This window comes from Pinus tabuliformis, chromosome 7 (genome assembly GCF_031772625.1).
Source record: "Pinus tabuliformis cultivar Carrire ecotype Pingquan chromosome 7, CPIR1, whole genome shotgun sequence".
Lineage (NCBI taxonomy): Eukaryota > Viridiplantae > Streptophyta > Pinopsida > Pinales > Pinaceae > Pinus > Pinus tabuliformis.
The window spans coordinates 763738934-764027291 of record NC_142293.1 but is presented as its reverse complement, the minus strand read 5'-3'; the positions used below and the strand labels follow the sequence as shown (position 1 = coordinate 764027291).

The 288358-nt window shown below is 39.2% G+C and overlaps 2 protein-coding genes, 1 long non-coding RNA gene and 1 pseudogene across 3 annotated transcripts; 2 read left to right on the top strand and 2 right to left on the bottom strand.

Moving 5' to 3' along the window:
* Positions 1-34585: 34585 nt before the first annotated feature.
* Positions 34586-35534, bottom strand: LOC149249793 (12-oxophytodienoate reductase 7-like). The gene is made up of 4 exons (XM_089453477.1): positions 35525-35534; positions 35117-35270; positions 34891-35021; positions 34586-34782 (listed from the first exon to the last, which is right to left on the bottom strand). The coding sequence occupies exons 1-4, from the start codon at positions 35532-35534 to the stop codon at positions 34586-34588; spliced, it is 492 nt and encodes a 163-aa protein (XP_089309603.1).
* Positions 35535-38710: 3176 nt separating this feature from the next.
* Positions 38711-39187, bottom strand: LOC149249792 (uncharacterized). Its single transcript, XR_016265908.1, has 2 exons — positions 39009-39187; positions 38711-38892 (listed from the first exon to the last, which is right to left on the bottom strand). It is a non-coding gene; the product is annotated as an uncharacterized LOC149249792 (long non-coding RNA).
* A 1311-nt stretch (positions 39188-40498) lies between these two features.
* Positions 40499-41386, top strand: LOC149249791 (LRR receptor kinase SERK2 pseudogene; annotated as a pseudogene).
* Positions 41387-49619: 8233 nt separating this feature from the next.
* On the top strand, positions 49620-281852 carry LOC149249790 (26S proteasome regulatory subunit 6A homolog). The gene is made up of 10 exons (XM_089458782.1): positions 49620-49884; positions 49978-50094; positions 54443-54550; positions 144532-144723; positions 151865-152056; positions 215554-215672; positions 216392-216479; positions 280572-280691; positions 280784-280924; positions 281319-281852. Exons 1-10 carry the CDS (start codon positions 49765-49767, stop codon positions 281394-281396), a joined length of 1275 nt encoding a protein of 424 aa, XP_089314908.1. The 5' UTR covers positions 49620-49764; the 3' UTR covers positions 281397-281852.
* Positions 281853-288358: the final 6506 nt, after the last annotated feature.

Sequence of the window (288358 nt, the reverse complement as noted above, 5' to 3'; positions counted from 1 at the left end):
ATGAAGCAACTTGAAGGCTTTGCGGTGAAGGGTAAGAAAGAACTGGTATGCAAGTTAAAGAAGTCTCTGTATGGGTTAAAACAGTCACCAAGGATGTGGTATCGGAAATTTGATACATTTATACAGGGACTTGGCTTCACTAGAAGCAAAGCAGATCACTGTGTGTATTTTAAATTAATTGGTGACCGTGTTATTTATCTGGTCTTGTATGTGGATGATATGTTGTTGGTTGGAAATGACAAAGAAATTATCCAGGATTTGAAGAACCAATTGTCCTCCAAATTCGACATGAAAGATCTTGGTGCTGCAAACTATATTTTGGGCATGGAAATTAAAAGAGATCAAGCGAAGAGGAAGCTCTAGTTAAACCAGAGGAAGTATGTCGAGACAATACTGCAGAGGTTTAATATGCAGAATAGTAAACCGGTGAAGGTTCCTATTCCTGTAGGTGTGAGGTTATCTGCTGAACAGTGTCCCAAGACACAAGAAGAGGAAGACGATATGTCCCGTGTTCCATATGCAAGTGAAGTCGGTAGGCTGATGTATGCAATGGTCTGTACTAGACCAGACATTGCACATGTAGTGGGAGTATTGAGTAGGTTTATGTAAAAACTAGGAAAGGAGCATTGGACAACAATGAAGCGGGTTTTCAGGTATTTTCATGGCACTAGTGATTATGGTTTGTGCTACCAAGGAAGACCAAGATTGGACAGAGTGTTGGATATTCATGGCTTTGTTGATGCAGACTGGGCTGGAGATCTGGATCAGAGAAGATCTACAAGTGGGTATGTGTTTAACCTATTTGGAGGTGCAGTCAATTGGATGAGTAAGAAACAATCTGTAGTGGCACTATCAACTACAGAGGCAGAATACATGGCAGCCACTCATGAAAGCAAGGAAGCAGTTTGGTTGCAGAGATTGTGTTCAAGTATGGGGTTAGTACAGGAAGTTATAAGGATAGACTGTGACAACCAAAGTGCAATTTTCTTGGCAAAGAACCCCGCATATCATTCAAAGACAAAGAACATTGATGTTCAGTATCACTTTGTGAGGGATATGATAGAAGACAAAAATGTGTTGCTGGTAAAGGTGGACACTTTGAAGAATACTGCAGATGCATTGACAAAATCTATGAGCTCTGAGAAGTTCTCTTGGTGTAGAGAAACAATGGGCATTGCAGGGCTGGATAAATGACTAAGCTCTCTTGTGGCCCCCTGTGGAAAGAAAACAACAAGTGGGAGAATGTTGGGTTGTGTTATATTCTTTCCACGACTAGCCCACGTAGTTAACTAGGGGTTAGAGGAGGGGAGGTCACAGGGGGTTTGAGGGGCACCCGTAACCCCACTTTATGGGGTCTGGGGCAGCACCCTGGAAAATTTTGGTTTTGGACCCTATGTTAGGTTGGGTGGACCCACCTATGGTTTTGTGCATGATTTTTGCACATGTTTTTGGACGCGATGATTTTCGGTACATGGTTTTGGACGCGATGGTTTTTTGGTCCATGGTATTGGATGCTTCGGCATGTATAAATATGTATTGTAACATTGAAAGGAACATAATGAAAAATAAAGCTGGTAGTCCCGGTTTTGGGATCCAGGGGAAAATCTCTGTGTATATGTGTTTTATGTGTTATGCTCTCGCATTGTTTATTTTCTGTGTTTTAGAATTCGTATGCAGGTAATTTCTGTATGGGGTTAAAACCTACACTATGAATAGGATCAAGCATGATTTGACATGAGAAAGCAACATGAAATGGAAATTTGATCCTTTGAACACATGAGCTATTCAAGCAAACCAAGAAAGGAGAGAAGTATAAGAAGAGGAGAACAAGAAGAAAGATGAGTTGCTTAGGAATAAACATGGAGAAGAGGAGGAAAGGAGAAGAATAGAAGAGGAACAACAAAGGTAGTCCCAGGAGGAAGAAGTAGTACAAAGACTGGAAGAAGAACAGTTGACTCAGGACATACAGGAAGAGTTGGAGGAAGAGGGTACCATCCAACCCATGGACGATGAACTAGGTACTCCACAAGAACCCCTACTCAAAGGTGGTCATCTTCCATTTGGAGAAATGGGAATCACAACTCCACATGAAAATAGAGTCATGGATGTGTGTAGTGTCATGTTTCATCAGCACAAGAAGAGGATCGTGCAGTAGAGAAGAAGATACTTCTCAAATTATCTTCAAAACCTAGTCTTAATATCTACAGAAAAGGTGATAACTGCCAATACCAGAAGCAATCCCGGAGATTTCATGGTGGAAAATGTTGATTTTTCTACAGTAGCGCATGATAAATTTGAATATTTGTTGAATGAGATTGCTAGATTAAAGAGAGAACTTGTTGTAGTGAAGCAACAAGCGGAACACCTTGCGACAGAGAATCAATGTTATCTTGGTTGCCTTTCATAATTTCATTGTCGTTCTTGCTTTCCTTGTTGGTGTTGTTTTGTTTTTCAATTTATTTGCTAGCGTTTATGTTCAATCTTTCCTATATAAGTGTTAATCCGATGTCGCAAGATGAAACTCTACATGTTCCTTAACCCTTCTCATTCTAATTGTGATTGCGACAACATCCATAAAATCTTGGAGATTTTTCTTCTTCTACTTTATGTCATAAAATATTGTTACCAAACTTGTTCTTGAGCCATTCTCAGGAAGAGCGCAGTTTTGGAATCCCAAGCCCAATCATCTCTAAAAATTGCGCCCAAAATGGAAAACTTTTCCTCTTAAGCACACTACTTCATCACAAAGAACTGTGCCCTCCTTGAGCGCATGAGCGCACCCCAAAGGCTTGAATGTTTTTCCTTCCTCTCTTCGGCATGCGGCAGTGCACCCTCCTTCTCCTTGAGCGAATCAGTGCACCCTGAAGGCATGAAGGCTCGAAGGCTTTTTCCTTCATCCCTTTGGAATGCACCAGTGTGCCCTCTCTGTCTCTGTGAGTGCACTTTGAAGGCCTGAAGGCCCGAATACTTGTTCCTTCATCACTTTGAAGTGCACTAGTGTACCCTATCTGTCTCTTTGAGCACGTGAGCACACCTTAAAGGCCTAAACTCCTGAAGACTCACTCCTTTGTCTCTTCAGAGTGTGCCCTTGCTCCCTTGAGGTTTTCCTTCTCTTACTTGGGCACATGAGCGCACTACAAAGCCCTGAATGACCCTTGAACCCCCTTCGTGCTTTGAAAATGCGCCATCCTTATTTGCATGCCTATTTTCTTATGCATGCAAGTAATTATGTGTCGTAATTGATTGATTTTTACATTCGGTTACATTTAATGGCTCTTTGAATATGATTTGTTGAGATATTACTACATAGTTAGGATTTCATAAGCTAATCTTTCCATCATGAGTGTGCTTCCACAAATAGGTGTTTGAGATACAAGTATTGTCACTTTGTCATCATATGTTGGATCCATGCCTCTCACTACATGTAAAGTGGCCTCCAAAGAAGCCTTTGAAGCAAGCACTGATGACGTAGTACAAGTAATAAAGCCAATCATTCCCATATATGCAGACACACACTTATTCATTGATAACTCTACCAAGGTCACATGGAGCAACATAAAAGACACATTCATGTAGAAGTAGTTTGTTGAGAACTTAGAGGACCTAGGAGTATATATCAATATCAAGCGGTCCAGGATACACAGGATCGCATGCAAATTCTCATTCATACCATGTGTGAAAGTGATTGGGTGGATTATTACACACATGGATTACTCTCATCTTGTGCATCGTAGTGAAAGTGGTGGTCAGCTCACCAGTTGTTATGGAGAAGACATCCAGACTTACTACAAGATGCTTAGGACCATAAAATATGCAAATAATGACTTCTACATCATATGGGTTGATATCGACACAAGTGACATCATAAAACCATGGTGTTGAGAGTCTATTAAGTTTCGCCATCAGCCATCCGCAATTTATCCGACTAGGATTCTCAGAGATGTATATCAGTATCTTATTGCCATGTGTTGTCAGTTGCATGGGCGGAAGAACGCTAAGGTGTTTAAGGAAAACAAGATATATATGTTCAATATGGTGGTTACCCATGACTAAGGTTTCAATTGGGCAAATATATTGTCATTTGAGTTCCACAATCTTGTGGGGCAAGCAAAAGCATCTTTGAGGGCGAATCAACAACTGAAATTCTATATGTTTGCATTTATTTTAGATGGAATCTGTGCACAATATGTTTTCCCAAGAATGTATTGGAACTAGACCCCTCAGAACAATTCCCAATTTACTTTAACTACAGAGCATTGTCAGAATCAAGGTTCAAAGGCACATATGACAGATTAGTTGAGCACTTCTTTGCAATTATATTCCATATGATATTCGAGATAGATCCTCCTTGTATGACCGATCAAGTGAAGGAGTCACTACAAGACATTGAAGATTGGTTTACAGCAACTGAGGGTACATATATTAGATGTTTTAGATTCCATATCCCCCCTCATCTCATGTCAACATATGTGACCGACAAGGTGGTCATGCAAGTAGTATATGAGTTGGACATGGGATTGTCAAGAATCCTTAACAGGAGGATGAAAGCCCCTTGGACCACCTTCCCTTTTAGGATCATATTATATTATTTAAAGAGCTACAAGGTGGCAGCTACAGAAATACAAGAGCTAGATCCCTTGCACTTCACAACTAAATACTTTCATGGATATGATCCCAAGAGAGTGTGAAAGCAACATTGTGAAAGGATCAGTTTCAATTGGGGGTATTCATTAATATCCATAGTAGAAGATGAGAAGGTGAAGAATTGGTACAATGCATCTAGAAAGACATATCCACAGATGGAGACTAGTTCACCCCATGATCCACCAGCTCAAGATATGTAGGTGCAGGAGGAAGAACATATAACCCCTCAAGAAAAGAGTGTAGCTCCTATGAAGAGGATCAAGCATGATTTGACAGGAGAAAGCAACATGAAATGGAAATTTGATCCTTTGAACACATGATATATTCAAGCAAACCAAGAAATGAGAGAAGTATAAGAAGAGGAGAACAGGAAGCAAGATTAGTTGCTTAGGAATAAACATGAAGAAGAGGAGGAAAGGAGAAGAATAGAAGAGGAACAACAAAAGTAGTCCCAGGAGGAAGAAGAGCACAAAGACTGGAAGAAGAACATTTGACTCAGGACATACAGGAAGAGTTGGAGGAAGAGGGTACCATCCAACCCATGGACGATGAACTAGGTACTCCAGAAGAACCCCTGCTCAAAGGTGGTCATCTTCCATTTGGATAAATGGGAATCACAACTCCACATGCAAATAGAGTCATGGATGTGTGCAGTGTCACGTTTCATCAGCACAAGAAGAGGATCGTGCAGTAGAGAAGAAGATACTTCTCAAATCATCTTCAAAACCTAGTCTTAGTATCTATAGAAAAGGTGATAACTACCAATACCAGAAGGAATCCCAGAGATTTCATGGTGGAAAATGTTGATTTTGCTACAACAGTGCATGATAAATTTGAATATTTGTTGAATGAGAATGCTAGATTAAAGAGAGAACTTGTTGTAGTGAAGCAACAGGTGGAATACCTTGCGACATAGAATCAATGTTATCTAGATTAAAGAGAGAACTTGTTGTAGTGAAGCAACAGGCGGAATACCTTGCGACATAGAATCAATGTTATCTTCACACAGCTTCAACATTGCAGAATGGCAGTCAACCATACAGGAGGAAATAGGGCCAATGGAGGACACAATGACATGATTAAATGATGAGATGATACTTCTACAACAAGTGGTGTCTCCTCTCTTTGGCATTCAGAAGAAAGCACAAGATGTAGTAAAACTCCTAAAAGTTCCAAACATAGCAATTGACCAACTTTAGGAATGGGTTGTCAAGTATCTGGATGTTCCGAAACATTTGGAAAGAAAATATAGCATTGTCGTTGAGATAGAAAGATTTCATCTGAGACTCCACCATTAGAACTACATGAATCTTGGAGAACATTTGATTAGCACTATTGTCGCTTACAATCGACTGCACAATGGTTTCGACTCTCTAGCACAAAAACATCTGATGCCTCCAATAGGATCACTTGAATAAATCAAAGGCAGGGAAATCATCTTCTAGGAGATCAGGAAATACATAAAACAAATCAAGCAAGCATAAAAACAGGAAGGCTTGGAGATCACCAAAGACATTATTACGAAATATGCCATCGCACCAGTCAAAGCTCATATGAAAATCTCATGGCTATAGAATAATGTACAATCAATATCTAAGACCGTATTGACGAAGGCACTAGAGGTGAAGATGTATTATGCATGGGACTTGCCATTTTGAGTCAAAGTCACCTCAATGGGGTTTAGAGCATGGCACACATACATCACAAATGAGCTCCATGAGGAAGAAAATGATTTTACAATTTGATAAGACTTTGTCCTATTATTATTTTTGTCTTATATAGACACCATCTCATATGTAATTTGTCTTTTGTAATAAATGGTATGTAAGGAAGTCCAAGAGACACATGTGGAATTTGAATCGCCACATATAGAATGTAAGAGTCATTTATAGAATATGAACAGCCATAGAAGTTAAAGAGTCATGAGGAAGATCAAAGGTCATTGTAATTAGTTATAAATAGCTCCTCATAACTCAAGCTAAGGACTTGGATTCTTGGAGTCTTGCCTTGGCTTCTCTTGTAAGGCATAGGAGATAGGTCATTCTTTGGAGAAGCAAGTTGTGGCTATGTGTTCCACTACTGGATCTAGTGTTTCATCTATGTAACAATGTACTTGGGATCTTTCATTATTAATCAGGAGCTCTATGATCCAACATCTTTTCATACATGTATCTTAGATATAGTAGGACTATTGTTGTTAAGTTTGTGGTATATGTTTCCTATAATTACATACAAAGGCTAATGAAATATTTTGTTGCTTCGATATGGTCATTATTGAATAGATGTTGTTATGTTTCCAAGATTGTTGTTTATTATGTGGGCTAATCTGTAGGTAATAAACAAGCATTTTCTTCGTTCCCAGGTCCCCCTTTAGGATAGTACTATTACTTTTCTAATCGGAGGCTTGTTTTCCTTTACCAGATGTAGAAGTTCCTCGTGCAACTTGCATTGGGTGTCTCACAAAGCTTACATACTTTCTGCCCAAAGAGATGTTACAATATCTTGTGTGTGTGTGTGTAACCAATGCATATGTTTGAAACCTTTCCAACGATGGCCAGACCGTATAGATGGATGGGACTCCTACACCAAGCAGTGTGAGGTCTAATTGAGACTTCACATCGAGGATATCCCCTTACATGTTGGTGGCATCCATCACCGTCAACACAGTGGTATTTTATTTGTGAAATCAATGGGAACATCAGTCAACATTTGTACCCTTTGGGATCCATTGACACTTAATATTTTGGATCAACATGCTTCTACAAAAGGGTTGGCAACAAAATTTGTTCATTTACCCTAAAAAAAGGTATGTATTAGTTTTAATATATATGCTTGTCCATTTTGTGTTGGTGTTTTCGGTGGGTTTGCTGAGTTGGAATCAGTGGTGGTCATGTTACCACTCAAACTAGCAGGGGTCCTGGGAGGGAATCCTCTTGGGCAACTACTAGGTCAAGGGAAACAATGGAGCGATAGCCCGCTATCACCTCAGTTAAGTATCCCTTCTCTTTACCGACTTTCACAGATGGGAGGAGACTTGGTAGAAGAGGAATCACAATGATGGATATGTCAATGAGAGGATAAAGGGTGATTCCCAAGGCCTATTCATAAGAGAGACTCAATTGTGTGGCTTTCCTTCTTGGAAAGGTGATATGCTCTCTAGGAAGGGTAAGAGTATTCTTGAGGCTAGGTTTTGGGAATGTATCTTCTAAAGATGATTCCTAGGCCTAGAAATCCTTATGGAGACTCGGCCATTATGTTATCTTTGCGGAGTTGGAGTTGCAAAGCTGTGGAACCACGTAGGTCTGAGTGGACCCAAAATTAGGTCAAGGGTATGGAGTTAATCGACGAAGGAGGGGCTTGACCTAATTAGGGAAGATAAGAGAATCAAAAGACAAATTTTCTTTTGAGATTTTGACCAAATAATGCTAATGAGGTCACTAACCCAAAATTAACCTATTGCAAGAAATGGCCTTGTGGCGAGTGTAGGTTTTAACCCCGTACAGAAATTACCTGCATACGAATTCTAAAAATAGAAAATAAACAATGACGAGAGCATTAAACATAAAACTCATATACACATAGATTTTCCCCTAGATCCAAAAACCGGGACTACCAGATTGATTTTTAATTATGTTCATTTCAATGTCACAATACATATATATACATGTCGAAGCATCCATAAAACCCAATTCGTTAACCCTGGATTAGAACATAATCATAGTTCCCTTGACCAAATCTACAAAATACCATGGACAGTAAACTATCACGCCCAAAACCATGTGTGAAATCCATGCATAGAACCATAGGTAGGTCCACCCACCTAATATAGGGTCCAAAAAAAATTTCTCGGGGTGCTGCCCTAGACCCCCCTTCATGTTTAGCTCCAATCAGACTTGCTTATTGTCTTTGCCTCAGTGAGTGTGCCAGATGGGTTAGATCGCATGCATGCGCACAATGACATATCATGCTGTTGAATTCCCTTACATGCGATCAACAACACCACTCACCATGTCTGCTCCGTGCCAGCTGCAGGGATGGATCTATCACTTGTACAGGTGCAGCTTCATCCGTCTATGCATGTTGCGCCCCCTAATGTACCTGTTCCTGCTGCAACTCATTCTCTCGTCTATCCAGCTCCTGTTCTTCCTTGAGTTGTTGCTTCAGCACATGCAACTCCTTCTCTGTTCCGTTCTCTGCCTTCACTCGATCTTCATGTCACGTCGTCACCTCATAGTCTGAGTCTCCAAATTTGCTTTCATCACAAGTGGATCTGCTTGAGCTTGGAGCTTTGTTTGGTCTGTGTTGTTAACAACCTTCCTCTTGCGTTCTTTGCATCCCGTATGCTGCCTTCAGCTATTGTTCATGGCACTGCTTATTGTGATGTTGTTGTCATCATATCTTGATGTCCTTGTCTACGAACAACTTGATGTCTTCGTGGGTAGGCAAGTTCATAAACACTTGATCGATTGCATCCCCAAGTGTGCTCTAAATAGTGTCTTCAACTCTGCTCTCCTGGAAACCATTGTACATGTGCTGTTGAGAGGCAGATGAACACCTGCGATACCTGGAGACATGACAACACTCATGGCAAGAAATCTGTCAGTTGAAAACCAAAACGAACTTGAGAACTAACTTGCAACATACCTGTGTGACTGATCATGAAGGTCGCGCAATTTCCACCAGGAGGTCGGGAGACTGACTGTCAAAACTGCGTAAGGCATAGTCTGTGCTGTCGGGAGGTTGAATGACTATTGGAACTGTGCAATGCACAATCCAGCATATCTTGTTGAGGACTGAAACTACGCAATGCGCAATTTCAGTCAGCAGTGACATGCAACCAGCAAAATGCATTGTGCAGTTTCTGCGGCCAACATGACACTGCCTCCAAGAATTGCGCAATGCAAGCCTGGAGGTTAGTGCCTGGCTAGACTTATGCAATTTCTAGAGGGAAGGCAGAGCCTTTGCTTCCATAAATGCGTAGTGCTAGCCAGGCAAGGCACGGTCTAGGCCAAGGCAGCCCAGTCCGGCCGACGGGTGACTGAAACATGAGAAGTGTGAAAGCATGATGAGATGAGTGCAAACAAGAGTGAATGATCATTCATGCAAACAACAAGTGCAGGATTCGGAAAACGAGAAAGCATGCATGTGTGTGAAGCGAGTCGCTGCAACGACGACCATCCGTGCAAAACAGTGTCATGCATGCGACAACAGTGAGATGTTAACGAAAACTGAAACGGTGCTAGTACAAGCTAGTATGTATCAAAACGACAACAAGCGCTCACTGAAATCAAGCAGACAACATTCATACGAAGCGAAACACAAAAAGCACCAGAAATGCAACGCAAGACATGAAAAGCGAGCTTACCCCAAAATAGCTGAGTTGAATGTGACGACTCTTAGATGCAATGTTGGATGTCAGAGCTATAAGATCGATGTGAGGAATTAGCTCTCCAATGTCCGGTTGACGAGTTTCGATAAAATCAAGGTTGCGATGCGCATGCCACAAGTCTAGGGAAAGCAACACTTGGTGGGAGGTTTCTGAAATGATCCTTGCATGTAACCTCCAACTACTAAAAATAGATCCCTGAAATAAGGGATGCCTTTGCATGTTGCCTTGGGAGGAGCAGCCCAGGTATGCAAATCAATTTTGCTCGATCCCGGAGGGAACCGGTCAACTCAACTGCACATGCAATGATCTTCTCAGTTGGGAGGAAAAAATGCGCATTTCTGGGGGGGAGTTAGGTTGGCTGCCCAGAGGGACTGTGCAATTTCTAGGCAGAGCAGTTGACAGCTACCCAAAATTGCGCAATTTCTAGGCTGAGTAGCCCTGCTGGGAGGAATTACGCAATTTTCTCAGTGAACAGTGACAGGCAGATTTGCGCAATTCTGGAGCCCAGCAGGCTTCCAAACAAAATTGCACAATTTTTGGAGATAAGGCTGGTTTCCCTCCAGAATTGTGCAATTTCTTGAGGGAGTTGCTCAGTTTGCAGCTAGACCAAGTCTGGTGAAACAGCCTGTGAGGAGGATGCAACAAGCTTTGATGAACATGCTGTCATTCCGCAAGAAAATCATTGAAGCTTGTGTACTTGACAAGGCAAGACATGTTGCTATGAAAGGTTGGTAGGGAGGCTCCAAAACAAAGCTAAGGCAAAATTTTGCAGGGTGGTTGTAGACGCTACAACATCCCTCTATTAAATTTCAGGAGAAGTCAAGAACACATACCAAAACAAGGAGTTTAATGTTATTGTATTTATGGAGTATTGAATGAGATTCACAACTAAACTTTATTTAATCCATTAATTTATAATACTTCTTAACACAAAAATAAATATTGATTGAAAAACTCTCTTCTAGAAACTCTATAATGTCCTTTAAATCATTTTTTTTTCATAAATAACAAACAAACATGACTGGCAAGGTCTTAAAATCTTTAAAACACACACCAATGATTCCTGTTACAAGTGAAATGGAGGGGTCTAGGCTTCAAATGCATTACGTTATGGGTTGAATGACTCTCTTCCATAAACTCTATAATGCCCTTTAAATCTTCATCATTTTTTGGCAGGGGTGGTGAAAACAAAAGACTTGTTTTTTGCATAATGTATTTCTTAGGAAAACCTACTATGTACTTTCCCTCGTTTTAATGATAGTATCCAAAGTAAACTATATTCTTTAGCGCTCAAGGCCAAGTCAACAATAAAAAATTCACTTGCAGAGAGAGTAATCATGTCATAAAGTGGGATTAAAATCGAGTGGAGAGGGAAACAATTTTCCTCTCAATCACTTGAACTACATCCATCTGACAAAAGAACCATAATTTACACTATCTTCAAGGTTTTTTAAAATTATACCAAAAATCATTCATTACAAGTGAAATTAGAGTAACTGGACTTCAAATGTATTGTGTTTTTCTCTTTCAATCTTCTTAAAAAAAAACTAGAATTACAAAGTATTAAGATTGTAAAAGATATACCAATGGTTTCTTCTTACAAGTGCAATTTTTTTAATCTTTTTTCTAAATAATAATAATAATAAAAAAATCCTAGCCTTATAAAGTATTTAAAATACTTTAAAATACATCCCAAAATACTCATATCAAGCATTTTGCTGCATATTAAATGAAGGGCAAGGGCATACTGTAGTGAAACTACCCCCCATCAATCTTCAACAAAGGTCTCTCTTTCCTTATATCTTTCACTATTTTCTCACTTTTCCTATTCTCAATTTGGAATTACTTAATTCAATGCCTCAAAAAAACTCATATACTTTTTGAGGGTGCAATTTTCTGTCTAAACTACTATCAAATTTCATTGCTACAATATGATAGTTAGCATTGGGCTTTCAATCAATGATTATCATAGCAATTTTCATGTTCTGTGATCTTTATTTTCAGAACAATTTGAAGAGGGATCTAGAAATCCTTGTTGAATAGTAACCAAATATGACTTATCCTTCCAAATTAGCAAATGGTGACTTTCATATGGGTGGATTATTTTCATTTTATTTGTATGCCATGTTTATGCTTGAGGTTCTATTATCTTAGTTTTAAAAGCCCATGATCTAACTTGTATTTGTTGTGATCAGACTTAATGTTTTGATCTATGAATTATGTAACTTTAAATTTATCTTAATATTCACTTCATCAATATAATCTAAAGAATGAATCACGAAGAGCAATTTGAGTGATTTGGGAGGAATGTAAATACCTTTTACATCCATGCTTCTATTAGACAATGCAATGATATATATCTTATTCCATATGCAACATGCATTCATTCTCTCCTTATTTCCTATTTGGTCATGCCATGTCCCTCTTGTTGGGGTAATGTCTTCCTCTAAATGGGTAAGATTTTCTCTCCCATGTTGATGTCGTTCAATCACTTACATTGTGCAATTTCTAGTTTGATCACTTAGAAACATGATTTTCTTAAATAGATCCCATGCTATTTAGGATGGATATTTAAAATCAATACTTTGTTTTCTTCATAACCAATCTTCCACCATAAACAAAGTGGCTACATATATCTAATTCAAACATAAAGATCCATCGACACTTATATGCAATATTGTTGGCACGTTTGATTTATTTGAGAACTTTTTTTTGGATTGACCAATTTACGACATATTTTTGACAATAACCTCATAATCTTGAGCTCTTCTTGTTTGGATCAATAATGTGACCTGCATTTTATCTCACAAGTATAGCACAATTTTATAACAAACATAATATATAGCTAAACACCCTTTACTAATGTGATAAGGGTTTTAATATTCATGGGATTTATTCCTTCTGATAAAACTTTGTTGGCCTCATTTTTATAAGATTAACTACTTATATATTGGTTTAAAAAACATGGTTTTCAAACTAACTATCAAACATCTAATTTCTAATGTATTTGTTGATAGCGGAATTATTTTATAAGATTAATTACTCGTATATTAGTATAAAAAAATATATGTTTTTTCAAATCGACTATCAAACCTCTATTGAGTTTGCTTGTGATAGACTGCAATGATATCATATTTTTTCATATTATCAATGTGATTATCTATTGGGTATTCATGTACATGCTTTTAATATTAATTACTTGTATATTAGTATAAAAATACATGTTTTTCAAAGCAACTGTCAAACCTCTATTGAGTTTGTTTGCGATAGACTTCAATAATATCATATTTGATCATATTATCAATATGATTATCTATTGGTTATTCATGTACATGTTTTTTATATTAACTATCAAATGTCTGGTGAGTCTGCTTATGATTGACTTTAATAATATCAAAGTTACTCACATTATCCATGTGACTATCTATGTTAGGAGATCTAGTTATGGGCATAAAATAATTACATGTGTTCTTTATGTGCCAAAAGTTTACTAACTAACATTTTGTTTTAGAGACTATAATAGAGGATATACTTCTAATATTTAAGATAAGAGAAAAATAAAAAATAGAACTAAGATTAGACAATCTAGCACCTAGTCCTCAACCTCAACTAAGTATCAAACATCTCATGAGTCTACTTGTGATGGACTTATTTTTATAATATTAACTACTTATATACTATTATAAAAAAAATATGTGCTTTTCGAACTAACTATCAAATCTCTAATGAGTTTGATTGTGATAGACTTCATTGATATCATGTTTGTTCATATTATTAATGTGATTATCTATTGGCTAATCATGTAGTAGTATACAACAAAATACATATTTTTTATATTAATTATCAAAGATTTGATGAGTTTGCTTGTGATAGACTTTAGTAATATTAGGGTTGTTCATATTATCCATGTAATTATCTATCATAGGATATCTAGTTACGACCATAAAATAATTAGATGTGTTGTTTTTGGGCCAAAAAGTTACTAACTAACACTTTGTTTAGAGACTGGAATAGAGGATGTACTTATCCTGATATTTAGGATGCGAGAAAAATTAGAAAGAGAACTAAGATTAGATAGTCTGGCACCTAGTCCTCAAACTCAAAAACTAAGTCCACATATATGAAGGTTGTGTTGGTGTATGTAGTGGCCTCTATGATTAGAGTATGCTCCTCTTGGTTCTACTTATACATGAGTGCTTCTATATCCCAAAGCACCTTGAGAAATGCATCATATTTATGGTTCAAGAAATATATTTTAATGGCTTTATGCCAGGTACCTTGTTCTTCAATTACTTAGGAAATGATGGATTTGTTATCATAATAAAGATCAATGTGTTTAAAATGATTTGTGTCTCAATTATAAGAGAAACCTATGTTTGATATCCATTCCACAAGTTCAACATCAATAGCTTCATATAAGGTATTATCTCACTTCTCCCTTACTTTCTTCTCAATTTGTTATACCTTTGCCTTAGTTTCAAGTGAGTACCACCTGTGAAACCTTTATGCTACTTTCATAGCCTCCATTTATACTCTAGTTGGCATGTCAAACAAACTTCCTTTGTAAGGGTTCTTGCACAAGCAGGACCTACAATGTTTGACTACCCTTGTCTTGCTTTCTACCATTACAAGCTTCCCTTCAACTTGTTGGTCGTTCATGTTTGTTAATTGATTAAGTTGCCTCTCAAGAATTTAGTAGATGTCTAAAATGGACCTTGAATAGAAAACTTCGACCTCCCTCTTAGCATATCCTCTAATATGCCATTTCCATGCCCATTTGATTTTGGTTTAGCATTACCCATGTTGGCATTCATCCCCTTGACTTCTTCTTCATGACTATAACACCTTTGAGCATTTGTCATACTCCTAGTCCTCATCCTAACATTACTCTATTGTGCCTCTACCTATATCTAGCAATGCGTATGCAACATATCTATTAGGAAAATATAGAAAATTAGGTTTATACAAAACCCTGCCTTTTATGTTACCATGGACATTTTCTACTCTTATAGGCAACTAGAAAACTTCATTCAATTTCTTGAGAAATTGTATGGCTCAATTCAAAATTCTAGGCTAATAGACGACTTCTTCTTTTCCATGGATTTCCGTTAACTACTCACTTGTGCAAATCTAAGCTCCAGGCTAAAAGTTATTGCTTGTAGAAGTTTGGCCTATTTTTCCTAATTTACCCTTATACTACTAGAACATTTGCTCGCTAATTAAATGAGAATCTTATGCTTAGATTTAAAATATACCTCCATGGTGGTGTTCTTCTAGACAAATGGTTTTCATTGACCACTTACTTTCCCCATTCTAAGCCACAAGTTGCAATTTATGCCTCTCGATAGTAAAACAGTGCCTCGTTTTCCTTCACTATTTCAAGCACAACTTTCTTATACTAAATTTGTTTTGCATTTGTGATATCCCATTGGAAATCTCTCTATGATATTTTTCATCCATGTTTTAAAGGTTTTATTTGGAATCAATACAAGTAATTCTTATCATATTTCATCACCCAAAAACATTGTTTATGTGCTCAAAAACACCCTACAAGTTTATGGCCCAAAATTCCTAGTGAAAAACATGAGAAATTACTAACTTTTTTGATATCATGGCACCCTTAATTACTTAGACTCCTATGTAGTACTATCATTCAATTACTTACAAGTATATAAAAATGCTTCTACATAGTACCTTCTCAATATGCTAGACGTAAGTACATATGTCCTTTAATTTACATTGGGCATGAACTCAATTGTGTGCTTTTCCTCTGATAACTACCACCCATGCAACCACTTTCATCCACACTTTATCGTATGACTCCACTTGGGACCCATGGTTGACTTGGGATATTCCTAGCCCTTAATAAGATAAGGGTGTCCCACTTCATCTTCCACTAGTTGACATGGTGCCCTCTCATTAGATCTTATGATAAGTGAGGGCCATTCCACATATTTATCCTTGAGCACAAAACTTGCATGTTCATGAAACATGACCTTCAATATCTAGGGTAGATGAATGGTTCACAACCATAATCAAACTTAAATATGCCCGATCCATAATCCCATCTACTTACCTTTGATGGATTTAATGACTATGATCGACTTGATCTAATTGTAGAGATCCAAATTAGACTTAGATATGCCCACCTATTAACGAGGTGTTTGATCTTTGATAGATCCAATCGTGGAGGTTTTCCCAATATAATGATCCAGATTAAATTTAGGCTTAAAGGTGATCAAAGATTAATGATTCCCCTTGAACATGATAGATTTGATGGTTGAGATCAACCCCAATTTGATGGTATAAATCAAATTTGGACTTAACAGTAGGCAAAGGTTACCCATGCAACTTAACCCTAAAAATCCAATGGTAGAGTATGATCTTGATCCCATGACCCATATTGATTTCAAGCCTAAATAAGCTTTCCATTCAACAATGCAACTGTATTCCAATAAATCTAATGGTTGAGGACAATCATGATCCAATGGCAGATATTAATATAGGGCTTAGAGATGTACATCTGATAATGCACTACCCTACACCTAACAAATCTAATGGTGGATATTCCTTTGATCCAATAGATTAGATTGAATTTGAGCTATGATGAGATTAATTGATAACTAGATCCCTGGTTTATAAATTAACCTCATGTCCATGTCACTTGTACAAGAATTATAAAATTTCTCAAAATTTCAAAATTCCTTAATTTGGTCATTGACGCTTATTTTTCCAAAAAAAATATGTTAGTCACTAAATTTGCAATTCCACTCTACATCGAACCACTCCTTCACTAAATTTAAGCCTTCAATTGTCCATTTGACTCTTACACCTAGCAACTCACTATTCTAAGCGAATTTCTCCTTTGGATTCTCACCTAGAAGTGGGAAATTTCACCCAATTTTGAAAGTTCCCCCTATGGTTGACTCTAAAATTCCAAAGACATTCTTTGTAGCACCAACTTTGAGGCTACAAATTTAAAATCCACACTCTGATCATTGTTCACATGTGGTCTAAGTATTGTAACCTTCACTCTATTACCACTACTTAACACCCCTAACCAACCCTGCACATTACTGTCTCTTCAATTCAAATTCCAAAAAATTTCCTTTAATTTTAATTCATAAACACTTTGATACCATGACTAACCATGCTCACTTGGGCATCCATAACCACCATAATTGTTTATTTACTTTGATACCATCATTGCTCTATACTTTACATGATTATGCACACTATTATACAATGCATCTTGTACACAATCGTAGCAAAATTATTAAACATATAGATACAAATATAATTCATAAACAACATGTAATTTAGAAATCAACATAGTATAAAATGGATAAATATAACATAACACTTTTCCTTCAAAAACGACACCAACTGGCTACATACCTTAGACGTTCCACCCAACTATAGACCACACTGCTCCTATACTCTAAGCAGTGAGTCACCATTGAGTTGGGGCTATGACTCTAATAGGGAAAAAGTTTTACTAAATCCAACGAAGGTCCGCATATTGCATTAACAAGGTTAGGCCAAAGAACTAGAATCCAACAAATTCCAACCTAAATTTTGTCATTCCCCATCAATCTACACAACCTAGGGTAGTGCACCTCCTTCTCTAAACCCACAATCCATCAAGTTGTACCACTACCCTTCTTAAGGCTTCTAGCATAGGATAGCTAAGAAGTCTCGGAGCCTTATGGTTTCAAAAGTTTCAATTTCCCTCAAAAGTCTTTAGGTACCAAATAGGCCTCACACCACGAAAACCTATCCCCATACAGAAATTCGCTTGAGATCCATAGGGTAATAGTATCACAGGGTCATCCCCTTCTTCCAACAAGTATTATAATTAGAGTAGACAAAAATAGCATAATGACAAAGTAGGCCAACAATAACAATGCACTTTTTTATTACTATCAATGAGGTTACATATTTACATAGTTAAAGTCGTTGGATTTTTTGTACATAGGCATGAAGGCCTCGAAATATATAACCCAACACATATTGGCTCACCATTCTAATAAAATATGTGCAATTATAAAGGCAATTGCAATATGACACTGATAAAACATAAATATGAAACAAAAATAATTCAAATGTTATGTATTTCAATCCCATCAAAATACTAGTACGATGTAAATATGATGCAATGACGCCCAATATTAAATATCAACACCCAAACCAATGCATTATATGCCGATGAGGTACAACATACATGCATCTGATGCAAATGTGAGTCAATCATGACTCTCTGAAGTGTCTTTGCAATAATATGTGAAGGAAGTTGATGCTAACATGACACAAAAAGAACTTTCTAAACCATTTTTTTTGTCGGTCAAAGAAACATCCTTTATATTACCATAAAAATGTAGAGTACATGGATTTGGTCTACGATTCTCCCTGCTTCACTCCAACCGGATTTGTTAGCAAGTAGAGTCAGACAATAATGAAAAATATGAGTCCATTCATTCCCTATTTCCCATGGGAAAAAATGCCATACATTCCAAAAAACTTCCAAAACCAAAAAGCAACCAGTAAATCTCATTTCAAGGAGGAGGATGAAAATCTTGACTGGCCGAAGAAACCAGTTGGTCGTGGCCTTCGTGGACATGGAAGTCTATGTGCACCAGACATTCCTCAATCTCATTCAGTCTCTCGTTTGTCTGACGCTGGCTACATCGCATCGATCACAACTGCTCTAACATCTCATTCTCATTATATTGGAGATCATCTTTCTAAGTCATTTATTCGTCACAAATATAACCCCTTATATAGTGTGCGTTAAAAGAGGTTACACATAAAAATGGTAGGTAAATGCAAAATTGATGGAAAACATGATGATGTTACAACATCATGTTTTGTATCGTCTAAACTTGAAATTTTTTCTCAAAAAAATTGCATTGGGTGATGATGCCACAACATGTTATTATATTAATGTTGAAAAACTGCCAAATATAGATGTTAAAAGATCAAAAAATTTGGAAAATATCATTGCAATCTTGAGTTATCAAGCCTGTAAATGTTCACTAAATTCCAATGTATAATGAGAGAATACTCGAAGAAGTGAATCGAATGAAAGTCTACCACATTCTTAAGTTATGTACCAAGAAAAAATGTACAAGAATCTAGCTATCCTCTACTATATCCGAAGACCCTTTAAATAAACAAAAATCTCCACAAAATTTATCCTATAAATATTATAAAAATAGTGTCAATCAACTTCCAAATCCTAGTCCTCTATATCATCCAACCATGATTCTTCCAAGTAAGTGATAGAAATCTTAAAACACAACTGTTGTCTTCTTTCTATCTTTCATTCTTCCTCTTTGTCTACCATCTATAAACTTTCTTCATTTTCTTGCTTTTGCCCATCAATTCTCAAAAAAATTGAGTAGAATTAAAAATAAAAGTTCGAAAATCATAGCCAATATCCCCCCCGTTGTATTAGCTGAAAGGAGATAATTTCAATGTTTACTTGTGGGTTATCTTAACTAGCTCATCCTAGGTTTTTATGGTTTATGGTCAATCATCACATCACGATCAAGGGTTTTCATGGGTTTCCTCTTAACAAATACAATGCATTTATGGTTTTTGTTTTCCCACAAACCATAGATTTCACTAGTTTGTACTAGTTAACCATTAATAATTCAAATTCAATATCAATGTACCCCTAAATGTGGAAGGAAACATTGTGTTAGAGTGAAGCTATTAACTTAATTTTCAACGAAAAAAAACATCCATAATTGGGCCCTAGTCATTTCCATCACAAACCCCTCAAAAAAGTGTTTGGGAACATTCCATAATTGTTTGTTGTTGAAACTTCTCCTAGCAAACATGTCAAATACTCATGTCTAAACTCAGTGGGAAGAATCAAAATATTAGCTTCATAAACCATCGCTAAAAACTCACCTAACATCCAATGCCAGTGAATCCCCAATGGAGGAGAATAAACTAATAGTGTAGGATCGAAGAAAGTTGAATATATGTTACCTTAACACTATCTAAGGGAATTATTTAAGTAACCTAGTGAGAAACTAAAATAATTGACCTATAATCGAGCTCATCAATGGTATCTCTATAATGTGAAGAATGGGAGTAAGCCATTTAAAATTTATAAAATCATTACAAACACATGGTTGACATAAAATGTAATATTCATGTCTATGTAAACCTATTGGCCTATACCTAACTCAATGGGTTAGTCCAACCAAACGTTTCTATTGTTGTTGGTCATTTAGCTAGTTCCATGCTAGTAGATACCCTATTCAAATGCTTAAGTGAAGCGCACCATCCTATGTGGATGTGTTTGTTAGGGATGCCATCCATGCATGTGGTGTGCATCCTAGGTTTCTCCATGAATCTGTCCTTGGAAAACAAATATTAATCGATACATTGATGGGGACATTATCTAGTAAAATGTATACGTAATGGTAGATTGGCACAGTAGTGGGCTTACACAGGAAATGAATGAGAATAAGTATATATTATATAGGTTAAAGAGTCATAATTGTGTACTTGGACTTTTCATTTGGAGATATGGATGTACTTGGTTTATATGTGAGTTGTGATCCTAATGTATAAGGGGTATAAACCCCATGTTATTATAACTCTAGGAGTTGCATTACATGCTCATCATTAGTGTACATTATCTGTATGTTGTTTTATTGTCCTATGTTAAGATTGGGTTTATAAAGTTTGGTATAAAAGCAAGTGATTCTTGGTTTCAACATCTTGAGCAACAATTTGCACAATTTTCTTTGTAACATTCTCAAGGGAACACCAAATTGACTAAGGCGTAAATATGTGAAAATAAAACAAACCAAACTATGCCGAGTGTAAATTTCATCAATAACAGTATAGGAATTGTAGAGCAACAATGTGTATACGTTAATGCTTTTGTTCAATCTTGAGAAATGGTTATCCGTGGGGAGGTTTAGTAAAAAGGGCATATCTTGTGATTTGAAAGATCCAATTGAAGTGAAATTGGTGCCAATAAAAGGAGGACCCAATATAATGTTACAAGTTTTAAAATTAAATATGCTAGTATGAAATTGATGGAGTCAACATATGTAAAACTTTAGTCTCCATGTGAGAGTTTAAAAAAAAAACATGTGTTTGAAAAAAGGACCAAAATTTTATTCGCAAATCCAAATTCAATGAGACATGTGATCTTGTAAAGCAGACATATCATTATATTACTAGAAAATTTTCCATACTTGATGGCATAGAAATATTACATATAGATCAAGAATGGGGTCAACTTGCAAGGCACTGCTCAAATAAAGACAGAAAAGGGTATCCCAACTTAAAATTGATATAACGTTTGATTGGGAGGTTTGATTAAGGTTATTCAAATCCCATTATAAATAAGAAAGAGAGGGGATTATATTGATAAAAAATTGGGGTAATTTAGGGTATGTTATATGGTACAATGGATGTGATGATCATCATATGTGGGATTTAAAACGTGATATGTTCCCTTTTTTTGTTTAGTTTCATTATTTATCTCTTGTCTGACCTCCTTCCTAGCCATTATAGCTTCATAACTATGGATGAAAGGTAAGGAAGTGTAATGAATGGGGCTTGGTATTGTTGATGGCTATGTTTGTAAGTAGTAGTGTGGGTTTTTGCTTATCTTTGTGTGTTCTTCCTTCTTGATGGACAACATGGGACATTGCCATTGTCACAACAAGTGTTGCGTGATCAGTGAATTGAGGGTGGTTCAAAGAGGAATTCAATAATGTGAGTGGGAAATTATGAATATTAACTACAATGTAGTTAACTTAAACACTATGTGAAATCAATAAATGGAGGAATTGGAGTGTAAAGTGAATTTTGAGAATAAGGTTAAGGATGACAGTGTATTGGAAATCACTTCTTAGCTTTGGCCATTGAGGGAGTCTAAGAAAAAAACATAAAGGTTTTATGCAAGTGTCTTATGGATCTTATTTGGAAATAGATTTTCAACTTGGTTTTTATGAAGTCTTTGGTGCTAAGAATCGTAGGATGGCATCATGTCTCTTATCCCTTAACCTTTGAAGTTTACTAGTGACTAATTAATGGTGGCATATTTGTGGAAGATGGGTGGTTTGGACAACACTGAGCATCTCTACCTTGGAAGCATAGAAGAATTATGAAGCAACCAACTCCATTGATAAGCTAGATGAAGAAATACTAGATATGGAAGATGTCATGGGAGCTCAAATGACTTTGAATTCTATTGTCCTTTCAAGACAAAATGTTTAGTTTACATTTGAATTTTAGTGCATTGTCTTATATTGTTTTTAGTATTTTTAGCTTGTAAGACAATTTACTTGCTATAATACTTCTTATTTTGCTTATCATGCCAACATAGAATGATTTGAACATGGTTTGGCCTTTTTTATTTTTCTTTTTTTGTGATGGAAAAAAACTAGATTTTAAAATTATTCTATTACATAACTAATTGGGTTAGTCAAAAACTCGTCTATTACATAATCCAACCATTATTATTAAAAAAAATCTAAAATGGAAAAAGGAATAAAAATATTTGAAGGCACTCCCTCAAGCAAGAGTAATTGACGATTAATTGTAACAATTGTATCATGGGATTGTTTTGCAAAAGAAGATTAATGACAAAGGTCTGGAAGATGAAGAAAACCATCAAATGTTGAATGATATCCACAACCTCATTACCAAATAACTTGCCAAGAAAAAGAAGAAGATTTACATAAACATTATGAATAAAGAAGATAGCAAAATCAATAATAATCATGGAACGAGACATCAAGGAACCATTGTGTGACATGATATTATCAAAGACCAACAACTACAACAAACTAAGTAAGTTACAACAATCAATGGCATCTAAAGAAAATCATTTATTTAGCAGTGAATATGGATGGGTGGATAATCATCAATAGCAATAAGACAAAAGAAATATAAGGAAATCCCACTAGTTGGTTTCATCACGTGTAAAACCCATAGCTAAAAACCTTTCAAAGGAGAGTATTATGGTGTGACTCCAAGAAAGACATATACATGGTCAATTGTCTATGTAATAGTAGGTCAGACCTAATGGTCAGGTGACATGGGCAATGAATGAGAATGTATGTACACACACAAACATATAGTCATTGATGTATGCATGGAATTGTCATTTGGATATACAAATCTATTTATGTTGTTTGGTAGTTGTTCTTAAGTGTATAAGGGATTATTGTGTAACTCACCATTATTATCACTTTGGGAGTTGTGTTCCATGCTTGTAGTTGGTGTACATTATGTGTATGCAAGTTTATTATGCTAAGTATTGGGTTACTCACAATATGCCGCTTGGGGTGAGAAATAAAATAGCTAAAGTGAAATGAAAAAATTCCAAACCTATAATTGTAAATGAAATAACATATCAGAATGTAGGCATACGTGAAGGTTATTTTGAGGGGAAGACCCTTGTAAGTGAGGATCTAGAGTTGAAGAAGAAACAACCATGTAACTGAGAGAGGAGTAATAGGCACTACTCTCATCTAAACCAAAAATGTAAATGTTTTATCTAATTTCCACCAAATAATTTCATTAGGGAAGTGACTTAGGATAATAGGGCCCAAGGAAGTAGTCTTGGGAAACATCAACCTGCTTGCCCTCGAGGAGAATACGGAAAAGAGAACTATCATAAGATTAAAGGCTAATGAATCCTTAATGGAAGAGGATAAAAAGTAATGCACCATCGAAGAATGCTTGAACATATGTTTCCTTAACTCTATCCAGAGGAATGCTTCAAGTGTCATAGTGAGAGGTTAAACCAATTCACCTTTAATTAGATCTATTTGTGACACCTCTATAATGTGAGGAATGAGGGTAAATTATTTGACATTTTGTAAGATCTTTATGAAGACATTGTCATAGAAAATAACATTCTTGTCTATGTTAGTTGATATTTAGATTTTAACCTATACATGCATGGTCATTCCATTTTCCTCAAACAAAAGAGTAAAAAAGCAAAACCTATGAATGTGAGCATGGTCTCATGAGAAAGGCCAACTGTTACTTGGGCTTCAACATTTAAGAATTCAAGCTCCAATGACAATAAACCAACGCATATCCATCCTCAACCCTTGCCTATTAAGCACAAAGAGGGATCAAATAGAAACTAAGGTGAATTTCTTTTAGAACTTAAAATATGAGAGGATCTATGCTTTTTGTTATTTTGTTTTTTCATTACTATAGACACACACACACAAAATGTTTTTCTTAATCTTATTTATTATCACAGTCAATCTTTTTTTTTTTTACTTTCAGACTAAAAACTTTACATTTCAAATAATTTTATTTTGTAAGAGTCATGTTACATTATTTGTTGGAAATTGTAACTAGCTTCGATCTTCATAATTACATGAAGAAATCATTTATTTGTAAAAAATAAACTTTGAATTGTAAAATGTCCCATTTGGGCAATTGAAAGAAGAAAAAAAAGAAGAATTTTATTAGTAATATTTGTCCTCCTAGTTGCTAGGTCGAACCTCCTAGGAGACATGTTGGCTTAGCTCTATAAGGCATCTTATTGGACACGCAGACAACTATATATTGGCTAGCATGCACCTTCATTTGGAAATAAATTTTTGGGGCTTATGTAATATAATTCAATCATCTGTAATAGAAGGAATTCAAACTACTATTTAGTAATTTGGATGAGTTGTTGAAGATGCATTTATCTGCAATTTTTCAGACTATGGAACTCGGGTGTCTCTGTGGTTTTTCGGACTGTGGAACTCAGGTGTCTTTGTGATTTTTGAACTGTGGAACTTGGGTGTCTCTGTGATTTTCATACTGCGGAACTCGGCCCCCCTATGGTATAGTTCTGTGATGAAATTTAGGTGTATATCTATGATGAAATTCGACCCTTTTGTGTAGCATCTATGTAACAATATACGAGCTCATGTTGTGACCTGTGTGGACAGTCCTATGGATATTATTTATGATTGAAGATAGATGTGGAAATTTTCATGATGTATGGATGGAGGGCTGACTTGGCATTTGGGGACATTGATTTGACTTGAATTTTTCTATGACCCTATAAAGAAAGGATTTATGGGTTTTCCCCCATGGTGGGGTTTTGCCTTGACTTGGAGCCTAACTTCTTGTGTCTCTTGTTTCTTGTGCACTATGATATTTAATGCACTATATTTAATGATAATTGCTTGATGCAGAAGATTAACTATATAATGGAAAATAATTATAATAATGCTCACAAGTAATTATCATGTCTAAGAATTCACCTTATCATTGGAATTATAACATTATTTATTTCATCCACATTTTATTGTGGAGTGCAACATTTTAGCGCAATAAATATGAAAACCCCAAAGCAAAAGGATAGTTAAAGTTAAATGCAATTTCATCATAAAAATTGTGACTATAGTAAGATTGTATAAAAATTAAATAGACAACAACCACGGGTTAAAAAAGACACATTAAGAGTGACATCAAATTGTTGATGATATTGATCTTATAGTGAAATATATTTCTCTTTCTATTTATTACACCCTAATGATGAGTATAGGCCTCACTTGAAAACTGTTGGCATAATAATATTGCATGCAGTGAGAACCAAAAACTTTGATTGATGACAAAAAATTGATATTTTCCTTATTGACAAAGATGACCCTCCAAAATCAGTCAAATAACAAATGTGTTATTATAAAACTTAGGGAGATCATTTGTTACTTGGACATTCCCTTTGGTATGCAAGTCTCTCTCATTAATCAATGGAAATGGATAATGATAAAACATGATTTTTTTTTTTTAAGCTTGGACTATAATTATTCACAGAATTATTACAACATGGCATAATTATCACTCCCCTATTTGTTCTCTTTTAATGCAACTTTTAACATGATAGGGAAGGTCCTCATAATTTTTCTTTAGGGAAAAGTAGGGCAGGGTGAAAGGGATTTCTCTAGTGGCCTAGAAGTTTTTCATTTTACCCAGGGGTCAAGGGGGTTGGGCCTCCTGAATATAAGATTTCAAGGAGAGATTATTATAGTAACTAGGTAGTAGGAGCAATGGATGGTGATGTTGCTTAACCACTATTATTATTTCACTCCCCATGGAGGGTGTTTATATGGGGGGTTTCCCTCCCCATCTTGTGATGAAAACCATAGATTTAAGTGAAGGAGGAAATTTTCTCTCCAAATGGAAGCCTGCTTGGGCGATCATACACCCCACCCAAGAAACCACGAGGACATGCTTGTGGGAGCTTACAAAGCACCTTAAACCAATTGTGTGGAACTCAGGTGAAGGACAATCTTTCTAGAATTTGACTTGCAGGGGGATTTCAGAGCCTATTATGGAAATATATGGAGGACAAGAGAGTGACGGTAGTTCGAGATCCGAAGTTGGAGAGATGGCAATTGCGAGCTTTACCAGGTTTTTAAACGTTTGCAAGGTCGAAAGATGCGCCACTGACAAGTTTCATTTTGCCCTGGTGGGTTTCAAAGGTCGTTGGTGTGGCAGGGACCTGCCCATCTAAGAGTTGGTCCAAGGCTGAGTATCCCGCGGTCTGCGAGATGGGGATATGGGGCTTTCCCAACGCTGTGGTGCACAAAACTTCATGGGTGAGGTTATGTTTTCATCACTGGCTCTCGATAGTTGTCCTCTATGAGGGATCCATGCTATGTTGATATTTTCCCCTATATTGACGGAAATCCATCAACATTTGGCTCAAAAAATTGGCGCGATCATGACAGGGGAGGATTATGTCTCCTTTGCATCATAAGTTTTAAATTTTCCCATTTCCTTATGGTTTTACCAACTTATGCACAAGTTGGTGTTATCGGCACTGTGGGATGGAGTGACTTCTTTTTCTATTGTCTTTGTTCCCCTATATGTATAAATATTCCTTTTTGGATGTCGAACGGACAGAGGATATAAAAATATCCTTATGTGTTTTCTTTGGGTGCCAATAAGGATGTGTTTGTGCAACAAATGGACTGAATTCCTCGATCTCGTGGGGCTTTAATCCCACATTTTATGGATACTTTCCCTCTTTGTTTGTTGTCAGATACTCCTCCGTCTCGGGAGCAATTTTTTGCCTTCCAAGTTTTCATAAAGAGTGTTCACAGATAGACTACCTTGTTTTGGATAAACGCTATAGATACCATTTATGACCTAAAATATAATATCAAGAACAAGTGGTATATTCCTGTTGAGTTACAAAATCTCATATATGAAGGGAATTTACTACAAGATTGTACTCAAATCAAATAAAATGGTATCAATAAAAATTCGTGCATTATTCTGAATTTGAGGATGCGCAATGGTGCTCAAGGACCCATGATTCAAATGGATCATCTTCATACAAGGATGTTGCCAAGGGAAAGTCATCACTTCCTACCAGTCTTCCACAAAAGAACACTGGACCCTAGATCCAAAATAATCCCGGACCATACATAGTCGAACAAATGGAGAATGCCCCTTACATGGATATAAATATTCCTGAGCTAAACACTCTACGCTTTGCTCTTAAATCAAAGGTTCTCATTTGTAGATTCAATGATTTTGGCCCAAACCTGAGGCTCTTCATCAGTGGATATTAACTCTTTGGATTCCAAATTGTGACATTTACTTATGCTCCAAAGGTTATTTTATTGTTCAAATTGACTCACAAAAAGAAATGGATACTATATTAAATGATGAACCATGGTTTTGGGGCAATGCAGGCCTTTCATTACAACATGGTTCCCTAAATTTGATGCAACAAATATGGTGGTTTCTACTATGTTGGTTTGGGTGAGACTCCCAAATCTCCTTTGTGGCACCCCAAGGTCATAGAGGACATTTGGAACACACTTGGGAAATTCAAGAAAATGGACAGTGAAAGGACAGAGAAAGGTATCTTTACATTCACTATAATTTTTGTAGATATTGACCTTAGTAAAGGCCTTCTTGGTCATATACAAATGAAACATCAAGACTTCAGTTGAACCCAAGTTTTAGAATAATCGAACACAATTTTTAGATGTTGATAATGTTTTCAAACTTGCCATTTTAGATTCTCATATCTCTGTTGATGAGGAGGAGGACAAACCGGAAAACTAGCTAGACAAATCAAAGGAGGATGCTCAAATTCATTATGGATTACATCCAGCTAGGGGTGTGGTAGCTCAGGATATTGCTTCTCTAAAACATAACATAGTAGAGGCTGAAACTCTCATGGTTATAGAACAACAGATGTGAGACACACACGAAGGATGGTTTGGGGGGCACAAAACGTGTCCATGTTTTTTAGATCTCAAACTCGGACAAGGTTCATCCTCCAGAGATATCTGAGTGTTCTTTGTATTTGGTGCTTGTTGGCACCAGTCTGGGGGATTGGCAGCAGGTCCAGAAAAAAGAAAGGAAGAAGGGGAGGATCAATGCTTCTTGATCCTCCCATATATTTACTTTTTGTTTGTTTATTTTATTTTCACTTCTTTGTATGTACTATATTATGGGCCTTTTGGTCTTTATTTGTTATGCTTGGTCATATTATTTTGTCTTAGTTGCACCACTCATGGATCTTGGCAGATCCATGGAGAATCAATATTTATACAAAATGTATTTTCTATCTATAACTGAATGAAAGTACGAGCTTATTTTCTCGGGAAAAAAAATATATGGACGACAATTGCAATATTATGACACAAGATGAATAGTTGAGTATTTAAACACCTTGCTTGGAATCTACTGCATGAAATTAGTCTACCATCCATGGGCCATGGGGAGATTTTATGGAGTTGCTTGCCTTGGAAAGTAGACTCATGGAGGCTTTGATGCATGCAGGGTTTGCAATGATTATTAGTTGGAAATTCTTTTGAAAGGTAAACTCCACCTTTGACACAGTTCACAATAGTCTATGCCATTTCAAGTTTGGTCTATTTATTATTTCAGTTTGGGATTGTGCTCCAATTACAAATTCCCTGCTTTCAATATAGAACTCAAAACTAGGGATTGTTGGATTCTAGTTTTATATACCTTCTTTGGGACTATTAATTATGGGAGGCATGTTTATTTTCGCTCAGTGAATTCTTAGCATTTCTTTGGTTCTCATCCCATCTACCTTTCTAACCTTCATCCTATGTCTTTTCTCGAGCCAACCTTGTTTTACATCTATAAGTTTACTACTCCCTTTAACTGGCTCTTTGAGCTTTTTCTTATTCGTCTCTTAGTTTTCGTACCTGGTCATTGCAGAGTCTTACTCCCCTTTCGCACCACACAAAATTTTCTTCCCATACCCTCCCAACCTAAGGCCAAACTCAATGGTCAGGTGTCGAATCTCTACTCCTCAATGAAGTAAAGGAGAGGTCAACCTAGATTTTCCCCGACCTCTGATCATCATCATTCTTCTGCCCATCATACCTGAGCCCAAACAACAACACGAGCAACAATGGAGCACTACAAGGATATCATCCCTACAACAGTTCACAGGGCCATCTCTAATGAAGAGGAGCGGGTAAAGAAATCAAGACATTATATTCAAGATAAAGAAGTTGACTGAGACATGAAGGATTGTATTCCAAATGCAGGGAATTCCACCAAAGCTAGAACCACCTCCTATATGCATACCCTTAATCTATAGTGGCATGTCAAGACTCTCATGGGCATAATCCTAAGAGTTGATTCCTAGTAAGAATTGGTCATCTATATGGCATAGTTGGTGGACAAAATTGATAGGCTCAACAGGAAGATCACAACCCTTTCCAAGAACTTAACAAACCTTGAATTTTCCTTCTCTAACAATGATAATGAGCCAGAACCACTAGTTCAGCTGGATTCTCCTACAAAATGGAGTCCAAGTGAACTAGTCACTTGAAGCATAAGTTCTTTAATGTCAATGTCATTAGCATGTTTATTACCTTAGAGTTCAATTTTTATACTAATCATAATTTATTTTTGACAATATATCATATAACAAATAGAATTAGTAATCTTGAAACTGTGAACTTATCCTATTGGTTTGGTTTCCCAAGTGGCAGACTAGTAGCAGATGATAATTGTTTGTATCAGTATTTTTGAAGGTAATATAAATGGTCTGACTTCACAAAAAAAATATTCTCTCTTTGAACTCAACATATTCATGGTATTATTGGTTTATATATATATATTTTTGGTAACATAATTGATAATGGTAAGGCCATCATGCTTTCAATGTCAGCTCCACTTAAAAGGAGGTGGGCTTCGTGAAAAATAAAATATGCTTTTCTCACATCAAAATGTGAGGGGGCTTTAGATGCCAAGATTTTGACATCAAGGCTTATTTGGATGTTCTTATAGACTTGTGGTCAACTTGGTCTATGGACTATGATTACTTGTAAACTTCATGCCACGTCTTTTCTATCAAAGGGTTGTGTGGATCTATGAGCACCAATAGTGGCATACTTGGTGTGATCATCATCAAGATCAAAAGTGAAATTTGGAGAAAACGGTTTATAAGGTCATTTGCAATATGACTATTAAAAACTACCTTTTAAAAATGCAACTCCACAGGTTAGGTTTGTTTTGGAAGGACTAGAGATGGAATAATGGGAAACCCATGTACATCTATATAGCGAAGGACCTTTATGAACCTCCCGAACACACATCTAATATTGTTTCATGCTCAAACAAAAGGTGGGGGGCAAGGGATGTTGAAGCATGTTGGGTATCGAGGTGCAAGCCAATTTGAAAGTCTCATGCTTCTTTTAAGCCCAAAGTAATGGGGTGGCTTACGTCTTAGCTATGATCGACTATCAAGACCAAACTTCACAAAGTTGGTGTTACCACTATCTCACACACAATTTATGGTAGTGACGAAATGATCATTTAAGTCTTCTGGAGATGCTTGCTTACTAATACTTTTTGTACATGGTTTCAAGTTGAATTTAACTATTTTTATATTGCTATACTTTCTTGGAAAGATCCTCAAACTAAGGGACACTTAGATGATTAGTGTTAAAATTAGCAACTAGGGCCGAACTCCATGTGGGTCATCTTATTTATGGCAACTAATATTTTTCTTGGATCCCTCTCATCGAGAGGTGTAGGATTGATCTAAATATCACCTGATTCCGATAAGTATTCATGGAGTTATGAATTTATTTGTGTTATAAGACAATTCGTCAAGGTCAACCAGTAACCAAATAAACCCCTCATGTGCTCAACATTTTAGTATAAAAGGAGATGACTTGAGAGTCATTTTACACACAACTTCTCACTTGATTTCTCTCCACTTGTCTTGGGTTTTAGTGTGAGAGAAATCTAGGAGGAAGTAGCCCTAATGCAGTCCTAAGGAGGATGTCGTAACACAATCCTAAGGAGGATGCCCTAGCTCTCAACGCAGTTATGGAGGAGAGATCTAAACGCTGCCCTATGGAGAAGCCCTAATGCTGCCCTATGGAGAAGAGCTAACGTTGCCCTATGGAGAAGCCATAACACTGCCCTTGGAGAAGCCCTAACATAACCTATGAAGAGGTATACACAGTCAAGAACGGTAGCAATGTAAGTCCTCAACACAAATTAGAAAAGGGTTTCTACCCTAGATGGATGCCCTAGAATCTTAACACAATCTATGGAATAATGAAAGCTCTAAGTACAACAAGAGAGGAAGGATCTTAGATAGCGTGGAGGAGGCCCAAGTTCCTCAATGGAGGCCGAGTTAATTACTGGAGCAGTAGCCTATTTTTGGTTCACTTCGGTGGAGGCCTAGAGGCTGTCTTGGATGTCGCAGACTGCTCTTGAGGGCCAAAGGCATGAGGAACTATTTCGTGGGGATAGAATGCTTAGAAAGGGATATCACAACAAGGGATAGGCTTGCTGTAGCAAGCCGCAGTCCCTTATACACCTACAGGTCTACGTTAAGGCTAACAAGGAGGGCGTAAGGGCTAGTTGTGACTGTTGGGGTATAACAAGCCAACGTGTGGTTTAGGAATGCTGGAGAAGGGTGATCATAGCCTTGGGACAGATGTTGTGAAGGTTGTCCAAACAACTGTTAGAATACCCTTACTAGTCCAACAATGTGGCAATCAGAGAATCCCCTAACAGTGAACTGATGTAAGTGCAACAACATGATATAATAAGGTGTGACAGCATTGTAATAAGGGTGCAACACAGTGATGATGAATGCTGCAATAAGGTGCAACATGTGGGACAACAAGCATGCAAGGTACAACAAGCATGCAAGGGACAACAAACAAGTAAGGTACAACAAGCATGCAAGGTACATCAAGCAAACATTAGGACAACAAGCATGGACAACATGGTTCAACCATGGCACATGGGAAAACAGTGCAACATTAGGTGTCGCAGTCATGAGGTCCAACATTGTGATGATGGATGCAGCATGGTGCAGCACGATGAGGTGCAACATGATGACAAGATGCAACATGATGATAGGTGAAGGAGTCACCTTGGAGAATCAGTGGAAACAACATGTCTTCAACTGATCTCATGTATCATCTTCTTAGAGATGATCTATGCTCTTATCTAGATAAGTCAAAGTGTTGACTTATGTTGTAAATGTACTATCTCTCTCTCTCTCTCTCTGCTGAACTATTGAAGAACATATAAGAAGAATTGATCAAGGGTTTCCTCACATTGGGGTTTGTCCTTAGCTAGCACCACATCTTGTGTCCTCTTGTCTTGGATTGTCTTTTGCAATTTATGTTTATGTTCTATCTGCAGTTTACTTTAATGCTGATGTGATTGCTAATCTGGAAAATATATTGAGCTAACTATGAAAATTGAAATAAATTGCTCTAAGCATAGACATACCTAAAATTAATAATTAGGCATAGTCATAAATCTTAATGGGAAATAGTTTGATTATTTCTTATTAGCTTTTTTAGAAAAAAACAAAATAAAGTTGGCTTTCATGAGAAACCATCCCCTCTTAGTGTAGCGGAATTTAGGCTACTTAAATAGGAATATATTTCACTTGTTTTTTCCTAAGAAAAGAAGCTCGTATCTTCATTCATGATTGAAAGGAAAATACATTTTGTATATGCACATAGTGTGTAATGCCCCACTTAAATCTTATCCTACAAATTTTGTTAATATTTACATTATCTGAAAATATTGAGAAATATTGGTCTAATATAAATTTATGATTTCCATTATTCAAATTCCCCACTTACCTTCTCAAATTGAATATTATGTAGGATATGGTCTCCTTCCATTATTTCAAAATATATTTATTCATTTCACATTCCCCAATGTACCCTCACATTTACTAAGGAGAAGACATGATCCTCTCCATGTAAGTACATTTCACATTCCCCAATGTACCCTCACATTTACTTGGGAGAAGACATAGTCCTCTCCATCTTATCATCAATATATATTTATTCATTTCACATTCCCCAATGTACCCTCACATTTACTAAGGAGAAGACATGGTCCTCTCCATGTAATTACACTTCACATTCCCAAATGTACTTTTCAGATTTACTTGGGAGAAGACATGATCCTTTCCCATTAAATTCTCAATTTTATATTCATGTCACAATTCCAAATGTACTCCTAGCTTACTTGGGAGAAGAGAAGTCAACTAAGGATGGATGAGAAGTTAATGACATTAATGAGAGGTGGTTGAGGAAAGAGGGTATAAAAAGGGAAGGGGGAAGGAAGAAAAGGGGGGGTTGGAGTCTTGCTTAGGATTGTGGGGGTTGGTTGTGATTGTTTGGCCTTGTTATGATTTTGGGAGACCTTGGAAACCTGTGGAGGTTTCTTGGGTTTGAGAGGAGGAAAGTATCATTATCTAGTTTTGCACATTCTTCTTGAGGACACATTATATCTGGTTGGACTTGGGCACGGAGGGCTAGGGAACCTGTGGAGGTTTCCTAGGCTAGGAATTTATTTCCTAGTTGGCTGGGAGGTAAATCCGGTTGAGTCGGTGATAAGGAGCGTTCAGCTGGAGCTATAAGACAAAGGTATCATCATCAACCACTGGAACAGGTATTTTTCCATGGACTACTCTTGTTAAGTTGATATCAATGGAATGCTCACCTTAATTTATGTTGCTTATGATAAAATGATAAGATGTTAAATGTTTAAAGCTATGTAAGAGGGTCAATAAGCTCATTTTATTACTTTTAAATCAGCAGGAAAATAGATCTGTTAGTGTATAATAGATTGAGGCTCTAATAATAGGAATCAGGCCCTTACACATGGTATCAGAGCTTTGGTTCAAAATTTGGACCCAAAGCCCACTAAATAGCTATTCCATAATCAAATTTCTTATTAAATAGTTGAAAATCCAGAAAATTAGAATGTCAAAATGTTTCAACAGCAGTCCAATGGCTTAGTGCCTAGGGATATGACAGAGCTAGTGTTTTGCTTCAACTTAAATGCGCCTGTAAAATTCCTGACAGAATAAATAATATTATAGAAAAAAAAAAAAAATCTGGACCGAGCTCCTAGATGAAGAAGCTTGATGTCCCAATAACCAGAATTTTCCCACTAAAAGAGTTCGCTTCTTTGGGCACAACGGAGGACAAAACACATTGCCGAACATCAAAAGTTAATTAGGGCCTGAAGCCTAATAGGAGAAATTCAAAGATGTATACCTGCTGCCATGGCATTTCTGGCTGCCAGGCGAAACTGATTGACGATCCCAGGGATTTCTGAGGTCTCAAGGGCTCGAGGTTTGGAATAGTCTCCCCGGTTACCGTCCGGCATCAGGATGGTCCAGCCATCTACGATGGGTTTGTCTGTAGAAGATACAGGGGCTCCTCCATCGGGCTGATAAACTGCAAAAAAAAGCACATGACCATGTGCCATTAACACTGCGAATTGTTCGGAAAATCTCCAACAGCAACTGACAATGAGAAAAACAGAAAACAGAGAGGAGATTTTACCAGAATGGGATGCTCGGCCAACGTGCCAGAGCTGACAGAAAATGATCCCGCCCTTCTCGTGCACGACGTCCACCACTTTTCTCCAGCCTTCCACCTGCTCCTCTAAGAATATCCCGGGCGAGTTCGGAAATCTAGTCATGCACAGGATCTCTCATAAATCACCATATTCATTCTTCTTGATCTTGAAAAGTCTGCAGTGAAGAGTAAATAACTAAAATACAATTACCCGATGCCTTCTCTGCACACTGCCGCGGCTTCAGAAATCAAGAATCCGCCCTTGGTTGTTCTCTGAGAATAAAACGTGACATGGGCTGGCTGGGGAACGTTGTTGAGCGCTCTGCATCGAGTCACAGGCGCATAAACGACCTTGTATTTGTCCACTGATTAGTCTACCAGTCACATCCATGGCAGACAAAATCGAAGACAAAAAAATTGGCGAGATGGGTATGGGGAGAAAGTGGGTACCTGTGAGCAAGCTCGAAAATGGAAAACTTAAAGGGCGACAAAATATCAGGCACTGTAAACTCCGCCGAGGAGGTCGTATCAGTTGATTCCTCTGCTGTTTTCTCTGTATTTGGAAGAGGGTCAGCGGATCCTTGTGTTTTCTGCAACTCTTCGCCCAAATCTACATTACTCGTTGCCATTGTTGACAGAAATTTTGTGGCAGCGTCAGTAGATAGAGAGATAGAGTTGAATAAATGAGCCAATATGCGTCATGAGAAGCAGTGAGGGCATTCCTCTTACGTATATCTTTGTCGTCTCCTCTTTTAGAACAGTGAAATCAGAATACATGCACATGGGTCTATGATACCCCTCTGTTCTGTATATTGTGTCCAAGTCTCCACGTTTACACTTGTGAAATCATAAGATCCATGTATCTGCATAGATTCTGTGAACTTACCTATAATTTTCCTCTTCGTTCACTTGACAAGCAAAACTGATTGATGCCATTGAGATTCTGTTAACTGGTTACATAAATACATTATCTAAAGAAATTGCACAGCCACAGGTGCATAGGCATAAGAAAATAGGAACTCTTGGAATTCCTCTTAAAATCTAGGTATTGAAATACTACATCAAACTCACTGGTGGTTCTTGAAATCTCCCAAAAGGGTTTCTTTTGACAAAATAGCTAAATAGAGCATGTTGGCAAAGACAACGTTACATGTTCATTCACTTATAGCAGTTAAGTTAGTAGCTGGAGTCGGTTTTCACCTTGCTGTAATCCTTCAGGGAAAACTACTTTTGCTTCAAGGGTGCCATCAGCCTGCGGGATTGTAGTCACATACGCACTATAAATTGGGGTATGCACTATATAGGCCACATTGCCCAGAAGGCGGGAAAACTTTGGTCTGCCTGGCTGCGTTTCCGAATTTCTCACCGAGTGAGTGAGTAGATCCAGCCTTGTTTCAGTGAAACCTGTTATGGTTCAGGGTTTTCTTGGCTTTTGCCTTTTCATTCTTTGTTTCCTTGGATTCGAACTCGAGAGCTCCTGAATATGATGGCCCAGGAGAGCTGAAACCAGGCTATCTCGAATCTAGTGTTTTGGGTTTTTGTTTTTGTCTAGGAGCTACGATATAAATGTACATTGAAGTTAAAATGCATAAGAAAAATCGATGCAAATTCATATGATTTGTGGCCATTTTTAAGCCAAAAATCCTAAGAACTGGGTACGCCCATGCAACCGTGCCAGAGCTTTCAGCTCATGCCTTGATTGCAACTGCATGCTTATTAGGCATCTAAATTATCATTTTGTTGAAGGTGTGCATTTGCTGCTTACAAAGAATCAGTTATCATAGTCTATCCATTTATATTTTGCTCATAACTGTCTCCGTGATCCGGGGGCTCTCCAAATCCCTCCCAAAGGGATCCAACAAAGCTTCCTGAAAGAAAGTGTGAATGGTAAGAGCCCATTATTATATCTCTGCATAGCCTGAAGAGAGGGCAGATTCGTGAAATGCATATATGTTGGAAAAGTAACTTTTGAAAGAGATCGATCCCAATTTTGTACTTATGTCAGTCCTGTTTTGCTTTGACCCATGTTCTACTGTTTTGTCATATTAGAGTGTTAACTAAAGATACTGGTAACTGATTTGCTTCCAAACTTTACAGTGAACATGTAACTAAACTGTGAGAAAGTATTGTGTGTGGGCGTGGCTACCAGGTATGTCGCAAGCTTTGATGGAGTATTTTCTAAGCATATATGAATATAAATCACAGTTCTTCTTAGCATCCTCGTCAGCATTTTGAAACATGCCACTCTGAATAAATTGACTTTTAAAAAAAAAAACCAGAACACTAGCTTAATTGTCGGTATGTCTATATAGTATGGTTGTATATCCAATATTTACATCTGGCAAGAAACATAAGTTGTTTCAAACTGTTTCCTATCTTGCTATGGTTATCATATCACCAGGGAAACGCTAATATCTTTACCTGTGTCTTGCTATATTTCTTTTGTGGGTAGTGACGATCATAACATTGTCAAATAAAAAGATGGAAATTCCAATTTGACTTCCATTCTTGGCCAGCAATATTAGATGAATCAACAACTGGACCGGTCTCATACTTGTGTGATATGGGGTCTATTCCTACCCTACTACTACCACTATAACATCGACCATTATAACTGCTGGGTGAACAGGGCCACCCCCAGCTGGTGTTCACAGGTAAATAATAGGGGATTTGAACATAAGACCTTTGTACTCACATTTACTTTACATTTTACAAGCTTGGTAAGTGAACAGCTAACAGTGTTTACGAATGAAGAATTCCAAGAGTGAACCGTTTCTTTTGTCTAAGACATCCTTGACCTTGTTGGTTCAATTAATATTTCATGGTTTGCTTTTCTGTACCAATTTCTAGTTGTATTGGCATCAACTTAATTTCATCCATAATAGTGCCTTAGGTACGCATGTAGTTGAGATTGTGAGTGATCGAACAATAATCATGCCCTTAAAGTATAACATGAAGAACTACAACCAACAGTTAATATATCTCCCCTACAGATATAATGTGGTTGGAGGGATCTTCTTTAGGTTTACCATTAGTTTTAGGAATGACTAAGGGTAGATTAGTTGGCATATTGGCCAATTTGGATAATTATGGATAGGAACATTAATATTATTTGAGGAGATTCAAACCTGCCATATATGTAGAAGGCACTGGTTGGCATTATATCCTGTATTATATCTAGCATTGGTTCTAGCCATGATAATGACTAGTGTGGAATTTAGATTAGAGAAGGATGAATTAGATGAACTAGAACTAGTTCCAAAACTAGATGAACCAACTATCCTGGAGGGGGATGAGGATTCATAATTCAATGAAGATGAACTTCCCAAACCCAAGATGCAGGTAGTGAAGGCTCGAGCGAGGAGTGAATCAAACTCAACAAGTACACATAAAGAATCCAATAATTAAAAAGGAAAAAGTTCAAAGGCCTTGTAGCCTTGTAGCCACCCACTTATTACTGTCATGTGATTATAACAATCCAAGTATTAATGAAGTTATTTTCAACTAAAAAAATTGGAGGCCATATACTATATGCACTGTTAAAGCATGCACAACACAGCTCAACATGATCTTTGACCATTCCTGATCTCTTTGTTTTGCCAAGCGTTCAATTTATAAATGAGATTGAAAAAAATTTCTCATAATCTCCTCTCAATTTGACTTGAGGTTTATTTAATTTGGTAATCCAAGTTACATGTTCGATTATACAGATGTGAAAGTCACAGAGCCAAGTTGGAGGCTATTTCTGTTGGATTTGATCTGGTATTATACTATTTTATACAATCGATATCTTACTAGCTTGGCATATTATGAAAGAAACCAAGCAGAACGCCTATTTTACATCCGGAACAGTAACAAATATCATGACCCAAACAATGGTTTAGATATGTAATCATTCCACTCATCGGGCATCCTTTCTCGATACTTCAGCAACTTGTAAGTTGCATATGTTAAAGGTATACCCCACGCATCATGATCTTTAGGTGCCTACATGGTCACTTACATCCCGTTAGAAACCTTTTCTGCCATGCATCAAAACTAACTGCAAAATGCTTCTAAGAAATAACAACCAAATAGTTCAACAGAAAGGGAATCTTAAAAACCTTAGGAGTCCTAATCAGTTTCATTTCTGCCTCCTCCAGGGTTTTGCGGCCTTTCTTTGAATTGCATTCGTTGCAAGCAGTAACCTGGTCAATAGATAAGCAGGAGTCCAGGCAAAATTAAACATAACTAGAAATACAAATATGATAAGCATGAATCCAGGCACACTAACTTCAATTGATAGCCGAAATATAAATGTAATTGTTCAATTCAGTCAATAAAACTTGCCGTAACATCAATGAAACTCATCTGAAAAACATTCAAATGATATACTTTCTTCAATAATTACTTTGTTGGTGACAATCTTGAAAGCAGTGACCCAATATTTAACTCGCATATACCTCTATTATTTAAAAATAGCCTGGCTCAAAATCACCATTAAACCAAGCAATTTATAAAGTATGAAGCAGTCAAACCAGATTATTTTTTTTAAGTTCAACCATTTGTTATGTTTATGAAGCTAAGCAAGTAGTGACCTTTCTTGCTAATACAGCTGTAGTTGTTTTAGCACTGTACAAAACCAAAATGCTTAACAGATGGGGGATAGAGAAAATTATGGGTATGCTCTACGTGAATGACCAAATAATTTTCCATAAGTTTATCACTTAAAGATGGATTAATATGCCTGCTGCAGATTGAAATTCCTGTCCAGACTATCAGTTCAAAAGCTTTTCCATTTTATAATTTATATAACAAACCAAGCATATAGAAATATCAGTTGTTCTATTCTTTCGACCTATCTATTGCAACCCAGGTTATTTCTTGTATATTATATCAAAAAGTAAGTGTACAAATATACTATTGTAGCTGCTTGCCTTCTCAAACTATTGGTTTAATGCATATGTTTCAGCATACAATTACATACCTTTTACAATTATTATCTTTTGATGCAAACAGCGAATGAAACAATCAAATATGATTGAAAATGCAAAAATGTCATTTGTGTTGAACCAGAACCTCACGTGTACTTTCATGAAATCCATTTGAAAAGTTACAACATAAATGTTTTAACTTTTAACTTTTTAGTGGTCATTGTTGTGTTCAAAGTTCCTACATTTTAACCATTAGGAATAAAATATAAATATAATAATAATAAGAAATAGTTAATTAAATAGTAATTAGTTAATCAATAGGCATGTCCCTAAGGACATGACCATTCATGAAAGCATACCTGCCTAGGTATATAAAGCAGTGTTTCATTTGTAATTCAATCATCTCACTTGTATTCAAATATACTTTTATAATATATTATTGTCCTATCATGGATGTTTATATATTTCAGACCTTCTGAAGTAGTCTACTGCGTATATGAACTTTGTTCGTTTCAGAGGTGATGTGTGTACAAGAAAAATGATAAATAAAAACTAAATATTTTAAAACAACGGGCAAAGTATATAAAGGAGTGCTGGCAGACAATACAAAGGTTGCAGTAAAACGATTGACTGACTATCATAGCCCTGGTGGGGAGCAAGCATTTCTATGGGAGGTTGAGATGATCAGTGTGGCAATCCACTGCAACCTTCTGCGCTTGATAGGATTTTGTGTTGCACCATTAGAGCGGCTTCTAGTCTATCCATATATGCAAAAAACTTAGTGTTGCATACAGGCTAAGGGAGCTCAAACCTACAGAAAAGCCATTAGACTGACCTGCTTGGAAAAATGTTGCCTTAGGTGCAGCCCGTGGTTTGGAGTACCTTCGTGAGCACTGCAATCCTAAAATCATTCATCGGGATGTGAAAGCTGCTAATGTCTTGCTAGATGAAGACTTCGAAGCTGTTGTTGGTGATTTTGGGCTAGCGAAATTGGTTGATGCTAGGAAAACTCATGTTACAACTCAAGTCCGTGGAACCGTGGGTCACATTGCTCCTGAATACTTATCAACTGGAAGATCCTTAGAGAGGATAGATGTGTTTGGTTATGGTATTACTCTTTTGGAGCTTGTCACTGGACAACGTGCTATAGATTTTTCACGTCTCGAGGAAGAGGATGACGTTCTATTATTGGATCATATTAAGAAGTTACAAAGAGAGAAAAGATTAGATGCTATTGTAGATGCAAACCTAAAGCAGAACAATGACGTTAAAGAAGTTGAGGCAATGATTCAGGTAGCATTGTTGTGCACACAGACCTCACCGGAAGATCGACCCAAAATGACAAAAGTTGTGTGCATGTTGGAAGGAGAGGGTTTGGATGAACGTTGGGAAGAGTGGCAGCAGGTTGAAGTCATTCGTCGACAAGAATATGAACTAATGCCTCGAAGGTTTGAGTGGGCTGAGGATTCTGTATATAACCAGGATGCAATCGAACTCTCTGGTGGAAGATGATCAACATGGGCTTTGTTGTCTCATATTTTTGTAACTTGGAACATTTTACAGTTTTCTTCAAATATATCATTATTGGAACTGTAAAAGTGGTTTTTAAGGTCGTAAGATTTTATTTACCTATTCTTCCACTTTTGTAAGCAAGGTGTGACTGCTTGTTCAACGATACTGAAATGCATTTTGAATCCCTGCTTCATCAGTAGGAAATCTCCAATCATGCTGTTGTCCATTTGCAATCATGTACATTAGATATTCACCTAGGTATCCTTGAACATCTGAATACCAGGAAAACCCTGACTTTCTTTAACTAGGAGCGATCTGGATTATGGTGAGGAAATTATATCCAACAATATTATAGTGTTTGTATTTATCATGGAATACTAATCTCCAAAGCTGGTTGTTTGAATTGGAATAATTCCTTGATGTAATGTGAAAAGATAAAATTAAATGTTTTTCCTTTCTAAGGGATCTCATTGTTTTGGGTGAGTGTCACTTCCAACGACCAGTTTACCCTGGTTGAGTTCAAATTTATTGGCTTAATTTTCAAGAACGAAATGAAAATCATCCCACTCACTGGCTGTTCAGCTAAGTACTAATGGAAGCAAAGCATTGTTATGCAGCATAGGAAGTATGAACGGAATGATGAGAATAATTCCAAACAACCCATGCCCTTATACAATATTATAAAGGCACCTACCACACTGGAGAGGGGTGCTCTTGCCACATGGCAGCCTATAGCCGTTTTCCCTTGTACAACATTTTGAGAATTATGCAAAGAGACAAAGTTGACCGTAGAAGATATGACAAGAATATGATGCTTTGGGAAAGCTTTTAAGAAAAGCCCCTGAATAGGAGGCTCACACAAGAAAGAGTATCCGAGGGCATCAAGATGATGCAGTTTTGTTTGTATTTGGACACAAATTGTTGCTTGATGTACAATTCTTAGCTCCTTTTTTTTGAGGCCTTAGTCACATGAACATAAATAAAGAGAGGATTCAAAGAGGGCAGTGTCCAAAATACTATGCTGGTTCTCCTAATCAAAATGCCTAACCAATTGACTAGTCTGTTTTTTTTAATAATAAATATGCAATCTTCATTTATTCTTCATGTGGTACGTGTTACAAGGGTGTCATTTATAGTTTGAACAAAACAACATTGATTCTTGGACCTTAGTTTGATCAAATGAAATTTTAACCTTATGAAATTAAGTGTCATCTCTTGTCAGTGGCATTTATGTACTGCGGTATTTTAGTGATATTGTATAAGTTATGTGTTGTGGCCATGCATCATATTATGGTGAAGATTTTATAAATTCATCTTCTCTTCTCCACAAACATTAATATGCATAAAATGCATAGATTTGTTGGATGGTGAATATTGTGGAATCATATTGATCTTATTCCAAAAATCCGTTTATGTTCAGTTTATGCCAATGTCTTCTTAGTTGTTGCATTAAAATAACCATGTAACCTCTTAGTTGTTTGGAAACATGGCTTATTATTATATAAATATAAACACAAAAATTTCAAAATCAACTCTACTTAAAAAAAAAAACATCTTTAATTTAGGCAATTATTCCATTTGTTTAATTATTTCTCATTTGACAGCTCATATTGTGAGCTGCATTATATATCATGAAATTGTTTTAGTACTAGTAAACAATGATTACAAAAAATAAAAATAAAAAAAAAATTGAACCTTTGATATGTAAAGGACATTTCTCTCAAATTACAAAAAAAAGTATGAAAATCATGTTGGAAACAATTTTTGAAGTTTTGAGTCTTTTATTTTCAAGATTAACTAATTGGTTTGGAAGATGAAAAACCAACAAATTGGAAGAGTGGGACTTTTATATTCACTAAGGTATCAAAGAAATTATATGCATGAAACTTATACTAGCACCTTCTAGTGGAAATTGATAGTGCACGAATCCGTTGCTTGCCATTATTTTGGTTTTGGTACCACCTTATAGCATATCCGGGTTCAAATGCTATTTTCCATCACGAACAGTTAAATCTGTTTCAACTCTAATTGTTATTAAGGGGTTCCACAAGGATGTCACATGAGCGTTTATGATGCCCATTTTAACATAGATAGCCACCTATGTTAAGGTTCTATTTTGCAGTTCCATGTTATTTATGAACATTATATACATTTGGTTGGACACGTGAAAATCAATTGATGGATTTAGTATTGATGATGGACATGTTGGATGTATGACCAAATGTATGACTTACTTGGTTACAATTTATCTAGTGCATGACTTTTCAAAGTTATTGTTGCATCGTATAGGCTTATATAGATATGATTTATCTAATCAATTACTTAGTGAAATTATGATTTATCTGATGTAAGATTTATTTCCAGTATGAACAACAAAAATTGACACGTGGACACTGGGCTTAATAAACATGATGTTTAAGATCATGTATCTATATTTATTTTGTGGTTGTATATATGCATGGATGAGAACTAAACTACAGGTTGGAAAGAACTGTACGATAACCAAGATCTACTATTCCATTGGGGAAGGTCGAGACGACCAATGAGGAAAGGTACGATGTACATTGTTCTATTACATTTGGTATCTACTTGATATGCACTCCTATGACATGAGTAAAATGAAAATGACAGGTGGCAAGACGACCTGACTGGATTATTCGATGACAAGTCCAACCAGCTCTGTAGTGTGGTCCGTGCTCTGAAGGAGGGGTGGAGGTGTTTCCCACCGTGTATCCTCCGAAACCTGGAATCGTGGGGAGGACAGCTGAACGCTTCCCCTAGACGTGTGATGACGATTGCCAAATTCCTGCTGGGGAAAGTTTGGTCGAGGCATTCGACGCTTCCACCATGTCGGTTTTATCAGTGGTCAGTATGGCCTTTGCCACTGATAAGGCAGCAGAGGACGGATAGGGCGGGAGCGGAAGTAGGCCAGGGTGGATAGGAAGATATAGATCAGTTGGAGACTCTTGATGGGAAGTAATGTCATTGTCTGACTTATCGAATTTTAATGCTATAACTCTCTCTGGTTTGCTATGCTTTCAAACTCCTTGTATCTTTTCATTCTAACTTCGGGACAAAGTTTTCTGAAGGAGGGGTGTATGTAATGCCCCACTTAAATCTTATCCTACAAATTTTGTTAATATTTACATTATCTGAAAATATTGAGAAATATTGGTCTAATACAAATTTATGATTTCCATTATTCAAATTCCCCAGTTACCTTCTCAAATTGAATATTATGTAGGATATGGTCTCCTTCCGTTATTTCAAAATATATTTATTCATTTCACATTCCCCAATGTACCATCACATTTACTAAGGAGAAGACATGGTCCTCTCCATGTAAGTACATTTCACATTCCCCAATGTACCCTCACATTTACTTGGGAGAAGACATAGTCCTCTCCATCTTATCATCAATATATATTTATTCATTTCACATTCCCCAATGTACCCTCACATTTACTAAGGAGAAGACATGGTCCTCTCCATGTAATTACACTTCACATTCCCAAATGTACTTTTCAGATTTACTTGGGAGAAGACATGATCCTTTCCCATTAAATTCTCAATTTTATATTCATGTCACAATTCCAAATGTACTCCTAGCTTACTTGGGAGAAGAGAAGTCAACTAAGGATGGATGAGAAGTTAATGACATTAATGAGAGGTGGTTGAGGAAAGAGGGTATAAAAAGGGAAGGGGGAAGGAAGAAAAGGGGGTGTTGGAGTCTTGCTTAGGATTGTGGGGGTTGGTTGTGATTGTTTGGCCTTGTTATGATTTTGTGAGACCTTGGAAACCTGTGGAGGTTTCTTGGGTTTGAGAGGAGGAAAGTATCATTATCTAGTTTTGCACATTCTTCTTGAGGACACACTATATCTGGTTGGACTTGGGCACGGAGGGCTAGGGAACCTGTGGAGGTTTCCTAGGCTAGGAATTTATTTCCTAGTTGGCTGGGAGGTAAATCCGGTTGGGTCGGTGATAAGGAGCGTTCAGCTGGAGCTATAAGACAAAGGTATCATCATCAACCACCGGAACAGGTATTTCTCCATGGACTACTCTTGTTAAGTTGATATCAATGGAATGCTCACCTTAATTTATGTTGCTTATAATAAAATGATAAGATGTTAAATGTTTAAAGCTATGTAAGAAGGTCAGTAAGCTCATTTTATTACTTTTAAATCAGCAGGAAAATAGATCTGTTAGTGTATAATAGATTGAGGCTCTAATAATAGGAATTAGGCCCTTACATAGTGTGTGTTCATCAAGGATCTGCCCAGATCCTTTGTGGCAAATAATTTCAATACTAATACATGTAAGCATACAGAAGGAGCCTAAAACCAAAAAAAGGCGCAAATGACCAAAACCCATAACAAGAAAAATAAAATACAATACAAGGAAGATGATCAAGTAAAGGGGACAATTGACCTTCACTTATTCCCTTTCCTTTTTTGGACCTAAAGCCATACCCCATCATTGGGATCTACTGGAACCATAGTCACCCACAAAGGCCTTGGATGGTTGTTCCTTGTCCGAATATGATCTTTATGAACTGCGGACACACTTTGTGCCAGTGATGCCTTCCTCATTGTGTGTATTATTTATCTGATGTTCTAGTGGAGGCTGGTAGCTTCGAATGGCAAAAACCTGTTGTAATTGAGTATCAATCTCCAATTGGGCCATGGGGAATTCAACCACTTTAAACTCTGATTTCACACGTTGTGTCTCTTTGTTTACTTCCTCTTCATCACCAGATGAGGAGGTCTTAGCGAAATGCCAACGTTTTGGTCTATTCTGTCTATTTTTCTTTTTTGTTGACTTCTTAGCCAATGGGCATGTGTCCTGTAGATGTCCTGTTTGAAAACATACACAACACCGAAATGTCGTGTTCTGATAATCTAGTTCCTGTGACCACTTAAAGTCCCAATATTTCAATGTGATGTGATATGGTAACCCTTTACTTAGATCTATCTCCACACGTATTCTGGCATAGGTGAAGATGTTATTCTCTGATCTCTCTAAGTCCATTTTTTTGAACTTTCCCAAAGTATTTCCCATGTCTTCAAGAACTTTGTGATGCCAAAATGGAAGATGAAGGTTTGGAAGCCTAACCCAAACTGGCATAGTTGTGACCACCATAGTAGAAGCATCAAAACTAGGAAACCGTGGAGTAATAAATAAGCCATCTCTTCCCCAAAACTAGGGTCCTTCATTTTGTACAAAATCCAGGTCCTTTTGTGTTTCAAAGTGGACAATGAAAAATCCTTTGGAGCATAGAAAAATATCACATTATGTTGTCCAAGAGTTAAACACACAATGAAATAAGGCTTCGGGCTTAGGCCAAGAGCCATTAAATCTGCATATGATGGATTTTGACTGGAGAACAAAAAATAGAGGTGAAGCCTCCAAGTTATTGATCTCCACAGATGGAACTTGTTCCATTTTATCCACTATATATGGCCCTGGAATATTTTGATGTAGTTCTGCAGGGGCATTTACCTTCCCTTGTGCTGTAGCCTTAAAGGATGGAGCTCCATTTCTCGTCTTGACACTAGGAGCACCCCCACATAGCCTTGTATTCAGAATGATAGTTGAGTTATTTGTGATGTAGTAGTCCTTTAACTATGAATGATCTTATAGGACCTTCCCATTAAATTGTAGACATTATGAAAATGTAGGAATGCCTCCTTTCATCTCAATAACCTCCTTTAGTTTGGAGACAAGTTCTGTATTTCTAATCCTATATGTGAGGGATTTCCCACTGAAGTTTTTAATGAAATCTGATAATGTTCATTTTTAGTCCACTGAACCCGAGCAGGAAAAGGCACCCCACAGTGGGGGTGAAATAAGGCCTCTAAGTCCAAGAATAGGGTCGTTACAAGCACGGGATACCCATAAATGTGATGTAGGATTCAAAAAGGGCTTCTTGATGGGTAAGGCTCAAAGCAAGCACCCTATATCAGTTCTAGAGAGTGCACTGATATACAATTTTTGCATTAGAAAAGTTGTGATCCCATCCATCGAAACCAACACACAAACGGTTCCGGGGCATATAAATTAGAGTAGAAATGAAAATAGAGGATAGAGAATACCCTCAACGGTTTGGGCTGCAAATTCGGATTTGTCCTCACCAACAGTTTAAGAGCACCTTCCTTGTTTGATACAGGCCACAAAACATTGATTTTGAAGCAAAGATTCAAGTGATGAGCTCCAAAGGAAGAGGCTTCCGCGAGGTCGAGCGACCCCATATCGAAAGGGCCCCATAGATGCAGAGCGCCTCAAACCCCTTCGAAACTTATCGTGTATTAACAATACATACCCCTGCCCTTGCAGATAACCACTGCCGGCGCCAGTCTCCTCTTGTCCAAAGGCTCCAAGGTAGCCAACTTGTGGATCATTTACTACGGTGGCGCCATTCTCAGCAGAACAGAGCAAAGAAAACTTAACGCAAATGCAGACCATATTTTCCCCCGTCCTGCTAAAAAGAGTTTGTTCTTCACCCAATGAGAAGAAGAGGGGCCTCCATTAAAATCATCAATGCATCCTGTTGGGACGATTTTGAGTTCTAGATCATACAAAGAGCCATAATAAGAAGAGGGGCCTCCATTAAAATCGTTAATGCATCCTCTTGGGACGATTTTGAGTTCTAGATCATACAAAGAGCAAGCTTGAACAAAGTATTCTTCCAAAGGGCCACGCCTCCCACCGACTTTAAATTTCTTTGGACCTCCACGCTGATAAATCCATAGGAGAATCTCAGGGACAGACTGAAGGCCACATAATTCTTCACTGTATGCAACATGAACATCACAAATCCCTCGTTCGAAGGCTTCCAGGCCACCATGGGTGCATCCAATACAAACGATAGTGCACAAGTCGACATTGCATCGCAACATAACCCTAGTAGACTGCGCTAGTTCTCTCTTAGCTATTCCGATTGGTCATCTATTGGGAATATACTTCACTTGTTAAGATCCATATCATTTTTTTTTGTTTTTTAACCAAAAAGATGCAAACCCCTTTTTATTATTATTTGGAATACAATTCATCTCACCCTCATTGTAGGTGAGAATGAGGTTACTATACTTGCCAATGACAACAACAATTTGCTCACTAAGAGTGAATATGTCACAAATGGGATTTGAATCTAGGTAGAAAGAATAACATTCTTCCTTTTAACCGTCCAAGCTATACTCATATATTCGTTTTGTAGACATTTTAAAATAAGAATTATAGTGTCATCTTAATATAATTTTTATTTTATAAAATAATATATAATATACTTAAAAAACTAATAGATTGTTTTTTTCAACATAAAAAACTATTTTAAAGTTGTACAAACTATTCAATAATGTCAAATTCCATAAAATTTGAATTGAACAAACCTTATTCAACAACAAAATTTAAACGCATGACAACAATGTGATTGAAGAAAGAAATAAATAAATTATTTTAACGTCCAGGCTAAAGATAACTTATGGGACATATTGCTTCTTCATCTGCTTGATGTATTTAGCCCTTTTTCTGTGAAGCTTCACAATAAATGCTCCCAACTTCTCGACAAACCCCTCGCTAAATAGATTATCCCAAGAGCTAGCTGCGCATAACTTTCCCTGTTGCCTTTGAAGGCCTCACATTCTAAAATGAAATGTTTTCCTCTTCCTTTTCCGGAAGAACAAAAAATGCATACCCTTTCCTCCCACACTTCCTTTGGCCTTTTCCAGCGCCCTGTTTCATAACGGAGTTGATGAGAATTAGTTCTTAACTGAGCAATAAGAATTTTGGCTCTCCAAGAAATATTGGCCTCTATGTATGCTTTTGGTTAATGATTATGAATGGGATTAAACACTTCAATATAATAATTTTTCTTTCTTCCTAGCTTCTTATCCCAAGTACATTTGTGGAACTTTTCCATAACAAAAGCTTTTATCTGTTTGCTGTTTATGGGACACGCGTTCAAGCAAATACCCCATTTACTAACCATTTGTTATTTTGCCACATCCAAATTTTTTTGCGCTTACACAATCTATCATTAAAAACAATCTTAGACCATCTACCCACTTCCATTTGCTCTAACATACAAACTAACATAAAATATAACCACAATTACTCTTTTCCATGTAAATACTCCATGAAAATTCTGATTACCAGAGTCACCTCCCTTTACTACCTCTCACACGCCACAAGAATCAAAAGTAAATGGCAAAAGTGAAGTCGCACACAATGCACCTCCCTTTACTACCTCTCACACGCCACAAGAATCAAAAGTAAACGGCAAAAGTGAAGTCGATCACAATGCTTTTCCCTCAAGCCAACTTCTTCAACTTTTTAGCTATTTTCTTTCTTATTGAGTTGGTTCTTTTCGTTTTTTCGTTCCTGTGGTTGCTGGTGGATTGTCTGGGTTCGATTTCAGTTGTGTTCGTCGAGTGTGAAAATGGCCATGGCAATGAACGAAGACAGTATTTTCGAAGGAGAGGACGAGCTTTCTTCAATGACGACAGAAGAGCTTACCAGAGGAACTCGTATGCTGGATACCGAAAATCGGGTTCTCAGGGTATCCTCCACAATTCCAAGCCATCTATTTTTTTCTTTTACAAAACCCGTGCGATTTATTCTTTTTTGTTATTAATTCCATGGCGATTCGCAGGATGAAGCTCAGAGGACGAATCTAGAGTTAGACACAACGAAAGAAAAGATAAAGGAGAACCAAGAGAAAATCAAACTGAACAAGCAGCTTCCTTATTTGGTTGGCAATATCGTCGAGGTATGTTAGGTTTCTGTACACATTTACTAAATTACTGTAAAATTATACTTCCTCCTTTATTTTCATTCCTTTCTTTTACCGGACGGAAGATGGTAAACAGAGATATGGTGTAAGCCAAGATCTATCTGAAAATCCAAATGGTTTTCTGGTTTTTAAATTTTCCTTTGAATTAAATTTTTGTCTTTTTGTCTCAATTTTCGGACTTGCCGTAGAAATCCTCTTTTTAGAAACTTTATAATTTTAAGGCCAATTGGCTCAACTGCTCCTCGTGAAAAACCCCAATTTTTAATTTCTTAATTTTAGGTTAATCGACTTAGGTCTCTTGTTTCATAACTTTTAATTCAGGTCTCTTTGTTTCATAACTGTTAATTCTCAAGTTTCCGGCTGCGGAACTGGATGCTACAAAAACATTTTAACTCTAAAATTTTGGCTTGATTGGCTTGTTATTGCATGCCATAGAAACTAACTAATTTTATATAAAGTGCTTGGCTGACTCGTTCGATTTATCACGGTTTGTATCATTGCAGCCATGTACTTCGTTTATACAATTTTCTAATTACAGCAGTGATTTTTTTTTTTTGATATTTACTTTTATACTTGACCACCGCATTTGGCGATTTTTAGATATATATTTTTTGCTCTAACACCGAATCATTGGCTGATTTGAAGACAATTTCAATATTGAATTTAAATATATTTTCATTGCCTGTTTTTATTTACAAAATTCAAAAAAATCATTACAATTCCTGGGTTAAATATAATATATATATATATTTCAACAATATGTTATGTTGTTGATGAAGACTTCTGGAGAAGTGTGTATTGCCTTCAAAGATTTGCTCAACTTTTCTTTTCACTCATTTTCAAAATTTTATCTTTTTAAATAATTTGAAATAAAATTTTATAAATTTTATTTTAATATATTTTTTTTTGAATAATGTGATTAATCCAAAAAACAATCTCATTATCATTATGGATCACAAAAATTTAAAATCTAGTATTATTTCTATTCTTTATTCCTATATAATCTTAATAAATAAATTTGCCATTCCATTATATTAGGTCTATTTTCTTCCATTGTTCACCTACTCTAATTTGACCATTCATTTTGATTTCTTTAAATAAAATAATTTAAAAAATAATAATTTTAATTTTAATTTCCTTTTAGATATATTTTAATAAATTAAAAATAAAATTATTCAATGTTATTTTTGGATATTTTTATATTTCTATATTCCCCCTTTGAAATCACTTTTTCTATTATTATTATTATTATTTATTTATTTATTTATTTTTTTTCCAGAGAAAAAAGCGTAATTTTGATTAATAAATAACAAAATTACAGGTTGTACGGGCTAGAAACCTCATCATCAAGTCAGAGACCAAATGATAGGCAAGAGATAAGCAGAAAAAACAAGATAAAAATACATGGAGGGGGAAGCTAAGCTTTCCGCCCCTTCTTTTTCTCTACCCTGCACCATTCCCCTTGGGATGGCGTCGAAGAGACAAGAGCAAGATGGTTTCCTGCCTCCAATTTGGCGTTGTCCTTGTCAGAGTCTGAGTTATCTGATGTGTGGAAGCGCTTATTCCCACTGATGTCCCCCTCATCAAGGATCAAGTCGGCCTGCACCCTGTGGTTCTTGGCATCTAATTGGTCTTGTGGAGATCCCCCTTGTGTATCAGGTTCCATTGGATTCTGACTTTCCTCTTGTGGGGATGGTTCATCCAGAGCTTCATCCTCCTCCTCTTCAGTTTCAGGTGGGGGGTATTGCCAACCTTTGGGTTTTTTCCCGAGATTCTTTTTCCTTCTGGTGTCCTTTTTGGCTTCTGGACACATGTTGTGTAAATGCCCTATTTGTCTACAATTCCTGCATCTAAAAGCTGTGTTCTCATAATCCAAGTTCTGTGTCCAAATTCACTTATTGTGAATTAATCGGGTGTTGTCCGGAAGTCCTTTGCTGAGGTCTACCTCTATGCATATGCGTGCGTAGGTGAAAATCCTTTCCTCTATTCTTTGGGAGTCCTTTTTTATGCACTGTCCAACGCTGTTGCCAATACTAGCCGGAACTCTGTCCTCCTAGAAATGAAGGGGAAGGTTGTGCATTTAGACCCAGACTGGCATTTTGGAGACGACCATGGTGTTTGCGTCGAAGTCGGGGAACCAGGGAGTGGTAAACAGGCTGGTTGAACCCCAAAACCATGGTCCTTCCTGTAGGATTTTGTCTCTAGCTTCAGGGGATGAGAATTTTACAACAAAGAATCCTTTGGAGCAGAGGTGGATGTCGCATTATAATGACCAACTTGTTAAGATCCAATGGAAGAGCTATATTGGTTTTGGCCAGAAACAGTTAAATCGACAAATAATTGCTAGAGATTCAAGGGAGGCGCATTGCTCATCAGATTTTGGCAAATCAATATTTAATTCTGGGTTGTAATTCAGCTGCTCCACTATATAGGGGTTTGGAGTGTTTCCTGCGTGTTTGGATGGTTCAGGGGCTTTCTTTTTCCCCTGTAGAATGTTCTTGAATGATGGACCCTCATGTGCTTGCTTCTGTTTTGATCTTGAACCTAACTGGGTGCTGCCTCCCAGCCCTGTTTTGCCCTTGTATGTAGCCCCCCCGCGCATTCTCAGGTTTAGAATGATGGTGGAATCAACATGAATATAATATAGCATCAGGGGCTGCTGGTCCTGTAGTATTTTCCCTTCAAAAATTAAGCTCTGTGAATGGCCAGGGTATCTGAATTTCGACATGATGCATTGTTTCAGATCTAGAACTGTGTCTGTGTTTTTGACCCAAAGTGTGCCTGAAGCCCTATCTGGAGTTTTAATAAAAAATTGAAAACAGAGTGGGCTTACCTGGTTCACAGGTCCCGACTGGTCCTTTAGGTGCGAGGAGGCAGCTTCACCTTGAAAGACAGAGACTATCGATGTAGGAGGGTGAGGGTCGGTCTTCGCCAAGAGTTGGACCGAACAGACTGTCTTGGGCCTAACCGTGCAAGGGAATGCCAAATACCATTCATCCCAACAAAGGCTGTCTTGTAGCTTCTTGGGGAGCCTGCATTGGTTCAATCCCTCTATCATTGCAGAGAACTCAGGAGCATTGATCATTTGGAGGGCAAAAGGAGCGTTAGATTCACCCTGTGATTGCCGCAGAGCCCCTTGCAGTCGGCCTCGAGCAAGAGAAGGCCGAGTCAGTCTGTCTGTGCAATCGAAAAGCTGAACCCCATCAAAGACCTTCTCCTGTGTTCGGAGCTGCCCAATTTTTGATGGCTGCCATAGTCGCCAGGGAGCCGGATCCATCTGGGTCAGTGAGTGGCTGCATGAAAACTTGTGGGGGGCAGTCCGTAGGGAGCTCACTGGGAAAGTCAGGAGGAGTGGCCGCGCAGGCCCGGCCCAGTCCTTTCTTCCTCGCACAGGGGTCTTCGTGTTTGTTCTTCGGGCTCGCCAAGGAGCCAAAAGTGGCTGCCGAAACTTGTGAACCATTTGCGCGCAGAGTAAACCCTAGCTCCATACTCGCCCTATTCCTTCCCAACCCTTGATTGTTTTTGGATTGCCTAAGAGTCAAATCACTTTTTCTATTATCCTTAATATAATTTAAAATAATTTATTCAAAATTCTGTTTTGATAATTCATTCAAGTCAATTTTTTATTTAATAATTTGTAACCTTTTATCCCTAAAGTCTTTCATTAAAGTCAATAATAATCATCACTTTCATTATTCTTTCTTTCAGTAACAATTATATTTTTATCTCCTCTATGTGACCATCTTCCATTTAAATGGGTCTAGCACTCTTCATATCATCATCAATTAAGCTGCAAGTTGTGAAGATGGTTGAAGGATTCACCAGAAACTTTGGGTAATACACAGTTCTCCAGAAGCATTCATCATTAACAACAATTTATTGACTGTGGAAATATACATGCTAAAAAGTTCTCCGATGTTTTCTGTTAGAAGTGGTAAAAATTTGCTCAATTGCTGTACTTAATGGCTAATTTTATAGTATTTTTTACACTGACGATTTCGATGGAAATTGGCTGTCGTTAAATTTGAACACAAACAGGAATCACTTGACTTAGCTTTTATCAAACACGCCCATCTTTCCCTTTTAAAGGTTTTGGGTAGAGCGTATTCACGATTTTGGGTGACTCGTAGAAATCTCTCTAAATAAACATCAATTTTCAGATTCAGATTTATTTATCTATGAAGCTCGACCTTGTAACATGTTCCTTCAGTTTGTTATGATATATTCTGCTACTAGTATCGCAGTTCATTGAGTACGTAGACATTGTGTTACTTGGTTTTAGAATGTTATGGCAACCCCGGCTAAGTGTTGCCTGCAACTTTAGATCTTGGAAATGAACCCCGAGGAGGAAGCAGAAGAAGATGGCGCAAATGTTGATTTGGACTCACAAAGGAAGGGAAAATGTGTAGTTTTGAAGACATCAACGCGGCAAGTAAGTATACATAGATGTACTGTCTTGTTCCTAGAATGTTTTTTTGTAGTCAATAAATTTATATGCTTTTATTTCCATTCCTTAACAAAAAAGGTGACCGTGAATTGTCTTTGCTTTTATGGTAAAATTATTTATGCAAATATGACAAATGCCTTTTTGGTTGTTTCAAAACACATTACAATTCCTGGTTTAAATTATTGATTAATCTGTTCTGGTAATCCAGATATCTGTACTCAACGTTACGAAGATTGCTAAAACTCGAACTGGGCTTTCTATTATTCACTGTATTTTGCTCTAAAAAGAAATGCGTAGATCAGTTTAGCCTGAACACCAAGAAAGCTCCTGCTATAGCATTTTTTATGCAGCTGTATTTTGTCTACATCAACTTTGTATGTTTGTTTGTTACCTTTATTTCTCTGGCATTATCTGTTATACATGAGCATGGCTGGCACAACCCTATGTTCAACGATCTTTCAAAAATTCACTGAACTGACTAGTTTAGTAGCTATAATGACACAGACAACACTAACTTCATGTGTCTCTAGAAACTCTCAAATATCAACACACTTAAGGTCCAATACTGAAAATCTACAGGTTGCTGATAATTGCGTGGGAGGGGAGACACTTACTATCTTTGCACATGTGCTGATTATTACCCTGGGAGACCATTATCCATTTCACCATAGGAAGCATCACCTGAATACCTTCTTTTGCACAATAGGTATTGTAGGAACTGGGTCATCAGCTTGCACAGGTTTAAATAAGCTGTAGTATTTGCTTTGTGTCTACCATTCCTCTTTTTTTATCTGTTGCACATCCTGTAATGTCCCCAATTAATTAATTGCAATTTTCCCACAGGATGATGAAATAGGCTATCCAACCCCATAGGCTATGTTACCCAGAGATCTTTCCTCTTATTTATCTTTTTCCAGCTGGCAGCCAGTGTTAGAAAATCAGAAAGGCATAATTTTTTTCTTATCTTGATAATTACTTTTGATTTCTTTGCATTCTTATTGGCTTCTTTTATCTTCTTATCATCAAGCAACTACCAAAACATTTATGAAGATCAAAAGAAGGAGATAGGGTTTAGGTTCTCAGCCAGTGCAAAGCCCCTCTTCTAGGGCAAACCCAAAAATTCTCTTCTCTTCTTTTAAAACGAAATCAAATGAGATAACCAAGACCCTTGACCAAGACAAAGACCTCCCCCAATCCACCAAGTCAGCCTCCAAGATAGTCTTTCCAACCAACTTCTAATCAACAATAGTCAACCTTCTTCAATATTGCATCAACCATAAATTTCGGCCCTACTGCGTCAGAATTTTGGTTTTACTACAGACCTGCAATTTCGGCCCCTTTCTGCAACCCAAAATCTTGCATGTGTGAGCTACAGACGAGAAAATGTGCTTCTTTCCTTCGCTAGGGTTCCTCCAGTTGAAGAATGTAACTAGTGTCGGTCTTCATAATTGTATTTGAGTCATGATGTATTATATTTATCAAAAGAAATTTTATTTTTAAATAAATTGACTTATTAAAGCATGAGTTTCATGCTTGGGTCAATTGTTTTTAGGTCAAAGCTTCCATTGAAGGCTTCTAGGGTTTATGTCAAGTGTTCTTGTCCATGTCATATTGTAAAGAACCCTTCTTGGGATTTATTTGTCAAAGAATAAATTTATTTTATTGTAAAATAAGTCAATTAGGCCTCCTCCACCAAGTTGGCCTCAAACTGGACAAGTCAGCCTAAATTGGGCAGCAAAATCACTATATAAAGGCAGCGACTCGACCTCATTTGTCACTCACTCACAACAAGTTCGATCTGCAACTTTTGGGGCCAGAAAAAGTATGAATTTCAAGGAAGAACAATACGAGTATAAGAAGTCGAAATTCTCTCTCTTTTTTCCCACATGTGTCAAGTTGTTGGAAGGGACAAATTCTGCAGTTGCTGGGAAGGCCGAAATTCTGAAGTTGTGGCTGAAATTTTTGGGTGATGTTGGGTTGACGCTTCTGGACAAGAAGAGACTATTGAAGTGAGCTAAAACATATTGGGGCTGACTTGGTGGAGGATGAAGGTCTGTTGGTATAGGATCTTGGTCCATCTCATTTGAATTACTAAAGGAAGAGTTCTTGATGTTGAAATTTCTAAATGTGACCCATCAGAAATCCGTACTGCATTATCTGGTTTATTTCACCTACTTGTTTATTCCTTAACAAATTATTTATTCATATAAATACTGAAAATAAACACAAATGCAGTCTCAACTCATATACAAATCATCAACTGAAATAATAGACAAACACACAAGGGACACCATTATTTTTGGACAATCGTCCCTGGAAAAACCCAATGCGGGAAAATCGGTGCAACAGTTCTGAGGGTTTTATTATTATGTAGATTTCTTGAGTACAACTAGGGTGCCAAACTGGCTCACCCAACAGAGATTTCTACACGACAGTAATACCTCTTCTCGGAAGCAGATATTCAGCTTCTCAGCACTAGTTTGCCCCACGAAAATCCTTTCGGTGCTTCTCCAAGGCTTTGCATCAGCCCTGCTAGCCTCTGCGTAGCTTTGGAACCCCCTGCGTCAGCTCTCTGGCCTTCTGCGTCACCCACGCAAGCCCCTCAACCTATGCGCAGTCTCTAGCTGCCTCTACGTGGCTCCTGTTGCCTCTGTGCAGTATCTAGTTGCCTCTACGTGGCTCCTGCTGCCTTTGCGTAGCCTCCTTTGTCATTGCACTGATCCTCTGACACTATCTCTGCCTCTCTGCTATGTACTCACTGCCCCTCGCTGCAACTCAGATCACTTGTTCAAATTTTCTCAGTAAATCCCGCTCCAGAAAAATGAATTGACTGATCAATCTTGGTGTATCTCCAACTGACCCTCAAGCCTCCTCTTATACTTTTCTTGTTGAGTCTTCAATGACTGAGATTAAGTCTGTAATCAACGACTAAGATTAGATTCAGTGTTTTTAAAACCGGAACCGGTGATCGGACCGGTCCACCTAATGAACCGGTTTACCGACCGGAACCGGTCTAACCGGGACTGGTTTGGTCTAAACGAACCGGTTTTAGAAAAATACATTAAATAATTATTTTTTAATGAAAAAAACTATTTTTAAGATTTAAAAGCATGATTCCAAGCCAATAGAGACAAAATATGCAAAGATTGCTCATTTATATACCATGTAAAGGTGAATATATCAAAATGGCACCGAGTGCAATACATATCATCGACAAAATACATAAGCAATGAGGCTCTAAACCACTAAGAAGATATTAATATCACAAGTAAATTTCATCTAAGGAAAATGTTAGGTTTAATATGTTGCCCTAACCATTTTCCAACATGGTATCAAAGCTATGGTTTGTATCCTTGGTAGCTGGAAATATCACTATTTCATCTGTAGCTTGATCATTTGGAGATCAAGTATAACAAGACTAGCAAGAAGCTTATACAAAAGAAGAGAACCAAATGACAGACAAAAAGTCTGCCCCTAAATTAAAATAGGTCTGCATAGAGGTCCAAAGTCTGAGGTGTTTCAGAGACACGAGAATCATAGAGGTTCAAAGTCTGGTGTATTTCAGAGACCCAAGAATCACAAAGATCCAAAGTCCGGAGTATTACAGAAACCCAAGAATCACAGTAACTTCGTATAGAAGTCCGAAGATTGTAGGCCTAATAACATTGCAGAGGTACAAAATCTTCCTTGGTTAATAGAGGTCCGAAACTATAATGATACTAAAGAAGGTCTGAAGATTTTAGTGGATTACAAAGGTCTGAATTACAATGGTATTTCAATTTTCCCGAATTGCAGTGATATTTTAAGAACTTAGAAAATTGTAGTAAGGTTTGAGAGATGAAGTATCTAGAACATGTATCATTCCTATTGATAAAGTCATGAAAATCATAACCCCTAAACCACTAAACCACTAAACAACTGCATTTTTTGTCATGTTTCAGTGGGCTGTCCATAAACCGGCCGGTTTAGGACAAAACCGGCCGGTTAGCAATTAACCGGCCGGTTTTGACCTAAACCGGCCGGTTTTTACCGGTTAGGTCAATTTTCCGGGCACATGGGGCTTCTAACCGGGTTTTTTCACCGGTTCTGACCGGTGAGCCTCCCAACCGGCCGGTTAGGCCGGTAACCGGTTGGACCGGAACGGTTTTTAAAACTATGATTAGATTTGGCTTGATCCATGTCATTTAGAACATTTTCACCCAGTTTTATATTAATACCCATTAATATTTTAATTTTCCTAAGTTTAGACTTAGGAACCCCATTAAAAATATTAATTATTTTAATATCTCTCTAACCAGGTGGAATTTACCCAAACCATTTCTGGGTCTTGGAGATCTCATGTGCTTTAACCTCTCCACCAATTTTCATGGCTAGAGCACATCCAATGCTACCCCAAATCAACACTCCCTCTTAGCGAGGAATGTGCTATAGTAATGCTCCACCACTGAACATCACACTGATCCTTCCGCACTGGTACCTGTGCTGATGCTGGGCCTGCTTCCCTACATCCACTGCACTGCTGCTTCCTATACTGCTGCCCATGGCTCTGCCACTGCCACTGCTACATCTGTACTACAACTCCCTCTGCATCTGTGCTACTGCTGGTCCTTCCTCCCAACACTGCATCTACACTGCAACTCTCTCTCAAATGCTGCATTTGCTGGCCATAGCACTGCCACTGCTAGCTGCTGCACTGCAACTCAGTTACCGAGAAGTAAGTAATTGATCTACCCTAGCTACTGACATCCTTGTCAGTCCAGAAGCCTCTTGATGTTGAAGCTACCTCTGCTACTGTCTTGTGCTCCCTCTGCGCTACTGCAAACACCTCTGTGCCTCTCGCACTGCTGCAACCTCCACTGTGCCTCTCGCATTGCTGCAAACACCTCTATGCCTCTCACACTACTGCAACCCCCACTGCGCTGCTATAGACCTCTGCACTCTAGCACTGCCTTGTCGCTCCATCGCATCTTGCTTCTACCGACATCCGTCATCCTGCTACTGTCATTCGGGGCTCTCGTAGCCGGATATGATCCAAGAGTTTGGGTACCTCAAGGATCCTGCCCCTCATCTTCTGTAGTCCTCCTGACTATAGCTCGATGTCTCCCCACCTTTTCTCTAGAGGTGCATGAGCACTCATGGCACAGTCGTCATCAGTCTCGACTTCTTTCTCCGCCTTAGCTAGAGCTGCCTTGGAGTCAGAAGCCTCTCCCTTATTCTTCTTCCTGGGACATTGGGTTGCATAATGACCCAGCTCCCCACAATGGAAGCACTTCACCTTGGAGATGTCCTTCTTCCTCTTCCCCTACTGTCCCGCAGATGCCAGAGCCGCATCCTCCTCCTCCTCTTTCTTGATTCGACCCCCTTTTGTGCTACTCCCCGCCTTGGTCAACTGTCTGATCTCTTATTGGCGAGGAGTTGCCCACATCTCTTCCCATCTTGGAAGATTAGCTCTGCCCAAAATGCTTTGGACAAATGTCTCCCAATCCTCAGAGACTGCATTTAGGGTGTTCCTCTCCACGAACTCCTGATCCGACGTGGCCCCTATGGAAGTAAGTTGGTCTCGAATCTCTTGCAACCTAAGTTGCATGATACGGGGAAACGAGTACGAGTTTCTGAAAAGGGAGCAGGTACGAAACGTGGCTCCCCCAAATTTTGGAAACGGGGAAACGCAATATCAATATATATATATATATATATATTAGGACATTTAAGAAATATGTGCAATCATAAAGCATACATGATACATTCTAATTTATCACATTATGATTAAATTGACAATTGTCAATGCATAAACTATAAGTCTCTAAATTTACATCACATTTACTCATGAATGATAACATAATGAAAATAGCAATATCCAAAATCAGCGACGAGAAATTTCTAATTTCTTGTCTTGCGCTTGATTGGAAGTCTTCTCCTAGATAGTCAAGCGACCTTAGTGCTCTTGATTAAATACAAGTTCCAAGTTCCATACCCTAGTACCCTAGGTGCTCTTGATTATTGGGAGTCTCCCCTGCATAGAGGGTTTGGTTCTCTTGATTAAATACAAGTTCCATACCCTAGTACATGACAAAATCCAATGGAAACATTGAATCCCCGCAATCCTGAAATCCTGAAAAATAGATAAGTTTGCTGGATTTTGAGTGAGATCTAAAATTCTACTTTCTCCATATGAAATATAATGAGGGCAAAACCACTCTCAAATATCCTGAGCCATTTCATGGTAATGTTAAAAACTTAAGTAAAAGGATGAAAATGAAAGATGAAGGAGAATGTCACTTTTACTTTAAGAATTTAACATTACCATGAACTGCATATCAACACTAGGGCCATAGGCTTGAACATTAGGCTGCCCCACTAAAAAAAATCCTCTTTTTTTATAACTTGAGAGAGGCATCTAGAAGCATCCAGAGGATATTTTAGTCGCTCAATAAAAAATTAGAAGTGAAAAAATTAAAAAAATTAAAAAAACCGTCAAGTGTTAGCTGTAATCTCCGCTGTACGCCCTAGAAACTCGTTTCCGACTGTAATGGCCACGTTTCCCCAACGTGAAATGGGCCAGTATGGCCGAAAACGAGTTTCCAGGCCGTATGGTACAAGTTTCCTCGTTTCTGGCCGGAAACGGACCCCTGGGCAACGTTTCCTGCAACTTAGCTTGCAACTTGCTGAGGTATAGATCTATTTGCTCCCTCTTTTGCATCTGATACAACTGCAGCTGATTCTCTAATAGCATCTTCCGTTGCATGAAAGTGCCCTGATACAATGTCGTCAAAGTATCCCGCATCTCCTTTGCTGTGTTCTTCTGGGCAATATGTGGTACTACATGATCCTTGACCCCATCAAGGATTATGCACTTTGCCTTCGCCATCCTATCCTCATACGTCTCATTATCAGCTGGCTCGATTGGGATAACCACGGTTCTCAAGGTGAAGCCCTTGATGCGATGTCTATCCAGAATAGACAGGATCCTAGCCTTCCAGATGACAAAGTTGGAGGCCCCGTCCAACCTTTCTTGATCCCTCAGTCCATTCATTGCCATCTCCACTCCTCCTTCTGGAATCTCCCTCTAAGTCTTGATTTCCCTGCTGGAAATCTTCCTGCCAACTGTCGATCCGCTCCTCTCCGATCCTCTTTGCAACTGCAACTCGGATCTGGATTTCTTGGCTAGAAATCCGTCAAGGCAGCGACTCCCTCTACCTTGGTTTTGTCCTGTTAGGTACTGTTCTTCTTCGACAGCAACAACACCCCACCAGCTTCCTAATCCACAATCTGCCCACAGCTCCCTATGCCCTAGCAACTGAAGAAACTGAGCCTTCCAGCTCTGCGCAATCCCGACAAAGGTTGAATCACTCCTTTGGCCAACTGCGTCAAGCCTACCTGACTGAGTAGGATGACGTGGCTCTTCGTGAGCCTCTTCTGCCTCTCTCTGCCTCTGCGCTAGCCCTTTCTCTAGCTCGAAATGATGATGCAGGCCCTCTGCGTCACTCTTTCTTTATTGCTTTCTGCTTAGGAGCAACTCTGTCTCTCGGGATAGCTGCTACTGCTGCAAATACTTTTGATTACGCTGGTGCCTTCAGTCCTCCTATGATCTGCAACCCTCTAATACCATGTTGAAATTTTTAAATGTTACCCATTAGAAATCCCTACTACATTATCTGGTTTATTTCACCTATTAGTTTATTCCTTAACAAGTTATTTATTCATATAAATACTGAAAACAAACACAAATGCAGTGTCAACTCATATACAGATCATCAACTGAAATAATAGACAAACACACAAGGGACACTGTTATTTTTGGACAATCGTCCACAGAAAAACCCAATGCGAGAAAACCGGTGCAACAATTCTGAGGGTTTTATTATTATGCAGATTTCTTGAGTACAACTAGGGTGCCAAACTGGCTCACCCAACAAAGATTTCTACACGGCAATAATACCTCTTCTTGGAAGTAGATATTCAGCTTCTCAGCACTAGTCTGCCCCACGAAATCCTTCCGGCACTTCTCCAAGGCTCTGCGTCAGCCCTGATAGCCTCTGCGTAGCTCTGGAACCCCCTGCGTCAGCCTTGATAGCCTCTGTGTAGCTCTAGAACCCTCTGCGTCAGCCCTCTGCCTCTCTGCATCAGCTCTCTGGCCTTCTGCGTCACCCACGCAGGCCCCTCAGCCTCTGCGTAGTCTCTAGTTGCCTCTGCGTGGCTCTTGCTGCCTCTGCATAGCCTCCTCTGTCACTACGCTGACCCTCTGGCACTATCTCTACCTCTCTGCTATGTACTCACTGCCCCTTGCTGCAACTCAGATCACTTGTTCGAATTTTCTCAGCAAACCCCACTCCAGAAAATCGAACTGACTGATCAATCTTGGTGTATCTCCAACTAACCCTCAAGCGGCAAGCCTCCTCTTATAGTTTTCCTTTTGAGTCGTCAATGGCCGAGATTAAGTCTCTAATCAACGGCCAAGATTAGATTTGGCTTGATACATGTCATTTAGAACATTCTCACCCAGTTTTATATTAATACCCATTAATATTTTAATTTACCTAAGTTTAGACTTAGGAACCCCATTAAAAATATTTTATTTTAATATCTCTCTTACCGGGTGGAATTTCCCCAAACCATTTTCGGGTCTTGGAGATCTCATGTGCTTTAGCCTCTCCACCAATTTTCATGGCTAGAGCACATCCGATGCTACCCCAAATCAATGCTTGACTGGGTTTTCCCCTATATAGGGGTTTTGCTCTAGCTGTGCGCCTACATCTGGTGTTATTAATCTTCGTGTTTTGTTTTTGATAATTGCTTGATGAACTAAGATAAAAGAAGAACATATGAAATATTATAATAATAATCACAAGTAATTATCAACAAGAGAAAATCTTTTTGCCTTTTTGATTTTCCAACATGGTATTAGAGCTAAGGTGAAGAAGAAGGAAAAAGGCAGGTCAAAGATCTATTAAGGAAAAGGAGATCAAAGAAAGGTCATTAAGGAAAAGAGTCATATAAAGAGACAAGCCTACTATCTACAGGAACCATGACAAACTCAATGAAGGGAGAAAACAAATTAGAAGGAGCCTCCAACTACAGGGCCTGGAAAAAGAGGATAGACCTTATTCTTGAAAAGAACAAAGTTTTGGATCTCGTTCAAGGAAAAATCAAGAAGCCTACTAATGAATCAAGTGATGTCGAGAAAGCAAAGTGTAGAGAAATAAAAATTGTGGCTATGAACCTAATAGTGGATGGAGTTAAGGATAACCTAATTCCATACATATCCAACATAAATTCCGCTCAATTCAGAATTTCAGCCTTCAGAAGAAAGGCCTTTATGTTGAAGCTGTTGGACAAGAAGAGACTATTGAAGTGAGCTAAAACATATTGGAAGGCTGACTTGGTGGAGGATGAAGGTCTGTTGGTATAGGGTCTTGGTCAATCTCATTTGAATTACTGAAGGAAGAGTTCTTGACTGGGTTTTCCTCTATATAGGGGTTTTGCCCTGGCTGTACGCCTACATCTGGTGTTAATTATCTTCGTGTTTTGGTTTTGGTAATTGCTTGATGAACTAAGATAAAAGAAGAACATAAGAAAGATAATAATAATAATCACAAGTAATTATCAACAAGGGAAAATCTTTTTGCCTTTCTTATTTTCCAACACCTCCTTCCTTCGCTAGGGTTTCTTCTCCTTCAAGCCTTTGTCACCTCCTTTTCTTGCCTTCACACTCCCTTTTAATTACAGATCAAACTTTTCTTGAATGGATACTCAAATAGGTCAAATTGCACCGCTTTTATAGTCTTTTTATGTGGTCGAATTCGTTCAATGAGGCCGACTTGTCTTCTCTTGAGGCTGACTTGGTGGAGGAGGCAAAAAAATATATTTTTTTGACTCAATAACAAATTTATTCCTTGATATAAAAAGGCCCAAGAAGGGCCTATTAAATGATTACAAAGACTATGATTTATACAAACCCTAGAAGCACTCAATGGGTGCTTTGACCTAGAAACAATAAATAAAGCATGAAACCCATGCTTATAAATATTTTTCTTTTATAATAATTTTTCCTTTTATTTCTTTTTGACAAATACATAAGAATTGCATTATGTCACGAGCTAGACAGTTATGAAGACCGATACTAGTTATATTTCTCAACACTCCCTCTTAACTAGGGAGGTACTCATAATTGTTCAACTTGTACAAGATTGACTTCAGCTTGAAATGTTCCAAGAAGAGTACAACATATGCAATGCTAGATACCAAACTGCCAAGGTATTACTCAAAGATCCAAGTGTCAAGACACTATTTCAAGAATCCAGGTGTCATCACCACGACACCAATTCAAGGATCCAAGTGTCATTTTTAAGACACTAATTCAAGGATCTAAGACACTAACAGGGACTAAGGTGTCACTAAGGCAACATGCCAAGACACCAACTCTTACAGGGATCCATGTATCATCAAGGTCAACACGAAAACATAGCTCCATAAGACCAAGATACCCTCCCACACCGGGATCTAGACATCATCAAGGCCAAACTATAACTGAGATCTCAACACCAACCAGGCCAAGATGTCCTCCCAAGTACCGTCATACAGGCAACTTATGGTGCTCATCTCTCCCTCTTAACCAAATCAATCCAAGCATGCTTATCAAATTTTCAAACTTCTCAGGGAGAGATCAACACATCAACTACTTGTTCATCCATCTAAACATACTGTAGCCTCACGACCTCAGTCACTTCCAATATATTGGTTCTTATTATCGATATGCTAGCACAATCTCTGGGGTCTTCAACCATTCTGATGCTGCTTGGTTCATCATAATATCCAAACAAATCTTGACAAAAGCTTCCTACTCCAACTTCTTCAGCAACACGAAACTCAACTTCAGCGCTTCTCAAAACAACTGGATCAATATCAACCACCAACGATGCCTTAGCTATTCTCTGATCTCATTCTTCTTTCATGGTCTTCACTATATGTATGGTTGTTAGTCCTGGTCCATCATGTCCTCCTCTCATCTATGGAGGATATACACTTTCCTTCATCCAGCTCCCTGTCAACTAGGGATAAGTCCTTCGTCAATAACTTTATTCTTCCAACTACACAGGCTCTTTCTTTTGCATCATTATATCATCGGAGAACTTCGACCTTTCAAAGCATCATTCCTTTTATCTTCATATGGCAACAAGGTCATCTTTCAATCACCAATGTAAACTTTAATGTCATCAAGATTCTTATAGCTCCCTCTTTCCATCATGCTCAACATCATCATAAATTCATCATCAAGTATGAGGTAGGCAACCTCTTGAAAACTATGTACCTGCAAATCTCATTAACAAGTACAACCAAGCACAAATATATATATATATATATATACAAGAGAATGAAATTAACTTTCTAGGGTTAGCATCTAAGGTTATCAAAATTTTGAATTTAAACTTTAGATATTCAAAACCTAAACCTAGTTAGGGTTTCAATTATAGCGGAAACAATCAACTAGGGTTACACTTTCATGCCCTAGTCGCTTACAACATTTGCTAGGGTTTTGTCACAAACCTTAGATATTATCATCAAAACTTTAATATTAAACAAAATAAACCCTATTAGGGTTTAAACATAACGAAAGCATCTAGGGTTTCTCTTTCAAGTCCTAGAATCTTATTTGAACTTTTACTAGGGTTTTTATCTTAAATCCTAGATAATATCATCAAACCCTAAAAAGCTAGGGTTTTAAGATATACCCTAGATATCATCAACAAACCCTAGTCAAAAGGCTAACGTTTGATAAAGTGAACAAACATCAAAAGATAATACTACAAGGGTTATATTTAATCTTAGAAATCAAACACCCTAACAATATAAGAATCTTCATGATTCTATAGCAAAACCCTAGACATGGGAGAGTCATTAATATAAAGCAAATTTAAAGACAAAAAGATCGTGTCTTCTTATATGATGAAGACCTGCTACAAATCTTGTAATCTTAGACATACCTTTAGTTACTTCCTTTACAAACCTTGTAAGGCCTCCTCTTGAAGGGCTCCCTCTCAATGTTGCATGAAGTGGGGATGATTTTTGGAAGCAAAAGCGTCATTTCCCAAAAATCTAGGAAGCGAAGCGTCTACTATATATATATATATATATATATATTTTTTTTTTTTTTTAATTTTTAATTTTTATTTTTTTTGCATTTATATTAAAAAACATCCCAAATACAAATTAGAATACATGAAAACATGCATATTTTTACATAAATCAAGATAGATATGGCATCCATGATTCCATTGTACATCAATGATTAATTATTCAAGCATAAACCTTCTAAATTCTTTCAATTACAAACATACATCAAATTTTTAAACATATCATGATTCATAAAACATAAAACATTTAGAAGATAAAATCATCAAACATTCAAGTAACTTATACAGCAAGTGAGCAACTGTCAACATGAGTTATGTCCAAAATTCAAATAATAATGTTTACAAAATAGACCACTTGGTCACCAGCAAGACTTAAGTACACACTAAACTAGGAAGAGTAAGACAAAAAAGTTCAAATTCACAACAAGACTACAAGTCTAATCTATGACAAAAGTAGTAAACTATGAATATATCTACTAATCTCTCTTCCTTCCACCACGAACAGGACGTGAGCCTCCACGTGGCGGCAATGAAGAAGATGGTGGCTTTGGAAGTTGTGGCACTGGTAGTGGAACTGATGAAGATGAAGTCCCTGTTGTTGGTGGCAATGAAGAAGATGGCGGCTCTGGAAGTTGTGGCACTAGCAGTGGAACTGATGAAGATGAAGCCCCTGCTGTTGGTGTTGAAGCATGGAACCTGGGAATCAAGGGACCAGATGGGGGTGGCATCTCAACTCGATCATCATCATCTTGGGTAAGGGCATCCTACAATTGCTCTAATCGCAACACTCCATCCTCCAAATTGGGCTCCTATAGATTTCTGTCCCAAACCTTAAGGTCTTTATTAGTCTTTGCATCATCACAGTAATGGGACAACAATCGCAAGTTGTAGTGAACATAAACCAAGCTCTTTGCCTGGTCTAAACTTAACCTGTTCCTTTTAACACTGGATGAAAGAATAAGAGCTCCAACACCTCTTTGTAGAAGAAGTGTTTACCACCTGTGATAGCACCCGCAATGCCAAAGTTTGTAGAAGTGGAGTAGCACCTCCATGCATGTTCCACCACTCAAGAGAAGAAAAATTCTCTCGATCTCTAATTGCATGCATGCTCCCAAATGGACCAGTGCTAAGCGTATAGTTGCTCAACTGTTTCCGTACCATGGCAGCCTCCTCCTCATCAGGGACTAATTTATCCAATGCTTTCATATAACTAGATAGAACCTCTGGATCTAGGTGTGGTTTTCTCCTGCTCCCCCCTAGGTGCTGGTGTTGAAAGCCATGATGGATGATAGTATTTAGGTGTTAGAACATATGCTAAGGCATGCAATGGAACGTTTAGCATATCCCATCGTTTTTCCGCCTCTACACGAATATAATTGTATAAGGTGATATTTCTAGGCTCAACAATGTCTTTAATCTACCACAACATGCTATCCATTTGCTCATACACCTCCCCGATTATTGGCCAATCGGAATCTTCAAACTTGATCATGTAATAAATTGGTTTGGTGAATTGCAAAACATATTTAATCTATGACGAAAAGTAGCTATCAAGAATAGTGTCCTTTGCTACATTAGCACCATCTCTATTAGTGTTAATTTCCTCCCATGATTCAGAGGTCACCATATTAGTTAAAGCTTGTCTCACCTTCACTAGCCACCTAAAGGTGAGGTAATAACTTGCAAATCTCGTTTTTGCAAGTTTAAGCAACCACAACTTGGAGTAAGTGCCATGAAAGTAGTTTACCCTTGTATGCCCTGTGATAAATTTAACGAGTTGCTTCCCTCTCTTGTAAAGCTCATTAATCCATCCACATTCTTTATGCGTTACAATATCATGCATCAAAAGGTTCAATGTGTGCACTAAGCAGCCAAACCAAAAGATGTGTGGATGAGTACGCTCAATAATTTTTCTTGCTACCTTACAATTTGCTGTGTTATTAGTGATCACTTGAACCACATTATTAGGATCAACATCTTTGATTGATTGCAATAGGAGATCTGCAATATTTTGGGAAGTTGCATTGATGGAGGAGGAGTCATGACATGTAATAAACACTACACCATTAGCAGAAACACCAAGAACATTTATCAAATGTTGGTTTCTAACATTTGTCCACCCATCTGATACAATGGATACCCCACAATCCACCCACTCATTTGTAAAACGTGTCAAAGCTCTTTGAACCTTTGCTTTTTCTCTTTCTAATAACACTATTCTAGCTTTCTCATAGTTGGGGCTCTTGTATCCTTTTGGGGCTTCATTGATGGCCTTAACCATATCATGCCAATAGGGAGAGCGAAGCACATTGAATGGTACACCGCAAGCACAAAGAAACCAGACTATCTTTCCATCCACATCATCCCTCCCAACAACATTCAAGAAATCCCCTATTGTTCTTCTACTTCCAAAGGTTGCAAAAGTACCATGAGGAGATGAGCTACCAAATCTAGAGGTTGCACTTGATTCAGAATGAGTTTTTTGTTTCTTGTTTTTTTGTTGTGCAACCTTCTTTATTTGGATGTATTTTCTTCTTTGTTCAGCGGAAACCTTTGGGCAAATTGTTATCCCACGACACCCTTTTTGTCATCATTGTCCAACACCCCACAAAGATGCCTCTACAAGGGTATATGAACCACTATATGGTTTTCCTCCACGACAACCATGAGGGCACAAAAACTTGTAGCTTCCACCACCTTTTCCTCCTTCAAGTTTGGTCGCATAATTCCACAAGGGTGTCAATGCAGCTTTTCCCTCTAGCATTTCAGTTTTCTCTTCATCCCCTTCCTCCTCATCATACATTGGGTCACTCATATGGGGACGATTATCCTCTCATTCTTCTTCCCTTCTATTCCTACTCCCCCTTGCCATCATGAAAACCAAAAGTGGAATGATACTTAGAAGCCAAAAGAACGCCATTTTGGAATATGAATATAGATGGACAACTTGCAATGAAATGAGCAAGAAGAAAGAGTGGGAAAGAGTAGGAGAGGGAGGAGAAAAAATACAAACAACAATGACAAAAAAATGAGGGAGTTTGGGGTTTGCACTTACCTCTTTAGCTCTTGTAGATGGAAGCCCTTCTTTACTCCTCCTAGCTCCTCCTTCACTTCTCAAATCTCTCCTCAAGCCTCTCTTCTCCTCTCCAAGCTCTCTTCTCCTCTCTTCTTCAAGCTCTACAAAAATACAAGAGTGAGGAAATGAAAGGGGGAAATGAGCTTTATCCTCATCTATCATTTCCCTAACTCAACCTAAACCCAACCCCAACTCAAGTTAGACACAAAAAAACTATTTTTTTGGGTCAGTTGCGCGGAATTTCTTGTCGGGCATTAGATCTGCTCGGGATACATACGGATCCGTGCCCGATTTGTGGTTCGGAAATCTGGAACCGCAGATTGGGCTGACACGTTTATGAAATTCCAGGAACCGTGATTTCTGGCCCAATCCGCGGTTCCGGATTTCCGAACTACGGATCCCCCACAGATCTGTACGGGACGTGTATCCGCGGGGGGGGGGGGGGGTTCATGCAACATTGCTCCCTCTGCAACAAAGTTTTATACAAGTCTCCCTTTGAAAACTCCCTCTGAATCTAGCCACAATCCTTTCTTTTATCGTCATTCTTGCAAAATTTTCTTTCCAAGGAAAACACAAGAGAAAGGATTATAAACAAGCAAAAGAATGAAGCTAGACATATAGAGGAAATCAACAATGAAAAGGAAATAAAGAACATGATACTTATCTTTTTGTGAAAAGGTGGAAGCTCCCTCTTGATCTTTCATCAATCTAGTCTTGTGAGGGATTCCTTTAACAACTCAAGAACTTTCTAACAAAAGCATATTAGATTTATAAACCCTAGAAATCAAAAGAAAAACTAATACTAGAGACAATCATAAAAGAAACTTTCTAAAACAATAACCAATACTATAAACAAAGGATATATAAGGGATAACATCCCTAAAAGACTTAATAGATTAAGTCTTTGACTTCAGAGTCCTTAGTTTTGTTCTTCTTTGGAGGATTATCATCAGTGGCAAGAATATCTTGGTCTCTTTCTCTTTTCTTATTCTTAGGATTATCGGGGCATTGATTCTTATAGTGTCCCATCTTGTGACAATGATAACATTCTATTTTAAAAAGGTCAATCTTCCCATGATTTTTATTTAACCCTTTAAACTTCTTATTTCCTCCTTTCTTCTTGAAATGAGAAGAGTAGGCATTTGAGGTATTTTCTTCATCTTCTTGCTTACCTCCTAGACGAGCTTCTTCTTGAATACAATCAAACCACATTTCTTCGAAGGATGGAGAGTTTTTCAAACTACTAATTCTAGCTGCAAAAGCATTCCAAGACTTTGGTAGCCTTAGAAGGGCAACAATCACAAGTTCCTTTTCAGGGACTATTTCATCAACTGCTTGTAGATCATCTCTTATACGGGCAATTCTTACAAAGTAAGAGGACACTGTATCATCTTTAGTCATTTTGACAGTTTGAAGTTCATTCTTTAGACTTACCACTTGTCCAATATTCTTGATTGTAAATAACTTGGAGAGAGCATCATACATTTTCTTTGAAGAATCTAGTGTGGATATGTAGGGAATTAGGTTGTCTTTAACTCCATCCACAATTAGGTTCATGGCTATAACGTCATTCTCTTTGTACTTCTCCTTTCCAGCATCATCAGTTAGTTCTTTGAGTTTTCCTTGTACTAATTCCAGTACTTCATTCTTTGCAAGGATGAGGTCCATCATTGTTTTCCATGCTCTAAAATTAGAGGCTCCTTGAAGTTTGTTCTTAGATTTCGTTGATGATACCATAGGTATACCTGTAAATGTGACACTATCTCATTGAGAGTAATTGAAGAAAGAACATAAATAACATATTCAAAAAGACAAGCCAAGAGAACATCGAGATTGGCTCAAGCCAGGGAAAAACTCCAAGATGGGGAAGCCCTTGATCAAATCTTCTTATTATAATCTTTAGATGTTCAGCAAAGAAAGGGAGAGAGAAAATACAATTAATGACAAGGAGGCAGCCCAGGTAAGTCTTCCATTCTGCCTTCAAACAATACCAACCAGATTCTGCCCTAACCAGAGATCAATGGTAGACAAAGCAACTACAAGGAAGTCTCCAAATAGAGTTCGATCCTAGCTTAATTTGAGCGGCCTCCAAAGATATATATATATATATATATATGGAAATGATGATGTAACAACAAAAGATCTCAAACCTGGTTAGCCCATTCAAATTCCTTCAATAGGATTTCCAATCACTACGTCTTAGCATACTTCTTCATATTTCCTGTCATGGCTGCCTGTAACATGCCTTGTTGAGGGAATAGGGCTTAACGGTTCCTCCAACTAGCCCAGAAAAGACCTGTGGACCTCCTGAAATTACCTCAAGGCTTGCGGCCTTACTCAAACCCTCGATTGATATGATAAGGTCTACCTCAACTGCATTTCGGACCCATCAATGCTTGCAAACAGATCTCTGACCAACCTTAAGCAATCTCGACCCTGTCCTCCTTGTGCTGAAGCTCCCACAGAAGATGAGTTTGATGCCCAAAACGGTGCATCTAATGAGAATGGAGGACACCTATATATATAACAATTTCCTTATGGAGGTGAAGTCGACCTTGAAATTTTGGAGGCAAATTTGAATTTCAGATTTTCAATTTTCCCACCTTAATAAGGTCATGACTTGTAGAATTTTTTTTAGGTCAATAAATATTTTCCCTTATCCAAATTTGGTGATCTTAAGGTCGATTTTGGACCTCTTGAAAAGAGGAATTCATTGCCACAATAATCTTCCTCAAAGTAGCAGACCGAAGTAGAATTTGGCCCTAGTTGCTAATTTTAATACCAATGTATGATGAGCCTTGTCCTAGATGACTTCTTCCTTTTTCCATAAGTATCACTTTTGCTTTCAATGAGGTTTCCAAGAGCTATATCCCACATAGTTGACAGTGATAGATTTTTGTTCCAGACATCCTTCATGTTGCCTATGTCACAGGGTCTTCTAATGCTGCTACCATGATGCCATTCTCTAATATGATGTATCCTATCTTATTTACAATGCTTCCTATCTATAATTTACACAACAGAAGAGTACCTTCAGTGAAGGAGAGTATCTCAATCATAGTAGAGATCTTTCACTTTCTCCTTCTATGGCTTCTTTGTCTCAGTCTCTTCCACTTCTTCGGTAATATGGGCTTCTTGCTTATCCCTCTTGTTATTGTCCCTTTTAAGCTTAGGACAATCTCTTTTATAGTGCCCATATTCTTGAAGTGAAGTTGCCCCATTCCTTTGGTAGTGCATTCAATACTACAATGGTCATTTCTTTGTCAGACATTATTTCACCTAGATCTTGAAGTTGATCTCTTATTTATGAAATCCTCATAAAATATGAGGCTATTCCAACTTCCCTTGAGATCTTTAATTTGTAGAGTTCTTGCCTTAGAGAGATTACTTCTCGTGCAGTACTTATGGAAAACAACTCTACCAATTTGTCATATATTGCTTTTGCAGTGTCTAATTTTGATGCATATGGGATGAGAGAGTCTTTGATGGATTCTATGAGAATCCTCTTGGCCCTCACTTCTCCCTTCATGAATCTGGCATGTGATTGAGTATCTTCTTTGGGGGGTTGGGTTATTGACCCTTTGATGTGGTCCATGACTTCATTCTCAATGAGATTTAGGTCTGTTCTTTTCTTCCATGCAAGGAAATTTGAAGCCCCAACCAATTTGTTGCTCTCCTTGCAGAAAGACATTTTGATAGTATTAGATGAAGTCATAAACTTACTTGAGTAGTTGTTGCTTGCTTCTTCCTTAATCTTGATGTTGATACAAGATTACTCCTTGAGAGAGAGCTTGCTTCACGATCCTTCTTGAATGTTCTAGTCTTCCTTAGTCCTTGAAGAGCTTCCTCAGACGATGATCTCGAAAATGCTTTTATTTTGGTCTTTCTTCCTGCTTCCTCCTTGAAGATGATTCCAAGACTCTTGCTAGAGTAGATTTATTCGATCTAAGGTTATACTATGATGAAGATCCTGATCTCTTGCTTGGTATCCTTTGTCTTGCTTTGATCCTTCTTTGAAACTTGATTCTTGTGTGTCTTCTTGATTAGATGCCCCTTCTTGACTTCAACACCTAAGCTTTGATACCATGTTGAGAAATCTAGGGCATCAGTAGTTAGGAGATTTCTCTTCTAGATAATTGCTTGTGATAGACTTTTACTTCTTGGATTATGATCTTCTCTTCCTTAAGGTTATTATTGTGTTCTTTTCATCAAGACAATTACCAAATAAACAATAGAAGACAAGAGACAGTATGTAGGCTTGTCAGCTAGGGCCAAAACCTCTCACTCTTTGAGAGGAAAACCCAAACAAAATTCTTCTTATAGATCTTCAATTGACGAACACCAAGACCATGACAAAGACCCTTGACTCTAGAGTCCTCCCAAGACCAAGTCACTAGCCTCCTCTTCAACGCTGCTTTTCCTCTTCTCGTTCTCGGCTTCCTTTCCCTTCTTGTTCTCGGCTTCTTCCCTTCTTGATCTCGACTTCCTTTGATTCTCGGTCTCTTCTTGTAGGCTTGTAACCCTACCACAAAAACCCTAGATTATCTTTGCTTCCTCTATAGTCTCCTTAATAGAGAGACCTCTTGTATCTCTACTTGGCTTTTTCTAGCGAGGTTCTTTACCCAAACAATGCTCACCTCAAAGTGACAACAACTCTTTAGACTTCCTCTAGATACCTTCGGATCTGCGACCTTCACATGAGGGAGGGAAAACTAACCCAAAAACAATGCTTGACTATCTTAGCTATCCTTTCCTCTTTGCTGCGTTGATATGGAGGCTTCTTCTGGTGTATATTTCGCACTTCTTTCTAGACTTGCTTCTCCGAATTCGTTGTCTACAAATGAGGCTGAGTATTGGTATATATACTAGTTTGTTCAGGAACTTTAGGCCGACATGATCTCTTGGAGGAAAGACGACTTCATCTTCTAGATTCATCCCTTCGTTGTAGACCGACATGATGAGGACTAGTGACAAGATCTTGGAGGATGACTTTACATGGACAAGTATGACTCTTTACAATGTGTAACATGACTTCATTTCATGACAATGATTCTTTTAAACTTTTATGACTAGATGACAATTTACCTAAGGGCTCTCAATGGGAGCCTCCACTAAAAATACAATCTCTTGCTCATGAAACCCATGAAGCAAGTATTACAATAATTTCTTCTTTACATCTCTTACATAAAAATCACAATTACATGTCATTATGAAGACCGAACCTAGTTACACTTATCAACAGACCCTTGACACTAGAGTCCATGCAAGACCAAGTCACTAGCCTTTTTTTCCAGCACTGCTCCTCTTCTTCCTCTTCTCGGCTTCCTTTAGAATCTCGGTCTTCCTCTTCTCGGCTTCCTTGAGAATCTCAGTCTCCTTGAGGTCTCAAGAGAGAGACCTAATGCACTATTACTCGACCCCTTCTAGCGAGATCTTCTTCCCAAGTAAGATTACTTTGATGTGGCTGCAAACACTTCGACCTTCTTCTGGTACCTTTGTATCTCCTTCCTTCGCACATGAGAGGATGTAATACCCAAAACAATTCACAAACTAACTTCGCTTTCCTCCTTCTTGTTTCGCTGAGATAGAGGCTTCTTTGAATATGTTTCTTGCACTTCCTTGTAGACTAGCTTGACCGAATTGCTTGCTTTGAAGTGAGGTCGAGTACTTGTATATATACATGTTTGCTCATGTCCTTTAGGCTGACATGATCACTTGAAGGAGGGTCGACATCATCTTCTGGATTTCTCCCTTTGTTGTAGGCCGAATTTGTTGAAGAAAGTGTAACTAGGTTCGGTCTTCATAAATGTACTTTTGATATTTATTCAAGAAAAGAAATATTATTTTTTGTTATATTTATCAATGAGTTTCTTGCTCATTGAAATAGGTCTAGCACATGTTAAAGTGCTATAGGTAAGTCAAGGAGTCAAAAGAAAGTTTGAAGACCCTTAAGGGCATGTTACACCATGTACATATTTGTATAAGAGTCAAAGAATATCCCTCCAAGCAAAGACAAGTCCTCTGTTGGCATTTTGGCACAGGTGTGGTGCTACGGTACAGGTGTTGTCCTTGATGGCAACTCTCTTTGATGACAGATCTCAGTCCAGACTACAAAAATGAAGAGAAAGTTCATATACGCAGGTTCATTAAGCCCAAGATGCGTATACACGCTGGTACGCTATATACTAAGTCGCAGATACGCAGGCTTGCTATATACAAAGTCGCGTATACACGCAGTTTCATGAACAGAAAAGAGCGTACATGACGAGAAGCTTCCCTTTGGTCCGTGGTAGTTAGTCCTCGGTACTTGAGCCTGTGTTTTTGGACCAAGGTATCTCGACAGTCGTGTTGATCCCGAGTTTTGAAGTTGATGGTATTGTATTACTATGGTTTTGGCCCGTGGTATTGAGGAGGGCCTAATGCTATATAAGGAGAAGAAGATCATTAGGCTTGTGTATTGAAAAAGTCTTGAATATCTAATGAAGAAAGAGATCTAGTATGCAGGTTCTGGGTTGATGATACATTGCTTGATCTGAGCTAAGGAGAGATCACATCGGTTGATGGAAGGATAGATCGGGATCAAATTGTTTGAAATGAACTATCGGTATATGGTTGATTACGCATATTTTTAGATCTGCATACTGACGCAATGTTATGTTCTGAGTATGACTGATGACTGGTACAGCTGCAAGTTATGAGAAATTATTTTTAGATCTGTACGCAGGTTGGCTTCGGTAAAAGCGCGTGTATACGCGGGTTTGTTTCATTGAAGTAGCGTATATCTTTTGAAGCTAAATTTTTGGGTTGCAGTTGGGTCTGTCTGTTATTGCAGAGTTCTGTAGTCTGCTCTGTGTTCTGGTGACTAGGTGTTGACAGGGTTTCAGTGGTTCAGTGATTCAAAGTTTGATGATGCTAGTATTGGTTGTTTTGTGCTTCTATGATTTGCTATGAAAAGTGAATGGATCGTGGTCTTCAGATTGAAATGTTGTGCTTCAGGAGTATCAAGTCTGAAAATTGATGAAAAGTGGTACCTGAAGGAAAGAAGATTGTAGGCCAGCACCTACGTACTAGTATCTTAGCTAGTACAAGAGCAAAGGGGGTTGGAGCTCCCTTCCAAGAGAGTTTGGAAAACGAGAGAAGGTTGTAGCCTTCTGCAGGTTGTAGCCTGCGTACTGGTATAAGGCTGCACCAGTACAAAAGATTGTAAACTGAAGTTTCTTATTAAAGAAAGATAGAGACGACTTGCAGCAGGTGGTTTTCACCCACATTGGGTTTCCACCTTATATCATGGTGTTCATGTGTGTGGCTTTTGTGTGATGATCTGTTCTGTTATACTGCACCTGTTTACTTTTAATATGGTTAATAATGTCATGATGCATTTACTGAAGATAAACTAACTGAATCATAAGATTTCTGGTTATACGCTGGTTGCTTTAGACACAGTAGCGTGTACACGCTGTTTCACTTAACTGAAGTAGCGTATATGTTTCTGAGTATTGAAAAGTTTTATTGATCTGATAATACTGATTCACGCCCCCTCTCAATATTATTTCCAACAATTGGTATCAGAGCAGGTCCTTCAGAGAAGCTTGATTGCTTGAAGGTAGATCGTTCATCATGAGCAACTACGAGAGAGAAGCATCAATCAGGCCACCAGTTTTTGATGGGACAAACTTCAATTATTGGAAGGTAAGAGTTACTGCCTATCTTCAATCTCTTGGTACAGAAGTTTGGGACATCGTAGAGACAGGCTACACTTTTCCTTCAGCTACTCCTACAGATGCAGCCGAGAAAAAGAAGTATGAAACAAATGCGAAAGCAGTCAGTACCCTATTAGGATGTATATCCCAATCGGAATTCATGAAGGTAATGCACTATAAATCCGCAAAAGAAATATCGGACAAAATTGTCACGAGCTATGAAGGAGACGAACAGGTAAAGCGTGCTAAACTTCAAACTCTCAGGATTAAGTATGAGACTCTCAGAATGTATAATGATGAAAGTGTGGCTAACTATTTCCTTAGGGTAGATGAGATTGTTAATTGCATGAAAAACTTGGGTGAAGAAATAAAAGAGGCTATTGTGGTTGAAAAGGTTCTAAGATCATTGTCCCCCAAATTTGAATCTAAAGTGTCTGCAATAGAAGAAAAATAAAATCTACGAATTCTTACTATGTCTCAGCTTCACGAAATTCTAACTGCTTATGAAATGAGAAAAGGAGGTCCATCAGACAGAAGAGAAGCTGCTTTCAAGGCTTCAGGCAAAGAAGATTATTATGAAGCAAGTCACATACCAGAAGATGAAGAAGAAGAATCAAATTTTGTCAGAAATCTTCAAAGGGGTTCTGGAAGGTTCAGAGGTAAGTTACCTTTTAAATGCTTTGCTTGTGGAAGAGTAGGTCATTATGCTGCCAAATGTCCTCACAAAGATAAGAATGACAAGGGAAAGGAACCTGTTAAATGGAACAAGAAACAGAATGAAAAGAAGAAAAGCTATTACACTCATGAAGATAGTGATGGTCTTTCAAATAGTGACGAAGATGAACAGGGTTATAGATATAAACTTTTAATGGCTTTTGAAGATGATGACTACATGGATGCTATAGATGTAGAAGGCTTTTATGAAGAAATGAATAATCTCAAAGTTTGCTTAGAAGAGAAAAGTGCTATTATTGATTCTCTACAATGTCAACTGGCAGAAAAGGAAAAACATCTTGAAAAATTGGAATGTGAGATTGTTTGTCTTAGAAAGGAGATTGAGAAAACAAAAGCAATTAATCTTAAATTTGTTAAAGGATCTGAAACCTTGGATGAGATTATCAATGTGCAACGTTCTCCTCTGATCAAGACAGGTCTGGGATATAATGGAGAAACATCTCAAGCTTCTACCTCTAAAAGTTATCTTGATGCAGCAAGGAGGAGCGAACAAAGACCAAATAAAAGTCATCAGGTGAATCAGGGACAGTTTACCTCAAGAACAAATAAAGACTATCAAGAAGTTCGGGGACAAGCGGCCTTAAGGACAAACAGAAGCTACAATCAGCCACAGGTAAAATCTTCCCAATTTGCCCCAAGAATGGATGTCAATAGAAGCTACAATCGGTTGGATGATAGATCTGATTATCGGAGAAATTTCTTTAATGGCCAATGCTTTTCTTGCCATAACTTCGGTCACAAAGCAGCTCAATGTGTTGCCTACAAGACAATCATGACTAGAGAAGCTCAAAAGCAAAGAAGTATGACTGGAACCATGAAAAGGACTTATAACAACTTTTCGGTTCTTGAAAATGAAGTTGAATGCTCTATTTGTAATAACTTTGGTCATGAAGACTTTGAATGCAGGAGCAGGTTCTGGAAGACAACTCAGAAGGAACAAACCTCAAATGTCAGAACATGGAGAATAAAGGAACCGCAACCAGAAAGATGTGGGATAGCCTTTTATGCAGAAGGTCAAGAAAGTCTATGGTACATTGACAGCGGATGTTCGAAGCATATGACAGGGGACAAAGAAAAACTTGAATCATATACCGCATTAGAAAAGGGAAAGAAAGTTTCTTTTGGAAACGATATCTCTGCAGCCATAAAAGGAAAAGGCGTTGCTCCGTTGAAAGAGAAGGTCAAAGCTGGAAATGTTCTGTATGTTGATGGATTGAAGCATAATCTTCTGAGTGTCAGTCAGATGTGCGATCAAGGAACAGAGGTAATATTTAGATCAAATGGATGTTGTGTTCGTGATCTTGATACAGGTGAAACAGTGATCAAAGGAAGAAGGACTCCAAATAATCTATACATATTTGAAGAAAGACAACAACAATGTTATTTGAGCAAGAATGATGAACACTGGCTATGGCATCGGAGGTTGGGGCATCTAAGCTTTCCACAAATAAGGAAAGCATGCAAATATCAGGCAGTTCGTGATCTTCCAGATTTCAAAATTCCAGACAACACCATATGCAAATCATGTCAGTTTGGAAAGTAAACCAGAACTAATTTTCCTGAGAAGGAAGGATTAGCTAGCATGCCTCTTGAGCTAGTACATACAGATACATTTGGTCCATTCAGAAAAAGAACACCTCGAGGAGAAGAATATTTGATATTATTCATTGACGATTTCTCCAGGTTTGTCTGGTTAGGACTTATGAAGCACAAAGATGAAGCATTCGAAAAATTCAAATCCTTCAAAGCCTTGGCTGAAAATGAATCAGGACACAAGATTAAGTGCCTCAGATCTGACAGAGGTGGGGAGTTTACCTCAAATGAATTTTTCGATTTCTGTGAAGAACATGGGATAAGAAGAGAATTCTCTACAGCTAGAACTCCTCAGCAAAATGGAGTTGTGGAAAGAATGAACAGAACAATCCAACAAATGGCTCGTGCTATGCTTGATGAATCAGGTACTCCCGCAACTTTCTGGGGTGAAGCTGCACATGCTGCGGTTATTATTCGCAACAAAACAAATGTCCGAGTAAACAGCACTCAAACTCCTCATGAGCTCTGGTGTGGTAAGACTCCTTCGGTGAAGCACTTCAAAATCTTTGGGAGCAAATGTTATATTAAGAATACTGATGAGCAACTTGGCAAACTTGAACCAAGAGCAGACGAAGGCATTCTTCTTGGTTATTCTCCACATAGCAAAGCATACAAGTGCTACAATAAAAGACTTGGCAGAATTGTTGACAGCATTGATGTTGTGGTTGATGAGAAGGGATACATTCCTAGGCAAGTTCATCATGAAGACATCGAAGAAGATGAAGGCTACCTCAAAGACAGAATGATGAAGAAGAACCTCAAGAAGAAGAAGAACCTCAAGAAGAACCAGAGGAGCAGACAAGAATTGAAGAGAAAACTCCATCCAGATATGTCCAGAAGAATCATCCAGAATCTCAGATTGTGGGACAGAAAGAAGCAGGGGTACAAACAAGAAGAACAATTGCAGAAGCTTCAAGCTATTTGGCATTACTCTCTTCCACTGAACCACAAAATGTGAAAGAGGCATGCAAAGATGAATGTTGGGTCAAAGCAATGGATGAAGAACTTGAGCAGATCGAAAAGAACAACACTTGGGAATTGGTTCCTAGACCAAAAGATAAGAATGTCATAGGGTCAAAATGGGTCTTCAAAAATAAATTGAATGAAAATGGAGAAGTAATTAGAAACAAAGCCAGACTTGTTTGTAAAGGGTATGCACAGCAAGAAGGAATAGATTTTGAAGAGACCTTTGCTCCTGTTGCAAGACTCGAGGCCATCCGAATGTTCCTAGCTCTCTCAAGTTTTCAAAACTTCAAGGTATTTCAAATGGACGTGAAATCAGCCTTTCTGAATGGAGACTTAGAAGAAGAAGTATACATTGAGCAGCCAGATGGTTTCATTCTTGGGAATGATCCAAACCTTGTATGCAGATTGAAAAAGGCTCTCTATGGTCTCAAACAAGCTCCAAGGGCTTGGTACTATCGGTTGGACAAATATCTTCACCAACAAGGCTTTTCAAAAGGATCAGCAGATAACAATCTCTATATGAAAGTTGAAAATAACAAATTGCTAATACTTGTTGTGTATGTGGATGATATTATCTTTGGCAGCAATGAAGAGGCTATGAGTCAAAACTTTGCCTTGGTTATGCAGAAAGAATTTGAAATGTCATTACTTGGAGAATTGACATACTTTCTTGGATTGCAAATCCAACAAAATGAAGGAGGTATTTTCTTGTCTCAAACCAAGTACCTCAAGCAGATCTTGAAGAAGTATGGCATGGAAGATTCAAAGCCAGTATGTACCCCCATGGTTACAGGATGCAGCCTCAGTACAAATGATGAATCGGCAGCAGTTCATCAACCAACTTATAGATCCATGATTGGGAGTTTGCTTTATTTGACAGGTACCCCACCAGATATTATGCATGCAGTAGGAATTGTTGGAAGATTTCAAGCCAACCCAAAGGAAACTCATCTTCAGGCAGTCAAAAGAATCTTCAAGTATCTTCAAGGGACTCAAAACTATGGCCTATGGTATCCTAGAGATACAGATCTCACTCTTCATGCTTACACAGATGCAGATTGGGCCGGAAGTGTGGATGACAGGAAAAGCACAAGTGGTGGTGCATTCTTCATGGGTTCCAGATTAGTATCTTGGTTCAGCAAGAAACAGAGTTCGATTACTTTATCTACAGCTGAAGCAGAATATGTGGCTGCGGCATCTTGTTGCACACAACTTCTTTGGATGATGCAGACCTTGCAGGATTTTCAAATCACTTGCACTCCACCTGTCTCTATCTTATGTGATAATACAAGTGCAATCAGCGTTTCAAAGAATCCAGTCATGCATTCAAAGACCAAGCACATACCAATCAAGTATCACTTCCTCCGGGAACAAGTGCTTGAACAGAAGGTCAAGTTGGAGTATGTTCCTTCTAAAGAACAAGTTGCTGATATTCTCACAAAACCACTGCCCAGGGAGACTTTTGAATATCTCAGACAGAAGCTGGGAGTAGTTGATGCTTCATCCTGCTGTTGAAGCTTGTCTGTTCTAAAGAAATGTTGGTGTACGCGTGTTGTATAAGGGATATCCGCGTACATACGCTGATTTATGCAGGTGAAGTCGCGTATATGGTGTTCTGAACAGCAAGGGCAGATTCTGATTGGAGAAGGTCTGAGATGGGTATGACAGAGTCCTTCAGGCACAGTTTCAGGGGGAGCAGCAGGCTCAGTTTCAGGGGGAGCAGCTTAAAGTCTAATAAAGCATTGTTGGCATTTAGATGCTTTTGGTCCTAGTTCACAACTATTGTTGAAAAAGGAGCACAGAAGGAAATCTTGGTTGCTGATCTAAAAAGATGATTATCAGATGCTGCTGGTGACTTTCATAAGTCTTGGTCTAGTTCTTTCGTCTCTATGTCATGTAACTCTTTTGTGATATCTCTTCTATGGTGTCAAGGTCATGTAACGGCCTATGTTGGTTTCCCCATTATGCCTGGGATGAATGATGTAATGTAATTGGTTGTTATATGTAAATTTATGATGTATCCCCTCTTGGTTGGGAGTATGGATGTATGTATTGAGTCTTTTGGTGATAGGAAGGTCCTTTATGATGTATAAGTCTTGGTTCCTTTTGAAGAACATCTTTTGCAGATCTTTCCTACAATCAGGGGGAGCATGTTCAGCACAGCAGAGCAGAGATATCAGCACATTCACAGGGGGAGCACAACCCTTTGCCCTTGATGACAAAGGGGGAGAATGATTCTAAGGATCTTGGGGTTGCCATCAAGTCCAAAGGGGGAGATTGTTGGCATTTTGGCACAGGTGTGGCGCTACGGTACAGGTGTTGTCCTTGATGGCAACTCTCTTTGATGACAGATCTCAGTCCAGACTACAAAAATGAAGAGAAAGTTCATATACGCAGGTTCATTAATCCCAAGATGCGTATACACGTTGGTACGCTATATACTAAGTCGCGGATACGCAGGCTTGCTATATACGAAGTCGCGTATACACGCAGTTTCATGAACAAAAAAGAGCGTACATGACGAGAAGCTTCCCTTTGGTCCGTGGTAGTTAGTCCTCGGTACTTGAGCCTGTGTTTTTGGACCAAGGTATCTCGACAGTCGTGTTGATCCCGAGTTTTGAAGTTGATGGTATTGTATTACTATGGTTTTGGCCCGTGGTATTGAGGAGGGCCTAATGCTATATAAGGAGAAGAAGATCATTAGGCTTGTGTATTGAAAAAGTCTTGAATATCTAATGAAGAAAGAGATCTAGTATGCAGGTTCTGGGTTGATGATACATTGCTTAATCTGAGCTAAGGAGAGATCACATCGGTTGATGGAAGGATAGATCGGGATCAAATTGTTTGAAATGAACTATCGGTATATGGTTGATTACGCATATTTTTAGATCTGCATACTGACGCAATGTTATGTTCTGAGTATGACTGATCACTGGTACAGCTGCAAGTTATGAGAAATTATTTTTAGATCTGTACGCAGGTTGGCTTCGGTAAAAGCGCGTGTATACGCGGGTTTGTTTCATTGAAGTAGCGTATATCTTTTGAAGCTAAATTTTTGGGTTGCAGTTGGGTCTGTCTGTTATTGCAGAGTTCTGTAGTCTGCTCTGTGTTCTGGTGACTGGGTGTTGACAGGGTTTCAGTGGTTCAGTGATTCAAAGTTTGATGATGCTAGTATTGGTTGTTTTGTGCTTCTATGATTTGCTATGAAAAGTGAATGGATCGTGGTCTTCAGATTGAAATGTTGTGCTTCAGGAGTATCAAGTCTGAAAATTGATGAAAAGTGGTACCTGAAGGAAAGAAGATTGTAGGCCAGCACCTACGTACTAGTATCTTAGCTAGTACAAGAGCAAAGGGGGTTGGAGCTCCCTTCTAGGAGAGTTTGGAAAACGAGAGAAGGTTGTAGCCTTCTGCAGGTTGTAGCCTGCGTACTGGTATCATTGTTTTACAACTAGGCCGAGTCAACTCGGAAACGGCCGGGTCAAACCGAGCCATTAAAAAATTTGCGACTAGGCCAGCAAACCGGCTCGGTTGACCGAGTCAACTATGACTCGGCCTAGTCATCCAATGACCAGGCCGAGTCATAGTTGACTCGGTCAACCAGGCCGAGTCCGTATTGACTAGGCCGAGTCAATGAAAACCGGCTGGGCAGCGTAAATCATGATTTTTTTTCACTTTTTTTTTGGATTTGTGGTAAAGTTAAAATCAGTTTATGGATTCCAAAGGGTTTAGGTAAATTGTTAAGTGCTTTTGGGGTCCATTTCCCCCTCCCAAACCCTATTTAAGACAGCCAAATGCTCTCATTCACTCACAGCAGTCTTATGCATTTGAGTGAGAGTCTTCTTTGAGAATTAGTGAGCAGTTCTTGAGCTTGTTTTGGAGCAGCAGTGAGGAGTCTTGGAGGAGCATTGTAGCTGGAGTGAGGAGCTTCTTGGGCAGCCATTTGGAGCAGCATTGAGGAGCTGATTTTTGGAGCAAGCTTGAGGAGGCAGTTTGTGCCTGGAGGTATTTTTTTACACCCTTACAAATCTGTTTTTGCTTAGTAAATTTTAGGTGCATATCAAGAAAGCTTAGAGAGTGTTTTTTGTCAAATAAATGAACATTGAATCAATTATTATTTTTTTTTTCATTTTCAGATTGTTTTCCTAGTCAAAAAATGGCACCTAGAGCAAAAGATCCTGCTTGGGCATATGTTGAAATTGCTGAACAAAAGACCTGATTCAGATCCCATTGTGTTGGAAGACATTGATCCAACATCAGATTGGGTAGTGGAGAGTCGTGCATCAGAGTTTGATCCTGATGAGGATCTTGATGAACTTGAACTGGAACATCCACTTCAGCCTGTTCAGTTGAATGCAGATCCCGATCCACCAGCCTCAGTCTCACAGCCAGCAAGGACTCCGAGGAGTAGGACTCCAGTTGTAGGTGCTTCCTCTGCTCAGCCACGACAGAAGCGCAGCCGCATATCTACTCTATCTTAGCTTGCATCTGCTAGTGGTACTGGCACCACTTCTACAGTTGCAGTTGGAGACGATGATGATGAGGAGGAGGCATGGGGCCCCTTGTCTGACTCTGATGATGATGATGAGCCTGATCCAGAGATTGGTCGAGATGATCTTGGCTCCTCTGGCAGTAGCCAGTAGTACTAGTATTGGAGTCTGGTCAGCATCACAGTTTACTTTTGTTGTAGAGGCCATTTCTAGCCTCCTTGGTTATTTGTATTTTGTTTTGAGTCTTTCACTTTGATCATGTATGACAGTTGACTATGTAGCCATTGGGTACCATTTTGATATAATGGATTGGTTCATGAGCCTACTTTGATCATATGTTGTCTTCCATCTATATTATAATGCTATGTGTTTGGAAACATGAATGAAAATCTTTAAAATTATGTTTAAAATATTTAAAATTATGTTTTTTATAAAAATAAATAAATATTTAATGTATTTTTTACAACGACCGAGTCATTGAAATCGACTAGGCCGAGTCATTACCGAGTCGGAGTCGGAGTCGGATTCGATCCTCGGCCGAGTCGGAGTCATAAAACATTGACTGGTATAAGGCTGCACCAGTACAAAAGATTGTAAACTGAAGTTTCTTATTAAAGAAAGATAGAGACGACTTGCAGCAGGTGGTTTTCACCCACATTGGGTTTCCACCTTATATCATGGTGTTCATGTGTGTGGCTTTTGTGTGATAATCTGTTCTGTTATACTGCACCTGTTTACTTTTAATATGGTTAATAATGTCATGATGCATTTACTGAAGATAAACTAACTGAATCATAAGATTTCTGGTTATACGCTGGTTGCTTTAGACACAGTAGCGTGTACACGCTGTTTCACTTAACTGAAGTAGCGTATATGTTTCTGAGTATTGAAAAGTTTTATTGATCTGATAATACTGATTCACCCCCCCTCTCAGTATTATTTCCAACATCCTCTCCATGCAACGACATCATCAAAGGAGCAACAATGATGAAGGAAACTCAAGTCGGCCTAAAGGAGGGACAGTCCTCTATATATAGAGGCTGTCCACTCCCTCAAACGACAAGCAATCCACCTCTGAAATCAGCGAGCAAGGAAGACCGAGAAAAGGGTGAAAAAGGACGAGTATAAGGAGCCTCTAGTGCAGCGAAGAAGGAGAAGTCATCACCGAAGGTTGGAGGACTGTTTCTAGGGTAAAACACAGTCACACGTGCGAGAAAAGGAGGCATCTCTGTGGTCATAACAACAACAACGTAACAATCTCATACTTCTCATTGTTTGGGCTTGAAACTTAGGCCTATAAGGCCTCCCACTAGAGTGAAGAAGAGACTCTCTCAATCGAAGAAGAAAGGAACCAAATACTCAAGGAAACCTCCCACATATGCAAGAATTTAGGGCTGTAGGACAATCATATCAAGTCTGCAACTACACCTTGAAGAAGGAGCTCGGTTGGTCAAGGAGAAGGAAGCGATCATCACAAGTAAAGGGTCTCACTAAAGATCAAAGATAAGTGTCTCTTCTAGAGCAAGTGCAACAAGGACTATCAACAGTTGTAAGAAGAACGAAGTGCCGAAAGAAGGAGGACGAAGTGCAGGAAGGAGGAAGGACTTGACTTGTGCTTGGAGGATATTCTTGTCAAGGGTCTAGGGTTTGGCATTGATCAATAGAAGCTTCAATAAGAGAAATTTATGAAAGGGTTTTCCTCTCTAAGAAAGAGAGGTTTTGCCCTGGCAGAGAGCCAATATCTTGTGTTCTTGTTTCGTGTTTTTGATAGCAGTTTGGTGAAGTAAACACACATACACAAATAAGAAGAGAAGAAGATTAAGCTAACGAGATACATTGTAAAAGTGCTTCACAAATTGTTATAAAGTCTAGAAGAATCCTACTATACATAAATAGTGATCCAATAAAAATATCAGCTACCATAAATAAGATGACCCACATGGAGTTTGGCCCTAGTTGCCAATTTTAACATCTGCTAATGTGGAAATTTTGAATTTACTCAATTTGACCAAGGCTAAGGCTAAGTCAAATTTTGAGCATCTGGGTTGGATGCACAACTGCGGATCAAGAGACTCTTCATCAACCTGCATTACAAGTAAGTTTTGCAAGTCGAATCTATTCATTGCCTTTCATGATTTCATTGTCGATCTTGCTTTTCTTGTTTGTGTTTCTTTGTTTTTCAGTTTATTTGCTAGCGTTTCTGTGCAATCTTTGTTCTGCAAGTGTTAATTCGTTGTTGCATGCAGAAACTCTTCACATGACTCAACCTTTCACGTTCTACCATGATTGCGACAAGGTCCATATAAGCTTGCAGATCCTTCTTCTTCTCAGTCTTATCATGAAATACTGTTATTAGACTTGTTCTTGAGCTTTCTAGATGAGCTTCATGGAGCCCAATACTTTTCAAAATTAGACTTGAGATCGGGATACTACCAAATCAGAATAATGTTGAAGAAAAGTGTAACTAGGTTCAGTATTTGTCAATGTAATTTTGATCTTTGTACTTGTCAAGAAAAAGAAATATTATTTTTTGTAAATTATATGAATGAGTTTCTTGCTCATTCCATAGGTCTAGGAAAGTCAAAGAGTCAAAATCATGTTAAAGAGCTCTTCTTGAGCATTTATGTAATGTACATGGATCAACCTAGTGTCAAGTAGCCCTCCAAGACAAGCACCATCCTCCAAAGAAGAACTCTGCCTGCAAAAATGATGAGAAAGACATGTCGGCTTCAAAGTATATAAAGATGGCACGTTGGCTCAACAAAAGGACGCAACGGTTTACTGGCTCATGTCGGCTTGCATATATGGTCAAGTAACTATATATATGCAGCTAGAATAATCAACGAATAGATACAACTTCGGATCACTCTGAAACTTCATAAAATACAGGAAGGTAGTATCTCGGTAATACAAACAGTAACATACTCAATATGTAATCTCGGTGATACGAAACAGTGGCACACAGTGACAGATCTCGATATATGATCTCGGTGAAAAGCTCTATATCGGTGCTTGGTGGATGCTCTCATCATACAAATTGAAGTAACTGACTCAGCATTACCATCTCCATGCCAACACTGTCTTGGCATTCCTGTCTTAACACAATCACTGTCTCGGTCTCTTCATGATTATAGTATTCAACGCAGTCATATATTCTCAACATACAAACACAGATATATTCTTGGGATACAAACGCAGTCATTGTGAGATATATTCTCAACATACTTGCAGATACAGTCAGTGACAATGATGATAATCATGATTCTGAAGAAGATAAGGTGAATATCTCAGTAATGAAGCAGAAGCCATGATCTAGATGAAGATTTCATTGAAGGAACAGCAGTGTGATAGCAGTAATGAAGATCTTAGTGGCATAGTAAAGATAGCTTCAGTATTACAGCAATGATGATGACCTCAGCAGTGTCAAAGAAGAGGATTGGTGTCTTGGTCTTGGAGTAGCTGAATAGGTCAAGGGTCATGGTCTTGGTGTTCGTCAATAGGAATCTCTATAAGAAGAATTTTGTGCGGGTTTTCCTCTCCAAGAGGGAGAGGTTTTGGCCCTGGCAGAATGCCATATCTTGTGCTCTTGTCTCTTTGCTTTGATAGTTATTTGTTGAAGTAAGAAATACACACACTAATGATAATAAGCAAAAGATTGTGCTAATAATCTAAAGACAAAATGCCTCACAAATAGTTATCATGTAAGAAGAATCTCATTAACTACATATGCCCTAGATTCTTCAACATGGTATCAGAGCTATGGTTACAGTCAAAGAAAGGGCAGAAAAGAGACATTTCAAGGATCAAGTTTCTAGCAGGGCATCAAAGCAAGCTGAAGGACATCAAGATCTGCATTAAAGAAACACAATGCTAGTCCAGTCTCAAGGCAGTCATGAGGATGTGGTGTCAATAAAAGGAATGCCACTGCAAAATTCAGAAATGAGAAAGATGCCACTTCAAAGACATCACCTTGACTTAAGTCATAACACAACAACAATCTTAGAACTCTCCTTCTCTAATATACCACAGTTTTGATAAAGTCTCAGCCCATGATGATGCTCCAGTCTCAACCTATGGTGATGCTACAGTCTTTGCCTAACCTACCATAGTAAGAAAGGTCTCACTGATTCAATGTCATCACAGTTAGATGAAATGATCCTCTAAAGATCTGAAGTAACCAAGTAAGTATTAAAGTAAACAAGTCAAAGGTATGTATGAATCTCTAAGATTAGCTAGTTTAATTTATAACCTTCAGATAGTCCATGTGATTCTTAAAAAGTTTAGATATGAAATAAATTAAATTGATCCTATATATTCGAAATCTAACTTGAAAAATGAAGGCATATTCTTGGTACCACAGTTTTGCTTGAAAGCATATATTGCAGGCCACTATTAAGGACTTGCTAAAAGATCAAGGAATATGAAGGAAGGCATCACAAAGGTTTGTCAAAAGTCACAGGTATGTCTATTAAGTGGGCCTAATGGTTAAGAGCATGTGTTTCCTCCTAAGAGGTCACAGGTTCAAAACCAGAGGGGGTAGAGTATGTATGCCTTCGTAGACTTAGCAGTCAAATCGCTGCGCAGAGGTGGGTCCCTTGTCCCACAAACAAGGGGGTCTCATACACCAATTTGGTGTCTGGCTTCGCTGTGACCTTAAAGATGGATATTATTATTATTATTATTATTATAAAGTTTTTGTTATTCTCTTTGTCAAATCCTATCTACACTACTAATGTTCATCTTGTTTAGATCTCTTGAATCATAAAAGATTCTTGTTTGAGGTAATTCATCATCTGATGAATCTACCACCCTCTTCATCTCTAAATTGTTTGAATGAAAAGAACCTTGAAAGGTTCTCTGGAAACCCTAACCTAAGGGCATATTGATAGGATGTCAATCCCTAAACCTTCTTAAGAATATTAATGATAAAAATTGCTACACTGATTGACATAAATTGATGATGTGTGAAACCCTAAACCTAATTAGGGCTATCAATGAAGAAATTCCTATACTGGTTGATTTATTGATAATGTCATGATCATGGAAGCTCTAACCTATTAAGGTTGAAATCTTGAACCATTGAAGTTCTGATGGAATAAGGATTTGCTTTGACAATGAATCAAAACCCTAAGTTTTGGTTAGGTATACAAGCAAGATCTGTGCCATGAAAAGTCCTAGGAATGAAACCCTAGGTACATGTTTCTTTTCCTAGCTTAGTCTTGGTCAATGTATTGTCTAACTATATAATGTGTCTATACATGACGATTATCTCCTAGAAATATGTGCTGATCAAATTTTCTAAAGATTATGGGATCTAGGGTTTGATAGTCAAGCCCTAGTCAAAGTTTGAAAGTTCTAGGATGATGAGTGAAATCTAGGGTTTGTAACTAAATCCTAGTAATGATTAAATTCTCAAGTATGTGTATTCATCTGAACCTATAAATTGTGTGCTATAGATAGAAAATCTAGGGTTTACCTCAAACCCTAGTAAGAAACACCTTATATGTTGATAATTGATTGAAAATCTATGGTTTACATCAAACCCTAGTAGAAGCAATTCATGCTGATAAAATTTAGGGTTTACCGAAAAACTCTAGTAGATAGTCTATCATATGGTTTCTCAAGTTATCTAATCATGATTGAATTGCTGATATGACTTAGGGTTTGTATCAAACCTGGTCTAGATGATTGAAGTAATTAAGAGTGTAATCTCTTACTGATTATGAAAAATATAAATGCTTCCACTACTATAAAGTTTTTGTTATGACCAATTCGTGCTTCTACAGAATTGGTTTGTACTTGTTATCTAAGTGGTGCAGGTACATCATATTGGTAAAGAAGCTAGTAAAAGAAGTTGACATGAGATCAAGGAAGTTGATGGAAGAAGCCAATATGACCTAAAATGAGGTATGTATGCTTGTATTTAATTTTATAATGTCATGTCGTATGGTTGCAGGTAACTTGGATCACTACTTCTATCTTAAGAAGCATGATCAAGAGAAAAAGGATCTCCTCCTCTGAAAAGATGCAGAAAATCATAAGTCACACTAGATGAAATCAACATAATATGTCCTCATATAAAGTATGAGGTGGTTGACTACGATTACAAGAACTCTGATTAGAAATCCCTGAGAATGGAATGAGTGAGGAAGGAAGAGATCGTGAGCTATGCAACCATGATGAAGGCAATCAACATCCAAAATACCAAGAAGATTTGAATAAGAAATCTCCCGGAAAGATATGAAGACTCTGATGTAAGTCTAGAAAAGATGAAGACCCTTGACAATGGATATATTTGGGAGATATGTCAATATGTGTGCAGGATGTTGATACCTACAGAAAGATGTCGTGATGAAGAGCCACCTAGTAAGGTACAATTTGATTTAATGATATACTTGATTTCTTGAATAATATCTAGATAAGTTCATGCAGGGCTACTTACAAGTACAACTAACATTCATGTGATGACAACGTACCACTAATTAAAGGTTAGTTAGAAGAAACACAAAAGGTCTTCCAAGCACTAAAAAAACTAAATATTGCAAGAAATCGTATGAAGCAGCAAGCTGATCGAAACAAAACCGAAAGAGAATTTGAAGTTGGAGAATGGGTATTTGTTAAACTCTAGCCTTACAAGTAGTTGTCCTTAAAACAAAAGGGAAGAAACAAATTGGCACCAAAGTTCTATGGATCGTACCAAATTAATAAAAAGATCAGCCAAGTAGCATACAGTTTGAGCCTTCCTGATAAAAGTCATGTTCACAACGTCTTCCATGTATCTTGCCTTAAAAAAGCACTTGGCAAACACCAAGTGGCACAAACAACACTTCCGACATTAGATGACGAAGGGAAGATCATTTTAGAACCATAAGGTATCATCTCCACCAAGGAAAAGAAGTTGCGATCATGAGTAATCAAAGAATACCTGATTAAGTGGAAAGACCTACCAGAAGAAGAAGCTTCCTGGGAGACAGAAGTGTTTTGTCAACAACATCCGTCGTTATGCATGCTTTGTGGAAAAAATATATTTTTGAGAGGAAGGCAATGTTATGTAAAAAAATTAATAATTTTGTAATTATAGATTAATTAGGCAAAAGGGCACGATCAGAAGATCATGCCCTTTCACCAAGAGGCACTTGAGGCAGTATATAAGCCAGGGGCCCTTCTATGTAACATTCATCATTCAAGTATTAATAAAAATATATACGTTAGGCCCCAATTAAGTTGCCCAACCCATGATGAAAACCACATGGCAATCACACACAATGCCCAGTGTTGCATCTTCACCATTAGATAAAATTAATCATTAGTGCATCTAAGTGAATCAAGCTTGTTAGTCAAGGGAAAATTGAGACTTCATATGGGACTTCTCTTCCAAATTTGGGGCTTTGATCTTGTAGCAGCGTTACCTCCCTAGGTACGAATGGCTAATAGAGAACCATATAAGGTGTTCCTAGCCCTTAAAGGGAAAGACAAGTCCCTGGTACATCCTTCAATCAATAGGTGGCATACGAATAATGATGAAATGGATGGGGGCAAAAGGGGGTCTTAGAGCTAGACGCCATGGGTCAAGGGATAGCAATAATGAAGAAGTCCACATGTGGGGTATACAGATGTAAGGATGTCGCAACTGTGAATGCATGAGTTACCCCATCATTTTTTTTCCATCCCTCTTTATTTGTCTTTTACTTTTTCTTGATTTTTCTTTGTATTAGCTCTAGGAAATGAGAGCATGTTGTGTATGATGTAAAGTAGTTATTAACCCCTTAAAGGTGGGGCAGTTCATCGCCCACCAAGGGTTGGGATGTGCATTGGGTTCCTTTAATGATGTGATGGGGCGACAAGTGGTCATAAGAACTGGGTGATGGCCATAACTATAAGGGGTAGAACTCATGCTCGGCTTTTGCCCACGTGCTATATTAAATGTCCCGACCATCTTTTGCATTTTATGATTTTTTTTCTTTCGTTTCTTGCTTGTGGCCATGATATGCTTTTAACTTTCTTTATACTGCATCAACCTCTGGGGCAATGTTTCCAAGCCCGACCCAAATATGTGGAAAAGGGGAGCGGGTGTGTCAATGCCCTGTGGACCCAGTGGTCATGTGGACCCAGAGAAGGGAAATGGTGGAATAGGGCTTGTAATGTGCAGAGGGGAGTGAAAAGCATAGAACAGTTAAATGGGACCACGCTACCAAAATCGAGGTTTCCCAAGCAGTGCCTTTCTCCCAAATGAAAAACAAGCATAAGCACCCGATTGCACAAATGAAAAACATACCTTTTGGGTCGAATTGCCCACCTTCTAACAGGTGCTCTTGAACACTGGGTGAGGAAACATACAATTGATGCAGGTGGTGGATATAAAGTGGCACATGACATCGGCTACAAAATGACTGTTAGGGGTTGTTGGTTGTTGAGAAATATAACTAGTATCGGTCTTCATAATTGTCTAGCTTATGACATAATGTAATTCTTATGTATTTGTCAAAAAGAAAGAAAAGGAAAAATTATTACAAAAGAAAATTATTTGGAAGCATGGGTTTCATGCTATATTTATTTTGTTTCTAGGTCAAAGCACCCATTGAGTGCTTCTAGGGTTTTGTGTCATAAGTCACAATCCTTGTCATCATTTAATAGACCCTTCTTGGGCCTTTTTATATCAAGAAGGAAATTTGTAATTGAGTCAAAAATATATTTTTTTGCCTCCTCCACCAAGTCGGCCTCATTGAAGGAATTAGACCACACAGAAAGACTATAAAAGCAGTGCAATTCGACCTATTTGAGCATCCATCCAAGAAAAGTTTGATCTGCAATTGAAATGGAGTGTGAAGGCAATAAAAGGAGGTAAAAAAGGCTTGAAGAAGGCAAAAAAACCCTAGCCAAGGAAGGAGGAACCCTAGCAAAGGAAAGAAGCACATTTTCTCATCTCTAGCTCACACGTGCGAGATTTTGGATTGCAGAAAGGGGCTGAAATCGCAGGTCTACAGTAAGGCTGAAATTCTGATGCAATGGAGCCGAAATTTATGGTTGATGCGGTATTGAAGAAGGTTGCCTATTGTTGATTAGAAGTTGGTTGGAAAGACTATCTTGGAGGCTAACTTGGTGGATTAGAAGAGATCTTTGTCTTGGTCAAGGGTCTTGGTTGTCTCATTTGATTTGGTTCTAAAAGAAGAGGAGAATTTTTGAGTTTTCCCCTAGAAGAGGGGTTTTACCCTGGTTGAGAGTTTAAATCATATCTCCTTGTTGTTTTGATCTTCATGCAATTATGTTTTGTTAGTTGCTTGATGATAAGAAGATAAACAAAGACATAAAAGAAGCTAATAAGAATGAAAAGAAATCACATTCTGATTTTCTAACATGGTATCAAAGCTAACGTGAAGAAGAAGGAAAAAGGCAGCGTGAAGATCAATAGCTCTCATCATCTTAAGGAAGGATTCAAGAGAAATTTTTGTTATAAATGTAACTAGGTTCGGTCTTCATAATGACATGTAATTATGATTTTATGTAAGAGATGTAAAGAAGAAAAATAAAATTATTGAAATGCTTGCATCATGGGTTTCATGGGCAAGAGATTTCATTTTAGTATAGGCTCCCATTGAGAGCCCTTAGGAATTTTGTCATCTAGTCATAAAAATATAAAGAGTCATTGTCATGTAATGAAGACATGTTACACATTGTAAAGAGTCACACTTGTCTATGTAAAGTCATCCTCCAAGAGTCTCCCTCTCATCGAGAGGTGTAAGATTGATCTAAAGATCATCCGATTCTGATAAGTATTCATGGAGTTATGAATTTACTTATGTTATAAGACAAATTGTCTAGTAGGCCAGCAACTTGTGTAGGCTCAGAAGCCCAATAGTCGTGTCTATTCATCATCTACATTTTAGTATAAATATAGAGGACTTGAAATCATTTGAAAGACACATCCTCTTCATGTGTGGTCTCCTCCTCTCCACATCTTTGGGTTTTGGTGAAGGAGAGACACAATGAAGATATGCTGGCCCAAAGTATGATGCCCTAGCCGCAGTCAAGGGAGCTCCTATACACAGTCAACGTGATGTCCTTATTTGCTGTCAAGTGGTGCCCTAATCCGTGGTCCAAGAGGACTCTAATTAGTTGTTAAGGAGAGGCCTAAACTATGCTGTCTAGGAGCTTCTATAACACAGCTAGGAAAGGTTTTAACGCAGTCAAAGGAAGCCCTAAAAGACCCTAACCGCAGGTCTAGAAGAGACCTTAACCGCAGCATCAAGAGACCTAATTGGCAGCCACCATTCGCACTCTTATTTGCTGTCATACGCAGCTCTATTAGCCGCAGAAGAAGAGGCCCTAATCAGCAGCATATAAAGACCTAAGATGCAGAAAGAAGAGTGGACTTATGCCACAGCAAACGGTAGTATCTCAGGGTTAAAGTCACATACCTGTAGCTGACAACGTGGACTGTTTTGGGCATGATCAAGCTATTCTTGAACTCGGTATGCTGGGCAGAAGAATCTGCAATAAGAAAGAGCTAGAGGCTGCTGTGTAAGGGCTGTTTGGATCACTGTTTCAAGGGACCCAAGTTACAGTCAACTGCTGGGCTAGGCCACAGGCCATAGCCAGTAGTTGGAGGCCTTTTAGGAGCTGTGTTTTGGAAGTTAGCAACCCTATAAGGTAGAGTATGGTTGGATGGTCTGTTTGAAGGATTACATATGGCAACATAATGAAGCAACATAAATATAGTGCAGCATAATGATGAATGATGTAGCATGATGGGCATGCATAATGATGATTGAGACAACATGATGATGATGAATAATGCAGCATGGTGATGGGAGCAACATAGTGATGGGGGCAGCTCAGTGACCAGGTGTAGCACAATGATGGGTGCAACATGAGTACGAGTTACAACACCATGATAGGTGAAGCAGTCACCTTGGAGAATCAGTTGAAGCAATATGTCTTCAACTGATCTCATGCAGATATCATAAAGTCAAAATGTTGACTTCTATTGTAAATGTACTATCTCTCTCTCTCTCTCTTTCTCTGCTGAACTTTGAAGAACATAAAGGAAGAATTGATCAAGGGTTTCCCCACATTGGGGTTTGTCCCTGGCTGGCGCCACATCTTGTGTCCTCTTGTCTTGGCTTGTCTTCTACGATTTATATTTATGTTCTATCTGCAGTTTACTTTATGCTGATGTGATTGCTAATTTGGAAAAGAAATTGAAATAAATTGCTCTAGCATAGAACATACCTAAAATTTATAGCAGACAACTTGGAGGCAATTAACTGAGGTGACATGGCTCTTGTCACTCAATTAGCTCAGTAAATTCGAGTTAAGGGCTTGGAGTTTAGTTTGCATGTGTTGATTGCTAATTTGTAGAAATCCAGTTCAATTATTTCTAGTTGTATTCAATTAAACTGGTTCTAACTATTGATATAACTAGTTGGAGGTCAGTTGTGCAGTGGGAAAGCAATCTAACTAAGTGATCATCTAGTTAATTGATCAATCAACAAAAAATAGCTCAAGCATGCAAGGAATTTGAATTGCTCAGTTGTGGTGGAGATTCCAAGGCTGTGTAACATCAATTGTAGACTAGTCTTGAGTGTACAGGTGTTGCATGCAATCAATGATCAATCCTTGGGAATTGTGCAATCAATTGGAGGAAAATTCCTAAAAAATAGGGGCTTAATTCCTCAGGATTTGTGTAAGGAAATAGGAGCTCAGGTGGAGGCAGAAATTGACTAAGTCTGGGTCAGAGCTTTTCATTGAACAAAGAGAACAATTATTCACTTGTAGGTTGAGCTTAGAGCGAGCAAGCAATTGTAATACATTCTTTATTCATCTAATTAATGCAAGCAAGCTTTAAGGGGTTTTTACCAATTGGTTTCCCCTTGATAAATCTATGTACTTCTGTATGTGATTGATGCATGTTTGTGAATGTTGTTCTAAATTGTGAATTAATTTCCACAGATTAGTAGAGTAGAATTGTGTCTCTTGATTTAGATTAAATTTCTTGATCAATTGCAATTCTATCACCATATTTCTACACATTAAACTGGGTTAATTAAAAAGAGTTTACATGAAAAACTGTTTCATGCATGATCGCCACTTGTCGACAAGTGAAATGATTAGTTAAGGGAAGTTAAGTGGGCTCCTATTTTCTAGGAGTGCACCCACATGCAACAAAGAGGCACATGCATGCAGCCAGGAAGAGCGCATGTCTTTAGCACGAAGGAGTGTGCTCAAGTAGGGAGCACTTGCTCAACATGAAGGAGTGCGCTCAAATAGGGCACACTTCTTCATCTCGAAGGAATGCGCTCAACTCAAGTGCATGTCTTCATCAACTTGGAGTGCGTTTTTGTCTTGCTTTTGTTTGATTTTTTTATGCTTTTGTGTGCTTTTCTGAGTGTGTGCATGGCGTAAAGGCTAGTTTCTAAGTCAAGACAAGTCATGAGTTCACCTAACCATGGACTAGATAACCTAAGCGCTTCTAAGGGTTAGGTGACAACACTTAGGAAACATTGACTTAGGAGGATGCGACACTAGGAGAAAACACACAAATAACAAATCAAACAACATGACGACACTAGGGGGCTTGAAATGATGGTTCATGTAGGCTCCAAAATTGACTTAGGCAAAAATTTTGGAGGGTTGTTGTCGCAGTGACAACAGAATCCTAGGAACAAGAAGAGGAAGGAAAGAAATCAAGCATCAACAGTTGAAGATGAAGAAGCTCCAAAGAAACGAAGAAAATCACAAGGATCTCTACTATTAAAGTTAATGAAGAACATGGTAGGTGTACATAGCAATAATCCTACATCCACTTTTGTACGAGGTTTGAAGTAAAAGTTTACTTTCCATTTCGTGTTTAGAAGATGATAATTAGAGTAGAACTTATTAATGACAAGATAGTTACATGACCTATGAAGGCTAGTATATTTGGGATTCACAAAAAGGAGTTTGTCTAGACTAGTTCAAGGGGATTGAAATTAAGAGAGAGCTCATGGTCATCTATATTGAAGAAAGACTCAGTCCTTTGAAGCGTGTATATATTCTTATGAGAAGAAGCCTTTTTCACTGTTGTCTACTTAAAAGCTCTCTCAAAAGTTTAGCAAAAGCATTCATTGATTAAAGTAAGAAGTTGCATACAAGAAGTCCACAAATGTTCCCACATACTCTAATATTATAGAAACTCTTGTGTCTTTAAGAAAAGAAGACAATCTCATCATGAAGATCCAGATGAAGCTAACATTTATTTTTAAAAATAAAAGTAAGGATTATGGGAACATAACAAGGGCAGACAAGGCTTTGGTAGATAGAAGAAGAGCAAAGCAAAGAATGTGTTAAGTCTATCTCTAAATCAATGGTCTATTTGTTCTAAGATGAATTTTGAAGTATGTCTTGACTATGCCTAAGAAAAGTCAAGATCTAGCTTGCAACAAGATAGAAATTCAAAGCGAAATTTATGAAGATTCTTCTAGCCATAAGGAGTTGATTTTTGATGAGACATTTGCTCCAACTTCCAGGTACACTACAATTGGGTCTTTTGTTTCTATTGAAGTCTCCATGAAAAGATATATACTTTCTGGATAGGGTAATCAATGAAGAGGTGTACATCTAGGGTTTGAGGTTCATGGATGTTGGTTTTTGGTAGGATTAGATGTGCCCTAGCCTTGAAATTTGGAGGAGAGGCTAAGGCACATGAGATCTCCAAGACCCAGAACTCGTTTTGAGAAATTTCACCTAGATAAGGAGTTATTAAAATAAATAATATTTTTAATTGGTTCCTACGTCTGAACTTAGGAAAATGAAAAATATTAATGGGTATTAATAAAGATAAGGGTGAGAAGCTTCTACGAGACTAGGATCAAGTCTGTTTTAATCTTAGCCGTTGATTAGAGACTTAATCTTGGCCGTTGATTCATCAACAGGAAAAGTATAAGAGAAGACTTGAGGATCATTTGGAGATACACCGGCAGATACTCAGTATCTCTAGGAAAATCTATTCCCAAGTAAAGGAGATCGATTTCAAAGGGAGAGTTGCAGGGTGGAGGAAGAGGAGGGCATCAACAGCAGGCAGTGACTGAGGAGGAGGTGACGCAAGAACAGTGGGAGACAATGCAGAGAGAAACGTAGCCCTCACGTAGGCTGACGCAAAGGGATGCAGAGCCACTCAGAGCCACACAAAGTGACGCAGAGGTGACGCAGGAGTGGGAGCAGGGTCTCCGAAGTGTCAGAAAGTCTTAAAGGGAAAGTCTTAGGTGTTTTCTTTTAGTTTCTCTGTAAAATCATTCCTTGTAAAAACAATTGCTGCTAAAGATTAATAGAGCCCTCATCTGCTGCATCGGTTTTCCCGCATTGGGTTTTTCCGGGGACAATTGACCAAAAATAACTGTGTTGATGTGATTGGTTCTTGTGCATGTATTTTTCTTCGGGTAATTGTGGGATAGCTGCAGTAGAATTTATTTTAATATTTGCTGAAGGGATTTCGTAAATAACTTATTGTGAATAATAAGTAGGTAAAATAAATCAGTTCCTGCAATAGAATTTCAGTTTATAAATTTTCACAATGGAAAAGAACCTCATGATTGCAGATTAAAGAGAATTTTATATGGTACTCTCGTATTGATGCTTACTTGACAAAGCTTGGTTTCGTGAAAAGTGAAGCTGATTTGAACTTGTACATCAAAGTTGTAAAGAATGAGCCAATGATCCTACTACGTTATATAGATGATGACTAGTGCAGAGCATTTCAGTTTAAGAGGGAGCTGGGAGTAGAATTTGACATAAAGGATCTTGGTTTGATGCACTACTACTTGGGACTTGAGGTTTGTTGGAAACCTGATGAAATCATCTTCTGTAAGAAGAAAGATCCCCCAAGTTTGGATGATGGATTGCAGACCTATTTGCAGAAGTTCTGATATTAATTGTACCGGTAGCTGATTGGTTCTTTGGATTGTAGACCTATTTGCAGAAGTTTTGATATTGTTGATCTAGCATTGTACCGGTAGCTGATTGGTTCTCTGATGTATTTGATTACACTGAAGGAAAAGTATTTTGTTTTGTAGATTTTGTAAGGCTTTTAAGTATGTTTCAAGGGACTCCTTGTTTTGGAAACTTTGCAACATTGGCATCCCTAGTTGTCTCATCATGGCTATCATGAATATTTATGAGATTGGTATGTTTTGCATCCCTTGGGGCATTTTAAATTTCATCAGTAGCACAAATGGGGTGAAGCTATTCTCTTTGGGGTAGCGCTTTGGAACCGTTGTTTACCACCAACGAATTGGGCTCACATTGAGTGAGTATAATCTCTCTTGTTGCAATAGATGATTTGATGCAAGTGGATAGTCTCACATATGCCATTATGTAGGCCAAGTTTGGCACCCATCTCGTTTTCTTGAGAATTTTTTTAGTTTTGGTTTCCTTTCTTCAGAATGTTGGGTTGATTTAGTTTTAGGATGTGATAGTTATCCTTACCTAGCCCTTTGGTTTTAATGGAGATCGCTTCCACCACCTTGGGACAATGATGAGTTTGGTTCTTTGAGCGTCCTCTTCGCTTCGACACACACCATCCCAAAATTGATAATTGATGTTAGTGGATAGTCACACATGCCATCGTGCTGGTCAAGTTTGTTAACCATCCTATATACCTCAAGAGTATCTTTAGTCTAGTTTCCTTTCTTCATAGTGTTTGCGCTATGGCTAATTCTGTGTCATGATGTGATAGGCATGCTTAACTCTTTGATCTTTGATGGAGATCTCCACCCTATATTGGCAATATCAAAACTGATTCTCTGAAGTCTCCTTTTTGCTTCAATCCATTAGCATATTCATTGAACATCCCCGCCTTTAAGTAATTCTTCGAATGCTTATGGCAAACTTCCTCCTCTCCATCAAGAGATCAACAAGGTGACCATGAGCGACATTTATTGACAATATATACAAGCTACTTGGATTTCTTCTTCGTAGGTTCTGGTTCAAGAAAGTCTTATGCAATTAAGGGTTGCTCTTATTGTTTGCCCTGAATATGATTTATGTCATTAGTCTCATGGCCTCAAGTTTCTGCTTGCAATGTTTAGGGTAGGTTCTCATCTTCTTCAGATTAGGTCCAATCTCTATATCCCATGAGAGGAGAGGGTGTGTCAACCCTGCCATTTTAAGGAGGTGGAATTTGAAAAGCATTTCATTTTTAAATGCCCATCTATTTCGAGATCAATGCGAGCTAGTTCTACCTTTTAAGTAATTTAGGGAGATATCTATTCACCTTCATTTGATGTCTTGACTAGAGGTGTCTAACTCTATATGTGTGAGGTAGTGACTCTTATATGGTAGACCTTGTACGTTTCTTCTTGAGCTTGCCTTGCTTAATTGATTATCCCCTTTTTCAATAAATTTTAGCACTTGGTGGTGCTAAGTGACAAATATTTAGGTGAGCGACACAATTGGTGTCAAGTTAGTGAGACCACGTACAACTTCTTGCCTCATGGTTGGTTAAGTCTTTTCCATAGGTGCTAGGGGTACTCGTTCTTTGCATATATTAGATAGGCAACCCAAAATGGGCTAGATCCATATCATAGATTCTTTTCTTCAGTGTCAAGTGTGAGAATAAATCTGTTCATGGTATACATATGCCCAGGATCATCCAGCAATGGTGTCTTAGCCCTAGATGCTCTCTAGACAACATCATTAGATAATGGATTGGATCCTTCTTAGTGATTGATTCCATTTTAGATACTTCTCGTCACGCTCTACGTCCTTGTCTTACAAACATCTAGGTGATCTTGCACTCTTTCTCCTTTTTCCTTCTTTAATGTACTATTTAGTTCGTTTATTTCATGTTTCATCTTGCTTTATGCTTTTGGGGTAGTCTAGGGCATGTTGTCGCACCGAATGTCTAGGCACCGTGACAATGACTCAGATCGGGGGCTGTCAACTTGATCCCCAATCTCTCCGTTTAAGCTGTCTCCCTACAAAAGACTAATGGGGGTACACCCTACAGCAATGGAAAGAGGAAGAACTAGTTGGGAACCAACCAATCCGGGAGACACAGTTGATCAACCAAGTACTTGTTTAGATCTAGCAAGATTTTAAAGGATTCAACCAAGTACTTGTTTAGATCTAGCAAGATTTTGAAGGATTCAACCAAGTACTTGTTTAGATCTAGCAAGATTTTAAAGGATTCGATTAGATTTAGATGATTGATACCAGTGCCTTGTGGAGTCAACTATCTTGCTAAGTAAATCTAGGACGAAGTACATAATGGATAACTGCTGCTTTAATGATTAGCTATTTTCTATGAAAATTCAATTGCTATGACTTAAATGAAATGCAAGAATTTTGGTTGATTTTATTTAAATGCCTATTCTAAGTATGTCCTTTGATCTTTGTCTGTATTGAGCCTAAACTTTATAGCAAATGGCAGAGAAAAGTCAAGGTGAAGCACACGACGGTGTGATTAATGATCCCTCTCCTTGAAATCTAACATACCCGGTGCCTTCGATGCTGCAGAGACTGTGGCTCTGACGATTGCAAGGTCACTGTTTTAGACACTAAAAAGACTAGACTTCTCAAGAGAAGACACAAAGGTGTTTGTATCTTTCTTTCAACTAAGCTTATGCTTGGAGGTCGATTATTAAATGCAAGACTAACTTAGAATGCGGAATGCAAGGAGGAATTAGAAGATGATTAAGAAGCGAGATTTAAAACTTAAGAGCACTTAGATTTACGATTTATTTTGAGTTATATCATTAAGTACTTAAACCTATACATTCAATAGATAAGCTCAAGTATGAAGAATGCTCAAAGTATGAAAATACTCAATTTGAAGACTGAAAGATACACAGTTTATTACAAGTCCACGATAGACTACTTATCCAATATCAATGCCAGTGATAATTATCCAAGAAATGCAAAACTAGATCTCAAATCATTCAATTATCTGAAACCACAAATTACTTAATGACATGCAATAGCTCAACGAGAAATAGCTTTCAGCACAATTACCATTTACTTAATCAAGGAAACAAGAATGCTTAAGAGAGGCAAATTTCATCAATTTCTCAGAGTTACTTGCTAGAAAGAAGAGATGAATTTAAGTGTTCTTTATACCAGCAAGCTTATGTGGATCTTAAGCAAAATCTCAGATTTCAATATCACTAAACCTTGCTGAAATGAATGCTGAGGACAGTCACCTTTAAAACATAAATTGTACTTATGACAGTAGTTAAACTGAGGTGTTGGGCCAATGCCAAAAGATGTAAACAATTGTAAATCGATTTGCCTTTCAAATGCAATTCAGTAAATTCAAAAGATAATCAGTGTAGGCCTAGATACTAATGCCAACAAACTTACCAATGCTGCAAATTTATTTCTCAAATGATCTTATAGTATTAAAACTCAGAAAGCTATATTCAGGACAGACGAAAATTATCAGTGAGTTTAAGATGCCAAACTAATGCAAAATATGTCAAACAGTCCCCAAATAATTGTTTCTTAGAAAATATTGAATTTAGATGCAAATTTCTGTTATGATCAAACTTCAGAAAGCAATGAGACAATCACTTAAATTATGGATTTATACTTAGTGATTATCTTTGTCAACGTGCTTAATATTACTGCTTAAATTAATTAGCTTAATGTATTGGACAGTGAGAGGAATAGAGGTTAGGGAACGAAACCTGAGGCCCGAGGCCTTAAAGCCACTTGCCCAAATTTTGGAGTGATGTGTGGACTGAAACACGAGTTTCTTCTGCAAAATTTTTGACGCAACAACCCGGAAATTTGTCTCTTTTTCCACAATGACGAAGCAAATGAAATGCAGTCCAGAGTCCAGACAGTGAAGGAATGAGGACAAGAAAGGGCCTGAGTTCAAGCTTAAGGATGAAGATAGGGCAGTGGATGAGGTTAAGAGGTCACTAGAGGTCTGCGTTAAGCCCTGAGAGCTGCTACAGGCAACAAATGAAGGCAGCGATAGGATTAAGGAGGTGCCGTGAGGGTTTTAGGAGGGCAAGCAGGCTTAGGCTAGGGAATTAAGGGCTGCGAAAGGAGGTTTAGGAGGCAGGGAATGAGAGGGATGAGGGGCTAGAATCCACGGCAAGGGAGAAGGCCTTGCGGCGGGTAGAAAGGAGGAGTAATGGGTAGGAATGGGGATCAATGGGATAAGGGAAGGCAGAGGGTAGTGGGGATAGGCTTCAGACAAGGAGAAATGACAGCGATAGGCAGAGGGAGGCTGCTGGGCAGCGAAAGGAGCAGGAGGGGCCACAGGCAGGGCTAACACAGCAAGGACAAGGCTGAGCGGAAGACTAAGGAAAGTCTGCATTAGACAGCCAGAGCCAACGCTGTGTTGAGAAATTAAGGGCAAGACAAAATTTCAATTTCTCTTAACTATGACAACTGCTTGTGATACTATTTCTTTATAGTCAGCTTCTTATAGTTAGCATGTGTTATTATCATCAACCAGCTATGAAAAACGAGAAGATCAACAATGCATAAGTATACGAGATATTGGCACCAAGCCAGGGTGAAAACCTCTCCAAACTGTGAGAGGAAAACCCCTTTGAACTCTTTCTTATAGAATCTTTATTGATGAATTCCAAGACTGTTGACACAAGACTGCCTTCAACATCAAAATAACAAACCCTTGGAAATGTACCCAAGTAAAACGTTTCCTTATGCTACTTCGCACTGCATAGTAGATCTGCAACAAGAGAATGACAGTCCACAATTATGATCTAGGATAGGCTCATCTAGCCTTCCCTTTTCTTTGCTCATCTTGTAGGCTGACCATACATATTATAACCCTTTGATTTGAGCTTGATCGGAGATTCTTTGAATCCGAGATAGTGACTGTTCTAGGGCAGCGAGAACAGAACTGTCTACTTCAGAAAGTAGACATACGTGCGAGGAAGATTAGGGCTCTTCTAGCCCTTCTATTACTTCGATTTTCTTGGCTATGGATCCTTCCTTCAATCTGCTGCTAGATCAAACTTCTAAACCAACAATACATCAATATAGATTGATGCCCTAGCCCAGATCAGAATGCCGCACGTGTGAACAGACTTGATGAAGACTTCGGATGAGGGAACAGACTTCCTCACTGACTGCGGCTATCTCTTCTTCGTCTCCTTTACCTTGACTTCTCTTCATAAATGCGTAAGAGTGATTGTGCTGTATGGAGGTATCATCGTTGCCTATATATAGGCTTGTCTCCTCATCTTTAAGCCGACTTGATCCCTTGGTTAGGCCGACATCATTGGAGGCTTCTGGAATTGATTGAATACATTATTTCAAGTGGCTTCCTTGTATCAATTCGGTGGGTACATTTCGGTGGTTTTCATTGATGATCTAGAAGGACTTTTTGACTAATAATAATTACATTTACAAGTGTAATAATCCTTTTACATTACTCAACTTAAGGCTCTTAAATGGGAGCCATTACTAGACCAAGAAACTTCTTGAGCATGAAACCCATGACTCAAGCAATAATATAAAAATATTCTTGATACAAAATTACATCATTGACATTATGAAGACTGAACCTAGTTACACTATTTTCAACACTCCCTCTTAACTAGGGAGGTATTCATACATACATGGTACATGGACATTCTCAATACAAGAGTTCTCATAAGCAAAGAGTCGGATTAGTTATCCATTTGTTATAGCATCATTTCAACCAACATTGTTTCCATATAGCAAGGCCTTGACTAACAACTCTATCTCTCAAATAGATTAGAGCACACAATGTTGGCGAGACCAATGACTGATAGACACACATCATCATTGTCTCTCTTAGGGTCATACCCACCCAGGTGTTCTCTGAGTATGCCCTACTAGGACTATTCTTATCTTGGGTTCCCAGCCCTCAAGAATATCGGTCCTCTTGCCCACTCTTGTCTTGGATGCCCTACCACATCCTCAAAGAGTGTCGGATGCCAGATGATTACACAATCCTCCATTCTTTCTTCCAAACTGAAGACAAGAATGTCGTGTCTAACTCTCCCTCTTAACCAGGGATGAGTTCCAAGTTTCTCTTCACTTAGAAACTTACTTGAGTTCCTTTACTTATAGGAACCTCCCAGAGCTCCCTCTTACCCAGGGACTCTATCATCAATACTTTATAGGGTCTTCCAGTTGACTGACGATCCAAGACTTCGATGTCATCAATTTCTTCACATGTAGGGTTCAACCATCCATCACTTTCCTCCATTATGTCATTCCTTCTTTCCCGGAAAGTATCCTCTTTGGCTTTACATCTGGGACTTCCTTCATAGGGCCATCTATCTTCACTTTCCTTTAACAGTGATTGCTCTGGATCACAAGGTACATAGTTGTGACATTCTTCACAACTCTCCTTACCTTGGCCCTGCACACATACCCAAAATTTTCCAAGAGGTCAGACACCAAAAACAAATCAGATGTTTCCTTTTGGTGATGGCCTTTTTCCATTGACATCTCCTTGTAAGTATCAACATCCTGTATACATGTTGACACATCTCCCAACGATATTTGTTGTCAAGGGTCTTCATCTTTTCAGACATCCATTAGAGCCTTCACATCATTCCGGGAGATTTCCTGGTCAAGTCTTCTTGATCCTCTGGATGTTGATTGCCTTCATCATGGTTGCATAATTCACGATCTCTTCCATCCTCAGATCTTTCATTCCCAGGAGCTTTCAATCAGAGTTCTCCAGTTGTGATCAACTACCTCATACTTTATATGAGGACATATTATGTTGATTCATCTATTGTGACTTAAGTCTTTCAACATCCTATCAGAGGAGGAGATCTTTTCCCTTTTGATCATGCTCGATCTATGTTACCTGCAACCATATGACATGATATTACAATATTAAACAAATACAAGCATACATACCTCATTATTCCTTCAGGCTTCTTTCAACAGCTTTCTTGATTGAATGGGTCGTCAATCCCTTGATCTGCTTCATCATGTCATCAGTCCTTCATCTCATGATTTCCATAAGTTGGAATTCCTGATGAAGCTCTTGCTGCCTTCCCAGACTAGGGGATCCTCCGCTGAGGCTTTTATCAGAGAGTCTTGAGGATCTTGCATGTCTCCATCTGGCAAATATTTTCCCTTTTGACTTCTTTTCCTTTCCTTTAATGTCCAATGAGATTCCCAAGAGCTATGTCCTTCTTGCTCGACTACCATGATTTTGTCCTTCATGATTACGAGCTCTTGTTTCCATGATGCCACAATGCATCTTATCATCATGATCATATATGCACGAGATTTGGGGCTTGTGATAGGACCCTTTTGTGAGGGACACCATCTCACTCATAGTAGAGGTCTGTTACTTCCTCGTTCCTTGGCCCTTTTCTTCAGCTACTTCCATTCTTTCGACGATATGAGTTTCTTTCCATAATCTTCCCATGGCACTGAATCTTAGCTATACTGAATTGTCTTGTTTGAGGACCAAACTTCCCTTCTCATGCTTTAGTCTTTTAACCTTCAACACTTTTGTCCACAACTTATCCTTTTTCCATTTTGCACAGGTACCATAAGTTGTTAGATGAGGAAGTTTCCTTGTCCCAAGGACACTTGACATCTTGTTTATTAAGAAAATAGATGATTGTCTTCTTATCATTTTTCTCAGATCTCCCAATTGAGATCTCATGAAGATGACTTTCCTTACTGCATTTTAGAGAGTACGTCTTCTACTATTTTAATTAGGTTACTGCTGCACCATGACTGCAATTATCCTTGTTACTCCTTCACCGAGATCATCATTGCTGTACCTTTATTGAGATCATAACAACAAGGTCTTTATGATAGATACACCGAGATAGGGATCAGGACCTTGCCTTCATCATAGCCGAGATCATGCCCATAACAGAATAAGATCATGACCGCTATTTTACTGTCACATCTTTACTGTTCTTTTACTGAGATAATCTTTGCGCTTTTATCAGAACCATAACTATAACACTGAGATCTCGATATATATATATATATATATATATATATATATATATATGACAACGGTACCAAGATCGTGTGAGTTGTACAGGTACTTATTGTAAACATGATGCAGAATGGTTCAAAGAGCAAATTAAAGATTTTTGTGATGAGATAATCATCACAGATGATCATGCTGAAGTAGGAGATATTATCTCTCGCGTGGAACCCTCTGCAATATTTGGTACTCAAATGGAACGTCATATTGGTAAACGTCTTGAAATTCCCTGTGGAGTTATTTCCGCCCCAGCTCATATCCAAAATTTTTCCTTGGGATATCGACCCTTCCTGGGTTACGAAGGTACTAATCAAATAGCTGATCTAGTTTATAACTCATTCGCTCTGGGTATGGAGGATCATCTTCTAGATATTTTTTGTGGTCATGATACGAAGGAAATAATGACTAAATCCTTATCCACGGATATTAGTCCAATTTGGGATCCTGAAAGTCGGCAAGAATTGGGTAAAATCCCCCGTTTTGTAAGGGACGAAGTAAAAAGAAATACAGAAAAATTTGCACGACGAAAGGGCATTTTGAACGTTACTGTCGAGGTAATGCACGCAGCTAAAGAAGCATTAAGTTAAGTACCTAATAAATATCAATTAATTGATTACATTGAGTGTATTCTATACAAAAAGAGTGGATCCGATTCGATACCTATTCCTATCATATCATTTGAGTTAATGACTATTCATAATCACGTCTCGAATCATGATTCGAGATCACTGATCTCGATCATGATTCGAGATCAGGGAGGAATCTTCAAAACATCGTCTGAAACGATGCGGTAGTTTACATAATGGGTTTCGTGGATATGGATTATGACATCATTTCATATTCGGATCAAATGCCCTTGGCTCAACATTATTCTTATTTTATTATATACTCTCCAAGTAAATCTCGTTTCCACGTGATTCCATACAAAGATGACGAATATTTGAATCGTTCTATTGTTACAAATAAGCCTAGGATTTTCTATCGATGCGTCTAACATCTCGTCCCAATATAGCGCCAATCCAACAATTAATTTATCTCTTATTCTGGATTGACAATAGTGTATTGTGTCGATATAATTCGTCCATTCACAATAGAAATAGATATCTTAGGTTCATCGTTTATCAGTGATTCTATCCAATCATGATAATTCTGTCGATGGATCATTTATTCATAACCTAGATTACTTTATTTTGGAATGGTGGATCGAAACTCTACATATTCCGATATGAACTGACGAGTGAATTATTTGGTCATTCACGTAGGTTTTTGATCCCTCCCGTTCGTCAATTAGATTGGTAGGATTTACCGGTTCATATTGAGTAACCTCGCATTCCACTTCGATCGTATATATCCTCAATATCTATTCGCAATATGGGTTGCTAACTCAATGGTAGAGTACTCGGCTTTTAAGTGCGACTAAGATCTTTTACACATTTGAATGAAGTAGAAAACTCGTCGATACCATCGGTAAAGTTCGGAAGACTACGACTGATCCTCGAAGTATAATGAACGGAAAAAAAAGCATGTCGTTCCAACATATGATCTTTATGATACCTGATATTATTTCTCGGATACCTGATTGTATTCGATCAGGACCGGATCTGATTTAAGGAATCAAATGGGTGGGAAATGTCTATTATATACCTAGATGGATGTATAATATGCTCATCCTTTCGGATCAAATGTGATAATTGTGAATAGGATTGAATCAATTCGCGGTTAAGTCGAATGAGTCAATGGAGAAAGCTATATGACTTGAATCATAAGTAGACCCAGAGAAACGAGCTTCTGTTCCTCGTTCCAATTAAGCGAGCGAGGAATTCCCTTTACTGATCAGAAGTTAAGAGCAGTTTAGTACCCAATATCGGGAGGTTTTCCCTGAGTAGATCAGGGATTTATACACTAACAATGAGTCCTAAATACTCGAGTACAGATGTGTAAGATAAATAGTGTACTGACCAGGTTTATTAATTCCATGAGTCAGGAGAGCGATTGGTTGCCAGGATAAAAGATTTTCGTTCTTCCTCATGACGAATGAGATCCTTGGGTAGTAAATCTATAGAAGATAGAATATTGATATCCGGATATATCTCTTTTTTCCTATCTTGTTCCGACTAGATCGCACCATGTATTTTCTCAGAAATAAAGAGGTTATTCTCATGAACGAGGGCCATAGCTGAGGGTTGAAAATGGATGAGTTCCATAGATGCGGAAAGGAAGATAGCTTTTGGCAACAATGCTTTTTATATCCACTCTTTTTTCAGGAAGATCTTTACGCAATTTCTCATGATCATTATTTGGATGTATCAAGTTCCTCCAGACCGATGGAACATTTAAGTTCCAATGATCAATTAAGTTTCCTAACTGTAAAACGTTTGATTGGTCAAATACGTCAACAAAATCATTCAATTGTTTTATTCGTGAATTGCGATCCAAATCCATTAGCTGATCGCAAGAAGAGTTTCTATTCTGAATCGGTACTAGAAGCACTTACATTGGTCCTGGAAGTTCCGTTCTCTATATGGTCAAAATCTTCTGTGGAAGGGATGAATGAATGTAAGAGTTTCCGGTCGATCCATTCAATATTTCCCTTCTTAGAGGATAAATTCCCGCATTCAAATTCTATATTAGATGCACGAATACCCTATTCTATTCATCCAGAAATTTTGGTTCGAACCTTTCGTCGCTGGATCCGAGATGCTCCCTCCTTGCACCCATTACGATCTGTTCTCTATGACTATAGAAATAGTCCAGAGAATTTACAAAGATCAATTATTGTCGTCCCAAGAGTAAATACGAGATTCTTCCTGTTCCTGTTGAATTATTATGTCTGTGAATGCGAATCCATTTTATTTTCCCGTCTTAAACGATCCTCTCATTCACGATCGTTGTCTCATGGATCTTTCCCTCAGCGAACTCATTTTCATCGAAAGATAAAACATATTATCATTTTTTCTCATCGAAATTCACTGAAAAGTATCTGGTCGTTGAAGGATCCTAAAATTCACTATGTTAGATATGGCGAAAGACCTATTATAGCTATAAAGGGTGCTGATCTCCTAGTTAAAAAATGTAGATATTATCTTCTAATTTTTCGGCAATTTTATTTCCATCTTTGGTCCGAACCGTATAGGGTCTGTTCTCATCAATTATCCAAGAATTGTTCTTCTTCTCCAGGTTATTTTTTGAGGGTTCGGATGAACCCTCTTTTGGTCAGAACCAAAACGCTAGATGAGTTATTCATCCCCGTTCTTATTACCAATGAAATGGATCCAATAGTTCCGATTGTACCAATAATTGGATTATTGGCTACAGAAAAATTCTGTGACATATCAGGGCGGCCAATTAGTAAATTGTCTTGGACCAGTCTAACAGATGATGATATCCTCGATCGATTCGATCAAATTTGGAGAAATCTTTTTCATTACTACAGTGGATCCTTTGATCGAGATGGTTTATATCGTATAAAGTATATACTTTTATTATCATGTGCTAAAACTTTAGCCTGTAAACATAAAAGTACGATACGTGTAGTTCGGAAGGAATTAGGTCCAGAACTCTTTAAAAAATCGTTTTCAAAAGAACGAGAATTTGATTCTCTGCCTTTTTCATCAAAAGCGGCGGCCCGTTCGCAGAGAGAACGAATTTGGCATTCAGATATTCCCCAGATAAATCCCCTAGCTAATTCCTGGCAAAAGATACAGGATCTGAAAATAGAAAACTTATTTGACCAATGAAATGCTCTTTGAGTAATTGCCTCGATTCAGAATCATTTTTATTTTTCTATCCGAGAACTAATAGGAAATAGATACATTACATGGGGAAAGCCGTGTGCAATGAGAATTGCAAGCACGGTTTGGGGAGAGATTTCTCGCTCTTACTGATACTGAAGAGCAGATCATCCACTCCATCCGACGAGCTCCGGGTTCGAGTCCCGGGCAACCCGGATCAAATTTCTGATAGGTACCTCTGTGCACTTATTCTGGTTCTGGATCTAATCAAGTTTTTTTTTAATATTTGTTTCTATTCACAGGGAACGAACTATCGCACTACGGGTTCTCCAGAAAGGTGATAAATAATTGATATTCCACTCATATAAATTTATTAATAATTTGGTTCCAGAATTGCGTTGCACTTCGTTATAGCGAAAAAAAAAAAAAAAAAAATACTTATTCGATCCTATCTGTTCTCATTCCAATTGATCTTCCATTTCTGGAACCAGGAATAAATAATTTGATGGAGTATCTAACCACAGATAGATCTATAGAGTGTGGAATATATCTAAAAAAGATAGAGTCTATCTAAAATACCTCTATATTCTATCCATATAGTATAGATTCAGTATCTATCCCGTTGGGATAGATATTTAAATTCCATCCCAGATATTGGTTGACATTGATACATGGATCATATTATACTGTAAAATAACAAGCCTTATGCTTGGGAGCCTCTGATGATTTTATAAACGAAGTTCTGACCATGACCGCAATTATAGAAAGACGCGAAAGCGCAAATTTATGGAGTCGCTTCTGCGACTGGATCACTAGCACTGAAAACCGTCTTTACATTGGATGGTTCGGCGTCTTGATGATCCCTACCCTATTGACCGCAACCTCTGTATTCATTATTGCTTTCATCGCAGCTCCTCCAGTAGATATTGATGGTATTCGTGAACCTGTTTCTGGTTCTCTTCTTTATGGAAACAATATTATCTCCGGTGCCATTATTCCTACCTCTGCAGCTATCGGTTTGCACTTCTATCCCATCTGGGAAGCAGCTTCCGTCGATGAATGGCTATACAACGGGGGTCCTTACGAGCTAATCGTTCTACACTTCCTACTTGGTGTAGCTTGCTATATGGGTCGTGAGTGGGAGCTTAGCTTCCGTCTAGGTATGCGTCCTTGGATTGCTGTTGCATACTCAGCTCCTGTTGCAGCTGCTACTGCCGTTTTCTTGATCTACCCTATTGGTCAAGGAAGCTTCTCTGACGGTATGCCTCTAGGAATCTCTGGTACTTTCAATTTCATGATTGTATTCCAGGCTGAGCACAATATCCTTATGCATCCATTCCACATGTTGGGTGTAGCTGGCGTATTCGGCGGCTCTCTATTCAGTGCTATGCATGGTTCTTTGGTAACTTCCAGTTTGATCAGGGAAACTACTGAGAATCAGTCCGCAAATGCAGGTTACAAATTTGGTCAGGAGGAAGAAACCTACAATATTGTGGCTGCTCACGGTTATTTCGGCCGATTGATCTTCCAATATGCTAGTTTCAACAACTCCCGTTCTTTACATTTCTTCTTAGCTGCTTGGCCCGTAGCAGGTATCTGGTTTACCGCTCTAGGCATAAGCACTATATGACAACGGTACCAAGATCTTCGCATAATCAACGCTGAGACCAAGATCATGATACAAACTCATCCAAGACCAAGATCATGAATCCCTTTCTCAGACATTGCTGAGATCATCATCATTACTGTTGTTGAGGTTCCTGTGATTGCATCACTGATATCATCACTGCCTGTATCATTGATGCCATCACTACTACACTGCTGCACATTCATCCAAATCAGTACTGCTTCTTCGCATAACATTTTCTGCCTCAAAATCTGAATATATATCTCTTAGATCTATACGGAGATCTTCATCAAGAATTTGATCTTGAATTGGACTATGACCAAGATCATGATTACCATCGACCATACTATATACCAAGACAGAGTATCATTGTAAAAGCTCCGCATATGCTTACTGCATTTATATGTCGAGACTAGGATGAGTCACTTGTGAGATCTTTATATCACGCGAATATACCTGAGACCTTAGTCATTATATGTATTGCGTCTATCTGGAGTGCCAAGGCAGAATTTGCGCTGACATTCTTATCATCACAGTTGAGACTGTGAGTATGCCGAGAGGATGTATCTATCCATCCATACGTAGCTGCAGTTTTCTTCTTTCATCGAGAGCTTCAACATTATGACATGAGTGCAGCCACCGAGAGGGTTCTGCTGTAGATGCTTACTGCAAGGATATACGAATTTGCCAAGTCTTATATGCTCTCTCCTACACCTCACCCGAGATCCTACCACACTGAGATTGACCAAGAATGCAGGGAGGTCGAGAAGGTTTCTGTGGTGCCTACAGAGATGCTGGCTCGAAATCCTTTCTGCCTGCACCTTAAACCCATCCGAGGACGTAGACATATCCGATCTTCTTTCACACCCTTTGTAGAACAACTCCCTCTGATACCATGTTGAGAAATTAAGGGCAAGACAAAATTTCAATTTCTCTTAACTATGACAACTGCTTATGATATTATTTCTTTATATTCAGCTTCTTATAGTTAGCATGTGTTATCATCATCAACCAGTGATAAAAAACGAGAAGATCAACAATGCATAAGTACACGAGATATTAGCACCAAGCCAGGGCGAAAACCTCTCCAAACCGTGAGAGGAAAAACCCTTTGAACTCTTTCTTTTAGAATCTTTATTGATGAATTGCAAGACTGCCTTCAACATCAAAATAACAAACCCTCCGACATGTACCCAAGTAAGAAATTTCCTTCTACTACTTCACACTGCATAGTAGATCTGCAACAAGAGAATGACAGTCCGCAATTATGATCTAGGATAGGCTCATCTAGCCTTCCCTTTTCTTCTCTCTTCTTGTAGGCTAACCATACATATTATAACCCTTTGATTTGAGCTTGATTTGAGATTCTTTGATGCCGAGATAGTGACTGTTCTAGGGCAGTGAGAACAGAACTGTCTACTTCAGAGAGTAGACATACGTACGAGGAAGATTAGGGCTCTTCTAGCCCTTATTTTACTTCGATCTTCTTGGCTATGAATCCTTCCTTCAATCTGCTGCTAGATCGAACTTCTAAACCAACAATACATCAATATAGATTGATGCCCTAGCCCAGGTCAGAATGTCGTACGTGTGAACAGACTTGATGAAGACTTCAGATGGGGGAACAAACTTCCTCATTGACTGCGACTATCTCTTCTTCCTCTCCTTTACCTTGAGTTCTCTTCATAAATGCGTAAGAGTGGTTTTGCTGTATGGAGGTATCATCGTTGCCTATATATAGGCTTGTCATCTCATCTTTAAGCCGATTTTATCCCTTGGTTAGGCCGACATCATTGGAGGCTTCTGGAATAGATCGAATACATTATTTCAAGCGGCTTCCTTGTATCAATTCGGTGGGTACATTTCAGTGGTTTTCATTGATGATCTAGAGGGACTTTTTGACTAATAATAATTACATTTACAAGTGTAATAATCCTTTTACATTACTCAACTTAAGGCTCTTAAATGGGAGCCATTACTAGAGCAAGAAATTTCTTGAGCATGAAGCCCATGTATCAAGCAATAATATAAAAATATTCTTGATACAAAATTACATCATTGACATTATGAAGACCGAACCTAGTTACACTATTTTCAACACGCTGGGCCTCTAGGCCTTTAAAAAAATTGAATTTGAATTTAGAGAAATTTTTGGCCCAAGATTTGATCTCAAGTCTTAGAAATCTTTATGAAAACCCCAGATTCGAAACTTTCATTGTTATATCTGCAAACAAGAATTTGAGGCTTGATCTTGCCCTCCAGGACTTAGATCTGCCTCAAAACCCAAAATTTTCTTCGACAAACTTCAAATTTGTATCTGCACAAGATGAAAGAAAACCCCCAGATTCCGCATATATATAAAAAAATAAATAAAAACCCAAAACCCAATTGTCAGAAATTTTAAATAATATTATAAAACTTCAGATCTATACAAATAAATTACAGATCTATCAGATCTGAGGAGTATGAGTCCAACTCCGCTCCCAGATCTGTAGATTTAAGCTATCTAGCTAGATCTATCTATTTAGCACAAATTATTGAAGATAAATAAAATTTTTGATTTATGTACTAGCTTAGAAAATCCCCACAAGAGGAAAATCGTTAAATAATCTTAGGATTTTAATCAGGAAGACTCTTAAGATCTTATGCCTCAGGAGTCAGCTGGTCTAACCGAGGACTTCCCCAAACGCCTAATTTTTCAAATACGAAGGATTTCTGCACACTTAAGAATAAACTGCCAAATCAATAGAGATATAAAATAACAATTTAATCTTCAAAGATTAGAGATACCTGCTAATCAAATTAAATTATAATGCTACTTTAAACCCAATAACCTATGCAAGATACTTGTGCAATAGATTATTCCACGAAAACTATTAACCAACAACTTATAACACAAAATTAACAGAACATTAAAACGATATTACCATAAAATGTCAGAGAGGAACACCGCCATCAAATAAAACCATAAAGTCTTTGCGTTATTATGATTCCAGAAAAGATTACAAGAGAGCTTCAAGAGCAAATACACGACTCAATGATCGGATCCTTTGATGTGACAAATGACCTCTAATTTATAGATTAATTCTGCAACGGCTAGTTGGCTTGATCCCCGTCAAAGTAATCTTAACTGTTGATAAAGACTTAATTATTTTTTAATCTCTTCCGTCGAAATTATTTTATTTTTGAGGAAAATTCGATTTTTTTATTTAATTCATTTTTAGTCAACTCAAAATTATTATTTTGAGTTGATTTCCTCCAAAAATTAACTTTGACTTAACTACCAAGGCTCAAGGGTCCAAAATCTCTTGAAATTTTCAATATTCCCTTGGCCAGGGACCTCCAAAAAATAATTTCTTTGGGACCCACGAATTTTACTTTTTGGAGAATAAATTTTTCCTAGGACACAAAATTAATTAAATTTCTGGCTTAGGATTTTAATTTACTTTTGCCAGAAAATTTAATTAATTGACTCATGAGGGGATTAATAATTTTTCCAACCCTCAAATATTTTAGTCATGGTGTCTAAATATGAGGGACCATGCACTAAAATATTTTTTACATCAAAATATTACAATTTAATACATGAAGGGGAAAAACCCATTCGTTATAGAACTTCAATTATTTACCCAATTTTGCGACTCAAATATGATCTAGTAGACCAAGTGATTTGTAATAAAATAATTTAGCCAATTAGCTAAAATTATTCCCAAATCACTTTACAAAAGACTTGACTAGAATACTAGGACCTACCTAAGATCTTGACGACAAAATCCATCCTAGCTTTGGAGTGAGGTTGGAGGGAAAAACTCTGCCGATCATTTGTGTCTAAAAACACAGATGAATCAGTGAGATGAAAAACCTCCTAGGATAGAAATCGTCACCAAAATAATAGGCTTACCTAGGTTGTTACATACATAATGGTCTTACTAAGATCATTTACATTATAAACATGCAGAATGGGTTTATAACTTTAACAAACTGAAGAATGATGATGAATCCTGGATGATTTGAATAATGAAATCCCTTTTGCGAAAAAATGTGTATTGATATAGGGTTGTTGACACGAAGTGGTCAACATCTGGCTCGACTTGGGGACATGTTGCTTCAATGAAGGAATGTGAGAATCTAGAATCTGCACCAAAGTAACACACAAAATCGAATAAGTAGCGTTTGTCCAAAAAATCATCATATTGCTTTAAGTAAATGAAATAGAAGCTCTGTAATCAGTAACAATTCTGCTAACATGAAAAGTAGATCTAATCTAAAAACAGAAATGAAATGCTAAAATGACAAGTTGTAAGGTTAGAAATACACTACAAAGGATGCCCTCTTGCATCAGATGTCATCTTTGAAGAACAACTTGAACATTTGGCCATTTGCAGGTAAGTCAAGTGGTTGACCATCCAATCTGCTCAAGTGGAATGAATTTGGTCCAACGATGCCTCTGATAATGTAAGGATCTAGCCACAAACTGTCAAACTTCTTGTGATTTCCTGGTATCTCATTTCTGCGATCCCAAAGTAGTACCATATCTCCAACCTGCAAAGATCTAGGCCGAGAAGATTTATCAAAGATTTTCTTAACATTAGATTGACTTTTACACATATTATCAAAAGCTTTTCTTCGAGTTTCATCTAACTCCACAATTTGATCAATTCTATTTTGGACAACATCTTTATGATTAGAAAAATGCTGAAGGAGTTAATACGCTGACAATTTAAGGTGCACAGGTAGAGTTACATACGAGCCTTAAACTAATTCAAAGGGACTTTTACCAGTAGATTTTTTCTTTCTAATTCTATTTGCTCATAATGTATATTTGATTTTGCTATCCCAGGACCACTTATTATCTCCTACTATCTTCTTGATAATATTTATATGATTTTTATTACTTGATTCAACAAGGCCATTACCCTGAGGATAGTAATTAGATGAATGAGATAAGATAATGCCATACTTGAAGCAAAAAGATGAAAACTTTGAAGAACAAAAAGCCTTGACATTATCAATGGTGATTTTAGCTGGTACACCAAATCTAGTAATGATGTGATTTTCATTGAAACCCATAATAACCTTTTCAATGGCATTTTTAGTAGGAATGGTTTCAACCCATTTAGTGAAATACTCTGTGGCAGTTATGTTAATTTTAGATAACAATGGTATGTTCTATGCTTTAGAGCATTTTACTTCAATTTTTCTTATAAGCCCAATATTAAATTCCAGATTAGCAATCACATTAACATTGATAGTAAATGTAGATAGAACATAAACAACAAGCAAAAGACAAGCCAAGACAAGAGGAAACAATATTTGGCGGATGCTAGGGAAATACCCCAATGTGGGGAAAACCCTTTGATCAAATCTTCTTATTATTCTTCAAAAGTTCAACAGAGAGAGAGAGAGTACAATATGCAAAATTTACTTGCCCAATCATTGTAAAACAGTCCAGTCAAACTACAGTCAACAGGATGCCCTAACCAGAAAGTCAACGCTGGTCAAACCAACAGAAAAAGTCCTCCAAATGAGCTCAGTCAAACCCAGTCAACTCGGCCTCCAAAGACAATCCAAATCAGCCCAAAAAAGTCCTCAAATTCTTGGTCAAACCTGGTCTATGTAGAGTCAATGACCCTGTGGTCAACGCTCGTCAAACAGTGGCAATTTCCTCAATTTCTATGCCAGGAGATGCGACCTAAGGAAATCATATTTCTTGCCTAAAAACCGCAGTCAAAGGAGTGAGTTTGACCCTCGGTCAATGTTGGTCAACGTCCCTGTAATTTGCCCAAAAATAGATTCTAAACTTTTCAGCCTGCAATTTCAGTCAACCCAAGTCAATGCCTAGAGAAGAAGATGCTCCTGTTTGCTGTACGAACCAATGAGAAGAAGAGAGAGAAAGATGTGTGTTGAGGTGTGTCCAAATGAGGAAAATGCCTCTTCTATTTATACACAACGTTGAGGGTGAAGAGACACGTTTGTTGGGCTTCATGAGCCTACATTAGACTTCTGGCCGACCTTGACAATTTGTCCATAGAAGAAATAAATTCATAATCCCATTTCTACTTGTCAGAATGAGATGATCTTTAGATTATAGCTTGCACCTCTCGGAAAGAGGAATCCAAAAAAAATATCATCTCCATCATATGAGCTGTCCAAGGTGGAGTTTGGCCCTAGTTGCCAATTTTAACACTCCCTCTCAACTAGGGAGAAATCTACCTGCCAAACCATCTGATAAATTGTGCCATCTTTGTCATCTCTGCTCTGCTCTGCTGAACCATGAAGAAATAATGAAGAAGAAATGGTCGAGAGTGAGTCACAAGACTGCCACTCTCCATTGACCCAAAGTAAGTCTCAATTAACCCTAAATCAATATCAAACATCCTAGCATAGGGAGTATGGAAATACACGATGCGTCCATTGGTAGTGCTATAGTCCCTATCCTCATTTCCCAACTCATTGGCCAGATGAGAGGTACTTCCCATGAGTCCCAGACTGCATGGGTAGGATGTATCGACAGGAGAAGGTGAACCACTTATCCTGCTCATATGCCATAGGAGAAGGTGAACCACTCATCCTATGCATGTATTAAACATCACAGGGTATCATAGGGGAAGGTGAACCACTCACCCTATGGTTGCTCATAGCTCCAAGAAGTACCCCAAGTGCCCGGAGGTCCCAGAGCTCAATATCCAACTCAATCGGGACCCTCATAAGAGGGTCTCTCCACGACTCCAATTCGTTCACGGAAGGTTAAGAATTTGACCTCCCCGAGGGGCTTCGTAAGAATATCTTGGACTTGTTCATCAGTCCCAATGCGATTGAGCCTTATTGCTCCCTGTTTTACCATATCCTGGATAAAGTGATATTGATATCAATATGCTTGGAGCGGTTATGAAACACGGGATTCTCAGAAAGACGAATCCTGCTTTGGTTGTCGCAGTAGATCACAGCGGTATCCAACACATGCCCAAAAAACTCACTAAAGAGCTTCCTCAACCAAACAAATTCACAAGAGGCCATACTAGAAACATTATATTTGGCCTCGACGGTGCTCAAAGCAACCGATTTCTACTTCTTACTCATCCAGGATATTGAAGTAGAACCTAGTGAGAAACAACCTCACGATGTGCTCTTACGATCCACCATAGAGCCAGCCTAATCAGCATCAGAATAACCATGGAGCCTCAAATTCCCGATAGTGTATCTCAGTCCATAGGTGATTGTGCCCCAAGGATATCTCCAGAGATTCTTGGCAGCAATCCAATGTATGTGATGAGGCTTGACCATAAATTGACTCAATGTATTCACTGCAAAGCATATGTCTGGACGAGAGTTCACCAAGAACATTAGGGCCGCCACGAGTTGACGATACTCAGAAAGATTTCCCAATTCGGGCCCAACAACACTTCCATATAACTTTTTGAAGTTAAGTTCCATCGGAGTAGTCACGGACTTACAATCCACCATCCCAAATCTTTCAAGTAGCTTCACAATGTATTTTCTTTGGGAAAGGAAAATATCACCTAGCTTTTGCCAGACCTCCAAGCCTAGGACGTAGTGCATCAATCCTAGGTCCTCCATCTCGAATTCAGAAGCCAACTCCCTTTTGCATTGATAAATAAGAGGGTCTGCACCTGTCAGAAAGAGTTCGTCCACATAAAGTACCAAGATGAGAGGTCTATCATTTTCAACCTCGAAATAAAGGTTCGGATCAATGTCACTTCTTGTAAAACCCAACTTCATCAGATAGCTGTCGATCCTTACCAAGCCCAAGGAGCTTGCTTCAACCCATAGAGGGCTTTCTTCAACCTACATACATGTGTCTTTTGATCTAGAATTGCAAACCCCTTGGGTTGTTGTACATAGACTTCCTCCTTAAGTGAACCATGCAAGAAGGCGGTCTTGACATCCATTTGATGTAAATTCCATCCTTGAGAGGCAGTAAGGGAAATGATCGAACAAATGGTGGTATATCGAGCAACTGGCGCAAATATCTCATCATAGTCCACACCATCCTTTTGAGAGAAGCCTCAAGTAACAAACCTGGCCTTGAACTTTTCAACACTTCCATCAACTCCATGCTTGATCTTGTAGAGCCATTTCGAGGTGACAACAGATTTTTCCTTGGGTCTAGGGACCACATCCCAGACATCATTCTTCATAATCAACTCATACTCTTCGTTCATAGCATCCTTCCAAACTTGGTGCTTCACAGCTTCTTCGAATGTGCAAGGCTCAGTTTGAACAATGGTGCTCATGGCAGCGAAGTACCCTTGGTACCTATTCGGCTTCTTACTTTCACGAAATGTCCCCCTTGGTGCAATATGTCTCTCAACATCTTTGAGAGTGTCCTTAAGCCATGAGGGTATCCTTTTTGAGGAGGGCTCATGGGGAGGTGGATCAATAGGATCCATCGGTCCTTCAACATCGGGCATTGACTCATCCTGCGGTTCTCCCTGCATTCCTGTATCTTCTTCTTTGTCCTTCCTTGGAATCATTGTTTTCAAAACCGGCCAGCTCGAAACCAACTCGGTCGAATTGGTCTGAGTCGGGCCCTCAAACTTTGACTCGGCCTAGGAAATGGTTCGGCCGGCCGGGGTAATACCGAGCCGGCCGAGTTGTCTAACAACTCGGCTAGCTCGGCCGAGTCCGCATTAACTCGGTCGGGTTAGAAACAACGGCCCATAAACCCGTAAAACAACGAATTTTTTTTAAATTGTTTTTTGGAGGGACTCCAAACGGGATTGTGTTTTGTCTATTTTGTCTTTGGGGTCGATCCCCTCTCCTAAACCCTATTTAATCCACCCAACCCCTCTCATTTCCTCACAACCATCTCATGCATTTGAGCGAGAATTTCAGTGAGAGTTTGTGAGGAGTTGTTGAGTTTTTTTTTGGAGCAGCAGTGAGCAGTCTCGGGCAAGCATTGTCGCTGGAGTGAGGAGCTTATTGGGCAGCGATTTGGAGCAGCATTTGCCATTGAGTAGTTGGTTTCTTGGAGCAACCTTGAGGATGCAGTTTATGCCTGGAGGTATTATTTTTCACTTGTAAAAATCTGTTTTTGCTTATTAAATTTTATGTGCAAATCTGGAAATTGAAAAGATTTTTTTTTTGAAAGAAATGAACATTGAATCAATGTTTTTTTTTGTTTGTTTTCATTTTCAGATTTTTTGCTTTCATTTCCAAGTCAAAAAATGGCACCTAGAGTGCAAGATGCTGCTTGGACATATTTTGAAATGGTTGATAGTCAAATGCATTGTAAATTTTGCCATAGGAAAATTAAGGAAGGTCCTGGGGGCATTAATAGGCTGAAACAACGCTTGGCGGGGATTAGAGGCCAAATTACTCTATGTACCTCACCAGAAATTGGGGAGATTAGGAAGGATTTATTAGCCAGCTTTGAGAAGTTTAAAGAAGATAAGGCTAGGCAAAAGGAGTTAGAGGCTGAAATTGGGAGGAAGAGGAATATACAAAAAATGCTGGCTACCAACCCCCATTTTGATTTTGAGGGTTCTTCCTCTATCCCTTGTACTGATGCATCCAACCCCTTCCAATATGTTCCTCCCTCTTTTGAGTCTATTCAAGAAAAGGGAAAGGGTAAAATGAAAAAGGGTGATATGAATATCAAAAGTTATTTCACTCCCTTCTCTCCATCAGATGCACATGGTCCTCAATCTAGTAGAAGTCATATGCAACCCACTTTAGATGACCATTGGAAGAAAGAATTGAGGAAGACTGCTTGTGATTACATAGCTAGATGGTGGTATGATGTTGACATCCCCTTCAATGCTTCCCGTTCACCATATTATGAACCTATGTTTGATGCCATACATGTTGTTGGAAAAGGCTTCAAAGGCCCTACTATGCATGAGCTAAGGGGGTATCTCTTGTAGAAAGAAATTTCCTTCATTAATGAGTATTTGAAAGATTTCAAGGACTCATGGGCAAGAATAAGATGTACCATCATGTAAGATGGATGGACTGATCAAAGAAATTGTACCATCATAAACTTTCTTATTTTCTGCCCACAGGGAACCATGTTTCTAAAATCAGTTGATGCATCTGATAAGGTAAAAGATGGGAAATTGTTGTTTCAGTTATTGGATGAGGTTGTTGACAGTGTGGAAAAAGTCGGGATTAAATCCCCAAAACGCGATTTTTTTGGCTGGCCGATTATATCGGCCGATTTTTTGCCGATTTTTTCCCAGTCGAAAAAATCGGGATTAAATCGAAAAAGTCGGGATTAAATCGGGACTTTTTCCAAAAAATCGTGGTAGTTTCTTTAATGATTTTTTTTTTCTTTGAAAAAATCGGGATTTGATTGAAAAAATCGGGATTTTATTGAAAAAGTCGGGATTTTATTGAAAGAGTCCGGATTTTAAAAAAAATGAATATTTTTGTATTTTTTTAATTTTGCCGACTTTTTGCCGACTTTTTCGAAAAACTCCCGACTTTGCCGAGTTTTTCAACTTTTGGACCCTTGCCGAATTAATCCCGACTTCGACTTTTTCCACATTGGTTGTTGAGGAGGTGGGGGTGGCTAATGTTGTTCATGCCATCACAGATAATGCCTCTAACTATGTTCTTGCTGGTAAACTGTTAGAAGAAAAACACAGAACCATCTTTTGGACCCCATGTGCTGCACATTGCATAGACCTCATGCTTGAGGATATTGGCAAATTAGATTGGGTCAAAAATAGTAGATCATGTCAAAAGCATAACAAAATTTATCTACAATAATTCATGGATTTTGATCCTGATGAGGAAACACACAGGGGGCAGGGATATTATTAGGCTTGCCATCACTAGATTTGCTACTTGTTTTTTGAAATTGCAATCTATGAACTTGCAAAATATTTTTTCCAGTGAAGAATGGAGTCAAAGCCAGTGGTCTCACATACTGGAAGGCAAAGAATTGAAAAAGAAAGTTAATGAAGAAATATTTTGGAGAAAGGCAACAAAGATTGTGAAGCTTGCTCAGCCACTGGTTAAGGTGTTGCGGTTGGTGGATGGGGAAAGATTAGCTATGGGCTTCATTTATGAGGCTATGGATCAAGCAAAGGAGCAAATAAAGAGGGCATACAAAGATAAAGTGGCTAAGTTTGGACCCATTTGGGCAATCATTGATGAAAGATGGAACAATCAACTCCATCGCCCTATACATGCAGCTGGGTATTTTTTGAACCCACGGTATCATTATAAAGCTAAGGTGACAGGAGCTTTGAGGGGGGAGGTTAGAGATGGATTGATTGACTGCATTGATCGCATGATCCCATTGGAGTGTGATCAGCTAGAGATACACCGACAGGTCACAACCTTCAGCACTGCCTCAGGTACCTTTGGGAAGAACCTAGCAAAGATTGCAAGGGAAGCAGATCAGCCAGGTAAACAAAAATTTCAATTTTCAAATTCTTAATACTTATTTTGTTAAATTGTTTATAATATGAAAGTTGGATATAATTTGTAATTTTGTTGAGCTAACTCATTACACTCCTATGTTTTTTGCAACACAATGGTGGGAGGCTTTTGGTAGCCATTGTCCTGAATTGCAGAAGTTTGCAATTCGTATTTTGAGTCAAACTTGCAGTGCTACTGGGTGTGAGCGCAATTGGTTTGTCTTTGAGAGGATTCACACAAAGAAGAGAAACCGTTTGGATAAAAAACAATTAAATGATCTAGTATATGTCCAATACAACCTCCGGCTCAAGCACAACCAATTGCTGAACAAAAGACCTGATTCAAATCCCATTGTGTTGGAAGACATTGATCCAACATCAGATTGGGTAGTGGAGAGTCATCCAGTAGAGTTTGCTTCTGATGAGGATATGGATTATGAATTACAGACGATAGCATCACTCGAACATAATGTTCAGTTGAATGCAGATCCTGATCCACTTGTACCAGCCTCAGCCTTAGAGCCAGCAAGTCCTCCAGTTGCAGGTGCTTCCTCTGCTCAGCCACGACAGAAGCACATATCTTGTCTATCTCAGCTTGCAGCTGCTGCACAACCTGCTAGTGCTACCACTTCTACAGTTGCAGTTGGAGATGATGATGAGGAGGAGCCATGGGGCCCCCTGTCTGACTCTGATCCAGAGATTGATCCACATGATCTCGGCTCCTCTAGCAGTAGCCAGTAGTACTAGTCACAGTTTACTTTTGTTGTAGAGGCCATTTCTAGCCTCCTTGGTTATGTGTTTTTGTTTTGATCTCTATATCATGATCATGTATGTATTGGACAGTGCACTGGGTGCCATTTTGATATAATGGATATATTCATGAGCCTACTTTGATCATATGCTGTTTTCTATCTATATTTTAATGTTGTGTGTTTGGAAACATGAATGAAAATCTTTAAAATTATGTTTTTTTATTAAAAAAACAAAATATTTAATGTATTTTTTACAACGACCAAGTCATTGAAATCGAGTCGATACCGAGTTGGAGTCGACCCTTGACCAAGTCAGAGTTTTAAAACATTGCTTGGAATAGATAGGTTCCTAATCTTCCCAAGGGCAACATCTTCATCGAAGGTGATATCATGACTTATTTCCACTTTTCTTTCACCAGGCACATAGATTTTATATGCCTTTGAAGTTTCACTGTAGCCCACAAATGTTCCTTTCTTCCCAGATGCATCCAATTTGCTTCTCAATGCTGGTCAACGTCCCTGTAATTTGCCCAAAATAGATTCTGATATGTTCGGCTTGCAATTTTAGTCAACCCAAGTCAATGCCTAGAGAAGAAGGTGCTCCTGTTTGTTGTACGAACCAATGAGAAGAAGAGAGAGAAAGATGTGTGTTGAGGTGTGTCCAAAATTCAAATGAGGAAAATGCCTCTTTTATTTATTCACAACATTGAGGGTGAAGAGACACGTATGTTGGGCTTCATGAGCCTACATTAGACTTCTGGCCGACCTTGACAATTTGTCCATAGAAGAAATAAATTCATAATCCCATTTCTACTTGTCAGAATGAGATGATATTTAGATCAATCTCGCACCTCTCGGAAAGAGGAATCCAAGAAAAATATCATCTCCATCATATGAGCTGTCCAAGGTGGAGTTTGGCCCTAGTTGCCAATTTTAACAAGTTAAGATCGATGAGTAGCCATTGCTAGAATTTTCATGAAATTTCCCAATGAAGTCCAGAGCCCAATGCTGAAAAAGGTGCCCCAACAATCAGAGGTTGTAAGGGCAGGGCATCCAACATCTGTTTCCGAGTGAATAGTTGATAGGCTTGGCAAATTCTAACAAACTTATGCACATCAGAGAAAATTGAAGGCCAATAATAACCAACTCTAAGAATTTTGTGGGCGGTGGTTCTTGCAGTATAATGGCCATCACAAAATCCTGAATGAAACTCGAAAATTAATTTCTTGGACTCAATTTAATCAACACATCTAAGTATAATACCCTCAGGATTTCTCCATCCAAGGCTATTCTTCATAAGACAATACTTAGTTGCTTTTAACCTAAGAGCCCTTCTTTTATGAGCAACTAAATGATCAGGACATGTAAGATTCAACAAATAATGAATGATTCCCTTTTACTAATCATGCTCTCCTAATCTCTGCAGCTCAGGTGAAGATAAATCATTCAGACAAATCAAACAAAGAGCTTTTTCATTACCTTCGGGCAACATTTCAGCCATTCCTAGACCTTTGACCAACTCAGTGGGTCTAAACTCCAAGTCATACACTTGGATCTTAGTAACCCACCTAGAACGAGTCCCTAAGCAATCCGTCTGAGTTAATATATTTTTAACAACTGAATGTGGATCTTAGTAACCCACCTAGCACGAGTCCCTAAGCAATCAGTCTGAGTTAATATATCTTTAACAACTGAATGTGGGACAAAAACAATGATTTTAGAATAACCCACATAAGTCTTGAAATGCTTAAGAGACTTGACCAAGGCATATGCTTGCTTTTCCATGGTATTATAATTTAATTCAGAATTTTGAAGAGCTCTACTCATGAAAGTAATAGGCTATTTGTAACCTTCCTTATTCTTTTGTAACAAGACACCGATATTTGTATCTTCTGAAGCAAAAGAAAAAACCATGAAATCTTTAGAATAATCAGGGCTAGCCAGAACAAGAGCTTTAGCAATAGCACCTTTGATTTCTTGAAAACCCTTTTTACTGTTGTCTTTCCACAAAAAAATTGACATCTTTCTTAAGAAGACTTTGAATAGGTTTGGCTATCTCTGCGTAATTTGGAATAAATCTCCTAAGAAAGTTGGTTTTTCCAAGAAAAACTTGAAGGAATTTGAGATTATGAGGAAGATGAATCTTTCGGTTTGCCTCAACCCTTCCAGGATCTATCTTGATCCCATCTTTCGAGATGATGTGACCAAGTAACTTCCCTTTAGTTACTCCAAATAAAAATTTAGCAAGATTCAAGGAGATTCCAAACTCTCTACATTTGTCAAAAACTTGCCTAAGATGACCTATATGACTGATACCATCCTTAGAAAAAACTGTAAGATCATCCTGATATATCTCAATGATTTTACCAATTAAACCCTTAAAGGCATAATCCATGGCCCTCTGAAAGGTAGCTCCAACGTTAGTTAATCCAAAAGGCATTCTAATATATTCAAATGTACCCCATGGTGTGGTGAAAGTAGTTTTGTGCCGATCTTCTTTCTTAACCCATACTTGATTATATCCAGAAAAACCATCTAGCAATGACATCATTCCTGAACCCATTACTCTTTGCAACATAGTCTCCATGTTTGGCAAAGGGTAATTATCCTTTTTACATGCTAGATTAAGGTTTCTAAAATCGACACAAAGTTTGATTGTCCCATTCTTTTTCCTAACAATCACCAAGTTAGAACACCATGTTGAATGCCTAGTTTGAGCAATAATTCCCGTTGCAAGCATCTTTGAAAGCTCCTTTTGAACTAAGGGGGCCAACTTAGGATTTATCTGCCTAAGATTTTGACGAAAGGGTTTAGCATTTTCATCTTTTAAAGGGATAGTGTGCTCCATGACATCTTCCCTATAACCTTTTAACTCATCATAAGAAAATGCTAAAACATCTCTATATTCACGAAGTAAATTAACCAACTTTTTTCTTTCTTTATCACTAGCACCTTTACCAATCTTCACCACTTTAGGGTCATCAGAGGTACCAATGTTTACTTCAATGAACTCCCCTGGATCCATCTTAATTTCATCCTTTTTCTTTGTAGCATCATGACGATCGAAATGTTGCTCCAAAGCTACAATGTTCTTGGGAGTAGGATTAGTTATATCTTCATGATTTTCAGATCCATCCTCTTTATAACTAACCTCAAAATTTTCAAATTCATCCAACTTATTAAGAAAGCAAATCACATGTCTTTCATCATCAAAAACCTGCCAATGCTCCATATTGTCAGGTACAAAAGGTCTAAAAATAATCTCCATTTTAACCTTATCCTTCAACAATTCATCAGATAACTGCAAAGTAGATGCTGCTACAACAAGCTCATCAGCCAAGTTATTCTTTTCTCTAGGGATAACTTCTATATCAAGAGCATCAAAACATTCCATAGTATCCCATACAACATTTTGATAGTTTCTTAATCTTTGATTCTTACATGTAAATTTTTTTCTAAATTTGCATGATAACCAAATCAGAATCTCCCTTGATGCTAAGCAACTTAACCTTCAAATATTTTGCCAATTCGAGACCCAACAATAGAGGTTCATACTCAACAACATTGTTGGTCGCTCCAAATTCCAATCTATAGGAAAATTTGAAAATATGACCAAGGGGAGACTTTAATACAATTCCAACACCTTTTCCATGCCTAGAAGATTCACCATCAAAATACATATACCATCCCTTATTCTTTAAATCACCATCTTCTCATCAACCTTGACCTTTGGGGGAATTATAGAGTTAGACAGAATGGCATAATTCCCAAGGCTAGGTTGTTCCTTTATTATTTCATTATGGGGACTCTTAGGATCTTCAACATGGAATCTTCTTTCAGGCTCTTTGTTAAGTCTAACAAATTCATCACCTCTAAGAGAAGGAATCATAGCATATGACCAATTCATCTGAATATTTCCACCTAGATCAGAGGCCCATTTCCTAGACAACAACATGCCCCAAGCATCAGAAACATCAACTACAACTATGCCCATTACAATCATTATGTCAGGGAAAGCTGATAAATGAACCTGTAAATCCTTAACCAACCCATGAACTTGAATCTTCTTAGAGTCCATGGCACATATGTTGTAGTAAGGTTTAGAAATTCTTCAGTTAAGCTGCTCCATGACCCTCTTGGTCATAACACAAGCCGAGGCACCAGAATCCAACATGCAGTTATACAATCTATAACCATTAACCAACAAAGTAATAAAAAATAGCTGATGATCTTTGTTATCTGAATCCATACTTTGCAAATATATGGGGGCATCCTGATAGACAGTCTCAGGAGCCTTCTCTTGAGAAACATTCACACGAGGAGCTTCAATGGCTTTTAATAGCTTAGCCTCTCGGGAAGGAATCTTCAATATCTCGGTGACAGGAACCCAATTTTTGCATTATTAAACCAACTTCCCAAATCAACATCCAGACCAGAGCTTGAACCAGGGTTAAAAATTTCAGGGGGAATTGGATTTCCACTTTGATCCTTATCCCTTCTTTGATAAGTTAAACCCTTATCTTTTGCAATTTCCAAGACTTGCTCTAGAGAAGGCTTTTCACCAAATAATTCAACCATCAAATCCTTTTCATGATCAAAATTATTTATACTAAAGGAAGATGTAGAAGGCCTGACCTCATGACTATTTTCCTTAACTTCCATCCAATCTTCCATAGATAATGAAAACTCCTTGCCAACCACATTTATTTGATTACTTGTCCCAAACATCCCACTATCCATGATTCTCTTAACAGTGGGGCAAGTAGCCTCTTCATGAAGAGCATCACAGGCCCTACAATAAGGAGTTTCATCCACAAGATTGGCAGATTCAAGAGGATTTGGAGGTCTATGCTCATTAGATGGGCCTTTCCTTTGCCAAACATTATTATTTCGATTATTATTATTATTTCTAGGTTGGGAACTTTGTGCTTGAGACCTTTCCATTTGGACCAACCTAGACTGCAAGGCACTTATTTCCTTAGCATGGTTAGATATTAACTTCTCCTGATTTATGATTTAACTCCATGCTTTCAAGTTTTTGCATCAACTTTTGCATAGGATCATCATCAAATTCTTTAACCTCTTTTCCTTTAGGTTCTTTCAATTTGGTTGAAGCCCTATCAAAACCTGGGATTTCAAACTTCCCAGATGCTTTCTTATCCTTTTCAAGCTCTTCAGCTAAAGTTTGAGGAACTTTATAGTCACGATTCTTAGCCTGTCTCAATTCATAAGAAGTATCAGGATTAAAAGCATCAATGTAAAAATCCAAAAGAGATTTATCAGGAGGCTTATAATCTTGAGGTAATTCTTTAATAATACCATTAAATCTCCTATTAAACTCTTCTACAGTTTCATTTTCCTTCTTCTTTATGACACTGATAGCCTTAACTAGATGCCTTTCTTCTCTCTTATCTCCATACTTTTCCTTAAAGGCATTGATAATTGATTGTAATGAGTCAAATGAATTACCAGGATTTTCCGTAAACTAATCCAAATCATCTTCTTCCAAAGTAAGAACCAGTGTTGCACGAAGCGGGAGCGAAGCGGAAGCGCGAAGCGCGGAAGCGTCATTTTCCAAAAATCTAGGGAGCGAAGCGTCCGCGGAAGCGTCTGCTATATATATATATTTTTATATATTTTTTTGCATTTATACTCAAAACAAACATCCCAAATACCAAATTAATTGTAGAAGACATGAAAACATGCATATTTTTGCATAAATCAAGATAGATATGGCATCCATGATTCCATTGTAGTTACTAGTATGTACAACAATCATCTATATTCTAGCTATTACAAACATACATCAAATTTTTAAGCATATTATAAAACATAAAACATTTAAGCATATTATGATTTATCTAGCAAGTGAGCAACTGTCAACATTTGTCATGTCCAAAATTCAAATAATAATGTTTACAAAATATGTCACTTGGTCACCGCCAAGCCAAAAAGGTTCAAAATTCAAATTCACAAGTCTACAAGTCTAATGAGTAATCTATAGACTATGACAAAAAGAAGTAGATTGTGAATATATCTACTAATCTCTCCTCCTTCCACCACGAATAGAACGTGATGGCGTGCCTCCACGTGGTGGCAATGAAGAAGATGGTCCCTGTGTAAGTCGTGGCACTGGAACTGATGAAGAAGAACCCCCTGCTGTTGGTGTTGAAGTTTTGAACCATGGAACCTAGGACCAGATGGGGGTGGGGGTGGTGGCATATCAACACGGTCATCATCATCCTAGAATCGCTCAAAAAATTCATGCAAAAAAAAAAAACACTAGTTAACAAAAAAATTAAAAACATGAATTAGAGAAATGCTTTATAAGGGAAAATTGGAAAATTCATACGGTATACCATAATGGACATACCAGGAGAGCATCCTCTAATTGCTCTAGTTGCAACACTCCATCCTCCAAATTGGGCTCCTCTGGATGCTTGTCCCAAATCAACAAGTCTTTATTAGACTTTGCATCTTCACAGTAATGGGACAACAATCGCAAGTTGTAATGAACATAAACCAAGCTCTCTGCCCGGTCTAAACTCAACCTGTTCCTTTTAACACTGTGGATGAAAGAATAAGAGCTCCAACACCTCTCTGCAGAAGAAGTGTTTACCACCTGTGATAGCACCCGCAATGCCAAACTCTGTAGAACTGGAGTAGGCCCTCCATGCATGTTCCACCACTCAAGAGCAGAAAAATGCTCTCGATCTTCAATTGAATGCATGCTCCCAAATGGACCAGTGTTGAGCGTATAGTTGCTCAGCTGTCTCCGTACCAATGCAGCCTCCTCATTATCAGGGATTAATCTACTCAATGCAGCCATATATTTTTCGTGAACCTCTTTATCTTGGTGTGGTTTTTTCCTGCTTCCCCCCCCAGGTGCTGGTTTTGAAAGCCATGATGGATGATAGTACCTAGGTGTCAAAACATATGCTAATGCATGCAATGGAACATTTAGCATATCCCATCGCTTTTCCACCTCTTCACGAATATAATTGTACAAGGTGGTATCTCTAGGCTCAACAATGTCTTTAATCTGCCCCAACATGCTATCCATTTGCTCATACACCTCCCCAATTACTGGTCGATCTGAATCTGCAAACTTGATCATGTAATAAATTGGTTTGGTGAATTGCAAAACATATTTAACCTGTGACCAAAAGTAAGTGTCAAGAACAGTGTCCTTGACTACATCTGCAGTAGCACCATCTGTACACTGGTTAATTTCATCCCATGTTTCAGCACACACCAGATTAGTTAAAGCTTGTCTCACCCTCACTAGCCGCCTAAAGGTGAGGTAATAACTAGCAAATCTTGTCTTTGCAATTTTAAGCAATTGCAACTTGGAGTAAGTGCCATAGAAGTAGTTTACCCTTGTATGCCCTGTGATGAATTTAATGAGCTGCTTCCCTTTCCTGTAAACCTCAGCAATCCACCCACATTCTTTGTGTTTCACAATATCATGCATCAAAAGGTTCAATGTGTGAACCAGGCACCCAGACCAAAAGATGTGTGGATGAGTACGCTCAATAATTTTTCCTGCTGCCTTACAATTTGCTGCATTATCTGTGATCACTTGAACCACATTATTCGGACCAACATCTTTGATTGATTTCAATAGGAGATCTGCAATGTTTTGTGCAGTTGCACTGATGGAGGAGGAGTCATGACATGCAATAAATACTGCACCCTTAGAAGAAACACCAAGAACATTTATCAAATGTTGGTTTCTAATATTTGTCCACCCATCTGATACAATGGATACCCCATAATCCACCCACTCATGTGTAAAACGTGTCAAAGCTCTTTGAACCTTAGCTTTTTCTCTTTCTAATAACACTGTTCTAGCTTTCTCATAGTTGGGGGCCTTGTATCCTTTTGGGGCTTCATTGATGGCCTTTACCATGTCATGCCAATAGGGAGAGCGAAGCACATTGAATGGTACACCGCAAGCACAAAGAAAACGGACTACCTTTCCATCCACATCATCCCTCCCAGCAACATTAAGGAAATCCCCTATTGTTTTTCTACCTCCAGAGGTTGCAGAAGTACCATAAGGAGATGGGCAACTACCAAATTTAGAGGTTGCACTTGATTCTGAATGAGTTTTTTGTTTCTTGTTTTTTTGTTGTGCAGCCATCTCTATTTTGATGTATTTTTGTCTTTGTTCACTTGAAATTTTTGTGCAAATGGCTACCCCCACAGAACCCTTTTTTTCATCACTCTCTAGCACCCCACAAAGATGCCTCCTCAGACGGGTATATGAACCCGTATATGGTTTTCCTCCATGACAATCATGAGGGCACATCCATTTGTAAGATCCACCACCCTTTCCCCCTTCAAGTTTGGTCACAAAGGTCCACAAGGGATTTGATGTACCTTTCCCATCTTGTGCTTCAGTGTCCTCTTCAAGTTCATCCCCTTCCTCTTCAAACCCTTCCTCCTCATCATACATTGGGTCACTACTATTAGGAGTCCCAAGTTCATCCCCTTCCTCTTCCCCTCTATTCCTCACCCTTGCCATCATTAAAACCAAGAGTGGAATGATACATAGAAGCCAAAAGAACACCATCTTGGAATATGGATATAGGTGGTGGACAACCTGTAAATAAAGGAGCAAGTAGAAACAATGGGAAAGAGTAGGAGAGGGAGGAGAAAAATACAATTTTTTTTTCAAAAAAACAAGGGAGTTTGGGTTTGAACTTACCTCTTTAGCTCTTGTAGATGAAGTCCTCCAAGCTCTTGCTCCAAGCTCCTCCTCCTTCTCCTAGCTCCTCCTTCTTCACTCCTCCAAGCTCTCCTCTCTTCTCCTCTCTTCTCCTCTCCTTTCCTCTCTTCTCTTCTCCTCTCCTCTCTTCTCTTCTCCAACTCTCATAAACTCAAAGTGAGAAAATGAGAAGAGAATGGGGGCTTTATTCTTTTCTAAACTCACCCTAAAGTGACCCTAACCCACCCCTAACCCACCCCCTCATGCTTAGTTAAGTTAGATATTAAATGAAATTAAAAAAAAAATTTGAACTGCGCGGGTTGCGTTCGGGTTGCGCCCGGGTGGCGTGCGGGTGGCGTGCGCTTCCGGGCAGGTTGCGTGGCGCCACCCCATGCCCGAACCGCATGCCGAAGCGCGATTCCGGGGTGGCGCAACCTGTTTTGGCAGGAATCGTTAAAAAAAATCGGAACCGCGCAACCTTGAAAACGGAACCGCGATTCCTCTGTGGATTCCGGAACGCAACCGCTCGGGGCGCGGTTCCGGGTTTGGATCCTCCGGGGGGGGGGGCGATTCCGGTAACATTGGTAAGAACAAACATGCTCATCTTCGCATCTTCATGATCATAAGCGACATTAATGAGTCAAATGAATTACCAGGATTTTCTGTAAACTAATCCAAATCATCTTCTTCCAAAGTAAGAACAAACATGCTCATCTTCGCATCTTCATGATCATAAGCGGCATTTCTAGCATGTTTACCCATCCAAGCGCTAAAAGCTTTGAGATGAGCTTGAGCACTAATTGCATTATTGCCCTGAAAAGAGGGCAATTTGTCAATCCCCTTCTCCGAAAGATCATTGGGATAACCTTGAATGTTAGAAAAGTTACAAGGCACAAACAAGTCCATGATGTCTTTCTTAGCCGGGTCAGGAAAAAACAAATGGATATCAGAGAGAGCTTCTTATCCGAGATTAACAAGAAGTGTACGGGAAGAGAGCTTGTGTAATCGTACTTTGCGAGCCCTTTTAGGATTAGGAGCAGGACTAACTAAACTATTTGGATGTCTTCTAGTACACACTCCTGTAGAAGATAAAAGAAATGGAGTCGCCACCTGGACATAAATCTAACTTTGATAAACCCAGATGCAAGAAAGGAAGTCAGTGAAAGGAACCAAGGACAAAGAACTTATCCTGGTGAGAGATGGAAGGATGAGATAAAAATGATTAAGATGGATGTCGTAAAGCCAAGGTCCAATAAATGGCTCCCTGACAACGATGCCAAAAAATGTTGTCGCACAAAATGTATAGGCACCGCGACAACGGCTCCGATCGGGGGCTGTCACCTTGATCGCCAATCTCTCTGTTTAAGCTGCCCCCCTACAACGGACTAAGGGGGCTAGACCCTACGGAAATGGAAAGAAGAATAACTAGTTGGGAACCAACCAATCCGGGAGACACAGTTGAGCAGCCAAGTACTTGTTTAGATCTAGCAAGATTTTAAAGGATTCGATTAGATTTAGATGATTGATACTAGTGCCTTGTGGAGTCAACTATCTTGCTAAGTAAATTTAGGACGAAGTACAGAATGGACAACTGCTGCTTTAATGATTAACTATCCTATATGAAAATGCAATTCCTATGACTTAAGTGAAATGCAAGAATCTTGGTTGATTTTATTTAAATGCCTATTCTAAGTATGTCCTTTGATCTTTGTCTGTATTGAGCCTAAAATTTATAGCGAATGGCAGAGAGAAGTCAAGATGAAGGTCACCGTTTTAGACATTAAAAAGACTAGACATCTCAAGAGAAGACACAAAGGTGTTCCTATCTTTCTTTCAACCAAGCTTATGCTTGGAGGTCGATTATTAAATGCAAGACTAACTTAGAATGCTGAATGCAAGGAGGAATTGGGAGATGATTAGGAAATGAGATTTGAAACTTAAGAGCACTTAGATTTACAATTTATTTTGAGTTATCGCTAAGTACTTAAACCCAAACATTCAATAGATAAGCTCAAGTATGAAAAATGCTCGCAATACGAAAATACTCAATTTGAGGACTGAAAGATACACAGTTTACCACAAGTCCACAATAGACTGCTTATCCAATATCAATGCTAGTCATAATTATCCAAGAAATGCACAACTAGATCTCAAATCATTCAATTCTTTGAAAGCACAAATTACCTAATGACATGCAATAGCTCAAAGAGAAATAGCTTTCAACACAATTACCATTTGCTTAATAAATGAAACAAGAATGCTTAAGAGAGGCAAATTTCATCAATTTCTCACAATTACTTACTAGGCAAAATAGATGAATTTAAGTGTTCTTTAAACCAACAAGCTTATGTGTGTGATCTTAAGCAAAATTTCAGATTTCAATATCACTAAACCTTGCTGAAATGAATGCTGAGGACAGTCACCTTTAAAACAGAAATTGTACTTATGACAGTAGTGAAACTGAGGTGTTGAGCCAATGCCAAAATATGTCAAACAATTGTAAATTGATTTGCCTTTCAAATGCAATTCAGTAAATTCAAAAGATAATCAACATTAGGCCTAGATACTAATGCCAACAAACTTACTAATGCTGCAAATTTCTTTCTCAAATGATCTTATAGTATTAAAACTCAGAAATTTATATTCAGGACAACAGAAAACTATCAGTGAGTTTAAGATGTCAAACTAATGCAAAATATGTCAAACAGTCCCCAATCAATTGTTTCTCAGAAAATATTGAATTTAGATGCAAATTTCTGTTGTGATCAAATTTCAGAAAGCAATGAGACAATCACTTAAATTATGGATTTATACTTAGTGATTATCTTTGTCAATGTGCTTAATGTCACTGCTTAAATTAATTAGCTTAATGTATTGGACAGCGAGAGAAATAGAGGTTAGGGAACAAAACTTGAGGCCCTAGGCCTTGAATCCACTTGCCCAAAATTTGCAGTGATGTGTGGACTGAAACACGAGCTTCTTCTGCAAAATTTTTGATGCAACAACCCAGAAAATTCTCTTTTTCCAGAGTCACGAAGCAATTGAAATGTTGTCCAGACAGTGAAGGAATGAGGCCAAGAAAGGGCCTGCCTTCAAGCTTAAGGAGGAAGATAGGGCAGCAGATGAAGTTAAGAGGCCACTACAGGTCTGCGTTAAGGCTTGAGAGCTGCTACAGGCAACAAATGAAGGCGTCGATAGGATTAAGGAGGTGCCGTGATGGTTTTAGGAGGGCAAGCAGGCTTAAGATAGGGAATTAAGGGCTGCGAAAGGAGGTTTAGGAGACAGGGAATGAGAGGGACGAGGGGCTAGAAGCCATGACAGGGGAGAAGGCCTTGTAGCAGGCAGAAAGGAGGAGGAATGGGTAGGAATGGGGAGCGGTTGGATGAGGGAAGGCAGAGGGCAGTGGAGATAGGCTGCGGACAAGGAAAAATGACAGCGATAGGCAGAGGTGTTGATTTGGGGTAGCATCGGATGTGCTCTAGCCATGAAAATTGGTGGAGAGGCTAAAGCACATGAGATCTCCAAGACCCAGAAATGGTTTGGGCGGATTCTAACCAGTTTGGGAGATATTAAAATAATTAATATTTTTAATGGAGTTCCTAAGTCTAAACTTAGGAAAAATAAAATATTAATGAGTATTAATGAAAACTGGGTTAAAATGTTTCAAATGTCATGGATCAAACCAAACCTAATATTGTCTGTTGATTAGAGATTTAATCTCGGCCGTTGATGGACCAACGAGAAAAGTATAAGAGGAGTCTTGAGGGTCAGTTGGAGAATACACCCGAGTGATCAGTCATTCTATTCTCTAGAGCGGGGTTTGCTAAGAGAGATAGAATCGGTGATCAACAATGAGGGGCAATGAATACATAACAGAGAGGCAGAGTTGGTACCATAGAGACAGCGCGGAGCCGAGAGAGGTTGACACAGAGGCAACTGGGTGTTACGCGAAGGCAGGAGAGGCCAGCTTGTGTGACGCAGAGGGTCTAAGGGCTGACGCAGAAGCTCCAGAAGCTGACGCAGAGGCTAGCAGCGCTGACGCAGAGGCTAGCAGAGCTGACGCAGGGCCAAGAGGCAGCGCTGGGAGGATTTCGTGGGACAGATTGGGAGCTGGTGAGCCGGGTAGGGTGACGCAATCCCTATTAGAGTGACACAGAGCAGTGGGAGCTGCAATTGTTGCTGTGGGATCGTTCATCCGGTGATTAATTAGCTGGAATATCTGTCTCCGAGGAGAGGTACTACTGTGAGGGCATTCTCTGTTGGGTGAGCCATTTCTGGCACCCTGGTTGTATTATGAAAACTGCATAATAATAAAACCCTCTGAATAGCTGCACCGATTTTCTTGCATTGGGTTTTTCCGGGGACATTGGTCCAAAAATAACGGTGTCACTTGTGTGCTTGTTTTCTTTTAGTTGATGATCTGTAGATGTTGATACTGTACTTGTGTTTATTTTCAGTATTTACATGGTAAATAACTTGTTAAGTAATTAAACAAGTAGGAAGAAATAAACCAGATAGTACAGGAAGAATTTCTAACGAGTTAAACTTAGAAATTCCAACATGGTATCAGAGCGTGGTTGCAGATCACAGGATAACTGAAGGCATCAACTAGTAGAGCAGTAGCAGCAGATTCAGCTGTCTCGAGTGACAGAGTTGATCCGTGCAGAAGGCGATAGAGGAAGGAGTGACGCAGAGAGACTGCGTCATCATTCTGGGCTAGAGAAAGGCAACACAAAGGCTAAGGGAGGCAGAATCAGGCTCACACAGAGGCCAGGAGGGTTGACGCAGTTGGCTAGGGGAGTTGATTTGCCGGTGCGGGATTGCACAGAGCCAAGTGGCTCAATCCTTCTGGGGTATAGGAGGCTGCAGGTAATTTGCGGAGTGAAGCTGGTCGGGTACTGTTGTCAGAACAGTACCTAACAGGGTAAGACCAAGGAGGAGGGATTTCCAGAAGGGAAATCGAGACTAAGAGGGAGTCAAACCGAGAACTTCTAAATGGGAAGTTGAGAGACTCTGCAGGAGTCAAACAGAGGACTTCTAGGAGGGAAGTAGAGAGACTCGGAGGAGTCAACATAAGAGCAGCACAATGACCGTGAATGGACTGAGAGATCAGGATAGGTTGGATGGAGCATCCAACTTCGTGGTCTGGAAGGTTTGGATTTTGTCCATTCTAGACAGATATCGCATCAAGGACTTCGCCTTGAAAACACTAGCGATCCCAGTTGACTCAGTTGAAAATGAGAAGTATGAGGAGGCAATGGCTAGGGCGAAGTGCATCATCCTTGATGGGGTCAAGGATCATGTGGTGCCGCATATTGCTTAGAAGGACACGACAAATGAGATGTGGGATGCCCTGAAGAAATTGTACCATCATACTTCCGTGTAGAGGAAGATGTTACTTGAAAATCAGCTACGGTCAGACCATATGCAGAAGGGAGAGCAGATAGATGTCTTCCTCGGTCGATTGAAGGAGATATGTGACCAGCTAACTTCCATAGGGGCCACGCCGGATCAGGAATTGATGGTGCTATGCAAAGGCAGCTGGGAGCTGCGCAGAGCCAGGAGAGGCCAACATGTGTGACACAGAGGGTCTAAGAGCTGACACAGAAGCTCCAAAAGTTGACACAAAGGCTAGCAGAGTTGACGCAGGGCCAAGAGGCAACGCTGGGAGGATTTCGTGGGACAGACTGGGAGCTGGTGAGCCGGGTAGGGTGACGCAGTCCCTATTAGAGTGACACAGAGCAGTGGGAGTTGCAATTGTTGTTGTGGGATCGTTCATCCAGTGATTAATCAGTTGGAATATCTGTCTCCAAGGAGAGGTACTATTGTCAAGGGCATTCTCTGTTGGGTGAGCCATTTTTGGCACCCTGGTTGTATTATGAAAACTGCATAATAATAAAACCCTTTGAATAGCTACACTGGTTTTCTCGCATTGGGTTTTTCCGGGGACATTGGTCCAAAAATAACGGTGTTACTTGTGTGCTTGTTTTCTTTCAGTTGATGATCTGTAGATGTTGATACTGTATTTGTGTTTATTTTCAGTATTTACATGGTAAATAACTTGTTAAGTAATTAAACAAGTAGGAAGAAATAAACCATATAGTACAGGAAGAATTTCTAACGAGTTAAACTTAGAAATTCCAACAAGAGGGAGGCTGTTGGGCAGCGAAATGAGCAAGAGGGGTTGTAGGCAGGGCTAACACAACATGGACAGGGCTGAGTGGAAGGCTAAGGAAAGGTTGCGTTAGGCAACCAGAGGCAACGCTGGACCTTTAGGCCTTTAAAAAATTTGAATTTGAATTTAGAGAAATTTGTGGCCCAGTATTTGATCTCAATTCTTAGGAATATTTATGAAAACCCCGGATCCAAAACTTTCACTGAAAAATCTTGTCGTTTTATCCCTGCAAACAAGAATTTGAGACTAGATCTTGCCCTCTAGGGACTAGATCTGCCTCAAAACCCAATTTTTTTTGGACAAACTTCAGATTTGTATCTGCATAAGATGAGAGAAAAACCCTAGATCCCACATGTAACATATATACAAAAAATAAATAAAAACCCAGAACCTAGTTATCAGAAATGTAAAATAATATTACAAAACTTTAGATCTGTACAAATAAATTACAGATCTATCAGATTTGCGAAGTATGAGTCTAACTCTGCTCACAAATCCCTAAACCCAGTTGTCAGAAATTTAAAATAACATTACAAAACTTCAGATATGTACAAATAATTTACAGATTTATCATATCTGAGGAGTAAGAGTTTAGCTTTGCTCACAAATCTGTAGATTTAAACTCTTTCTCACTAGATCTATCTATTTAGCCCAAATTATTGAAGATAAATGAAATTTTTAATTTTGGTACTAGGGCAGAAAATCCTTGCAAGAAGAAAATCGTTAGATAATCTTAGGATTTTAATCAGGAAGGCTCTTCAGATCTTATGCCTCAAGAGTCGGCTGGTTCAACCGAGGACTTCTCCAAACACCCAATTTTCAAATACGAAGGATTTCTGCACACTTAAGTTTAAGCGGTCAAATCAATAGAGATATAAAATAGCAATTTAATCTTCAAATATTAGAGATACCTGCTAATCAAATTAAATTATAATGATACTACTTTAAACTCAATAACCTATTCAAGATACCTGTGCAATAGATTATTCCACAAAAACTATTAACCAACGATTTATAACACAAGATCAACAGAGCATTAAACGATATTATCATAAAATACTGGAGATGAACACCGCTATGAAATAAAACCCCAAAGTCTTTGCGTTATTATTATTTTAGAAAAGATTACAAGAGAGCTTCAAGAGCAAGTACATGACTCAATGATCAGATCCTTTGATGTGACAAATGATCTCTAATTTATAGATTAATTCTCTAATGGCTAGTTGGCTTGATCTCCGTCAAAGAAATTTCGATCGTTGATAAAAATTTAATTATCTTTTAATCTGCTCTGTCGAAATTATTTTATTTTCGAGGAAAATTTGAATTGTTTATTTAACTCATTTTTAATCAACTCAAAATTAATTATTTTGAGTTGATTTTCTAAAACAATTGACTTTGACTTAACTACCAAGACCTAAGGGTCCAAAATCTTTTGAAATTTTCAATATTTTCTTGGCCGAGGACTTCCAAAAATTAATTTCTCTGGGACCCACGAATTTTACTTTTTGGAGAACTAATTTTTCTTAAGACACAAAATTAATTAAATTTTTGGCTTAGGATTTTAATCTATTTTTGCCAGCAAATTTAATTAATTGACTCATGAGGGGAATAATAATTTTTCCAACCCTCAAATATTTTAGCAATAGTGTTTAAATATGAGGGACCATGCACACAAATATTTTTTACATTGAGATATTACAATTTAATACATGAAGCGGAAAAACCCGTTTGTTATAGACCCTCAATTTTTTACCTAATTTTGCGACTCAAATATGATCTAGTAGACCAAATGATTTGTAATAAAATAATTTAGCCAATTAGCTAAAATTAATCCCAAATCACTTTACAGAAGACTCGACTAGAACACTAAGACTTATTTAGGACGTTGATGACAAAATCCACCCTAGCTTTGAGGTGAGGTTGGAGGGAAAAACTCTGTCGATCATTTGTGTTTAAAAACATAGATGAATCAGTGAGACGAAAAACTTCCTAGGATAGAAATCGTCACCAAAACAATAGGCTTAACTAGGTTGTTACATACATAATGGTTTTACTAAGATCATTTACATTATAAACATGCAGAATGGGTTTATAACTTTAACAAACTAAAGATTGATGATGAATCCTGGATGATTTGAATGATGAAATCCGTTTTGCGAAAAAAGGGGTATACTGCTATAGTGTCGTTGACACGAAGTGGTCAACAGGGCACTCCTATTGATTTACGTTTTGATCTTTTGTTGGACATTACCAAAATTATGTTATCTTATGCTTTTCTCTTACATCCCAAGCATAAGTCCTAGTGCTGTTTTCTTGTTGTCAAATAATAAACCATGAATGTCATTGATGATGATTCGAGTATTTGCATCTTTCATTCCTTTGACCTTATTTCTCCTTGCATATTTCATGAGGTTGTCTTTATTAAACAAAATGCTGGATCCTGTTCAAGTTTAACACATGCCATCCTTTTGGGCCTGCTACGGGGCAGTATATCTTGATAGCCCTGATAATTTGAATAATTTCACTCAGATGACTGATGTCTCTTCTATCTGTTTGATATGTTTTTTACATTTTTTTGTCTCCCTGTTGCTAAAATAATCAGAATTCTAGTTCTTAGTATCTCCCTTTTCTCTGACAAGAAACTTTTTTCTCTACAATGTGTCTATTTCATTATCTCCTTGGATATATTGGGTATTTTGTCCTCTAGTGCATTGAATATTTGTTCCCTATTTCAAGGATGCTTGCTTGTTTTTGCTGTTAGTCTTGCATATATTGTTGCTGTGTTTTTCTCAATATGAGATTATTGAAGAAGTTTTATCCTAGGTTCTGGTTCTTGCTTCCTGAGATTTCCATAGTGGACTAGGTATATTTAATTGTTTTTGTGGGATCTTTCGTTCCATCTCCCTTTGCTACAATGTGGTCAACATATGAGCTTTCTATCAAGAGACCAGGAGCTTTTAGGCAAGACACCAATTAGGCTTTCTATAAAGAGATTGATCCTTTTATCCCTCTGAACACATCTTCTGTATCTAGGACAACCTAAGTTCAAGAAAAATCATTGGAAAGGTGTCTGTGGGGAAGTATTTGATTCTGTTGCTTCTTGAGGATATTTCATATAGTACTAGTGCTCTGCCCTTAACATTGTTACTTGTGTTCATAAAATGAGAGTATATATTCTGGTTTTCCTCTCTTGCTGGATTAGTCTGTGTTTGGATTCTGCTTGTCTTTTAAACGTCTGGCACTGCATCATGTGTGGATATATTCACGTATGCTATTAATGAGCAAAACCAAATGGACACAGCGAAAAAAATGAAGGTTAAACTTCAAGCTTTTGAGCTTGGTAACTTTCCTGGTTAATGCTTGTTGATTCTCTTGGGTTTTACATTATGATATTTTTAAATGTTCCAACCCATCTTTATCAATGTTCTTCCAAGGATGACAAAATTCATTGGGGTTGAATTTTCTGAATAATGGTATTAAAGGTTGTTATGTGCTATATGGAGTTTAATCAGCATGCTTGTGTTATTGTAATTAAAAGAATGAGACCAGCACAAAGAATAAGACCAGCATAACTTTATGAATCATGTTAAAGATAGAAAATCTGAACACAGTATCTAAGGAGACCAAATTCAACAACCTGTGTAAAAAACAGCTTTTTAATACACATACAATACAACCATGGAAAAATGATAATTTTTGACACTAATCACAGTTGTAATCTCCATGAGTCAGTGCGTTGGTGTTCAATAGAAACAAATGCCCAAGTTTTCTATCAGTTATGTTTTTGCCCAAAATTTGCTCCAAATTGATAGGTATTGTTGTGTCTCACAGTCAATTTAAGTTTTCATTACACTAAATGTTTAGTTGGGAAGTCATTGTATTTATTACTCTTGAGCAACATTAATATATGTTCATTTGTATCTGTTATTGCAGACAATCTTTTTGCCTGTGGTAGGGCTTGTAGATCCAGATAAACTGAAACCTGGAGATCTAGTGGGAGTTAATAAAGACAGCTATTTAATACTTGACACACTTCCATCGGAGTATGATTCTCGTGTAAAGGCCATGGAAGTAGATGAAAAGCCAACTGAGGATTACAATGACATAGGAGGCCTTGAAAAGCAGGTATTGAAGTAAAAGGAGTATGTTTCTGCTGTTCATGTTTTCATTCTGCAATTAAAAAAACACACTTCATTTCTTTTTTCCCCTGGAAAAATCGTAATCTCTCATTATACTTTGAAAAATTACATATTGTAGATGCACAAATGCATATGCTATAGTCTGTCAGCCTGAGGGCTCAGCAAGCGATCAAAATATATCAGCATATTTACCAGAAACATCACGCAGGATGTTCATTCAAGTACTTTCTGTTGTTATGTACATATTTGCCATGCAGGGCCATTCATATTCTTTCTGTCCAAAATATATACACAAAACTATACAATAACTGTCAAAATTTTATCAGCTATTCAGTTCATGTGCTATCCGCCCTGTGGTAGTGAGGGTCTATGTAGGGTCGATGGTAATATTGGAATGCATTTGACCCTCGCTGCTCCTGGATCAGCCACTCTCCTCGGGGAAGTGACGTGGCTGCCTTGGATAGTTCGTCGGCACTGCTGTTATGTTCCCCGTAGGTATGATTGCAAGTGATATCCTTAAAATGAGCCTTCATATTATTTATTTCATCTAATATATTGCTGAGTGTGTGAGTGTGGCATGTAGTAATATTATTGAACTAGTGTATAATGATCTTCGAATCTCCATATATATGAATGTTCATGCAGTTATGACCCAACAAGAAATGCATGAGATGACAAAGAGTAATGAGTTCAGCAAAATTGTTTGAGCCAATCCCCAAACCCATTCGGACTTTATAGTAGTGTTGTTCGCTGATGTAAAGGATGAAACCGCCTCCGCATCCCTGCTGTTGGGCTGCACCATCAAAATATGCCCAAGGGGCATTTTTATCGATGTGCGGAGGGTTGTGAGGCCTTCGGGTACGAGGTTGGGGAGGCTTAGGAATATTGTTGTACGCCGATATGATTAGTGCAGATGTGTGCGGCCAGCTCACTGGTTTGCCATCAAATTTGTTTCGGTTCTGTGCCAGCCAGAGGTACCAACAGATTATAAGTGGGAGGCTCTGTAATTTAGATCCTTTGTTTCTGTGATACCAGCTTTCCCAGGCTCTGTTTAGGTCATTGCCATCCCATGTGCCTGTAAAACTGATAGAATTTGATATGTTTTGCCACAGTTCCATCAGGGCTGTACACTTCAAAAAGAGATGTGGAGTCGATTCAACTGCATTTTTACATAGTGTACACTAGGTAAGCCCGTAGATGGCTCGGTGCATGAGATTTTCACCTGTGGGGACTGTCTTTTAATATACACCAAAAAAATAATTTGGTCCGAGGTGGCGCTGTGAGCTTCCAAATAGCCCTCCACCAGAAAGTAATCAAATTCGGAACTTTGTGTGATATCAGCGCTTGATAGCCCGACTTAGGAGTATACATACCACTGTCTAATTGGTGCCATATGAGTTCATCTGGTCCTTCTTTGATCCTGATGTGCGATTCAAGAAGCGCTGTAATATAATCGTTCCATTTTTGGTGCCAACATTGTGGCAAATTAATTTGTTGTGCGGATTTCCATCGTTGTGCAAATATGGTGGAATTGAGAGGATCCGCAATGTTTGCTAGGACCTTAATCTTATGGGAGTGTAGATGCTGTATGAGGTTCCGGGATAACAGATGTCTGCCACCACTCCCAATCCATGGATCTAAACCAATGCGAGCCAAAAGACCATCATTTATTCTCCAAACCAGATTGTCCCTAATGAGATGCAATGAATGAAGAAGTGCCTTCCAGACAGATGAGATGCCAGTTTTGGGCCAGTTTGGAAGCTGGATCCATTCCATGATATTCATAGGCCAAATATATTTGTGATATGAGATGCAGGTCCAGAGATTCTGTCTCGTGAGCAGAGTCCACCCCATTTTTGCTGCAAGAGCCTGTGCGAATAAAGGCAGGTCTTTTAATCCCCAGCCTCCCCATTTCCTGGGCAACGCTATCCTATTCCAGCCCACCCATGCAAATGTCCTCTTATCTTGGTTCCCATTCCATAAATATCTGTTGCATATTTGGTGAAGCCTGGTCAATATGCTTCTCGGAATCCAGGCGAGGGCCATCCAATAGACAGGCGTAGCCTCAAGAACAGATTTTATCAATACAAGTCTGCCGGCTCTGGATAAATATCGGTGACTCCAAATGTTAAGCCTCTTCTCCAGTTTTGAGACGAGCCAAGTCCAATCAGCTATCTTCTGGCTGACAGGCTTGATCCAGAACCCCAGGTATTTAAGACCCCGATCTAGAGGATTGATGCAATAAGGAAACAGACGGTGAGCAAATTGAGACTCATGGATGGAAGTACGGGTGAAAGTGATGGTAGATTTTGAGTTATTTGCTAACATTCCAGTGGCTGATGAGAAAAGGGAGAGGATCTTTGAGAAGGATCGGGAATCCCTGATACTGCCATCAAGAAAAATAATGACATCATCCACAAACAGTAGGTGGGTGAGGAAGCAGTCATCAGATATCTTGAGACCACATAGATCACCATCTCTCTTAGCTGATGCAATCAATCGGCTGAGACCATCCATGACGATCAAGAAAAGAAGAGGAGACAGGGGGCAACCCTGTCTGAGACCTCTTTCAGAATGGAAAAAATGAGATGCAGACCCGTTTATAAGCACACTGAAAAAAGGAGTGGTGATGCAGGCCATGATCCAAGTGATGAAATTGTGAGGGAACCCCAGATGGATAAGGAGCATCTTTATGTATAGCCAGCTGACACGATCAAATGCCTTTGCCAAATCGATCTTTAGGGTGATGGCCTTTTGGTGTCTGGTCCAGATGGAATGGATGGCTTCCTGGGCCGAGCCAATAGCTTCATGAATCTGACGGTGTTCAAGGAAAGCAAATTGTTGGGGGGCGATATGACGGGACAGGATAGGGCAGAGACGATTTGCAATGATCTTGGAGATGATCTTATAGAGACAATTGCACAGAGAAATGGGTCTGTAATCATTGAAGGAGGATGGGGAGTCTGATTTAGGAATAAGAGCGATAAAAGTCGAGTTGATGGCATTATACAAGGTCCCAGTTACGCGACATTCCTCCACTACCCTTAGCAGGTCATGGCTGAGAAACTCATAGAAAGCAAGGTAGAATTCAATGGTCCAACCATCCGGACCCGGGCTTTTATCCTTTTTGAACCATTTCAATGTGCCCTCAAGCTCCCCAGGAGTCACAGGGTCAAATAGAGCCTCTGCTTCATCCCCATTTACAAATCTGGGGAAGTGACCAGCAATATTTATAATATCAGCAATAGTCGAGCCTGGAGGGTTTTTGTAGAGGTTCCTGAAGTGTGAAGATCCTAAGTGTGAGAGCTTGTTAAAAGTGTCAGCCACTCCTCCCTCAGGATTCGGCATGCTCCAGATAGTATTTGTGACTTTTCTGCCTTTTGCATAATTGTGGAAAATCGGGTGTTGTCATCCCCTGCTTTTAACCATATAGCTCTGCTTCGAAGGCGAATAGATTCCTCTCTGTCTTTTAGTATCTGTGACTTCTGGCTTTCAAGCTCCACCAGGTGAGATTTATCTTCAGCAGTGACAAACCCCAAACCTCGTTCATCCAGTAGGGAGCAGAGTTCCGATTCTATGTGCAGAAGAGCCGAGTTTTCCCTCTGGTGCTTTTCTCTGGCCCAGTTGATGGATAGGTGCTTGAGCTGGGATAGATTGGAGCAAAATCCCTTTGCTAAAGAGTTTGATCTATCAATCGGATTCGCAACCCAAAAATCCGAGACCATCCGAATATAAGATGGGTCCTGAAGCCATACATGATTGAACTTGTAAGGGGCTTTTGGCTTTTGAATAGGTCCCGAGATCTCCAGGTATACAGGGGAGTGATCCGATATGCCTCCAGCTCCAACCCATTGTTTGTAGTGGTGCAGCTGTTGTATAAGGGTCCCTTTCATGATAAATCTGTCAAGTCTGCGGGCAAGGGCAGCCTCACCCACCCTTCTATTCTGCCAAGTGGGGAGAGGTTTGTTCATAGGGACATCGATCAGATTGTGTCTTTCCAGGAGATCAGTCATATATCCCGTGATCGAGTCCACCTGAGCCATAGATCCCCATGATTCACCATAGCCAAGGGAGAAATTGAGATCACCTCCCATGATGATGTGCTCAGCAGAGAAAATAGAGAGACTAAGCAGGTGTTGCCAGAAATGCTCCCTTTGTTGACAAGGGCCATAAATGTTTATAACCCTAAGGCTGTGCCCTAGGTCTGCTGAAAAGAGATCTATGCCCATAAACCCCCGACCTCCCCAGGAGGCTAGTACTCTGATGGATTTGGGGTTGTATCCAATCGCAAGGCCACCTGATCGCCCAGTAGAGTCTATGGCCGAAAAATTCCACCCCGGACACATAGAGGTTAAGGAGTCGGATATGAGATCAGCCGGGCCTAGGGTTTCTTGAAGAAGTATAATGTCGACAGGAACAATCTCAAAAAGTCTACGCAGGGCTAGTTTCTTAGAGGCACTAGCCATGCCCCTGCAATTAAAGGAAAGGCATTTCATGGGGGAATGCTGGCAGGGGTGTTCGTTGCTCTAAGAACCCCGTCAAGAGTAGATTGACGACCAGAGGCGACTTCAACTCCAGCACGTCGGATAGCCTTTGATAGGTCAGATTTTCTCCCCCGAGATGTCATGGGGGTTGTACCGGGTATGGCCAGACCCAAACCAGCAAAATACAACGGGGATTCTCGGGTTATAATGCGAGGACGTAGGTTGTAGTGATGAGACTTTGACCCCCGAGATGAAGATGGAGAAGTGGAGGGCGAGGATAGGGAATGCAAAGAGGGGGCGGATGGTGCAATGACAGGCGAGGATGGCAAAGTGCATTGTGCAACAGAGATGGATGGTACATGCATGGAGGAACAGAGAGAAAAACAAGAGCAGGGGGGAGAGAGAGATGTACCCGAAACAATGGTGGCATCTGCAGCTGCCCGAGATCTGGTGACCGGTGGCGAGCGAGTACTGCGAGCCGCAACCGCTGCCTGTTGAGACATGTTGGCCGAGGGAGTAGGACCCGGTGCAGGAGGACGCTGTGTAGCCGGTGATACGGTCTTGGAGGGTACAAAAGATGCTATAGGGGTATCCTCTGACTTCTTGTTGAGGGGGCAATCCTTGAATAGGTGCCCTACCTTGTGGCATCGTCGACATCGAAAAGGAACCCCCTCGTAGTCCAGAATCTGTACCCTGGTGTAGTTTCCCCAATGCAGTGAAATTTTCTCCTCCAGACCCTCGCGGGTATCCAAGTGTACTAGAATACGAGCAAGGGTTCTGTTCCTTGATTCCACGAAGGTTCGATCATGATCAAGATATGTCCCCAGTGCATTCCCTATACGAATGAAAACCTCCTCACACCAGTACTGAAGAGGGAGTCCTGGCAGGCGAACCCATAATGGACCGGCCCCAATTTGTTCTCTCTCGGGATCAAAGAGAGGGCTCCATCTCTTTAATAGGACCGGTGCCATCTCAATGTGCCAGTATCTGGCGAGCACCAAGTCTGTGTAGTTCTCTTTTGCAAAATGGAGAGCGAACCAACCTCTAGGTAAAACTTGAACCTCTGGTAATTCTTTAAGAACGCCTCCCCAGATTTCCTTGACCCATAGAGTGAGTCGAGTGGCCGAATATGCCCTTCCACGAACATGACCGACCAGAATAGTGTTAGCCATGATAGCTGCTTCCCCAATAGCCGAGGTCTCACCGAACCGGATCGAGATGTCCTTTGAGGTCGCTTTCACGCACTTAGATTTTCTCTTCCGCGAACGAGGAGCAGATGGGTGGTCCGCTAATGGGTCCGGGGAGCCGTCCAGAGGGGTGGATTTACCAGATCTAACCCTGACCGCCGGAGTCTCGAAGCACCCTGATGGCGAATGGAGAGTAACAGAAGGGTTTGGGGCCACCGAGGGTAGGGGACCTGCAGACGTCGCGGCGAAGATAGAAGTAATGGGCGGATTAGGGTCGAAAGGGGGCGACTGAGGCGAGATAGCAGACAAAATGTGAAGGGTCCCAGGGGACAGAGGTGGAATGTCCAGTGCAGAGGAAAACAGGGAGGTATTCCCAACTATAGGCGATGTCGAACAGTGCTCTGGCAAGGCAACCACCGGAGATGTGTTAGGCGGAAAGCGATCCGACGGGAGGCTAGGGCCGGCTTCCGAAGATAAGAAATTAGGGCACCCAAAAATAACGCGATCAGGATGTGGGTCTTCGGTATAATCCACCTCCTCCGTGTCCATTGATTCTCCCAATATACCTGCAGATAAAGACATCCTGAAAACGACAGATGGGCCAGGAACGGGGATGGATGCTGTTAGCTGTCGGCTACGGGTACCCAAGCAGTAATGGTAACAGGCTGCAGTAAAAACTAGGGTTAACCAAAACCCTTACGGAGACCTATGGTGCCCTCCCATTTCTCCATCTTCTCTCCTCAACACACTTCATTTCTTTTATAATGTATGTAATGCAAGATTACTTTACAGTATTTCTGCTGTTCATGTTTTCATTCTGCAATTAAAAACACACACTTCATTTCTTTTATAATGTATGTAATGCAAGATTACTTTACAGTAAATCAACGTTTAGGTTTTGTATTCATATATATCTCATTATCAGCCTATACAGGATTTTTTTTCTAATTCTATTGTTCGTATTCTGGCATTAATTTTTTATGACTGTTCAGTTCTTGCATGCACTTATTTTTGGGACAAGTCCAATAGAGCAATTTCTGAAAAAATCGAAACAAATTATAGGCCGTGAACTTTTTTCCATAGGAACTTTGTGATGTATTTTAATAAATAATGGAAATATATAAAGTTCAAGCAAGGTAACATTGATTTAACCTTGACAGAATCAATTTCCAGGATATCATAAGAAGCTGTAATGAATCTGGTGTAACTTGTTCCAATTAATTCAATTAATGGAAAAATTTATGGTTGTTCTAAGCCCCTTCCTGAATTTTGAATTTTCATTACACAACAGAACTAACATTCCTTGTTTTTTGGGAGAGGGGGTCAAATATCTCCACGTTAACTTATTTACCATTTTGCTTATGATGTGTCATACGAGAAGTCTTGGATTTTATTTAGTGTATAGTTTATCATCTCTGCCAATCAGTAAAGCTAATGAGTCAATACCTTGATACAGATTACAGAATTGGTCGAGGCCATTGTCTTGCCAATGACTCACAAGGAGAGGTTCCAGAAACTTGGTATTCGCCCACCAAAAGGGGTCCTACTTTATGGGCCTCCAGGAACTGGAAAAACACTCATGGCTCGTGCATGTGCTGCACAAACAAATGCAACATTTTTAAAACTTGCTGGGCCACAACTAGTTCAGGTAAAGAACTGTAATTTTATGTTCTAAATAGCTCTTCTGTTGAATTGTAGTAAGGGAATCTCATTTTTCAACTTTCCCAGTACATACCATAGACAGATGGTGGGTTACTTTTGCTTCAAGAACTGTTATTATTTGCTTTTCTCATCTCGTCTTTTATGTTCTTAATCTGTGGGGTGGCTAAATTTTCATGTCTTTGTGCAGTACTACAGTTAAGGCCTTGTTTTAATTATTTGGAACTATCTTATTATCACACACTTAGTATTTTAAAGTTGCAGCCAAATTCTTATTTTTTATCCATTAATAATCTTCTGTCAAGCTTTTGTTTTGTTCGCCAACATAATACAAGGCATGCTGTGGGTTTATGCTCTAAAAACTAATGTGCATTTTTATGTTGATTTGAAGAGGCTTGGTTCTGAAGTTGATGGAGGAAAGCAATTTTATAGTTGCTAGAGAAGAAAGATCATCTCAAGTTTGTGAATAGTGAAGGTTGCTTATATAAAATTAGAACTCCTAGGTGCCATTGAAATTGCAGATTCCATTTTCTTCTTCCTGATGGCTCTTTAACTTAAATAGAGTTCATCATGTATGTATTCATACTTGTTTTCTTGTATTGATGGTTAGAAAAGATACAACTATGCGATGAGCTGGCAACTGTTTAAATTGAGTTAGACTTTATAAACTTATAGCCTTGACTTAGCTTTAAATGGCTTCTAGCACTTTTAGCAGGTAAGGTTTTCATTACATGTTGCTCTTTTGACCCATATTGACTCACAAGAAAAATATGTATAATTGTATTGTGAGATATCTGATATAGAGCAATGTTGCAGTTATCGCTATATTAGCGAAATCATTGTGATAATGTTGCCAAAGCCAACCTCGGGGATAATATTGTCAGTTTATATTGCGACAATTTTCCCTTAGGTAATTATTGCGATAATTTGGAAATTATCACGCTGCCTGTCATTATCACCTTGTAACCAAATTCTTGGTCATTTAACTCTCTTTTTAAAAAGTTAGGAGATTGAGCTCTAAGGATACTGGGATCTCAGACAACATCATTCAACCCTAACAAGTTAGGTTTTTCATGACCATACCAAAACCCCAAACACAACATCATCATTAAAAACTTCAGGTAGCATTTCCCAATAACCCTAAGCAAGCTAGGGTTTCACACATTATCATTAGCATACTCTTAAGTTAGGGTTTTCCAGAGAACCTTTCAAGGGTTCTATAAAAACAATCAAGGATGTAAGGAGGGTAGATTTATCAAATGATGAATCACCCTAAACAAGAATCTTTATGATTCAATACAGCTAGACATAACAATGTTAGTAATGTAACACAAATTTCAAAAATAAGATGAACGTACTTTTAAGTGTATAGTCTAAGACATACCTGGAGATGTTCCTCGACAAACCTTGTAGGAAGTGTTCTCTTTGTATTAAGCCATGATATTTTATACCTGTAATACATACTTTCAAGTAGAACATGTGATACCAAGAACATGATTTAATTTCTCAAGTTAGATCTCCTACATAACCATGGAGGATGGAATCCTTTGAAAAGTTATTCCTTCTTTCAATTAAGGACTTTTGCTTGAAATCCTAGATTACTCGTAAACCCTTTAATATTAGATACATTGAAAATCTAAAAGCTTATGAACATACGTACCTTGTGTTTACATACCTCCGGTTTTATTAGACTTATTGTAGTGACAATACTTACTTGATTTCTTTTAAGCTGGTTCCTTGTACTCAAAGAGTGCTTTCTTCAGACAAACTTCGAATAGTCTTCAAATGAATATTTTTGCTTTATCAAATCCTCCTTATGTTGCCGAAATTTATCATTGTAATATCGTTGAAACTCCCTCTGAGATTTGCACTGATCTTGCACTTTGTCACTTACTAAAATCTCACGAGTTCATCTCTCAAGATAAGAAAATATTAACTCAAGATAAATATCACTCATAATCTTTTGCATAAGCATACTAGATCTAGATTTGCATTAATAATTTACCTCGTAGCATAAGCTACGTTGATAGAGATATAGGACAACCCTTCTTATTTAGCTTGAGGGGCCTTAACAACTCTTCGGTGGTTAACACGGTGACCTTGTAGTCGTCAGAGCCACAGTCTCTGCAGCGTCAGAGGCATCAGGTGATAGAAGCCTAACAGAAGGTATCGTTAATCAGGCCCTAGCCTACTTCCTGTTAGCCTCCTTCCCACAACCTACCTTGAAGCCCAACTTCAAAATAGTTAAAGAAATGTTACACTTAGACTAGGCATTTAACTAAAATTTACCAAGATCACAACATTTGACATAAGTCCTAGGCTTTGCATATCATATAGGTTAGTCAATCCTTCAAGCAGTGGGTGTCCATCTGGTCATTTAGTTCCAATTCATAAGAAGCAAGAATTTGTGACTCCATTAAGGCACTGGTTTCATAATAGAAAATCTAATTTAATCAATAATCTTGCTTAATTTCAACCAAGTGGCTAGGCCACTTGTCCGTGTCTCCCAAGTAAGTTGATTCTCAACTTGCTTTCCTCCACTTCATTCCATAGGGACTACCCCCCATAGCTTGGTGATGGGAGACAACTAGAACGGAGTGGGCGAAGATTAAAGTGACAACCCCCGCCCTGAGCGTTGTCGCGGTGCCTTTGCAGTGCGGGCGACAACATTTTTTGGTGCCATTGCTGGGGACCAATTTATTGGACTTTGGTGTTGACGACATTCTCATTAATCTTCATAATCCTCTAAGCCATTTTCATCACACCGCATTCACTAATCATCTTATCGCCTTATTCACTACTCTATCTGCACTTTAGCACCTGGACATTTGGGTCATTTCCTGTTTGGGTGGCGACTCCACTGTTTCATCCATTCACAAAAGCTTACATTAGAAAGAATCCTGGTAGCTTGGTTGACCCCGCTCTTAGAGCTCGGTTAAACAAATTACATTCTAGTAAGCATTTATTTTTCTCAAACATGAAGCCTTCCTTGACATCCACCTGCTTTTCCCTAACTAACTTTTCGGTTTTTGCCTTCTGGATTTTGGAGACAGATTCATGTTCAAGTGGTGACTCCACTTCTTTCATTTTTTGCAAGAATTTCTGCTAGAGGCTCGCTTCTTGTGGATCTCTTGATTTTCTTGAACACAAATCTCTCTCTCTGACATCCATTAGCTTCCCTTTCCCCTTAAGCAAGTCATCATGGATGACTTGTCTGTCCCTTTTCGTTGTACTAACACTCAAGGTTATCCTCATGACCCTCTAGAAGAGGAAAACAAGGTTAAAGAATTAATAGAGATCGTTAAAAGAATACAAGTTAAGGAGGATAAACAATTTGCTGATATGCAGAATCTCATAAAGAAGATGCAAGAGAATCAATTACACCATGTTAGTGATCAAGAGGATGTGCCATATTGTAGATATTGTAATCACTGTCATGATGAATCCACTTGTGCCATCGCAAGAAGAATTTTCGATAGTACAGAGGCAGGGACCAGTAACCAGATTAATCATTTTGACAATGAAAAGGAAAATGATAAGTGTCTTGTTAAGGAATTAACTCAAATGATCAAAGACATGCAGTCTAGTCAAGCAAAACTAATAGCAGATCATGCCAGAGAAATGACTTCCATGGGAAACAGATTACAAGCAATGGAAGTTGCTCAATATAATCAAAGGATCAACTTTCAGAACATGGTGGATACCATAGAAGAGGAACATGTTGAGGAGCTAAGTTCCATAAAAGCAAATCTTAAGAAAGAAATGAATTCTATTCAAGAAGATGATAGTAGAATGATGGAGGACATGGAAGCCAATGAAATATTTCTTTAGAACATGTTATTAACTAGAGAAGAAAAACACACTGAGGAGCTAAAAATCTTGGAAACTAATCATTCTAATTAGATGACCACCATGCAAGACCATTTGATCACCATGGAGGAAAATCATGCCAAGGAAATCAATGCTATTAAAGATAAGCATTCCAATCAAATGAAAGCCATTGAGGATAAGTTGCAGAGCATGATTAAGACCATGGAGGTTGATCACATACAACAATGATTTTTGTTTGTTTGTTTGTTTATTATTATTATTATTATTTTGTGAATAAGATAGATTATATTACTGTAAAAAAATCTGTATTTACAAGAGTTGGGTTGTGCAAGAAGATCTCTCCAGCACAAGAGCCAAAAACCCTGGCCATTTTGGCAACCATAGTGACAGATTTACAATGAAGCTTTGCAAAAAGAAAAGCTGTGTTTTCTGAGAAGATTTCAATTGTCAGAACAGAGAAAACTACAAAAAGCAGAATTGAGTCTGACTCCAAAAAACCAGATGGTAATGTTGAACAAATGATGTCTGTTCCAAAGGCCTTTATTTCCTGTGCCGTGCTTGCCGCTATGTGCTTGGCGGCGACCGCGAGCCTGAGAGGGTGAGGGAACAAAAAGGAACCTGCCTTGAACTTTAAGGGTTAGCTTCTTTTGGGTCATCATCCAGGCTAATCGGCTGCTCTTGGGTGCTGCCTTCTTGCGGTGCCATGGCAGTTGGATGACTGGAAGAGGCTCCAACAACTTCCTTTTTGACGCTAGGGGAGCGGTCGCCCGACGAGCGAATCTTTGCAGTGGCCCGTTTCTTCAACACAATATAGTGGGGAGAGTCTCTAGTGATGAAGTGGCAATGGTGGACTGACTCCACATACACAACAAATTTATCAGTGAGGTTGTCAGTTTTATCCTCCATCACCTTTGAAAGCTCAGCCTGCTCCTGCATTGCCAGGCTGAGGAGAGTTTTCATCTGCCACGAGAGATCAATGGCTCGCGTATAGAGATTTTCCCTGGCCCTGGAGAGAGTAGGGTCAGGGATCCACGTGAAATCAACAACAACTTCTTCTGAGGAAACACCTCGCTTAAGAGCTTTGGCCTGTGCTTCCAAGTTCGCAATTCTCTCCTGCGTCTCTGGGTTCACGACAATAGAGTAGTTCAAAGTAGCTCGTTGAGCAGAGGACTCAGCGCGAGTGATGGGAGGGGAGCCTAAATTGTTCCAATGGGAGGAATCGCGGCCACGACCACACCCCCGACTAGGAGCCAAACTGGAACTGCGCTTGCGGGCCATGAGAGAGGGAGGGATGGACAACAAGCTTTCAGCGGAGGGGAAGCAGGAAAAACAGGGCGCAAGAGCAAGCTAGGTGATAGGGAGGAGAAGGTGAGAGGGGGTATTCATAGGGGCGGGAGAGCCTCGAGGGGCAGAGAGGTCAGGGGAATGAAGGAAAATTATGTGAGGTACCAGAGGTGGGTGGTGGTACCGAGCTAGGTTGATAGGAGAGAAGGACGGCGGCCCCGAGGGAGAGCAGAGCAGCGAAAGGCTTCTTTGGCACGACTGTCATAGGGAAAGCGGCACGGGGCAGATTCCCGTAGTACTGCAATCATCTGAACGACATAATTCATCATTGATGAGACTGGAGATCTCCGAACTGTTAATGCTCGTTATTTCTGTTGTCCTTTGCATTTATGGTTTCACATTGCTGACAGAGATTGCCTTGCTCCAGGTCATTCCAGGCCCTCGACCACAGACAGTAGTTGCCTGCCGTGCTTTCATTTGCCAACCTGTTTGCCAGACTATTACCATCGCGTCTGACAGCTTGGAAGTGAAGCCCATTCATGCTTTCGATATTATTTTTTATTCTTTGAAGGATTTTATTCAACCACCAATTGTCTGACACCTTGGCGACATCCAAACCCTGCTGAAGTTTTCGGTTGGCCTGAGTTGCCAGGGTCAAGTCTCCTTCTATGATTAGTGGGGTCAAATTGTGGAGTTTAGCAATGTCGAGCCCGTGTTCCAGAGCATGAAGTTCGACAACATTGTTGGTAGAGGTGCCAATGTTTCCCTCATAGAGCCTAAGGATTTCCCCTTGAGAGTTCCTGAAGACTCCCCCAAAGCCAGCTCTGCCTAGGTTGCCTTTTGCTGCCCCATCGTAATTGAGTTTGATGGTGCCTGTCTCCGGGGGAGACCAGTTGACAGCTAGGCCCCGATTTCTCGAAATGGTTGAGGCATTGGAGAAGTGGGTGAGATGAAGATCAAGAAGGGTGAGAATGCTCAAATCCGAACTGCTTGGAGGGTCGGAGGGGCAATGGAGAGAAGAGGATGCCACTGTTTCCCGGATTGTTTTCTTGACGATGGAAAGAACAACTTCTTCCTGAAGGGATGTTCCTCTGAAAATTCTAGCATTTCTTTCCTTCCACAGTGCCCAACATATGATTCCTGGAGAAATGTTCCAAGCCTTGTTCACTAGAGGATTGGGGGAAAGGGAGGGTCTCCAATTTTCAATGGTATTGAGAATTGAGGAGGGGTCCCGATCCGAGGCCTTGAAAACTAGATACACCCAATTCCATAGCTTGTTCGCGTAGGGGCACTCATTCATCAAGTGATTTGTTGTTTCTTCCTTTAGCTGACATAGGTTGCATCTGGAGGGGCCGATGAATCCTTTTTTCCTTAGATTGTCCCATGTAAGAATCTTTTTGTGAATTATGAGCCAAAGAAAAATGGTGATTTTTGGCTAGTGTTTTCTTTCCCACAGAGATTTCCATTTTTGCTTCGATTGATGTTGGTCATGGAGAGCGGTGTAGTTGTAAGCTTCCTTTAAATTAAAGTTCCCTGTCGGGTTCTTACCCCATCTAAGCTTGTCCTGAGAGCTATCATATTGGATTCTGGACTCCTCCACCAGGGCATGGACCTCATTATTTAACATGGGCCAATAAGCTTTGTAGAAGTCAATGCTGAACCCATCCGGACCAGGCGTTTTACCAGTGGGCATATTCATGACAACTTCCTCCACCTCTTGCAGTGAGACTTTCCTCAGAAGGATTTTATTGTGTTCCTCAGTGAGGATCTCTGGGCTGTTGTTAGTTATTTTTTGAATATCCCTTGCCCAATCAATCCTGGGCTCTGTGAGGAGAGTGCTGAAGTACTGATTTAGTTCCTCTGCCATATCCTCATGAGAATGGATAAGGTTTCCTTCTCTGTTCTTTAGGGCCAGAACTCTATTGTGTTTTCTGTGATGGATCATCGATCGATGGAAGAAAGCAGAGTTTCTCTCCCCACACTTTATCCAGTTTATTCGAGATTTATTGGTCATGGAGAGCGGTGTAGTTGTAAGCTTCCTTTAAATTAAAGTTCCCTGTCGGGTTCTTACCCCATCTAAGCTTGTCCTCAGAGGTATCATATTGAATTTGTCTTTTTGGAGTTCGGTCGAGAGCTCCTGCCACACCTGAGGGTTGATTGGGGGTTCCCACTCTTTTTCATCTAACCATTCTCTCCACTTGTCACTTCCATTGCTGGTTTTCCAATATTGACTTACCCTGATTTTGCCCCTATTTTGCATGCCAATCCTAATCTGTCTGAATTGATCCTTTGCAAGGTCTGGCCTTTGCTGCTAGGCATCTTCCCAAAAGAGGGCCTTGTCCCCATTTCCCACCTCCCAGAAACTGTGTTTTTGGATGATTGCTCTGTTGTCCCATGCTTGGTTCCATATGACAGAACCTTTTATGCTCCCATTGAGCCTGATGATATGTTCCTGCGAGTGGGTAGGGACATATTTCGCCTTCCAAAGAACACCCCAGGGGGAATTTGGGTTTACTAACCAATGCCACAGTGTTTTGGCGCCCAAGGCCTTTCCTAAGATCTCAGGGTCCCTGAGGCCGAGACCGCCTTATTTTTTGGGTTTACACACTTTTTCCCAAGCCACCAATGCCCACTTTTGCTTCTTTTCCGAACCTCTCCACAGGAAGTTCCTCTAGAGATTTCTGATAGTATTGGAGATTGATTTGGGGGCTGCCAAGGCCGAGTACAAATAATGTGGAATAACCTGTAGCACTGATTTTACTAATACCAAGCGACCTGCCAGATTTAGAGATCTGAAAGTCCAATTGGCAAGCCTTTTTTCCATCTTGATGATAAGAGCTTCCCAAGTAGAGTGAGCCATGGGCTTGTTAGTGAGAGGGACACCAAGGTATCTGGAGGGGAGGTTTGTTAAAATTGGCAACTAGGGCAAAACTTCATGTGGGTCATCTTATTCATGGCTGATAATATTTTTATTAGATTCCTTTCGTCGAGAGGTGTAGGATTGATATAAAGATCATTCGATTCCTATAAGTATTCATGGAGATATGAATTTATTTTGATTATGGAATTATTATCAAGCCGACCTACAACTCATGTAGGCTCAGAAGCCCAACAGTCGCATCTATTCAAACATCATCAGTTGTGTATAAATACAAGAGGACTTTTCCTCATTTGCACTCACTCATCTCATCACATCTCTCTCTCTCTACTGCGCAGAAAAGAGTCTCTTCTCTACTGCGCAGAAAAGGGTCTCTCCCTCACACATGTGAAGCCGGAAGCTACTGAAACTGAAGCTGCAACTACAGAAGTAAAGATTGACCTGTGTGGACTAGAAGATCTCCTCATCTGAATTGCGCTGTAGGTTCATCTGAACCTCCTCTGAAAGCCGCAACTTTTGGTGGTGGAATCAAGTCAATTCGATGGACGGTTTGCAAGATATCGACTGCCCTAGTTTGAAGTCGGAAGCTGCCGAAACTGAAGCTGCAACTGCAGAAGTAAAGTTTGACCTACGTGGACTAGAAGATCTCCTCATCTGAACTGCGCTGTAGGTTCATCTGAACCTCCTCTGGAAGCCACAACTTTTGGTGGTGGAATCAAGCCGATCCAACGGTTGGTTTGTGAGATATCGTCTGCCCTAGTTTGATGATGAAGCCGCTAATGCTGATGCTGCTGATCTAGGGTTTGCTACTGCTGATATGAATCAGATTTATTGTACTATTTCTCTCTGCTGAATTATTGAAGATAAAAGAAGATTTGATCAAAGGGTTTCCCCACACATTGTGGGGTTTGTCCTTGGCTAGCCGCCACATCTTGTGTCTCTTGTCTTGTCTTGTTTTCTGCCGATCGTTTAATGTTCTATTTGCACTTTACTTTATGTACATGTGATTGCTAATCTGTGGAATATAATAAGAAAAAGAAGTAAACTGTTATAAGCATAGAACATACCATAACTTAACATGGTATCAGAGATGAGGTGAAGACAAAGCCCGAGCAAGAACAAGAGCAATCACCGAAGAGATGATTGGCAAGGCTATCCTAAAAGAACAATGGGGTCCTCAACACTCTTTCCTGCTGAAGACAAGCTCCGTTGGAAAGCTAACTATCACGGATGGAAGATGTCTATTGATCTAACCCTTGAAGAACAAGGAGTGTTGGACCATGTGAGAGGCAATATTGTTGAGCTTCCATCAAATGCATCCGCTGCTGCATGGAACATATGGAAGAACAGAGAAATTAAAGCAAGAAGATCATCTGGGACTCTATCGACAAGCGCTTGGTGGTCTACATCTCTGAACTAGATACCTCCAAGGAAATCTACGATAGACTGGTGAGTTTATTTAAAGTTAATGATGCAAATCAAGTTTTGTTTCCTAGAAATAAGCTGAGGGAAATCAAGAAGGGTAAAGATGAGAGTATGCAAGCATACTTCTTAAGAATCACCGAGATCAAGAACGATCTCCTATCTATTAGGGAGACTATTACTGATAGAGAAATGGCACTCACAACTCTTAGAGGATTACCATCCGAATGGTACGTGTTCAGGACTACTCTCCTGAACAATAATGTAATTCCTGGTTTCGAGGAATTTATGGCTAGATGCATTCAAGAAGAAACAAAGGTAGAAGAGCAAGAAATGCTCATGCCTAAAGGTCCTCCTGCTGCTTTTTCTTCTCATGCTAAGAAAAGAAATAATTCTGGGACTAAATCAAAAGTAAAGGTTGGACCTAAGGGTGGAAGAAAAGGACGATGTTACATCTGCGATAAAGTAGGTCACTATGGAAGGGAGTTCCCTGATAGAAAGGACTCACACCGGGATGATGATCAAAATCCCTCTGATGGAAATCAATAGAATGACAAATTCAATAGCAAAGGTAAGAGGAGAGCTGGGAATCAGGGAAGAGGACAACCATTCAAGAAGGCTAGAAATTCCAGGATGTATTAAATGCACCTGACCTCAAAAAGAACCCGGTGTCCATCTCGGCAATGGAAGACAAGGGCTACAGGGTAACCTTCAGCAATGGCAAGGTACATATATGGAAAAATAATGTTAAAGATGCCTTTACTCTTGGGTTTCGTGTTGATTCATTATATCAGGTCAATTGAAGTCCGCTAGGTGTCATGTCTTATGACACATCTCTTCAGTCCGAAATTTGGCATCGGAGGTTTGCCCCCCTTCATTATAAAGCTCTACTTGGTGTAAGACAAATGGTGATAGGGATGCCCGAATTCCGAGTAGAGAAAGAATGTGTATGTCCGGGATGTGCTGAAGGAAAGCTCAAAAGGGGACCATTCCCCTCAAGCCTAAGCAAGACCTCCGATATATTACAGTTGGTTCACTCAGGCATATCTGAGGCTGGCATTAAGAGGGAGACTACTACACCACATGCTCCTGAGCAGAATGGTGTGTCGAAAAGGAAGAACCGTACGATTGTGGACGCTTTCTCTATGGGTAGATGATGTAATAATGCCTGATGTGGAGGAACCCATGGATCCTATTTATCCACCTGAGCCTTCCTCTTCTAGGAAGAGGCCTTCATGGCTTAGGGGGATACTTGATGATGTTGAAGGACATGCTACACCCCGAGGAACCTTCCATGAAAGTAAGAAACCTAATAGGTATCAGGGATACCTGACCATCATGAGCACGATCATACAAAATGAGCCTTCATCATTCTCAGATGCCGTCAAGCATCAAGTTTGGAAGGATGCTATGACCATTATGGAGAATGATGTCTGGGAAGTAGTTCCCAGACCCCAGGACAAGACAATTGTTACTTCAAAATGGCTTTACAAGATAAAGCTGCAGCAGATGGAAGTACGGAATAGTATAAGGCTCGTTTTGTTGCTCGTGGTTTCTCCCAGAAGGAAGGTATAGACTATGATGTGATATTTGCACCTGTTGCCAGATATATGACCATCCGCTTGATCATAGCCCTTGTGGCTTCACAAGGATGGAACCTACATCAGATGGATGTCAAGACCGCGTTCTTGCACGGTTCGATCAAAGAAGAGGTCTATGTGGAGCAACCCGAAGGATTTGAGATTTATGATCGAAAATCTCATGTATGCAGGTTGAAGAAGGCTCTCTATGGGCTGAAGCAAGCACCCTAAGCATGGTATGAGAGGATCGATAGCTACTTGATGAAGATGGGATTCACTAGAAGTGAAGCCGATCCTAACCTTTACTTTAAGGTTGAAGATGACAAGCCTCTCATACAGGTGCTGTATGTGGATGACCTCTTTCTAACAGGTGCAGACCCTCTCATTCACAAATGTAAGAGGGAGTTGGCTTCTGTATTTGAAATGAAGAACCAAGGACTTGAAGTGTGGCAGAAGCCAAGGGAAATTTTCCTATCTCAAGGAAAATATGTGGTGAAGATTCTAAAAAGATTTGGTATGGTGGACTGCAAGCCTGTGACTACTTAGAGGATCTTAACTTTCAGAAGTTATATGGTAGTGATGTCGGACCAGATTTGGGAAATGCCTCCGAGTTTCAAAAACTCATTCGCGTTAATGTTCTTGGTGAACCTCCGTCCGAACATATGTTTTGCAGTTAGCATTGTGAGCTCATATTTGGTTGAGCTTCACTAGATTGGTGCCAAGAATCTTTTGAGATGTCTTCAGGATACAATCTCTCATGGATTGAAATACACTGTCGGAAATATGAAACTGCATGATTATTCGAATGCTAATTAGGCAGGTACTGTGGAGGATCACTGGAGCACTTTTTAGTGTTGTTTCTCTTTGGATTCTGCTTCGATATAATGGATGAGCAAGAAGCAGAAGTCGGTTGCCATAAGCACCACCGAGATCGGATACATATCTACGAGTATGATCTCGTATGAAGCTACTTGGTTGGGGAAGCTCTTCAGTGAGTTGTTTGAACACATACCACTGTGATTCTCTGTAACAACTAGAGGTGGGATTCGATTATTGAGGAATCCTGTATTCGTCGATTGCTCCAGCAGATAGACATCATCTGGGATATGGTAAGTCGATGAGCAAGGAGGATCCATCACATTAAGATGATGTACAGGTCGATACACCTTGTCAAAGCCCCGAGGAAAGATCTAATCTGTGATTTTCCCAAACGACTTGGAGTCGTCAAGAAACCCTTGTACAAGGGTCCTACATGTTGCATACATTGAGCTCTGGGAGCTCTGAGGGCTTGCGGTTCTTACTGGAGCAACATACAACCACAGGGTGACTCACCCTCCCCTGGTGGTGTGCACTGGAACAAGATGATTCGCTCTCTTGTGGGACAAGATGATTCACTCTCTTGTGGAACAGGATGATTCGCTCTCCTGTGTAGTAGGATGATTAGTTCTCCTGTGAGGCCTGGATTGATGTGTTCTCCATGGCGATTGTAGCAGGATTGATGTGTTCTCCTGTGAGGCCTGGATTGATGTGTTCTCCGTGGCGATTGTAGCAGGATTAATTTGTTCTCTTGTGAGGCCTGGATTGAGGTGTTCTCCAGGGCGGCCTGGATTGATGTGTTCTCCATGGCGATTGTAGCAGGATTGATGTGTTCTCCTGTGAGGACAGGATTGATTAGTTCTCCTGTCGAGGCAACCTACCCATGCAGTTTGGGACTCATGGGAAGTACCTCTCATCTGATCAATGAGCAGGAAAATGAAGTTAGGGACCATAGTAGTACTGATGGACGCATCGCTGTATCTACCGTACTCCCTACGCCAGGATGACCTCCATTGATCTGGGATCAATGATACTGGTCTGGGACCAGTGGTAGGAGTTGTACCATACTATGACACTGACTTCAGGTTGGTTGAGATTGGTCTGGGACCAGTGGTACATACTCTGAGACTGACTTCGTGTTAGTGCAGTACTGGTCTGGGACCAGTGATAGTGGTACATACTATGACGCTGACTTCGGGTCGGTTGAGACTGGTCTGGGACCAGTGGTACACTCTTTGAGACTGCGATATTGGTCTGGGACCAATGGTAGGAGTGGTACTTACTATGAAGCTGACTTCGGGTCAGTTGAGACTGGTCTGGGACCAGTGGTACACACTCTGAGACCAGTGGAGCTGTACTCACTATGACGCTGACTTCGGGTTGGTTGAGACTGGTTTGGGACTAGTGGTACATACTCTGAGACTGACTTTGAGTCAGTATGATACATCCTCGATCATTTCTTCTTCTTCATAATTCGGACAAAAGCAGAGCAGAACAGAACAATGCAAGCGCATAACAGAGCAGAGCCATACAGATCAGTACAGGGCAGAACAAGACAAAGCAGAACAGGCAGAATAGAGCAGAGCATGGCAAGGGTCAGGCTGTACAGGGTAGTGCATTTGATGGATGAATAGTAACGACCAATAGACAGATTGCAGATGAAGTTCTCCCTAGTTGAGAGAGAGTGTTAAAATTGGCAACTAGGGCAAAACTTCACATGGGTCATCTTATTCATGGCTGATAATATTTTTATTAGATTCCTTTCGTCGAGAGGTGTAGGATTGATATAAAGATCATCCGATTCCGATAAGTATTCATGGAGATATGAATTTATTTTGATTATGGAATTATTATCAAGCCGACCTACAACTCATGTAGGCTCAGAAGCCCAACAGTCGCATCTATTCAAACATCATCAGTTGTGTATAAATTCAAGAGGACTTTTCCTCATTTACACTCACTCATCTCATCACATCTCTCTCTCTCTCTCTACTGCGCAGAAAAGGGTCTCTCCCTCACACATGTGAAGCCGGAAGCTGCTGAAACTGAAGCTGCAACTGCAGAAATAAAGATTGACCTGTGTGGACTAGAAGATCTCCTCATCTGAACTGTGTTGTAGGCTCATTTGAACCTCCTCTGAAAGCCGCAACTTTTGGTGGTGGAATAAAGTCAATCCGACGGACGGTTTGCAAGATATCGACTGCCCTAGTTTGAAGCCGGAAGCTACCGAAACTGAAGCTGCAACTGCAGAAGTAAAGTTTGACTTGCGTGGACTAGAAGATCTTCTCATCTGAACTGCGCTGTAGGTTCATCTGAACCTCCTCTGGAAGCTGCAACTTTTGATGGTGGAATCAAGCCGATCCAACAGTCGGTTTGTGAGATATCGTCTGCCCTAGTTTGATGATGAAGCCGCTAATGTTGATGCTGCTGATCTAGGGTTTGCTACTGCTGATATGAATCAGATTTATTGTACTATTTCTCTCTGCTGAATTATTGAAGATAAAAGAAGTGATCAAAGGGTTTCCCCACACATTGTGGGGTTTGTCCCTGGCTAGCCGCCACAACTTGTGTCTCTTGTCTTGGCTTGTTTTCTGTCGATCGTTTAATGTTCTATCTGCACTTTACTTTATGTACATGTGATTGCTAATCTGTGGAATATAATAAGAAAAAGAAGTAAACTGTTATAAGCATAGAACATACCATAACTTAACAAGGTTGCTTCTTTGGAATTCTAAGATTCTGGCGATATTTTTTTGGATAGCCAAAGGGGTGTTGAAGAAGAATAATTTGGATTTTTCTAGATTTATTGAGGTGCCAGAGGCAATAGAGAAACCAGAGAGAATGGCTTTAAAGGTTGAGGCTTCTTTTATGGTGGGGAGACCCATTAGCAAGGTATTGTCCACAAATTGCTGATGAGTGGAGGGAGGAGCGGTGGGATAAAGCTTGAGGCTAGAAAGAGCATTGGATGAAGAGGCTGTGGTGATAGATCTGCTGAGCCCCTTTGCCATTATGACAAAAAGAAAGGGAGAGATAGGATCCCCCTGTCGGATGCCTCTTGAAGGGCTGAGATGGGGATCCGTTCAGGAGAATCGAGAAAAAAGCCCCTGAGACCATCGCCATAATCCATTTTATACAATCTTTGTGAAACCCAAAAGCTGCCAGGACCTCTTTCATGTAAACCCAATTGATTTTGTCGAAAGCCTTGGACATGTCCAATTGGATCATCATTCTAGGCTTCCTTTGAACTTTGAGAGAGTGGATTAATTCGTGGGAAAGAATGATGCTATCCATGATTTGCCTTCCTTCCACATAGCCAGTTTGGTGTTGGGAGATCAAGAGAGGCAGGATGGTTTTTAATCTGTTAGCCAATACTTTAGAGATGATCTTGTAAATGACATTGCAGAGGGCTATAGGTCGAAATTTGTCCTGGGAGTCAGCATTGTCACCTTTGGGGATTAGAGTGAGAAAGGTGGCATTGAGAGCTTTTAGAACGGATTTTTGGATTCTGGACTCCTCCACCAGGGCATGGACCTCATTATTTAACATGGGCCAACAAGCTTTGTAGAAGTCAATGGTGAACCCATCCAGACCAGGCGCTTTACCAGTGGGCATATTCATGACAACTTCCTCCACCTCTTGCAGTGAGACTTTCCTCAGAAGCATTTTATTGTGTTCCTCAGTGAGGATCTCTGGGATGTTGTTAGTTATTTTTTGAATATCCCTTGCCCGATCAATCCTGGGCTCTGTGAGGAGAGTGTTGAAGTACTGATTTAGTTCCTCTGCCATATCCTCATGAGAATGGATAAGGTTTCCTTCTCTGTTCTTTAGGGCCAGAACTCTATTGTGTCTTCTGTGTTGGATCATCGATCGATGGAAGAAAGCAGAGTTTCTTTCCCCACACTTTAGCCAGTTTATTCGAGATTTTTGATGCTAGAGTTTCTCTTCCTGTGAAACCCTTTCCTCCCAATTTTGTTGGAGATTGAGCTCTTCTTTTTTTCTTTGTTTTGTGATACCATCATTGATAATTTGTTGCTAGAGGATTTCCATTTTAAGCTTCAGGTTCTTTTTTGATCCGAATGGAAAATGGCATCAACCCATGGTACTCATCCACCCATATTATTCATCGAACCATGGAATTTACCCATGGTATTGTAAATGGAATCCGTCCGTGGTATTGTAAAATCCACCCATGGTATTCATTCACCCATGGAATTGACCCATGGTATTGTAACTGGAAAATACTATAAGTAACAAGTCACATTTTGTAAAAGGATAGATTGTCCGCCACAATGTAGCCTTTACAGTTATTATCGGTTTTAATAAAAAGTTTCTTTGTGGTTTTTGTTTATTGGGCATTCTCCTCTTTTTCTTCTGGCAATTCAAGTTTTCAGATCTTGGGGGTCTCTCCTCCCAAGATCCATTTCAATCTCTTAGATCTTGGGGGCCTCCCCCCAAGATCCGGATCAATGGTATCAGAGCAAGTTATGATTCCATGGGAATGAGGGTTTGATGCATATTTCAGTTTCAAATTTTTTAGCAATATTCAACAAACTTCAGGCATGTGCTACAACCTCCACAGAGCACTTTCTTGGGTCAAGCAGGAAGAATTTTTTTCTCATTTTTTTGCAGGAATTTTTTTTTGGGCGGCGACTTTGCAGATCAGATCTGAAACATTTGGTACAAAATTTACAAAAACAAATACTAGATCTGGATTCCTCTCGAAAAATCACCCAATTTCAAAAAAAAATGGGTCGAATCGGAGTTTGGATGTGGGAGATATCGCTGATTTAAAATCAGCTATTTTATTAGAATTTTTGTGACGGCGGAACTGTTGCAGCGCGAATCTGAGATCTCAGAGTGTCCAGATAAGGATTTCCATCACATGGGAAGATGCAAAATGGTCCTTCTGCTTCCAAAAACAGGTTATAATAAATATTCTGAGTTATATTGATTGAGTTATGCCCATTTTAATTCTGGAGTAGCATTCGGAGTGGGTTCCCATTGGAGACGTGCCCTCCCACCCCACTTTAGTAGGCACCTGCTTCACATTCATCAGTTTCAACATAGCAGCATTCGGCTTAGGTTATTTGGAGACGTGCCCTCCCACCCCAGGCTATGTAGGCACCTGCTACTTCATCAGCAACCAACATCATGGTTATGGGTCAACCGCATAAAATCCTTGTCATCGAAGTCCATTTGCTAGGCCGCACACTGTCAGAATCACAGTTGGTCACAAGCATTACAGGGTATCTCTATCCTCGGATCTTCGTTTATCAGGGTTTTGGGTTAACCACATAAAACCCTTATCTTCAGTGGCTCTTCATATTCAACAAAGGCTTTGTAGGAGGGAACTTTACGCAATGGGGACCATTGCTTCTTAAGGAGGGAGGAATGATCCGAATGGAAAATGGCATCAACCCATGGTACTCATCCACCCATATTATTCATCGACCCATGGAATTTACCCATGGTATTGTAAATGGAATCCGCCCGTGGTATTGTAAAATCCACCCGTGGTATTCATTCACCCATGGAATTGACCCGTGGTATTGTAACTGGAAAATATTATAAGTAACAAGTCATATTTTGTAAAAGGATAGATTTTCCGCCACAATGTAGCCTTTACAGTTATTATCGGTTTTAATAAAAAGTTTCTTTGTGGTTTTTGTTTATTGGGCATTCTCCTCTTTTTCTTCTGGCAATTCAAGTTTTCAGATCTTGGGGGTCTCTCCTCCCAAGATCCATTTCAATCTCTTAGATCTTGGGGGCCTCCTCCCAAGATCCGGATCAGTGGCTCTGAGCCACTGATCCGGATCTTGGGAGGAGGCCCCCAAGATCTAAGAGATTGAAATGGATCTTGGGAGGAGAGACCCCCAAGATCTGAAAACTTGCAATGCCAGAAGAAAAAAGAGGAGAATGCCTAATAAACAAAACCACAAAGAAAATTTATATTAAAACCGATAATAACTGTAAGGGCTACATTGTGGCGGACAATCTGTCCTTTTACAAAATGTGACTTGTTACTTATAGTATTTTTCCAGTTACAATACCACGGGTCAATTCCATGGGTGAATGAATACCACGGGTGGATTTTACAATACCACGAGTCAATTCCATGGGTGAATGAATCCCATCGGTGGATTTTACAATACCACGGGCGGATGCCATTTACAATACCATGGGTCGATGAATAATATGGGTGGATGAGTACCATGGGTTGATGCCATTTTCCATTCGGATCATTCCTCCCTCCTTAAGAAGCAATGGTCCCCATTGCGTACAGTTCCCTCCTGCGAAGCCTTTGTTGAATATGAAGATCCACTGAAGATAAGGGTTTTATGTGGTTAACCCAAAACCCTGGTAACGAAGATCCGAGGATAGAGATACCCTGTAATGCTTGTGACCAACTGTGATTTTGACAGTGTGCGGCCTAGCAAATGGACTTCGATGACAAGGATTTTATGCGGTTGACCCATAACCGTGATGTTGGTTGTTGATGAAGTAGTAGGTGCCTACATAGCCTGGGGTGGGAGGAGACATCTCCAAATAACCCAAGCCGAATGCTGCTATGCTGAAACTGATGAATGTGAAGCAGGTGCCTACTAAAGTGGGGTGGGAGGGCACGTCTCCAATGGGAACCCACTTCAAATGCTGCTCCAAAATTAAAATGGACATAACTCGGCCAATATAACTCAGAATATTTATTATAACCTATTTTTAGAAGCAGAAGGATCATTTTGCATCTTCCCATGAGTTGGAAATCCTTATCTGGACACTATGAGATCTCAGATTCGTGCTGCAACAGTTCCGCCGTCACAAAAATTCTGATAAAATAACTGATTTTAAATCAGCGATATCTCCCACATCCGAACTCCGATTCGACCCATTTTTTTTTGAAATTGGGTGATTTTTCGAGAGGAATCCAGATCTGGTATTTGTTTTTGTAAATTTTGTACCAAATGTTTCAGATCTGATCTGCAAAGTCGCCGCCCATGGAATCATAACCTGCTCTGATACCACTGATCTGGATCTTGGGAGGAGGCCCCCAAGATCTAAAAGATTGAAATGGATCTTGGGAGGAGAGACCCCCAAGATCTGAAAACTTGCAATGCTAGAAGAAAAAAGAGGAGAATGCCCAATAAACAAAACCACAAAGAAAATTTATATTAAAACCGATAATAACTGTAAGGGCTACATTGTGGCGGACAATCTGTCCTTTTACAAAATGTGACTTGTTACTCATAGTATTTTTCCAGTTACAATACTACGGGCAGATGCCATTTACAATACCACGGGTCAATTCCATGGGTGAATGAATACCATGGGTGGATTTTACAATACCACGGGCGGATGCCATTTACAATACCATGGGTCAATTCCATGGGTCGATGAATAATATGGGTGGATGAGTACCATGGGTTGATGCCATTTTCCATTCGGATCACTTTTGTCAGTGAAGATGTTGCCAAAAGTTTCCTTGTTCCATTTTTTTATTTCCTCTTTGATGTATTTCAATTTCTGCTGAAATTTGTACATCTTATTTCTGGTTATTGGCATCGGAAATCTCCACCATTCTTTCATTTTTCCCATGAAATCCAGGTGCTCCAGCCAAAAGGGTTCGAATGGCCTATTTTTCAGGCCAGGGGAGATGTGAAGCTTCAAGGATATCGGCCAATGGTCTGATCCAGATTGTGGGAGAATTCTTGCTTCCGTTTCCCAGGAGGTGAGATAGATTTCTTCTGAAAGGAGGAATCGATCAAGCCTAGAAGCTATTTGTCTTTCTCCCCCTCTTCTATTATTCCAAGTGAAGGTGCCATTATTCGTTGGGATATCAATTAGACTGAGGCCTTCTATGGTGGAATGAAAGGCTTCACCTCCCTTTGTTCCCCGAGATTAATTACCATGTTGAAGTCCCCTGCGATGATTTAAAAGGTAGTTGGATGGAATCCACAAGTTTGGATATACTCTGAAGCATCTTGATTCGTTCCACCGCTCTGTGGGGGGCATAGATATTGGTAACACATATGCTCTCATTGGTGCCAATGATTTTCAAGACAGTGGTTATGGAGTGTTTTGTAGCAATGGAGGAGGTGAGATCATACAACGAGCTTTTCCACATGGTCATTATTCCTCCTCCTGATCTAGTGGCAGAATTGGCTATGTAACTGTATTGCTTGAAGCATTTTTTTTGCAGGAGAGTGAGGTGAGCTAACTCAAGTTTGGTTTCTTGAATAAGAAGGATATCTGGTTTATCAACTAGGAGTCTATTTTTCAAGATTCTTTTCTTTCCTGGACCATTAAGTCCTCTGATATTCCAAGAGATGCAATTCATTGGTAAAGAGTGGGAGTTAGGGCTAGGGCCTTTACCTTTCCTTCGTTGATGAGTTTGGCGCCAAGTTCTTGAAGAAGCTGGCTGGTGGTTTTCCTTCCCCTTTTGCGACTTGGGCCTTTTGGGCTGTATTTTCCCGTTGTTATGTTTACCAGAATGCCTTTAGTTGCGTTGTTTCCAGATGATGGTTGACTTGAGCTTTGCTTTAGTTCTTCTTGAAGGAGATAGGCTCCTTCTATTTTCTGAATTTGGTCTTCTGGGATTGCCGTCAGTCCATTTTTCTTCCATTCCTCTGCTATTGATAAGAGGTCGACTCCTTCCAGTGCTTCTTCTATTGCACTTTCCTCCGGGGTTGCATCCACCAATACTTGCTCCATTTCTATGTCTTCTTGTGAGTTCTCATCTTCCTTGTTGCTGTGATCCAAATGGCTATCCTCTTGCCTCTGGTTTGCTGCACTTTGCTTATCATCTCTAGCCTCCTCCTCTATTGGGTTGCTCAATAGTGGTTGTCCTTGTGAATTATTCAGAGCCTCAAATTGGTTCAAGTTGGCTGCCTGTTGTTGTTCCTTCTTTGTGTTAGTTTTCCTGCTGTTTTTATTCCTTGTGTTTACTTTGGTGAAGCCCTCGCTATCCTTTTTCTTGCTAGCCTGCTCAGTGTTTTGAGGCATTTTGTTTTGCGGACACTCCCTGAAGAGGTGTCCATGCTCATGGCACTTCCTACACCGAAAGGGGATGTGTTCATAATCAATGCTTTGGAGCCATACTTCATCCTTGAATATCAATTTTATGGCTTCTGGAAGGGCTCCAGAGACGTCAATGTAAACACATATTCTTTGTTACACGGGAACCGCTTCTAAGAGTTGGGAAACCCATTCCAATGGTTCCCGTGCTCTTGGGAGCTTTGGAACTATATGGGAACGTTCCCTTTTCAGCGGGAGCTGCAATGGGAGCTTGGGAAAGTTCCGGGAGCTTTGAAGACAATTTTTTTTAAGTTTTGTCGTTCCCTGGGGTTGGGGAATACAAAGCCTGTAGAGAAATATGTTGAACTGCCCACAAAACATGAGCCTAAGTTGAAACCTTTGCAGGAAGAAAGGCCAAAGACATCCTTAACACCGATATTCTTAATTGAGAAACTGGAGCAATCTCTTGATGGGTTAAGGAAGTGTGTGGCACCTCGATGTAAGGGTGATATCTGAGATGTCATGCTGATAAGTATTTCTTTTGTTGTTTATGTATATAGATAACAAAATATTGTGTGTGCATATTGTATGTGGCAGTCAATGCTTAAACATTAGAGTTGCTTTACTTTTTCTCTTAAGAATAACTAGAAAAACATATGTAAAACTATTCCTTTGTATTTTTAAGCCAGATTGTTTCAAAGACTGGTCATGTGTCATAATGAACTTGACATTTTAATATTTTATATATATAAAAAGGAGAGACTCAGGGAGAGAGACACCCAAAGAATATATCTATATATAAGAGATTATATATTTATTATTTATATATTTAAATTGATTTTAATATTTGAATATTTTGATTCAATATTAATTTTGATTAATATATGAATCATATAATTAAAAAAATATTTTATATTTTTATATTTTTATTTTCTTTATTATATAATATTACCGCTCCCAATTAGCCATTTCTTGTACATTTTGGGGAAACCTCTCCCCGTTCCCGACACCCGTATCCAAGTTCCCAAAGTTCCCACGTTGCAGAAACTCATGCAACATAGCATATTCTAGCATAGGAGACATAGTGTCCGCTTTGGTTGCCCTCTGACATTTTTATATACTCTCCTAATTGGTCTCCAATGCCTTTGAGGACAGAAGGGGCCCAATAATCAGTTGGCAGGGAATAGAGGTGAACCCAGACCGGGACTCTTGTGAAGTCCTCTTTCTTAGGAGTGAAGTTTTCTTTCCAGAATCTCATATACAGTCCTGTTGAGTTGAAGAAGTAGGGTCCTCCCTCGAATATCCTATCTCTGTCTTCTAAGAGGTCGAAAATAATTGTAAATAACCCCTTTGAACCTAGTTGGAGTCTAATTTCTCCCTTTGGTTTCCATTTGGCTTGTATCCACTAGTTCAGAGCTTTCTCTGTGGGCCAGATGCCCATGAATTTGCATATTACTACATGTTCTTGCATATAATCTCTGTAAACAGCTACCCCTGGGTCTTGGATTTCCAACTCCGAGATTTTTTTGGCTTTTGGGTTGCAGTTGTTCCTTGATTTCATTCTTGCCTTTTGCACCAGACCCTTTGTGGTGTTTGCTTCCATATATGAAGGATTTGCAGAGGTGGTGCCTTTGGCAGAATGAGCCTCTACATTTTTTCCTTTCTCTTGCCATTTGGCCCTAGCTTTAGGGCTTGTTCTGGAGGAGTGAAAGGCAGTGCTTGAAGCCAACTTGGTGAAGAATGACTCTTGTTCCGTCGGGCGACCAGTGACCATGTCGCGAAAAGAGAGAGCCTCAGGGCCATCGACCAACTCCTCCATGGGAGAAGGAGAGGTGAGGGAGCCTTAGCGGCCAAACACCTCAACTATCCGAGGGCAGCTGCTAGGAGGGCGCCGAAATGCAGTCCTAGGTTATATAGCGCTGAACACATTCGAAACTTTGTCCGCCGTTGATTCCATTGTCGGTTGATATATAACAATGAAAATTATGGAATCGGACATGCTAACGAAATAAATGCCATAAGAATTGAACAGGTCACTGTTCAAAGTAAGCTATAAATGTTGGAAAAATCACAACTTCATCCAAGATCGAAGGATCTAGTACATAAACCTCCCAGTGTGCCCAAACAACCTTCATCTTATTATGGAGAAGTCATTGATTCCATTGAGAAATGGTTAAACGAGGATGATCCAAGTAGGAAGGAAACTGAAGGAAATCAAATCGATGATTGCAACATCGATCCAATGGCTTTGACAAAACAAAGTCACGAAAATAAGGAAGAGCATGTCACAAAAATCAATGGCATTCCAAATTTTCCAGATGAACGTTATCCGAATCAGATAGAATTTGCATGTCAATCGCGTCAAAATCAACATCGCATCCTACTGAGAGCAAGCATAAAAGGCGAAAGAGGAGAAGGAAAAAGTTTGATGCATTTGATGCTCGCGAGCAAGTTTATATTCGAATAATACAAAGTCCTAGCATCTTAGAATTCAGCATGGCACATCCGAGAAGCAGCCCACAGTCTTGTCGGAAAGTCGACAGATGCTTAGTATGCACCATGTTGATGACATTTGATGCCATAGGGCATCGTTTTGTATAATATCTCTAACCCTATTCCCTTTTTATTTCATGTCATTAAATTGTTTATTTCACGCATTTATATTATGTCTTTTATATTTCAGTTTGTTAGAGTAGATTTCCTATTTCAGCGGTATTTTCTATATATGCATGATGATTTCGATGTTGAATGGATATCTATTTGATGGACTTTTATTTCCTTGGATGTAGGATTCTGGGATTCTCACGTTACTTCTTGGAAGCAATGTGTCCCCATATGGGGCCAGATGTTGCACTCAAATTATCAAAGTTCCAGGGAAGCAAAAGTGCCAACTTTTTTGAACAAGGATTGGATAACATATCAACAATCCATGTGTCATAGTCATCCCATTCGGCAAGCTATATATTGTAAATAATCTTAGTAAAACCTTGAGTCTATGTAACAACCTAGGTAAGCCTATAATTTGATGGCGAATTCCATCCTAGGAGGTTTTTTAACCTCATTGATTATGTGTGTTTTTAAACATGGCTAATCAGAGGAGTTTTTTCCCTCCAGCTTAAACCCCTAAAGTTAGGGTGAAATTTATTATCAAATTATTAGGTGAGTCCTAGTGTTTTAGTCGAGTTTGATGTAAAAGTGGTTTGAGAATAATGTAAGCTAATTGGCTAAATTATTTTATTACAAATCACTTGGTTTACTAGGTCATACTGAGTCGCAGATGGGTCATGTGTCTTGAGGGTCTAAGGCGAATGTGTATTTCCTCTTTGAGTCTTGTAAATGAAAAATCATATGTATTAGAGGGTTGGAAAAATAATTAATCCCCTCATGTGTACACTGTAAATTAATTAATTTTTCTGAAAAAATAAAATTAAATCCCAAGCCAGAGAATTAATTAATTAGAGTCAAGATTAAATTGTCTAGGAAAATAATTTCTTTAAATGGAAAAATTCGTGGGTCTTGAAAGAATCAAATTTTAAAGGTCATTCACCAAGGAAATATTGTCTTTTTCAAGAAAATTTGGACCCTTGGACCTTGGTGGTTAAGTCCAATGTTACCGGAATCGCCCCCCCCCCCGGAGGATCCAAACCCGGAACCGCGCCCCGAGCGGTTGCGTTCCGGAATCCACAGAGGAATCGCGGTTCCGTTTTCAAGGTTGCGCGGTTCCGATTTTTTTTAACGATTCCTGCCAAAACAGGTTGCGCCACCCCGGAATCGCGCTTCGGCATGCGGTTCGGGCATGGGGTGGCGCCACGCAACCTGCCCGGAAGCGCACGCCACCCGCACGCCACCCGGGCGCAACCCGAACGCAACCCGCGCAGTTCAATTTTTTTTTTTAATTTCATTTAATATCTAACTTAACTAAGCATGAGGGGGTGGGTTAGGGGTGGGTTAGGGTCACTTTAGGGTGAGTTTAGAAAAGAATAAAGCCCCCATTCTCTTCTCATTTTCTCACTTTGAGTTTATGAGAGTTGGAGAAGAGAAGAGAGGAGAGGAGAAGAGAAGAGAGGAAAGGAGAGGAGAAGAGAGGAGAAGAGAGGAGAGCTTGGAGGAGTGAAGAAGGAGGAGCTAGGAGAAGGAGGAGGAGCTTGGAGCAAGAGCTTGGAGGACTTCATCTACAAGAGCTAAAGAGGTAAGTTCAAACCCCAAACTCCCTTGTTTTTTTGAAAAAAAAATTGTATTTTTCTCCTCCCTCTCCTACTCTTTCCCATTGTTTCTACTTGCTCCTTTATTTACAGGTTGTCCACCACCTATATCCATATTCCAAGATGGTGTTCTTTTGGCTTCTATGTATCATTCCACTCTTGGTTTTAATGATGGCAAGGGTGAGGAATAGAGGGGAAGAGGAAGGGGATGAACTTGGGACTCCTAATAGTAGTGACCCAATGTATGATGAGGAGGAAGGGTTTGAAGAGGAAGGGGATGAACTTGAAGAGGACACTGAAGCACAAGATGGGAAAGGTACATCAAATCCCTTGTGGACCTTTGTGACCAAACTTGAAGGGGGAAAGGGTGGTGGATCTTACAAATGGATGTGCCCTCATGATTGTCATGGAGGAAAACCATATACGGGTTCATATACCCGTCTGAGGAGGCATCTTTGTGGGGTGCTAGAGAGTGATGAAAAAAAGGGTTCTGTGGGGGTAGCCATTTGCACAAAAATTTCAAGTGAACAAAGACAAAAATACATCAAAATAGAGATGGCTGCACAACAAAAAAACAAGAAACAAAAAACTCATTCAGAATCAAGTGCAACCTCTAAATTTGGTAGTTGCCCATCTCCTTATGGTACTTCTGCAACCTCTGGAGGTAGAAAAACAATAGGGGATTTCCTTAATGTTGCTGGGAGGGATGATGTGGATGGAAAGGTAGTCCGTTTTCTTTGTGCTTGCGGTGTACCATTCAATGTGCTTCGCTCTCCCTATTGGCATGACATGGTAAAGGCCATCAATGAAGCCCCAAAAGGATACAAGGCCCCCAACTATGAGAAAGCTAGAACAGTGTTATTAGAAAGAGAAAAAGCTAAGGTTCAAAGAGCTTTGACACGTTTTACACATGAGTGGGTGGATTATGGGGTATCCATTGTATCAGATGGGTGGACAAATATTAGAAACCAACATTTGATAAATGTTCTTGGTGTTTCTTCTAAGGGTGCAGTATTTATTGCATGTCATGACTCCTCCTCCATCAGTGCAACTGCACAAAACATTGCAGATCTCCTATTGAAATCAATCAAAGATGTTGGTCCGAATAATGTGGTTCAAGTGATCACAGATAATGCAGCAAATTGTAAGGCAGCAGGAAAAATTATTGAGCGTACTCATCCACACATCTTTTGGTCTGGGTGCCTGGTTCACACATTGAACCTTTTGATGCATGATATTGTGAAACACAAAGAATGTGGGTGGATTGCTGAGGTTTACAGGAAAGGGAAGCAGCTCATTAAATTCATCACAGGGCATACAAGGGTAAACTACTTCTATGGCACTTACTCCAAGTTGCAATTGCTTAAAATTGCAAAGACAAGATTTGCTAGTTATTACCTCACCTTTAGGCGGCTAGTGAGGGTGAGACAAGCTTTAACTAATCTGGTGTGTGCTGAAACATGGGATGAAATTAACCAGTGTACAGATGGTGCTACTGCAGATGTAGTCAAGGACACTGTTCTTGACACTTACTTTTGGTCACAGGTTAAATATGTTTTGCAATTCACCAAACCAATTTATTACATGATCAAGTTTGCAGATTCAGATCGACCAGTAATTGGGGAGGTGTATGAGCAAATGGATAGCATGTTGGGGCAGATTAAAGACATTGTTGAGCCTAGAGATACCACCTTGTACAATTATATTCGTGAAGAGGTGGAAAAGCGATGGGATATGCTAAATGTTCCATTGCATGCATTAGCATATGTTTTGACACCTAGGTACTATCATCCATCATGGCTTTCAAAACCAGCACCTGGGGGGGGAAGCAGGAAAAAACCACACCAAGATAAAGAGGTTCACGAAAAATATATGGCTGCATTGAGTAGATTAATCCCTGATAATGAGGAGGCTGCATTGGTACGGAGACAGCTGAGCAACTATACGCTCAACACTGGTCCATTTGGGAGCATGCATTCAATTGAAGATCGAGAGCATTTTTCTGCTCTTGAGTGGTGGAACATGCATGGAGGGCCTACTCCAGTTCTACAGAGTTTGGCATTGCGGGTGCTATCACAGGTGGTAAACACTTCTTCTGCAGAGAGGTGTTGGAGCTCTTATTCTTTCATCCACAGTGTTAAAAGGAACAGGTTGAGTTTAGACCGGGCAGAGAGCTTGGTTTATGTTCATTACAACTTGCGATTGTTGTCCCATTACTGTGAAGATGCAAAGTCTAATAAAGACTTGTTGATTTGGGACAAGCATCCAGAGGAGCCCAATTTGGAGGATGGAGTGTTGCAACTAGAGCAATTAGAGGATGCTCTCCTGGTATGTCCATTATGGTATACCGTATGAATTTTCCAATTTTCCCTTATAAAGCATTTCTCTAATTCATGTTTTTAATTTTTTTGTTAACTAGTGTTTTTTTTTTTTGCATGAATTTTTTGAGCGATTCTAGGATGATGATGACCGTGTTGATATGCCACCACCCCCACCCCCATCTGGTCCTAGGTTCCATGGTTCAAAACTTCAACACCAACAGCAGGGGGTTCTTCTTCATCAGTTCCAGTGCCACGACTTACACAGGGACCATCTTCTTCATTGCCACCACGTGGAGGCACGCCATCACGTTCTATTCGTGGTGGAAGGAGGAGAGATTAGTAGATATATTCACAATCTACTTCTTTTTGTCATAGTCTATAGATTACTCATTAGACTTGTAGACTTGTGAATTTGAATTTTGAACCTTTTTGGCTTGGCGGTGACCAAGTGACATATTTTGTAAACATTATTATTTGAATTTTGGACATGACAAATGTTGACAGTTGCTCACTTGCTAGATAAATCATAATATGCTTAAATGTTTTATGTTTTATAATATGCTTAAAAATTTGATGTATGTTTGTAATAGCTAGAATATAGATGATTGTTGTACATACTAGTAACTACAATGGAATCATGGATGCCATATCTATCTTGATTTATGCAAAAATATGCATGTTTTCATGTCTTCTACAATTAATTTGGTATTTGGGATGTTTGTTTTGAGTATAAATGCAAAAAAATATATAAAAATATATATATATAGCAGACGCTTCCGCGGACGCTTCGCTCCCTAGATTTTTGGAAAATGACGCTTCCGCGCTTCGCGCTTCCGCTTCGCGCTTCCGCTTCGCTCCCGCTTCGTGCAACACTGGTTAAGTCAGTCAATTTTTTGAGGAAATTAAATCTAAATAATTAATTTTGAGTTAATTAAAATGGAATTAAATGATAAATTCAAAAATTCATTAAAAATAAGAAATCATGGGCCAAGATTAAAAGATCTTGAAGTATTATCAACGACCAAGATTATTTTGACAAGGATCAAAGAAATTAGCCGTTAATTTTCCATTCGGAGGATTTATCTATAAATTAGAGTCATTTGAGTCTAGTCATCTTGATCTCTGGCTAGAAAATTTCTGCTGAATCAGCTTTGTAACTATTGTTCTGCTGGGAACTATTTTTTCAATCATAATAAAGACTTTGGGGTGCAATTCAAGGTGTTTTTGCTTATTGATTTGTGGTATGCGCTGACTACAGGCATCTCTATGTTGTGCTGAATATTGGTAAGATTTGTTTTCTCATTAGATGGAGATAGAACCATACTATTGATAGCTTTCGGCTAATCTTAGGTGGTTTGATTCTCCATGTGATCAAACAAATTATTTTGAGATAAATTCATAGTGTTTGTAGGTATTTCAGTCCTTGGCCTCCAAGTTCACAAAAATCATTGTTGTTTGGATTCCAAATATTTATATGGTGGATTGAATCTTTGCTAAGGCTATATTATACATTAGGGTTTCTAAAGTATTTTAGCCATTCTTTAAAGGAGAAAACTCCATAAAAATATTTTTCTCAAAAATTTAAAATTTTTAAAACCCTTGTAAATTTGTAGATCTAACTTATAGATTATTTTTTCTAACTTTGGGTTTTGGGGATTTTTAGTATTTTGTATATATTTGGGGTTTGGGTGTTTTTATTTTCATTTTAGCAGGTTGGATCAAGGAATCAAGTGAGAGAAGAACTAGATCTAGGCCTTTGAGGGTAAGATCTAGTCTGTAGACAATTTTGCAGGGACATTTATTGAAGATTTGACGGCAAAATTCAAATCCGAAAGAGAATTTTTTTTCGAGACACATGTTTTCAGTTTTTGGCCTCCTCTTGCCATTTCAGCCCCCGATCTATCATCCTGGCCCTTTTATCCCTGCAATTTTGCTTCCCTTAGCCTTGTTCTCCAATACTTGGCCTCTTTTGCTCCAAAATTGACCCGAAACCCTAAGATGAAGTTTTAAAGCTAAATACTTGGCGGTTTTGCAGGATTAAGGTCTCAAATTTCTTATTTTTCAAGGGGCAAAGTGATCCCAAAATTTCAACGATTTTCAACGGTGGGATCTTCAAGACCTTGGGCCTAGGGTTTGACCTCTAAACCCTTGTTTTCTGCAGTTTTATTACAGCAAGCAAATTACTAATAATTAGGCCCTAAAATCACAAACTAAATGGTCAAAATCATTTAAAATTGCAAAATCTTCATTTTCACAAATTTTGGCCTCTTGGGTATTTGAGTTTTGGCCTAGGTTTGACGTTTAAGCTTGGTGGATTTTTCTGCATAATTGATTTTTTTTTTGTAGTTCTGAAATTTCTGAATCTAATATTTAATATGCGCTAAAAATTGAAATTTTCAATTTCTAGATTTTTTCTTCTATTTTTTGGAAATATTGGGCATCTATTTTTGGCTTAATTAGTTCGTTGATATGTTGTTAATTCACTGCTGTAATAATCATATCAGTTCTGAAAATTGCTAAGTCAAACTCTCTTAAAGCCTAAAATTGAAATTTTCAAGTTTTGGTGTGTTTTGCTATTTTTGGGCATATAGGCCATCTATTTCTGGTAGTTTTATCTTGCTGATCTGTCTTTACTTACTGCTATAAATTAAGAAATCAGATCTAAATTTTACTGAATTCATCATCCCAAAGTGATCTGAACAAGCTAAATTACATTTGTTGGTCATTAGAATTTCATTGTTTTATGTGTTGGGCAACTTTCATCATTTGAAGTAGTTTATGCACTGTTGTTACAACATTGATAAGATTTGGTTTTCTAAGGTAGTATTGCTGGTATAAACTGTCATAAATCTGTGATAAGCATTTTGATTGACTATTTTTAGCATTTGGTGTTTTGTGTTAGTATCTTGTGGCATATTGTTGAAATTTACACTTGTATCTCTAAGTATTTTATCTTGTCTAAGATTGCAATTCATTATTGTTAAGTACTCTTAAAAGGATTCGAATTAAGTACTTAAACAACTTAAGAAAATCTTAACTCAAGATAAATCTCTCATAATCTCTTGCATAAGCATATTAGGTCTAGATTTGCATTAATAATTTACCTCCTAGCATAAGCTAGGTTGATAGAGGTATAGGACAACCCTTCTTATCTAGCTTGAGGGACCTCAACAACTCTTCGATGGTTGTCACGATGACCTTGCAGTCGTTAGAGCCACAGTCTCTGTAGCGCCGGAAGCATCGGGTGGTAGAAGCCTAATAAAATGTATCGTTAATCAGGCCCTAGCCTGTTTCCCACAACCTACCTTGGAGCCCAACTTCAAAATAGTTTAAGGAAGGTTAAACTTAGACTAGGAATTTAACTAAAATTTACGAAGATCACTACATCCCACATAGGTCCTAGGATTTTCATATTATATAGGTTAGTCAATCATTCAAGCAACAGGTTTCGGTCTGGTCATTTGGTTCCAATTCATAAAAAGCAAGAATTTGTGACTCCATTAAGGCATTGGTTTCATAATAGAAAGTCTAATTTAATCAATAATCTTGCTTAATTTCAATGAAGTGGCTAGGCCACTCATCTGTGTCTCCCAAGTAAGTTGATTCTCAACTTGATTTCCTTCACTTCATTCCATAGGGACTACCCCCCATAGTTTGTTGATGGCAGATAGCTATAACGGAGTGGGCGGAGATTAGAGTGACAACCCCTGTCCTGAGCGTCGTCGCAGTGCCTGTACAATCCGGGCGACAACAGTACCGAAACCTTCTTTTTGAAATTGTCTGAACTTGTTATCCTCTATTTTGAGCGAAGTGCTTATGCTTGTATATATAGTTGTTTCCATGAGAAATAAGCCAACATGAGTGTTGATTTGGGGTAGCGTCAAATGTCCTCTAGCCACGAAAATTGGTGGAGAAGCTAAAGCACATGAGATCTCCAATACCCAGAAATGGTTTGGGCAGATTCTAAACAGTTTGGGAGATATTAAAATAATTAATATTTTTAATGAAGTCCCTAAGTCTAAACTTAGGGAAAATAAAATATTAATGTGAATTAATATAAAACTGTGTTAGAAGGGTCCAAAAGTCATGGATCAAGCCAGAGTTAATCTTAGCCATTGATTAGGGACTTAATCTCGACTGTTGATTTGTCAATGAGAAAAGTATAAGAGGAGGCTTGAGGGTCACTTGGAGGACACATTGAGGGAGACCAGTTAGTTCAATTTCTGGAGCGGGGTTAGCTGAGAAATTCGAACTAGTGGTCTGGTGAGCAGTCAGGAGGCAGCAAGTACGAAATAGAGAGAAGGGATCAGCCATTGGAGACCAGTGTTGAGGCAGGAGAGGCAGGAGGGCCTGCGTGAGTGACGCAGAGAGGCCCATGGCTGATGCAGAGTGACTGGGAGCCACACAGAGGTTAGCGAAGCTGACGCTGGGACTAGGAGAAGTGCTGGAGAATTTTTCTCTCTGTGGGTAAGCTAGTTTGGCACCCTGTTGTACTGAAGAATTGCTGAATAATAAAATCCTCCCTTGCTGCACTGGTTTTCCCACATTGGGTTTTTCCGGGGACTATTGTCCAAAATATCTGTGTCAATGTGTTGATTCTTGTACATGTGTTTGTTTCTGTATTACGGTGTGATATCTGCAGCAGAATTTATTTTAATGTTTATTGAAGGAATTTCATAAATAACTTATTGAAGAATAAGTAGGAAAAGTAAATCAGATGTTGCAGTGATAGAATTTTCACATGGTATCAGAGCGAGTAATCAGAGACAAGAAGGGAAAATTAGTTATGGGTCGAGACCACGATGCAGAGGCATCCACGTCAGGGGACTCGCACAGATTTTCAGAAGATTGCACAAGAGAAAGATACTTCAATTTCTCTATGTTGGCTTCTAGGCTGGAAGAAGAAGTGGCTTGTATGACTAGTTCAACATCATCAGAAGTGTGGTATATAGACAGTGGAGCCTCTTGGCATATTACAGGAATCAGGGAATGTTTCTCAGAATATTGAGAAGAGAAGATGAAATTTCAGATCACCATGGGGAACAAGGAAATGTGTACTCCAGTAGGGAAGGGTACCATAGTCTTTCAAATAGAATCTGGAGAATCGTTCCATGCTACAAATGTGCTGCATGTACCAGGATTGGGGATGAACTTACTTTTCGTGTCGCAACTTCAAGGCAAGGGCTATGACGTCTACTTCATCAAGGAGAAGGTATACGTCAAACACCCGAGCTGGAAAAAGAAAGTGCAGATCGGGATCAAAAGTAACAGGTTGTATAGATTACAACTAGAATCACCAATGGCACTAATAGGCAGTCATGGAGACAAGGACTTGAATGAACTATGGCACAGAAGAATGGGTCATTTGCACCATGGAGCTCTGAGAATTCTCAGGAGCACTGTAACAGGAGTTTCAGATCTGAGTACGGAACGAGATGATGTATGTAGAGGATGCGCTCTAGGAAAGTATGCCAAGGCAGCATTTCCTAGGAGCAAACACAGGGCCAAGAGTGTACTAGGATTGATACACTCAGATATCTGCGGACCTATGTCCGTCAAAGCTCTCAGTGGTGCCGAGTATTTCCTTACCTTCATTGATGACCACTCAAGGAAAACTTGGATTTATTTTCTGAAAACCAAGGACAAGGTTTTCTGTTGATTCAAAGAGTTCAAGGCTCTAGTGGAGAATCTGACTGGGAAGAAAATAAAAGTTTTGCGCTCAGATAATGGTGGAGAGTATGTCGATAAGGACTTCACTGATTTTTGTGCTAAGGAGGGCATCAGAAGAGAGTGGACAGCTCCCTACAATCCGGAGCAGAATGGAGTAGCAGAAAGAAAGAACAGGACTATTGTAGAAGCAGCTAGGGCCATGATGTATGATCAGGATATGCCGAAATTCCTATGGGCGGAAGCATGCAACACAATAGTCTATGTTCAGAACAGGACTCCTCATTGGGCATTGGGCAAGATTACTCTAGAGAAAGTTTTCATAGGGAAGACACCTGAAGTCAGTCATTTCAGGATATTTGTGAGTTTAGCATATTGCCACATACCAGAGGAAAAGAGAAAGAAGCTGGATCAAACTGCGGAAAAGGGATATTTGGTGGGATATAGCGAGAACGCTAAGGCATACAAAATCTACCTTCCAGGGAGCAAGAAGGTAGTAGTTCGCCGAGATGTAAAGTTCATGGAGGATAGGGCTTTTAGGAAATCTCGTGAGATGCCTTTCGAGGAGCAGTCAAAAGAGGAGTTGTTGGTCAAGTCTCTTCAACCAATGGAAATAAAAAATTCTTCCTCGGGCCAGGAAGATTCTCATGAAGAGGAGGAGCTAACAGAAGCACCTACTGGTAGAGGAAGAACTAGTAGGGAACTTCGTTAGATTCTGCGAGATGCAGAGGACTTCATCGGTGCACCAAGAAACAATAACAGGGAGCGAAAACAACCAGATAGATATCAGGCATTAGTAGCTCAGGATTGGGAGCCTTCCAGTTTCAAGGAGGAAGCTCAACATCAGGTTTGGCTAGACGCGATGGTAGAGGAGTACAACTCCATAATGGTGAACGATGTCTGGGAGGTAGTGCCAAGGCCTCAAGGCAGATCAGTGGTAGGTTCGAGATGGATCTACATGATCAAATACGCTGCGGACGACAATGTTGAGAAATACAGGGCCATGTTTGTAACCTAGGGTTATGCTCAAAAGGAAGGAATTGACTACGAGGAGACCTTCGCCCTTGTAACTAGATATACGTCTATTAGGACTGTGATATCTGTTGTAGCTCAGATGGGATTGGAGATTCATCAGAGGGATGCCAAAACGACTTTTCTGAACGGGGTAATAGAAGAATAGGTATACATTGAACAACTAGAGGGCTTTGAGACACATGAGAAGAAATCTCATGTATGCAGGTTGAAGAAAGCCTTGTATGGGCTGAAACAAACACCTAGGGCATGGTATGGTCGAATCGATGGCTATTTGTAGAAGATGGGATTTGTCAAGAGTGATGCAAATCCAAATCTCTACTATCTGGTTGTAGAGAATGAGCCACTAATCTTAGTATTGTATGTAGATGATCTCTTTTTGACAGGATCATCCAGGCTCATCGGGGATTGCAAGAAGAATCTAGCCACAAAATTCGATATGAAGGATTTGGGACGAATGCATTATTTCCTAGGGTTGGAAGTTTGGCAGCAAAAGGGAGAGATCTTCCTTGGGCAAGGGAGATATGCTACAGAAATCCTGAAGAGATTTAGGATGGAGGACTGTAGACCCATGGCTACTCCAATGATCACCAACTGGAAGAAGATTGATGCATTAGAAGACAAGGATGTTGATCCCACCTTATACAGGCAGCTCATAGGGTCCCTGAAGTATCCAGTCAATACCAAGCCAAACTTTTGCTACACTGTCAACACCCTCAGTCAGTTCATGGTGGAACCGAAGAGGGCGCACTGGGCAGCAGCCAAACATGTTCTCAGGTATTTACAGGGAACAGTCGATTATGGACTCTTGTACACTAGGAGTAAGGATATCAGATTGAGTGAATTTATTGTTGCAGATTGGGCAGGAAGTTCAGTGGATCGGAAAAGTACCTTTGGGTATTGTTTCAACATTGGTTCAGGAATGACTTCCTAGTGTAGTAGGAAATAGAAGTTCGTGGCTCTGAGCTCATCTGAGGCAGAATATATGGCGGCAAGCACAACTTCGTGTGAGGCCATATGGCTTAGAAAATTGCTTGTGAACCTATTAAGAAGGAATATGGAGGCGACCAGGATCATGTGCAATAATCAAAGTTGCATCAAGCTCTCTGAGAATCCAGTGTTTCATGATAGGTCGAAGCATATTGATATCCGGTGTTACTTTGTCAGGGACTATGTTCAATGAGGAGTTGTACAATTGAGCTACACTCCTACAGGAGAACAGGTGGCAGACATCCTCACCAAGGCCCTTCGAAGGACAAAGTTTGACTACTCCAAGGAAAAGATGGGGATGGTAAAGAACCTGTTTCAGTAGTAGAAATGGGAGTGATAACAACACGGATGCAGAGGGAGTTGTAGTGCGGATACAATGTTGGGAGAAAGGACTAGCAACAACAGGGATGCAAAGGGAGTTGTTGTACAGATGCGACAGTGGCAGTAGCAGAGCCATGGGTAGCAGTACAGGATGCAACAGTGCAAAGGATGTTGGGCAGGGAGGCTTAACATCAGCACAGGGACCGATGTCGGATGATCAGGGTGATATTCAGTGAGGAGTATTCACCTAAGCACAATCCTCGCTAAGAGGGAGTGTTGATTTGGGGAAGCATCGAATGTGCTCTAGCCACGAAAATTGGTGGAGAGGCTAAAGCACATGAGATCTCCAATACCCAGAAATGGTTTGGGCAGATTCTAAATAGTTTTGGAGATATTAAAATAATTAATATTTTTAATGAAGTCCCTAAGTCTAAACTTAGGGAAAATAAAATATTAATGTGAATTAATATAAAACTGTGTTAGAAGGGTCCAAAAGTCATGGATCAAGCCAGAGTTAATCTTAGCTGTTGATTAGGGGCTTAATCTCGTCCGTTGATTTGTAAACGAGAAAAGTATAAGAGGAGGCTTAAGGGTCACTTGGAGGACACACTGAGGGAGACTAGTTAGTTCAATTTCTGGAGCGGGGTTAGCTGAGAAATTCGAACTAGTGGTCTGGTGAGAAGTCAAGAGGCAGCAAGTACGGAATAGAGAGAAGGGATTAGCCACTGGAGACTAGCGCTGAGGCAGGAGAGGCAGACGCAAGGCATTTCAGGCAGACGCAGAGGCAGCATGAAACTGCGCAGTAACTAGAGGGCATGCGCGAGTGACGCAGAGAGGCCCAGGGCTGACGCAGTTAAGAAGGGGCTGACACAGTTAAGAAGGGGTTGACGCAGAGTGACTGGGAGCCACACAGAGGTCAGCCAAGCTGACACTGGGACTAGGAGAAGTGTTGGTGAATTTTTCTCTCTATGGGTAAGCCAGTTTGGCACCCTGTTGTACTGAAGAATTGCTGAATAATAAAATACTCCCTTGCTGCACCGGTTTTCCCACATTGGGTTTCTATTGTCTAAAATATCTGTGTCAATGTGTTGATTCTTGTACATGTGTTTGTTTCTATATTACGGTGTGATATATGCAACAGAATTTATTTTAATGTTTATTGAAGGAATTTCATAAATAACTTATTGAAGAATAAGTAGGAAAAGTAAATTAGATGTTGCAGTGATAGAATTTTGACAATGAGAGCTTGAGCAGTTGTGTCTTTATATAAGGTTTGGCCAACTTGAGTTCATTGACGGAAGCCGACTTGATGATGATTCTTTTGAGGCCGACTTGAAGGAGACTTGATGGAGGAGTCTTTGACCAAACAAACTTTGACTTTTGACTCAAGTAAACAAACCTAAAGCCTACAATGGAGGCTTGAACTATAACAATTGACCCAAGCATGAAACCCATGCTTTAACAAGTCAATTCAATTAATAATAAAATTGCTTTTGACAAATATATTACATTTTGACTCAAGTACAATCTATGAACACTGAACCTAGTTACATTCTTCAACAGAAAGTAGAATTTTAGATCCCATTTAAAATTCAGTAGACTTAACAGTTTTCAGGATTTCAGGATTGGCAGGATGGCAATGTTTCTATGGACTCTATTGTGATGTATGAGGGTATAGAATTGACATTTAATGAAGACTACCAAGCCCTCTATCTATATCGATGTTGGTGGCATTGATTGTTGAACTTCTCTGTCATGTCCCTAGTAAAAATGTATCATCCGCTCAAGCAAAATCCTTCATTGAGCATGTGAAGCTTTTTTTGTCTTATTTAAATGCTTAGAGAGTGACATTAATGAGGATCCCAACATAAGAAATAATTTTGATGTTATGTAGGTATTTGTTGTAGCATGTTTTTTTTTGGACTGGAGAGGCTATTTAGAACCTCTTTGTTGATGTATTTGATTCAGAGATGGATTGCATTCAATGCTATTTTGGTTATATGCACCCTTGCTATATGCATGAGAATTATTGCATATTTGTGTATAATGGTTTGGATTCATATGGATGCACATGAATTATATGTTGTTTTTAAACTTTGAAATTTTATGTATTTTTTGGTTGACCAATCTTTTGGTCCAATTCTGATAACATTGTTGAGGATGTTGTGATCATTTTCCATCAAGCAAACAAGGGGAAACCAATTGTTTTCATTTCCGTGATTCATCTTGTGAGATATGTTTGTTTTTGTTTTGATGTGATTTTGTATCGTCCTGTCAAATCTTATGACTCAAGACAAATGATTTTGTTTGATGTTGATGTTGCTTTAGAAGTTAGAAAATTGAAATAAATGAATAAATTTTGTATTTTTTCTAAGTTTCCTGATAATTTCGAATATTTCTCGTGATATTGCCAATAATTTAAATTTTGGACCCCTGGCGATAAATTGCCGATAACGATAAATGTAAATTTGATATAGAGAGACCAAGCTAATAACACAACATTAGGTTAATGACTGCAACAGGTAGAATAAAATGTGAGTCATGACATAAATCCCATTATCTGATTGCTTTAGTTCTTGTTCTTCATACATGGGCCTTTTGGTATGTTAGATTCTCAATGAATTGAAGTGGATGCCATGTTGAGAATGGTGTAAACTTCACTTTTGGGCATGAATGCCCTTATTTTGTAAACATTTTTCATGTGTTTTTAGGTTTGTCATAGGCCGACATAATCAATACTCATTTATTATATTCCTAGGTTGGTTATGGCTGACCTATTCAATGTGGGTCCATAATCCCCTTGGTTTAAGGATACTTTAAGTGGCCTATCTCTTGAGTTTTATATAAATACATACCAAATTGTCATTTCTAACACCATCTTGATCTATTGATCTCATTATACACTAGAGACATTCTTTAGCCCAAGGGCACTTTATTGCACTCTTTTGTGATGGTGTTTTTGGTCTTTCTCCTTAGCATATTTGTGCACTGTCTCTCCAATGCACTTATGATTGCTCTAGCGCTTGTTGTCTCCTCTCTCTATGGATGCACTGCCCTATTGTTGTTCTCCTTTGTTTTATTGCAGGATCTAGGGTTTTCTGGTTGGTTCCATTTAAGCCTCCTCACACTTGTAAATATGAACATCCCAATGGTGCAAAACCTTGGTGCTTAAATTTTAGTGATTGTCATACTCAAAGAACTCTCTATCATGAACGTCTATCATCATAACTTTAAGCTAAACTTCACACTGCAGACATAACATCTTGAGGTCATTAAATATTACATAATGTCCCATGTAATGATTCAACAAAGTGGAAATGGCTTGGCAGATTGAAGGCTCTTCCAATCATGGTCGAATTCAAGTGTGATAAACCCATGAGATCACAAGTTTGACTCATAGGGTTCCGATGAAGAGAAGAGATATGGTAGGGTAGTCAACCATCATGTCTTGAGTTCATTGAGGGAAGCCGACTTGATGATGATTCTTTTGAGGCCGACTTGAAGGAGACTTGATGGAGGAGTCTTTGACCAAACAAACTTTGACTTTTGACTCAAGTAAACAAACCTAAAGCCTACAATGGAGGCTTGACCTATAAAAACTGACCCAAGCATGAAACCCATGCTTTAACAAGTCAATTCAATTAATAATAAAATTCCTTGTGACAAATATATTACATTTTGACTCAAGTACAATCTATGAACACTGAACCTAGTTACATTCTTCAACAGAAAGTAGAATTTTAGATCCCATTTAAAATTCAGTAGACTTAACAATTTTCAGGATTTCAGGATTGGCAGGATGGCAATGTTTCTATGGATTCTGTTGTGATGTATGAGGGTATAGCTGACATTTAATGAAGACTACCAAGCCCTTTATCTGTATCGATGTTGGTGGCATTGATTGTTGAACTTCTCTATCATGTCCCTAGTAAAAATGTATCATCCGCTCAAGCAAAATCCTTCATTGAGCATGTGAAGCTTTTTCTGTCTTATTTAAATGCTTAGAGAGTGATATTAATGAGGATCCCAACATAAGCAATGATTTTGATGTTATGTAGGTATTTGTTGTAGCATGATTTTTTTTGGACTGGAGAGGCTATTTAGAACCTCTTTGTTGATGTATTTGATTCAGAGATGGATTGCATTCAATGCTATTTTGGTTATATGCACCCTTGCTATATGCATGAGAATTATTGCATATTTGTGTATAATGGTTTGGATTCATATGGATGCACATGAATTATATGTTGTTTTTAAACTTTGAAATTTTATGTATTTTTTTGTTGACCAATCATTTGGTCCAGTTCTGATAACATTGTTGAGGATGTTGTGATCATTTTCCATCAAGCAAACAAGGGGAAACCAATTGTTTTCATTTCCGTGATTCATCTTGTGAGATATGTTTGTTTTTGTTTTGATGTGATTTTGTATCGTCCTGTCAAATCTTATGACTCAAGACAAATGATTTTGTTTGATGTTGATGTTGCTTTAGAAGTTAGAAAATTGAAATAAATGAATAAATTTTGTATTTTTTCTAAGTTTCCTGATAATTTCGAATATTTCTCGTGATATTGCCAATAATTTAAATTTTGGACCCCTGGCGATAAATTGCCGATAACGATAAATGTAAATTTGATATAGAGAGACCAAGCTAATAACACAACATTAGGTTAATGACTGCAACAGGTAGAATAAAATGTGAGTCATGACATAAATCCCATTATCTGATTGCTTTAGTTCTTGTTCTTCATACATGGACCTTTTGGTATGTTAGATTCTCAATGAATTGAAGTGGATGCCATGTTGAGAATGGTGTAAACTTCACTTTTGGGCATGAATGCCCTTATTTTTAAACATTTTTCATGTGTTTTTAGGTTTGTCGTAGGCCGACATAATCAATACTCACTTATTATATTCCTAGATTGGTTATGGCTGACCTATTCAATGTGGGTCCATAACCCCCTTGGTTTAAGGATACTTTAAGTGGCCTATCTCTTGAGTTTTATATAAATACATACCAAACTGTCATTTCTAACACCATCTTGATCTATTGATCTCATTATACACTAGAGACATTCTTTAGCCCAAGGGCACTTTATTGCACTCTTTTGTGATGGTGTTTTTGGTCTTTCTCCTTAGCATATTTGTGCACTGTCTCTCCAACGCACTTATGATTGCTCTAGCACTTGTTGTCTTCTCTCTCTAAAGGTTGCACTGCCCTATTGTTGTTCTCCTTTGTTTTATTGCAGGATCTAGGGTTTTCTGGTTGGTTCCATTTAAGCCTCCTCACACTTGTAAATATGAACATCCCAATGGTGCAAAACCTTGGTGCTTAAATTTTAGTGATTGTCATACTCGAAGAACTCTCTATCATGAACGTCTATCATCATAACTTTAAGCTAAACTTCACACTGCAGACATAACATCTTGAGGTCATTAAATATTACATAATGTCCCATGTAATGATTCAACAAAGTGGAAATGGCTTTACAGATTGAAGGCTCTTCCAATCATGGTCGAATTCAAGTGTGATAAACCCATGATATCACAAGTTTGACTCGTAGGGTTCCAATGAAGAGAAGAGATATGGTAGGGTAGTCAACCATCATGTCTTGACCATGTTTCTATGTGGGTAGCTAACAATGAGTTTTGAGTCAATTGCACTCAGGAGGACCAAAGAGGGCCTTGGTATTGGATAGGGGGGTAGTTATGAGGTAGGATACTATTTGAGATGTGTTAGTTCATCCTACATGAAACATTAGATTGCTCTCTCCACTAACACTATGCATGCCTTGGATTTGGTGCCTTGACAGTCAACTTGCAAGTATTGTGTTCCTTAGTCAACATGGACCTATAGTTGACCCCATAAACTGACCAAGGATGTCATCAAAATTCATCTACCCAAGAAACTATCGTGCATGGAAGGTGTGTGCTTCCTAGCCATGTTGATGTGATTGCTCATTGATATGAGACACCTAGACAATGGGGCATGCCATAGTGTCCTGTTGGCATTGTTACCGCTCAAACTATTAGGGGATCCTAGAGGGGCATTTGCTAGGTCAAGAGCAACAATGAAAGCTAAAGCCCACTATTACCACAGCTAAATCTTCCTACTCTTTACGGAATTTCATCTATGGGAGGAGATCCCATATATAGAGAATCATTATGAAGGATAGATAAACTAAGATGGATGTGAAGTGATCTCGAGGACCATATCCTAGGGAAGACTGAAGAATGGAACTTGCTTGCTTCTCAAGAAAGGTACAAGGCTTTCTAGGAGAAGGGGATGAGGATTTAAGGGTTAGGTTTAAGGAGTGTGAATTGTAAAGAAGCTTCAAAATCCCTAAAATCCTTATAGAACTTGGTTTCCCAAGTGTTTTTATGAAGAATTGATTTTGATGAGGTATGGGACCACATGAGACTAAGGGGACCCATGCTAGGTCAAGAGGAGGGAGTTTAGCAACCAATGATGAACTTGACCTAAACTAGGTGGAGAAGGGGATCAAAGCTAAGTTACCAGGATTCAGATCCAGATACGGATACGGATCCAGGTCTGGATACGGATACAGATCCACTAGCTTTTTGAAAACCCAGGATCTGGAAACGACAAGTACATGCAAACATAAAATATTTTATAATTTTTAAAATTAAAATTTATATAAATATAAAAATAAAAACTAAATTTATACAAATATAACATATGCTAATTTTTAAATATATAATTCTGACATACAATAAATAATTATTATATAAATAATTCTTCATATATCATTTATAAATATTAATTAAACATTAATTAAATTTATATAAAAATAAAAAAAACATATCTGAATTTTTAAATATATAACTCCAATATAATACTTTAAAAATAATTATTAAGTTAATCACAATATAATTAATGCATCATTTATTAATATTTAGACACTAAGTTATAACTATTTATATTAAGCAAATTATTAAACTTATAGTTATTTTAGAAAAGATACTTTTTAAACTTGAAAAGAAACTTTAAAATTGATTAAAATATAAACTTACTTTTTGAACTTTAAAATATCTTCTAAATAAATATGAGTTCACGACACATGTATTAAAGTTTATAATATTTCTTTAATACTATTAAAGTTTAATAAATATGAGATCATGCCAATTGGAAGTGGAAAAAGGTTGTCGTCTTTTCTCTGCCTAACCCACCCGGATTAAAAGACGGGTTTCGGTGGAATTGGCAAACAAATTTTGTTTGAAACAAACTCTATACTGAGGTTCGAATATCAAAATACGAGTGCGGCGAACGGTGATGAATAAGCTGTCGATGAATAAGCAGTCGTGTCAGATACAATGAATTCTCCAGAGGAGAGTATAGCATCTTGGTTGTAAAGACGGTCATACCGTAATGGGTAATCGCCTGCCATAGCATTATCCCACGCTCGACTCAACAAGTTCAAGACTGGCCGCTTATCCCGTGGCAAATCTCGAGATAATCGAGGAATGATTTCTGCCCAAACAATATCATCACTCACTCCATCTACTAAATCTCTTTCTATGCCATTTTTTTGGGATCATAACAACTGTGTCCGAAAGGGTTGCGAAAAATTCTTATTTTGGGCAGTCAGAAGAGTTTGGACTGGTGGCTGGTTGCCCACACATTCTAAGTTTCACTGCGCACTGCTGACAAAGAGGGACCACAGTGCACACTTTAACCTTTAACCAAAAGACAAAAACCTAAAATCATTCACGGCATTTGATTCCACTTTTCTCGATTCTGAAAAACTTATACGGGATCCCTTTTTGTCAACAAGGATCCACCACCTGCCATATTTTCAGCGTATTTTGGTGGATTTGGATTCGGCGCTAGATCAGATCCGCAGATCCGCCGATCTTGGCCCTCTCCCTGCCGGATCCGGTAACTTAGGATCAAACAAATGATTTTCACTTAAAGGTGCAAAATGATCCCTATGAAGAACTAGCCTAGGGAAACAAGAGTTGTAAGTACAAAAGTACAACAAGCATTCATGTGGTGGATGGAAATTCCTGAAAGAAACATGATGAGGAAGAAGTAGCCATATGACGAAGGTTCCAGATATGTATCAAGAAGGCCACGTTCCATGAAGAAAGGAATGACTTGACGAACCAAGAAGGAAAGTGATCGATGGCTAATGCTCTACAAGGAAGAAGCTCGATTGAATTTCATGACATCAAGGAAGGAAATTGATCAAGCAGCTGAAGGACCCACGAAGAAGAAGTTGCTGATGAAAAGAAGAGTCCCTAGTTAAGAGGGAGCTCTGACAAGTCTCTAATTGAGAGGGAGCTTGGGCAAGTCCTGGTTAGAAGGAACTTGGGTACATTCCTTTACAGGAATGGGCATATTTTCACTAGTTGAGAGGGAGAGATAGACACAACATTCTTGTCTTCACTTGGAAGAAAGAATGGAGGATTGGGTAATCATCTGGCGTTCGATGCTCTGTGAGGATGTGTAGAGTATCCAAGATAAGAGTAGTCAAGAGGACCGATATTCTTTGAGCACTGGGAACCCAAGATAAGAATAGTTCTAGAAGGTCATACTCAGTGAACACCCGGGTGGGTATGAACCTTGAGAGACAATGATGAAGGTGTCTATAGTCATTAGTCTCGCCAACATTATGCTCTGATCTGATGAGAGATAGAGTTGTCAATCAAGGCCTTGTTGTGGAAACAATGTTGGTTACTATGATGCTATATAGATGGGTTACCAATCTGATTCTTCTTATGAGAAATTCTTCAGATTGAGAATGACCAAGTACAATTATGAATACCTCCCTAGTTAAGAGGGAGCGTTGAAGGAATTGTAACTAGGTTCGGTCTTCATAATGACATGTAATTATGACTGATGTAAATGATGTAATGAAGAGAACAAAATTTTTATTGTAAACTTGCTTCATGGGTTTCATGAGCAAGTGATTTTAGAATAATAGGATTTGTCATTTCGAGTCTAGAATTAATGTCATGTATGAAGAGCTCTTCTTGAGCGTATGTTTAATATATACAAGTCTAGAAGCCCTCCAAAGACAAGCACAATCCCTCTTGAAGAAGTCAGCCTGCAAGATGAATTAAATAGATCATGTCAACTTGCATCAATAGACACATCCCTTGACGCTGTCATGTTGGCTTAATATGTGGGTCGAACTACTATAAATACTGAGCTAGGGTCTTTGCAAAAGCGCAGAGAATAACTCGGATTCTTTTGAAGTTTTAGAGGGCAGTCACAAACAATATTTCGGAGGTCACAGTGAAGAAGTTTTAGAGGTCTGTCCACTGTTTAAGGATTCAAATCTCTGTGTTTTTTGGATGGGTACCATGAGAGGAAGTTTCAAACTCCTCACAGTTTTGATGATCATTGTCTCGACATACTAGATGCAATCACAGTCTTGGCTTATTTGTGTTAAGGAGGATCTAGGTGATCTCACAGTGATACACTCTCGGCATACACAGTCACAGTCTCGACATAGTTGTGGAGAGGAGGATCTCGATGATCCCACAAGTAACACACTCTGTCTCGACATACATTCTAGACGCAGTGATGATCTCGACATAATTGTAATCATGATCTCAGTCATGATCTTGATGAAGACATAGTTACAAGGTCATGATCTTGTTCTCGGTGCAACTCTCATGTGTATATATACATATCTCAGTGAAGAGATCTCATTGTCATGATGAAGATTTCAGTGGTGAAGCAATGATGCAACAATGATCTTAGTGTAGCAAGGTGCAGCAATGATGCAACAATAATGATCTCGGTGTTGCAGAAGTGAATGCCTCAATGTTGCAACAGTGATGACTTCAGTAGCAGTGATGATCTCAACAATAACAAAGAAGAGGATTGGTGTCTTGGTCTTGGAGTGGCTGAAAAGGTCAAGGGTCATGGCCTTGGTACTCGTCAATTGGAATCTCTATAAGAAGAATCTGTGCGGGTTTTCCTCTCAAAGAGTGAGAGGTTTTGGCCCTAGCAGAAAGCCAACATCTTATGTTCTTGTCTCTTTTGTTTTGATAGCTATTTGATGAAGTGAGAAAAACACACTCTAATAATAACAAGAGAAGATTGTAGAGTTGAGGCTTCTATGATCCATAACAAGTTTATGATAGATTTTTCGGCGAAAATCACATGAGAGAACATTTGTCGACGCGTTTCGAACCAACCAGTGTGGTTCATCGTCAGGACAAGTTGAAGAACAGATCCAGCATAGCCTGTTTAAATAGCTAGAGCAGAGACACCAACGGTTACCTGGGCAAAAAATTGACTAAGGAACAAGGTCAAATTTAGTTATATTAGGTATAAAATAAATATATAAATATATAAATGAAAATTAATAAAATAAAAATAAATTATAAATGGTACCATTAGTTAGGTAAAACTAAACAGAAGAAGTTACGAAACGGAACTTCTCTTTTAATATATAAATATGTAAACAAATTAATGGGTTAATTAGTTAGAAATAAATAAATAAATTAGAACCGTAGAATAAAAAATTAAATAATCCAATAAAAGAGGAAATAAGGATTAGAAAATAAAATAAAATAATTATAGTTAGTTATAGGTATTAAAAACTAAAAGGAAAGTGGTTATATAAAATAAAATAAAAAATGTAAGAGTAATTAAAAGTTAAAAATATTAAAAGTAATAAACAAATAAATGGGTTATTTGGAAATAATAGGATACATAATAATAATAATAATAATAATAATAATTATAATTATAATAATAGAATTAAGTTATAGAAAATAAATAAATAAATAATAATTAAAATAAAAAATAAATAAATAAATAATAATACTGATAAAGATATAAATAAAAATAAAATAAGAAAAACGATAATAGTATTTCAAAATCGTTTACTATATTAGTAATAGTTTATAAATAAATAAATAATAATTAAAAATATAATAAATAATAATTAAGTTATTAAATAAATAATAATAGAATAAAGTTATTAAAAATAAATAAATAAATAAATAAAAATAAAATAAATAAATAACTAATAATAATAATAAAAATAAAATAAGAGACAAGAAAAACGATTACTAGATACTAGTATTTAGTAATGGTTTATTATAAAATAGAATTTAGTAATAGTTTATTATTTGCATTTATAATAGTAATTGTTTAGTAGTTACTTATTTGTATTTTTAATAGTAATTGTTTAATAAATAATAGTAAAGGATTAATAAATAATAATAATAAAAATATAAATAATAATAAGAGACAAGAAAAACGACTAAGAAGAAAGCGCTGGGACCCAGCACCTACTGATTTTCCATCCATCATCTCTATTGAGATTGTTGGGTCTCTTTTCAATCTCAATAGCTTCCCTAAATTTCCTATGATGGAAATGCGAAACCCTAGCGATAACACTAGCTTCCTCAATGCAAACATGATGATTGGTTTTTTCTACATGTTCAGCTAAAGCGGAATACTTAGCTCTCCTATGCTTAAGGTCAGCAGCGTGCTCACTAATCCTCTGATTAATGGAGCGACCGGTTTCTCCAATATAAGGGGTCCCACAGGAGCAGGGGATAATATAAACCCCTTTCATATCTTTGGGGTCAATAGGATCCTTAACTGATCTGAGGGACGAACGAATGGTGCTAAGGGGCCTAAAGGTCACAGGGACACTATGCATCCTGAGAATCCTTGCAACCTTATCAGTGGTCCCCTGAACGTAAGGAAGATGGACACCTGGAATCCGTTCCTTAGGTTCCCTTTTTGACAAAGAATTCTTGGCGGCTTTTCGGAAAGCCTTCTGACCCAAGTATCTACTATAACCATTCTCAACAAAGACATCAAGGAGATGGGATTTTTCTTTCTCAAAACTCTTATTATCCGAGATCCTTAGGGCCCGAGTAGCAAGGGTATTGAGAACACCCATCTTTTGAGCTGGGAAATGGTGAGAATTGGCATGAAGATATTGCTCAGTATGAGTTTTCTTTCGAAAAACCTGGTGGGCGATGGACCCATCATCATTCTTCGAAATAAGAATATCAAGGAATGGGAGGCACCCATCAACCTCCTGCTCCTTAGTGAACTTAAAAGTGCCTCACAAATAGTTATCATCGTGAGAAGAATCATATAAATGCCCTAGATTCTTCAACACAGGTGAAGGTGAATTGTCATGAAGAAACCCAACATTTTGAAATTGAATGGGCTTGGAATAGCCTGGAATATGAAAGGCCGTCTCCTTATCATATCCAAGAATTGTTCCTTTTCTGTTATTGACAAGCTCTTCCCAAGGTCTGATGATGGGCTTGTGAAGTGGAACCTAAATACCTGCATCTTTATACAAAATTGCTCTTGAAATGGGTACTGCATCTGCAATTTCTTGTTGTTGATGGGAATTTGTCTCAATGTTCTGAACAAAAATAGGTTCAGAATGATGTCTATTATGTTGTAGCTCTTCTTGTTGTAGTTGTGTTTCAAGCTGCAAAACTCAATTTTTTCTTGTGCATTGTGCAAACAGGTTCTAATGTCAGCAAGAGAAGCTTTGCTGATTCTTACTATATCATGATCAGAGGAATGTATTAGAGTTTTTAAGAACTCTAATACTTCACCAATTTTGGCTATTTTATCTATTGTCAAAATTACACTTAAAATTGATCATAACTATGAACCTTAGGCACAAAAGTTGTTGGAGTATCGCTCCAACTAACAACACTTTAAATACCGCTACACAATCTTTGCAATGAAAATAGCATGAGTAGGCCACGAAGTTCAACACATCAACACAATCAACATCAAGTGCGAGACGTCAACTAACCAATGCATATGCACAAAAGAGCAACTCTCCTCTTGAAATATTCCAGGGCTTTAGGATTAGACGACTCTTCGTAGCACCATGGACATCAGCATGGCTTGCTATTCCTCTCGTCCTCCAAGCGTTGGGCTTCTGAAATGCTTTCTCCCAACTGTTTTTGCATGGAAAACATCCTGAAACACCTTCATCGGATAATACTATACAACATTTCTAAAATTTTGATGAATTTGAAAGCGATTCTTCTAGAAATTTATTCCAAACTCCAAAAAAAGGCCCTTAATTTTTTCCAACAAGGCGCGATCAATCTCCTCTCCGTTGCGCTCTCGATCAATCAGGCTATTCAGTCCCTCCCTGTAAGCGATGTTCCAGATTGCTTTGGAGAATAACAGGTCCCTGAAACACATAACTCCACATGACCGGTATGGCAGTGATGATGAAGCAAGTTCTATTGGTGATGCTCCTCAAGCAGAAGAGGGAGAGGAAGATGATGAAATTAACATCCCTTTTAAGTCTACAAAGAAGAAAAATAAGAAAGTTGAGCGTACGACTGAGGAAATTGGATTGCTTGTAGAGAAGTTTATGGCTAAGCTTGAAGTTGCAGTTGAGGAAGATGCTGAATTGAATCGACAATCTAAACCTACTGTAAATAAGCTTAAAATGCTAAATGATATTGCTGAGCTTCTTTCCAAGAAGCAATTGCAAGAAGAATTCTTAGACTGTGGAGTGCTCTCAGTTTTAAAGAATTGGCTTGAGCAGTTTAACGTTGAACCGACAGTCTTAGTGAGGGATGCTAGAAAACAGTTGAAATCGACTCTCAGACAGCAGTGGATATCAATTTTTACATGATTAAAACACACACAAGGTTTGAGGAGCCGTGCATGTTGAAATTGGTCAAATTCACATTTAAATATTGATTCCATGATGAATAAACCAAGTCGTTTTCATCATGTGGTGCTTTGACTGTGTAGAATGCGTGGAGTTACAAGACACAAAATTGGTGCACATAGTAGTGTTTTGTGGGAATCACGCTGAGTAGAGGGGTTTCACACCAAATACAAGAGTCTCAAGAAATTTTGGTTGTCGATTACTACACATAGGAAGAGATGGAATATGGATGCCAAGGAAAATGTGTGAGCAAAGGCGACAAACAAAGGAAGAGCCCAGGCTGGGGCATGATGCATAGACAGAGAAACGGTTAAATGTTACGTCTAGCAGGTTAAGGGCATTATGAGATGAGAATTCATCTCTATTTTAAGGAGAGTGCAAGTTAGGGATGGCAGATCTTACAAAAATAACAGGTCCCTGCTCTGACATATACACAAGGAGGCAGAGAACAACCGTTGTGACAGTGGCAGAGATAGCAAAATTCATAAGCAGAGGGAAAAATTTAGGTCCTGTGAACAAGCCAAGGTCCAACGACAAGCATTTAGAAAGGCCACAAGAAAAGTGTGGCTCAAATTGAAGCGGGGCAGGAGAATGCTAGCTCTAATTGTTGGAAATAATACTGGGGGGGGGGTGAATCAGTATTAGCAAATCAATAACTTTTTCATTTCCATAATCAGATTAATATACGCTACTTCAGTTAAGGGAACTCGCATGTACATGCAACTGTGTTTAATGCAACTAGCGTACATTCAACAAACTTATGATTCAGTTAATTCATCATATGTTGATCTTTAATCAGTGCATCAGAACATCATTAACCATATAAAAGGTAACCAGGTGCAGTAAAAATAGAACAGATCATCACACATAAGAAACACACATGAACACCATGATATAAGGTGGAAACCCAATGCGGGACAAAAACCACATGCTGCTGTTTTCTTTAATATAAGAAAAACCTATTTACAATCTTGTACCGGCGCAGACTCATACCAGTGCGCAGTGCGTGTGTACGTTATACGCACCTTTGTATATAGTGAACCCGCGTGTATACGCGACTTGGTATATAGTGAACCTCCGTATACCTTTTCGTATACGCGACTTTGTATACAGTGAACCTGCGTGTATATGCGACACTTTGGCCTAATGATCTTCTTTTCCTTATATAGGTTTAGGCCTCTCTCAATACCATGGTCCAAAACCACATAGGACCGATACCTTGGACTTAATACCTGGGGTCAATACCTCGGACCAAATACCATGTTCCAAATACCACGGACCAAAACTTAGTTTTCCAACATGTACGCGCCTTTCCTTTTGTGAAAGTGCGTGTGTACGTTATACACGCCTTTGTATATAGTGAACCTGCGTGTATATGCAACTTGGTATATAGTGAACCTGCGTATACCTTTTCGTATACACGACTTTGTATACAGTGAACCTGCGTGTATACGCGGCTTGGTCAATGGTGAACCTGCGTATACCTTTCTTTCTTCATTCTTGTTGTTTACCTGCTATACTGTGATCTTTCATTTGAGAGAGTTGCCATCAAGGACAACACTTGTGTCATGCCTGTATCATAATGCCAATAATTGTTGGCATTATGACACAGATTCGGCACTATGACACAGGTGATGTCCTTGATAGCAACTCACTCAGATGACAAATCACAGTTCAGACTCACAGAATGAAGAAAAGGAGGTATACGCAGGTTCTCCATTGACCAAGACGCGTGTACACGGGGGTTCGCAGACCAAAAGGCGCGTATAGCGTACGCATGCACTTTCACGGAAGGAAAGGCACGAACATGTCGGAAAACTGAGTTTTGGTCCGTGGTATTTGGTCCATGGTATTTTGATCCATGATATTGGTCCAAGGTATCCTGTCCAAAGTGTTGACCCCAGGTATTTGGTCCAAGGTATTGGTTCTAAGTGGTTTTGGTCCATGGTATTGAGTAAGGCCTAAGACTATAAAAGGAGGAGAAGATCATTAGGCAAAGGCACTCATGAATTGAATATCTAATGAAGAGCAAGATCTAGAATATAGGTTATTGGGTTATGGTGCACAACTAGATCTGAATCAAGGATGGACCTTAGCGCTTGATGAAGGATAAGATCTAATAATGGGTCAAGATCTTAAGGCTTGAAGAGAAGTATCTTTGTGTGGTTTTGATCTTTTATCTGAATAACTGGCGCATGTTGTATGATGATCTAGGTATAACTGATGTCTGGAATTGTTGTAAAGTTTAAATCATCATTTACAGATCTGTACGCAGGTTCACTTTAGCAAAGGCGCGTATACACGCTAGTTCTGCATATCAAAACGACGTATACATCTTAAATTTGATTTGCAGATCTGTACGCAGGTTCGCCTTGAGAAAACAACGTATGTACGCAGGTTTGACACAGTGAAGTAGCATATACCTCATAAAATATGCTTTAGCTACTTCTGTTTGCTGTTACAGTGTTCTGGGTTCTGGTTACTGTTTCTGGTTACTGTATTCTGGTTACAACATTCTGAAAAGTGATTGATTGATTCAGTTGTGGTTGGTGCAAAGGAGATTGATTGATGTAGATGTATTTGATGTTTGAATGATGTTATTGATGGATCCAGTCTGAAAATTTATGAAATGTGGTCCCTGGAAGAAAAGAGAAGGTTGTAGCCTTCTGTAGGCCGGCACCTACGTACTAGTAATCATATCAGCTAGTACAAGAGCTAGGGGGTTGTAGCTCCCTTCCAAGAGAAGCTGGAGAACGAGAGAAGGTTGTAGCCTTCTGCAGGTAGAAGCCTGCGTACTGGTATAAGACTGCACGATGTTAAACACACATGGAGAAGACAACAAGAGTAGGATAAACATGAATTACATTTTATTAACAATATTCACATATAAATACAATTCCTGGTGACCCTTGGTCTTCATATACCAAGTGATCTCTTGGACTTCGGTGACTGTTCACATTCCACACCAACCCATAGAGGATTAGGTGTCCAACATTATAATCCAATAAGAGCATCATACATTTTCTTGGAGGATTTGTGATTAGCAATATAAGGAATTAGATGATCTCTACCATATCCCACAATGATGCTTGTAGCCAAGATGTCATCTTCTTGGAACTTATCTTTTCCTGCTTGATCCGCTTGTTCAGTAACTTTTCTCTTCACAATACCCAAAATTTTATGCCTTGCAAGCACTAGGTCAATTCTAGTCTTCCATGCTTTATAGTTTGTAGCTCCTTCAAGCTTGTTTTTTGTCTTAATGAAGGAATTCGTGATCAAGATGATCAATCAAGACAAAAGATGTAGGATCTCAATGCTTATTAAGGTTCTCTTCAATGCTCTTCAAGGTGATCTCAATGCTCTTATCCCTTCACCAAAGCTCTAATACCATGTTGATTTTTGTTGAAGTTTCTAAGTTTACTTAGTTTAAAAACCCTTCATGCACTTTTTCTGATTTATTCCTACCTACTTCTTAATTTTCGTTTAAGAGGTTATTTACAAAGTAAATACTGAAAATAAACACGAGTGCATGCTCAACATATTATAGATCAACAACTAAAATAAACAAGAACAAACACACCACGTGACACCATTATTTTTGGACCAATGTCCCCGGAAAAACCCAATGTGGGAAACCTGATGCAGCTATCTGAGGGTTTTCTTATTAAGCAATATCAGAGTACAATCTGGGTGCCGAAACTGGCCTACCCAACAGAGAATTTCCTTAGCAGCTATACCTCACAGTTTGAGAGAAATCTCCTGGCTGAAACCCCGGAAAACCCTTCCGGCAGCTCCTCAGCACAAAATTGCTCTGCAACCCCAGCGTCTGCCCAAACTGGATTGCATCAGCCCCTCTCTGTCTCACGCTGGCCCTGCATCAGCCTTTCTAGGCTTGCGTCAGCCCCAGGAGGCCCTGCGTCAACTCTGGGAGCCTCTGCGTCAGCTGCGTTGGCCCCTCTGGTGCTCTGTGCAACACTTGGCTGCCTCTGCGTGGCCCTGCGTGAGCCCTTGCTGGCTCTGCATCACCCTCCTTGGCTGCTACGCTGCTCTCCCGGCACAATCTCTGCCTTCTCTGTTTCTCTGTACTCAATGCCCCTCAACTGCTCTCCCGATCACTGATTCTATCTCTCTTAGCAAACCCCGCTCTAGAGAATAGAATGATTGATCATCTGGTGTATTCTCCAAGTGACCCTCAAGCCTCCTCTTATACTTTTCCTGTTGACATCTCAACGGCCGAGATTAAGTCCCTAATCAACGACTAAGATTAGATCTGGCTTGATCCATGTCTTTTGGACCATTCTAACACATATTCATATTAATACATATTAATATTTTATTTTCCGTAAGTTTAGACTTAGGGACTCCGTTAAAAATATTAATTATTTTAATATCCCCTGATCTGTTTAGAATCTGCCCAAACCCTTTCTGGGTATTGGAGATCTCATGTGCCCCATCCTCTCCACCAAATTTCATGGCTAGAGCACATCCGATGCTACCTCAAATCAACACTCCCTCTTAGCGAGGACTGTGCTCTAGCAATACTCCTTACTGAGTATCACTCTGATCATCTGGCATTGGTACCTGTGCTGATGCTAGGCCTTTCTGCCCAACATCCTTTGCACTGCTGCATCCTGTACTACCACCCATGGCCCTACCACTGCCACTGCTGCATCTGTATGACAACTCCCTCTGCATCCGTGCTACTGCTGGTCCTTTCTCCCAACACTGCATCTGCACTGCACCTCCTCTCATCATGTTGCATCGTGCTGCCCACTGCTGCACTGCAACTCAGTTACTGAGAAGTAAGTAACTGATCTCCCAACTGACCTCCTTGTTGGGCTAGAAACACCCACTGGTGCTAAAGCTCCCTTTGTCGCTGACAAGTGCTCCCTCTCTCTGACCTCTGCGCTGCTGCAACAACTCTCCTACATCTCGCACCGTTGCACACTTCTCTGTGCCATCTTGCACTGGTGCAATGCTCTTGTACCTCTCGCACTGCTGTAGCCTGCTAGCTCTGCGCTGTCTCGGGACTTCTGTACTGTAGCTCTCTCTGCTGCTCCATCTGTATTTGTCTCTACTCACTCAGCCAGTCCTGCTACTCCTCGTCGGGGCTCCCGTAGCAAGGTCTAATCCAAGAAGCTGGGTACCTCGAGGATCCTGCCTCTCATCGCCTGAAGCCCATTTGAATACAGCTTGATGTCTCCCCACTTCTGCTCAAGTGGCGTGTGTGCACTCATGGCATAGTCATTGTTTGTCAAAACTTCCTTCTCTGCCCGTGCTGGCGCTGCCTTAGTCTCGAAAGACTCTCCCTTACTCTTCTTCCTTGGGCACTGGGTCGCATAATGACCCATCTCCCCACAATGGAAGCACTTGATCTTGGAGAGATCTTTGTTCTTCCGCTTCTCCTGCTTTCTCTCAGATGCTAGGGCCACATCCTCCTCCTCCTGCTTGACCTTGATCCCTTTGCTGCTGCTACCTGTCTTCGACTGTCGTCTGATCTTTTCCTGGCGAAGAGCTGCACACATCTTGTCCCAAGGTAGGAGAGTCCCTTTGCCCAGGATGCTCTGGACAAACACTTCCCACTCTTCTGAGACAACATTCAGGGCTGTCCTCACCATAAGTTCCTGATCCGGTGTCGCTCCTACAGCAGTTAATTGATCTTGGATCTCATTCAGTCCTTCGAGGAAGGAGTCAATCGTTTGACCCTTCTTCATCTGATATGACCTCATTTGGTTCTCGAGCAACATTCTTCTCTGCACAAAAGTATGCTGGTACAGGTTCTTGAGAGCCTCCCACATCTCAACTGTCGTTTCCTTCTCGGCTATATGTGGTACCACATGATCCTTGACCCGTCAAGGATAATGCACTTGGCCCTCGCCATCGCCTCTTCGTACTTGTCATTATCATTTGGGTTGACTGGGATAGCTATTGTCTTCAAGGCGAAGTTCTTGACACGATTCTTGTCAAGCACTGATAAGATTCTGGCCTTCCAGACTGCAAAGTTCGATGCTCCGTCTAGTCTATCCTAGTCTCTTACCCCGTGTAGTGCCATGACGCTCCTCTACTTCCCTCCTGGAAGTTCTCTGTTCGACTCCTCTGAGTCTCTACTTCCTGTCTAGAAGTTCTCTTCTGGACTCCCTTTGAGTCTTGATTTCCCTCCTGGAAATCTTTTTTCTGCTTGTTAGGATGTTCCCTACTCTGATCGTCTTGTGCAACAACACTGCTGATCTAGGTTCCTCGGCTAGAAACCCTCGGTAACAACTCCTCTGGCTCTACTCTGTCAGGTACTGTTCTGACTACAGTACCTCACCAGCTCCACTCTGCAATATTTCTGCAGCCTTCTAGACTCCAGCCACTGCCTCTCTGTGAACTGCGTCAGTCCCTCTCTGCCTCACGTTGGCTCTGCGTCACCCCAGATGGGTCTGCGTCGGGAAACTGTTTTCTGCTGCTATTGCTCCGCTCGGCTGATGTCTCTTAGTCCTGCTGTGATCTGTAATCACGTTTTGATACCATATCGAAGTTTCTAAGTTTACTTAGTTTAGAAACCCTTTATGCACTTTTTCTGATTTATTCCTACCTACTTCTTAATTTTCCTTTTACAAGTTATTTACAAAGTAAATACTAAAAATAAACACCAGTGCATGCTCAACATATTATAGATCAGCAACTAAAAGAAACAAGAACAAACACACCAATGACACCATTATTTTTGGACCAATGTTTGCGGAAAAACCCAATGCGGGAAAGCCGATGCAGCTATCTGAGGGTTTTCTTATTAAGCAATATCAGAGTACAATTTGGGTGCCAAAACTGACCTACCCAACAGAGAATTTCCTTAGCAGCTATACCTCACAGTTTGAGAGAAATCTCCTGGCTGAAACATCGGAAAACCCTTCCGGCAGCTCCTCAGCACAAAACTACTCTGCAACCCTAGTGTCTACCCAAACTGGACTGCGTTAGCCCCTCTCTGTCTCATGCTGGCCCTACATCAACCTTTCTAGGCCTGCGTCAGTCCCAGGAGGCCCTGCTTCAGCTCTGGGAGCCTCTGCGTCAGCTGCGCTGGCCCCTCTGGTGCTCTGCGTAGCACTTGGCTGCATCTGCGTGAGCCCTTGTTGGCTCTGCGTCACCCTCCTTGGCTGCTGTGCTGCTCTACCAACACAATCTCTGCCTTCTCTGTTTCACTGTACTCAATGCCCCTCAGCTGCTCTCCCGATCACTGATTCTATCTCTCTTAGCAAATCCCTCTCTAGAGAATAAAATGACAGATCATCTTGTGTATTCTCCAAGTGACCCTCAAGCCTCCTCTTATACTTTACCTGTTGACATCTAAATGGCCGAGATTAAGTCCCTAATCAACGGCTAAGATTAGATCTGGCTTGATCCATGTCTTTTGGACCATTCTAACACAGATTCATATTAATACACATTAATAATTTATTTTCCCTAAGTTTAGACTTAGGGACTCCATTAAAAATATTAATTATTTTAATATCTCATGATTTGTTTAGAATCTGCCCAAACCCTTTCTGGGTATTGGAGATCTCATGTGCCCCATCCTCTCCATCAAATTTCGTGGCTAGAGCACATCCGATGCTACCCCAAATCAACAATTTTCTAGTGCAAACAAGACTAGTATAATTTTTCAAACTAATAACTACTTCCAATGATACAATTCTTTAGAGCATTCCAATCATTAGTAGCCTCTGGGAATCAAATAGGCTACTGATTTGGTGACCATTCGGAAAAGGGGACATTGCAATGTGTGTGTGTAAATATATGCGCCAGAAAATGTTGCCAAGATTACCAATATCACAATGGACCAATGTTGCATGAAGCGGAAGCGTTTTTTGGAAGCGGGGACGCCGAAGCGTCATTTTCCAAAAATCTAGGAAGCGAAGCGTCCGCGGAAGCGTCTGCTATATATATATATATATATTTATATTTTTTTGCATTTATACTCAAAACAAACATCCCAAATACCAAATTAATTGTAGAAGACATGAAAACATGCATATTTTTGCATAAATCAAGATAGATATAACATCCATTGTACATTAATGATCTAGAATCTAGATTCTTCTCCTCTTGTCTAGCCTTTGCCTCTACCTCGATTGTCTAGGGATATTAGTCAACATTGCCCAATTTTGATCGAACTACCTAATTCAAGACTTAAAATATGGTAGAAAAAGCTTAACATGTTTGATCAATGATTTTGACTTGATTGAAAGGTAATTTTTTGCTAAGGGCGTGCCGCGTGACAAAGGAGTTCAACAATTAACACCACCAACACTAGGGTACATATAGGGCATGGTGCTCTTGATTAAATGCTAATCGCATACCTTCATACTTGATATAATCTAATGAAATGCCACAATCCCATTGATCCTGAATTCCTGAAAACTGTTAAGTCTGCTGAATTTTGAATAGGGTATGAAATTCTATTTTCTCCATATGAAGTCCAATGAGGCTGGAACCACTCTCAAACATCCTGAGTCATTTCATGGTAATGTTAAAAATTTAAGTAAAAGGATGAAAATGAAAAATAAAGGAGAATGTCACTTTTACTTAAAGAATTTAACATTACCATGAGGGAGCATCTGCTATAGTTATATTTTTTTTTGCCTTCATTCGTCACCCTAACCCAAGGTGGACCCACTCCCAACAAGCAAACTCACCTAAAATTAAAAAAAAAAATTGAAAAAAAAAACGATTTTCTAAACGCTTTTCCGGAAGCTTTTCTGGAGGCATACGGGAAGCGTACGCTTCCTCCTCCGAAGCGCCACGCTTCCGACGCCTGAAGCGCTGTACGAAGCGTGCTTCGGCGCTTCCGTACAACTCTTCCAAATTTCCAGGAAGCGGCTAAAAAAGCCGAAGCGGCGCTTCCGAATTCGGAAGCGCCGCTTCCGGCCAAGCTTCCTAGGCGCTTCCGTACGGGACGCGCTTCGGGGCTTGGAACCGTGGGGGGGGGGGGGGGGTGCTTCGTGCAACACTGCAATGGACAATTACTCATGAAATGACAATAAATCAACAAGTCCAATGTTTCTTAGCAACTTCTTAGATTATAACAATATAATGCCAATGTGCAATTAGATGCAAAAGAGAAAAATTGAATTCCTTATGAACACAATTAGATTACTTCAAGATTTCTCTTATCACAATTATGATTAGACAAGTGCCTTAAGAGTGACTTAGATTAACAAGATTATGAATACAAGAAGTGCTTATTCCACAATAAAGAGCAATGTGTTCACTTGTCCAATAACCAATGATAGCAATGACAAACTAGAAGTATTCCTTTAGAAACAATGTCACAATAATACTAGCTATCAATGAGGAAAAGAGAGCATTAATCCACAATGTTACTCTTTAAGCCAATCTTATCAAACAAATGCCAGCTCGATTATCCCTTTAGAGCACTCATGTTCTTACTTAGATGAGGAGGCAAACAATGAATGCTTATGCAAAAGTGTAATGTATGCAATATGCAAATGGATGCAAGGAATGCAGAATGCAATGATATGTGAGATGGAGCAACCAAGAAGATGATGATTGCAGCAGTAAGAAAGACACCAAATTCCACTAGAAGATACTTGTTCAAAATGCACAAGATGCAAGGAACAAATGCCAAATGAAATTAGATGACTGTCAACCACTTTTGATACCAGTGTAAACTTTATATCAGACTTTATGCAGCATATATCAGACTCCAAAATTTTATGACAACCTTCAAGTAATGATAAGTGATGCAGCCCTAAACAGTGCCAATGATAAAATATTCTTGCAACTTGATTTTTATGCCGCTGTTTTATGATTTATCACTGCTGTAGGTGAATTTAGATGGATGTAGCAAACATATCAGATCTGGAAATACTCAATCGTCCACAAAACTTCACTTATATGGCAACTCAATTATCCCTTTAGAGCACTCATGTTCTTACTTAGACGAGGATGCATACAGTGAATGCTTATGCAAAAGTGTAATGTATGCAATATGCAAATGGATGCAAGGAATGCAGAATGCAATGTATGTGAGATGGAGCAACCAAGAAGATGATGATTGCAGCAGTAAGAAAGACACCAAATTGCACTAGAAGATACTTGTTCAAGATGTACAAGATGCAAGGATCAAATGCCAAATGAAATTAAATGACTGTCAACCACTTTTGATACCACTGTAAAATTTATATCAGACTTTATGCAGCATATGTCATACCTCAAAATTTTATTACAACCTTCAAGAAATGATAAGTGATGCAGCCCTAAACAGTGCTAATGATAAAATATGCTTGCAACTTGATTTTTATGCCACTGTTATATGATTTTATCACTGCTGTAGGTGAATTTAGATGGATGTAGCAAACATATCAGATCTGGAAATACTCAACCGTCCACAAAGCTTCACTTATATGCAATCAATTTTGACCACAAGATTAATTTTTAATGCCTTAAGTGAATTGTTAATGAGACTGGGACTAGTTTGGCTTCCAATGAATCTGCCTACCTGCAACCACCAAGTCAGCCCAAAAATTTGCTACAAAACAAATTGTTAGAAACAAAAAACTAATGCAAACCAACTCAATGACTGAAGAATGACTGAATGAGGGCTAGAAGAAGAGGCTAGGGCTAGGAGAAGGCCAATGATAGGGCCAAGGGGCCAAGCAGTGTTGCAAAAATCACAATTTTCAAAAAATCGTGATTTTTGTGTTTTTCTTTTGTATTTAGAATTTTTTTAATTTTTTAATTATGCTGTTTTTTCGCTGCTTTTACCTGATTTTATCTCGATTTTTACGATTTTTTCCTTTTTTTCGGACCCTCGCCGATTTAATCCCGATCATGATTATCGCAACATTGGGGCCAAGGAAAGGCAGTGATTATCACAACATTGGAGCCAAGGAAAGGGAGCAGTGAGGGGGAGGAGGCCTAATAAGGCCACGCCACAGAAAGAAAAGGCTCTTAGAGGCAGTGGCAAGGCCTTAGAGGCCCGCAACTAGGAGATGGAGGGCGAAGGAGGAAGGATGAGGGGTTTTGAGGCCCCTCAAAGGCCACGACAAGGCCAAAAAATGGCCTGCGGCCAAAGGGAAAGCTCTCTAAGGGCTACGACAGGGGCAAGGGAAGGCTCAAAAGGGTTGACGACAAGGGATCAAGGCCTTAAAGGGCCTACGACAAAGGAGAAGGAGCCTCTAGGGCTCACGATAGGCCCTAAAAGGCTAGCGACTCACCTAGAAGAGGAGAAAAGACCACAAGGCTGGAGGATGGGATGGCTAGGCCTTAGAGGCCTTAAAAAATTTCAGAACCCTGCAAATCACAAAAAGTCACCACCAAAATGCCGAAATTTGCTTCCTTAGGGCCAATGTTTTCCTTCCTTAGTTGGATGTTGATTTTTTGGAAGTGGGGAAGCTAGATCTTACCCTCAAGGGCATAGATCAACCTTCCTTGCTTGGATGAATAGCCCAAAAATAATTGCTGCTTCAAACCCTTGAGCTATCATTTTCACAAATGAATGAAAGAATTCAAAACCCCAAATATATACGAAGATTTTAAAACTCCAAAAACCCCAAGAGCTACAAAATAAAACAAGGGTTAGAAAAGTAATTTACAATAATTTACAAATGTACAATGTTTACAAATTTAAATTTTAGCTCATTAGCAAAATAAATCTTTTTAGCCCAAGATCAAATAATATTTTTTTGAGAATTTTGGAATAAAAATTATGGATGAATAATTTCAAAAGATACATCGGCCAAAACCCTTCTGCAATATAATTCACCACAATGAAAGGTTAGAACCCAAACAAGGTCGGCTGTTCCCCATAGTCCGTGAACTTGAAGCCCAATGGCTAGCGTACCTTAATATCTATAAATTTTGAAGATACACTGTTAATTCATAATGTGAATCAGATCACCTAAGATAACTCATACCAATAGAATGCTCTTATCAATGAAATAACAGTTAATTAATCATTCAATACAATATAGGATAAACACATAGCTAACACATACCACAGATCAACAGATAGAAGAACACCATAAACTGAACCCCAAAGTCTTTCTATTATGATAAAAAAATTGTTCCCAGCAAAGTAGCAGCTCAGTTCAAGTGTTACAAAATTACCTCATTCAAAAATGGGAAATAGAAGCTCAATAGCTTCTTTATATAGAGAAACCCCTCCAAGTGGAAAATAATGACTAGTTGGCTTGATCCTTTTTTAATCTCCACTGTCGAATTTTTATTTTTGAGGAAAAATTTGAATTTATCTTAAAAAACCATTTTTAATTAATCCAAATATTAATATTTTGGATTAATTTCCTAAAAAAATTGACTTTGACTTAACCACCAACGTCCAAGGACTCAATTTTTCTTAAAATATCCATTTTTCCCTTAGTTGGGGGCCTCCAAAATCTGACTTCTTTTTCACCCACAATTTTTTGATTATTTTCCACTTGGAGAGAAATCAATTTCTTTATAATTATTTTTTGACTCAAAATTAATTAATGTTTTGGCTTAGGATTTTAATTTAATTTAGCTATAAAAATTAGTTAATTGATTCTAGAGGAGATTAATGATTTTTGCACCCTCAAAATTTTTAGCCACGGTGTCTAACTGCGAGGGACCATGCACTAAAATATTTTTTACATCAAAATAATTACAATATCAACCCTTAGAAGGGGAAATACACATTTAGACATAGACTCTCAATAATGTATCCAATTATGCGACACAATATGATCTAGTATGAGACCAACTGTGTTTATAATAAAATAATTTAGCCATGGTATCTGACTGTGAGGGACCATGCACCAAATTTTTTCCTAAACACACTTTTACATTAGATTCGATAAACACTAGGACTCACTTAAGACCTTGTCAATGAATTCCACCCTAGCTTTGGGGTTATAGCTGGAAGAAGAACTTTGCCGATTAGGCATGTATACAAACACATAATTCGGCGAGGTTAAAAAACTTCCTAGGATAAAATTCTTTGCCAAAATTAGAGGCTTACTTAGGTGTTATTACATAATTAAATGGTCATACTAGCATCATTTACAATAAACTTTGCAGAAATTGGGCTTTACAATGATGGATGATGGAAACTGATGACTTTGATCTTCAAAAAATTTTCTCCACTTCTTTGTACTCTGCGTCCTTGCACTGTTGACAAAGTGTGGTCAACACAACTTATTGGAGAACAAGCTTGCAAGTGGTCCCTATTGATTTTCTAGTGCAAAGAAGACTAGTACAATGTTTCAAACTGATAACTACTTCCAATGATACAATTTGACTTCTTTGGAGCATTCTAATCATTAAGCAGTTAGACTTGAAAATTTTCAACCATAAACTTCAATAGAACAATAGAGATCACAAAAAACAATAAATCAAGAGACACCGAAATTTCTTGGGGCAAAACTCCACAAGGGGGAAAACCCCGTAATCTTTCCTTGTGAGAGAGTTCAATTCATCAAAATGTGCATTAGAGTATTCCATTCAAAATCCCGACGTTGACCTCAATAATTTCCAAGTCAAACCAGTCAACTGAGAGAGAAAAGTCAACAACTATTCAAAGTCAAAGTCTGCACAAGAGGGCCAAATTTCGGCCCGAGGCTTCTGGTCAACGGGCTGAAATTCGGCCTGCAATATCCCCAGAAAACTCGGTCAAATCTCAGAGTTTGACCTGCGGTCAAATTTTGGTCAACTGCCCAGAACAGAGACGAAACTTTGGTCAACTAACAGCCAACAAAACAAGGAATATTCAACCTCCAAACTTCAGTCAAAAGCTCGGTCAAACAAGAGAAAAATGAACCAAGTCAATGCAGAGATAATCCTCCTTCTTCGTCTCCTCGCACATGTGAACAGATCTTCTTGATTGGTTGGATGAATGGGTGATGATGGATGCCAGATGAGGTCAACGAATGCCCCAAATATATGTGCGTCAAGAGATGGGTTTTGAACATAGGGTCAAACCCCTTCAAGTGGTGGGCCGACTTGTCCACATGAGGCCGACTTGGACAGCTGGAAATTACATAATTTCTCCTTTGTTTTTGCCAAGGAAAACACTGACCGAAGCTACCAATTTTCAACAGTCCCTTGAGGAGATACCTCATAATGTGCTTTATTAATTTTAACCGCCTAATATTTTGAGGTTTCCATTTCATAAACTGGAGTGCATTTTAATTTTCTAATTATTAAATTTAAATTTTAAAGGCAAAGGTTATTGTTTTTGCTGTCCATGGTTTTTGCATGAAGCAAATCCAAATTTGAGCGGGTTTTTGCTGTCCATGTATTTCCGTATGGAAGGGCCTGATTTGGCTTTTAATATCTTTTTTGTTAGTTTCAGTTTAGCTTATTGAATCCCATTCAGTACAAGCTTGAAATTTGAATTGTTAATGAAATTCTTTGTCATCAATTGTGTACTTTGAGCTATTTATGCATTCTAATCTGGATGATGTTGGCTTGTTTTGGACAACTTAGATGTTCATTGGAGATGGTGCCAAGCTTGTTCGAGATGCATTTCAACTTGCAAAGGAGAAATCTCCTTGTATTATCTTTATAGATGAGGTCGATGCTATTGGAACAAAGCGTTTTGACAGGTAGTTTATTCTTCCATTTTCATTCTTCCTTTATGAAAAGCCTGATTATAATAAATTTCCTTAGTATTCATTATAAATCAACATTGAAGGTTGTTATAAAGTGGGCATTGTCAATGGAATTGCATATTCACAGACAGCCAACTACAAACAACATATATTTATTTTGTCTAGTGTTTATGCCCCCTTTACAGTTCTTCGACCGACGTCATAATGTTTGGTATAATTGGTCTAGCACATTTAGCTGTTCGTATGTTGAAATATTTCCAACATGTCGAGGACAACTTGTGTTCTCTTTTCTGAGTTGGATGATTGGATTATTACTAGTTTGTAATCTCTCAACTTGAATCTATAGACGTGCATATCTCTGAAAGTGCTGTGTTTTTTAGTTTTTATTTTTTTTAATCTATTGTATTGTCTGATACTAGCATTATTTTTAGCTCAAGTCATTCCTTTAGTGCAAGAGTCGCCTTGCAATTTATCATGGTCTGTAAATTTAGTCTAGTTTCTGCTTCTTTACTATAATTCATACCTGTAATTTTCTAGACAATGATTTAGGGTCTAGATGTTACTTTTCTACAACTCAGAATATTGTAAAATCTTAAATCAACACCTAATTAGAAGCTTTTCATCTGAGTAAAAGGGGTGATATGAAGTAAAACTGGTTGCATAATTCTCTGTGGAATGTGTTGTATCTAATCATGATGTTATTCTTGTTGCAGTGAAGTAAGTGGGGATAGAGAAGTACAACGCACTATGCTAGAGTTACTGAATCAGCTCGATGGATTTAGCAGTGATGATCGTATAAAGGTGAGAGCTTCATGACCATGAGTGTATTTCAAAAAAATATGTGATAGTACTTGGTTTTGTGACCTGAAAAGGTGGTTAAATATACCACACCCTTTTGCTACCCTGAAATCTGGCCGAGCTACCAATAATATTTCTGGTTAAACAAGGACAATTGACATATTTTTATGTTTACCACATAATATAATTACAATATGTTACACTTGAGAGGATGATGTAGTGGGTGGATTTGACAATCATTAATGATGTTCACTTGAGTTTGTTGAAAAATGTAACTAGGTTTGGTCTTCATAATGATACGTGTAATTATGAGTTTATGTATTTAATAAAATGAGAAAATACTTTTATTATTGTTGACCTTGACGCCTGGGTTTCATGCTCAAGGAATTTTTTTTTAGGTCAAATCTCCCATTGTGAGCTCCTAGGGCTTGTCATTGAGTCATTAAAGTCATTGTCATGTATGAAAAGATCCATTTGTGCATGTTGCAGATTGTAAGAAAATTTATTTGAGTCAAAGTCTAGTCAAAGAACTCGCCAAGACCAAGTCATAAAAGCAAAATACAAGTCGGCCTAGGGAAAGCTTGAAGTTGTCCTCAAATCATGGATGAGGAAGTCTATATATAGGACTGTTGAGAATTCAATAGGGCAATGTATATGTTAATTCTTTTAACTTGATAACTGCTTTTGTTGTCTTTTTACTTATTAGCTTTGATCTTTCTTATTCCAATGTGCAATGCATCAAACAACTATCAAAACAGTAAGAACAATGACATAGTGTATACGCTGCAAGCCAGGGCCAAAACCCCTCCTCTTGAGGGGAAAACCCGAAAATCTCTTCTTATCTTTCAGATCTTTCAGTTGACGAATACCATGATCTAGACTTAGACAAATGCCCTCTAAGATCAAGTCTTCCTTGGCCTTTTGCTACAATATATTTGACTTCCCAGTAAATCTGAAATTCTACTCCCCAGTGACTGCTGCAACTGCTGTTGCTTCTATAGGAGACTTTGATCTCCCTCTAACTGCGTTCCCCTTGACCTCGCTTGCCTTGACTTGAGTTGTAGGGCTAGTAGGAAGCCATAAGAGACCTTCGCTTGCCTTCCTTCTCTTCTTGCTTCCAAAATCGAGCCTCAGACTTGCCCAACACATAAACCTTAACTTCGCACTTCCAGAAGAATGTAGAGAGACCCAAACACTTCGACTTTCTTTGCCCTTCTCTTCTTTGCACTTCCTTCTCCGATCTTCTTCTACTTCCTTCTGTTGACACCTAATCCTCTGCGATTGGGTGAATTTGGAATGTGAACAGTCATCAAGAAGATGAACTGATCAGTCACATTCATGTATATAACAATAGCTACCTAATGAAATAAACGAATCAGTTTTTCTGCCAAGTCTGGAGTTACTCCTGGCCTGACATGGTATCAGAGCTCCCAGGTTCTAAAAATAGATGTAACTCCCTTCATCTCTGCCATTGCCTCTGTCCTGAGCGCTGCCTCTGTCCTGACATCGCAGCGAGTGTGTTGAATAGTTCGAGCAATGAATACACTGAAGCATCTCTATGCATCGATTCATAGTCTCTGTGTGATGAATGGACTGTGGTGAAGGTCGTATTGAAAGCGTAGGTTGAACTCCGTTGAATACAACATTGAATGCAACGCTGTAGCGTGGGAATGGAGCGTTGAATACAATGGTGTGCATTGAATCTCTGGTATGAAGCAGTAAATTATGTGGGGCTCTGTGGTTTATATTTTGTGTTGAATAATCTCCGAGTCTCTGTGCGTATTCTTTGTGCATTGGTTAAAACTCCTGGTATGTGCGGTGAAGTTTATATGTGCGTTGGTCTGATATTCATATCCTGGTTTAATACTCTGTAATGTGCAACATTGAATTGGGTTGTATATAACCGTGGACCGAGTTATAACCTGGACTGTATATTATATATAAACCGTGGCCTGACATATAACTGTGGACTGTATAACCCGTGGCCTGAGATATAACCGTGGACTGAGTTGTATTGTGCTTAAACCGTGGACCGAGTTATAACCTGGACTGTATATTATATATAAACCGTGGCCTGACATATAACTGTGGACTGTATAACCCGTGGCCTGAGATAATGGTGCTGATAATGGTATGCGGTGTTCTTTTTATTTGAGATAGAGTGCTGAATTAATGCGTGTTGCTGTGGCTATATTAAAGCGGTGATTTATATGTGCGCTAAAGCTGTGTGCTATATGTGCGCTGTGGTTACATTGATCAGTATATATATAATATATATATATATATATATATATGTATATATATATATATATATATATATGTGCGCTGTGGTTATATTAACCAGTATATATATATTATGGTTTTCATTTGAATGAGTTATGAACTGAGTTTGTAGATATGGAATATGGTGGATATATTATATGAGGATCCTTGGAGGGATTTGAAGAAACAGTACATAAAAGTGTTTGAAATTTTTTTTGCCCTTTTGAGTACAATTTCACTGTATATCAGCAGAAGTATTTTTTACAGAATGCATTCAATCATCTCTATGGTAGGAATAGTTCTCACTGGCAAGGAGAACTATCCTGAATGGTCCCGGATGATAAAACACACCCTCATCTTCAATGAGTTGTGGAAGGGAGTGTGTGTCGGAGAAGGAGACAACGACCCAGTACAGCCTACATCAGACAAAGAGCTCGTCATTTGGGATAACAAGAACAACAAAGCATATGCATTAATCACAGCATCTGTAAATGAAGAAGTAAGTCGCCATATTTCATCATATTTAATTGCCTTTGAAGCTTTACAAAAGCTGAAAGAACTCTATGACTCACATTCTGCACTTGAGGTAGTCCAACTCATGATTAAACTCTTCACTCTTGAACTGCAAAATAATGATCCTCTTGCTCTTGCATCTGAACTTTGAAGTAAAGTCTATAATGCATGATATAAAATCCACTAAGGTTGAGCTGGATATCCCTCTTATTGCTTTTCTCAAGGCACTCTATCCTACTTACTCCAATTATCTTAAGTCTTTACAAGCAAATGGAAATCTTAAAGATATAACCTTTGACTCTCTTGTGAAAAAGTTTGCTGAAAGAGAAAAAGCCTTTGGAAAGAAGACAGCCCCTGAATCTTCTGAAGAGACTGTGTGCCTTGCTCATAAAGAACAACATCCTTCTCAAGATTCTACAAGAGGAAGAGGTGGACGAAGAGGAAGAGGAAGATACTTTAGAGGCAGGGGGGGCAGACATTCTCAAGGAGAAAAGGCAGATCTGCGTTGCATTCGCTGCAAATGAAATGGATCACATGATGCTTCTACATGGAAGCTACCATGGGACAAAATTGAGCAGAAAAGAAACCAGCAGAAAGGTAAAACTGATGATACAGACAAAGGTAAAGCACCTGAATCCACTCAGTATATTGAGGCACAATGTAACATTGGAGTAAATGAAGATTTGTTTAATGCTTCACTTGCTTCTTCGAAAAATGATTGGTTGCTTGATTCAGGAGCAACCTGTCATATGACTCATAGGAAAGATTTTTTTGAAGATTTCACTGACAATGTTGATGGAGCAGTATACTTTGCAGATCAGTCAAAAATCAAGCCATCAGTGCTTGGCACAATCAGGCTTAAACTGCCTGGTCTTCCAGACTTTCTTTTGGATCATGTTCTATATCTCCCACAGCTCAAGAGAAACTTGCTGTCCTTGGTCCACATCCGCCAGCAAGGTCACTCCATTCATATGTTTGATGGCAAGTTTGAGGTAAGAAAAGCATCTGACCACTCACTTGTCATGAGGGGAATAGAAGAAGAAAGGCTTCTCAAACTGCAAGGAACCTCTGCTCATGCACATCATTTCTCATATATTTCTCATCATGAAGAAGGTACACTTCCATCAAGTTTATTATGGCATGCTAGATTTGGACATTTAAACTATGACAGTCTCCGCTTATTGAAGAAAAATGGTGTTGCTGGTTTGCCTACAATTCCTAGGAAACATAAGCAATGTGATGCTTGCATTCTAGGAAAGCATAGCAAACAGTCTTTTCATGATTCACATTCAAGAGCACATAGGAAGCTTGAACTCATTCATTCAGATTTATGTGGTCCAATGCCTGTTCCTTCTGCAAATGGAAATAAATATATCATGACATTTATTGATGATTACACCAGAATGTGTTGGGTTTATTTATTGAAGAACAAATCTGATGCTTTTCAAACATTCAAGAATTTTCATAAATGGATTGAAAATGATGCACAATCTCATATTGGGTCTATTCGCATTGATAATGGAAAAGAATATACATCAAATGAATTTGAAAACTATCTTCGCCAACATGGGATCAAACATCAAACAACTGTGCCTTATAATCCCCAACAGAATGGTGTAGCTGAAAGAATGAATAGAACAATCTTGAATATGGTACGATCCATGCATTTCTTCAAAAATGTAAAGATAATGTTTTGGGTTGATGCTGTTCTATGTGCTGCATATATAAAGAATAGATGTCCATCTAATGCTATAAGAAACAAGACTCCTTATGAATTGTGGTATGGACATGTTCCTTCGGTAAAACATCTCAGGATCTTTGGTTCCACATGTTATGCTTTGATACCAAAGGTACATAGAAACAAACTTGGTGCTAGAAGTCGTAAATGTATCTTCCTGGGGTATTCAAACACCTCTAAAGCATACCGCCTCTATGATGAAGTAAATAAAAAGTTTGTTGTATCTAGAGATGTCATTTTTCTTGAATCATCCAAATCCGACAATGTTGTTGAGCGGCAACTTGATCGCTTGGATAGATTTGCAAAAACGAAATCATTTCAAGAATTTGATAATCAGATTCCACATCTTGAAGGGGGGATTCCTATACTAGAACAACATGTGGAATCTTCTTCTGAAGAACAATCTCCCCTGCATGAAACTCCAACAACTGATGATCCTTTAAGTGATGTAATTGATAGAATTGGGAGACTCAATCTTGATTCAGTCCCAACTTAATCAACAGATCAGCCTGGACCATCTCAGAAAGGTCCCCCGAAGTGGCTGACAAAGACACTTGAAAGTGTTCATCCTGATGAAATTGGAAAAACAGGAACCAGAAAATCAAACCGACAAGATGGAGGTGATGTAGATGACTCTAATTCACTTGTTGATATGGATGTTACTTATGATTGTGAATTGAACTTGTCTACAGATTTTGAACCAACTTCCTTCAAAGAAGCTGCTTCTCATGATGAATGGAAAGAAGCGACGCAAAAGGAGTATGATGCTCTCATAAAGAATGGCACTTGGAAGCTGGTTGATCCTCCATTTGGAACCAAACCAATTGGCTGCAAGTGGGTCTACAAGAACAAGTACAAAGCTGATGGCTCACTTGACAAGCACAAAGCTAGGCTTGTGGCAAAAGGTTTTGCACAGAAGGAAGGGGTCGATTATGAGGAAACTTTTGCCCCCACAGCAAAATGGGCCACCATCCGGACACTCTTTGCACTAGCTGCTCAGAACGGTTGGAAAGTCCACCAAATGGATGTAAAAACTGCATTCTTGAATGGAGATTTAAAAGAGAATGTTTTTATGTCCCAGCCTGAAGGATTTGCTGTGAAAGGACATGAACATAAAGTATGCAAACTTGTGAAGTCCTTGTATGGCCTCAAACAAACACCGCGAGCCTAGTATGAAAAACTAACTGAGCATCTTCTGAAACTCAACTTCAATCATTTTGATCTTGATGATGCAACTTTATTTGTCAAGAAAGTTGGCAAAACAATTGTGTATCTTGTGGTATATGTAGATGATCTTTTAATGATAGGGAACAATGAAAGCTACATTGCATCCATAAAGAAGGAATTAGGGAAAAGTTTTGAAATGACTGATTTGGGCTATGTTCATTACTATCTTGGCATTGAAGTAACCCAACATCCAAAATCCATATTTCTTTCTCAAAAGAAATACATTGGAGATTTGTTAAACAGATTTGGCATGACAGAGTGCAATCCTCTTTCTACTCCAATGGAACAAAACTTAAAGCTCACATCTATTGAAGGAAAGGAATTTGAGGATGCAACAAAGTATAGATAGCTTGTAGGAAGTCTCATCTACCTCACTACTACCAGACCAGACATTTCATTTACTGTTGGAATCCTCTCCAGGTTCATGCAAAAGCCTTGTGAGGGACATTGGTTTGCTGCAAAAAGAGTTCTAAGGTACTTGAAGGGAACTCAAGACCTTGGAATCAAGTATACACAGGTGGACGACTTCAGCTTGATTGGATACTTTGATTCAGACTTCGATGGAGACAAAGAAACTGGGGTATCTACTTCAGGATATGCTATGAGTCTTGGATCAGGAACTGTCTCCTGGAGATCACGCAAACAATCAGTTCCAGCAGATTCCACAACTGAAGCAGAATACGTGGCAGCAGCTGAAGCAACGAAAGAAATTGTGTGGCTTAGGAAAATTCTTGAAGATTTGCAGGTAAAACAAGTACAATCAACTCCACTCATGATTGATAACACCTCTGCAATAAAGTTGGCCAAGAACCCAAAGTTCCATGATCGTACAAAGCACATCAATACTAAATATCATCTGATCCGACATCATGTTGAGGCCAAAACAATCCATCTCCGTCATTGTTCCACAAATGAGCAAATTGCAGACATCTTCACCAAAGCGCTTGGAAGAGAAAAGCTTGAAAGATTCAGAACGATGCTTGGACTCACCAACATCCCTTCAGATTAAGGGGGGGAATGTTGACACCTAATCCTCTGCGATTGGGTGAATTTGGAATGTGAACAGTCATCAAGAAGATGAACTGATCAGTCACATTCATGTATATAGCAATAGCTACCTAATGAAATAAACGAATTAGTTTTTCTGCCAAGTCTGGAGTTACTCCTGGCCTGACACCTTCTTCGCATGAGAGATGTGTGAGTGAATGAATCAAATGGAGGACAAGTTGCTCTTATATATAGGCTTCCTTCAAGGGTGGACGTGGCTCTTCATGTAGGCCAACTTGATAGCTTATGTAGGCCGACTTGATCTTGGAGGTATTTTGACATTTTCAAGACAAAATAAATTTTCTTTTACAATTTACAATGTGCCCATAGGGTCTTCCATATATGACAATGACTCTTATACCTAGGACAAACCCTAGAAGCACTCAATGGGTGCTTGACCTATAAAATAAAAGAACTTGAGCATGAAACCCATGCTTCAATAATAATAATAATAATAATAATATTTTCTTTTTTCATTTTATATATACAAGAATACATTTCATACTAATGAAGACCGAACCTAGTTACACATTTTTTTCAATACTCCCTCTTAACTAGGGAGGTATTCATAGGAGGTACATGGTCATTCTCAATTTGAGGAGATCTCATAAGAAGAGTCGGATTGGTAACCCATCTTTCTAACATCATAATAACCAACATTGTCATATAACAAGGCCTTGACTAACAACTCTATCTCTCCACAAGATCAAAGCATAATGCTAGCGAGACCAATGATGTGTAGACACCATCATCATTGTCTCTCCAAGTTACATATTCCACCTAGGTGTTCACAGAGTATGACCTCCCTATGGACTATTCTTGTCTTGGGTAGCTAATCCTCAAAGAATATCGGTCCACGACTACTCGTCATGAATGCCCTACCACATTCTTAAAGAGTATTGAATGCCAGATGGTTACCCAATCCTCCATTCTTTCTTCCCAAGTGAAGACAAAAATATTGTGTCTATCTCTCCCTCTCAATTCGGGAGGACAAATCCACCAAACTAAGCTTGTTCCTTAAGTATACAAGCTTCTTGTTTGGAAGTGATTTTGTCAATATGTCAGCTACTTGCTCATCAGTGGAGATATATTGTAGCTGCACCACACCATTTTGTACTAGCTCTCGTATATAGTGATACTTGTTGTTGATATGCTTTGTCTTCCCATGAAACACTGGGTCCTCAGACAAACGAATACAACTAGTGTTATCACAACGTATCACTGTAGGGTTCATCGGTCCTTCAAATAAGTCAGACAACAACTTCCTTAACCAAACTGCTTCCCAGCTAACTTCACATGCTGCAACATATTTGGCTTCAACACTACTCAAAGCAATGGTGTTTTGTTTTCTGCTCATCCATGAGACCATAGATGATCCCAAACTAAAACATCCTCCTATAGTGCTTCTCCCATCTTGTTCATTGCCTCCCCAGTCAGAATTTGTATAACCAGTCAATTGAACATCATTCCTTCTATCATATTTCAGGCAGTAGTTGATGGTTCCCCGCAGATATCTCAGGATATGTTTTGCTGCTATCCAATGATCATGCTTCGACTCCACTTAGAATTGATTGAGTACATTTACTGCAAAACATATGTCTGGTCGAGTATTCATTAGGTACATTAATGAGCCAATCAATTGTCTATATTTGGAGGGATTCACAGGGCTTGATTCGAAACTCAGTCTTTTCAAGTTTGTGATCATCAGAGTGGTCATCTCTTTACAGTCCATCATGTTGAACTTCTTCAAAATCTCGATCACATACTTTCCTTGACCTAAATAGACTTCATTAGGTTCCTGCCAGACTTCTAGTCCCAGATAGTAATGCATCAACCCAAGATCCTTCATGTCAAATTTTGTTGCCAATTGCTTCTTACATTCTTCAATTCGACCTTCTACACCTATCAAGAGAAGATCATCTACATACAAAAGAATAATTACAGGTTCATTGTTTACAACCTTAATATAGAGGTTTGAGTCAACAAAACTTTTTGTGAAGCCTAGTCTCTGTAGGTATGCATCCATTCTAGCATACCATGCCCTTGGTGCTTGCTTGAGGCCATATAATGCTTTCTTTAATCTGCAAACATATGCCTTCCTATCTTTGATTTCGAATCCCAAGGGTTGTTCTATGTAGACTTCTTCATCTATAGTGCCATTTAGAAACACAGTCTTGACATCCATTTGGTGGATGTTCCATCCCATCGATGCTGCCAGAGAGACTAATGATCAAATCGTTGTATATCTTGTTATTGGAGCAAATGTTTCTTCATAGTCAATGCCTTCAAGTTGAGAGAACCCTCTTGCCACAAATCTTGCTTTATACTTATCTATACTTCCATCAGCTGCATGCTTGATCTTATAGATCCATTTGGAAGTAACTACAGATTTGTCTTCAGGCCTAAGTACGATCTCCCAGACTCCATTCTTCATTATAGATTGATATTCTTCATTCATGGCATCTTTCCATTCTCGATGTTCTACAACCTCTTCAAAGGTGGATGGTTCTGCTTCTATTAATTTAGTCATGTATGCAGCATACCCAGAATATCTCTTGGGTCTTTTACTTTCTCTAAATGATCCTTGAGCTGCCCCATGACCTTCTGCATCAAGTAGTGTAGACTTCAACTAGTTAGGTCTTTTCCTTGTTTCTTGAATGACCACGGGTTGAACAGGTTCACTAGGTCCTTCTTCCTCATAGTGAAATCCTTCTCCTTCCTTGTCGACCTCTTCCTTAAATATAGGAAGTTCTTCGTCATCAAAATCTATAGAAAGTTCTTTTGATTTCTTGAATACTATGCTCTCGTCAAATATGACATCATGACTAACTTCAATGTGATGTCCATCTTTCATATAGATTCTATAAGTTTTCAATGAGTTACTATACCCAACAAATATGCCCTTCACACCGGAAGGATCCAACTTCTTTCTTTTGTCCTTGCTATATGAATATACACAAGACATCCAAAGATTCAGAGATGATCGACAGATGGCTTCTTCCTAGTTAACAATTTTTCTAGAATCTTGTTATGTAGAGATCTGTGAGGACATCGATTTTGTATGTAAACTACTGTCCTTGTTGCCTCACCCCACATAAACTTAGGTAGATCTTGATCGTGTATCATTGCTTTACACTCTCTTCAATGGATCTGTTCTTTCTTTCTATACTTATCTATACTTCCATCAGCTGCATGCTTGATCTTATAGATCCATTTGGAAGCAACTACAGATTTGTCTTCAGGCCTAAGTACGATCTCCCAGACTCCATTTTTCATTATAGATTGATATTCTTTATTCATGGCATCTTTCCATTCTCGATGTTCTACAAACTCTTCAAAGGTGGATGGTTCTGCTTCTATTAATTTAGTCATGTATGCAGCATACCCAGAATATCTCTTGGGTCTTTTACTTTCTCTAAATGATCCTTGAGCTGCGCCATGGCCTTCAGCATCAAGTAGTGTAGACTTCAACTAGTTAGGTCTTTTCCTTGTTTCTTGAATGACCATGGGTTGAACAGGTTCACTAGGTCCTTCTTCCTCATAGTGAAATCCTTCTCCTTCCTTGTCGACCTCTTCCTCAAATGTAGGAAGTTCTTCGTCATCAGAATCTATAGAAAGTTCTTTTGATTTCTTGAATGCTATGCTCTCGTCAAATATGACATCATGACTAACTTCAATGTGATGTCCATCTTTCATATAGATTCTATAAGCTTTCAATGAGTTACTATACCCAACAAATATGCCCTTCACACCGGAAGGATCCAACTTCTTTCTTTTGTCCTTGCTATATGAATATACACAAGACATCCAAAGATTCAGAGATGATCAACAGATGGCTTCTTCCTAGTTAACAATTTTTCTAGAATCTTGTTATGTAGAGATCTGTGAGGACATCGATTTTGTATGTAGACTACTGTCCTTGTTGCCTCACCCCACATAAACTTAGGTAGATCTTGATCGTGTATCATTACTTTACACTTTCTTCAATGGATCTGTTCTTTCTTTCTGCAACTCGATTTTGCTCGGGATTGTATGGAACTATCACCTCCCTCTTAATCCCAGATTCCTTACAAAATGGTATGATCTCCTTGGATGTATATTGTCCTCCATTATCAAATCTTAGTTTCTTGATCCTTCTTTCTGTAAGGTTCTCCACTTTGGCTTTGAATTCTTGAAATTTAGTAAATACTTCATCCTTGGTTTTCATTAAGTAAACCCAGGTCTTTCTTGAGTATGAATATGACATAATAAAGATGTCCTCCAAGTGATTTTGGAGTCATAGGGCCACATACATCAGAGTGAATGAGATCCAAGATTTCTTTCGACCGTGAAGCACTGCTTCCAAATGGTCTCTTGGTATTTTTGCCTAATGCACATCCTTTGCAGACACCTTCATGATCCTCCTTTAGATTTGGTATTCCATCTACTATGGAATTTAGGGTTGGAAGAATTTTGAAATGTAAATGACCAAACCTTCTATGCCAAAGTTCACATGGACTAATCTCAGTGTGAACTAGGGCATGATTTATAGGAGATATTAATATGTAGAGTCTTCCTTCTCGGATACCAATCACTTTTGCTTGTTCTATGCTTGAGTCTTTTGCCCATACAACTACTTTTCCATCAATGAAGGCTACTCTATCTCCTTTATCTTCTAAGCTTGAAATAGAAAGTAGATTTTTGTGCAAACCTGGAACAAACAGAATGTTGTTGAGGTGGATGTTGCTTCCATCTTCTAGCTTTATGGATGATGATCCAATGCCTTTCACATGATAGCTCTTGTTGTCTCCAAGTTCCACATAGTAGGAGTGACCAGTAATGTGCTTTGATGCACCACTATCAATCACCCAGATGTCTTCGTCTTGGAATGTCCCAGAGGAGCAAAGAAGAGTCCTTCATCCATTTTTATGAGTGATTCCTTCTTTGAAGAGAATATGAGACTCCATACCTCTTTGATGCCTTTCTTGAGATGGCTTGCAATCCTTTTGATGACCTTCTTCATTGTAGAGGAGATCTTCATGATGCCCTTAGAGATCCTAGCTCTGAAAACATGTTGAGAATTCAATAGGACAGTGTATATGTTAATTTTCTTAACTTGATAACTGCGTGTGTTATCTTGTTAGTTATTAGCTTTGATCTTTCTTATTCCAATGTGCAATACATCAAACAACTATCAAAACAGTAAGAACAATGACACATTGTATAGACTGTAAGCCAGGGCCAAAACCCCACCTCTTGAGGGGAAAACCCGAAAATCTCTTTTTATCTTTTAGATCTTTCAATTGACGAATACCATGACCTAGACTCAGACAAATACCCTCCAAGATCAAGTCTTCCTTGGCCTTCTGTTGCAATATCTTCGACTTCCCAGTAAATCCGAAATTCTGCTCCCCAACAACTGATGCAACTGCTACTGCTTCTATAGGAGACTTCGATCTCCCTCTAACTGCCTTCCCCTTGACCTCGCTTGCCTTGACTTGAGTCCTAGGGCTAGTAGGAAGCCCTAAGAGACCTTCACTTGCCTTCCTTCTCTTCTTGCTTCCAAAATCGAACCTCAGACTTGCCCAACACAAAAACCCTAACTTCGCACTTCTAGAAGAATGTAGAGAGACCCAAACACTTCGACTTTCTTTGTCCTTCTCTTCTTCGCACTTCCTTCTTTGACCTTCTTTTGCTTCCTTCTTCGCATGAGAGATGAGTGAGTGAATGAATCAAATGGAGGACGAGTTCCTCTTATATATAGGCTTCCTTCAAGGGTGGATGTGGCTCTTCATGTAGGCCGACTTGACAACTTATGTAGGCCGACTTGATCTTGGAGGTATTTTGACATTTTCAAGACAAAATATATTTTCTTTTACAATTTACAATGTGCCCATAGGGTCTTCCATATATGACAATGACTCTTATACCTAGGACAAACCCTAGAAGCACTCAATGGGTGCTTGACCTATAAAATAAAAGAACTTGAGCATGAAACCCATGCTCCAATAATAATAATAATAATAATAATAATAATAATAATAATTTCTTTTTAATTTTGTATATACAAGAATACATTTCATACTAATGAAGACTGAACCTAGTTACACATTTTTTTCAACAAGGAGGATTCAACCTCATTCTAGCATAATGGAAAATCATCTCAGAAGTTCGATTAACAAGGCAAGAAAGGGTCTCAATCAACCGAAGGAGAAGTGAAGCAAAGGAGAGATAAAACTCTCTATGTTTCAGATTTGTTTTGGGCTCATCTCCTCACACGTGTGACCTGTAACTAGGTTACATTCTCAACAACAGAAAGTCAAAATTACAGTCAGGCCGAATAGGTGAAACAAGGGTAAAAGAAGTTTGATATAGCAAGCTGAAATAATCTAAGAAGGAAGCTTTCCCAAGCAAAAAAGAGAAGAAATCTCCAATTTGTTACGCATGTGAAGTATAGTATGTTTCAAGAGGCCGAGAAGTGTAGTCAAGGAGGCCGAAAGTTGCAGTCAAGAAGGTCAAAGATTTTAGGGTCAAAGTTTGAAGTTGGAGAAGGGATTGAAGTCAAGAAGAATCTATCGTTGACTTGAGGCAAGTTTGACTTGGTCTTGGAGAAGTTCACTGTCAAGGGTCTAGGTCTTGGAATGAGTCAATTGAAGATTCTATAAGAAGAAGAATTCTGTGGGTTTTCCTCTCAAGGTTGGAGAGGTTTTGGCCCTGGCTAATCACTTATATCTTGTGTCCTTTGTCTCATTGTTTATTATGTTTTGGTAGCCGTTTGATAAAAAGAACACTATAATAATCAAGCGAAAGAAGAACCTAATCAAGGAAATTAAAAAGGTATTCACAAGCAGTTATCATTGCAAGAGAAATCTCCTACATCTCGTTGCCCTAGATTTCTCAACATGGTATCAGAGCTAAGGTGACAAGTCTAGGAAGGGCAGCTCAATAAAGGACACTCAAGCACTCAAGGATCAAAGTTCTAGAAGGGCATCAAGGGCATCAAAGCATCAAGAAGATCCTTTCATCTCCAAGGCATTTCGAAGGAAGTATCAATACCCTAGCTTGCTCAAGGAAAGAGTCTACACTTGAAGCATTTTTGGAACCTCGCTCAAATCTTCATCTCAAGAAAGAAGACCTCAATAGATCCTACCTCTACAAAAATTCAAGAAGACCTACAAGCGAAGCATCTTGAAGTCTACTCATCCAAGGGAAGCTAGAAGAAAGGAGTTGTTATCATCATCAAAGATTCAAGGTGATCTCCCTCTCTTTGGGTCAAGGATCATTTTGAAGGAAGACATCTTCTTCAAGAAGAAATCTTCTATAACCACATCATCAAAGATCAAGAAGGCAAAAAATTGAAGATATTGTCATCAAGGAGTATCTTCTCAAGTAAGTAATTTTATGTCTACATCTGAATCAGTCAAAATGTCTTTTTGCAAGGAGAGCAACAAGTTGGTTGGGTCAGTTAACTTTCTAGCATGGAAGAAGAGGACCAATTTGATCCTCATAGAAAATGAAGTTGTGGAACATGTTAAGGGCTCAATAACTAAACCTCCAAAGGAAGAATCTCAAGCACTTGCAAAGTACATGAAAGGGGAAGTAAGGGCTCAAAGGATTCTCATTGAGTCCATCAAGGATCCCCTCATACCCTATGTATCAAAGTTGGAAATGACTAAAGAGATATATGACAAGCTGGTGGAACTATTCTCTGTGAGTACTGCTGGAGAAGTAATATCACTAAGACAAGAACTCTACAAAATGAAGATATCCAAGGAAGAAGGAATAGCCTCATATTTTATGAGGGTGTCAGAAATAAGAGACCAACTCCAAGAGTTGGGAGAAATAATGTCTGACAGGGAAATGACTACCATAGTGCTCAATGCACTACCAGAGGAATGGGGCAACTTCACATCAAACATCTATGGAAAGAAGGAAGCTACTCCATTCAATGAACTATGGTCATTATGCAAAATCGAAGAAACTAGGTTGAAGGCAAAAATCGATGTAGGATCAAGTGAACAAGCACAAGCATTTGCTACCATGACTAAAAGAAAAGGGAAGTCTGGGAAGGTTGGTCCTCAGAAAAAGAAGAAGAATATGGCCAAGGTTCAATGTTATGGCTGTCATGAGTATGGGCACTATAAAAGAGATTGTCCAAAATTCAAGAAGGACAACAACAAAAGAGGAAGGGAAGAAGCCCATATCACTGAAGAAGTGGAAGAAGCTAAAAAGAAGAAATCCAAGGAGGAAGTAAAAGATATCTACTATGATTGAGATAGTCTTCCTCACCTAGTTCTTTTCAAGTTTCTGTTGTAAAGTATAACTATCACGGTAGGAATCATTAGAAGCATGATACAATGCATCATGGTTGGAGATGACATCATAAGAAGCATACAATATGAATCAAGAGCTCGCGACATCATAAGAAGCTTGCAAAAGAGTTGAATAGAAGTCTATGGCAGTCACCTATTGTGAAAAGGAGCTCTTGGTAACCTCATTAGAAGCATAAGTAGTACTTATGGATAGAAGAAATCCATTCAGTATATGTTGAAGAAAAATGTAACTAGCTTCGGTTTTCATGACATTGTAATTATGATTTTTGTAAAACAAGAAAATAAATTTATTATTCCTTGCTGCATGGGTTTCATGAGAAAGAGGTTTATTTTATAGATGGCTCCCATTGAGAGCCTTAGGATGTCAAAGAGTCAATGTCATGCTCTTCTTGAGCATATATGTAATGAATATAAGTCTACCTAGTGACTAGATTAGCCCTCCAAGACAAGCACAATCCTCTTGAAATGAGCAGCAAACAAAACGATGTCAAATACAGTCAAGTCGGCCAGCAAAACGATATGAAGAACAATCATGTTGGCTCAAATGAAGTGACACAACACTTCATTGTCATGTCGGCTTATTTATGGAGACGCAACAACTATATATACCCAGCTAGGGTCACCACAAAAGCTCAGATTTTCAGACAAGTCTGCAATCTCGGATAGGTACAGGAAGGTACAAAATTTCAGTGATAAGTATAGTGATCTCCTTGCATACTTCTCTGCAATGTCGGCCTAGTTAAAGGGTCACTGTAATATAGCCTCGACATAATTGCAGTAGACCTCGGTGCAAGAAGAACAGGGCTACAATCTCGGTGAAGGTTACAGTGCAGAAGAAGATATGATCATGACCTCGACATTCATGATAGAGGAAGGATCTCGGTGCAGTATATATATCCTAGACACAGTCATCATTGTGATTATGACAACAGTCATGATACTAACGAAGATGAAGATTTTGGTATATATATATATAAATGAAGATCTCATTGATGAGATAAGGTTCTCGGTGAAGGTAAAGCATTGGTGCATCAAGGTCTCAATGAAGGTGTAGCATTGATACAACAGTAATAAAGATCTCAATGAAGGAGCAGTCATGGTGCAACAATGATCTAGCTGAAGAAGCAGTCATGGTACAACAATGATGATGATGATCTCAGCAGTGACAAAGAAGAGGATTGGTGTCTTGGTCTTGGAGTGGCCTAGTAGGTCAAGGGTCATGGTCTTGATATTCGTCAATTGGAATCTCTATAAGAAGAATTTTGTGCGGGTTTTCCTCTCCAAGAGGGAGAGGTTTTGGCCTTGGCAGGATGCCAACATCTTGTGTTCTTGTCTCTTTGTTTTGGTAGCTATTTGATGAACTAAAGAAGACACACTCTAATAATAATAAGTGAAGATTGGTATAAGAAGAAAAATTGAAAACACCTCACAAATAGTTATCATGCTAAGAAGAATCTAATTAACTCTAACTGCCCTAGATTCTTCAACAGTATAGAGCTCATCATACATCATTCAAGAGGAGCACTTGCAGGATGAGGATGATCAATATCCTCCATTGAATCTTCAAAGGAAGATTCACCTATTGAAAGAAGCAAGTGTCTTGCCAGGAATTCCACCTTGTGAGGGATTCATGGGATGATGGTATGATGACTAAGAAATGAAGTAGGTTAAGATGATTGAAGAACCTTCAATCAAGGAAGCTGCCATTGAAGATGACCAAAAGAAAGAGATGAGGTATGTATGCTTGTATTTGATAAAATTGAGTCATGTCATATAGTTGCAAATAGCATGGATAAGTTGTCCACCTCATGAGCATGAGGAAAAGAAAGGGATCTCCTCCTTTGAAAGGATGCATAAAGGCATGGATCACATAATAAAATCAACATAATAAGTCCTCATATGGAATATGAGGTGGTTGATAAAATAAAGGAACTATGGATGGAAGTTCCTAGGGAGTAATATGTGAAGGAAGAAAGGAGAGATCGTGAAAAGTGCAACTATGGTCACATAGAAAAGGAAATCAACATCTATTGACTAGAAGGATTGACCGTGACATCTTCATGGAAAAGGTATGTAGACTCCAATGCAATCTGGAAAAGAAAGAGACCCTTGACATTTAATATCTTTTTGGAGATGTGTCAATATGTATGCAGGATGTTGATGATGCAAACGAACAAATGTCATGATGAAAGACCATCACAAAGGTAATGTCAATTTGATGTTTATTTTGATTTTTGAACAATATTTGGATGGGATAATGCAGGGCTACCTAAAGGAAGAGTTGTGGATGTCACCCACAACTGGTACTCATGTGGTAGGATTGAAGATCCTGAAGAAAACATGTTGTATAGAATGTAGTTGTATGAAGGAAAGCCAAATGTGGATTAGTGAATCACTTTCCGATGAAAGAAAGGATGACATGACTGACATGATTCATGAATGAAAGTGATGGATGGTCGATGCCCTACGAAGAAGTCCCAAAAGATGTAGGCTCCATAACAAAGAAGAAATTCATGACATCGAAAGAGGGAGTCCTACAAGCAGTTGGTTGTCCCATGATCTCCACCTAGAGAGTTGTTGGAAGCAAGTCCCTGGTTAAGGGGAGGCTTGGTCAAGTCCCTGGTTAAGAGGGAGCTTGGGTACATTCCTTTTATAGGAATGGGTACATTCCTTCATAGGAATGGGTATATCCTCCCTAGTTGAGAGGGAGAGATAGACACATCATTCTTGTCTTCACTTAGGAAGAAAGAATGGAGGATTGAGTAAGCATCTGGCATCTGATACTCTTTGAGGATGTGGTAGGGCATCCAAGATAAGAGTAGTTGTAGAGGACCAATATTCTTTGAGGACTGGGAATCCAAGATAAGAATAGTCCTGGTGGAACATACTCTGAGAGAACCCGGGTGGAGTATGTTCCGAAAGAGACAATGATGATGGTGTCTATTAATCATTGGTCTCACCAACATTGTGTTTTGATCTTGTAGAAAGATAGAGCTATTAGTTAAGGCCTTGCTATGTGACAATGCTGGATGATATGATGCTAAATAAATGGGTTACCAATCTGACTCTTCTTATGAGAATGTCCAAGTACCTTGTGTGGATTATGAATACCTCCCTAGTTAAGAGGGAGTGTTGAAAAATGTAACTAGGTTCGGTCTTCATAATGATGTGTAATTGTGAGTTTATATATTTAATAAAATGAGAAAAATAAATTTATTATTGTTGACCTTGAGGCATGGGTTTCATGCTCAAGGAAATTTATTTTTAGGTCAAAGCTCCCATTGTGAGCTCCTAGGGCTTGTCATTGAGTCATTAAAGTCATTGTCATGTATGAAAAGACCCATTTGGGCATGTTACATATTGTAAGAAAATTTATTTGAGTCAATGTCTAGTCAAAGAACTCTCCAAGACCAAGTCATAAAAACAAAATACAAGTCAACCTTCTCAAAGATCAAGTCGGCCTAGGGACAACTTCAAGTTGGCCCAGGGACAACTTCAAGTTGGCCTCAAATCATGGATGAGGAAGTCTATATATAGGAGAACTTAGCCTCATTCTAGCATCATGGAAAATCATCTCAGAAGTTCGATTAACAAGGCAAGAAAGGGTCTCAATCAAGAGAAGGAGAAGTGAAGCAAAGGAGAGATAAAACTCACTATGTTTCAGATTTGTTTTGGGCTCATCTCCTCACACGTGTGACCTGTAACTAGGGCACATTCTCAGCCACAGAAAGTCAAAATTACAGTCAAGCCGAATAGGTGAAACAAGGGTAAAAGAAGTCTGATATAGCAAGCCGAAATAATCTAAGAAGGAAGCCTACCCAAGCGAAGAGGAGAAGAAGTCTCTAATCTGTCACACGTGCGAAGTATAGTATGTTTCAGGAGGTCGAGAATTGCAGTCAAGGAGGCCGAAAGTTGCAGTCAAGAAGGTCGAAGATTTCATGGTTGAAGTTGGAGAAGGGATTGAAGTCAAGAAGAATCTATCGTTGACTCGAGGCAAGTTTGACTTGGTCTTGGAGAAGTTCACTATCAAGGGTCTAGGTCTTGGAATAAGTCAATTGAAGATTATATAAGAAGAAGAATTCTGTGGGTTTTCCTCTCAAGGTTGGAGAGGTTGTCTCATTGTTTATTATGTTTTGGTAGTTGTTTGATAAAAAGAACACTATAATAATCAAGTGAAAGAAGAGCCTAATCAAGGAAATTAAAAAGTATTCACAAGCAATTATCATTGCAAGAGAAATCTCATACATCTCGTTGCCCTAAATTTATCAACTGAGTTTTCTTCGGGACATTACTTAGATAAAAATGGAAGGCCTTTGCCACCTTAAAATTTGGCTATACTATTAACAACATATTTTTGTTACAAGGACAACAATCTCAAGTCACAAGTGTCAATGATGTGTGTGCTTACCATTTCTTCTTAGAATAAATATTTAAGTAAATTGAAGTTGTGGTGCTAGAGTCTCTATTTACCTTCCACGTTAGATCCTAAGTCACTAGGTTCAACTACTTTTCATTAATTAATTTATTTTTGACTAATTTTTTATGAATTTCATTGTGTTGAATTCAAACTCAAACACGAACCAGGTGACTATGCTTGGATCAATTCTAACCTTTTATGAAGGGAAACATGTGTTGCCAGGGTATAAAGTGCCTTACTTTGGTTTAGTTGGGCAATCTGTATAGGGCTTTATGCTAGATTTTCAAAACTTCATCACTCTATTGATTGAAGCTGGAAAGAGTATCTAGGAGTTGCTACTTTGCAACATTTTATCGGCCATATGAGCGAAACATGGTCCTACTTGTTTTCCTAAACTCAAGCATGATATTGTTAATTTTTTCTCATACCAGATTTGATTTATTTTACTTCAACAATCTATTAAAACCCCCAAAAATGTTTATCCCAAATATTTTTGAATTTACTGAAAAAATAAAAACACTGGTATATATTAAAATCGTAGCTTGGACATGTGTCTCTACATAGGTCTTGTGTCTAGACATGTAGAAGATACCTTAATAATTACTTATTTCATCAGGATTTTTTTGGTTCTTCTAAGTTTAAACTTAGGAAAAACATGATAATTAATTTAGTTAGTTATTATTGGCTTCGTAACTCAGATTTCTAAAGTTTATAACTTTGGAAATTAATATTTCTTTTTTGACCAGATCAAAAGAAAGTGATAAGATAAAATTTTGGCCTTTGATCTTTTCTTTGAAGATCTCAAGGAGGAAATAGGGTTAGCAGAGAAATTATAAATTGCTAGAATGAGTGGGTGAAAGACATGATTTGGAGATCACATCGAGTGAGAAAGAAGAGAGCCAATTTGGGCGAGAAAAATGAAGGTTTAGCAACTGAGGAGAAGGGACTGAGTTCGCAGAGAGAGAGAGGGGCCATGTTCAGGCCATCATTTGTTGAAGAGAGGGGTCATGCCCAAGCCATCATTTGTTGAAGAGAGGGGTCATGCCCAAACCAAGTTCATAGGAGAGAGAGGCCGAATCTTTAGGGCTGAGTTTCTGTTGGAGGAGAGGTCGTGTTCTGAGACAAGTTTGCTGAAGAGAAAGGTGTTGTAGGCTGTAGAGAGAGAGGCCATTTGCTGGGCTGTATTATGCAAAGGAGGGGGGTCATTTTCTAGGGTCGTTCTTGGTTGCCGAATCTTTAGGGCTGAGTTTCTGTTGGAGGAGAGGTCGTGTTCTGAGACAAGTTTGCTGAAGAGAAAGGTGTTGTAGGCTGTAGAGAGAGAGGCCATTTGCTGGGCTGTATTATGCAAAGGAGGGGGGTCATTTTCTAGGGTCGTTCTTGGTTGTGAATTCTCTGGAATTGCTAATGTAATATATTATTGATTTATTCTCTGAAGCCTAATAAAATCCCTCCTTGTTGGTTTTTCAAACTAGGGTTTTCCAGGGTAAAAGTTGTGTAAAAGTTAATGTGCTTGGATTTCTTGTTTCTGATATGTATAATTTGTTAGAAGCTTAGCTGTGTTAATTGTCCGTAGATTTTAGATCTAAATTATGTCTGGGTTTTTAGTAAAAATACATTTTTGGGCATGAAAATTTATTGGCAGATTAATCATTTGGCTGGGCTTAGAGAAACTAATAGTATGTTAACTTAAAAATACAGTGGAAATAAAATGAAGAGATCAGTCACATCACAACAACAAATTTTACACCCAACACAATCTTCCTTCATTAAATTTCTCGAAAAAATTCTGGGTTAGACCTGCAGAGAATACATAGAAAAATACAGTTGCTGGGCACTCGGAAATTCTGCCCTATTGGAAAAATTGGCCTCTAGAAATCGAGCCACTGAAGCAAATTGACCCTGGAGAATTAATTTGTCTCACAAGCAAATCAACCTCCCTTTCTTGCTGTCTCGTACGACTCCTGTGCACTAGAGAAATCAACCTCCTTGGATAATTCGACCTCCTCCACAATTCAGCCCTCTTCTTCAGCAACTCGGCCTCCTTGAATTTCTCCCAAAATTTCCTACTACATTTCTCCTCACTATTCCTTAGTGTAGTTGAGCCTCTCGCTCTAGAGAAAATCACTTCCTCCACAAATGTGTGTCTTCGCCTCTCCCTTAGGCTTATTTCATAATTTCAGTTAGCCAAAATCCCTATCCCTAATCTCCTAAGTGATCAATGGCTAGGATTAAATCCTAAGCCTCACTTGAGATCAAAATTTGAGATTATATCTAAGTTACTTAAATAATTCTATTATTTATCCTTAGGACTTTGGCACCTGGCCTAATGGTCCACAATAATTAATTAGATTAATTATTGTACTTGCCTAAGTTAAACTTAGAAAAGAAATCATGATATCACTTGCTCCACCAAGCAAGCACCTAAAGAGGCAATCAAATATCTTCCTCATGCTAAGACACCAAGCCTACATAGAAGTCCTTCCGAAGCTACAAAAACTTCAACAGATGTCAAATCTGTGTTGCATTTATATGCTACAAGAACATGGCTGTACACCATTGTCATGATTCCAAGTTTTTGTATCTGATTTCAAAGATATCAGATTAAGAAAACAGTGCGGCATTTTACTTTACGACCAAATTTTCCTTGTTTGGTTATTCCTGCACACATTTGCTTATGCTGATCACACCTTCATGCCACTCACCTTTCAGGATGGCTGAGTAGAATACTTGCAGTCTCTTTTGATGTGATGCCCTTTGAGGTATTGAGCTAGTAACAAGTTTGATTGGACATTTTTCTTTGTGCAAACTTTGACATTTGTTGATTACCTAGGTAATCTATGCCATTTGTTATCTTCCATCTAGAACTGTATAATGAGAATATAGTTTGGAAATCCCTTTTAACTTTTTATCAACTTGTGTCCTAAGAAAGCTATTTCAATGCTTGAAAGAATATAAACTTGAATTGTGTCCTTGGTTTCAATTCTAGTAGTTCCACCTTTCTGTCAACATAATATTTTTTGTTTATTTAGAACTAAATGTTACAGGAACATCAGATGATCTGTAAATAAATGCTGAGGCTTACTAGAACAAACATTTATCCTGATTTTCCCATGTGCCTGTTTAGTTCTTTACATGGTCTCTAGAGTGCTTTGCCACCTGGATTACTCTCTAACCAAAAAGTGTGCATAATACTGATACTGTGCTATTGTAACAAGTAATCTATTGCCAAATGATCTGTAATTGAGGGACTGAGACTCCACACAATTCACCAAAAAATGGATGCTTATCACGGAATTTAAATTGTTTTCTGTGCTTGAATAGGTACCCCATTTTTGATTTGGGCTCAAGCCTTCTAAGTTCTGTTTACCAAATTAGCATTGTTTATGGATGGAGTGGTTTCCTTTACACAATAAACAAATTGAATAGTGAAAAGTGCCATACTGAGGTAAAGTCATATTGGTCCCACACACAGCTTGGGACAAATTGCTGTAGGGATTCACTTCTGTTTCTGGCTAAATAATGAATGTGCAGACTCAGCACTTAATTAATAACCATTCCTCCGGCCACATTTGCTGGGATTAGAACGTGAATTATATGTTTATATAATGGGCCTTTGCTGTATGTAAAGTCCACATCATGCATTGAGGACATTTGGCTGTAGCATGCTATTACACAGTTTACCAGCTAATACACATGTCATAGACCTATCAAATAGAACAAATGAAAAATAGGCTGTATATGCCAGGAACTTCGGGTCTGCCAGAGTATAAATAGTCTTCCTGCGTGGCCTCAGAAACGCTCCCGAATCTCTGTCTCAGGAGCATGAACCACCTCAGGCACTTCGGGTCTTGTCACAGAGTATAACAGACCTCCAAGTAACCTCAGGGAGAGCTCGACTTCTGCTTGAATGATCTCTGCATAATGCTCAAAAAAACCTCAGATTATCTCAGGAAGATTATCTCTTTTCTGCCTTGGGACAAAATTCGCATAGTCTTATCCTCAGACTCTCATTCTATGATATTTGTCCCTTATTTTGCCTCAACACAGATTCGTATAACTTCAAGGTAATTAGGTTGTCTTGCTTCAGATTACCCACGAAAAACTTCGCTATTTCTTCAGATAGATAATTCCCTATTTGCCAGAACAATAAAAATAGTCATTTGACAGACCAAACCAGAATTGCTCCAATAACCTGTGCCAGAACAAGAGAAAGGTAACTAGTTAGAGTGGGATCACGTCCACCAAAACTAGTCAAGAATGGAAAAGGGGTCTTAAAACCCTCGGAGCCTCAGGCTCAAAGAAAACAGAGACAAATTGATACAATCCAATGAATGATAATTTGATTCCAAGTCTCCTCTAGTTATAAATTTCTCCATGGGCTCCCAAATGTGAGGAGTTGTGGGTGCATGATCCGAAATTGGATCCTTAAACTCTCTTAAAGCTACCCGAACTTTGTAAAAACTCCTACCAAAGTTTAAAGTCTTGTGGATGTCGAAGCCTATCAGAAATAACCTCTGAACAACGACAATTTGCAGCCAGCACGGAGCCACGAGGACCTTCGGTCCAAGCACGCTGATCGAGGCCCATGGAGACCGCACAGTGGCACAGACTAGCAGTTAGGAAGTCCGGATCAGAAAACGGAGGCTGTTTCTGATGCGCGATTAGTGCAGACGCTGGGCAAAACCCCTCGAGAAGGAATAGTCCCGAGCGCTCGGTCACAAGGAAAGCCGAACACCGTGGGAAAAGTGCTAAAACAGACGGCGAGTCCCGTGCTCCAAAACCGGCGGTATATCGGAGGTGTTTCGGGCGGTAAGCGGGTTTGTCAGAGGACCCAGCAATTCCATACAGTGATTGACGCGTGTCCAGCGGATGAGAGAGAAAACCGCTCTCATCGTGGGCTAACGTCCGAGCAAGTCATCTGCGCGATAAGAGCAATAACTGTAGGATCTGGAGGCCCCAGATCTAACGGCGGAGATTGCGCCCGATGGGAAACCGGATTCGACGGAGAAAATAAGCTTCGGCACATAAAGGTTGAAGTCCGATTGGACCGCTGAGTTGGCGGATGAATCATTTCACAGAGTAACTGAAGTAACAAACCGTTTGAGGAAGAGCTGGCTCAGCTCATGAGGAGACAAGTGGCCACCTCTCTGTGAAGTGTTACAGTGATGATGACGCAGAGCAAGGGATCCCAAGCGGACAACAACAGGCAATCCGAAGAGACGGAAGCCGAAACGAACAGTCGGGGAATAGAATGGTTCTAAGCCACGGACAGCCAGAGAGAAAAAAGGGGGGCAGAAAAAGGGAGAGAGAGAGAGCAGACCGAGGAAGCAGAGCAACCAGAGTTGAGCTCACGGTAATAGGAAGAGCCACCAGAGGTTGGAGGTAGAGCCGCAGAGCGAATAGCGAAAAAAAACGCTGAATGCGCAGAGAGTCTTTGGAGTCACTCAGAGGTCGAGTGAAAAGCCAGAGAGCTCAGCTGACAACAACATATTGTTGTTGGAGTTGCTTGGAGGTCACAGAGGCATGCAAAGGCCAGGAGAAAGAGCTTAGAAAAGCCAGAGCGAGAGCTGAGAGCCAGAACCAGAGCCAGAGCCAGAGTCAGAGCCAAGAGCCAAGAGCCAGAGCTAGAGCCAAGAGCCAGAGCTAGAAAGCCAAAGAACTTCAAGAGCCAAGGGATAAGATGGTGTTCTGAGCCCAATGTTCCTGTGTAAAACATTGGAGTTGAGTGTGGAACTTGTAAAAGAACTGTAGCCATAATCCCAGAGAGCCTAATCGAGTTGATTAGAACTCAAGAAGACGTAGCCCAAGATATCAGGGTGAACTCCATATTATCTTGTTGTCTTATGTGTTTGTTTTTACTGCTGCTTTAACCAGTGTTATATGCATTTATATATATTTGTTTAAGTACCTTCCCATATCAGCACAAACAACAGATTCTAAAGTAAATGATCAAGCTAAAAACAAATACAAGCATACACCCATATTTTCAAGCATTTTTGATTTCCGCATTGATTAATCATTAAGACTTGGAAAAATTTAAAGCTTTGGAAGTGGGAGAGGTTCTTGTAAGTTAGACAAGAAGCCTAAGAGCCCCATTTTCAGATCAGGTGGTATCAGAGCTTAAGATTGATTAACCCCACCTTCAAAGAAGGTTGTAACAGAATGCTTGATTGACAGGGCAAAGATTGCTTGTCTGAAAGGTGTTTGGACAGTCAAGGATTGATTGCCTCATCGATTGTATGCTTGGTTGCAGACTGACTATTGTTTGAGTTTGCAGAGGTGAAGGGAAAGCTATTGATAGCTCAGTCCAAGAAGGACAAGAAGGAAGAGGAGCTGAAGGCATTCTTCTATCCCAAAGGACCTCAGGGCAATCCTTGAAGCACAAAAGGTTGTTGCAAGAGGTTACTGGATAAGCTCTTTAATAATCTTGTTTGAAGTTCTTTTATGCATTTTGAAAATGACAACTTCTACAAGTGAGTTCTCAAATTCTTCTTGCTCCCGAAGTTCCTTTAATGGAGACATGAAGCAAGACTTGTCCACCATGATGGATATGGTGAGAGAAATGTATGAGGATGGAAGGAAGAGCAACATACTTAGAGAGCAGTTGAATTCCGTGGAGGAAGAGAAGCAGATGCTTTCTGGCAAATTGCAGGAAATGGAGAGGCAACTTCATATTGCAAGTATGAACCTGAAAAGGATGCATGAGTTGGAGTCACAACTCTTTGTTGCAAAAGAAGCCTTGGCCAAGTATCAGCTTGAAGAAGAGGTAAACCATTCCTGTTTGTCTTCAAATTCTTCTAAGAATGCTTATATTGGTTCTTTTGAAAAACATACCAGAGGCATAGGTTCCAAGCTAATGTCCAAGATGGGCTATGAAGGAAAAGGATTGGGCAAACATGCACAAGGTATTGTTGAGCCAATAATGGTTGAGGAAAGGCCTAAGTATTTGGGTCTTGGCTATGGACAATCTTATGGAGAGAATTCCAAAGCTGCCATGAAGGCCATTGAAACAGTTCCAAAAAGGAGTTTCATTGCAGGTCCTCTACCTCAGAAGTGTGAGGATTGTATTAAGGAGGAATGCAATAGCTCGAAACATCATTCGCATGATGCAGGTGTTCAGAAGCACATACTTGAACCAGAGGGTTGTGGAAACTCTGACAGCCTTGAAGAAAGTGATGGTGTTCCAAAGGGAGCCACTTCTTCATTTGTCTCACCTCCTCATGAAGGCAATAAAGGTGAAAGAGGCAGGTATAAATCTGGTTCTAAACACATTCCTTTTGATTTTGTAAAGCATGGAAAAAGAATTGCATGTTCCTTTTGTGGTTTGGATAACCATTATGTTTCTAGATGTTGGAAGAGGATGGCCACATATAGGAAACTTTTGAAGGAAAAGAAGCAAGCAACCAAAGGTCCACAGGACAAGGCAAATCATGCTGTCAAAAGGATGCACATGTGTTGCACTTACTGCCATAAGAAAGGGCATCTTACTGAAAGGTGTTGGACTTTGAATCCAGCACTGCTTCCACCAAAGCTGAAGGAGAAGGTGGAAAAAGAAAATGGCAGGGATGGAAATAAAGATTCCATGATTGATGTGGTTCAGGATGATTCACATATTGATGCTAATGTGCAAACAAAGGAGGGACCTTTGAAATGGATTGGTAAGAAATGGTTAGAATTCTTATCCAATAAACGCTGCATGTCTAGTGACGCATCTGTTTGCATTTCTTTGTGGAATAAGTGCAAGTTGCAGGATCTTACCAAATGGTAAATTGAAAGAAGTTGAGTAGGAAACTCACTTTATTGCTGCAACAATATGTTCATTTCAGCTTCGAAAGTATAATGTACTTAAGCGAAAGTTGATAGATGGAATGTATGCATGAGCATGAGATGCATGAATGTTGTCTTGGGAGAAGTTAACTTGTTCTCTAAAATGGAGATGAGGATGAAATGTTTCATCTTTTGGAAAAGAGTCCTAAAGGTCTTTTTCCTACATGCTTGACTTGAAGGGTCATTTGTTGTAAAGGCATGTTTTATTGGCTTGATTATCTAGCTAATCATTTGTATGTAGATATAAGACATGGAAGGGTTCACAAGATGTGAAATCTGTTTCTTTGTTGAAGCAGGAGTTAGCCCATGCAGTTGTTGTCTGTATGCCTGCTGTTGTTAACAGTTGTTGTTGGTAGCTTTTCAAACAGGTACAAATGAAAGTTTTGTGGAGCAGATGTACTTCACATTTGTTTGAGCCACCTTGGATCAAGGATCAAGGCAAAGAAGTTCAAACTACCTTCTGTAAACTTCACAGCAGAAGTTCTGCATGAAGTCAAGGAGGAAAACAGTTCTTCCCGAGACGACCAACCCATCCAAGAAGGGAAGTGGTCAGAGATTTTGGTTCAGAGGCACTATGCAAAGGCAAGTGTAGGGAGGCTGAAAGAAGAGGGTGTTGTTACTCTCATTTACTGCTCAAATCAGTATATCAGTCTTTTGGTGGACCAAAAGTTCTTTTAGTGGGAAGGCGTGATCCGAAATTGGATCCTTAAACTCTCTTAAAGCTACCCGAACTTTGTAAAAACTCATACCGAAGTTTAAAGTCTTGTGGATGTCGAAGCTTATCAAAAATAACCTCTGAACAACGACAATTTGCAGCGAACACGGAGCCACGAGGACCTTCAGTCCAAGCATGCTGATCGAGGCCCATGGAGACCGCACAGTGGTGCAAACTAGCAGTTAGGAAGTTCGGATCAGAAAACAGAGGCCGTTTCTAATCGCGCATCGTTGGGCAAAACCCCTCGAGAAGGAATAGCCCCGAGCACTCGGTCACAAGGAAAGCCGAAAACCGTGGGAAAAGCGCTAAAACAGACGGCAGGTCCCGCGCTCCAAAACTGGCGGTATATTGGAGGCATTTCAGGCGGTAAGCGGGTTTGTCAGAGGACCCAACGATTCCATACAGTGATTGACGCGTGTCCGGTGGATGAGAGAGAAAACCGCTCTCATCGCGGGCTAATGTTCGAGCAAGTCATCCACGCGATAAGAGCGATAACCATAGGATCTGGAGGCCCCAGATCTAACGGTAGAGATTGCGCCTGATGGGAAACCGGATTCGACGGAGAAAATAAGCTTCGGCACATAAAGGTTGAAGTCCGATTGGACCACTGAGTTGGCGGATGAATCATTTCATAGAGTAACCGAAGTAACAAACCGTTTGAGGAAGAGCTGGCTCAGCTCGTGAGGAGACAAGTGGCCACCTCTCTGTGAAGCGTTATAGTGATGATGATGCGGAGCAGGGGATCCCAAGTGGACAACAACAGGCGATCCGAAGAGATGGAAGCCGAAATGAACAGTCGGGGAACGAAATGGTTCTAAGCCACGGACAGACAGAGAGAAAAAAAAAGGGGGCAGAAAAAGGGAGAGAGAGAGAGCAGACCGGGGAAGCAGAGCAACTAGAGCCGAGCTCACGGTAATAGGCAGAGCCACCAGAGGTTGGAGGTAGAGCCGCAGAGCGAACAACGAAAAAACGTTGAATGCGCAGAGAGTCTTTGGAGTCACTCAGAGGTCGAGTGAAAAGCCAGAGAGCTCAATTGACAACAACATATTGTTGTTGGAGTTGCTTGGAGGTCGAGCGACTCACAGAGGCATGCAAAGGCCGGGAGAAAGAGCTTAGAAAAGCCAAAGCAAGAGCCAGAGCAAGTGCCAGAAGCGAGAGCTGAGAGCCAGAACCAGAGCCAGAGCCAAAGAGCCAGAGCCAGAGTCAGAGCCAAGAGCCAGAGAAAAAGCCAGAGCCAGAGCCAGAGCCAAGAGCCAGAGCAAGAGCCAGAGCCAGAGCCAAGAGCCAGAGCTAGAAAGCCGAAGAGCTCCAAGAGCCAAGGGATAAGATGGTGTTCTGAGCCCAATGTTCCTGTGTAAAACATTGGAGTTGAGTGTGGAACTTGTAAAAGAACTGTTGCCATAATCCCAGAGAGCCTAATCGAGTTGATTAGAGCTCAAGGAGACGTAGCCCAAGATATCAGGGTGAACTCCATATTATCTTGTTGTCTTATGTGTTTGTTTTTATTGCTGCTTTAACTACTGTTATATGCATTTATATATATCAGTTTAAGTACCTTCCCATATCAGCACAAACAACAGATTCTAAAGTAAATAATCAGCTGAAAACAAATACAAGCATACACCCATATTTTCAAGCATTTCTGATTTCTGCATTGGTTAATCATTAAGACTTGGGAAAATTTAAAGCTTTGGAAGTGGGAGAGGTTCTTGTAAGTTAAACAAGAAGCCTAAGAGCCCCATTTTCAGATCAGTGCAACCCCCAATTTTGGGTTTATTTGCCCCAACCAACCCAACTTTTGCACAAATGTTGCTCCAACATTGAAAAAATTGGAAACATTGGAAGTTATAGCCTAAGTCATCGGATTCGCCGTTTTTTATGCATAAAATTCGAAATTCGGCGAATTTGAAGGTCAAACGAACATGTTCGTTCGAGTTCGCCATTAAATTCGGCGAACTCGAATTTCATGCCGAATTCGAATTTTAGCCGAATAAAATCGCCATTAAATTCGTTTCGATGCGTTGAAATTCGCCGGCAGCTGATTAAATGTGTTTTTTTGCGCCCGCGGGTATGAGTGTTCCTGTTTTAGGTTTCATTGGTTTCAACTTTCATTGACTCGGGTTTCGTTGTTTCAAGTTTTCATTGCCGCCGCTGGTCATTGCAGACGCCATAGACTACACCTTGACGGGCTCGGGTTTTTCCAGAAACAAAGACTCGTATCTCCTGAACAGGCATTGATATCTCCCAAATCAGTGTAAGAGAAGTTTGTTGGAAGACAAGGCGTGAAAGAAAGGGTTGTTCTGGCCCTTCTGGGCATATCTATCTTCTGCTATATCAGTTTACCAGGCCGAGAGGCGAGAAGTTAGAACTCAGAAAACTGCCGCGTGTCAATCAAGTTCATATAAATAATCTCTTTTAGGTGATCACTGCCCTCATCAATTGGCCGCCCTTTGAAAAATATCCACGTCCCTTAATTTTCCATCCTTAAAATATCCACGACCGCCCTTTGAAAATATCCATAGTCATTAATACGTTTAATTTTGCATAACATATATACACCCTTACTTATATATACTTATTATGTATGTATATGCAAATAATATTCTTTAAATTATTTCAAGGTATGGGACTCGTGAGATTGAACGAGGTAATATGAGAGGTTAACAATAGGCTCTTACTTTATTCCTATAATTGACTATTATTATGAGGTAGTTCACCCATTTAAATATTCATAATACCAACTGTAATTTCATTTAAATGATTTAGTTTAAAAGCTTCTTTTATTTAGTGTTTTTCTTAATATAATATTTAGAATATCCCTCAGTGTGATTTAATATAGTTGTGTTATATATGTTTACCCATATTTATAATCACCCTTAATTTTAGGTAAATAAAAATTATATTTATTTATAGTTTGAAATAAATATAATGCTATACTATATCAGTTTTACTATAATATGAGAAATGGTTTACTATTATGCTATACTATATCAGTTTGTGTTCTCTTTTTGTCATTATTGTTCATCTATGATCACTGATACTATAAGTTTCTTCTAAAACAGAGCAGAAACAGCTATACTAAATGCATTTGAAGTTGCCATACCATTTCTCATATGCATGTGATATATCTATTTTTAATATACATTTTTTTTTTTCGAATTTTTATATGTCGAATTTTATGTCGAATTTTATCGACAAAATTTGAGTTGCCGAACTTTATTCAAATTTCATGGTCCTCGAACTCGAACTCAAACTCGAACCTGGTGACTTAGGTTATAGCCTATCGGGTCGAATAGGCTATTTCATCCCTGGGCCGATTAATCCGTAGGGGACATTACAACACAATTCACTGACATGGATGCTTGCTGAAATTTAAATTGTTCTATATGATTGATGTTGGAATTGTAACTAGGTTTGGTCTTCATAATTGTCATTGTATCAATATTTATTTTATGTAAAAACAAAAGAAATTTATTATTATTTTTTAGCATGTTCATCATGCTTTGTTTTTGGTAAAAATAAAATGTAAATGGGCATGTTCTTCGTGACCCTTTTAAAAGAAGAAAATTTGAATTTTTGTAAGTGTCGTTTGTTGCTACAAATTGCCAAGTCGGCCCTCCAAGGAACAAGTCGGCTTAGCCCCTTTTTGGCACCATTTCGGCCTCATTGATGACTATATTGTTGATTTCTGGTAGCATCAGATGCGCTCTAAGTCTCAAATTTTGCAGGGAGGCTTAGACACATGCATTCTCCAATACCCATAAATCGTTGTGGGAAATTCCACTCGGAGACAGTTTTATTAAAATAATTAATTATTTTTAATGCGACACTAAGTCTAAACTTAGGAAATTAAAATAATAAATCGGTATTAATCTAAATTGTGGGTGAAACTTCTAGAAGAAGGCGGAGATCAAGTCAACATGATCCTAGCCATTGATTAGAATCAAATCTGGGCCATTGAATGATCAGTGAGTGGATTATAAAAGAAGACTTGATGGGCACTTGGAGAACACATAGAGTGAAGATGAGAAGATCGATTTTCTGAAGCAGAGAAGTTGCCAGAAAGAATTTCGAAGTGATCTTTTGCATTGAGGGGCAAATATAGTATCTGGAAGAGGGAAGTTTTCCTGGGCTAGAGAGTACAAGACAGAGAGGGAAGAACGACGTCCAGAGAGAGGTTAACGCTGGCCCACACAGTGCTGACGCAGTGGCAGCGCAGAGCCTAGAGGGAGATCGAATTTTCGCTGAAGAAATCGAGTCTCAGAACCCAGGAGTCGGGGTGTGAGACCGAGAGGCAGAAAATCGAAGTTTTTGGGCAGCAGAGGATCCAGAGGAAGAGCAACGCAGTTCCCAAAAGAAGTGATGCAAAAACTGCATAGGGCTGATCAGTTCTGCGCAGAGGCTGACATAGAAGGGAAGTAGAGCCTCCTTCCAATGAGATAAGGGTCAGATTCTTCCAGTGACAGGGTGAGATCATATCACTATTTGTTTTGTCCAGTTTCTCTCTGTATCGGATAACCAGTCGAGTTTCCAATGAATTGTACTAAAAATTTAATACTGCATAATAATAAAATCCTTAGAGTTGCTGCATCGATTTTCCCGTATTGGGTTTTTCGGGGACATTTATCCAAAAATAACGGTGTCATTGCGTTGTATGATGTATCTATTTCCGGTTCAGTTTCTTGTTTCGGCATATTATTTTAAATAGAGAATGTTGCAGTTGTATTTACTTTGATATTTACCGTAGAACACAGTAAATAACTTGTATGGATTAACAAGTAGGAGAAGTAACATCAGTTGTTGTAGTAGGGATTCTGGTTTTAGGAATTTTCACATGGTATAAGAGCTATAGGTGAAGCAAGAAGAACAGAGTCGGAAAGACCCAATGTTGAAGGAAGAATGGAATTCGAAATTCCTGCAGAGGCAAAAATTCGAATCCCCAGAGGGTTTGCGCAGTTTAGGTAGGAAGGCTAGATTTTTGTGGTAAATCTCTTTTTGAGTGAGTCGACAGAGAGGTAATATTTCAAGATCGGAATCAATCAGTGGGAAAGGGAGCAACACAGCAGAAGCTTCAACGAAGTGGGGTTTTCTGGTGGGACGCAGTTTTCTGCAAGCAGTTGCTGGGTAGAAAGACGTTAGAGGGAAGAGGGTCACGGTTGAGGGAATTCTTCCTCAGAGGACTTCTAGCAAAGGAGTCTGAATTCTCACTAGCTGAGCATCAACGAAGAGTGGCAGATCTACAAGCTCCAAAAGGGAGTGCGTAGGCCAGTACATTGCTATGTAGAGGAGAGAGGAGGCTATTCAACTTTTCGATTGGAAGAGATGGCAGCCAGTGGAATGAGAGATCATAATAGGTTGGATGGTGTTGATTTTGGGTAGTATCAGATGTGCTCTAGGTCCGAAATTTTTTGGAGGGGCTAGAACACATGAGATCTCCAGAACCCAGAAATCGTTTGGAGAAATTCCACCCGGATGAGGAGTTATTAAAATAATTAATATTTTTAATGGGTTCCTAAGTCTAAGATTAGGAAAATAAAAATATTAATGTGTATTAATAAGAATATGGGTGAGAAGGTTTTAAGTGACGAGGATCAAGCCTATTTTAATCTTTAGTCGTTGATTAGAGATTAGATCACGTCCGTTGATTCATCAACAGGAAAAGTATAACAGGAATCTTGAGGATCAATTGGAGATACACCGAATTGATGAAAGAGTTCGATTTTTTTGGGGTGAGGTTTGCTGAGAAAATCGAGCTAGTGATCTGAGTTGCAGTGAGGGGCAGTTTGGCAAAGGGACTTCAGTCCAAGGCCAAAGAATACATAGCAGAGTGGCAGAGCAGCACCAGGAGAGATAGCGCAGCTCCAGAAAGGGTGACACAGAGGCCAGAGGGGTTGACGCAGAAATTGGAAGGGCTAACACAGGGCCTTAGAGGCAGTGCTGGGGTTTTTCTATGGGGAAGAGAGAGAGCAATCCAGCATATCAACTTTCTAAGCAAGGAAGGTTCACTGAGAGGGTGACGTAGCTCCTAGAGGAAGTGACGTAGTTCTAGCGCAGAGCTTGGGGCAGCCATCACTGCCCAGCACTGGGGACAACAGGGTCATTTGTGGGATTTGATCATCCAGTTGCTGGATTTGCTGAAATATCTGTCTCCAGATAGAGATACTTCTACCAAGGTTATTCTCTGTTGGGTGAGCCACATTTGGCACCCTAGTTGTATTCAAAAATCTGCTTAATAATACAAACCCTCTATACGCTGCATCGGTTTTCCCAAATTGGGTTTTTCCGGGGACGATTGTCCAAAAATAACAGTGTCCCATGTGTGATTGTCTCAATTTATTTCAATTCATGATCTATATGTATGTGTAGGCGACAATAGTGTTTTTCATCGCTATTTAAGTAATTAAATAACTTGTTAAATGTAAAGAACAAGTAGGAGATGATAAACTGGTGATTGCAGTAGGATTTCTGATGTGTAGATTCAAAAATTCTCACATGGTATCAAAGCATTGCAGATCAGAGGAGATTGAAGACACCAATCGAGAAATCCAGAAGAATTCACTACAGAGAGTAGCTATCCAGAGAGACAACGTTGTTCCAAAGCCTAAGACGCAGAAGGAGGAGTGATGCAGTGCATAAGAGGTGTGCAGAGGCTCACGCAGAGCCTGCGTCAACGTTCTGAGCCAGTTGAGGGTGATGTAGTAGCTAGGAGGAGCCCACGCAGTAACTGCGTCAGCTATCCAGGCCAACGCAGAAGCAGAGAGGGGCAGATCAGGCTCGTGCAGAGCCACGTCATCTTTCCAGACCAGCAAGGAGTGATGCAGCGGCCAGGAGGAGCTGATCTAGCTAACACAGTGATTGCTCACAGCCAGAGGAGCTCAGTTACTTCAGTTGCGGGGCTAGGGGAGCAGAGCAGATTTGATTTGAGGAGCTAGTGGGATGTTGTTGTTGTTGGTGCAGAACAGTGTCTGTGGAGACAGAGACAAGTTAGAGGGAGTCACTGCCTCAGATTTCTAGCCAAGAAATCTAGATCCGGGTTGCAATTGCAAAGGAGGATTGGAGAGGAGTGATTCGACATTTGGCTAGTGGATTTCCGAGATGGAAAGACTTAGAGGGAGTCTGAAAGAGCTTGTTCCTTAGAGGATTTCTTGCGCCAAAGAAATCCAGATCCAAGTCTTGCTAGATTGATAGCAGGAGAGGGAGAACATAACCGGTCCTATATTTGAGCGGAGATGGAAGTGAATGGGTTGAGGGATCAGGACAGATTGGATGGAGCCTCCAATTTTGTCATCTGGAAGGCCAAAATCCTGGCAATCCTAGACCAACATCGCATCAAGGACTATGCCTTGAAAGTATTTGCTTCTTCGGTCGACACTAATCCGTGGCAGAAGTACGAGGAGACCCAGGCGAAGGCAAAGTGCATGATACAAACATCGCATCAAGGACTATGCCTTGAAAGTAGTTGCTGTTGCGATCGACGCTGATCTGTGGCAGGCATACGAGGAGGACCAGGCGAAGGCAAAGTGCATGATCCTAGACGGGGTCAAAGATCATGTAGTACCACACATTGTTGAGAAGGAAACAACAAGGGAGATGTGGGAGACCTTGACCACCTTGTACCAGGGCTCTTCCGTGCAATAGAAGATGCTATTAGAAAATCAGTTGAGACAGTACTAGATGCAGAAAGGAGAGGAGATAGATCCCTTCCTTCTCAGGTTGCAAGGGATTCATGACCAGTTGACTTCTGTGGGGTCTACACCAGATCCTGAGTTCATGGTCAGGATTGCCCTGAATGCAATCACTGAGGACTGGGAGACATTTGTCCAAAGTATTTTGGGCAGAGCAACTCTCCCCAGTTGAGAGGAGATGCGGGCAGTGCTTCGACAAGAAGAGTTCAGGAGGTTGACCAAGGCATGGAGTAGCGGCAAGGGAACCTGGGTGAAGAAGGGGGAGGAGGAGGATGCATCCCTCGCATCAGCGGGACAACAAGGGCAAGAAAAGAGGAAGAAGAAGGACATATCCAAGGTTAGATGCTTCAATTGTGGGGAACTGGGACATTATGCTACTCAGTGCCCCAGGAAGAAAGGCAAGGGGGAGGCTTCTGACACAAAGGCTGCTCCAGGGAAAGTAGACAAGGAAGGCAAGGATGATGATTGTGCCATGAATGCTCATGCGCCTCTGGAGAATAGGTGGGGCGACATCGAGTTGTAGTCGAGAGGACTACATGACATGCAAGATCCTTGAGGTGCCCAAACTCTTGGATCACATACAGCTACGAGAGCCCTTAACGACAATAGCAAAATGACGGGTGTCGGTTGGAGCGAGGTGTGATGGAGTGACAGTGGCAAAGCTAGAGTGCCAAAGTCTGAGGCAGCGCGATGGATGTTGTAGCAGTGCGAGAGGCACAAAGCAGTTTGCAATAGCAACAGAGGGTCAACACAGATTAGTAGCAGGGGTAGCTTTAGGATCACGAGGCATCCATACTAACCAGGATGTCAGTTTTTGGGTGAAGTTTCAGTTGCTTACTTCTCAGCAATTGAGTTGCAGTGGCAGTGCTATGGGCAACATGATGCAACATTTTGAGAGGGAGCTGTAGTACAGATGTAGTAGTGGCAGTGGCAGAGTCATGGGCAGCAGTACAGGAAGCAATAGTGCAGTGGATGAAGGGCAGCAGGCCAAGCATCAGCAGCACAGAGGACTGATGCAGTGGATCAGTGTAATACTTATGTTGAGAAGTGTTATTAGAGCACATTCCTCGCTAAGAGGGAGTGTTGATTTTGGGTAGCATCGGATGTGCTCTAGCTCTGAAATTTTGTGGAGGGGCTAGAACACATGAGATCTCCAGAACCCAGAAATCGTTTGGAGAAATTCCACTTGGATGAGGAGTTATTAAAATAATTAATATTTTTAATGGGTTCCTAAGTCTAAACTTAGGAAAATAAAAATATTAATGTGTATTAATAAGAATATGGGTGAGAAGGTTCTAAGTGACGAGGATCAAGCCTGTTTTAATCTTAGCCGTTGATTAGAGATTAGATCACGACTGTTGATTCATCAACAGGAAAAGTATAAGAGGAGGCTTGAGGGTCAGTTGGAGATACACCGAATTGATCAAAGAGTTCGATTTTTCTGGGGCGAGGTTTGCTGAGAAAATCGAGCTAGTGATTTGAGTTGCAGTGGGGCAGTTTGGCAAAGGGACTTCAGTCTAAGGCCAAAGAATACATAGCAGAGAGGCAGAGCAACACCAAGAGAGACATCGCAGCTCCAGAGAGGCTGACGCAGAGGCCAGAGAGGCTGATGCAGGTTACACAAAATCTGGAAGGGCTGACGCAGGCCCTTAGAGGTAGTGCTGGGGTTTTTCTGTGGGGTAGAGAGCGAGTAGTCCAACATATCGACTTTCTAAGCAAGGGAGGCTCACTGAGAGGGTGATGCAACTCCTAGAGGAGGTGACACAGTTGCAACGCAGAGCTTGGAGCAGCGATCGCTGCCCAACACTTGGGACAATAGGTCATCTGTGGGATTTGATCATCTAGTTGCTGGATTTGCCAAAATATCTGTCTCCAGATAGAGATACTTCTGCCAAGGTTATTCTCCGTTGGGTGAGCCACATTTGGCACCCTAATTGTATTCAGAAGCCTACTTAATAATACAAACCCTCTATATGCTGCACAGGTTTTCCCGAATTGGGTTTTTCCGGGGATGATTGTCCAAAAATAACAGTGTCTCTTATGTGATTGTCTCAGTTTATTTCGGTTCATGATTTGTATGTATGTGTAGGTTGCAATAGTGATTTTCATCGCTGTTTAAGTAATCAAATAACTTGTTAAATGTAAAGGACAAGTAGGATATGATAAACCAGTGATTGCAGTAGGATTTCTGATGTGTAGATTCATAAATTATCACAGATGAGGCATCCAACTATGTGATCTAGAAGGCAAGGATGTCATGCCTTTTGGATGAGCATTTTCTCAAAGTCTACGTCGACAGCGTGGTAGCTGAGCCCACAGATCTAGATCAACTCAAGAAGTACAAGGGAGAAATGGTGAAGACAAAAAGAATGATCCTCGACGGAGTGAAGAATCATATAGTCTGTCACATCGCTATCAGAGGGATTGCTAAGGAGATTTGGGTTGCGTTATCCACGTTGTATTAGGGATCTTCCGAGCAGGAGAAGATGTACTTAGAGCAGAAGATGAGATCTACGCAGATGCAGAAGGGGGAACGCATTGATCTGTTCCTCATGAAGCTTCAGGAGACTCGAGATGAATTGGCAGCTGTAGGGTCAACACCTCAAGGGTATGAGATGGTAAGACTAGCCCTAAATTCTGTTTCTGAAGATTGGCAAGTCTTGTCCAGAGTATCTTGGGCACGACGACTTTGCCATACTGGGATGAGATGTGGGCAGCTCTTAAGCAAGAGGAGCTAAGGAGGGACTTGGTCAAGTGTAAACTTGATGGAAGCAGCAGTAGTGGGTCGAAGCCCAAGGAGGAAGAGAATGTAGCCCTCGCATCTAGGGTAGTAGGAGTAGCGAAAGCGGAAGAAGGACGTTTCGAAGATTAAATGCTTCAGGTGTGGTGAAATGGGTCACTACGCAACATAATGTCCTCTCAGAAAGAAGGACAATGATGAGAAGCATGATCCGAAGCATGATTGAGGAGGATGAGTTTGCCATGACAGCCGAGATACCTCCAGGAGGGAGGTGGGCTGATTTAGAGCTGTAGTTTGAAAGAGCTACAGATGGGCAGGATCCTTGAGGAGCCCACCTCTCGGATCAATTCCTTGCTACGAGAGCCCAGATCAATAGTAGTAGGATGGACAAGTGTCAGTTGGTGCAGAGGAGTGCCAGAGTGATAGTTGCAGAGGCTAGTAGCTCTAGAGACTGAGCAACGCAGAGCATAGTTGGCAGCAGTGTAGATGGCACAGAGAAGAGTTCAGCAGCAACATGGACGTTTCAAAGGGTCAGCGTAGAGACTAGCAACAATGAGTTCCAGCAACAAGATGCATCATACTGAACACCGGTTCAGTAATTTGGGATGCTTTTCCATTTTTGATGCAGTAGCAACAACAGTTGGAGAAGGTTGCAGTGCAGATGCAGTTGGCAGTGGAAGTGCCAGCAGCAGCACAAATGCAAAATTTAGAGGGAGTTGTAGTATGGATGCAGTGTTGACAGTGGCAGGGTCAGCAACAGTACAGATGTAGCATTTGCGTAGTAGTTAACGGGTAATGATGTCAGACATCATCAACGCAGAAGGAGATGCTACAGAACAAAGTGATGCTTCAGCAGGTTGCATTGCTAGAGCACATTCCTCGCTAAGAGGGAGTGTTGATTTCTAGTATCATCAGATGTGCTCTAAGTATCAAATTTTGCAGGGAGGCTTAGACACATGCATTCTCCAATACCCAAAAATCATTTTGGGAAATTTCACCCGGAGATAGTTTTATTAAAATAATTAATTTTTTTAATGGGACCCTAAGTCTAAACTTAGGAAATTAAAATAATTAATGGGTATTAATCTAACCTGTGGGTGAAACTTCTAGAAGAAGGTGAAGATCAAGTCAATATGTTCCTAGCCATTGATTAGAATCTAATCTGGGTGGTTAAATGATCAGTGAGAGGATTATAAGAGAAGACTTGATGGGCACTTGGAGAACACACAGAGTGATGATCAGAAGATCGATTTTCTGAAGCAGAGCAATTGCTGGAAAGAATTTCGAAGTGATCTTGTGCATTAAGGGGCAAAGATAATATGTGGAAGAGGGAAGTTTTCCTAGGTCGGAGAATTCAAGATGGAGAGGGGAGAACAACATCCAGAGAGAGGTTGACGCTGGCCCACGCCATGGCAGTGCAAAGCCTAGAGGGAGATCGAATTTCTGCTGAAGAAATCGAGTTTCAGAAGCCGAGAGCCGGGGTGTGAGACTGGGAGGCAGAAAATCAAAGTTTCTGGACAATAGAGGATTCAGAGAAAGAGCAGTGTAATCCCCAGTAGAGGTGATGTAGAAACTGCATAGGGTTGATGCAGTTCTGCGTAGAGGCTAATGCAAAAGGGACGCAGAGCCTCCTTCCAGCAAGATCAGGGTCAGATTCTTCCAATGGCAGGGTGAGATCATCTCACTATTTGTTTTGTCTAGTTTCTCTCTGTATCGGATAGCTAGTCGGGCTTCCAACGAATAGTACTTAGAATTTACTACTACTTAATAGTAAAACCCTCAAAGCTGCTGCACCAGTTTTCCCGCATTGGGTTTTTCCGAGGACATTTGTGCAAAAATAACGTGTCATTGTGTTGTATCTATTTCCTGTTCAGTTTCTTGTTTCGGCATATTATTTTAAATAATGAATGTTGCAGTTATATTTACTTCGATATATACCGTAGAACACAGTAAATAACTTGTATGGATTAACAAGTAGGAGAAGTAACATCAGTTGCTGCAGTAGGGATTCTGGGTTTAGGAATTTTCACATATATAAATAGAGACACTTGTTCTCCCTCAAGTGCACTTGACATCGCATCTAACAAGTCTTCTCTCTCTGCAATCTACAAAGGATACAAGGAAGGATGAAGGCCGAAGTGCAAAAAGATAAAATGTCCTTTGTATACCCTCACTCAAATGATATATCTCTATGGAGTATGAAATTTCTAAAGCAATATATCTCTGTGAGGTTTTTCTATGAAGTGTGAATTATCTGAAGCAATATATCTCTATGAAATGCGAACTTTCTAAGACAATATACTTCTATACAATGTGAATCTTCTAAGGCATTCTTTCTTTGTGGAACGTGACACTTAATGATTGGAACATGACATCTTGTGACTAGATTCATTGACAAAATTATGATAGAGTTTGGGCTATTAAAGGAGGGCTGATTTGGCACTTGGATCACTAGTTAGTTTGACTTGGATTTCTCTTGTTGACGAAGAATCTATAAGGAAAGGATTGTTGGGTTTTCCCCTTGTGGGTTTTGCCTTGGCCTCTGGCCTAATTTTTGGTGTCTCTTTTCTCTTGTGCACTTTCTTTATATCTTTGAATGTATAATTGCTTGATGACATAAGTAAATGAAGTAAATGCTAAAAAGAAACATAGATAACAATCACAAGTAATTATTATGTTCATAAATTCTAGCTTTCAAACGAATTTCAACATGGAATCAGAGCTTGGATCATTAGACTTGTTTTGTCCTCACCCAAAAAGATCTAGAAGGCCGAATTGAAGGCATCATCACCAATTTAAATGCGAGTTTCTCTATGGCACTTACTCTCTATATTCTTTGTGGACTTGTGGCATTTACCTTCTATGGAAATATGCCGACCTGGAAAGACCTGTGAGGTATCTAATTCTTTGTAGAAACTGTATGAATTTGGTTGCTATCTGTGATGCGAAGTTTGATATACGAATCTGAGACAACTATGTGAAGTCTGAGGCAATTATCTTATGCGAAGTTTTTGATGTTGACACAAAGATTTTGTGGTTGATACATAGGCTAAATTCATGAAAATCTTATGGACTATGTTGTCTTGAATACTGTGATTTGAGAAATAAGGAACCTGAGCTCCAAACTCTCTAAGGTTTTATGAAGTCTTTATGATTAACACTACGTCCAAATCCATATTACAACCTGTACTATTCAGAACAAGTGTTAGTCAACCCGATTTATGAAAATATGAGCATCATCTCTGTGGTATGATAGTCTAATGGCATCCGAGTTTGTTACCTTTGTGGAACTATATCTAAATCCGAACTAAGGAAGAAGTGGTTCGAGCTCTATGGATGATCCGAGTCTTCTCTCCGAGCAAAAAGATAGAGCCTACTTATTAACTACAGTGATCCAAACTTCTTTAGGACAGTGACATGATTGTATCTCCTTGAAGCAAAGCCAAGTCTACATGATTATGATCCTTGTGTGTAAATCCAAGTCCCTATGATAGATCAAAGGTCTATAGCTAAAGTGGCATTATTGCATCTTGGTATTGTACAAGCACAAGTCTCCTCCTTACTAAAAAGGTGTGAGCTCTCTCATCCTATAGAATGGTTAAGTCTGAGAACACTATCCGAATTATAGAACAATGACAAGTCCTATGACATAGCATCCATGATATCTGAATTATGACACAAGATATGCTATGTGCAAATAACCATACAGGTTTTTCTTCTCACAAAGAAGAAAGCACCAGTTTTTAAGTCCGATGTTTGTAGCAAAGAGAAGTATAGTTGAAGATATAATTCGTAGCAAATTATCTTGTTCTTGCTAAGGAATGAATACCAGAGGTTTGTACCCTTAGCTCATATGGAGAACTATGACACTTATGCAAAGAATTGAAGAGTTGAGCTACCATGATGAGAAGTCTGAGTTTGTTGTGAGCATATCTCTTTGAAGTAGCCCAAGAAAGTTATAATATGGTACCATACTCGATGGCAAATATGGAGAACAAGTAAGGTTGTATATGTAAGGTTGAAGAGGTACATATAATTTCCTGTTATCTTATCTCAAGAACTAGGCATAGATTTAGATTAAGTTCTCTTGCAACTAATGACTCCTAAGTTCATCTAAAGCATGACCTCAGAGATCTATAAGACTATCATATTGCATGGATTTGTGCTACAATGCATGTGTCTCTTGTCTTGAGGACAAAGACAATCAATATGACAAGTGCTCTATTCTCTCTTTGCATATGTAGACCAATGTTTTGTACTACAATTAGAGTAAGCAAATCAAAATCATTGATGAGCTCCATCTCTAATATAGAAGGCACATAAATGGCATTTCTAGGGCTTGTAACTGACACATTAGTATACATGTAGAACATGTAATTTGAAAGTTGATAGGTCTTGAAGACTTTGGATATTGAAGCATCCAAGTTTTGTAAACCCTAACAAAAGAAAATTCTAGTAACGTAAAAAAAACCTAGGACTAATCCTTTCCACTGAAAGGAGAAGTCCTAGCTCTTAAGAATGACATAAATGACAACATGCTGATGTGAAAACAAAGATAATTACAAGAAGTACAAGTTTAAGAGGGAGCTGATTCTTTTCCTAAAGATAAGTACTCTACTTCTCCTTTCTTTGGTTACTACTGTTACTATTGTCTTTATCTTTGGATAGTCTTTTGCACTTTTCTTAATTGTATTTGGTCTTCGATAGCTTCCTAATAAAATTTGCAGGTTAATGATAAGATTCGACAACAGATGAAAGAATTGGAAGAACGTAGCAAAGCACGAGGACTTTCCTAAATCATAGAATATGTGAATGCAAAAGGAGAGAGCAGTTTGAAGTATTCATTAGAGAAGTAAAAAATCTAGCATGCATCAAATGGTAGCATGAAAGCAAGAAGGTTCTCACTATAAGAGGGAGAGAATCATGTTAAGACAATTGCCTCAATTAGAAGAGTTACCCTAGGATTTTGAAAAGGAGCATCATGATTAAAGAAGACCTCATACTTCGGGAAAGAAAGACTCATGAGTTAAAGGAAGAAATATTGACTTCAGAGGGAGTTGGAAGTAGAATTTGACATGAAGGATCTTGAATTGGTACACTACAACTTGGGATTTGAGTTTTGGCAGAAAAAATGGATACATTGATTTGGTTGGCAGTGTTGATGAGAGATACTACTGATGGTTGGGATTTGGTATGGTTTCTTGGAAGAGCATGAGGCAGGATCCTGTTGCACTATAGAGGTAGAAGATATGGATGTTTATGCAATTAGCTATGAAGGAGTTTGGCTCCGTAAAATGTTTGATAGACTATTTGATGACGACTGTATTCGACCATGATACTATATAAAGATTGTCGGAGAACCTGGTTTTTTCATGGAAGGTCGAAGTGCTCTATGATTCGAGAGTATGGTACAAATAGGAGCCGAGAAGCTACAAAAGATCTCCATGGATGAACAGGTAGATGATGTAAGGTGTTGAGAAACCAAGTGCTGAATAGATTAAGACTTGATTCCTCTTACTTTATAATTACTTGTGAATGTTAGTTGTCTAATTTTAAATTTATGTTCTCTTCATCAAGCAATTATACAAAACTTAAAAGCATAAAGATCACAAAGAGACAAGGGGGAAAACCCAAAAAATCCTTCTCTTATAGAGTTAAATCAAAATGAGATACCCAAGATTCAAGACCAAGACCAAGACTGCCACAAAGATCCAAGTCAACACTCCTCCAAGTCTCCTCCAACCTAGTCAAAGTCAATGAAAGTTAATGTTGGTCAAACCTTCTAAAACTAGTCAAATCACAGAAATTTCAGACTTGTAGTGAAGGACGAATTTCAAACCTGTAATTTTCGCAGAGTTGCCCTAGAAACTTCTTACGTGTGAGAAAAAACAAGCTAGAAGCACCCAAATTTCTCTCTCCTTTGATTTCATTCCTTTTCTTCTTGTCTTTTTGGCACCAAAATCGATGTGATGATGAGTGATTGAATGAGGTCAAGTTGACTTGTATTTATACATGTCCAGGAGGGTCGAATAGTTGCCTCTAAGATCGACTTGTCCAAGGAGGGTCAACTTGGTCTTGTGATGACTTTTTGACTCAAAATAAAAATCTTTAGCTTTTCCTCTAGAAAATCCCCAAATGGGACTTGACTCAAATACATTTCTTTTGACTCTTTATAAATTCTTCTTGACTTGATTGACTCTATAAGCATAAAGAACATGCTTTGACCAAAAATAAAATAATAATAATGAATATAATCAATGATAAAAATTACATTTTATGAAGACTGACACTAGTTACATTTTTCAACACTCCCTCTTAACTAGGGAGGTATTCATAATGACACGATGAGATACTCTCAAGTTGACATATTCATATAAGAAAGGATCTAGATTGATAAGTATCAATGACGATTTGCATCATCATTGCCAACATTGTCAATTTAGCAAGGCCTTGTCTAACAAGCTCTATCTCTCCACTAGATCATAGCACAATCTTGGGAGGCATAAATTTGGACGCCACCGCCTCTCAGGCTCATATGCCACTCGAGTGTTCACCAAGTATGTCCTTACATAACTATTTCCTATTCTATTATCACAATATTTGACACCAAGAAATATCAGTCTTTGGGACTATTATTATCTTGGATTAATGTACTTGATTTATGATGGTTAGTCTTGGTCAAAGCACAAATCCTCAAAGAATATCGGTTCTGATGCTTATCCAATCCACCATTCTCCTTACTAGTGACTTTACTAGGCTTACAGTTGTTAGTCATAGCCATAGTACATGACACATGGAGAGTATGGTGTCCACCCTCACTCCCTCTCAACCAGAGGGGAGATATCCACAAGCCCAAGCTTGTCTCGCAAATACTCAAGATTCCTATTAGGAAGAGACTTCGTCAATATATCTGCTATCTGTTCGTTAGTGTAGATGTATTGTAGCTTTACGACCCCATCCTATACCAAGCTTCGAATGTAGTGATATTTGATATTAATGTGCTTCATCCTTGCATGGAAAACTGGGTCCTCTGTTAGCTTTATGTAGCCCTGATTGTCGCAACATATGATGGTAGAGTCCAAAGGTCCTTTAAATAGATTTGCAAGTAACTTACGAAGCCAAATTGCTTCTCGACTAACTTCACTATCTGCTATGTATTTAGCTTCAGCAGTACCCAATGTAATTGAGTCTTGTTTCTTGCTTATCCATGAAACCATAACGAATCCCAAACAATACAACCAGTTGTAGTATGTTTTCCATCTGCATCACTGCTTGCCCATTTCAAATTTGTGTAGCCCAATAACTGAATCTCTTTAACTGTAATGTATCTCAAGTAGTGATGTATGGTCCCACGAAGATATCTTAAGATGTGTTTAGCTGCTATCCAATGATCATGTCTAGGATCTATCTGAAATTGACTAAGAGTGATCGCTGGGTACATCAAAGAACCAATCGGTTGTCTATAGGATGTTGGATCAACAAAACTTGAGTCTGAACTCCTTAGCTTCTTCAAATTGGTGATCATAGGAGTTGTCATAGGTTTACTATCCATCATCCCAAATTTCTATAGAATCTTGATCACATATTTTTCTTGACCAAGATAGATCTCGCCAGGTTTTTGCCAAACTTCGAGTCCCAAATAATAGTGCATTAGTCCAAGATATTTCATATCAAATTTAGCTGTCAGTTCCTTCTTACATTGACGAATACGATGCTCCACACTTGTTATCAGTAAGTCATCCACATAAAGTAATATGATCACGGGTTCATTCTTTACCACCTTGATGTAGAGATTTGGATTTGTAGTACTTTTGATGAAACCAAGTCTTAATAGATAAGCATCTATTCTGGCATACCATGCTCTAGGGGCTTGTTTCAAGCCATATAGAGCCTTCTTTAACATGCAAACATGAATTTCTTTTCCATGCACTTCAAATCCTTGAGGTTGCTCAATGCAAACTTATTCATCAATTGTGCCATTTAGAAAAGCTGTCTTTACATCCATTTGATGTATGTTCGATCCCATAGTAGCAGCGATTGAGATGAGGGATCTAATAGTTGTGTACGTGACTGTAGGAGCAAAAGTGTCCTCATAATCAATTCCTTCTTGTTGAGAGAATCCTCTAGCCACAAATCTTGCCTTATATTTGTCAATACTCCCTTCAACTGCATGCTTGATTTTGTACACCCACTTGGAAGTCACAGCTGATTTGTCTTTTGGTCTAGGAACAATTTCCCAAACATCATTCTTCATTATTGATTGGTATTCTTCTAGCATTGCATTCTTCCATACTTGATGTTCATCTGGCTTTTCATAAGAGGTAGGTTCTACTTCAATAAGTTTGGTCATGTATGCTGCATAACCTGAATACCTCTTGGGTTTGTTACTTTCTCTAAATGTTCCTTTTGTTGCTGCATGTCCTTCGGCTTCCTATAGAGTTGATCTTAACCAAGCTGGTCTTTTTTGAGTTTCTAGTATGATGACAGGTTGTACAGGTTCGCTTGGTCCTTCTGGTTCATCATGATGATCAATTGTAGGTTCTGGAGGATTGTCTTGCACTGGATTCTCTTCATTGGGAGAGATAAGTCCTTCTTCATCAATAGGGATATCCTTGGACTTCTTATATGCAACACTTTCATCAAATGTGACATCTCTACTTACTTCAATATGTCATTCTTCCTTGATGTAGATTCTATATGCTTTCGATGAGGTGCTATAACCAAAATGTTCTTGTATATTAGAGTTGATTCATCTTACTTGATAATTAGTTGTGAGTATTTGTTGGCTTTCATTACTTAATTATGTCTTCTTCATCAAGCAATTACCAAAACATAAATGTATGAAGATCACATGAACACAAAGAACACAAGATATAGGTTCCAAGCCAGGGCAAAACCCCACAAGGGGGAAAACCCAAACAACTTCCCCACTTATAGAATCAAATCAAAGTGAGACATCCAAGACCCAAAGACCAAGACCTCCATAAGCTTCAGGTCAACCCTCCTTAAGAACCTTCCTCAAACAAGTCAAAGTCCACAAAGTCAATGCTAGTCAAACTTCACCAAATCTTGTCAAACTCAGAATTTCGGCCCTGCAACTTCAGATCTGCAGTTCAAACTTGCAACTTCAGCCATGTAGTTCGCAAAATAACCCTAGAAATCTCGCACTTGTGGGCATACAAACAAAAATTCAAAAATTTCCTTTCTTCCTTGGATTTCTCTCTCTTCCTTGGCCTTCACACTTCTTTTCTTCCTTTCTTGCTTAGAGATTGAACTTTTGTGAGTGAGTGTGCAAATGAGGATGGAGTCTCTTCCTTTTATAGCCATTTATGTGATCGAATTGGACCTCTTCTAGGCCGACTTGGTCTTGGGGGTCAAAATGACTCTTTTAAACTCAAAAATAATATTTTTCTTTTGATACAAATTGTCCAAATGGGACTTTGACACATGATAAAAAATTCTTCTTGACTCAAATAAACCCTAGAAGCATGAAGAACATGCTTGACTAGAAAAATATTAATAATAATAAATTGTCTTTTTCTTCTTTTTGTTTTTTCATAAAATATACATTGATACAAGTACAATGATAATTTTGAACACTGAACCTAGTTACATTTTTCAACACAAGGTCCAATTTCTTCCTTTTGTCCTTGGGAATATGAATGTATACAAGACATCCTAAAATTCTGAGATGATCAACATTCGACTTATTTCCTGTAAATGCTTCTTTTAGGGTCATGTTGTCAAGAATTCTGTGTGGACTTCTATGTAAACTATTGTCATAGAGGCGTCACCCCATAAGAATTCGGGAAGGCCTTGGTCATGTAGCATAGCTCTTACACATTCTTCAATAGATGGGTTCTTCCTTTCAGCTACACCATTTTGTTGAGGATTGTAAGGAAATATTTGCTCCCTCGTAATTCCAACTTCTATGCAAAAGGCCATAAATTCTTTAGATGTAGATTCTCCCCCATTATCTGATCTCAGAGTCTTGATCTTCTTTTCTGTCATTTTCTACCTCTGCCTTGAACTCTTGGAGCTTTTCAAATACTTCATCTTTAGACTTCAAGAAATATATCCAAGTCTTTCTGGAGTGATCATCAATAAATGTTACATAGTATTGACCACCAAGTGATTTTTTTTACATGGCTCCACAAACATCAAAGTGGATTAGGTCCAAGATTTCCTTGGATCTTGTGTCACTGCTAGGGAATGGTTTCTTCACATTTTTACCAAGGGCACACCCTTTACAAACTCCTTCATGCTCTTCCTTTAATTGGGGTATACTAGTCACCATTGGATCCAAAAATGGCAATATTTTGTAATGGAGATGGCCATACCTTTTATGCCACAACTCACAAGGATTTATATCTAAATGTACTAAAGCTTGAGGAGGAGGAATCTATACAACCTCCCCTCGCGAATCCCAATTGTCCTTGCCTATGTTGTAGGAAATGTCGATTTTAGTGGTGTACTAGTACCCAGGCGGCTCGAAACGGCGAAACGGCTTTGAAACACCGTTATCCGTACCATATGACGTTTCGCGATTTTGAAACGTTGGATGGTACGACCGATGGTGCTTTGGCGGAGTTTCGGCACAACCGTCTGAGTTTCAACGACAAAAAATAAATGATCTTTTTAAGCCTTTTTCGGCCATCTCAACTTGTGGAAAGAGGGCATGGGCCCCATATAACACCAAAACACACTAATAAATTAATTTTTATGTGGCTGTTAGCTAAATTTAATACAAAAATTACAAATGGAATTCTCTAAGATGAGAAGAATAGAACTCTCTAGAAACCCTATGAGCCTCTTCTTTTCTATAAAAAGGCACTCCATTCACTCATTTCTCTCACATTGTTTTGCAAGAAGAGCTTCCTATAGCAGCAACAAGGAGTTTGTTTGTGTTTTGGAGCGTGGGTAATGAGAGGAAGGGCGTGGGCAGCAAGAGGAAGAGTGTGGACAACAACTAGTTGGGTGAGTTTTCATTTCCTGATTTTGCATCATTCATGGCTTCTCAAAGTAGTGTTTCAAATGCCTTTAGATTGGGTGCGTTTTTCATATTGTATTATTGTAATTTTGCAGCAATCATGGCTTCTCAAGGTTGTGTTTCAAGTGCTTTTAAAGCCACTCAAGCAAGCAGACGACAAGAATATTATCCTCTATGGAAGTATGTTATCAAAGTGAAGCAGATGGGTTCCGGTGGTACATGGGAATGGGAGTGCAATTTGTGCAAAAATGAAAAGGCCTTCAAGGGCTCTTACACGAGTGAAGGCTCACATTTTGCATGAAGAGATAAAGGGTATTAATGTGTGTGCACATACCAAAATTGCAGAGGTGAGGGCTAGATTCAAGAAAGAGAGCGATGATGTTCAAAGGTTGAAGGATCAAAGAAGCAAAATCGGCATGGGCACTACCAATCCTCGCATGTTTGATAGTGTTGAGCCAAGGATTGTTCAAGAAGCAAGAAAGAGGAGGGCACTAGAAGTAGAAGTTGAGTTATCAAAGCCATCAACTCCAATTCAAGACAACAGATTGGTGAAAATGCTTGATAGTCAAGGGAGAGAAGAAGCTGACTCAAGAGTGGCAAGGGCCATCTTTGCTTGTGGCATCCCCTTTAATGTGGTTCAATCCCCATATTGGCAAGATTTGGTGAGAGCGATTAACAAAGCTCCTCAAGGTTACAAAGGCCCAAACTATGAAAAAGTCAAAACAATTTTGCTGAAGAAAGAGAGGCAACTTCTTGATGATGTTCTCAAACCAATTCGTAGCTCATGGGGTAGTACAGGGGTTTCTATTATCTCAGATGGCTGGACTGATACAAGACGCAGGCCTTTGATTAATGTCATTGCATCATCACCAAAAGGAGCCATGTTCATCAAAGCAGAAGATTGTTTGGGTGAGATAAAGGATAGTAAGTTCATTGCTAATATTTTAATTTCTGCTATTGAACAAGTAGGCTCAGAAAATGTGGTGCAAGTTATCACAGATAATGCACCTGTTTGCAAAGCTGCAAGCTTGATTGTTGAGAGTAGATACAATCACATATTTTGGACTCCTTGCATTGTCCACAATTTGAATCTGATTTTAGAAGAGATTGAGGCAAAAACATAATGGATTAAGGAGGTCACAGGGTAGGCTAGGGAGATTATAAAATTCATCACCAACCACCACCAATCTCAAGCAATATATCGAGAATACTCCAAATTGGAGTTGTTGAAAGTTGCTGAGACACGGTATGCCTCAAACTTCATCATGTTGTGTCACCTTGTTGATGTTAAAAATGCATTAATGAGTATGGTGGTGGGTCCAACTTGGGCTGAGTGGAGACAGGCAGATTCAGAGAAGGGAAGTATGGTGAGGAGGGTGTTGGTTGATGAAGATTGGTGGAGCAAGATTGATTTCTTGCTCAAGTTCACATCGCCTGCATTTGATCTTCTTTGAGTTGCAGACATAGAGAAACCTTTCTTAAGAGAGGTTTATGATGGCATGGATACCATGGTTGAAAAAACTATGGAAATTATTACATAGGAGGCTCCCACTCTTCTTTATGTGGATTTTGATTTTGCTGAACAAGTGAGGTTCATTATTGTTACCAAGTGGAATAGCTTCAACACTCCATTGCACACTTTGGCACATGCTTTGAATCCAAAATTTTATGATGAAGAATTCATTGCTGAAAGCAATGGGAAGAGGAAGGCTCCACATAAGGACAAGGAGGTAGCCAATGGAGTGAAGAAAGCCTTTCAAAGGATATTTCCAGCTTCTTTACAAATTGATGTAAGGCAAGAATTTCCCCGTTTTGCTACTGGATTAGAGGATTTTGCAGACATATCAACTTTGGATGAGAGGAGGACCATGGACCCAGTTAAGTGGTGGACTTGTCATGGGGCAAGTGGTGTTCATTTGCAAAGTCTTGCCACTCGTATCCTATCACAAGTGGCAAGCTCTTCATCAACAGAACAGAATTGGAGCACCTACAGTTTCATTCATAGTGTGAAGCACAACAGGTTGGGATCGCAAAAGGCAGAGGACCTTGTATATGTGCATTCAAACCTACGACTTGTGTCTCATAAGGGTGAAGAATATACAAGTGGACCTCATAAAGAATGGGATGTGGATGCAAAATGTTCAGATTTAGAGCTCTCTCTTTCTGCTCTTAATATTTGTGCCAATGGTGATGCAAGTTTACCTGGAAGTACTAGTAGAGTTGCCTCTTCTGCTGAACAAGCATCTTGTTCTATCTTTGTTGATGAGGATGAGTTGTATTAGTAATGATATGTTGATGTAGCCATGATTGTCTTTAGTTCATGTTTTATTTCAGTTTTAACACATAACGTAAAGCCTCATCTATAAAGGCTGATTTTGGATATTTGCATCATGTAATTATTTGTTGGAGACATGGAGTTAATATAAATTTGGATTTCCTTCTAAAATGTCATTTATATGTCTCATTCTTTTTTTTCTTGCAAAATAATGTGTTATAAATTATAATTTATTTAATATCTATCTATCTATCTATCTATCTATCTATCTATCTATATATATATATATATATATATATATATGACGTTTCGGCCACGTTTCCATTTTCCGGGGGTCATGTTTCAAGCCGTCCCCGTTTCGGAAACTTCTAGACATTTCGTGCAACTTAGCCATATACTCTATGGTTTTGAACCTTCTTCGTGATGCAATCTCAGAGCGAACCAATTTGCTATCATCCTGTCCAGTGTCAACAGACTGGGGCTTCTAGTTCGCTAGGTGCTCCCTACTTTCTGAGTTTCTTGATTGTAGAGCCTGATTTAAAGAAGACGTTGAATTGCACCTTGGTTTGCTAAACCATCTGATTCAACATTTAAGTGTCGTGTGACATGATGGAATCACACATGATCCAGGCAGTGTTCCATGGGGATGCATCCCCCAGGGTGGGGTGCATGCACCTCATGCTTCCCATGCACCTGGGATATGTTGAAAAATGTGTAACTAGGTTCGGTCTTCATAAATATGAAATGTACTTTTGATTCTTGAATATTGTAAAATGAAAGAAAAATTATTATTGCTATTTTAGAGCATGGGTTTCATGCTCAAGGTCTTTTATTTTAGAGGTCAAGCACCCATTGAGTGCTTCTAGGGTTTTTCCTAGGTCAAGAAGTCAAAAGAGTCATTGTCATAAGTTGAAGACCCCATCGGGCACATTGTAACTTGTAAAAAGAATTATTTTTGTCTTTAAAAGTGTCAAAATACCCTTCAAGACCAAGTTGGCCTATTTTGAGGAGCCTCGTCCACCTTAGAAGCCTATATAAAGGAGGGAACTCGACCTCCTTTGGACATACATTCATCTCTCATCATTTAAGCGAAGGAGAAGAAGAAGGCTAGCGAAGGAGGAGAAGGACGAAGGAAGAAGTGTTTGGGCTATTTCTCTCTCTCTCTATCTCACATGTGCAAAGAAAGAAGGCTAGGGTTTACTGCTTCAAGGTAAAAATTCTCAAGTTGCTAGAAGAGGATTAAAGTTTCTAGAAGAGAAGCCTATTAGGTCACCTACTAGCTCTAGACAAGAAAGCAAACCAAGCGAAGTTGTTGGGAGGCCTAGCAAGGCTAAACTTCGCTCACATGTGTGGATGTAGTAGCAGTTGTAGGGGCCAAAAATTTCAGACCTACAGTAGAGGCCATAATGTTTTAGTTAGTGGTTGAAGTTGTGCTGTTGGATGAGATTTGAGTGGGTTGGACTTGGACAAAGGAAGCACATCATCAAGAAGGTTGGATTTGGTCTTGAAAGGGTATTGGTCTTGGTCTAGAGGTCTTGGAATTCGTCAATTGAAGAATCTATAAGAAAATAAGAGATTTACGGGTTTTCCTCTCAAGTGGAGAGGTTTTGGCCCTGGCTTGCAGCCTATATCTTGTGTTCTTGTGTACTATTTTTCTTCTTGTTTTGGTAGTTGTTTGATGATAAGAACAAACATAATAATAAGAGAAGAAGCTAATAAGTAAGAAAAAGTAAAAAGACATCACAATTAGTGATCAAGAATAGAGGAATCATCCTAACTACTGCCCTATAGATTTCACGTTGGTTCACGTTGAAATTAGCCCATGTGTACTTTGGCATAGAAGGTTTAGTCACCTTCACTACAAAATCCTACCAACTCTAAATTCAATGGTGAATGACATCCCTGAACTCAAGGAAAATCATGAAGGAGTATACAAGGGATGTGCATTGGGTAAAAATACCAAGAGACCATTCGGAAGTAGTGCTTCAAGGTCAAAAGAAATTCTGAATCTCATTCATTCCGATGTTTGTGGTCCTATGTCTCCAAACTCTCTTGGAGGTCATCTATATTATGTAACATTCATTGATGACCACTCAAGGAAAACTTCGGTTTATTTGATAAAATCCAAGGATAAAGTGTGGAAATTTCTAAGTCTGACACATCAAAAATCCTTACTACATTATCTGGTTTATTATCTCCTACTTGTTCTTTCCATTAGCAAGTTATTTATTACTATAAATACCGAAATAAACGCAAATGCAGCCTTCACACATATATAGATCAACAACTAAAAGAAATTGAGACAACACAAGGGACACCGTTATTTTTGGACAATCGTCCCCGGAAAAACCCAATGCGGGAAAACCAGTGCATCAGATATGAGGGTTTTTATTATTATTATGCAGATTTCTGAATATAACTAGGGTGCCAGAAATGGCTCACTTGCAGAGATTTTCCTTGGCAGAAATACCTTGCTCCGGAGACAGATATTTCGACTGATCAGCAACTGGATGATGATTCCCACATTGACTTCGACTGTTCCTCAGTTGGATAACGAAAGCTTCTCCAAGCTTCTCTCTGGAAATGTGTCACCCTCCAGGGACTGCATCACCCTCTATAGCTCTGCGTCTGCCTCTCAGCTCCCAGTCTGCCCCATGAAAACACCCCAATGCAGCTCTTTCTGCCCAGCGTCACCTCTGCTAGCCTCTGCGTCTGCCTACGTCAACTTCTCGGCCTCCTATGTCCTCAGCGCTGGCCCTCCAAGCCTCTGTGTCAACTCTGCCTATCTCTGCGTCAGCTCTGGCTGTCTCTGCGTCAACCTAGGTTGCCTCTGTGTTGTCTCTCTGGCACTATCTCTGCCTCTCTGCTATGTATTCTCGGCGTTTTGCCGAACTGCCCCTCGCTGCACCAGATCACTAACTCGATTTCTCAGCAAATCCTGCCCCAGAAAATTGAATTGACTAATCAATTTGGTGTGTCTCCAACTGACCCTCAAGCCTCCTCTTATACTTTTCTTGTTGACAATTTAACGGTCGAGATTAAGTCCCTAATCAACGACTAAGATTAGATCTGGCTTGATCCTCGTTATTTAGAGCTTTCTCATCCATATTATATTAATACACATTAATATTTTAATTTTCCTAAATTTAGACTTAGGAACCCCATTAAAAATATTAATTATTTTAATATCTCTCCATCCGGGTGGAATTTCACCAAACGATTTCTGGGTCTTGGAGATCTCATACGCCTTAGCCTCTCCAGCAATTTTCATGGCTAGAGCACATTCGATGCTACCAAAAATCGACACTCCCTTTTAGCGAGGAATGTGCTCTAGTAATGCTTCATCACAGAAACATCACATGGATCCTCTGCACCGGTACCTGTGCTGATGCTTGGCCTGCTGCCTCACATCCCCTGCACTGCTGCCCATGACACTGCCACTGCGACTGCCACATCTGTACTGTAGCTCCTTCTCAACATGCTGCTCATAGCATTGCCACTGCTAACCGCTGTACTGCAACTCAGTTACCGAGATGTAAGTAACTGACTTCACGCAAACACTGACATGCTGGTTAGTCTGGAAGCCTCGTGATGCTGAAGCTACCTCTGCTGCTATCCTGTGCTCCCTCTGCTGCCACTGTGCTGCTGCAAACACCTCTGTGCCTCTCGCACTGCTGCAACCTTTGCTGCGCTGCTACAGACTTCTGCACTCTAGCCCTGCCTTGCTGCTCCACCACACTTTGCTCCACCCGACACCTGTCATCATGCTACTGTCGTTAAGGGCTCCCGTAGCCGGATGTGATCCATGAGTTTGGGTACCTCAAGGATCCTGCCCCTAGTATGTAGTCCTCCTGACTACAACTTGATGTCACCCCACCTCTTCTCTAGAGGTGCATGAGCACTCATGGCACAATCGTCATCAGTCTCGACCTCTTTCTCCGCCTTAGCTGGAGCTGCCTTTGAATCAGAAGCTTCTCCCTTGCCTTTCTTCCTGGGACACTAGGATGCATAATGACCCAACTCCCCACAATTGAAGCACTTGACCTTGGAGATATCCTTCTTCTTCCTCTTCCCTTGTTGTCCCGCAGATGCTAGAGCTGCATCCTCCTCCTCCTCTTTCTTGACTCGAACTCCCTTACCACTACTCCCTGCCTTGGTCATCCTCCTGATCTCTTCTTGTCGAAGAGCTGCCCACATCTCCTCCCAACCGAGAAGAGTAGCCCTGCCCAAAATACTTTGGACAAATGTCTCCCACTCCTCGGAGACTGCATTCAAGGTAGTCCTGACCATAAACTTTGGATCCGGTGTAGACCCCATAGAAGTAAGCTGGTCGCGAATCTCCTGCAACCTGAGAAGGAATGGATCTATCTGCTCTCCCTTATGCATTTGATATGACCTCAGCTAATTCTCCAATAGCATCTTTTGCTGCACGAAAGAGCCTTGATATAAGGTGGTCAGGGTGTCCCACAACTCCTTTGCTGTGTTCTTCTTAGCAATATGTGGTATTACATGATCTTTGACCCTGTCTAGGATCATGCACTTTGCCCTCGCCATCGCCTCCTCATGCTTCTCATTCTCAGTTGGGTCAACTAGGATAGCCACTATTTTCAAGGGAAAATCCTTGATGCGATGTCGATCCAAAACTGCCTTTCAGATGACAAAGTTGGAAGCCCCGTGCAACCTGTCCTGATCCCTCAGTTCGTTCACTGCCATTTCAGCTCCTCTTCTAGACTCCCTCTGAGTCTTGATTTCCCTCTTGGAAATCCTCTGGCCAGCTGTCGAACCGCTCCTCTCCAATCCTCCTTGCAACTGCAACTCGGATTTGGATTCCTTGGCTAGAAATCCGTCGAGGTAGTGATTCCCTCTACCTTGATTCTGTCTCCTTAAACACTGTTCTGTATCGACAGAAACAACTTCCCACTAGCTCCTCAAATCACAATTTGCCCACAGCTCCCCAAGCCTCGGCAACTGAAGAAATTGAGCCTTTCAAGCTCTGCGCAATCCCGACAAAGGCTGAATCTGCTCCTCTGGCCAACTGCGTCAATCCTACCTGGCTGAGCAGGATGACATGGCTCTTCGTGAGCCTCTTCTGCCTCACTCTGCCTCTGCGCTGGCCCTTCCCTTGGCTCGAACTACTGACGCAGGCTCTACGTCACCTCTTCTCTTGCTGCTTCTGCTCTGGAACAACGCTGTCTTTTAGGACAATTGCTATTGCTGCAAATTTCAGATTTCTGCTGGTGTCTTCAGTCCTCCTATGATCTGTAATCCCTCTGATACCATGTGGAAATTTCTAAGTCTGACACATCAGAAATTCCTATTGCATTATCTGGTTTATTATCTCCTACTTGTTCTTTCCATTATGAAGTTATTTATTAATATAAATACCGAAATAAACACAAATCAACCTTCACACATATACAGATCAACAACTGAAGGAAATCGAGACAACACAGGGGACACCATTATTTTTGAACAATCTTCCCCAGAAAAACCCAATGCGGGAAAACCAGTGCAACAAATATGAGGGTTTTATTATTATGCAGATTTCTGAATACAACTAGGGTGCCAAAAATGGCTCACCCTTCAAAGATTCTCCTTGGCAGAAGTACCTTGCTCCGGAGACAGATATTCCGGCTGATCAACAACCGGATGATGATTCCCACAGTGACTTCGACTATTCCTCAGCTGGACAACGAAAGCTGCTCCAAGCTTCTCTCTGGAATTGTGTCACCCTCCAGGGACTGCGTCACCCTCTACAACTCTACGTCTGCCTCTCAGCTCTCAATCTGCCCCATGAAAACACCCCAGCGTAGCGCTTTCTGCACAGCGTCAGCTCTGCTAGCCTCTGCGTTTGCCTGCGTCAGCTTCTCGACCTCCTGCGTCCTCAGTGCTGGCCCTCCAAGCCTCTGCGTCAGCTCTAGTTGTCCCTGTGTCAACCCAGACTGCCTCTGCGCTGTCTCTCTGACACTATCTCTGCCTCTTTGCTATGTATTCTCGGCCTTCTACTGAACTGTCCCTCGCTGCAACAGATCACTTTCTCGATTTCTCAGCAAACACTGCCCCAGAAAATCGATTTCACTGATCAATTTGGTGTGTCTCCAACTGACCCTCAAGCCTCCTCTTATACTTTTCTTGACGACGATTCAATGGCCGAGATTAAGTCCCTAATCAACGACTAAGATTAAAAATATTATTAATTATTTTAATATCTCTCCATCCGGGTGGAATTTCCCCAAACGATTTCTAGGTCATGGAGATCTCATGTGCCTTGGCCTCTCCACCAATTTTCATGGCTAGAGCACATCCGATGCTACCAAAAATCAATATGAAGTATTCGTCAAATTTCAATAATTCAAAGTTGAAGTGGAGAACCTTACAAAAAGGAGAATAAAGATATTAAGGTCCGATAATGGAGGAGAATATACTTCAAAGGAAATCATAGCCTTCTGTAAGGAGTCTGGGATTAAGAGGGAGCTAATAGTCCCATACAATCCCGACAAAATGGAGTTGTAGAACGAAAGAATCGATCTATTGAAGAAAGTGTAAAAGCCATGTTACATGATCAAGATTTGCCGAAATTTTTGTGGGGTGAAGCAACTAAGATTGTTGTATACATTCAAAATCGAAGTCCCCACAGGTCACTAGATAACATGACTCCTAAAGAAGCATTCACTAGGAAGAAACCAAGTGTGGACCATCTCCAAATTTTTGGTTGTCTTGTCTATATTCATATACGGAAGGACAAAAGAAAGAAATTGGATCCTTCAGGCATGAAGGGAACATTTGTTGGTTACAGTAATATTGCAAAGGCATATATGATCTACATAAAAGGACACCGAATAGAAGTTAGTTGAGATGTGATATTTGATGAAAGTATTGCATTCAAAAAATCAAAGGATCTCTCGATGGACTTTGATGATGAATAACTTCCTATATTTGAAGAAGAAGGTACCAAGGAGGAAGACAAATCAAATCATGAAGATGAAGGTCCCAGTGAACCTGTACAACCTATGGTCATCCCCGAAACCAGAGAGACCTAATTGGTTGAAATCTACTTTGTTAGATGCAGAGGGACATGGAGCAGCCAAAGGCACATTCAGGGAAAGTAAGAAGCCCAAAAGATATTCTGGGTATGCAACATATATGATGAAGCTAATAGAAGCACAGCCATCCACCTTTGAAGAAGCTGTCAAACACCAAGAATGGAAGGATGCCATGAATGAAGAATATCAATCCATAATGAAGAATGGAGTTTGGGAGATCGTACCTAGGCCTGAAGACAGATCTGTGGTAACTTCCAAGTGGCTTTATAAAATTAAACATGTAACAGATGAAAGTATTTGCGGCTAAGGGCTTCTCTCAATAGGAAGGCATCAACTATGAAGAGACATTTTCACCTACAACAAGATATACAACTATACGTTCATTGGTCTCTCTGGCAGCATCAGTGGGATGGAACATCCTTCAAATGGGTGTCAAGACTGCATTCCTGAATGGCACGATTGATGAAGAAGTCTATATAGAGTAACCCTTGGGATTTGAAGTCAAATATAAAGAGGCCTTCTGTTTGTAGGTTGAAGAAGGCATTATATGGCCTTAAGCAAGCACCAAGGGCATGGCATGCAAGGATGGATGCATACCTACAAAGATTGGGCTTCACAAGGAGTTTTTCTGATCCAAATCTCTATATCAAGGTTGTGAAGGATGAGCCTATAATCATTCTTCTGAATGTGGAGGATCTACTCATGACAGGTGTGGAAGGTCGAATCCTAGAATGTAAGAAGCATCTAGCAACAAAATTCGACATGGAGGATCTAGGGCTGATGCACTATTATTTGGGACTTGAAGTTTGGCAAGGACCTGATGAGATTTATCTAGGTCAAGGAAAGTATGTGATCGAGATGTTGAAGAGGTTTGACATGATGGATTGCAAACCTATGACTACTCCCATGATCACAAACTTGAAGAGGCTAAGAAGTTTCGAGTCAAGCCCTGTGGATCCGACCAAGTATAGACAATTGATTGGCTTGCTGATGTACCTGGTGAATACTCGACCAGACATATGTTTTGCAGTGAATGTTCTTAGTCAGTTCCAGGTAGAACCCAAGCATGATCATTGGATAGTAGCCAAGCATATACTGAGATATTTGCAAGGAACAATCCACTACTGCCTAAAATATGACTAGAGGAATGATGTCCACTTGATTGGATATACATATTCTGACTGGGGAGGCAGTGAGTAGGATGGAAGAAGCACTACTAGAGGATGTTTTAGTTTGGGATCCTCCATGATCTCTTGGATGAGTAGAAAGCAAAAATCGGTTGCTTTGAGTAGTGCTGAGGTTGAATATATTGCAGCCTGTGAAGTAAGCAAAGAAGTTGTCTGGTTGAGGAAGCTGTTGTTCGATTTGTTTGAAGGACCGATGGACCCTACAGTGATACATTGTGATAATACCAGCTGTATAAGGTTGTCTGAAGACCCAATGTTTCATGGAAAGACAAAGCATATCAACAACAAGTATCACTACAATCAAACGCTTGTGTAGGCTGGTCTGTTGCAGCTACAATATATCTCCACTGATGAATAGGTAGTTGACATCTTGACAAAATCTCTTCCTAATAAGAAGCTTGTGTACTTGAGAGACAAGCTTGGACTAGTTGCTATATCCTCCCTAGTTGAGAGGGTGAGATAGACACACATTCTTGTCTTCACTTGGGAAGAAAGAATGGAGGATTGGGTAAGCATCTGGCATCCGATACTCTTTGAGGATGATGTAGGGCATCCAAGATAACATTAGTCGTAGAGGATCAATATTCTTTGAGGATTGGCTATCCAAGATAAGAATTGTCCTAGAAAGACATACTCTGTGAACACCCGAGTGGGGTATGTGCCTTGAGAGACAATGATGATGGTGTCTATAAATCATTGGTCTCGCCAACATTGTGCTCTGATCTTGTGGAGAGATAGAGCTATTAGTCAAGGCCTTGCTATGTGGAAATGTTGGTTGTTATGATGCTAAACAGATGGGTTACCAATCTGACTCTTCTTATGAGATCTCTTCAAATTGAGAATATCCATGTACCATTTATGAACACCTCCCTAGTTAAGTGGGAGTGTTGAAAAATGTGTAACTAGGTTTGGTCTTCATAAATATGAAATGTAATTTTGATTTTTGAATATTTTCAAATGAAAGAAAAATTATTATTGCTAGTTAAGTGCATGGGTTTCATGCTCAAGGTCTTTTATTTTAGAGGTCAGGCACCTATTGAGTGCTTGTAGGGTTTGTCCTAAGTCAAGAAGTCAAAAGAGTCATTGTCATAAGTTGAAGACCCCATCGGGCAAATTATAACTTCTAAAAAGAATTATTTTTGTCTATAAAAGTTTCAAAATACCCTTCAAGACCAAGTCGGGTTGCCAGCTAAGAAGTCGACCTATATTGAGGAGCCTTGTCCACCTTAGAAGCCTATATAAAGGTGGGAACTCAACCTCCTTTTGACACACATTTATCTCTCATCATCTAAGCGAACGAGAAGAAGAAGAAGGCTAGCGAAAGAGGAGGACGCAGGAAGAAGTGTTTGGGCTATTTATCTCTCTCTCTCTATCTCACATGTGCGAAGAAGGAAGGCTAGGGTTTACTGCTTCAAGGTCGAAATTCTCAAATTGCTAGAAGAGGATCAAAGTTGTTGGAAGAGGAGCCTAATAGGTCACCTACTAGCTCTAGACAAGGAAGAAAACCAAGCGAAGTTGCCGGGAGGCCTTGGAAGGCTAAATTTCGCTCACACGTGTGGATGTAGTAGCAGTTGTAGGGGCTGAAAATTTCAGACCTGTAGTAGAGGTTGAAATTCTGTAGTTGGGGGTCGAAGTTGTGTTGTTGGAAGAGATTTGATTGGGTTTGACTTGGACAAAGGAAGCACATCATCAAGAAGGTTGGACTTGGTTTTGAAAGGGTATTGGTCTTGGTCTAGAGGTCTTGGAATTCGTCAATTGAAGAATCTATAAGAAGAGAAGAGATTTATGGGTTTTCCTCTCAAGTGGAGAGGTTTTGGCCTTGGGTTGCAGCCTATATCCTATGTTCTTGTTTACTATTGTTCTTCTTGTTTTGGTAGTTGTTTGATGATAATAACAAACATAATAATAAGAGGAGACACTAATACATAAGAAAAAGTAAGAAAACACCACACACGGTTATCAAGAATAGAGAAATCATCCTAACTATTGTCCTATAGATTTATCAATAGGATAGGGGGATGCCTAGGGAATCGTTTCTCCACATCCCTATTTTTGGGGAGATGCAAGGGGAAACTTTTCTCCAGTGTGGGGGATGTGTTTCCTCAAAAGGGGTGCTTGTGGCCCCCCCCCCCCATAAGGCCCTACTAATGCTGTGTAATTAATGGTAATGTTAAATTCTTAAAGTAAAAGAAGTGACTTCCTTTGCTTAAGTTTTTAATATTATCATGAAATGACTCGGGATGTTTGAGAGTGGTTCTGACCTCATTGGATTTCATATGGAGAAAGTAGAATTTTAGATCTCACTCGAAATTGAGAAGGCCTAACAATTTTTCATGATTGGGGGGATTGCAATGTTTCCATTGGATTTTGTCATGTATGGAATTAGTATTTAATCAAGAGCATGGAGCCCTCAGTGTACCTTAGACTGACTTTTTGACTCGTCACTTTTTACTATTTTTGAGTTTTACTTATATCAAGTTACTATTCCAGTCCTCAAATTTCAGTATTTACTATAGTCTATTTTGCTTAGTACTAATTAGAGTGACTAATTTTAATTTTAAATCAACTTACAATCTAGAATGATGAATGATGAATTTAATTTTTAAATCAATGTAGATTCTAGAATGGTGAATAATGAATGATGAATATGAATCAATGTATTTAATTATTGAATGTCATGGTCTATGAATAAATGATGTATGTATCAACAAGATTGATGAGTATGGATCAATGTATATATGCTTTCTTTATTGAATATGAATTTGAAATTTGAGGGTATCACCACATGTCCCCCCTATGCGTCTCCCCGCACCCATGTCCCCCCATCTTGGAGTCTTGGTGGAACATTGGATCTAGGAACATAGAAAATGAGGTGATTTTGGCTTCTAGTATGTGCTAGCAGGACACTCTAGGGGATTGCATTACCATTCATAATTTCGATATAAAATGTGAATCTTCTTTGCGAATCAAGTTTTCAATATCCAAATTACTGGCCTTTACCAGCCCTTCGTATAGAGTTTTTGCCTCCGCCTCGTTATTTGAAATGGTTCCAAGTTCTATTGCGCAGCTTTAGAGCTTGTATCCTTCTGATCAACAATGAACCTCCCGGCCATGGATCTGCACAGGTTATCCTTTTCTCCCTAATCAATTCGTTACACTCGTAGGTTAGTCTTTCCAGCAATTTTTTAATAATGGCTGGCCTTGGAAGATAGTTTTGCATTTCTAATTTTCTTCTCAAGATTTTCTTTACTGCTGTCCATATCTTTTAGGGAGTAAAGTTATTTGCCTCCACAATGTTATTTGAAATGATTCTAAGTTCCATTGCAAAACTTTAGAGCTTGCACCCATCTGGTCATAAATGAACACCCTGGCCCTGGATCTGCCCACGTTATCCCTTTCTTCTCCATCAATTCTAGTAGTTAAATTCAAATGCATTAGATCACGTTATCTGAAATGGTTCTAAGTTCCATTGCCCCTCTGGTCATAAATGAACACCATGGCCCTGGATCTGCCCACTTCATCCCTTTCTCCCCCATCAATTCTAGCAGTTAAATTCAACTGCATTAGATCTACTGAAAACCCTCCCGCACTTCGAGTAATGTTACAATTTGTGATCTCAGTAGTTTCCTGAAGGTTACGTCAATAACATTAGTTACATCTTGTAAACGCTATGTTGGGAGGGTGCATGTTCACCAGGATTAGATGCTTGGTAGTTGTCATGACAACCACTCCAAGTTGCCATTAGACCACAGTCCAGACAGCTGAATTGCATCTTTTCATAGATAATACTCTCCTAAAATTGTTGGTATGTTATTATTTGTGATATACATATTACAAATGTGATAGTGATCTTAGTATCTATTATTCATATTCCTAATTACCATAATGCAAAGCACTTTTTTCTTTTATAAAATCGAATGTTAGTAATAGGTTTGTATTTTGAGAAAAATCTGAGCAGCTATGTTTTTAACTTATGGGCACAACTATTTCTCTTTCTATGTTGCCATTACTGAATTGCTATGTTCGTCACTCATCTCATGTTCATTCTGCAGTGTTTATTTCATGTATAATACGATCTAGGATAACTCACTGAAATGAAACTCGATACCATGTATAGGTCATAGCAGCAACAAATCGTGCAGATATATTAGATCCAGCTCTTATGCGTTCAGGCCGTCTAGACCGGAAGATAGAATTTCCTCACCCAACAGAGGATGCACGTGCACGAATTTTACAGGTAGATGTAAAATATATAAAAAGCATGAATATTGGTAAACATCTATGCTATTCTTGCATTTCTCGTGCTGAGGGTTACTTTGACTTTCGCAGATTCATTCAAGAAAAATGACTGTTCATCCAGATGTCAACTTTGAAGAGCTTGCACGTTCCACTGATGATTTCAATGGTGCACAGTTGAAAGCTGTTTGTGTAGAAGCTGGTATGCTTGCGCTGCGTCGAGATGCCACTGAGGTAAAGGTTTACTGATCATCAACATGAAAAGTTTTTCAATGTTAGGCTGATATTTCCTTTCATTTGCTATATATAGTTTATACAACACTGTAAAATATGCCACTATTCTAGTACTGGGATATATTTTCATATTTTATCTCTAAAGAAAGAATAACATTAAGAACCAGTCAGTGATGCTCTGGAAGTTGATCACTAATTACAAACATCTATATGTTGAACGTTAAAAAATTCATGTTTACCATGCCTTGCAATGTTGTTGTCCAAGTTTTTTCACGGGTAATCGTTAAATGATAACTATACAGAACACAGGTTGTCAACTAATTTAGAATTATTGCGAGTCTTATCATTAAGAAGGGTTACAGTTCTAAATGCTGATTCTGTCTTTTACTTGTAGGTTACCCATGAAGATTTCAATGAAGGAATAATTCAAGTTCAAGCTAAAAAGAAGTCCAGCTTGAATTACTATGCGTAAACCTGATTTTCGTTGGATCAGAATTTGCTGCTCGGAGTTCTTTCTCGTGATGAATAAATGCATATTTTAACTCTCCAGTTTTCCCGACTAGTATTTGCTATTCATTTATGTAACCTTAGAAGGTAGGAAGAGGATATGCACTTCTTGTAAATAGAATGACTCAGAAAAGGTAAAACTAAGGCAAAGTTGATTTCTAATTGCCATTGATACTAGATTTCACAATGCAACGCATGGGCTTTATCTCTGGTTCAAGAGTGTTCACTGTTGCAAATATCTGGGCAGTTCTTAGTGTGACTTTTGGTGGATGTCCGAGTACTTGAGTACTTGTTAGAATGTAGTAGGCTATGCATTTTTCTTTTCTCTTCCATTTTAAACAGCCTAATGCCCTCATAAAATCTTACATGAATATGTAGCAGGAGGAATGGTTATAAGCAAAAGCAAGGCCTTTAACGTGTACTTGTGACTCTTTTTGGTTCCCCGTTGTCAATTTGGTGGTTTGTTGGGCGTCTCTAATGCCAGCGCGATGGAGTTACCGGGTTTTTCACATTTCTATTTTATTCTGTGTACAAGACTTGTGCAGTTGAAGACGAGGTGTCGGCATCTTTTATGAACGGTGCTTGAATTGGGCTCTTATACCTGACGTCTCTTTATCAATCCCTTTTTCATAGTTACATGTTCAAATTTGAAATCGACATGATACTGAAAATAAAGGCGTTGTCTACGAGGCCACAAATTCGCCCAGACGGCAGTTTTAAGCAGGAATCGGGTCAATTTTTTTTATAAAAATCAGAATGCTGGAGGGTTTGGATCATTTTTTGATGGTGGGAATGAATTCAACATCATCGGTGCACCCAAAATCCTGAAATTTGACAATTGTAACCTAAAATTTAACAATTATAACCTAAATTTTCAAAAATTTCTACCTGATTTTATCAAAATCTTTCCAGAATTTCCATTATTTTCCGGGGTAATTTGTGGATTTTTAAAACTAATCTAACATAAATTCAAACTTAAAAAATGGACACCGTACATTTAACTAATACCAAAAAGATTATGCCTTCGTTTTCAAAATAGTACCCTAATCCTCATAAAGTGGTCGAAATCACTACCACTCCTATCCCACGCTCTCTCTCTAGTAAATCTCGCAAAAGCCTCATTGAAAATCCTCTGCTTCTACTTGATTGGTGATCGAACGACTGCAGAAAATGCAGTCGTTCATGGAAGACATTAAACTACCTGAAATCGGATTAATGTAGACATTAAATTATCTGTGTTTTAATCTGCCTAGGATGGTATATTCATCATTCTAATTGCATAAATTATCGTTAAACCAGATTCATGGATAAAATTATATGTAGATTTGAAACTATATATATCGGAGTAAATGGAACATTATTGAATTTAAGTCCTCATTTTCCTTGCGGCTTAGTTTTTCAAATATTACGGATTAATTCGATCAACTGAATTGTATTTCCAAATTTTTTGTCTTCAGTAAAGAAAAAACGCTGTTAAATCATATTATTATGAAATATCCAGTACATATTAAAACCATATGGACCTCATAATCTTCTAATCTCCAAAACAGCATATAAACACATCAGATTCAAGCACCCCTGCGGCCCATATAAACAAAAAACTCAGTAGCCTAATACACAGGATATGTTCTGATAAATACATAAAACATATATACATCGATCTGACCATCTATTAAAGTAGAAAAACTACTGATCTGGAAAAAATTTCCATCACCGGTTTTCACAAAAATCACCAAATTGGGAAAGACGCTTCATACTGGATCCCTCCATTATGAAGAAGGCTTTAGTGAAGAAAACCCAGGAGCTACAAAAAGACCCTCTTTGATAGCGAATCTGCCGTGATGTTGAATTCCCAGTAAACATGGTCAAAAGAAACACAAGAAATTGTTTTCTTTGGTTTCTCAATATGGAGCATCTCGTTAACCAGACTAGGGGAAAACAGGTTTGCCTATCCTTTGGCTCATTCATCAATAACCTTCGAGCCGCCATAGATAGAAAAAATCTCCAAATGAAATCTCCTAGCATTGTATAGTAATGCCCCATAGAGCAAGGACTTCTGCTCCTGTATTAGTGCCGCTTCCACCAAAACCAATATAATTGTATTTGGGTGTTTGTGTTGACTTGAATTACAGCCCCGCATCCACAGCGACCTTGTTGGGCCGCACCATCAAAAAATCCCACCTGAACTGCAACCATTTGAAAACTCATTTGATTTCTGAGCGCCTTAATTGTGCTGTTTCTGAGCATACCCTCCAAAGCGTACACAGATGGGGTTACAAATATGGGCGGTGTAAATTGTGCATCCATCAAATATCACTGCATTTCGAGCATATCATAGTTCCCATATAATGAAAAGTGGTAAAGTTCTGTGTTCTCGTCTACTAAACCACCATTTGAAACATTTTTCCAGCGAATTAAATACCCATCCAGCACGTAACTAAAAGGCCTGCAAAACCCGAATCCAGACTGCGACGACAAAGGGGCATTGAAGAAGTAGGTGTAGAACATTCTCATTCGATTCCCTGACACTTAAAACCTCTTTTGCAGATGTTATCCCATGTAAGGATGCGATTCCTCCACACAAGACATCCAAAAATAGCAATCTTCATAGGTATATTCTAACTCCATATCGCCCTGTACCAACATCTGTTCCAATTCTTTGAAGAGAAAAGGTAATGTATTTATATACCTCCGAGACAATATTACCATTACGCATATTACCATTCCAGCTCAGAACGTGCCTCCCATAGTAATTCCAGTCAACTTAAGATCTTCGATATATTGATTCCATCTAACAACATTTGCTCCAACAAGACCAACTGCCCCGCCGCTTTCCAGAATGGACATGTATTCACCACATCGAAACCATGATATGCCTGTGCCAAGAAAACATACCACTTAGTGCAAAGCTTCTACGACATGTACAGGAAGGTTATAGTTATCATGCATACCTTGAATGGAGTCTATACCAACTAAAATATTACCCGTGTTTTCAAATATCCATTTCATGTTGTCAAAAAGTCAACTCCTGATTTTAAAAAACCATTCCAAACGTATGACCCACATCTCGAAGTCATATTCCCAATTTTGTACCATTCCAAAAACGACTTGTTTTTCAGATATTTTTCTTTAATAAGGTCCTGCCAAATACCATCGCCATTTAAGGCTCTCCAGAAGCTCTCGATCAATAAAGCCCGCCACCTTCCTCTTTCCCATGTGAGATAGAGTCCAAATGGACAAAATGAAATCCCCCTGCCCATTGGCCCTTGACCACAGGGAATTTGCAAATATTGCTTTGATTTTCTGGATGATCTTACTCAGAGTCAAGAAAAAGGTGCATCAAGTACACCACGTGTGGGAGAATGTAGTAGGGAAGCTATTAATTCAATTTCTCCTTAACCTTAATAATTGCTTGTGAACTTTATTTATCTTCTTGTGTTTTTTTATTATATTTTCATCAAACAATTATCAAGAATAAAAATATTAAAGATAATGGACACAAAAATTAGGCTCCAAGCCAGGGCAAAACCCCTCTATAGGGAAAACCTAAAAAAGCTCCTCTTCTTATAGAATATGCTTCAAATGAGAAAATCAAGACCCAAACCCTTATACCAAGTCCTCTGACAAGCACCAAGTGAACCCTCCAAGAAGCCCTTTCAATTTGGTCAGAGATCAACCAAATCAACAAAGATCAATTCTATTCCAACTAGCTTCCAGCTTCAATTTCGACCCCTAGCAACTTTGGCCTGGAAGCATCTGCAGAAACCCTAATTTTGGCACGTGTCAATTCCTCAAGAAATCTTAAAAAAAGCCAAGCTCTCTGAAGTTAAACTAAACCAAATCAAAGTATTTGGCTTTTCTGCAACTTGGATTTGCAATTCAGCCTCCTGCAATTTAGACCTGCAATTTTTGGCCTTCCTTGAAGCTACGAAAACCCTAACATTCACTTGTGTGAGAGAACAAGACCCAAAAACATAGTTTCTTCTTTCTTCTTGAGTTTTTCTTGCCTTCTAGACCTTCACACTTACTTCCTTGATGGTGCTTGCTTTAGATCAAACATTTTAATGAGAGATCAAATTAGTGATCAAATGAGGTTGATATTGCCTCTATTTATACATATCTAAGGGGTTCAAATTTCTTCTTTTAGGCCGACTTATCATTGCCAGGGCTGGCTTGTGCTTGGAGGTTTCTAGGAATTTCTAGACTCAAAATCAATATTTTTTATATGTTACAACTTGCTCGATAGGGTCTTTTACAAATGATAAAGACTTTTTTAAGAAAAATATTCTTTTAAGATTACAAATGAAGAACATGCTTGACCTATATGCCCATCAAAATGGAGCATGAAACCCATGCTAGAAATAACTTTTTTGTTTTTATGTTTTTCTTGTAACATGATGATTTGAATGTATTGACAATTATGAAGACCAAAACTAGTTACATATTCCAACACTTCCTCTTAATTAGGGAGGTATTCATAATTGTACAATTGGTACAAAGTTATTCTCAAACTGAAGAGTTATTATAAGAAGAGTCGGATTGGTAAGCCATCTTTATGCATCAACATCATAACCAACATATGTTAGATCTAAGACTTTTGTGATCCATAATGTAGAGAGCAGTCCTTACAATGTGATTAATCCGAAAGACTGCTCTCTACATTGTCAACATAGTAAGGCTTTAATTTGACAAGCTCTTTCTTATACAAGGGCATAACGCTGGGAGGCTTTACATGAGATACCACACTACCTCTACAAGGCACACACTCCATCTGAATGTTCACTAGGTATGTCCTTTTAGGACTATTCTTATCTTGGATTCCTAATCGTCAAAGAATATCAGTCCTTTTCAACCACTCTTGTCTTGGATCCCTGTTCAATCATCAAAGAATGTCGGTCTGTTTCCCGTCTTGGAATTTCTATCCTCAAGGAAATCACATTTACTTATCCAATCCTCCATTCACCATTCTCCCTCCATGGCCTTCACTTAGACTTACGACCATTAGTCTTGGTCAAGTGCATGATACATGAAGAGGAGAATACAAATACGATTTTCATCGTCACTTCCTCTCAACCAGAGAGTATATCCCCATTCCCTCTTGATTATGGAATAGATCCTTGCTCCTTTTCAAGGAGACTCCTTTGCTCCCTCTCAAATATAGAGAGGATTCCTGGCTTCCTTCCAATTTGGGAAGTCATAACCACAAGCTTTATAACTTGTCTTCATAATGTATCAACTACTGATTATTCATGGAGATAGTTGCATGGTTCCCTCTTTCCTTTTTGTATCTCATCATATTGAACGTCTTCCTTCCTAGATATTATCGAGCCATTCTCTTCCTTTAATCCTGTGACATGGTTCAAGCCATCAGTCTTGCACATCACTTTCCTCACATTGAGCCTCATCAAACTTCAAGCTAGTCATAGCTCCCCTCTAAACATGAAAGTCTTTGTTGATGTAGGAACATGAACATTAGGTTATCTCCTTACACTGTTACCTTTCAGTCTCAAGATGACGATGTAAACATCTTGATTGCATAATTTCCAAAACCATATACTCAATGCATATGTTCTTTGAATTGAGTTCAACACCAACAATTGAACTTGACTCAACTGTGATTATGTATTCCTGTAATATCCTTCTAGGTAGCAAAACAATATGTTAACCAGAAAACCAATATCAAAATATTAATATTGAACTTACCGTATCATGATGGCATTTTCATCAAAGCATTAGCTTACTTGAGTTCTTTGAGATCAACATCCTTTCGTATGATCCATCTCCGTATGAATCTTTGTCCATGTATTCATTTTAATCCATAGTGCCCATGTATCGAACTTTACCAAGCTGTAATATCTTTCTTGGAGTTATCATTGTCAATTTAGTTTCTTTCTTCTAGAGACTATACTTGATGTTGATCAATATCCTATGTAATCTAGAGTGAGAGTCTTGATCTCTTAGCGATTCCAAAGTATGTCAAATTTCCTCTTTCAAGCATCGTGCAACCATATGGAAGCCTTAACAAGCATATTTTTATAACTAACTTATGCAAGAATTTGTACATATGAACCCTACCCTAGAAAAGTGTTACTTACAACATGCATAACTTTGCTTCCATACAACCATCTAGCCATCTTGAATGAGCCTGTTGCTTATACCTGTCGAAGATTATGTCCTTCACACTGCAACTCAACCATTTGCATTCCTTCATCCTTCAAGAGTATTGTTTCCTTACTAGATGGAATATATACTAATGTCATAATGCTCTTTCCATCAACCTTCCAAAATGATGGTTCTTATAGGATCTTGATGATCCATCTTTGCAAAATGACTACTTCTAACATAATGTTAGAAAATGCCTGGATGAACAATAATATGTAATATGGTCCCAATCTTCTCATTCTTGAAAAACTAGATGATCCTTCAAAGCAACTTGATTATGCAGACTTTAATTTTAATATCAGATGCTTCTAACTATGATTCCATGGTTTTACAAAAAGAATACTCTTCTAGCTTATACAATAATGCATGCTACTATACTTAATAATAGAAAGACAAATTTCATAAAGAACCTGACAGAGATGAGACTTCATTTAATAATAGAGGTCTTGGATCTTCTCCTTTCGGATGCTTCTCAAGTTCTCCTTTTTCTTCAGCTATGTGAGCTTCACTTCTTTCCTTTTTTGTTGTTGTTAACTTTATTGTTTGGACAATCCCTTTTAAAGTGTCCATACTCATTGCATCCATAACATTGAATTTTGGCCATATCTGACTTCTTCTTGGACTTTCCAAACTTTCTTTTCTTCAACTTCTTGGTTCTTGCAATGAAGGCTTGAGATCTTTCATTTGATTCAGTGTCATCCCTTGCCTTGATCCTAGATTCTTCTAAGATACATTGAGCCCATAATTCATCAAAATGTGTGGTAT

Coding starts and splice junctions, on each gene's coding strand:
- LOC149249793 (XM_089453477.1), bottom strand. Junction 35,022..35,116: donor GTGTGCAGAGAAGGCATCGG/GTAATTGTATTT, acceptor GTGCATGACTAG/ATTTCCGAACTCGCCCGGGA. Junction 34,783..34,890: donor TGGCCGAGCATCCCATTCTG/GTAAAATCTCCT, acceptor TTTTTTTTGCAG/TTTATCAGCCCGATGGAGGA.
- LOC149249790 (XM_089458782.1), top strand. CDS start 49,765: ATGGCCATGGCAATGAACGAAGACAGTATTTTCGAAGGAGAGGACGAG. Junction 54,551..144,531: donor TGAAGACATCAACGCGGCAA/GTAAGTATACAT, acceptor CTGTTATTGCAG/ACAATCTTTTTGCCTGTGGT. Junction 280,692..280,783: donor CACGTGCACGAATTTTACAG/GTAGATGTAAAA, acceptor TGACTTTCGCAG/ATTCATTCAAGAAAAATGAC.